Here is a 253224-nt window from a genome sequence, read left to right on the forward strand (position 1 = left end):
TTATTGCCAAACAGGGGACATGACGATTTCTTCAAGGACAATTTTCTGACCAACACAGCAAAAACAATTCAAGTCTGTTGGTGGAGTTCATGGAGAAGCTGCGGACAGGGGAGCACCGTTTCTGGGCCCGCGGAACCAGCATTGACTGGTGGGATCACATCGTAATGCAGCTTTGGGACGACGAGCAGTGGCTTCAGAACTTTTAGATGCACAGGCCACATTCCTGGATCTGTGGACTGAGCTTACCCCAGCCCTGCAGCGCATGGACACCGGAAGGAGAGTTGCATTGACAGACGAGAAGTCAGTAGTGAGAGCCCTGTGGAAGCTTGCAACAACGGATTGGAACCAGCCAGTGGGCATGGTTCTTGCACTTTCAGAACACAGGACTGTTCAGAAAGCTTCAAGCAGGGACATTGTTTCCTGACGGGTGGATCACCACTGGCGATATTGAAATGCCAATAGTGATTCAGGGAGACCCGGCCTCCCCCTTTCTCCCCTGGAGAAGCTGTATATGGGCTAACTTGACAGCACCAAGGAAAGACTCAGCTTCTGGTTCAGCAGCTGCAGAATGACACTTGAATGTGCTTTTGGTAGATTGAAGGGATGCCGACAAATGCCTGGCTGACTGGCCTTGGTCACATGATCAGGGTTTAACCGACCGCCAGACTTGGCATCAGGAAGGAATTTTCCCCCAGGTCACACTGGCAGTGTAGCCGATGATTTTAGTTTAGTATCCATTCATTGTGTGATGTTAGGATTAATCAATATGTTATATTACAGATCTTTGTTGTATGTTAATTGGAGTTGATTTATAGGATTATAAAAGTACAAGACTGATCAGTATTTAGTACTATGTAGTAGACATGAGTAAGACAAACTGAAATGCAAGAAACTGTGGGCTGAGGCCTGCAAGACTATAGCTTACCTATTTTAGGCCTTGGAGACAAGAAATGATGGCGCAAGTCAATGACCGAGAAATAACTCGAAAGACTATTGGAGAGACGTACCAGCTGGTCATACTGTGAAAGTATAGCTGGGAAGATAACATTTACATTATAAAATGCTGTAAGGACAAATATTATCTCTAGCACCTGCCTTAACCGCAAGATAAAGGTGGCATGTTAATGTTAACAAGAACCTACCCAGCCTCTAGAATTCAGAGTCCCTTTTGTTTCCAGGGGACAAAGGCCAATAAGAGCTTCCTCTGGGAAATTCCAGCAGGAACCACAGCCGTATTGATGATCAATCCGTAAGAGGGCCAACAGCCTCCAGTACCATCTAGGGGGATGTGAGTACGTCTGTAGGTATAATGGGCACATTGTACTTATCTCTGGGAATTGTCTAGGCTGTGACATTTATAACTTTGTTGGCAACTTTAATAGAACTACTAAAAGATAGACGCTTTTGTGACTGTCTGTGTTATTTGGCTATGATTTCATGTGTTCCTATGAGCTCTAGATCCAGAACAAACAGAGATAACCCTGTTGAACTCGAGACTGTAGCCATCGCAGCGGAACCCACTGAAGTCTGATTAATATTAAATAGAATAAAAGGCCACAGCAGGGACCTGCTTTCAGCTTTCTGAATAGTCCTATGTTCTTAAAGTGCGAGCATCAAGCACCTTCCCTGACCTGCCCACCATGATACTGGTGACGTGTCCCTGGTAATCCACCAACACTTCCATAACGCCTTCCTCTGCAGCGTGGGGTGTGGATCACCCGGGCAGGTATCACCGAACCAGTTCCCTGCCATTGCAGCTGCCTTGGGTACTGGTGGCACCTCTGTCTCTCCTGTTCTCTGAGGCACCCCTCAGTGTAACGTCCTCAGGACTAAAATGCTTTAGCTTATCTGAAGTCATTGGACTCAATACAGGGGGGTTTGGGTGAAACGTAATGGCCTTTGCTATACAGGAGATCGGAGTAGATGCTCTAATGGCCCCTTCTGGCCTTATACACCATGAAACCTAACAGCTGAGTGGACCCTATGAGGTCCCCCCCTCCCCGGTGACTTAGGCCATGTCTGCACTGCAAGCCATGCTCAATGCAAGTTATGCCAACGTACAGCCCATTGCATTTGTGTATCACTCGGGCACGTGCACACTTGGCGGGTTGTATCGGCGCTGCACAGGCTCCCTAGGAGTGCTTGTGTCGATGCAAAGTGCGCTGTACAATGGATAGGTATCCCAGTGTGCCACGCGCTGCCACGTGGTATGATGCCTTTTGGGAAATGTTCACAGTGTCTTCTGGGATAGAAATGCCTCACTCAGGGAGCTATGGGCAGGGCTGGCTCCAGGTTTTTTGCCGCCCCAGGAAAAAGAAAAAAAATCTGGAATGGAGGAGGGTGGTGGTGGTTGGGGACTCTCTCCTCAGGGGGACTGAGTCATCTATCTGCCGCCCTGACCGGGAGAACCGAGAGGTGTGCTGCTTGCCAGGGGCTAGGATTCACGATGTGACGGAGAGACTGCCGAGACTCATCAAGCCCTTGGATCGCTACCTCTTCCTGCTTCTCCACATGGGCACCAATGATACTGCCAAGAATGACCTTGAGCGTATCACTGCAGACTACGTGGCTCTGGGAAGAAGGATAAAGGAGTTTTAGGCGCAAGTGGTGTTCTCGTCTATCCTCCCTGTGGCAGGAAAAGGCCAGGGTAGAGACCGTCGAATCGTGAAATCAGATGGTGTCGGAGAGAAGGGTTTGGATTCTTTGACAATGGGATGGTCTTCCAAGAAGAAGGATTGCTAGGCAGAGACGGGCTCCACCTCACGAAGAGAGGGAAGAGCATCTTTGCAAGCAGGCTGGCTAACCTAGTGAGGAGGGCTTTAAACTAGGTTCACCGGGGGAAGGAGACCAAAGCCCCGAGGTAAGTGGGGATGTGGGATACCGGGAGGAAGCACAAGCAGGAGATTACAAGAGGGGAGGACTCCTCTCTCAGACCGAGAAAGCGGGACAATCAGCGGGTTATCTTAAGTGCCTATACACAAATGCAAGAAGCCTGGGAAACAAGCAGGAAGAATTGGAAGTCCTGGCACAGTCAGGGAATTATGATGTAATTGGAATAACAGAGACTTGGTGGGATAAATCACATGATTGGAGTACTGTCATGGATGGATATAAACTGTTCAGGAAGGACAGGCAGGGCAGAAAAGGTGGGGGAGTTGCGTTGTATGTAAGAGAGCAGTCTGACTGCTCAGAGCTCCAGTATGAAACTGCAGAAAAACCTGAGTGTCTCTGGATTAAATTTAGAAGTATGAACAACAAGGGTAATATCGTGGTGGGAGTCTGCTACAGACCACCGGACCAGGGGGATGAGGTGGACGAAGCTTTCTTCCAGCAACTAACAGAAGTTGCTAGATCACAGGCCCTGGTTCTCATGGGTGACTTTAATCACCCTGATATCTGCTGGGAGAGCAATACAGCGGTGCACAGACAATCTAGGAAGTTTCTGGAAAGTGTAGGGGACAATTTCCTGGTGCAAGTGCTGGAGGAACCAACTAGGGGAAAAGCTCTTCTTGACCTACTGCTCACAAACAGGGAAGAAATAGTAGAGGAAGCAATAGTGGATGGGAACCTGGGAGGCAGTGACCATGAGATGGTCGAGTTCAGGATCCTGACACAAGGAAAAAGGGAAAGCAGTAGAACAGAGACCCTGGACTTCAGAAAAGCAGACTTCGACTCCCTCAGGGAACTGATGGGCAAGGTCCCCTGGGAGAATAACATGACGGGGAAAGGAGTCGAGGAAAGCTGGCTGTATTTCAAAGAAACATTATTGAGGTTGCAGGAACAAACCATCCCGATGTGTAGGAAGAAAAGTAAATATGGCAGGCGACCAGCTTGGCTTAACAGTGAAATCCTTGCTCGTCTTAAACACAAAAGAACAGCTTACAAGAAGTGGAAGACTGGACAAATAACCAGGGAGGAGTATAAAAGTATTGTTCAGGCATGCAGGTGTGAAATCAGGAAGGCCAAATCACACTTGGAGTTGCAGCTAGCCGGAGATGTTAGGAGTAACAAGAAGGGTTTCTTTAGGTATGTTAGCAACAGGAAGAAAGTCAAGGAAAGTGTGGGCCCCTTGCTGAATGACGGAGGGAACCTAGTGATGGAGGATGTGGAGAAAGCTAGTGTACTCAATGCTTTTTTTGCCTCTGTCTTCACAGACAAGGTCAGCTCCCAGACAGCTGCACTCTGCAGCACGGTATGGGGAGGAGGTGACCAGCTCTCTGTGGAGAAAGAAGTAGTTCGGGGCTATTTAGGAAAGCTGGACGAGCACAAGTCCATGGGGCCGGATGCGCTGCATCCGAGGGTGCTAAAGGAGTTGGCCGATGAGATTGCAGAGCCATTGGCCATTATCTTTGAAAAATCATGGCGATCGGGGGAGGTCCTGGATGACTGGAAAAAAGCTAATGTAGTGCCCATCTTTAAAAAAGGGAAGAAGGAAGATCCAGGAAACTACAGGCCAGTCAGTCTCACCTCAGTCCCTGGAAAAATCATGGAACAGGTCCTCAAGGAATCAATCCTGAACCACTTAAAGGAGGAACGTGATCAGGAACAGTCAGCATGGATTCACCAAGGGCAAGTCATGCCTGACTAACCTAATTGCCTTCTATGACGAGATAACCGGCTCTGTGGATGAGGGGAAAGCAGTGGATGTACTATTTCTGGATTTTAGCAAAGCTTTTGATACAGTCTCCCACAGTATTCTTGCCAGCAAGTTAAAGAAGTCTGGGCTGGATGAATGGACGGTAAGGTGGATAGAAAACTGGCTAGATGGTCGGGCTCAACGGGTAGTGATCAATGGTTCCATGTCTAGTTGGCAGCCGGTATCAAGTGGAGTGCCCCAAGGGTCAGTGCTTTTGTTCAATATCTTCATTAACGATCTGGAGGATGGTGTGGACTGCACCCTTAGCAAGTTTGCAGATGACACTAAACTGGGAGGAGTGGTTGATACGCTGGAGGGTAGGGATAGGATACAGAGGGACCTAGACAAATTAGAGGATTGGGCCAAAAGAAATATGATGAGGTTCAACAAGGACAAGTGCAGAGTCCTGCACTTAGGACGGCAGAATCCCATGCACTGCTACAGACTAGGGACCGAATGGCTGGGTAGCAGTTCTGCAGAAAAGGACCTAGGGGTTACAAGCTGAATATGAGTCAACAGTGTGCCCTTGTTGCCAAGAAGGCTAATGGCATTTTGGGTTGTATAAGTAGGGGCATTTCCAGCAGATCAAGGGATGTGATCATTCCCCTCTACTCAGCACTGGTGAGGCCTCATTTGGAATACTGTGTCCAGTTTTGGGCCCCACACTACAAGAAGGCTGTGGATAAATTGGAGAGAGTACAGCGGAGGGCAACAAAAATGATTAGGGGGCTGGAGCACATGACTTATGAGGAGAGGCTGAGGGAACTGCGATTGTTTAGTCTGCAGAAGAGAAGAATGAGGCGGGATTTGATAGCTGCTTTCAACTACCTGAAAGGGGGTTCCAAAGAGGATGGATCTAGAGTGTTCTCAGTGGTAGAAGATGACAGAACAAGGAGTAATGGTCTCAAGTTGCAGAGGGGGAGGTTTAGGTTGGATATTAGGAAAAAATTTTCACTAGTAGGGTGGTGAAGCACTGGAATGGGTTACCTAGGGAGGTAGTGGAATCTCCTTCCTTAGAGGTTTTTAAGGTCAGGCTTGACAAAGCCCTGGCTGGGATGATTTAGTTGGGGATTAGTCCTGCTTTGAGCAGGGGGTTGGACTAGATACCTCCTGAGGTCCCTTCCAACCCTGAGATTCTATGATTCTATGCTGCCCCTTGAAAGGTGCCACCCCAAGCACATGCTTGGAACGCTGGTGCCTAGAGCCGGCCCTGGCTATGAGTCAAGTTCCCAGCATGCCTCTTTCTCCATCCCATAATGCCAGCTGTATCCCATAAGTTTTGCACCTTTTAAAAACATAATCCAAGAAACTCTTGCGGCTCTTTTCAGCCTCTGCCATCTCTGCCAGAAGCATGGAGCCTGCCGAACTCTGCACTGTTCTCATGAATCTTGCAGTACAGAACACGCAGTGCTCCTATATTGGCAGACCCACGGGAATTATTGCCAAACAGGGGACATGACGATTTCTTCAAGGACAATTTTCTGACCAACACAGCAAAAACAATTCAAGTCTGTTGGTGGAGTTCATGGAGAAGCTGCGGACAGGGGAGCACCGTTTCTGGGCCCGCGGAACCAGCATTGATTAGTGGGATCACATCATAATGCAGCTTTGGGACGACGAGCAGTGGCTTCAGAACTTTTAGATGCACAGGCCACATTCCTGGATCTGTGGACTGAGCTTACCCGAGCCCTGCAGCGCATGGACACCGGAAGGAGAGTTGCATTGACAGCAGAGAAGTCAGTAGTGAGAGCACTGTGGAAGTTTGCAACAACGGATTGGAACCAGCCAGTGGGAAATAGTTTTGGAGTTGAAAAATCCACGGTGGGGGCCGTTGTTATGCAAGTGTGCAGGGCCATTAATGGTCTCCTGCTATGCAGGACTGTGGCTTTCGGCTATGTATAGGACAAAGCAGATAGATTTGCAGCAGTGGGGTTCCCTAACGGTTGTGGGGCAGTAGATGGCACGTATATCCCTAGTTTGGCACCACCCCACCCTGCCACAGAGAACATCAACAGAAAGGGCTCCTTTTATCTGGTTATGGAGGTGTTGGTGGATTACCAGGGACATTTCACCAATCTCAATGTGGGTTGGTCAGGGAAGGTGCACGGTTCTTGCACTTTCAGAACACAGGACTGTTCAGAAAGCTTCAAGCAGGGACATTGTTTCCTGACGGGTGGATCACCACTGGCGATATTGAAATGCCAATAGTGATTCAGGGAGACCCGGCCTCCCCCTTTCTCCCCTGGAGAAGCTGTATATGGGCTAACTTGACAGCACCAAGGAAAGACTCAGCTTCTGGTTCAGCAGCTGAAGAATGACACTTGAATGTGCTTTTGGTAGATTGAAGGGATGCCGACAAATGTCTGGCTGACTGACCTTGGTCACATGCTCAGGGTTTAACCGACCGCCAGACTTGGCATCAGGAAGGAATTTTCCCCCAGGGCACACTGGCAGTGTAGCCAATGATTTTAATTTAGTATCCATTCATTGTGTGATGTTATGATTAATCAATATGTTATATTACAGATCTTTGTTGTATGTTAATTGGAGTTGATTTATAGGATTATAAAAGTACAAGACTGATCAGTATTTAGAGGAACTATGTAGTAGACATGAGTAAGACAAACTGAAATGCAAGAAACTGTGGGCTGAGGCCTGCAAGACTATAGCTTACCTATTTTAGGCCTTGGAGACAAGAAATGATGGTGCAAGTCAATGACCGAGAAATAACGCGAAATACTATCGGAGAGAGGTACCAGCTGGTCATACTGTGAAAGTATAGCTGGGAAGATTACATTTACATTATAAAATGCTGTAAGGAGAAATATTGTCTCTAGCACCTGCCTTAACCGCAAGATAAAGGTGGCATGTTAATGTTAACAAGAACCTACCCAGCCTCTAGAATTCGGAGTCCCTTGTGTTTCCAGGGGACAAAAGCCAATAAGAAAGAGAGGGTTGTCACCTCCATGTCCATGCACAGAATGTACGTATAGACAGACTCACAGGATAAGAAAGGATGCCCAGAACAGACAATTGAGCTGGGCATCCTGGGCATCCTGGGAAACTCCAGCAGGAACCACACCCGTCTTGATGATCAATCCATAAGAGGACCAACAGCCTCCAGTACCATCTAGGGGGATGTGAGTACGTCTGTAGGTATAATGGGCGCATTGTACTTATCTCTAGGAATTGTCTAGGCTGTGACATTTATAACTTTGTTGGCAACTTTAATAAAACTACTAAAAGATAGACACTCTTGTAACCGTCTGTGTTATTTGCCTATGATTTCATGTGTTCCTATGAAATCTAGATCCAGAACAAACAGAGATAACCCTGTTGAACTCGAGACTGTAGCCATCGCAGCGGAACCCACTGAAGTATGATTAATATTAAATAGAATAATGGATAGGTATCCCAGTGTGCCACGTGCTGCCATGTAGTATGATGCCTTTTGGGAAATTTTCACAATATCTTCTGGGATAGAAATGACTCACCCAGGGAGCTATGGGTCAAGGAATCCATTCTGAAGCACTTGGAGGAGAGGAAGGTGATCGGGAACAGTCAGGGTATGGCTACACTTACAGCTGTACAGCGCTGCTGTGGGAGCGCTCCCGCAGCAGCGCTTTGAAGTGCGAGTGTGGTCGCGGCACCAGCGCTGGAAGAGAGCTCTCCCGGCACTGCAGGTACTCCACCTCCCCGAGGGGATTAGCTCCCAGCGCTGGGAGCCGCGCTTCCAACGCTGGGGCACTGTTTACACTGGTGCTTTACAGCGCTGTAACTTGCTGCACTCAGGGGGGTGTTTTTTCACACCCCTGAGCGAGAAAGTTGCAGCGCTGAAAAGCGCCAGTGTAGCCAAGGTCTCAGTATGGATTCACCAAGGGCAAGTCATGCCTGACCAACCTGGTTGCCTATTATTGTGAAATAACTGGCTCTTTGGATATGGGAAAAGCGGTGGATGTGATATATCTTGACTTTAGCAAAGCTTTTGATATGGTCTCTCACAGTATTCTTGCCAGCAAGTTAGAAGAGTATAAATTGGAGGCATGGACTGTAAGGGGGGTAGAAACCTGGCTAGATCATCGGGCTCAACGGGTAGTGATCAACGGTTTGATGTCTAGTTGGCAGCGGGTATCAAGCCGAGTGCCCCAGAGGTCAGTCCTGGGGCCAGGTTTGTTCAACATCTTTACCATTGATCTGGATGATGGGATTAATTGCACCCTCAGCAAGTTCGCAGATGACACTAAGCTGGGGGGAGAGGTAGATATGCTGGAGGGTAGAGATAAGGTACAGAGTGACCTAGACAAATTGGAGGATTGGGCCAAAAGAAATCTGAGTCAGCAGTATGCCCTCCTTGCCAAGAAGGCCAACGGCATATTGGTCTGTATTAGCAGGAGCATTGCCAGCAGATTGAGGGAAGTGATTATTCCCCTCTATTCAGCACTGGTGAGGCCACATCTGGAGTATTGCGTCCAGTTTTGGTCCCCACATTACAGAAGGGATGTGGACAAATTGGAGAGAGTCCAGCGGAGGGCAAGAAAAATGTTTAGGGGGCTGGAGCACATGACTTACGAGGAGAGGCTGAGGGAACTGGGATTGTTTAGTCTGCAGAAGAGAAGAGTGAGGGGGAATTTGATAGCAGCCTTCAACTACCTGAGAGGGGTTTCCAAAGAGGATGGATCTAGACTGTTCTCAGTGGTGGCAGATGACAGAACAAGGAGCAAGGGTCTCAAGCTGCAATGTGCGAGGTCTAGGTTGGATATTAGGCAACATTATTTCACTCAGTGCGTGGTGAATGGGATACAATCATTCCAGGGTACAAAATATATTGGAAGAACAGAACAGGTTGTGCAGGGCGGGGGTGGTGGGGAGTGGCACTATATGTGAAAGAAAATGTAGAATCAAATGAAATAAAAATCTTAAGTGAATCCACATGTTCCATAGAATCTCTATGGATAGAAATTTCATGTTCTAATAAGAATATAACATTAGGGATCTATTATCGACCACCTGACCAGGACAATGATAGTGATGATGAAATGCTCAGGGGAATTAGAGAGGCTTTCAAAATTAAGAACTCAATAATAGTGGGGGCTTTCAGTTATCCCCATATTGACTGGGACCATGTCACCTCAGGACAAAATGTAGAGACAAAATTTCTCGATACTTTAAATGACTGCTTCTTGGAGCAGCTGGTATGGGAACCCACAAGGGGAGAGGCAACTCTTGATTTAGTCCTGAGTGGAGCGCAGGAGCTGGTCCGAGAGGTAACTATAGCAGGATTGCTTGGGAATAGTGACCTTAATATAATAACATTTAACATCCCTGTGGTGGGAAGAACATCTCAACAGCCCAACACTGTGGCATTTAATTTCAAAAAGGGGAACTATGCAAAAATGAGGGGGTTAGTTAAATAGAAATTAAAAGGAACAGTGACCAAAGTGAAATCCCTGCAAGCTGCATGGACGCTTTTTAAAGACACCATAGAAGAGGCCCAACTTAAATGTATACCCCAAATTAAGAAACACAGTAAAAGAACTAAAAAAGAGCCACTGTAGCTTAACAACCATGTAAAAGAAGCAGTGAGAGATAAAAAGGCATCTTTTAAAAAGTGGAAGTCAAATCTTAGTGAGGTAAATAGAAAGGAACATAAACACTGCCAAATTAAGTGCAAGAGTATAATAAGAAAAGCCAAAGAGGAGTTTGAAGAACGGCTAGCCAAAAACTCCAAAGGTAATAACAAAATGTTTTTTAAGTACATCAGAAGCAGGAAGCCTGCTAAACAACCAGTGGGACCCCTGGATGATCGACATACAAAAGGAGCACTTAAAGACGATAACGTCATTGCGGAGAAACTAAATGGATTCTTTGCTTCAGTCTTCACAGCTGAGGATGTTAGGGAGATTCCCAAACCTGAGCTGGCTTTTGTAGGTGACAAATCTGAGGAACTGTCACAGATTGAAGTGTCACTAGAAGAGGTTTTGGAATTAATTGATAAACTCAACATTAACAAGTCACCGGGACCAGATGGCATTCACCCAAGAGTTCTGAAACAACTCAAATGTGAAGTTGCGGAACTATTAACTATGGTTTGTAACTTGTCCTTTAAATCGGCTTCGGTACCTAATGACTGGAAGTTAGCTAATGTAACGCCAGTATTTAAAAAGGGCTCTAGAGGTGATCCCGTCAATTACAGACCGGTAAGTCTAACGTCGGTACCGGGCAAATTAGTGGAAACAATAGTAAAGAATAAAATTGTCAGACACATAGAAGAACATAGATTGTTGGGCAAAAGTCTTTGTTGGCAACTTTAATAAAACTACTAAAAGATAGACGCTCTTGTGACTGTCCGTGTTATTTGGCTATGATTTCATGTGTTCCTATGAGCTCTAGATCCAGAACAAACAGAGATAACCCTGTTGAACTCTAGACTGTAGCCATCACAGCTGAACCCACTGAAGTCTGATTAATATTAAATAGAATAAAAGACCACAGCAGGGTCCTGCTTTCAGCTTTCTGAATAGTCCTGTGTTCTTAAAGTGCGAGCATCAAGCACCTTCCCTGACCAGCCCACAGTGATACTGGTGACGTGTCCCTGATAATCCACCAACACTTCCATAACGCCTTCCTCTGCAGCGTGGGGTGTGGGTCACCCGGGCAGGTATCACCGAACCAGTTCCCTGCCATTGCAGCTGCCTTGGGTACTGGTGGCACCTCTGTCTCTCCTGTTCTCTGAGGCACCCCTCAGTGTAACGTCCTCAGGACTAAAATGCTTTAGCTTATCTGAAGTCATTGGACTCAATACAGGGGGGTTTGGGTGAAACGTAATGGCCTTTGCTATACAGGAGATCGGAGTAGATGCTCTAATGGCCCCTTCTGGCCTTATACACCATGAAACCTAACAGCTGAGTGGACCCTATGAGGCCTCCCTCCCCGGTGACTTAGGCCATGTCTGCACTGCAAGCCATGCTCAATGCAAGTTATGCCAACGTACAGCCCATTGCATTTGTGTATCACTCGGGCACGTGCACACTTGGCGGGTTGTATCGGCACTGCACAGGCTCCCTAGGAGTGCTTGTGTCGATGCAAAGTGCGCTGTACAATGGATAGGTATCCCAGTGTGCCACGCACTGCCACATGGTATGATGCCTTTTGGGAAATGTTCACAGTGTCTTCTGGGATAGAAATGCCTCACTCCGGGAGCTATGGGCAGGGCTGGCTCCAGGTTTTTTGCTGCCCCAAGGGGGGGACTGGGGAAAGGGCTGGACTGTCACCCCTTGAAAGGTGCTGCTCCAAGCACATGCTTTGAATGCTGATGCCTAGAGCGGACCCTGGCTATAATATATGGAGATATGCTGATCTCATAGAGCTGGAAGGGCCCTTGAGAAGTCATCAAGTCCAGCCCCCTGCCTTCCCTGGCAGGACCAAGTTCTGATTTTGCCCCAGATCCCTAAGTTGTCCCCCCGCCCAGGCCTCCTTCTCTATCCCATAATGCCAGCTGTAGCCCATAATTTTAGCACCTTTAAAAAAAAATCCAAGAAAACCATGCGGTTCTGGATTACGGTCACTGGCAGTGTTTATTCACTAGATTGGTCTCAGTGAGGAAAAATATCCCAATGTGTCTGATGTGTCCTACACGATATCTGTGAGGGGAAAGCTGCCAGCAGCGGGGAGGTTGCTGACTTTGAACAGCCAGACACATTGGCTATTGCAAGAGCCCGGTGTGGAGCTCTGCAGTTGACGGAGGCTTTGAACGAACGCTTTAATGGTCGGTCTCAGTAGAGTTCTGTGCTGGAGTGTTCTCTGGGCCTGGAGCCTTGGGTGCTGCTCAGAATTGTGTAGTGCTTTGCAGATCATGTCTAAATACGACCAGGTATTTTCCTGAAGTGAAGCTATGAATTATATGGTGCTTAGTGTGTATTTACATGGACTGTTTGCTTTGGCTACTGCTATGCATTCTGCAATATTGGTTGTGTGCTAATAAAGATAATTCAATTCTCCATAAACCCAGCTTCACTGAGTGGGGGGAAAAGAATGCAGAAAAGTAATGTGCAAAACCCCCACACAGCCAATGTTGTACAGCTTTTTAACATAAAAAAATGTTGGGGTGAAAAGTTAAAATTAGAAAGGAAGTAAACCCTTAGGTCATTTTGAGTGCACAAATGTCCTGTGTTGTGACTACATAGAAGCTGAGCTGTGAGAGCCACGTTTTGCACATGTGGAGCTGTGGCTGGTTTTCCTTGCTGTCCCCTGTGCATTTCCCTCTCCTTGCCCTGCTGGGAGTCCTGGGCCTCTTTCCTGTCCTCTTTCTTTCTCCATGCTGTTGATCCTATTGGCCCTCTAAGCCCTTTGTTCATGGTCTAATGCAGCGCTGGGTCCCAGGACCCCACAGAACCCCTCATCAGGGCCAGGCATTCTGAGGGTGCTGAGGGGGCACCCCTCAAGGCAGCCATGCCAGAAGCTGCTGATAAAAACAGACAGAGATAGCACATAAGTTTCAAAGCTCCCTTCACTTATTCCCATAAACTCTTTTAAGAAGACAGGCTTCCTGTGACAACACTTCAGCTTCGCAGGACCTCAGCACAGCACCGCTCTCCCACCCCAGCTACGGTGAGTACAGCCCAGAAGGGGTTGAGTAGGTGGTGTAACAATGCTGGCTTTGGTGGGACCCAGCTGAGAGCACCAACTCAGGACAAATTGCTCAGAGCAGGGCAGTGACAGCCCAAGGCTGGGGTTTCTATGCACACCAAGGCAAACCAAACCAGCCAAACAGAGAAGACTTTGGTCTCACCCCACTGGCTAACCACACGTCACACAAGCAATTTCCTTAGACACTCCAGTTTCCCAGTATCACCAACAGCGCCACTCGTTATGGGGATGAATGGTTATGAAAACCAACACCCCGGTAAAAGAAAAAAGGTTCTCCTGATCCCAAAGGACCCAGACCTAGACCCAGGTCAATGTACCCATCAGATCTTACCCACAAATCACGCTGTTGCCAATCCTTTAGAATCTAAAATCTAAAGGTTTATTCATAAAAGGAAAAAAATATAGATGGGAGCTAGAATTGGTTAAATGGAATCAATTACATACAGTAATGGCAAAGTTCTTGATTTAGGCTTATAGCAGTGAAAAAATAAACTTCAGGTTCAAATCAAGTCTCTGGAACATCCCCCGCTGGGATGGGTTATTCAGTCCTTTGTTCAGAGCTTCCGTTTGTAGCAAAGTCCCTCCAGAGGCTAGAAGCAGGATGGAGGAGCTGCAGCAGCATTTTATAGTCTCTTACCATGTGGCTTTCTTTCTTTGTCCCAAAGACAAGCTATCCAGCATATGGCATGAAAAAACCTCAGAGTTCTGTCCATAGGCATGTCCCTGCGTGCCTTGCTGAGTGACAAAGTGTATCTGCCTTCTCTCAATGGGTCAGTTTGTATAGCTGATGGTCCTTAGTGGACCATCAAGCAGGATACGCAGAGCTGACACCAGATTGTCTGGGGTGTCATCCAGAAGCATAGCACAAGTTTGAACTACAGACAGTACAGAGCCAATACTTATAAATTTAAATACAAAAATGATACACACATAAAGATATCATAATTATAACCAGAAAATCATAACCTTTCCATAGACACCTTACATGACAACCTTTGCACAATGTTTGCTGCAAATATATAACAGTGGTTGCAACAATGATCTATACGGTCACAGGTTATGTCAGTAACGTCCCAGGCGGACACGGTTTTTCTGATGCATGAAGCTATCAAATTTTGGTCCCTATTCTGCGGGTACAAGTACAGGGCAATGGCAGCGAATATGGGCACTGTCTTCCGCAGATGGTGGTGATTTTAGCTGATCTCTCACGCCTCCTTAGGGTCACAAAGGCACAGAGAACAGGGCTGTTACTGGTCACGTGGGCCCATATGCCTCTTGCCTATGCTGCCATGGTGCCAGCTGAACTTGTCGCCGAGTGGCATCGGAGAGCATCCTAGTGGGGAGGAAGAAACAAAGCAGGTCTCCCTAAAAACCTTCGGGAGAGGATTGCAGAGAATCTCGATGACATCTCCATCTTCATCAAGCTCTCTCAGGAGGATACAAGACACATCCGTATGTATGTAAACAAAGTGCTCCGTATCCCCCACCCCAACCACCTAACCCAACAGGGGAAAGGAAAGGTACAACTCTACCTCTGTTGGTTGTACCACGACCTCTTCTCATCCACGTGTAGCCCAAGGTCCAGAGTGCTTCAGAAGCAGCAATGGGAACTGCAAATTATGGACCATTCTACAAGAACCCTTATCTGGTGTCCATCTGCTCGGGCCGCAGAGGGTTTGGTTCTTAGACACTAACTGCTGGTGCCTCCACCTGACTGTTTAAGGGAGTCAGGAACCCTCCCGTGCCTCCCTGTGTGGTTTCAACTGCCCACAACCAGGTATTTACCTTACCCCTATGACTAGCCTGATACCTTGTCTGTGCACTCTTCTGGCACCTCCGTAGTGCCTGAACCAGCAATCAAGGTACCGTTTATTTACAAGGGGAAATAGAGAGGAAGCAGAGGAAGGGAAGGGGAAGAGGGATTTCGAGTGGGCACATCAGTAACAAAATACAACCTGCAGGTAACACAACCCCCAGGTTGATTTCCCTGGATTCACGAGTTCAGTTTACCCCCACTGGTGGGCTCCGTAATATGGAGGAACCCACGTACCTCGATGAGGCACTGCAGGCCTGAAGCTGCTTGAGTGCAGTGGGGTGATGAGGGCACCTCTCTGCAGCTGCAATAGGAGTTACTCACAGTGGGAAAATTCCCCATGGCCCAGGGGCCTCCTCCGTGTTTCCAGGAGCAGCTGCCCTCTCCCAGAGCAGTTCAGCATTTTGCTCTTCCAGGGCAAAATAGGCAACAGCCCAGACTGGGGGAGACAATGAAGGGATCTCCCGAGCTCCCCTGAGGCAGTGGGGAGACAGAAAATGGAGCGTCCGTGCTCCCGTCAGGCTGGGGGGGAAACAGGCAATGGACAGTGCTCCCCTGAGGTGGGGGACGGGGGGCGGAGAGAAAGGGGATCGCCCATGCTCCCCTCAGGCGGGGGAGGAGGGGAGACAATGCATGGACTGCCCGCACTCCCTCAGGCAGGGAGAGACGTGTTTGTCACTGGAGAAGGGCTGCCAGTGAAGGGCAGATAGGGAAGGTGCATTTGTTTTTCTCAGTTTCTGGGGATCAGTCGGCTGTAATTGTTTGTCAAAGGCTGGTGTGAGCCAGGGCGATATCTGTCTGTGCTGGGGAGCTAGCACTGAGTTGGGTTTCTAGGTGGGTGCACAGTTAACTCTCCTCAGCCAGAAGTTTCTGGAATTGGGGGTGGTAATAACATAAGAACATAAGAAAGGCCGTACCGGGTCAGACCAAAGGTCCATCTAGCCCAGTATCTGTCTACCGACAGTGGCCAATGCCAGGTGCCCCAGAGGGAGTGAACCTAACAGGCAATGATCAAGTGATCTCTCCCCTGCCATCCATCTCCATCCTCTGACGAACAGAGGCTAGGGACACCATTCTTACCCATCCTGGCTAATAGCCATTTATGGACTTAACCTCCATGAATTTATCCAGTCCCCTTTTAAACCCTGTTATAGTCCTAGCCTTCACAACCTCCTCAGGTAAGGAGTTCCACAAGTTGACTGTGCGCTGCGTGAAGAAGAACTTCCTTTTATTTGTTTTAAACCTGCTGCCTATTAATTTCATTTGGTGACCCCTAGTTCTTGTATTATGGGAATAAGTAAATAACTTTTCCTTATCCACTTTCTCCACATCACTCATCATTTTATATACCTCTATCATGTCCCCCCTTAGTCTCCTCTTTTCCAAGCTGAAGAGTCCTAGCCTCTTTAATCTTTCCTCCTATGGGACCCTCTCCAAACCCCTAACCATTTTAGTTGCCCTTTTCTGAACCTTTTCTAGTAGTTCTGGGTGTGCTCAATAGGTTCCCTGTTGCTGGACTTGACCCCATGAGGGCAAGTAGTCAGGGCAGCTGCTTTGCAGAAGGCCCTGTGCCCAGTGCCAGGTTTACAATGGTTCCAGTGGCTCCATGGTGCCGGGCTCATGCTCAGAAGGGGCCCCAGCCTGCTCTGCTTGCACTGCGCCCCAAGACCCCGCTGGTTCCCTCGGCCCACCACTTGCTTCTCTCAGCCTGCCCGCTGTCTGGCTGAGGGCTCCTCTCTGCCCTCTGGCACCGCTCCCTGCTCCTCTCAGCCCCCTCGCCGGACCCCAGGGCACCTCCGGCTCTGGGCAGTCTCTGCTTCCCACCACCTGTGGGGCCCCGCCTGTCTCCCCAGAGCTGAGCCGCCTGGGACTGGGGCAGAAGCCTGGCCAGTCTTAGCCAGGGGTGCGTGGGGGGAGGAACCGTGCGCAGGGCTTGGCTGGGACATTAGAAGCACAGGTCACATCCTCATTGGTCCATGCCAGCTTGTAAAGTACTAACCAGGCGCTGAACCGCCCATCGGGAACTGAATAAAAGCAGCTGGATTTCGCTTCCCAAGCACAGTCACCCACAGACCGTGGCAATATCGGAGAACGAGTCTGGAGCTGTCGAAGCACCTGGAAGCGAACTGAAGTTTCTGGCTATCTCACAAAATCGGTCACTGAGCTGCCCAGGTGAGCTGGAGAGTCCCTCTTCCCCTTTTCCCCAGCGGTCAGTAGCTTTGTACCTGCCTTTCCTTTCAGCCAAGTGAGGACATGAGCCTCCTAATGTAAACCCTTCCCAGAGGACGTGCACTGAGCTAGCAACTCAGTGAGGGTGCAATTCACCCCAGTGCCATGAGCCAGCAACAGAGCCAGGCTCCAGCTGAGTCCTCAGACGGGGGAGGCAGTCAGGGCCGGCTCCAGGCACCAGCGAAACAGGCAGGTGCTTGGGGTGGCACATTTCTAGGGGCGGCAGTCTGGCGCCAGCCATCATAGGTGCCGACTCTGGGGCATGCAGAAAAAGTGCCCCCAGCTCGACTCCGCCTGCTCCCCTGAGCACGCCGTTGTCGCTCCACTTCTCCCCCGTCCCTCCCAGGCTGGCTGTGCACGCAACAGCTGTTTCACGCAGCATGTCTGGGAGGGAGGAGAAGCCGAGCAGCAGCCACTTGGGGGAGGCGGCGGTGGTGGAGCAAAGGTGAGCTGGAGCGGGGAGCGGTTCCTCTACCCCCCGTTACTTCCTGTGCCCCACCACCCTAGCTCACCTCCATTCCACCTGCTCCCCTGAACGCCCCGCTGCTCCGCTTCTCCCCACTCCCTCGCCTGAGAGGGAGCAGTGGTGCACCCGGGGGAGCAGGTGGAGCGGAGGTGAGCTAGGGTGGGAGGTTGGGGGGGCGCCCAGGAAGCAATGGGAGGGGAAATGCGGCATGCCCAGGGGAGGAGGCGGAGCTGGGGATTTGGGGAAGGGGTTCGGAAGGGGTGGTGTTGGGGCGGGACCGGAGGCAGGGGGGCACAAAAAAAAGGGGAGGCGGACAAACTTTTTTTGCTTGGGGCAGCAAAAATCCTAGAGGCGCCCTGGAGGCCGTGGGACTGCAATGGTGATTGGGCGTCTGCCCAAGGGAATTTCTCTCAGTGATGTAGATGCACGAGGACCAGGCAGGATTTTTGGACAGGTTAACCCCCGTTGCCTAGGAGGGATCGTGAGTCAATTCTCACATCTTTGGCCAGCGCTCAAGCCAGTCAGAAGACAAGGCGAGAAGCTGGCTGTGTGACCGCTTTCCTCCGGCTGGGTGTTCACCGAGCTGACCCTTCGATGGTCCGTTTAAACCCCATTTCATCCAGCCTCGGGCAGTAAACCCACTTGTGCCCCGTCCGGTTACAGATACTACAGCTTAGGTTTTGGGGCTCCCTTGGAGGTGGTCTACCCACATCGACCATCACCCCTGGTTAGCATTTATTTGAATCCCACTTCGTGGTGCCCCCCCATGTGCCCTCCTGGAACCCCAGCCTGGGCCAGTCACCCTTTGTTTTGTTCTCACCACCGGACGCACTGTCCGCAGATTCATCTGCCAACTGGCCTGTGCTGTGCAGATCGTTAGGCTCCCAGTCCAGCAGCCACAGTTTAAGCTCATGGGGACATTCCCATAGCTCCAATCCTACCAGGTCATACAGTGACACCTGCACCTTTACCCCATTTGTGGAGATGTTCTCCCAGCAGGGTGGTGGCTTCCATACACGTCACACATTGGCTCTGCTGCACACCCCAAAACCTTTCCCTTGAAGCCTGACTTGTCAATTCAGACTTAAGCAGTAGAGCCTTTTTGAACTGTCTGTACCCCCTGCCCCCCACAACTCTGCCCATTTGGCTGTACGTCTGTGTCGCTTTGGGATCCAGAAAGGGGGTGAGACAGTGGAGCCGGTCGACAGGGTCAACGTGGTTCAAATCACAAGCCTCCCCAAAGGCAGTGAGGTATTTATATCGCTCCCACTTAAACTGGGGCAGCAATTTGGTATCTAGGCTCCCTGTGGAACTGGCTTCCCATGGTCCCTCTGCACTTACTCCTCAATGGGACTTCTTGTTCTCCTCTTCTCCGTATCCAGTTCATGCTGTCGCTGCGTGTCCTGGTTTTTCTGCTGTTCCACCTGGTGCTGTCGCTGCTCCTCCTCATGCGTTCACTGTTTCTCTCGATCATCTCTCTCCATTTTGGGGCCTTCTAGTCTCTGTTCCTCCAGCTTCCAGCTCCAACTCTCACTGCCCCAACTCTGGGGATGGGAAATGGGGCTGTGAGGGAGCCATGCTGCTGCTACGGCTGCTGCCTCTGTCGTCCCTGGACTCTGTGGGGAACTCGCCTTCTCCAGCCGTGTAATCAGCTGCACCTGGTTGAATTTCCCAACACTTAATCTTCTCCCCCTGCACAGCTCTGTGATGCTCTCCGCAGGGAAGTGCTTGTTTCCTTTGTCTGGCCTTCTTTGTACTGCTGCAAGTCACTCGCTGCACAATACTCCTCTTGCATTCAGTGTCCCACCCCTGCCACCAGCTGTCACGGACCCACAGGATCTGTGCTTTGCCCCAGCTTCTAAATGTCCCTGGTGTGCCAGACCCCAAGGGGTCCCACTCTTCCTTAAGCGTAGGCCACACACCTCAGTGCCTCTGAGACTGAGCCTCTGGGCTCCAGCACTTCTGTTTCACACTGTGAGCTCTGCCCAGAGAGTCCAACTGAGATAGACTCCTGGTCAGAGACTTTTGCCCTCTCCAGGGATCAGTGCAACTCAGCAAGTTCTTTTTTATATTTAACCCTAGCTGTGAATTTCCTAAATTACTGATATGTGCTCTCAACCTTAATTGGATACCTGTGATTCTACTAACAGGTGGATTTCCAGAGAAACTAGAAATAGTTTGATAAAGTTTCTCAACTCTAACCTTCGAATGATCTTTGGCTGAGCTGTCACTGACGATCCCACAATTAGATTGGCATACAAAGCCTGATTGGCAGATGGATAAATACCTGTTTTAAAGGATCTACCCACCCCAAGACAGGTTTTCTGAATAAGGCACATTTTATCCCCAAAAGGCCAGTGGAAGCTAATCAGAAGAAATTGTCATAAACACAGTAGAATGGTCTAGTGGGCAGAGGAGGGGAATAGACTTCAAGGGACCCTGATTTTATTGACAGGTCTGCCCCCTACCTGCTTCAGGATCTTAGGTTGCTGGCTCTCCGTGCCTCAGTTTCTCCTTCTGGAAAATGAGGACCATCCGGTATGTGTGAGCTGCTCATCTGAACCTTGCTAGGGCTGTAGTTCATTCTGAATAAAACAGTCATGTGATCTTCTATGCTGACAGTGCAAGGATGGAGTTTCTCTGGCATCTACTAATGGCGATCGGGATCCTTGCAGGGACTGGGCTGTCTCAGCAATGTGACCCAGTACCAGGGGGTAAGGAACTGGCACAACTTGAATGGAAACTTGTTCCCTTTTTTGTTATACCCCAGTCCCTTCTGCCCCAACCTCTGTCTAGTGAGACAGTAGAAACCTTGGGAGACTCTTCCCTTCCCACCGCTGACCTGGGCAGGGGCTCCAGCTTGCAGGGCAGACATGGGAGGTTCTGTCTGAACGTCTTGCCCCATCCCTGCCTTGGGGAGCAGCTCCAGCTGGGTATGGGACATGAGGGGGCTGAGAGCGGTTCTGTCTGGGCTGAGACCCCAGCACCGACCTGCTGTCACTCCTGTCCCCTGGGGCCATGGCTCCTACTATGAACCTGGCTCTCATGCAGTGGCTGGTTTGCGTCACTGCCGGGAAGTGGCTCTGTGTGGGATACAGGGTGTCTAGAGCCTCTCAGCAGAGGTGGTGGAAGCTTCCTAACAGGTGGGGGGGGGCACCAGTGCCTGAACTGAGACCCCCACCTTCATGCACAGCCTCTAACCCCCCACAAGACTCTGCCCCCTCCCCCTGCTGATTGTCCTTACAGCCAGTAAAAAATGGGAGGGCCATGTTCCCCTGTCCCCCCTTGTTCCGGCGCCCCTGTCCCCTAGCCAGGGGCATGTCCCACTTCCCCTCTTCCCGCCCTTTGATTCCAGGTCATAACTTGGCACGGCGGTGCCCAGCCACTCAGTCCTCCAACTACGATCAATACGAACTTGAAAGAGTCAGGGCTGAAAACGCCGTGGATGGAATACGCGATGGGATTTTGACACATAACTCCTGCACCCACACCAAGTGCGAGGAACAGCCGTGGTGGAGGGTGGACTTGGGCAGCCGTCAGTCTGTCTCCGCGGTGATCGTGAAGAACAGGGAGGACTGCTGTGAGCAGAGACTCGTGGGGGCCCAGATCCGCGTGGGAGACTCCCTGGCTGACGATGGCAAGCAGAACCCCATGTGAGTTGCTTCCCCTTTCTCTGGAGTGAGACGACTCCTCCCAGCTCGGACACAGGGGTATCGTTGCCAGCCGGGGCCAGGGCTTGGTCTCTTCCCCTCGGAGCTGCCTGGGGCTGGGGGCGCGGTGCTGGCGGTGCTCTCAGCTCCTGGATGGAAGGGAACCGCATGTCACTGAGCACAGCGACCCCTGCAGGGCAATCCAGGGGAGAGCCGATCTCTCTCCAGGCTCCTGCGTGTTCTCTCTCTGCCCTCACGGCTCCCGCCCAGATAGGATCATCACATCCAAGGCAACAGGAACTGATTTTTCTGAAATCCATAGATTTCTAAAGTCTGAAAGGACCTTTCCAATCATCTAGTCTGACCTCCTGTATCACATGGCCCAGAAAACCTCACACAGTGATTCTGCACTGAGCCCACAATTTCTCTGTGAGGTGTAGTGCATCTTTTAGACAGACGTCCAAGGTTGATTTAAAGACTCTAAGGGAAGGAGAATCCACCGAGTCCCTCAGTAATTTGCTTCATTGGTAAATGGCCATGGCTGATAAAAATGTGTGCCTTATTTCCTGTCTGAATTGGGTTGTGACGGGGACTAGAGCAGGCAGCATTTCTTACAGTGTTCCCTTCACCCCATATAGATACACAGAGATGTAGGGCAGGAAGGGATCTCAAGGGGACAGCTAGTGAATCCCCCATTGCTGAGGCAGGGACAAATATACCCAGACCAGGGGGAGTCAATTATTTTTTGTCAAGGTCCAGAGTTCCTGGTCAAGGTACAAACTCCAGAGAAAATAATAAACGAATGATGATAATAAGGCAATAAAAAGATTTCTGGGGTGTGTTCAAAAGGGTCTGGTGGTGCAGATTTGCCCTGCGGTCAGCCTATTGACTCCCCCGACCGAGAGCATCTCTGGCAGGGGTCAGTCTAACCTCTTCTTAGTCCCCTCCAGTGACGGGGATCCACCACAAAGGTTTTCCTAATATTTAATCTAAGTCTTCCTTGCTCCAGGCTAAGGAGATGACTTCTTGTCCTACTGTTGGTGGACATGGAGAGCAATTGATCACCGATCTCTTTGGAACAACCTGGTCTGCTGGTCACATGCCCCTGGAGTGCCACTGACTGTCCGAGTGCAGAACTGTGGTTGTGTCCTTGCCTGTTTCCCCTTGTTGGCTTTCAGGGAATTCAATGCGGGTTGGATGTAGTGAACATTAGTGCCCCATCAGGGGTCTAATTTATTTAACCAAAGGCCAAAGCGCGGTACACAAGCCAGTGTCCATCCCTACGAATCCTAGACGAGGGAGGAAGGGAGTTAACCTTCGTCTGTCTGCCCCGCTTGGCTCCATCCGTCTCCTTCATCCAGGCTCCTCACCTGTAAACAGGGCAAGATGTGCACCTTACGCGCCCCTCGGCACAGCATCTTCAGCGCCCCTCCTCCCTGCCCATGTGCCCTGGGCCACTCCAGCAGCCCTGTGTGGCCCCCTGCCTCCTAGCCTGGCCCCAAGAAGGCTGCTGTGACCTGTCACCTGAGGACAAAATGCCCCGTCACCCACCTGCCAGCTGTTTGCTGCCACCCACCAGACCTGTCACCCTCAGCCAGCTCAGGGTGCTCTGGAGCCCCAGCGACCTCTGGAGGGTGAATGGTGGAACTGCAGCACATTTTCTGCAGAAAAAAATAGATTTGACTTCTCTTGGGCAAGAATTCTGTGCATGCTGCAAACGTCGCCTAAGGGGAGAGGGCACGACATGAGACAAGCAGCGTGTGGGGCATCTTGGCAGGGCATGGGGCAGCCCGAGAGGCTCCCTCCCTCCCGAGAACTCCTGAGCAATGCGGCCAGCGTCAGCAGGGCAGCAAAATAGCCCCAAATACCACAATTCGCAACTGCTAAAAACAAAACCCAGCCACTGACAGCTAAAAATAGCCTAGTTGGGTAAAAAATTGCAAACTTGTCAATCTTGGGCACCCCTAGAATGCCAGCTCCCCTAGGCACATCTCTAATTATGTGCATAATTGGAAATCTGGCCCTGTCTTTAAGCTCCACTCAACCTGGGGCCCCACTCTGGAGTCAGCCCTCCTGCCATCACCTGGGAAGGGTTCCCTCTCTCGATTCAGTGCCTCCTGCCCACCTCCAGGGTCAAACTACTGCAGCTCTTCTCTGTAGGACGTGTAGTTCCGCTGCAGTCTGCACAGACACTGAAGTCCAGATATATCACATCTGCCACTTCCCCTATCTACTAAGGCCTTGTCTACACTGACTTTAGGTCGAATTTAGCAGCGTTACCTCGATTTAACCCTGGACCCGTTCACACGATGAAGCCCTCTTTTTTTTACTTAAAGGGCTCTTTAAATCGATTTCTTTACTCCACCTCCGATGAGAGGATTAGTGCTGAAATAGGCCTAAGCCAATGTCAAAGAAGGATATTAGATTGTTTGGCATGATTTGCTCTTGACAACTCCATGCTGGCTAAAAAATAGAACTTTGTTATCCTTTAGGTTTGAACAAATGTCTTGTTCAATAAATTGTTCCAGTCTTGTTCCAGGTATGGAATTTGGGCTGATTGATCTAGAATTCCTGACATCCTCCTTGTTCCCCTTTTTAGAGAGAGGTTCTATGTTTCTCCTGTTTCATTCCTCTGGGACCTTACCCTTCCTCCATAAATTCTTGAGCAAATCATTAATAGTTCTGAGATTGCTTAAGAACTCTAGGGTGAATTTCATCAGACCCTGTCGATTTGAATACATCTATTTTGTTTTGTCTTCTTGGCTTCTGCTCTGTTTTTAGCTGCGGGACCATCACCAACACTACACTGGGATCCGTCAGCACCATCCCCTGCAACGGGCTGGAGGGCCGTTACGTCACCATCGTCATCCCGGGCAGAAGGGGGATTCTCACCCTGTGTGAGGTCGAGGTCGTAGCTCAGGGTTGTCCCCGATCACCAGTGGGTAAGGAGCTGGCACAACGTGAATGGAAACTTGTCCCCTTTTATTTTATACCCCAGTCCCTTCTGCCCCAACCTCTGCCGAGTGAAACAGCAGAAATCCTGGGTCACTCTTCCCTTCCCACTGCTGACCTGATCAGGGACTCCAGCTGGCAGAGGCAGATGGGGGAGGCTCCATCTGAACATCCTGCCCCATCGCTGTCCTGGGGAGCAGCTCCAGCAGGGTATGGGGGGGGGGCTGAGAGGGGCTCAGGCTGGGTGAGACCCCAGCACAGACCTGCTGTCACTCCCGTCCCCGGGGGCCATGGCTCCCACTGTGATCCTGGCTCCCATGCAGTGGCTGGTTTGTGTCACTGCTGGGTTGTGGCTTTGGCTCCATGTGGGATAAAGGGTGTCTAGAGCCCCCCTAGCAGAGGTGGTGGAAGCTTCCTTACCATGGGGGGTGGGGCACCAGCCCCTGAACCGAGACCTCCCACCCTCATGCCGCCCCTTCCCCCCCCCGAGTCTCTGCTCCTGCACAGCCTCTTCTCCCCCACCAAGGCTCCACCCCCTCCCCCTGCTGCTTGTCCTTACAGCCAGTAAAAAATGGGATGGCCATGTTCCCAGGGCCCCCCCGGGGGGGGGGGGAGCAAGTGGGGCAATTTGCCCCAGGCTCTGGGCCCTGGAAAACTCTCGTGGGGCCTGAGCCCCCTGGACCTTCCTCCGCTCCAGGTCTTTGGTGGCAATTCCGCGGCGGGGGGTCCTTCTGCCCTACTACCCGCCGCCGAAGTGCTGGGTCTTTGGCGGCAATTCAGTGGTGGGCTCCTCCGCCGCCGAAGACCCCAGACCCCCTGAATTGTCTGGGCAGCCCTGCATGTTCCCCTGCCCCCCCTTGTTCTGGCACCCCTGTCCCCTAGCGAGGGGCATGTCCCACTTCCCCTTCTTTGATTCCAGGTTATAATTTGGCCCGGGAGAAGCATGCCTTTCAGTCCTCCACACTCGCTCAATACGGGCATGAAAAGGCCGTGGATGGAAAATGCGATGGGATTTTGGACCATGGCTCCTGCAGCCACACCCAGGGCGAGAGTGATCCATGGTGGAATGTGGACTTGGGCAGTCGGTATTCGGTCTCCACGGTGATCGTGAAGAACAGGGAAGACGGCTGTGAAGAGAGACTCAAGGGGGCCCAGATCCACGTGGGAGACTCCAAGGGTGGCCAGGGCAAGCAAGACCCCATGTGAGTTGCTTCCCCGTCCCCTGGAGTGAGACGACTGCTCCCAGCTCAGACATAGGGGTATCATTGCCAGCCAGGGCCAGGGCTTGGTCTCTTCCCCCTTGGAGCTGCCTGGGGCAAGGGGCGCAGTGCTGGCGGTGCTCTCAGCTCCTGGATGGAAGGGAACCGCATGTCACTGAGCACAGCGACCCCTGCAGGGCAATCCAGGGTAGAGCCGATCTCTCTCCAGGCTCCTGCGTGTTCTCTCTCTGCCCTCGACCCCTCAGTCTGACCTCCAGTATCACACTGGTCAGAAAATTGCACAGAGTGATTCTGTGCTGAGCCCATAATTTCAGTGTGAGCTGCAGTGTATCTATTAGACAGACATTTAGTCTTGATTTCAAGACTACAAGGGAAGGAGAATCCACCATGTCCTTGATTATCTGCTCCCTCGGTTAATGACTCTGACCCTGGCTGATGAAATGTGAACTTTATTTCTAGTGGGAATTGGGTTGTGACAGGAACAGGTACACACCCCGTCTCTTACAGTCCGTCATTCACTCTGTGCTTTGGCCTCTGCAGGCTCAGAGTTAAAGGTTCGTCAGTCCTGCTGCCAACTCGCCTGTGCCCCCTAATCTCAGCCTCTCACTCTTGTCTTCTGCTCTTTGCAGCTGTGGGACCATCACCGACACTGCACCGGGATCCCTCAGCACCATCTCCTGTGATGGGAGGAAGGGCCAGTACGTCACCATCACCATCCCGGGCAGGGTGGAGTTTCTCACCCTGTGTGAGGTTGAGGTCTACGGCACCCAGGTGTGGGATGACTGCTACTAAGCGGGAGTGGCACAGTCCATGGTGCGGGGAGGCACCTCGCCCTGCGCTGGGGGCAAGGGAAGGGGGAAGTTGGTGCACAAATGTCACCTAATAAACTCCACTGGTCCCTTCCTGCGCATGTCCTGTCGTTTGTCTGCATCCCGCGCTGTTCTGCCCATGTCTCCCCTCCCCTTCCCTGGCAACGTGATTCTGATCCCACAGGAGCCAGAGGGGCCTTGACTCCAAACCCCAGATGGGCTTTGGGTTAATCCAGTTCTGCAGCTGCTGCTTCCAGACCTTCCCTCCTCCCACTGCCCATTCCCCAGCCTGCTCCCCACCTCTGAATACAACCTGCTCTCTGGCTCCCCTGTCCCTTCTCCCAACCTGGGGCTGAGGCACCTGTTCTCCATTCCCCCTTCAACCCGACACTCCTTCACAGCCCTCCCCCAAACTCCAGCTGCCCTGCTGTCACTGCTAGCCCTGGGCCATCAGCAGAAAAATCCTTCCCGACTCCAAATGTGGTGATCAGTTAGACCCTGAGTATGTGGGCAAGATCCACCAGCCAGACTCCTGGGGAAGACATCTCTGTAGTAACTCAGAGCCCTCTCCACCTAGTGTCCCATCACCAGTCATTGTAGATATTTGCTGCTGGCAGTCACAGATTGGCTACACGCCATTGTAGGCAGTCCCATCATACCAACCACTCCTCAAACGTATCCAGCTCATTCTTGAAGCCAGTTAGGTTTTTTAGTCCCTTGGAAGCCTATTCCAGAACTTCACTGCTCTGATGGTTATCAACCTTCACCTAATTTCAAGCCTAAACTTGTTGATAGAATCATAGACTATCAGGGTTGTAAGAGACCTCAGGAGGTCATCTAGTCCAACCCCCTGCTCAAAGCAATCAAATCTCCCCTCGGCCTTCTTTTGGTTAGGCTAAACAAGCCAAGCTCTGAGTCTCCTCTCATAAGGTAGGTTTGCCATTCCTCAGATCATCCTAGGAGCCCTTCTCTGTTCCTGTTCCAGTTTGAATTCATCTTTCTTAAATGTGAGAGACCAGAGCTGCACACAGTGTTCCAGGTGAAGTCTCACCCCAGTGCCTTGTATAAGACACTAACACTTCCCTGTTTCTACTGGAAACACCTCGCCTGATACATCCTAGGACTGCATTAGCCTTTTTCATGGTCGCCTCACATTGGAAGCTCATAGTCATTCTGTGATCAACCAACACACCCAGGTCTTTCTCCTCCTCTGTCAATTCCAACTGATAAGTTTATAGCAAAAATTCTTGTTGTTAGTACCTGAGTTCCTGACCTTGCACGTTGCACTATTAAATTTCATCCTAGTGCTATTATTCCAGTTTTCTAGTTCATTCAGACCTTCTTACATGATATTCTGGTCTTCCTCCATGCTGCCAATACCTCCCAACTTTGTGTCATCCGCAAATTTTATTAGCAAACTCCCATAAAGATGCGAAATATAATGGTCCTAAAACCGATCTCTGAATAACTTCGCTAGCAGCTTCTCTCCAACCTGACAAGTCACCTATCACTATGGCCCGTAGTAGTATCCCCTTTATCCACCTATCAATTCTCAAATTAATCCCCATCTTCTCCAATGTAACTAATAATTTCCAAAGTGGAACTGTATCAAATGCCTTATGGAAATCCCGGTAGATTAGATCTACTGCATTTCCTTTGTCTACAAAATCAGTTATCGTCTCAAAGAAGATCAGGCTGGTCTGGCATGATCTACCTTTTGTAAAAACATGTTGTATTTAATCTCAATTACCATTTATTTCTATGTCCTTAACTACTTTCTCTTTCAAAATTTGTTCCAAGACCTTGCATACTATTGAGGTCAAATTCACAGGCCTGTAGTTTCCTGGATAATTTTTCTTCCCCTTCTTAAAACTAGGTACTATATTAACAATTCTCCAGTTGTAGGATAAAACTACTGAGTTTGCAGATTCATTAAAAATTCTTGCTATTGGGCTTGCAATTTCATGTGCCAACTCCTTTAATATACTTGGATGGAGATTATGCAGGCCCCCAGTTTAGTCCTATTAAACTGTTTGAGTTTTAATTGCTTCTCAGATCTGGTCATTTCAACTTCCGTATCCTTATTCCCTTTAGTCACCTGGCCCCTACCTGTGAGCTCTTCGTTACCATTATTAAAACTCAGGCAAAGTATTTGTTTAGGAGTTGTGCCATGCCTAGATTATCTTTCATCTCCACCCCATATCTGCAGAGGCCTTTGCTGGTTGATCTTGTAATGTGATTAACTCCATTTATTCACTGGGCAAAGACACACCCACACACTCTTCAGGAATATCGCTGGTGGAACTGGGAGTGGAAGTCTGCGATGGTTTGTAAGACAATCCTCAGCGTCTCCACTGGGGGCAGCGGCGTCACCCTGGAGGAGTGGAAGGGAAGGCAACTGGGGAGAAGATGCTGGGCTGATCCCTCACTCCTGCCTGGGCTGGGGGTTCTTCCCTGAATGACCCTCTGAAGAGAAGGGTTGTGAGAGCCTCAGCGCTGGGCCACTGAACCCTCAGCTGGCAGAATCATAGAATCATAGAATCTCAGGGTTGGAAGGGACCTCAGGAGGTCATCTAGTCCAACCCCCTGCTCAAAACAGGACCAAACCCAACTAAATCATCCCAGCCAGGGCTTTGTCAAGCCTGACCTTAAAGACCTCCAAGGAAGGAGATTCCACCACCTCCCTAGGTAACGCATTCCAGTTCCTCACCACCCTACTAGTGAAAAAGTTTTTCCTAATGTCCAACCTAAACCTCCCCCTCTGCAACTTGAGACCATTGCTCCTTGTTCTGTCATCTTCTACCACTGAGAACAGTCTAGATCCATCCTCTTTGGAACACCCTTTCAGGTAGTTGAAAGCAGCTATCAAATCCCCCCTCATTCTTCTCTTCTGCAGGCTAAACAATCCCAGTTCCCTCAGCCTCTCCTCATAAGAGGTGTGCTCCAGCCCCCTAATCATTTTTGTTGCCCTCCGCTGGACTCTCTCCAATTTATCCACATCCTTCTTGTAGTGTGGGGCCCAAAACTGGACACAGTACTCCAAATGAGGCCTCACCAGGGCTGAATAGAGGGGAATGATCACATCCCTCGATCTGCTGGAAATGCCCCTATTTATACAACTCAAAATGCCATTAGCCTTCTTGGCAACAAGGGCACACTGTTGACTCATATTCAGCTTTTCATACACCGTAACCCCTAGGTCCTTTTCTGCAGAACTGCTGCCCAGCCATTCGGTCCCTAGTCTGTAGCCGTGCATGGGATTCTTCCGTCCTAAGTGCAGGACTCTGCACTTGTCCTTGTTGAACCTCATCATATTTCTTTTGGCCCAATCCTCTAATTTGTCTAGGTCCCTCTGTATCCTATCCCTACCCTCCAGCGTATCAACCACTCCTCCCAGTTTAGTGTCATCTGCAAACTTGCTGAGGGTGCAGTCCACACCATCCTCCAGATCGTTAATGAAGATATTGAACAAAACCGGCCCCAGCACCGATCCTTGGGGCACTCCACTTGATACCGGCTGCCAACTAGACATGGAACCATTTATCACTACCCGTTGAGCCCAACCATCTAGCCAGTTTTCTATCCACCTTACCGTCCATTCATCCAGCCCATACTTTAACTTGCTGGCAAGAATACTGTGGGAGACTGTATCAAAAGCTTTGCTAAAGTCCAGAAATAGCACATCCACTGCTTTCCCCCCATCCACAGAGCCGGTTATCTCATCATAGAAGGCAATTAGGTTAGTCAGGCCTGACTTGCCCTTGGTGAATCCATGCTGACTGTTCCTGATCACTTTCCCCTCCTTTAAGTGGTTCAAAATTGATTCCTTGAGGACCTGCTCCATGATTTTTCCAGGGACTGAGGTGAGACTGACTGGCCTGTAGTTCCCTGGATCTTCCTTCTTCTCTTTTTTAAAGATGGGTACTACATTAGCCTTTTTCCAGTCATCCGGGACCTCCCCCGATCGCCATGATTTTTCAAAGATAATGGCCAATGGCTCTGCAATCTCATCGGCCAACTCCTTTAGCACCCTCGGATGCAGTGCATCCGGCCCCATGGACTTGTGCTCGTCCAGCTTTTCTAAATAGTCCCGAACTACTTCTTTCTCCACAGAGAGCTGGTCACCTCCTCCCCTTACCGTGCTGCAGAGTGCAGCTGTCTGGGAGCTGATCTTGTCTGTGAAGACAGAGGCAAAAAAAGCATTGAGTACACTAGCTTTCTCCACATCCTCTGTCACTAGGTTCCCTCCCTCATTCAGCAAGGGGCCTACACTTTCCTTGACTTCCTTCTTGTTGCTAACATACCTGAAGAAACCCTTCTTGTTACTCCTAACATCTCCGGCTAGCTGCAACTCCAAGTGTGATTTGGCCTTCCTAATTTCACTCCTGCATGCCTGGGCAATACTTTTATACTCCTCCCTAGTTATTTGTCCAATCTTCCACTTCTTGTAAGCTGTTTTTTTGTGTTTAAGACGAGCAAGGATTTCACTGTTAAGCCAAGCTGGTCGCCTGCCATATTTACTTTTCTTCCTACACATCGGGATGGTTTGTTCCTGCAACCTCAATGATTTTCCTTGATTCCTTTCCCCGTCATGTTATTCTCCCAGGGGACCTTGCCCATCAGTTCCCTGAGGGAGTCGAAGTCTGCTTTTCTGAAGTCCAGGGTCTCTGTTCTACTGCTCTCCTTTCTTCCTTGTGTCAGGATCCTGAACTCGACCATCTCATGGTCACTGCCTCCCATTCTGAGCTCTGGGACTCTGCTGCAGGGGGCACTGCTGCCCTGGTCCTAGATGCAGATGGGCCAGCTGGTCCCTGCCGGTGCTTCTCCATCTCTAACTGCCCTGGTGCAGGGATACAGGAGGGCTCAGCTCTGCGGGAGCCTGTGGAACAGGGTCTGAGGAGCCTGATCCAAGGGGAAGCCTGAATGGGATCCTGAAAAAGGATCATGTTGTGGGTGTGTTGAGGAGTCTTTACCCTTTCCTGGCTGTAGGCACCAGGCAAGGGGTCAGGCCAGCCTGAGCTCATTCATAATCCATCACTAAACCCCACCCCATCCCTCATCCTCCAGACAGTCATTGACCCTGACCCCATCACCTCACCACAGCCTGTCATCCATCACCCAATCCCGACCCATTGCTGACCCTGACCCCATCATCCAACCCCACCTTCTCACCCATCACCACGCCTCTATCACCAAACACCACTCATCACTGAACCCGACCCCATGACCTTTCACCCAACCCATCACCCATCACTGAACCCAACCCCGTCATTGAATCCCACCCCATCACCCCATCACCCACACACAGAGGTTATCCTCATGACATGGCATGAAGGGAGACAGCACATGTGCAGGCTGAATGGACACTGTTACCAAAGTTCTCCAATCACCAGCACAAGGACACAAGTGCACCTATAATGGAGCACCCATAAGGACGGCTACACATCACGAAGAACCATCATTACTGCACAAGGTGAGTCACTTCCTGTTTTTGCATCCCAGGATTACATTCGCTCTTTTGGCCATGGCATAACACCAGGAACTCATATTCAGCCACCCCCAAATCTTTTTCAGACTCGCTGCTTCTCAGGCTAGAGACCCCCATCCTGTAAGGATGGCCTATATTCTTTGTTCCCAGATGTATACATTTATCTGTACACTCCTGGGGGAATTCTGCACCACTGCACATGCACAGAATCCATGTGCTGCACAGATACTTTTTCATAGCAGTAAATACATTCTGCCCCGAATTGCTACAGTTATGCCTTTCGCCCACCAGGGGCCACCGTGGCACCAGAACAGAGAGTAGCCACTCCCGGGCACGAGCAGCCCCAGCTGAGGCTAGGGAAGAGAAGACGTTACATCCCTTACAGTGCCCTGCCCTTGGGGTCATGTCAGAGGGCATGGGACATGGGGGGATGGAGAGCATGGGGCATATGGGGCTGCTGGGGAGTCACAGACTGGGGTTCAGAAGGGCGAGTGGGGGAACAAACTGGAGTGGAGGTGCAGGGACACATGGGGATGGGGGGAGGGAGTGGCTGAATGGGAGTGCAGGGACACATGGGGAAGAGGGGTGGGGGTGGCTGAGTGGGGGTTCAGGGACACATAGGGATAGGGGATGTTGTCAGAGTTGTACCGGTGTGGTGCTCTGCTCTCTCCAATGTTGATATCACTCAGCTGCGTGCGTGAGTTCCCTCTGTATGCTGCCCCAGCTCTGCGCAGATAGCTGACACAGCTGACCCGACGAGAACCCCCAATAACCATAGAGTCCAGTAAGATGCAAAGCCACGTTGGCTAGGTTTATTGCGACCTCGGACACCCTGGCAGGGTCCCCGTAGATTACTTAGTCTACCGGGCATACTGTGACAAAATGCCTCTTGGCAATGGACTCAGCTCAGTCAATGGCGGGAGTTTCCACTGCCCCCTAGGCTGGACAAAAGGCACCTCCCCACGAATGCATTCTTATACACAGATACAAACAAGTTACACATCACACCTGACGTATTGAGGTGCAACCTTTCTTCGTAGCAGGTTACAACCTTTCTACGTATTAAGGTACCACCTTCTACCTTATACATGTTGGTTCAAACAAAACAACTCTATCCATCATTTTACCCTTTTGCCCCTGTCATTGGGATAGGTCGGCCTGTCCTTTCGTTATCTATGGAATGTTTCAGTATATTATGTTCTAATGCTGTGTTTATTCTTTGGTATGCTAGGTGAATATGTATTTCTGCAGCATCAGCCCTTTTCGTGCCAGCTTCTGTGAACCAAGCCGGCCTCTGGCTCACAGCTTAATTTTGCTTTTTGTTAGCAAAGTCTTGTTCATTACTTCAGTTCAGGCCTCAGGCCTCATAATAGGCCTTTATCAGGGCCTGCACTTACTACAGGGGACAGGGGTGCAGGGACACATGGAGAAAGGGGGCAGATGTACATGACTGAATGAGAGTGGCTAGGGATCAGCCAGGGTCTGCATGGGGGAGGCTCTTTAACCATCCCTCCCCACCCGCCCAAAAATGTTCCATATTTCTCCCACCCACACCCAACAACCCTCCAAGTTCACACCCAGGCTTTTTCCAGCAATTACTTCCCTCACCCTCAGCTCCTCCATTACTCCTGACTCCCCAGAGCCTTAGCACTGTATTGTAGTTTAAATGAATTATTACTCAAAGTTCTGTATTAATATGCCTAGTAAGGAATCTCTTTGTCAAAAAATATTTCCTGAATTGTTACAGACATAGTTGCTGACAGAGATTTTGAAAGAAGGCTGAAAGAACTGGGTTTGTTTAGTTTGGAAAAGGGAAGACTGAGAGGGGACATGATAGCAGTTTTCAGGTATCTAAAAGGGTGTCATCGGGCGGAGGGAGATAACTTGTTCACCTTTGCCTCTAAGGATGAAGCAGGAAGTAATGGGCTTAAACTGCAGCAAGGGAGGTTTAGGTTGGACATTAGGAAAATCTTCCTAACTGTCAGGGTGGTTACACACTGGAATAAACTGCCTAGGGAGGTTGTGGAATCTCCCATCTCTGGAGATATTTAAGAGTAGGTTAGATAAATGTCTCTCAGGGATGGTCTAGACAGTATTTGGTCCTGCCATGAGGGCAGGGGACTGGACTCGATGACCTCTCGAGGTCCCTTCCAGTCCTAGAATCTATGAATCTATGAAATAAATTACCAAAATAATTGAAACTGGCATGATTATATTGTATTATTTTGACAAATAAAATATGAAGAATTTTGCAAAATTGTAAAATAATGTGCACAACATTTTTAATATTTTGGTGCAGAATTCCCCCATGTTAGGTACAAGAACTAGAATGGATAAGGCAGCAGGGAGCCCCTAACAATCAATGAGCTCTCAGTCCTTTACTGTGAGACCAGCATCTGTCATCTGGTTGGCCATCACCCCCTACCATGTAATTTCCCTCCCCCTTCCTATGATGGGTAATGATAGGAGTGAAGACAGGCGTGTGTAAACCAAACAGAAAGTGTTTGTTTGGGGTCAGGTATACAAAGTGGGGACAAGGGACGCGAGTAAACATGAACTGAAACTTATTTTTCTACAGGTACAGTAACCTAGTGAACGCGTGGTGTGAAGCCAGCACCCAAATCAATACCAGAGGGGGTACAAGGTCAGTGTGACATACATATGTCACCCTCCGTCGGTCACTCAGGGCATCTATCCCTTAGCTCGTATCGAGCCTCGAGAGAGGAACACCGGGGCGATCCCTTGTTGGTCTGTTCTTCCTTGATGACACCAAGGCAGGTATCCACGATGACAGCGGGCGGCTGAAGGCGGCTGTGACTGTGACAGGTAACTGGTCTGGCGTCTAGACGGCCTGTTGGAGCAAAACGGGCGCACCAGCCTCTGGGAGGTCTGAGCTCACTGCCGGCCTTATAAAGATTCTAAGGCGGGAAACCCCGTAGAATCCTCGCGCAAAACCAGTTTGAGCTGGTTCTTGTTTACCACTGTACCACTGCTGACTGTTGAAAAGGGCGGGAAGCATTCTAGCTAACCCTCGGGTCACATGACCAATACTCTATTTTAGACTATAACACGGATGCCACCCAAATACAATAAACTATGATAATACAAACACAGACTTTAGGATTTTGCCCCTAACACCCAGGAGTACCTGGACTGAAACACAAATTATTTGCTTGCACCCAGTTTGCCAAGCAGTCTCGAACGCTCTGTATCACTGACCTGTCCTCTTCATTATTTACCTCTCCCCCAACTTTTGTCATCTGCAAACTTCATCAGTCATGATCTTGTGTTTTCTTCCTGGCCACTGATAAAAATGCTAAATATCATTGGCCCAAGAACCAATCTTGAGGAACCCTTCTGGAAACAGAGCCACCCAATAACAATTCCCCACTTACAGTTACATTTTTGAGACCAATCACCTGCTCCATTATCTTGCCCAGGATCGATGACAGACCTATAATTACACTGGTCATCCTGTTTACCATTTAAAAAACTGGCACAACATTAGTTTTCTTCCAGTCTTCTGGAACTTCCCCAGTGTTGCCGGCCCAAAGAGCCCGAGGGGGCAACAGTGGGTTCGTTGCCCGGTGTGTGTCGCACTAATTAACGCACCAGGGTGGAGAAGCAAACCAAGTTTATTCAAGATCTTGAAAAAGGCACTTGGAGAAGCAGTATCTCAAATCAAGCGCAATAATTACAAGCAAGTTCCCCTTTTATATTTCAAGCTGTCTGTACAAGCCTTTGTTTCTCCCTGTTTTTCCCCCTTCCTCCCTTCCCCTTGCAACAGTTACACTAAACTCTATATTGTAGCTTGTTAGAACTGTTCTCATTCGCATGTTTATCTATGGCCTTCTCAGCACAGACGCATGCAGACTTCCCTCCCCCTTCTTACTGCCGCTTTTTGCTGTTTTGAGCTGTACTGCAGCTGCAAGCTAAAAAAGCTGACAGTTACAAATTTTGCTTGCTGTTTATTAGCATTTTAGGCTGGTTAAAGTTCACAGCATGGAAGAACTTTGGTTCACTTAGGCCTAGGGACACCAACAATTGTACTCCAAGTCTTATGAAAATCAGTGCTAGCAGTCCAGCTAGCTCCTCAGCCAGCTCTTTTAAAACTCTTGGGTGCAAGTTATCTGGATCTGCTGATTTAAAAATGTCTGACTTTATTAGCTTCTGTTTAACATCCTCCAGAGATACTAGTGGAACAGAAAGAATATTATCATCACCATATGACAAGAGTGTTTCATTAGTTGCCACCCCAAATACAGAACAGGAATATTTATTGAACACTTCTGCCTCTTCTTCATTATTATTGATAATTCTCCCATTTCCATCTAGTAATGGACCAATACCATTGTGAAGATTCTTTTTGTTCCTAATACAGAATATTTTAAAAACGACTTATTGTCTTTAACACTGGTGGCCTTAGATTTCTCTTTGTATTCCTAGGCTTCATTGTCAATTTTCTACAATTCCTAACTTCTGATTTATATTCATTACTATCATTTCCCCTTTCTTCTATTTGTTGTATATTTTTATTATGATTATTATTTTACAGCTGCCTTCACTTCCTCTCTAAACCAGGTTGATTTTTTAACCAGCATGGCCTTCCTCCACTGCGGAATTGTGGCTTATTGGACACACAGTATGTATGAGAGCAGCAAAGAATCCTGTGGTACCTTATAGACTAACAGACGTTTTGCAGCATGAGCTTTCGTGGGTGAATACCCACTTATGTATGAGAGTCATTTAAGAACACCCATTATTCAGATTTTTCTGATTAAATTTTTCCTCCCAGTTGATTTCACTCATAATTGTTTTCAGCTTTGTGAAATTGGCCCTAGTAAAGCACCAAGTATGTATATTACTGGTCTGGACTCTATTCTGTTTGCACATTTTAAATGCGATCAAGTCATGATCACTTGTACCTAAGTTACCATTCACTTTTAGTTCTGTGATCAGTTCCCTTCTGTTAGGACATTGCGAACCTTAACTACTGGCCTCAAGTTTATAAGACAGGTGTCAGGGCCGTCAGCTCCTCCATTCCTTTTGTGAATGCTGTCTCAGTACCAACTTCTTTTTCCCCCCAAAAAAACTATTTGGTGAATTCATGTCAAATTTGTGACTAGTTCTGGCTCACCGCAACATGCATGTTTCAGTGAATTTATTATTAGCAGAATAAATAAATCACCCACCTCTAATTCTCAGGTCAGAACTGGAGCCAAAAGCAGTTTAGCACCATCTGGGATGTGCTATGCCTGGGGTAGCCAAACTGTGGCTCCAGAGCCAGATGCGGCTCTTCAGAAGTTATTATGCGGCTCTGTACAGGCACCAACTCCGGGGCTGGAGCTACAGGCACCAACTTTCCAATGTGCCGGGGGATGCTCAACCCCTGGCTCTGCCACAGGCCTTGCCCCCCTACACCCCTTCCTGCCCCCTCCCCTGACCTGCCGTGCCCTTGCTCCTCCCCCTCAAAGCCTCCTGTATGCCAGGAAACAGCTGATCAGGAGGTGTGGGGAGAGAGCGGGAGGCGCTGATTGGCGGGGCCAGTGGGTGTGAGGCGCTGGGAGTGCGGGGAGCTGATGGGGGGCTGCTGACATAGTACTGTGGCTCTTTGACAATGTTCATGGAGAAGCTGCGGACAGGGGAGCGCCGTTTCTGGGCCCGCAAAACCAGCATTGACTGGTGGGATTGCATCATAATGCAGCTTTGGGACAATGAGCAGTGGCTGCAGAACTTTTAGATGCAAAGGCCACATTCCTGGATCTGTGGACTGAGCTTACCCCAGCCCTGCAGCGCATGGACACCGGAAGGAGAGTTGCATTGACAGCAGAGAAGTCAGTAGTGAGAGCCCTGTGGAAGTTTGCAACAACGGATTGGAACCAGCCAGTGGGAAATAGTTTTGGAGTTGAAAAATCCACAGTGGGGGCCGTTGTTATGCAAGTGTGCAGGGCCATTAATGGTCTCCTGCTATGCAGGACTGTGGCTTTCGGCTATGTATAGGACAAAGCAGATAGATTTGCAGCAGTGGGGTTCCCTAACGGTTGTGGGGCAGTAGATGGCACGTATATCCCTAGTTTGGCACCACCCCACCCTGCCACAGAGAACATCAACAGAAAAGGCTCCTTTTATCTGGTTATGGAGGTGTTGGTGGATTACCAGGGACATTTCACCAATCTCAATGTGGGTTGGTCAGGGAAGGTGCACGATTCTTGCTCTTTCAGAACACAGGACTGTTCAGAAAGCTTCAAGCAGGGACATTGTTTCCTGACGGGTGGATCACCACTGGCGATATTGAAATGCCAATAGTGATTCAGGGAGACCCGGCCTCCCCCTTTCTCCCCTGGAGAAGCTGCATATGGGCTACCTTGACAGCACCAAGGAAAGACTCAGCTTCTGGTTCAGCAGCTGCAGAATGACACTTGAATGTGCTTTTGGCAGATTGAAGGGATGCCGACAAATGCCTGGCTGACTGGCCTTGCTCACATGCTCAGGGTTTAACTGACCGCCAGACTTGGCATCAGGAAGGAATTTTTCCCCAGGTCACACTGGCAGTGCAGCCGATGATTTTAGTTTAGTATCCATTCATTGTGTGATGTTATGATTAATCAATATGTTATATTACAGATCTTTGTTGTATGTTGTCAGAGAAAAACATAGTTCTCACTTTCTGGTTTTGTGCAGCAAAGTCAGATACTTTATTTTCAAGCAATTGTATAGAGGGAGAGAGTGCGCTAGGACACAGGGTTTCCCCCTCCTAGGCAGGTCTCTCTGCAGGTAAACGATTACAGCAAAGATTTATACCTTTATTACAGACAATAATAAGCAACACTGTACAGACAGTAGCAAGCAACAGCTGCATTTTGTTTATAAATAGGTCATCCTGATAACTTATTTTTCTCGTTTATTTTGACTCTAGTCCACATTCTATCTTATCTACACAAGGTCGCAACAACTTCTCACACATTTCTTTCCCTCTTGCCTCACACAATCCTCGCTTCTACAAATCTCGCATTATTAGAGTTACAGTTAGCCTGACTCTTGCTAACAGATACTGTCTGCATTGAAATCCCTTTCAAATCCCTGTCAGTTCTTTCTCTACTTCCACATCTCCCCTTTTGTACTTCTAGTACAACAAATATTCTCAAACCTCTATTTGCATTAAGCCTCGGATTTCAGATTCTACATCAGATGTTTCAACCATAATAGTAACACCTTTCATGTCCATGCTAATTATGCATTTGATTGGATGTAATGACAATGCATAATTAGCATGGACATGAAAGGTGTTACTATTATCACGTCCCTTACGACAACAATAACATAATCCAAAAACTAACTAATAGCAATACAAGCAATAACATTCCCATGGCAATAATACGATGGGGTCGTTGTACAGTTTAGTCACAAAGCACAATACATCATACTTAGTACATAAAGCAGACATTCTATAAGCTGTATGAAAGGCATTCTTTTCAACTTGAAGCATGGGCATTTTCCCTTGGACTTCAGAGATTCTTTGAACCTCTAGTAACAATGAAAGCAAATCTTGAAACCAATCAGGTACTAAACTAGTCCAATTAAAGGAACCTAAGGGCTACTTGTAAGATTCTATCTGCAAGCCAGTAAATAATATGATTGCCTGCAGCAGTAGTGAGATTAAAATGTGTATCTTACAACATGGTGGCTTCAACATACACACAGCTATCATCATTCGCTTGAAAAAGTAGGTGTCCTGTCAGGGTAGTTCCTTGTCCCCTACCCTCCCAGCAAACGTTGTCATGAACAGTGACAACTTCCTCTGGCTTCAGTTTACAGATACACTGAAGCTGTGGGGGTTCTAACGGCCAAAATGTCCATTGACTCCCTAACCCCATCCAAATGTCAGGTGTTATTCTAGGGGCCCTGACTATAAATCAGTTAGGCATACCAGGAGGTCAAATCTCCCAGATGTCATGGTGAATAATCCAGTCCCACATGCATCCTCTCCATGGACCCAGCAGGTTTGGTATGTGGGAGCCCACACCCCTCCTACCGGCCCATATGCTTGGGAGGAGCATTGTGAGTATATACAATTCCATCCTGAAAGTCTCCAAGTATGTCTCCATGGCCACAGATCAGATGATACTCTTGAAGTGTCTGTAAGGGCAGTGGGCCAAGCCTGGTGCTCAAGATCATTCCGAATGGCCATCAGCTGGTCATTCAGGAAATCCTGAATTTCTGAACATGCTAGATCCCACTGCAATGCCTTCCCAGCCTCAGTGATATTCAATACCATCTCTGTCAGTAACTTCTGGGTCATAGAACTAAGGGCGGAAATAACATGTAACTCACCCACTCCGGTTTGTACTTGGGTTAGCTGAGCCCGAGAGATAAGGCTAGTGGACTTTTCTAGTTGCCCCAATTTCTCATCATGTTCTTGGTTCTTAAAAATATTCCAAATGGCTGCTGCACTACTGACCCCATCCCATAGGGATCCGGTCCAGTCCCTCTTCTTTTAGACTCAGAGGAAATAACCCAGCCCTCTGTTGTGCTAATCTAATGGCAGCCCCTTGTGAGCAATTTGGGTATGTAGAGGTGATCTGGAACCTGGATAAGGGCAATGTAAATTTGACAGTCCCTAGTATAGTATTAATCACAGTCCATCGATATCCTAATACATCTCTCTTTGGTGTAGTACTATATCATATCTGTTATTTAACTAATCTGAGGCACTTTCAAGAGGCATTAACATTAATAGCATAGGAGGGGGTGTATTGCAATAAGGTATAGGTTACATTATTAGTCACTGGAATAATTTCAATACAGGTAAAATTTCCACTGGCAGAACAAACTCTTTGGACATTCATTTGATTATTTACTAATTGGTGACCACATAACAATAAGGGCCTCTTTCATCTAACACATTGCAAACTCCAGGAACAGCCACCATATCTACTTCACTATGGAACCCATCGATTTCAATTACAGATTCTTGGTGTTCATTTGTAGTGATGGCATAGATTTCTATTTCCACTGATCCATTTATTTTCCACTCAATTGTTCACTTATATGGGACATCCTGAACTTTAAATTTTCTTTTTCCAAACAGTCTTTAAATAAATCACTAAAGTGTGAAGGCCTTGGCCATTGGTTTTATCAGATATATGCCATTGTCTGTATTTGGATGTATTACAGGGATAATAGTGTAATGGAGGAGATGGTAGGGGCAGTGGCAACAAGGTGCCTTTGATACTTGTCATTTAAAATCCAGTTAGGGAGGGCAACACATGCTGAAGGATTTATCCAAACCACAGGGCGCATCCTGTAGAATAAACCCCAAAGTCCAATCAATACCACATTCCCAAGCACAGGTCCCACAAATTTCTTCCTGCCAGTGTATAATTCTTTGTTTCTTCACCAGGGTCAGTTCTTAATATCATTTCTAGTCAGGAATTCCTGGACTTTGGCAATTTCAGTGGAGCGAGTGTTCCTTCTTTCCTGAAACAGTCGTGATTCAGCATCCTACAGGGGAGAGGTTACCAGCACATCACCCTGTAATGGTCTTGCTTCTTCTAGAAAAAATCCAGAGGCGCAGTAGGTCTGTTAGTGGACAAGGGAGAGGTTACTAGCACTTCACCTTGTCTTTTTTCCCTGTTGTCCAGAAGGCACAGCAGAGCTAGAAGGAGAAATAGGCTAATCATCAGTCGGAGAATCCTCCCGAGGTGGAGGGGTCTTTTTGTAGTGAGAAGCATGGGTCCATGCAGTCAGTCCTTGGTACTTCATGGCAGTGTTGGTGGTTAACAGGACTTAGAAAGGGCCCTTCCAGTGTGGATCCAGAGCAGTCTTTCGCTGATGGACCTTTACATAGATCCAGTCTCCTGGTTCCAAGGAGTGGCAGGGCTGCTAGGGTCTTTGGGTAGCGCTTCTTTACCTGTGAGAAAAGAAACCTAACACATTTCATTAATGCCTGGCAGTGTTTTGCAGATCTCATAGCTGCTTGGGCACATTCAAGCCCCACCTTTTCTTGGTTGTCAGCCAAGCCTTAGCTGTGAGCAGTGTCCTTGAGTGGGGCCAGCATCTTATCTTTGGATTGAGTTTGCTAGCTATTTTTTTTCCAGTTAATTCATTCTGTTCTTTTCCCTTCTCCCCTTCTTAGCTTCTTTTAACCTACAAAGGAAATTTCCACTCTTCACTCATACACTTTTTCCAACAATGAACACATACACATTGCCATTATACAGTACATTAGTCTTATTATTCAATGTATACCACATATACCCTTCCACTAAAATAACTTTATTACAGAGCTTTGGAGCAACAAGCCAGGACAAGCACACCCACTTTGAGGAGTCCACTCAGTACAATCTCTGGTGTCCAATAGCTTCCCACCCTCCCCAGCCCTCTGGCTAGAAATCTGAGGTAGCCAGAAGGATCCCATGTACAATATGGGGAGTGGGTTAACCTTTCATGTCCTTGCTTCCAAAGACTGTTGGTATGCAAATTTAACAACATTTTTTTCAATTAAAAGATCTGGCCAACGAAATTTCTTTTTCCTTACTTAAGCAAATGTATTCGACTTTAGTATATCACATTTTCCTGATTTATCCAAACGCTTTGTATTTCAAGTTGAATAAAACAAGTATCTGCATTTTGATTTAACCCTTCTGTTTGATTTTAAACTAGACTATCCGATGAAAATATTAAACACAACAATTCTGGCCACGAGACAAACACCACAAGACAGGACATAAAACACAGAACATAATTCCTATTGTGCCAGTAAATGCATGGTACGTTGAATGCTGTTCAGCTGGCATCAGTTTTCTCTGGTTATCTGAAAGACAAAAGAACAGAGGTCTACCCCTTCCAGGCAGTCAGTCATTGCTTAAAATATACAAATACCCGTGTTGATTTCAGGCAAAACAGAGGAATTACCCCATATTTTCTTACATTTGTTTCATAGGCAGCCCAGGTTTCAGTGGCTTCTACCTTTTTCACTAGTAGGGTGGTGAAGAACTGGAATGGGTTACCTAGGGAGGTGGTGGAATCTCCTTCCTTGGAGGTTTTTAAGGTCAGGCTTGACAAAGCCCTGGCTGGGATGATTTAGTTGGGTTTGGTCCTGCTTTGAGCAGGGGGTTGGACTAGATGACCTCCTGAGGTCCCTTCCAACCCTGAGATTCTATGATTCTATGATTCTACCTTATCAGTTAGATAATTTGCATTAATAGAGATGCTTTCTGGCTTGCTTCTGGATCCAAAGCTATTCACAGCTTAAAGATTCTTACTTAAAAAGGGACACAATTAACTTTACCAGAATTTTGATGGCTTTTTACTTCTAACTCCTGCTTTCAAACACACAATGATCTGAAAGAAAAACACTTCTTACAGTGCCCCTTAGAGCCTAATAGGATTTCAATTACCTAGCACTGTATACATTTCTTTAGCTAATTCGACTAAATTGTTCATAGCCAAATGCTTGCAATCAAATAATTTCTTTGCCTGGATTTATTTACAAACATTTCAAAGACACCAAGAACTTTCCTCTTTAGCATTTTTACAAAGTTCAACTGCTGTTCCCTCCAGCAACTAGAGTTAACTTCTCATTTCTTCCTTAAATCATTTGCTTGTCTCCCAACAGCCACTTTTATCAACGCAAATCACCATTTCAAGTATTATCCTGGGTATTTGAAATCCCCATGCTTATACTTACTTATTCCTTCCTTCCACTTTGCGCTCAAACTTTCCAACCTATTTTCCAATCACTCTATCTGTTGTCTGCCCCCTTGGGCCCGATCCTGCTTTTCTTGCGGAACCGTCCCTTCAATGGGTGCCGGCTTGTTCCAATACCAGTTTAGGAGAGCGGGCTTCTCAACTAGCCCCCACCTTTCCTGGTCTCCTCCCTTAAACATTCTTACTCACAAGGCTACCCGAGTCCTCCCCCGTGAGGCTCGCCACCTGGACAGAACACATGGCCCATTGGCGTTTAACTGTTTAATTTCCGCTTGTGGCAAACACACTGCTGCTACGGTGTATGCTGAGCACAAATGGTTACATTTTGACAAGTCCCTGAAGGACCGGTACTTGCTCAGCCAGTGCTTCCTTTTCTGCCTGGAAGTCCTGTCTCAAGGCCTGCAACTTGCCCTGGGCGTAGGTTTGAGTTGCTGCCTAGTTCATGATCTATGCTCTTAATTGCTCAATTCTAGTTATCAAGTTGTGACGATGCAGTTCTGGTGGGACCCAACTGAGAGTGCCAATTCAGGACAGATCGCTTGAACAGGGCAGTTACAGTTCTAGGCTGGGGTTTTTCCACCTCTAAGACAAACCAACCCAGGCAGACAAAGAGGACTTCGGTCTCACCCCAGTGGCTAACCACAAGTCACACAAGCAATTTCCTTAGACACTCCAGTTTCCCAGTATCACCACCAGTGCACTCGTCCTGGGGATAAATGGTTATGAAAACCAACGCCCCAATAAAAGAAAAAGGTTCTCTCGATCCCAAAGGACCAAGCCCCAGACCCAGGTCAATATACACATCAGATCTTACCCACAAATCACGCTGTTGCCAATCCTTTAGAATCTAAAATCTAAAGATTTATTCACAAAAGGAAAAAAATATAGATGAGAGCTAGAATTGGTTAAATGGAATCAGTTACATACAGTAATGGCAAAGTTCTTAGTTCAGGCTTGTAGCAGTGATGGAGTAAACTGCAGGTTTAAATCAAGTCTCTGGAACATCCCCCGCTGGGATGGGTCCTCAGTCCTTTGTGCAGAGCTTCAGCTTGTAGCAAAGTCCCTCCAGAGGTAAGAAGCAGGATTGAAGACCAGATGGAGATGAGGCATCAGCCTTATATAGGCTTTTCCAGGTGTAAGAACCTCTTTGTCCTTACTGTGGAAAATTACAGCAAAATGGAATCTGGAGTCACATGGGCAAGTCCCTGCATACTTAGCTGAGTTACAAGGCGGATCTGCCTTCTCTCCATGGGTCGACTGTGTAGCTGATGGTCCTTAATGGGCCATCAAGCAGGCCTGGCAGAGGTAACACCAACTTGTCTGGGGTGTCTCCCAGAAACACAGCACAAATTTGAAATACAGACAGTATAGAGCCAATACTCATAACTTCAACTACAAAATGATACAGACATACAGACAGCATAATCATATGCCAGTCCATGTTTCCCCACTCTCTTTTTTAAATTCATAAGGACCCCCTTTACTGGCAATCCAGCGGGTCCAGGAGTTATCAAACTCCGTGGGGCTCAAAAGGGAGGGGGTCAGGGGGCTCCCTAGCACGAGGTTTGCTGCCATGTTGGATTGCGATTCTTACCACGGCAGGTTCGCTTACTCACCAGATCAGCGGTCGGGGTCACCAGTGTTGTCAGAGTGGTACCGGTATGGTGCTCTGCTTTCTCCTTGTTGATATCACTTGGCTGCGTGCGTGAGTTCCCTCTGTGTGCTGCCCCAGCTCTGCAGATAGCTGACACAGCAGACCCGAAGAGAACCCCCAATAACCACAGAGTCTAGTAAGATACAAAGGCACGTCGGCCAGGTTTATTGTCGAAAAAAGCACAGTCTCCAGCTCCCTGGCAAACGTAGTCCAAGGTGCTGCTAAGGTGCAGCTAGCCAGTACATGTGTACTCCCTGACAATGGACTCAGCTCAGTCAGTGGCGGGACTTTCCACTGCCCCCTCGGCTGGACAAAGTCACCGCCCCAGGGATGCATTCTTATACACAGATACAAACAAGTTACACATCACTCCTGACGTATTGAGGTGCAACCTTTCTATGTAGCACGGTACAACCCCTCTACGTATTAAGGTGCCGCCTCTCACCTTGTACATGTTGGTTCGATCAAAACAACTCTATCCATCATATTACCCTTTTGCCCCTGTCATTGGGATGGGCCGGCCTGTTCCTTGTTATCTGTGTGGAATGTGCAAGTATGTGAATGTTATGTACCTAAAAGGTACTGATCTTTTTGCAGCATCAGGCCTTTCCTTGCCAGCTTCTGTGAGCAGGGCCTGCCTCTTGCTCACAGCTTAACTTTGCTTTATGTTAGCAAAGTCTTGACCATTACTTTAGTTCAGGCCTCAGGCCTCATACCGGGCCTCTGATACCAAGGTTTATATCTTAGGGCCTCCTCTTACTACACCAGGTAGCTGCCACGCCGGACGATGCCAGGCCAAGTCAGCCCCCGTGGGTCGGATCTTCTACAGATCCTCTAGATGGAGTTACTGGGTTTGCTTTAGAATATTTCTGGTCACGAGCTATTGCTTCGCAGAATACTCTGGGCGTCTTCCAGCAACTCACACACACACACACACACACACACACACACCCTTTGTTTCTAAATACCACAATGCATCTGTACCTTATGTCCGGACTCAATACACTTTCCCTTATGAGGTGGTAACAACCCCTCTTGAGGCGGTAAAAACCCCTCAGCACAGTCAATAAGTTCAGGGACAGACGGCCCCATGGACAGTGCTCCTCCGATACCCCAATAGAGATTTCAAAAGGTCTCATACCTCTCTTGTGGCACGATGGGGTTCGAAGGGGAACGATCCGCAGCAGCTGCCGTCATCTCAGTAGGCGTTGCCATCCTGGACGAGCCCCCAAATTGTCGGAGAAAAACATAGTTCTCACTTTCTGGTTGGGTGCAGCAAAGTCAGATACTTTATTTTCAAGCAATTGCATAGAGGGAGAGAGTGCGCTAGGACACAGGGTTTCCCCCTCCTATGCAGGTCTCTCTCCAGGTAAACAATTACAGCAGCATTTATACCCTTTATTACAGACAATAATAAGCAACACTGTACAGACAGTAGCAAGCAACAGCTGCATTTTGTTTATACATAGGTCATCCTGATAACTTATTTTTCTCATGTATTTTGACTCTAGTCCACATTCTATCTTATCTACACAAGGTCGCAACAACTTCTCACACATTTCTTTCCCACTCGCCCCACACAATCCTTGCTTCTACAAATCTCGCGTTATTAGGGTTACAGTTAGCCTGACTCTTGCTAACAGATACTGTCTGCATTGAAATCCCTTTCAAATCCCTGTCAGTTCTTTCTCTACTTCCACAATGTTAATTGGAGTTGATTTATAGGATTATAAAGCTTTAAGACTGATCAGTATTTAGAGGAACTATGTAGTAGACATGAGTGAGACAAACTGAAATGCAAGAAACTGTGGGCTGAGGCCTGCAAGACTTTAGCTTGGCTATTTTAGGCCTTGGGACAAGAAATGATGGTGCAAGTCAATGACCAAGAAATAACCCAAAAGACTATCGGAGAGACGTACCAGCTGGTCATACTGTGAAAGTATAGCTGGGAAGATTACATTTACATTATAAAATGCTGTAAGGACAAATATTGTCTCTAGCACCTGCCTTAACCGCAAGATAAATGTGGCATGTCAATGTTAACAAGAACCTACCCAGCCTACAGAATTTGGGGTCCCTTGTGTTTCCAGGGGACAAAGGCCAATAAGAAAGAGAGGGTTGACACTTCCATGTCCATGCGCAGAATGTACGTATAGACAGACTCAAAGGATAAGGAAGGGTGCCCAGAACAGGACAATTGAGCTTCCTCTGGGAAACTCCAGCAGGAACCACACCCGTCTTGATGATCAATCCATAAGAGGACCAACAGCCTCCAGTACCATCTAGGGGGATGTGAGTACGTCTGTAGGTATAATGGGTACATTGTACTTATCTCTAGGAATTGTCTAGGCTGTGACATTTATAACTTTGTTGGCAACTTTAATAAAACTACTAAAAGATAGACACTTAGTCGAAACAATAGTAAAGAATAAAATTGTCAGACACATAGGTTCCTTAGTGGACCATCAAGCAGGATAGGCAGAGCTGACACCAGATTGTCTGGGGTGTCATCCAGAAGCATAGCACAAGTTTGAACTACAGACAGTATAGAGCCAATACTTATAACTTTAAATACAAAAATGATACACACATAAAGATATCATAATTATAACCAGAAAATCATAACCTTTCCATAGACACCTTACATGACAACCTTTGTACAATGTTTGCTGCAAATATATAACAGTGGTTGCAACAATGATCTATACGGTCACAGGTTATGAACAGGGGCTCTTGCGGTGTGAAAACTGTTTCTCTGGAGTCTGGACCTTGGCTGTAGCTTGACCAAGAAATGTGGATCTTGACAAATAATAATTGGCTACCCCTGCTCCCCTCAGGCAGGGAGAGACAGTCAGGGGATCTCCCGCATCCCTCAGGCTGGGGGGAGACAGGCAGGGCAGCGTCGATGCTCCCCTCAGACAGGGAGAGACAGTCAGGGGATCTCCTGCATCCCTCAGGCTGGGGGGAGACAGGCAGGGGACAGTCCATGCTCCCCTCAGTCGGAAGGGAGAGAGTGAGGCTACCATCCATGCTCCCCTCAGGCCAGGGGGGACAGGCAGGGGAGCACCCACACTTTCCTCAGGTGGGGGGAGAGAGAGTCAGAGGAGCGCCTGTGATCCTCTCAGTCAGTGGGGAAAGTGAGGGGATCGCCCGCATGTCCCTGAGTCGAGTGAGACAAACAGGCACGCCCGCACTCCCCTCAGGTGGGGAGGAGACAGAGAGGGGATCGCCCCCGCTCCCCTCAGGCAGTGGGTAGATAGTGAGGGGATCAACAGCACTCCCTTCAGGTGGGGGGGAGACAGTAAGGGTATCACCTGTGCTCCCCTCAGGCAGGGGGAGGGGGGAGTGAGGGGACTCCCTATGCTCCCATCTGTTGTTGGAGGGAGAGTGAGAGGAGCACCCACTCTCCCCTCAGTTGCGGGACAGAGTCAGAGAAGCACCCACACTACCCTCAGGTTGCGGGGAAGAGAGTGGGGGGACGAGGGGGAGAGTCAGGGAAGTGCCTGCACTCTCCTCAGGCGCAAGAGAGAGACTGAGGGACCCCCCCCGCTTTCCTCAGGTGAGGGGGAGACAGTGAGGGTACCACCCTCGCTCCCCTCAGGCAGGGGAAGACAGAGGGGCTCTCCCACGCTTCCCTGAGTCGGGAGTGAGGCAAACAGGAGTGCCCGTGCTCCCCTCAGGCAGGGGGAGACAGTGAGTGCATTGCCCGCATTCCCCAGAGGCTGGGGGAGTCAGTCAGGGGATCGCCTGTGCTCCCCTCAGGCCTGGGGAGGGAGTCCGGGGAACGCCCGCGCTCCCTCAGGCAGGGGTGCATCTAATACTTGTCTTTGTATGTGGAGCCACCATGGTCAGTTGGGCAGTTGAACACAAGGGTGAACTGCTAGGTATGCCCGCCAAGTTGGGGAACCAGGAAAAGTCATTTCAAAATTAAATGGGGGTGTTTAAAGGGGACAGACGGGTGTGTAGCTTCTGGTCTGTGTGATCCTTGGACAGTAGAATTTAAAATTGTGACCTGAGTGGTCACCATTGCAGAGAATGGGACATTGTGGACAGCTGCTGGAGGACTGCTAGGGTAAACCCAGGCCATGCAGTGTCTACACTTGCACTGCATCGATGTCAGTAGGTTCACCAGGGCTCTGTGCTATTGGAAGAAGTGGTTTTACTGCAATACTTGTAACCGGTCTTACATTGGCTGGAGAACAATGTGAGGTTAGACACTTGCATGATTGTAAGTCGCCTTCCAGGGACCTATTGACCTCTTTGTAGTGTAGACCAGGCCTCAGTAAAGCTAAATCACTAATCTGGGTTAAGTATCAGGGCGTAGCCATGTTAGTCTGTGTCGACAAAAAATTCAGTTTTGTAAACTGGGTTAGATGGTGGTGTGGCGAACTGGGAATGTTCTTAATGTTTTCTCTGAATATGGTGTTGGTGCCTCAGTGTCCCCTATGCAGTTCTTAAGTATCCAGATGGTGGAATCAGGGTATATGGTTGCTACAGAGCAAAGGGCCAGTGCACCTAAATGCCTGGCACTCTGTCTCCTAGCAACTGATGGCCTGGGCCCCTCCTCTGCAAAGGTGCCAACTGAAGGTGTTGGAGACAAAGAGGTCAGGTGACCTCCTGGCCCGGGAAAGGAACTGAGCAGGTACCTGGGAAGGGTGTGTTTAGTTTTCTCGGGTTTCTGGAGGATCAAGCAAAGGTAGTTGTTTGTCAAGGGTGTGTGTTTAGTTTTCTCGGGTAACACAGACCTTATTGTACTGTTAACCACAAGGCAGAAGGGTTACATACAGAGGGGGGACAGCTTGTATTCAAATTAGGCAAACTTGACTCTTCATTAGAAGCACAGGTCACATCCTCATTGGTCCATGTCAGCTTGTAAAGTACTAACCAGGCGCTGAACCGCCCATCGGGAACTGAATAAAAGCAGCTGGACTTCGCTTCCCAAGCGCAGTCACCCACAGACCGTGGCAATATCAGGGAACAAGGCTGTAGCTGTTGAAGCACCTGGAAGCGAACTGAAGTTTCTGGCTATCTCACAAAATTGGTCACTGAGCTGCCCAGGTGAGCTGGAGAGTCCCTCTTCCCCTTTCCCCAGCTGGTCAGTAGCTTTGTACCTGCCTTTCCTTTCAGCCAAGCGAGGACATGAGCCTCCTGATGTAAACCCTTCCCAGAGGACGTGCACTGAGCTAGCAACTCAGTGAGGGTGCAACTCACCCCAGTGCCATGAGCCAGCAACAGAGCCAGGCTCCAGCTGAGTCCTCAAACGAGGATGGCAGTGGGACTGCAATGGTGATTGGGCATCTGCCCAAGGGAATTTCTCTCTAAGTAGGGTGACCAGGCCTCCCATTTTTAAAGGGACAGTCCCATATTTAAGCCCTCCTGCAGGTGTCTTGACTTTTTCTTTAAAAATGGACAAATTGTCCCATATTTTCTGTCTCCTCCCCTCCCCCATCAGTACTGGGAGGTCCTGCTGCTTGCCAGCTGCCCGCCCACCAGCGGTGAGTGTGAGGGGGTCCAGTGGTTGACGACGGGGGTGGGTGTGCAAGGCTAGTGGCGGGGCGAAGATGTAGCGAATGGGGCCAGCCACTCCCCCACTGGTCCATCAGCGCAGCCCCTGCTGCATGCCAGCTCTCGGCCAGCAGGGCCCCAGCCACCATCCCATTTCTGGCCAGCACTGGCCGCGTGCTACGAGCTGCAGAGGCTGGTGTGTGGGGGCAGGCCCCAGACGGTGGCTGGCCATGTGTCTCCTCTGCTGCCCAGCCATCGGCCCTTTACGTGCTCCCCCTCTCACTCTCCTCTCCCTGCCTTGCCCCTTCACCCCTGCAGCCCCGCTGCTCCTCCATATCCCACCCGGTGGGGCGCGTCTCACTCATAGCACTGTGCAGAGAACCAGCCCCCGGTCGGAGCACTCAGCTCACCAGCCGCCTGGCTGGCAGGCTCCTTCCTTCCCCCACTGCCTATGGCTGGGCCGGTCCCCTGCGAAAGCCCAAGACCCTCTGCCCCAGAGCACTGGCCAGGAGAAACCGAGCCCTGCATGTGCCAAAGCCCCGCACACAGCGCCGGCATGGGGCAGCCTCTCTGCCCCTCAGCTAAGCTGTGGAGTGGCCCGGGGTGGGAGCTATTTCTGGCCTGTTCACGCCCCAAACCTGCAGGCTCCATAGCAGCCCCCAGGGCAGGAGCTTAGCACCATCTTCATCCCCCACAGCCCCACCCTTGGTCCTGCCCAGGGAGCGCGGAGCTGCTCCATCCCCTAGGCACCCTCCTCTGCTGAGCCACCTCTCTGGCCAGGTTCGCTGAATCCCCTGCAATCAGGTTCCCTGGGCCCTGGTGCACAATGCATCCTTCGGTCTTAACTCCTTCCTGCCTGCGCTGGAGGCAGCTGGGTTATGGTGGCGGCCTGGTTATGTCAGTGGCCAGCAGCTGTCTGGAGGTGTTAGCTGCCTTTTGACAGCCCAGGCAGGAAGGGACAAGCTGCTTCCAGTCACAGGTCAGTAGGGGTAGGGAAGGGATGAGCTCTGCAAAGACATGGGCCAGGCCTCACGTTGTGGCTGGAAGCAGCTCCCATCCCTTCCCTCCCGCACAGTGCCAAAAGGCTGCTGCTGGCAACCTTCTGGTGGGAACCCTGGCAAAAATCTGGGGAGGGGGTCATGTGACCCTGTGTGGGGCCCCCCCACACACACACATGTTGCCTCGGGAAGACTCTGCGCCAGGTACCAGGAGAGGCAGGTCTGTCCTGGGGGGGGCAGAGAGCATGGGGGGCAGAGAGTGCCAGGCAGGGAGTGTTGGGTTGGTCAGTCACCCCCCCACCCCCATTTTGTGAGAGAGGTGTATGGGAGTGTGGGTGTGTCATCTCTCCGTGTGTGTGTATGTGGGGATTGCCGGGGGGGTGTCACCCCTCCCTGTGTAAACCCTAAAGCCTTAAAGATCAGAAGGTAAACAGAAAGAATCCAACTACAGAGGGACTCAGTCAACCTGATGTTAATTTGAATGTTTGTACTGCATCGTTCTAACCTGTAAGGGATTAAGAAGCTCAAATAACCTAGTTGACACCTGACCAGAAGGACCAACGAGGAAAAAAAATTCTTCCAAATCTGAAGGGGAGGATTTGTTTGTGTCTCTCTCTTTGTTCCCTCTCCGGACGGAAGGAGAGACCCAGCAGGTACAACATCTCCTGAAAATATACCTGGAATAATAGATCTAAAACCACAGAAATTGTAAGTAGGCAAGGAAATGCACTAGATTATCTTTTGTTTTAGCTTGTGAATTTTCCTATGCTACAGAGGTAGTTTTATTCCTGTTTTTGCAACTGTGAAGCTAAGCCAGAGGGGAATCCTCTGTATTTTAAATCTTTTATTTACCCTGTAAAGTTACCCTCCATCCTGATTTTGCTGTGCAGTGAGATGGTGTAGCTCCCGCCGCCCCGGATGGGGAAGAGCCCATACCAAGGCCGGAGTGGGCGGAGCTAGGGAGCTCTGAGCCCGCCCCTCAGAGGGTCAGGTGATGACCCAGAACTATAAAGGCCGGCCCTCGGAGCTCAGTAGGAGCCCAGCCGCTGGAGCGAGCAGACATCCCTAGCAGAGCCCGCGACGGGGAAACCCCCACGGCCCCAGGTGGCTGCCCAGGTTGGCCGGACCTGCCCGGCGCCCGCTACCCGGAGGAGTTGCCGGACCTGCCCGGCGCCCGCTACCCGGAGGAGTTGCCGGACCTGCCCGGCGCCCGCTACCCGGAGGAGTTGCCGGACCTGCCCGGCGCCCGCTATCCGGAGGAGTTGCCGGGCCTGCCCGGCGCCCGCTATCCGGAGGAGTTGCCGGGCCTGCCCGGCGCCCGCTATCCGGAGGAGTTGCCGGACCTGCCCGGCGCCCGCTATCCGGAGGAGTTGCCGGACCAGCCCGGCGCCCGCTACCCGGAGGAGTTGCCGGACCAGCCCGGCGCCCGCTACCCGGAGGAGTTGCCGGACCAGCCCGGCGCCCGCTACCCGGAGGAGTTGCCGGACCTGCCCGGCACCCGCTACCCGGAGGAGTTGCCGGACCTGCCCGGCGCCCGCTACCCGGAGAAGCTGCCAGGCCTGCCCCGCGCCCGCTATCCGGAGGAGTTGCCGGACCTGCCAATCAACCCCTGCCCCGATGAACCCATGCTCCTGGATCCCCCAGAGGCCAACCCCAGGACCCAGGTAGGTCCCGAGGGGGAGTACGGAAGTAGCCCGGCGGCAGCCGACCCCAGTCTGGCTGCAGCACGACCAGAGCCCATGTCGGTGTGTTGCAGCCAGGATCCCCACTGACTAAGCAGGGGGTCTTTGGCCGCTGCTAGGGCCCCGGGCTGGAACACAGTGGAGTGGGAGGGCCTGCGTCCCCCCTGCCACCCAACTCCTGGGTGGCAGACTCCCCCTCGCCCCGGCCTGAGGAGGCTGGAGCCTGTTGTTACTGCTCAGCCCTGCCCGAGGGCCTGAGCCCCCTGACTCAGCATTTGTTGCCCTGCCCTGACCTAGGGCCTGGGCTTAATACCGTGTACTACTATTGCTCAGCCCTGACAGAGCCCGAACCCAGACTTAGCGGTGTTGCCCCGCCCTGAGCCAGGGCCGGGCTAACCGCATTTCGGCTGGCTACAGCAAGGGCTATCGAGGGGAGACCCCCGGGCCGGACTAATTCCCCAGAACCAATGGGGTGTAGTGAGCCAGTGTGGATCCCCACCGCCCCGGAGAGGGTCGAGCCCTGGCAAACTATTGTACATGCAGATATGATTCTTTTACTTTTTCTTTATAAATAAAGTTCTTCTTTTAAGAACCTGATTGATTTTTCAGTGTCCTAAAGACAAAGAGTCTGGCCTGTGCTCACATTGCTAACCAATGGGTTGGTATATTATTCTCAAGCCCCCCAGGAAAGGGGGTGAACGGGTTTGGGGGGATATTTTGGCTGGGGGGATATTTTGGGGGGATAGGGATTCCAAGTGACCCTTCCCTGAATTTTTGTGTAAACCACTTGGTGGTGGCAGCAATACTGTCCAAGGACAAGGAAAGGAATTTGTGCATTGGGGAAGTTTTAACCTAAACTGGTAAAATATAAGCTTAGCTGGTCTTTCATGAGGGTCCCCACATCTGTACCCCAGAGTTCAGAGTGGGTGGGGGACCCTGACATGGTGGTAGAATGGGATCATTTTGAACCAGAAACACAGACCTCGGGGTTTTAAAAGGACACTCTTTTTTTAAGCTGAGAGTAGCTGAAGTTTGTTTTTTTTCCTTTGCCTGAAGGCAGAGTAGTTAAGCTACAGCAAGAAAATTCACAAGCTAAAACAAAAGATAACCTAACACATTTCCTTGCCTACTTACAATTTCTGTGGTTTTAGATCTATTATTCCAGGTATATTTTCAGGAGATGTTGTACCTGCTGGGTCTCTCCTTCCATCCGGAGAGGGAAACAACAAAGAGAGAGACACAAACAAATCTTCTCCTCCTGCCACTACCAGATTTGAAAGTATCTTCTTTCCTCATTGATCCTTCTGGTCAGGTGCCAACTAGGTTATTTGAATTTCTTAACCCCTTATAGGTAAAGCGATTCAGTACAGCTGCCAAGGAGGGATTGTATGCTACCCTTCTCTCTATGTTTATGACAGTACCCAAACAACCTTAACTCTGCCCTGCCACAAACTCTTCCAACTTCCCATACAGTTAAAACTCACTGCAATCTTGTGCCTGGGCTACATTTGAATAGTCTAGTATATGATTAATTATAGCTTGTTCCCGTTATTCTTCATTGCAAAAATGTTCTTTGTCAGCATAATTCTGCCCTACCATGGTGCCATGCAAACCCATACCTTTATGATTAAGACAATTTAATGGGTGGGAGCCCAGATAACATTAAATTGATTGTTAAAAACATATTAATTTTTTTTCTTATTTTTTCCTCACAGACAACTACAAGCTAGAGTTAAGATTATTTGGGCGCCTTAACTGTGCATTTTCATACCTTAACATGTGTGAATCTTTTTTATATTTAACCCTAGCTGTGAATTTCCTGGGTTTTTAAGGCTTGTTTTTTGGATCATCATAACAGCTCTGTAATGTACTTTACCTAAATGACTGATATGTGATCTCAACCTTAACTAAAGTACCTGTGATTCTACTAACAGGTGAATTTCCAGATGAACCAAAAATAATTTGATAAAGTTTCTCAATTCTAACTTTCTAATAATCTTTGGCTGAGCTGTCACTGACCATCCCATAATTTGATTGGCATACAAAGCCTGATTTCCAGATGGATAAAGACCTGTATTAAAGGTGTGACGGGATCCCCAGGGTGCAGCCTACGACTGTGGGACCACTGTGCCCCTGAACTCTCTCGAGCCTGGGCTGTCTCTCACAATGCCTTGCTAGTGACCAGCAGCAAACCCCTCCAGATACTGTTATCACTCAGCACAACCACATGTGGGGATCCCACACCCAGCTAGATTGCATGAATGCTCCCAGAGCCACTCATGATTCACACAGAGAAAGGCACCAGCCAAATACCCCCAGCACTGTACCTCAGGAATATACCATCTTGCACTGCTCAAGGTGGGCAGTGCAGATTTATTAATTGGTTCTCCACTTCATCAATGGAGAGTGGACATACACTAGCCTTTGCAAAAGCTGAGCAGATTTACCACACACTTCAAGCAAACTCACTGGTGAAGATAAACAGTAAAACAAATTTATTGACTACAAAAGATAGATTTTAAGTGATAGGCAAAAAGTCAGAGTTAATTACTGAAAGAAATAAAATATAAGCACACAGTCTAAACCCTCAGCCCTATTAGACCGGGCAGCAACTAGATTAAGCAGTTTTTCTCACCCCAGTGGATATTGCAGTCCTTAATATACAGGTTTGTCCCTTAAATCTGGGCCAGTCTCCTCTGTTGGAGTCTTCAGTCTTCTTCTCAGTGTCGTTGTTGTTTGCAGCATGGGTGGGGGCAAGAGAAAGGCCCCGTATGGGCCACCCGTGTTCGGTTTCATACCCTCAGTCCATGTGCTTGGAAAACACAAGTCCAGGCATGTCTGGGCGCATTGCTAAGGGCTTGGCTACACTGGAGAGTTGCAGCGCTGGTGGTGGCTTTACAGCGCTGCAACTCACTCACCTTCCACACTTGCAAGGCACATACGGTGCTGTATCTCCCTGGCTACAGCGCTGGCTGTACTCCACCTCAGCCTGGGGAATAACGACTGAAGCGCTGGTGCTGCAGCGCTGGAGTGCCAGTGTAAACAGTGATTAATCTTACTATGCTGTAACTGACCTCCGGAATTTTCCCATAATGCTTTTAACTAAATAACTCTCTTTGTTTTGTTATGATGCCTCTCTTTGTTTTGTTGTGAACTCGGGGCTCCTGCAGCTGCTTATCTAAAAACAAACACAGCTACTGTTTGCTGTGAATGAGGCAGGCAGGGGGCTGAATGTCCACAGCCTAGTGTTTGCTTGAGGAGAGAAACAGCACGGCGGGGTGGGAGGGGGCAGAGAGTCCGTCGGAGCAGCTGCTTATCTGGTCTGCAGGCTATTTGCATTTAAGAGTGAATGAGGGGTTGGGGAAGTGGTCAGAATTTGCAAGGCAGGGAGCTGACAGTGTCGGCTCCAATAATCCCCTCTCTCTCTCTCTCCCCCCTATGCTCCCTGTCACACTCCACCCCACCCCCCTCTTTTGAAAAGCACGTTGCAGCCACTTGAACGCTGGGATAGCTGCCCATAATGCACCACTCCCAACACCGCTGCAAATGCTGCAAATGTGGCCACACTGCAGCGCTGGTAGCTGTCAGTGTGGCCACACACCAGCGCTTTCCCTACACAGCCGTACAAAGACAGCTGTAACTCCCAGTGCTGCACACCTGCAAGTGTAGCCAAGCCCTAAGTCTCCAGGCAAGGTTGAGCAATTCCCCTGGTGTGGCCTCATGCAGGTGAGTCATTGCATTGTAGCTCCCTTGCTGGACAATGGTTGTTGATGGGTTGATTGATACCACGACTAGGTGTTGGCTTCTTCCTTTGCAGTTGCTTCTGGGGAGCTAATATCTGGCTGGTTCCCCAATTTACAGCATATTTTAGTGACCACCCTACAACACAATTCTCATAACTTCATATGCATCAATGATACACATCTATGGACAGAGAAATGACTTTCAGCAGATCACAACATTTCTCCTGATACTTTACAAGGCATGCTTTATATGTAAGCTCACAATTATATAAAAATGAGGAATATGGGGGTTCCAGGATGCTCCCCCAAGGTATAGAATGTCACAAAAGGATCTAGCCACCCTGAAACAGGTTCACTGATTCAGGATGGTCTAGTAGGCAGAAGAAGGGAATAGACTTTAGTGGACCATGGTTCTATTCACAGGTCTGCTCTTTACCTGCTTCAGGAGCTCAGACAAGTTGCTGGTTCCCTGTGCCTCAGTTTCCCTCTCTGTAAAATGAGGATCATTGGTTGTGTGAGGTGCTCATCTGAAACTTGCTATGGCCATAGGTTTTTTTTCTAATAGAACATTCATGTGATCTCCTATGCTGACAGTGCAAGGATGGAGTTTCTTTGGCATCTGTTCATGATGATCGGGATCCTTGCAAGGACTGGGATGTCTCAGGGCTGCACCCCACCACCAGGGGGTAAGGAGCTGGCACAACTTGAATGGAAACTTCTTCTCTTTTATTTCATACCTAGGGCCCTACCAAATTTACGGTCCATTTTGGTCAATTTCAAGGTCACAGGTCAATTTTAAAAATCATAAATTTCATGATTTCAGATATTTTCATCAGAAATTTCATGGTGTTGTAATTGCAGAGGTCCTGACGCAAATGGGATTTGTGGACGGGTCGCAAGGTTATTGTAGGGCAGGTTGCGGTACTACTGCCTTTACTTCTGCAGTGCTGCTGGCGGCGGCACTATCAGAGCTGGGTGGCTGGAGAGCGTCAGCTGCAGGCTGGGAGCCCAGCTCTTAAGGCAGAACTTCTACCAGGAGCAGCACAGAAGTAAGGATGCCATGGGATGATATTGCCACCCATATTTCGGTGCTGCTGCCTTCAGAGCTGGGCCCTTGGTCAGCAGCCACCACCCTCTGGCCACCCAGCGAAGGCAGCTCTGAAGTGAGGGTGGCAATACTGCGACCCCCCCTAAAATAACCTTGCAACTCCCCTGCAACTCCCTTTTGAGTCAGGACCCCCAATTTGAGAAAAGCTGGTATCCCCCATGAAATCTGTATAGTGTAGGGTAAAACCACACAAAAGACCAGATTTCACCATCCGTGACGCGTTTTGCATAGCCGTGAATTTGGTAGGGTCCTTTTTATACCCCATTCCCTTCTGCCCCAACCTCTGCCTAGTGAGACAGCAGAAACCCTGGGAGACACTTCCCTTCCCACCGCTGACCTGGGCAGAGGCTCCAGCTGGCAGGGGAAGATGGGAGAGACTCCATCTGAACATCCTGCCCCATCCCTGCTTCAGGGACCAGCTCCAGCTGGGTATGGGATGTGGGGAGGCTGGGAGGGGCTCAGCCAGGGCTGAGACCCCAGCACTCACCTGCTGTCACTCCTGTCCCCTGGGGCCATGGCTCCCACTATGAACCTGGCTCTCATGCAGTGGCTGGTTTGTGCCACTGCCGGGAAGCGGCTCTGGCTCCATGTGGGACAAAGGGCATCTAGACCCCCCCAGTGAAGGGCACGTCCCACCTCCCCTCTTCTCGCCCTCTGATTCCAGGTCCGAACTTGGCGCTGGGGCGCCCGGCCACTCAGTCCTCCATATATGAAGATGTGACTGGAAAAGCCGTGGCTGGAAAGGCCGTGGATGGAAAACGCGATGGGAAGTGGGTACAAGGCTCCTGCAGCCACACCCAGCTCGACACAGAACCGTGGTGGACCGTGGACTTGGGCAGTCGTCAGTCTGTCTCCGCAGTGATCGTGAAGAACAGGGAAGACGAATGCTGTGGGGAGAGAATCAGAGGGGCCCAGATCCGCGTAGGAGACTCCCTGGCTGACCATGGCAAGCAGAACCCCATGTGAGTTGCTTCCCCATCCTATGGAGTGAAACGACTCCTCCCAGCTCAGAAGCAGCGGTATCATTGCCAGCCAGGGCCAGGGCGAGGTCTCTTCCCCTCGGAGCTGCCTGGGGCTGGGGGTGCTGTGCTGCTGGTCCTCCCAGCTCCTGGTTGAATGGAACTGCCTGTCACTGAGCACAGCGACTCCTCCAGGGCAATCCAGGGTAGAGCTGATCCCTCCAGACTCCTGTGTGTTCTTCCTCTCTCCTTACAGCTGCTCCTCCCATAGAATCATCACATTCATGGCAATAGGATCTGATTTTTCCAAGACCCATAGACTTCTGAGTCCAGGCACGACCTTTCCCATCATCTACTTCAGTGGTTCTCAACCTGTGGGCTGCTTGTGACCCAGTCAGCTCAGAGCTGCGGCCCAGGTGACATCCTTAGGGTGAGGCAGGAGGGGTATGTGCCCTTGGTGCAGAGCCAGCAGGGGGATGCAAAAATGGGGCAGTGGAGGATCCAGCCCAGCAGCAGTTCCCACCCCCCAGCAGCATTGGCAGGAGGCCAGGATGCTTAGCACCCCTGCAAACCACAGGATTACGGGTCCAGTGGTCCCAGCTGGAGCAGGCTCCCTGGCAATAGGACCATAACAGCAGGAGCGCAGGGCGGTCTGCACGGCTGAGCTACCTGCAGCTGAGGGAGGAGACCAGCGGGTACAGGGAGGGGGTACAGGGCACTAGGGCCACATGGGGAGGGAGTACAAGGGTCTGGGTGAGGAAGACATGCAGAGAGCTAGGGTTGTGGGGAAGGGGGTGCAGCCGGGGCATGGGGCACAGACTCTAGGTGTGGGGACTGGTGGCTGGATGCAGTCCCTGGATGTGGGGCTAGGTACTGGGACAGTCACTTGATTGGGGGTTGAGTGCTGGGGGGTGCTGGGAGCAGTCCCTAGGTGGGGCGCTGGATGCTGGTGGGGGCAGACGGACGCCACAGCCACACTCTCCGTGCGCTCAGCCGCACCTCCAGCAGCAGTGTTGAAGGGAGGGTCACAATACACCATGCCACCCTTACAGTAAATTAATTCATTTTAACAGTTAATGTTTTGACTTATTTTGCTAATTTAAAATGCTCTTGGTAGACATTTGCCAGTCTTGAAATGAAAGGTGCTACATCGATTGAATCATATTGCTGTCATATAACAAATACTAAACCTTAGTTCTTTCGTAGATGTCCAGGTAGCAAATACATTGTGTGGATGCGACCCACATAACACATAGAGAGCTGCATATGTGGCCCACAATGGCAGATAGGTTGAGAACCACTGATCTATCACCCAGGCCAGAGAACCTCATGCAGCGATTCTGACTGAGCCCATCATTTCTGTGTAATCTGCTCCAGCGAATAGCTCCCCTGTGAACTGCAATCCTCAGGAGCTTCCCCGGTGATCTGTGCATCCTGACTGAGCCCTCATAATCCTTCATTAGACCCTGGTGTTCCTTAGCTAATTGGCAGCTGCCCAGCACCTGGGGAATTAACTGCTCACAGGTGGGTCTGGTTTGGCTTTCTCCTTAGGGAAGCCTGTCACGGGGACACCGACTTCCTCAGGGGCCTGCTACCCTGTGACTGTCTGAAGACTGTTACCATGTCCCCCATCGGCTCTCTCTTCTGTAGACTAAATACACCCAGTTCTGTCAACCTTTCCCTAGGGGTTGGGTTGTCTAAACTTCTCATCATTTATGTTGCTCCCCTCTGAACTCTTTCCACTCTTTCCACATCTTTCTTAAAGTGTGATGTAAAAAACTGGACATTGTTTTCCAGCTAAGGTTTCACCAATGCCGAGTAAAGTGGGCCAATTACCTTCCACGTCTTAAAACATCCCAGAGTGGCATTTGCCTTTTTCACAACAGCATCACACTGTTGACTCAGATTCAATTTGTGATCCACTATAACCTAAGATCCTTTTCCGCAGAGCTACTGCCTCACCAGTCATTCCCCATTTTGTAGTTGGGCATTTGATTTTTCTTTCCTAAGTGCAGTACCTTCACAGCATTTCATCTTGTTCATTTCAGACCAATTTTCCAAATTGTCAGTCATTTTAAATTCTAATCACTTCCTCCAAAGAGGTCTCAACTGTACTGAGCCGGCATCACCCCCAAATTTTATTAGTGTACTTTCCACTCTATCATCCAAGTCATTAATTAGATGGATGATGGATTATCCCATTCCTTCAACAGATGTATTTTCAGCTAGTGCTAACTTGAGTCCTGAGTTTATCTGTTTCTATGGCTTCTCACATGAGTAGTGACTCTAATCCTGGATTTACAAGTCATTAATGAAAAAATTGAATAGTACCAGACCCAGGATGGATCCATGGGGAACTGCACAAGATCCATCCTCCCAGGTTGACAGTGAACTAACGATAACCAGTCTTTGAGTATGTTTTCTCAACCAGTTGTGTACCGGCCTAATGGTAATTTCATCTAGACCATATTTCCCTAGTTTGCTCATGAGAGTGTCATGTGCGACTGTGTCACAAGCCTCACAAAAGTGCAGATCTATCACATATATTGCTTCCACCTCATCCATATGGCCAGTCAAAGAAGGAAATGAGATTGGTTTGGCATGATTAGTTCTTCACAAATCCACGTTGGCTACATAAGAACAACGTGGGTCAGACCAAAGTTCCATCTAGCCCAGTATCCTGTCTTCCAACAGTGGCCAATGCCAGGTGGGAATGAACAGAACTGGGTAATTATTGAGTGATCCATCTCCTGTTCACCAGTCCCAGCATTTGGCAGTCACAGGTCTGGGGACACCGAGAGCATGAGGTTGCATCCCTGGCCATCTTGGCTAATAGCCATTGATGGACCCTGTCCTCCATGAACTTATCTAGATCTTTTTTGAACCCAGTTATAATTTAACTAGGCTATTGCATATCACCTTATTAGTCCCTAAGGTGCTTACAAATTGATTGTTTGATCATTTGTTCCAGTTTCTTTCCAGGTATCAAAGTTGGGCTGATTGCTCTAGACTTCCCCACGTCCTCTTTGTTCCCCTTTTCCATTCTCCTGGGATCTCACCCGTCTTCCATGAGTTCTCAAACAAAATTGTTCATGGACCTGAGAAAGTTCAGCTAGCTCCTTAGGAACTCTAGGGTGAATTTCATCAGGCCCTTTGTCTTCTTGGCTTCTGCTCTGTTTTTAGCTGCGGGACGATCACTGACACCAGACCAGGATCCGTCAGCACCATCTGCTGCAACGGGCTGGAGGGCCGCTACGTCACCGTCGTCATACCGGGAAGGGCGGAGTATCTCACCTTGTGTGAGGTCGAGGTCCTAGCTCAGGGCTGCACCCCACCACCTGGGGGTAAGGAGCTGGCACAACAGGAATAGAAACTTGTTTCCCTTTATAGAATCCTAGCGTTGGAAGGGCCCTCAGGAGGTATCTAGTCCAACCTGCTGCTCAAAGCAGGACCAATCCCCAGACAGACTTTTACCCCAGTTCCCTAAATGGCCCCCTCAAGGATTGAGCTCACAACCCTGGGTTTAGCAGGCCACTGCTCAAACCACTGAGCTATCCCTCCCCCATTCCCTTATAGCCCATTCTCTTCTGCCCCAACCTCTGCCTAGTGAGAGAGCAGAAACTCTGGGAGACTCTTCCCTTCCCACCACTGACCTGGGCAGGGGCTCCAGCTGGCAGGAGCAGACTGTGGAGGCTCCATCTGAAAATCATGCCCCATCCCTGCCTTGGGGAGCAGATCCAGCTGGGTATGGGATGAGATATGAGACCCCAGCATCGACCTGCTGTCACTCCCATCCCTGGGGGCCATGCCTCCCACTATGAACCTGGCTCTCATGCAGTGGCTGCTTTGTGACACTGCCGGGAAGCGGCTCTGGCTCTGTGTGGGACAAAGGGCATCTAGAGCCCCCCCAGTGAAGGGCACGTCCCACCTCCCCTCTTCTCGCCCTCTGATTCCAGCTCAGAACTTGGCGCTGGGGCGCCCGGCCACTCAGTCCTCCATATATGAAGATGTGACTGGAAAAGCCGTGGCTGGAAAGGCCGTGGATGGAAAACGCGATGGGAAGTGGGTACAAGGCTCCTGCAGCCACACCCAGCTCGACACAGAGCCGTGGTGGAACGTGGACTTGGGCAGTCGTCAGTCTGTCTCTGCGGTGATCGTGAAGAACAGGGAAGACGAATGCTGTGGAGAGAGAATCAGAGGGGCCCAGATCCATGTGGGAGACTCCCTGGCTGACCATGGCAAGCAGAACCCCATGTGAGTTGCTTCCCCTTTCTCTGGAGTGAGACAACTCCTCCCAGCTCAGACACAGGGGTTATATTGCTATTCACCCTAAGTTCTGAAGGACTCTTGAAGCCACTGGCAATAATATTTGCAAATTCATGGATGACAGGAGAGGTTCTGGAAGACCTAGGGAGGGCTAGCGTAGTGCCCATCTTGGGAAAAGGGGGAGCTGGGGAACTACAGACCAGTCACCCTGACCTCAATACCTGGGTAGCTACTTGAACAATTGTATAACAATTCAATTTGTAAATACCTGGAGGTTGAAGGGATGATCACGAGCAGCCAGCATGGATTTACTAAAAACAAATCATGCCAAACCAGCCTGATTTCCTTCTTTGACAAGGTAACTGGCTTGGTGGATAGAGGAATGCGGTGCATACAATATACCTGGACTTCAGTAAGCCTTTTGGCACAGTCCCACACGACATTCTCATAGTTAAGCTGGAGAAATGCAGGCTTGGTGGAACTACCATTAAGTGGATACAGAATTTGTTAAACAACCACAAACAAAGAGTAACTATTAATGGGATGATGTCAGACTGTAAGGAGATCTCAAGTGGGGTTCCACAGGGATCTGTTCTGGAGCCAGTGTTATTTAGCATCTTTATTAATTATCTGGATATATCCATATCCATATCCACAGAGCATACTGATCACATTTGCAGATGACACAAAGCTGGGTGGGTTGCCACTACTTTGGAGGATGGAGCTAAAATTCAAAGGGATCCTGACAAATTGGAGAACTGGGATATAGACAAGAAAATGAAATTCAACAAAGACAAATGTGAGGTGCTGCACTTAGGGAAGAAAAACCAAATGCTCAAATACAGAACGGGGGAAAACTGGCTTGGCAGCAGCACTGCTGAGAAGGATCTGGGGGTTGTGGTGGATCACAGCCTCAACATGAGCCAGCAATGAGATGCTGTTGCAAAAAAAGCAAATGCAATTCTGGGTTGTATTATCAGAGGCACAGCGTGCACGTCACGGGAGGTGACAGTACCGCTCTACTCGGCGCTGGTTAGGCCTCAGCTGGAGAACTGTGCCCAGTTTTGGTCACCGCCATATAGAGAAACTGGAAAGGATCCAGAGGCGAGCAACAAAGATGATCAAAGGGCTGGAACACAAGCCAGATGAGCAAAGGCTGAAGGAACTGAGCATGTTTAGTTTGGAAGAGAGGAGATTAAGGGGGACATGATAGCGGTCTTCAAATACTTGAAAGCCTGCCATAAAAAAATGGAGAAAAGATGTTCTCTCTTGCCACAGAGGACAGGACAAGAGGTGATGAGTTTAAGCTACAGCAGAGCAGATTTAGATTAAATCTCAGGAAAAACTTCCTAACTGTAAGAACAGTAGGACAGCGGAACAGACACCTAGGGAGGTCATGGAAGCTCCTTCACTGGGGGGGGGGGGGGTTCAAAAGGAGGCTGGAGCCATCTGTCTGGCTCAGACACAACAAATCCTGCATCTTGGCAGGGGTTAGACTAGATGTCCCTTGCAGTCCCTTCAAAGCCTATGGTTCGATTCTATGGCTGCCAGCCAGGTTAAGGCTGTAGTCCCCTCCCCTTGGAGTTCCCTGGGGCTGGGAGCACGGTGCTGGCGGTGCTCTCAGCCCGTGGATGGAAGGGAACCACATGTCACTGAGCACAGCGACCCCTGCAGGGCAAGGCAGGGTAGAGCCGATCTCTCTCCTGCCCCCGTGTGTTCTCTCTCTGTCCTCGCAGCTCCTGCCCAGGTAGAATCATCTCATGCAAGAAACAGGAACTGATTTTTCTGACATCCATGGAGTTCTGAGGCCAGACGAAACCTTTCCAATCATCTAGTCTGACCTCCTGTATCACACAGGCCAGAGAAACTAACACGGTGATTCTGCACTGATCCCATAATTTCTGTGTGATGTGTGGTGTATCTTTTAGACAGACATCCAGTCTTGATCTAAAGGCTCCAAGGGAAGGAGAATCCATTGTGTCCTTCATTAATATTCTCCAGCGGTTAATAGCCCTCACTGATAAATGTGTGTACCTTATATGTATTCTAAACTCGGTTGTGATGGGGACTCAGGCAGGCATGTTTCTTACAGTGTTCCATTTGCTCCACCGAGACACAGAAATGGAGGGTGGGAAGAGATCTCAAAGGTCATCTACTCCATCCCCCCACTCTCACCAGTTTTTCCACATCTATCTTAAAGTGCAGTGCCCAGGACTGGACGCAGTTCTCCAGCTGAGGCCTCACCAGCACCGAATAAAGTGGGACAGTTACCCCCCCATTTTACATACAACACTCCGAATCGATCCCAGAATGACATTCGCCTTTTTTGCAACATCACACTGTCAATTCATATTCATACTTAGGCCATCCTTGGCAGGGGCTTGGTCAACCTGTTCTTCAAAACCTCCAATGATGGGATGCCACAATCTCCCTTGGTAACTTATACCAGTATTTAACTATCCTTCTGGTTCAAAAGCTTTTCTCTATGTCTAAACTAAATCTCAATTTCTCCAAGTCCATATACAGGCAATTAGTTCTTGTACTGCCCTTGATTTGGCAATTGATCTTTGATTATCAGCAGGTAAGTATGCCCAGTGGTCTGTGATGGGATGTTAAATGGGTGGGATCTGAGTTACTACAGAGAATTCTTTCCTGGGTGCTGGCTGGTGAGTCTTGCCCACATGCTCAGGGTTTAACTGATCGCCATATTTGGGGTCGGGAAGGAATTTTCCTCCAGGGCAGATTGGCAGAGGCCCTGGGGGGTTTTCGCCTTCCTCTGCAGCATGGGGCATGGGTCACTTGCTGGGGGATTCTCTGCAGTTTGAGGTCTTCAAACCACAATTTGAGGACTTCAGTAACTCAGACATAGGTTAGGGGTTTGTTATTGAAGTGGATGGGTGAGATTCTGTGGCCTGCATTGTGCAGGCAATCAGACTAGATGATCATAATGGTCCCTTCTGACCTTAAAGTCTATGAGTCTATGGACATGGATAACAGGTGATTACAGTCCTCTTTGTAACAACCTAACACTGACTTTTGGAGCGCCCCTGCTGGCCCAGAGCAGAATAGTGGTGGGGTCCCTGCCTCAGTTTCCCCATATGGGATTTCAGGGAGATCAATGAGGCTTTGATGCAGTGAACAGTTCCCCTTCAGGGGTACAATTGATTTAACCCAAGGTCAAAATGAGGTACACAAGCAAGCTTTTATCCCCACACATCCTAGATCAGGGAGGAGGGGAATAAAGGATTTGCCCCACTTGACTCCATCCTTCTCCTCTGTCCAGGTTCCTTACTAGCAAGGCCCTGTCATCCTGGGGCCTCCCTATGGAGTTGGGCCTCCTGCCATCACCTGGGAAATGTTCCCGCTCTGGACTCAGATCCCCTGCAGAGGTCAAAGCACTGCAGCTCTTTTGCACAGCAGTTTGTAGTTCCACTGCGATCTGGAGCACCTGCCATTGTCTGGAAAGGTCCTTTCTCTGGGACCAGCTCTCCCTCCGCACTTGGCTTCCTCTGTGATCTGTGTGTCCTGACTGAGCCCTCATAACCCTTTGTTAGGCCCAGGATTTCCTTAGCTAATTGATGGACGCCCAGCCACATAGGGAATTAACTGCTCACAGGGGGATCTGGGTTAGCTCCTTCTCCTTAGCGGAGCCTGTCACGGGGAGGCTGGGTGCCTGACCTCCTCAGGGATCTGCTACCCTGGGACCTGTTTGAAGACTATCATGTCCCCCATCAGCCATCTCTTCCCTAGACTAAACACACCCCATTCTTTCACCCTCCTGAGAGGTAGGGTGACCAGAGAGCAAGTGTGAAAAATCGGGATGGGGGTGGGGGTAATAGGAGCCTTTATAAGAAAAAGACCCAAAAATCAGGACTGTCCCTATAAAATCAGGACATCTGGTCACCCTACTGAGAGGTCAGGTTGTCTAAATAAGGGTTTCTCAACCCAGGGATTGGGACCCAAAATTGGGTCATCAGAATGTTTCAAAGGGTCATGTGCAGCTCCTGTGGCTCCTGTCCCATGGGGCTGGCTGGGCTCGTCTCCCTGCTCCAGGCACTGCAACCTCTGGGGTCCGTCCTAGGTGCGGTACTTGGCGCTCGTCTTTATTGAATTTTATCTTGTTGATTTCAGACCAGTTCTCCAATTTGTCAAGGTCATTTTGAATTCAAATCCTTTTCCCAAAAGCATTTGCAACCTCTCCCAGCTCAGTGTCACCTGTACATTTTATAAGTGTATTCTCCACTCCATCATCCAAGTCATTAATAAAAATATTGACTGGTACCCAAAACAGGACAGGCCTCTACTGGACCCCCCTAGATACGTCCCCTCAAAACAACAGGGAACCATTGATACTACTCTTTGAGTATGGTTTTTCAGCAAATTGTGCAGCCACCTTATAGTAATGTCATCTAGACAGTATTTCCCGAGTTTGCTGATGAGACTGCATCAAAAGCCTCATTAATCTCCAGATATATCACATCTACCATTTCCCCTTCATCTACTGGACGGCTGACAAAGAAGGAAATTAGATTGTTTCGTATTTGCTCTTGACAAATCCATGTTGGCTATTACTTATCTGCTTATTATCCTCTAGGTTTGAACAAATTGATTGTTTGATCATTTGTTCCAGGTATTGAAGTCGGGCTGATTGGTCTAGAATTCCCCACATCCTCTTTGTTCCCCTTTTTAAAGATAACGACTATGTTTGCCCTTCTCCAGTCTTCTGGGACCTCGGGCATCCTCCATGAGTTCCCAAACAAATTATTAATGTTTCTGAGATTGCTTCAGCTATTCTTTAGTACTCTAGAGTGAATTTCATCAGGCCCTACCAACTTTAATAGATCTGCCTTGCTGCGGTCTCCAGTGCTGTGTGCTCAGAGTAACAAGCTCACCAACCCTGCTTCTGACTCCCCTGTGCTCCCTAATCGCAGCCTCTCACTCTGGTCTTCTGTTCTCTGCAGCTGCGGGACCATCACCGATACCAGACCAGGATCCGTCAGCACCATCTGCTGCAACGGGCTGGAGGGCCGCTACGTCACCATCGTCATCCCGGGCAGGGCGGAGTATCTCACCCTGTGTGAGGTCGAGGTCATAGCTCAGGGATGCACCCCACCACCCGGGGGTAAGGAGCTGGCACAATGTGAATGGAAACTACTTCCCTTTTATTTTCTACCCCATTTCCTTCTGCCTCAGCTACTGCCTAGTGAGACAGCAGAAACCCTGGGACACTCTTCCCTTCCCACCACTGGCCTGGGCAGGGGCTCCAGCTGGCAGAGGCAGATGGGGGAGGCTCCATCTGAACATCCTGCCCCATCCCTGCCTTGGGGAGCAGCTCCAGCTGGGTATGGGACATGGGGGGCTACAAGAGGATATGACTGGGCTGAGACCCCATCACTGAGCTGCTGTCACTCCTGTCCCCTGGGGCCATGGCTCCCACTATGAACCTGGCTCTCATGCAGTGGCCGGTTTGTGTCACTGCCGGGAAGTGGCTCTGGCTCCATGTGGGACAAAGGGTGTCTAGACCCCCCCAGTGAAGGGCACGTCCCACCTCCCCTCTTCTCGCCCTCTGATTCCAGCTCGGAACTTGGCACTGGGGCGCCCGGCCACTCAGTCCTCCATATATGAAGATGTGACTGGAAAAGCCGTGGCTGGAAAGGCCGTGGATGGAAAACGCGATGGGAAGTGGGTACAAGGCTCCTGCAGCCACACCCAGCTCGACACAGAGCCGTGGTGGAACGTGGACTTGGGCAGTCGTCAGTCTGTCTCTGCGGTGATCGTGAAGAACCGGGAAGACGAATGCTGTGGGGAGAGAATCAGAGGGGCCCAGATCCGTGTAGGAGACTCCCTGGCTGACCATGGCAAGCAGAACCCCATGTGAGTTGCTTCCCCTTTCTCTGGAGTGAGACGACTCCTCCCAGCTCAGACCCAGGGGTATCATTGTCCGCTCGGACCAGGGCTTGGTCTCTTCCCCTCGGAGCTCCCTGTGCTCTCAGCTCCTGGCTGGAAGGGAACCCCATGTCACTGAGCACAGCGACCCATGCAGGGCAATCCAGGGGAGAGCCGATCCCTCAAGGCCCCCCTGCGTGTTCTCTCTCTGCCCTCACAGCTCCTGCCCAAGTAGGATTATCACATCCAAGGCAACAGGAACAGATTTTTCTGAAATCCATAGATTTCTAATGCCAAGAGTGACCTTTCTGATCATCTAGTCTGACTTCCTGTACCACACGGGCCAGAAAATCTCTCACAGCGATTCTGCACTGAGCCCACAATTTCCCTGTGAGCTGCCACGTATCTATTAGACAGACGTCCGGTTTTGATTTAAAGACTCCAAGGAAAGGAGACTCTACTGTGCTCCCCAGCAATATGCTCCAGTGGTAAATGGCCATCGCCGATAAAAACATGAACCTTATGTCTAGTCTGAATTGGGTTGTGATGGGGACGAGAACAGGCAGGGTCTCTCTCAGTGTTCCAGTCACACCATACAGATACCCAGAGATGTAGGGCAGGAAGGGATCTCAAGAGCATATCTAGTGCATCACCCCATGCTGAGGCAGGGCCAAATATACCTAGACCATCTAACCTCTTCCTAAATCCCTCCAGTGATGGGGATCCCACAACCTCCCTTGATAACCAATTCCAATACTGAACTATCCTTATAGCCAGAAAGATTTTCCTAATATCCAACCTAAATCATCCTTGTTCCATACTAAGCCGATTATTTCTTGTCCTACACTGGGTGGACAATTGATCACTGATCTCTTTGTAACAACTTGTTCTGGTGGGTACACACGTGTGGCGCACCACTTGCTGGCCCGGTGCAGAACTGTCGTTGTGTCCCTGCCTCAGTTTCCCACTGTGGGCTTTCCGTGAGTTCAGTGAGGCTGTTATATGGAGTACAGTGTCCCTTCAGGGTCTGATTTATTTAACCAAAGGCTAAATCATAGTACACAAGCCAGCCTTCACCCCAGCATCCTAGCTTGGGTTTGGGGAAGGCGAGTTAATCTTAGTGTGTCTGCCCCACCAGAGACGGAGTCCATCTATCTTCTCCATCAGGCTCCTTACTAGTAAGGCCCACTTGACCCATGATCCCCCTCTGGAGTCAGGCCTCCTGCCCAAAGCTGGGAACGGTTCCCTCTCTGGGCTCAGGGCCCCTGCAGAGGTCAAAGCACTGCAGCTCGTCTCCAGAGCAGCATGTCGTTACTCTGTGATCTGGAGCACCTGCCATTGCCTGGGAACAGGGTTTTTCGCTGGGACCAGCTCCCCGCTAGGTGCTTGGCACTCGTAGCTCTCCCCTTTTGGAACCTCTTCCCTCCAGGCCACTTTTCCTAGGTTCCCTTTCCTGGGGAGTCCCTAACTAGCCCCCCTGAGAGAGAACTGCAATCCTCAGCAGCTTCCTCTGTGATCTGTGCGTCCTGACTGAGCCCTCACAGACCTTTATTAGTGCCGGGTGTTCTTTAGCTAATTGCCTGGTGTGCTGCCACCTAGGGAATTAACTGCTCACAGGGGGATCTGGGTTGGCTCCTTCTCCTTAGCAGAGCCTGTCACAGGGAGGCTGGGTGCCTGACCTCCTCAGGGGCCTGCTACCGGTCTGAAGACTGTTATCGCGTCCCCCATCGGCCTTCTCTTCTCTAGACTAAACACACCCAGGTCTTTCAGCCTTTCCTCAGAGGTCAGGGTATCATTTTGGTTGCTGCCCATTAGACTCTCTCCAATTTTTCCACCACACCTTTCTTAAAGTGCAGTTCCGAAAGCTGGACACTGTGCCCAGCTGAGACCTCCTCAGTGCTAAGTAAAGTGGGCCAATTACCGCCCGTGTCTTACATACAACACTTCTGTGAATACATCCCAGAGTGACACCTGCCCTTTTCACAACAGCGTCACACTATGGACTCAGATTCAATTTGTGATCCACTATAACTGAAGATCCTTTTCCGCAGTGCTACGGCCTCACCAGTTGCTCCCCATGTTGTAGTTGGGCATTTTCTTTCCTAGGTGCAGTACCTTGCACTTGTGTTTATTGAATTTCATCTTCTAAATTCAGGCCAATTCTTCACGTTATCAAGATCATTATGAATTCTAATCCTTTCCCCCAGCAACCCCTCCCAGCTTGGTATCACCTGTAAATTTTACAATAACTCCTTGCTTAATGTTATAGTTCTGTTCTTGAAAAATGCTACTTTAAGCGAAACGATGTTAAGCGAATCCAATTTCCCCATGAGAATTAATGTTAATAAGGGGGGTTAGGTTCCAGGGAAATTTTTTTCACCAGACAAAAGACAGTATAAGTTTTAAACAAACAATTGAATACTGTACACAGCAATGATGATTGTGAAGCTTGGTTGAGGTGGTGAAGTCAGAGGGTGGAAGAGGGAGGGCTTTTTCCCAGGGAATGCCTTACTGCTAAATGATGAACTAGCACTTGGCTGAGCCCTCAAAGGTTAACACATTGTTGTTAATATTGCCTCACACGCTACAAGGCAGCATGAATGGAGGGAGGGGACACCGCATGGCAGAGAGAGAGACACACACATGGTGTGTGTGAGAGAGACGCACTTTGCACCTTTAAGTACGCTGATCCCCTCTAAGTACTTTGCCTTTTTAAGTAGATCAGCAAGTTGAGACAGCAGCTGCTGCCAGCAAGCTCCCTCCATCCTGAGCCCTGTCGTGTGTCGTTCCCCGCCCACTCTGTGGAGATGCGGGCAGGAGCGGGGGGAGGGGGACACCCTGATATTAACACCCGTTTCCCCCACACGCACACACAGCAAGCAGGAGGCTCCCTGGAGCAGCTCCCAGGCAGAGGGCAGGAGCAGCACAGGGCAGTGGGGGGCAGACAGCTGAACTGCCTGGCAACTAGGCGGCTGCCACACAGGGAACTTAGGGGATCAGGGAGCTGATGGATGGGAGGCTGCTGGTCCATCCTGGTTCCAAGCCCCCACCAGCTAGCTCCAACGGGCTGCTCTTTCTGCAAGCAGTGGACAAAGCAGGCGGCTGCCAAACAGCGTTATAAGGGAGCGTTGCACAACTTTAAACGAGCATGTTCCCTAATTGATCAGTGACATAACAACGTTAACCAGGATGACTTTAAGTGAGGAGTTACTGTATAAGTGCACTCTACGCTCCATCATCCAAGTCATTAATGAAAACCGACCAGTACCCGATGCAGAACAGACCCCTACAGGACCCCCCTAGATATGTCCCCTCAATTTGACCATAAAACTATTGCTAACTACTCCCTGTGTATGGTTTTTCAACCAGTTGTGCAACCACCTAATAGTCATTTCATCTACACAATATTTCCCTAGTTTGCTTATGCAAATGTCATGTGGGACTATGTCAAAAGCCTGACTAAAATCAAGACCTATCACACCTACTGCTTCCCCCCATCCATTAGGCTGGTTCGTCTGTCAAAGCAGGAAATTAGATTGGTTTGGGATGATTTGCTCTCAGTAAGGCTACAATTTAGTCAGGGAGGTCACAGCAGCCACCACACCTCCTTGACTTCTTGAGCTTCAAGAGGAGGAGTTGCCCTGCAACTGGGGCTGGCTGGAACCAGGACCCCCCCACCAAGGGCTGCATACGGGGCCATGCGCTCCAGCCTCGCGGTGTCCAGGGCTTGGCGGGGGCTGCAGTTGGGGCCGCACACTCCTGTCCTGCAGCTGGGCCAGCTCTGAAGCAGGGGCTGTGTGCCCCCATGGCTGTGCCCCCACCCCGCTGTGGTCACTGGAGTCGGGGCTGTGCCTCCAGGCATGGTGGGAGGCTCAGCCCGACAGTCCCCCCTCCCCATGAGACTCCATTCCTCCCCCTACCTAGCCCTGCCCCCGCTTATTTATAGTCAAGTAATGGACAAGTCTCCGGCTTCTGAATTTTTGTTTATTCCCCATGACCTGCTCCTGACTTTTACTAAAAATAACCATGAAAAAATCTTAGCCTTAGCTAGAAGGTGCTTACAGGTGGATTGTTTGAGTTCCAGTATCTTCCGAGGTATCTGAAGTTGGGCTGATTGATCTAGAATTTGCCACGTCCTCTTTGTTCCCCTTTTTAAATATATGTACACCCCTCCCTCGATAGAACGCTGTCCTCGGAGCCAAAAAATCTTACCGCGTTATAGGTGAAACTGCGTTATATTGAACTTGCTTTGATCCACCGGAGTGCGCAGCCCCGTCCCCCCGGAGCGCTGCTTTACCCCGTTATATCCGCATTCATGTTATATCGGGTCGCGTTATATCAGGGTAGAGGTGTACTATATTTGCCCTTCTCCAGTCCTCTGGGACATCACCTGTCCTCCACGAGTTGGCAAACAAACCATTAATGGTGCTGAGAGAGGTTCAGCTAGATCCTTAGGTACTCTACAGTGAATTTCATAAGGCCGTGTTGACTTGAATACATCTATCTTAGTTGGCCTTTTTGGCTTCTGCTCTGTTTTTAGCTGCGGGACGATCACCGACACCAGACCAGGATCCGTCAGCACCATCTGCTGCAACGGGCTGGAGGGCCGCTACGTCACCATCGTCATCCCGGGCAGGGCGGAGTATCTCACCCTGTGTGAGGTCGAGGTCATAGCTCAGGGCTGTGCTCCACCACCAGGGGGTAAGGAGCTGGCACAATGTGAATGGAAATTTTTTTATGTTATACCCCAGTCCCTTTTGCCTCAGCTACTGCCTAGTGAGACAGCAGAAACCCTGGGAAACGCTTCCCCTCCCACCACTGACCTGGGCAGGGGCTCCAGCTGGAAGGGGCAGACTGGGGAGGCTCCATCTGAACATCCTGCCCCATCCCTGCCTTGGGGAGCAGCTCCAGCTGGGTATGGGACGTGTGGGGGTGAGAGAGTATCCATCTGGGCTGAGATCCCAGCAGAGACCTGCTGTCACTCCTGTCCCCTGGGGCCATGGCTCCCACTGTGAACCTGGCTCTCATGCAGTGGCTGGTTTGTGCCACTGCCGGGAAGCATAAGAACATAATAAGAACATAAGAAAGGCCGTACCGGGTCAGACCAAAGGTCCATCTAGCCCAGTATCTGTCTACCGACAGTGGCCAATGCCAGGTGCCCCTGAGGGAGTGAACCTAACAGGCAATGATCAAGTGATCTCTCTCCTGCCATCCATCTCCATCCTCTGATGAACAGAGGCTAGGGACATCATTCTTACCCATCCTGGCTAATAGCCATTTATGGACTTAGCCACCATGAATTTATCCAGTCCCCTTTTAAACATTGTTATAGTCCTAGCCTTCACAACCTCCTCAGGTAAGGAGTTCCACAAGTTGACTGAAGCTCTGGCTTCATGTGGGATAGTGCGATTCTTCTTCACGTGCTTGCACACGTCCACTCCAACGCAGTGGTGCGAGGGCCTGGAGCGCAGTTCCCCTCGTGGTATCCGTCAGCTTGGCTCTGGTGCCCCCTGGTGTCGTGTGCACATAGCACTGGTATAAGGAGCCCCGCTGAGCCCCCGCTCGCCTGTGGCAGCTGTTGGAGCTCCCCACCTTTGCCTTTGCAAAGTGTTTTAGAAGTTTTCCTAGTTAAAAATTCGGTAAATAGTTTATATTAGTTAGTGTAGTTGTACTAGTTGTAAATAGTATAGAGCAGTAGTTAGGCCTGCTCTCCGTGTCTGTAGAGGGGGTCCGTGCCACCCCGGTACTGGGACATGCCTTGCACGCCGGGGTTTAAGCAGTGCTCTTCCTTCTGCCTTGGCACTGAGTACATCTGCATTGGTGAAGAGCACACCGCCGGCCCCGAAGAGCTCGTAGCACCGCTCTCCCTCGCCGGTGCCCAGGAAGAGGCACAGAGGACATCAGGAGAAGACCAGTTCCCTGGCACTGAAGGCGGGCAAACGGGCAGATAGGGATAGAGCAAGTACTGTGCCTGGCTGCTTTCCCTCGCCAGCGCCGTGACAGCCTCTGGCACTGCAAATGCCCAGGGGTGAGGTGCTACACCCCTCCCAGCAACAGGGGATGACTTTGCAGTACCATTGACCCTGGAGGCTTATGCTGCCGCTAAAGACGTGATGACTCCGCCGGTACCGAGCTCCCCTAAGGTACCTGAAGCAGCATCGAACCTACCACTTTCAGGCCAATCTCAAGAACGGCCTCTAGGGGAAAGTCTCCATTTTTTACCTCACCAGAGATGTCCCCATGGCACTACTCCCCGGCACAAGGAGGATTGGCACCGCCGTGGTCGCCTGGGTCGTCCAGCTTTTCCTCATCCTCAGGCTCTGATTTCGGGTCTGACTTTCCGAGGCACCGTGGCCAATCCCCCCACCCATCTCTGACTTTGTAGCCCTGACAGCCACGATTCCTCAAAGCGCCTGGCCCACGGGGCCCAGAACCAATCCAACGGCCTTTTTGGAACCCACGGGGGTTTCCCAAGGGACCAGCTCGAGGCACTCCTGTTTGGTGCAGTTGGAGACTTGGGAAGCACCAAGAGACTCCTGAGCCGAACTCCGGGGTCGACACCAGAGGCGACACCACAGGACCTGGTATTGAATCTGTGACACTCCAGGTACCAAGGCGGGCGCCAGTACGAGTAGTGGCCAGCAGGTGCAAGCTGGCCAGGAGGAGATTCCCCTGGAGGCTGGGACAGCACTCCTCCTCGTCACCAGAAAACAAGTTAATTCTTAATTCTCCTCCCCAGGATGATCTGAGAGCCCACCAAGACTTACTTAAGTGGGTCGCCTCTAATTTGAGCCTTCAGGCAGAGGTTGTCAGGGAGCTGTCTGATGGTTTCCTGGACATTTTGACGGACGCAGCCCCTGCAAGGGTCACTCTCCCCTTGCACAGCTTCATTATGGGGCCAATAAAGACCCTTTGGCAAAACCCAGCATCCATCCAAACTTAAACCCCTCTGCCTGTCATCTATTTCTAATAGATGCTTGGGTGTGTTCAAATTCATCAGCTAGAGTAGCAAGTTCGTTAAGTTTTCACCTTTTTATCCCATAAACACTGTTTTACATCATCACTACATATACTCAGGAAATGTTCCTGAGCCACCAGATCACATATTTCGTCAAAGCTGGTAACACCTTTTCCCTTTACCCACTTATCCATCAAATCTCTCGTCTGGTTTACATGCCACATTACTCATTCCAGCACCCCTCTTAAGGTTTCTAAATTTTACTCTATATGTTTCAGGTGTAATCTGAAACTGTTTTAAAACCATTTCCTTGAATTTACCATAATCTGAAGCATCTCTAATTGGCATCTTATTGAATATATCCAGAGTTCTCCCAGACAAATTTGCAACCAAAGTGGGCATCTTTTGGTCTTCAGGAATCTCATGGAGCACACAAAGCCTCTCAAAGGTGATGAAATATTCAGCAATATCCCCTGTCTCACTGTATGCAGGGCACAACCATTCTCATTTGTGGGTTTTTAGAGAGGTGGGACTCCCTGGTGTGTGGGGTTCCACCTCTCTATCAAGTCCAGTCCATGCTTCCTCTCTTCTTCCCTCTCTTCCATGGCTAGCTTCCAGGCCTCCATTTCTTTGGCTTGCAGTTCCAGGGCAGCTTTTTGCTTGGCCTCTTCTGCTTCAATCTGCAATTGCTGTAATTCCATATGTCGTTTGTGTTCCTTCTCGTTCTCTTCCACGTGCTGTCTGCACAGCTTCAGCTTCTTACTGGTTTCACTTTCACTCATTTTCCTGCTTTTCTGTCCCTACTTCCCTTGCCCAAAATAAGCAAACAGAAAATAACAAACTGGCAACCTCTTTGACTGATCTCGCCCGCCTGACCACCAGCCTGGGCTCCCTTTACACTGCACTGCTGTGACAGGCCCTCAAGCCCCCTCCAGCAGACACACCCACTTGCAGTTACATACCAATGCTGTGATCAGCTCTGCATGGGAAGGCTTCAGCTAAGGAACTTTCCAGCTGCTCAGGCACACACACCCCTTTGCCTTCGGAGTGTAAACCCAAAATTATACTGTCACGCGCTGCACAGGGAACTGTACAGCGTAAGCTCATGAAATTCGCCCCCTCCCTCATGGAGGGGAATATCCAACAGCTTTTTGGCCCCAGTTATGATTCCCCCCCCACACACACAGGTTTTAGATAAAGCAAAAATAAGTTTATCAACTACAAAAGATAGATTGTAAGGGAGAGCAAACAGATCAAAGCAGATTACCTAGCAAATAAGCAAAAACGCAAACTTAGCTTAATGTACTAAAGAGGTTGGATATGAACAGCAAATCCTCACCCTAAATGATACCAGCAGGCGGCACGTTCTTAAGGGGGAAGCTGCACAGGCTCACAGCTTGGAATCCCCGTGTGTTCCATTCACAGGCTAAAACTCCCTCTGGCCTGGGCCCCGCTTCCCCCCAGCTCAGTCTGGTCCTCAGCCGTCTCCAGGCATCTCTTTGGGTGGGGAGTCAGTGAAGAACCATGATGATGTCACTCCCCTGCCTTATGTAGCTTTTGCATAGGGCGGGAACCCTTTGTTTCAAAGCTTGATTCCCACGCCAGCCAGTGGGAAAACACTGATATCCCAAGGTGGAGACCAGCACCGGGTGACCTGGTCACATGTCCCTGTAGTGTCACAGCAGCCATGAGTCAGAGGCTGTTTGTAGCATCCCCAGGAAGGCTTCCCCCCCACCCCCTATGGCAAGCTTCTTCTAAGGCCTATTGTTCTCCCTAATGGTTCATTAACTTGAATGGGTCCTTCCCAGACAGGCATCTAGACTGGGAGCCTTTTGTCTAGTGGGCGTTTTCCCGGTGTAAACACCTTTGTAATACAGATACATAGTCAACATTCCTAACTTCTACAACAACGATACATACATACAAATAGGAGAAGCATATTCAGTAAATCAGAACCTTCCCATGATATCTCACATGACCCGTCTTGCATAAAATGCATTATGGTTATGTTATAATCATATCATAATAATATCTCTATGCAGAATATGGGGCGCAGTGTCACACATCCCTCCCATGGCCAAGAGAACTGAGAGAAAGTACTCTGTGCCGGCCAAGGGATGGGAGTTTCTATTTTCTCATCCTCCGCGCCTGGGTCTCTCATTGTAGTGGCTGCTAAGGAGAAGATCTGTCAAGGCAATAAAGGGTAGACTCCAAAGCCGAAGGAGCCGAAAAAGATGGATCTTCTGGGAAGGAAGGCCTATGCCAGGGGAGGACCCCCCACCGCCAAAGACCTGGAGCGGAAGAAGCTCAGGCCCAGGCCCCGCGAGAGTTTTCCGGGGCCCCCGGAGCAAGTGAAGGACCCCACTCCAGGGGCCCTGAAAAACTCTTGTGGGGGCCCCTGTGGGGCCTGGGGCAAATTGCCCCACTTGCCTCCCCCGGGCGGCCCTGGGCTCGGGTCACTCTCATAACTCCAGACACCATCGGTACAGCTCACGCGTTTGCCTCTCTCGCAAGATCCAATCGAGCTTCCACTGTACCCAGATCTGATCTCGCAGGACCACGGTCAGTTGCTCCATTCAAATCTCAGCTCTCTCCATCTGACTGCTTGGTATCTTCATGGCTAAGCCCCGATGAGCAGGCTTGTTCAGAGCAGGTCCAAAAAGTTCTCCTGGGCAGCAGGAAGGCTTCCGCGAGTTCGGCTAACTGTGCAAAGCTGGAAACGTTTTTCTCTCTGGTTGTCTGGTCGTGCGTCCCACCAATGCATTATTTGGTCCGACTTATCCTGAACTACCTCCTATCTTTGAAGGAACAGAGCCTAGCCCCTTCATCCATAAAGGCCCACCTGGCGGCCATTTCAGCATTCCACCCAAAGGTCGACAATAGGTCAGTGTTCTCACATGAAATGGTAACTCGCTTCCTCAAAGGTCTGGCGAGGGCATTCCCTCAAGTGAGTGAACTGCTCCCTCCAGGGGATTTGAACTGCGTCCCCTCAAAACTGACGGGGCTGCTGTTTGAACCCATGGAGACGTGTTCACTCCTACATCTCTCATGGAAGACAAGACAGCCTTTCTGGTGGCGATTACTTTTCAGAACTTTGGGCCCTTGAGGTGGAACCATCCTATACAGATTTCTTTAAGGACAAGGTGCAGCTTCGGCCGCACCCTAAATTCCATCCAAAGGTTGTGTCCCAATTCCACTATAGCTGGCCGATCTTTCTGCCAGTCTTTTCCCCTAAACCTCACGTCACTAGGGAGGAGCAGAGCCTGCTCTCCTTGGACATCAGCCAGGCTCTGGTATTTTATATTGAAAGGACCAGACCATGTGCAGACGTGCAACAAATCACCAAGAACAACAGTTATGAGAGGTAAGTAACCATTTTTTTCTACCCTAATTTTAGTGTGAGCTGCAGTGTATCTTTTAGACAGACGTCTAGTCTTGATCTAAAGACTGCAAGAGAAGGAGAATCGATTGTGTCCCTCAGTTATCTGCTCCAGCAGTTAATGACCCTGGCTGATGAAATGTGAACCTTATTTCTAGTCGGAGTTGGGTTGTGACGGGAAAGGGACACATCCCGTCTCTTACAGTCTGTCATTCCCTCCGTGCTTTGGCCTCTGCAGGCTCAGAGTTAAAGGGTCGTCAGTCCTGCTGCCAACTCGCCTGTGCCCCCTAATCTCAGCCTCTCGCTCTTGTCTTCTGCTCTTTGCAGCTGCGGGACCATCACTGACACTGCACCGGGATCCCTCAGCTGAAGAGCCACGAGGTCAGACTCACCGTCCTGGGCAGGGCGGAGTGTCTCTCCCTGTGTGAGGTCGAGGTCTACGGCACCCAGCTGGGGGATGAGTGCTAGGAAGCGGGAGTGACAGTCCATGGTGCGGGGAAGCACCTCGCCCTGCGCTGGGGGCAAGGGAAGGGGGGGTAGATGTGGAATAAGCCGCAGTCCCCTAATAAACTCCACTGGTCCCTTCCTGCATCTCTCCTGTCATTTGTCTCCATCACCCGTGTCTCCCCTCCCCTGCCCCTACAGGCAACGTGGTTCTGATCCCACAGAAGCCAGAGAGGCCTCGGCTCCAAACCCCAGATGGGCTTTGGGTTAATCCAACTCTTCTGCTGCTGCTTCCAGCCCTTCCCTCCTCCCACTGCCCATTCCCCAGCCTGCTCCCCCGTCTGAGTACAACCCGCTCTCTGGCTCCCCTGCCCCTTCTCCAACCTGGGGCTGAGGCACCTGTTCTCCATTCCTCTATTCAACCACAGGTGCCGACTTTCCATTGTGCGCGGGGGGGTGCTCAACCCCTGGCTCCGCCCCAGGCCATGCCCCCACTCCACCCCTTCCTTCAAGGCCACACCCCTGCCCATGCCCCACCTCTTCTCACCCCTGCTCCAGCCCCGCTCGGCCTCGTCCTGCCCCGTTCCACCCCCTCCCCTGAGCACACTGCATTCTCACTCCTACCCCTCCCCCCCAGCCTCCTGCATACCGCAAAACAGCTGGTTGTTGTGGGTGCGAGGCGTGGGGAGGGAGGGGGAAGCGCTGACCAGCGGGGTCCGCCAGCGAGCAGGAGGCGCTAAAGGGAGGGGGAGGTGCTGATAGGGGGCTGCTGGTGGGTGCTCAGCACCCATCATTTTTTCCCCATGGGTGCTCTAGCCCTGGAGCACCCACAGAGTCGGCGCCTATGAACCCAATGCTCCTTCACAGCCCTCCCCCGAACTCCAGCTGCCCTGCTGTCACTGCTAGCCCTGGGCCATCAGCAGAGCGGGGCTGGCTTTGGCCTGTCCATCCACAAACTCTGCAGCTGCTTGGGCCATGCTGGGATGCCTCTGACCCTGAGGAGCCCCGGGAGGTTGGAAGAGCAGAGCTGACAGCTGATATGGGGCCAGATGCCAGGCGGGTGCAATTGGGCACAACTCCACTGGTGGCCCTGGGATTGCAGCCGCTTATGCCAGGGCTGAATTTCACCCTTATATTGTGCACAGTGAACGTGAGCCAGGCAGCAGCAGCAAAGCGGTGCCCAGCCCTGGGCCTGGGCCGCGAGGTGACTGTCAATGTGTGGAGGAGTACGGCCAAGTTCCCGTGGTAACAGTTTGATGTACGTCTGCTGTCATCATCCTGGCGTCCCCCCCACAGCTCGGCCGATGCCCCTCAGTCCTGCCCCCAGCCTCCTGCTATCCCAGAGAGCCGTGTTTGCTGAGCAGACACAGACATTCCTGGCACTTTGTATTGTGACTCTGCTGTGGGCACATGGCCAAAGGAGACATTGACTTTCTATAGACTCATAGGCTTTAAGCCCAGAAGGGACCAGCATGATCATGTTCTGCACATCGCAGGCCACAGACCCTCACCCACCCACTCCTGTAACAAACCCCTGACCTCTGGCTGAGTTACCGACGTCCTCACATCATGATCTGAAGACTACACCTTACAGAAAATCCATCATTTGCACTCGTTTAAACCTGCAAGAGACCCATGGTGCAGAGGAAGGGGAAAAATCCCCAGGGTCTCTGCCACTCTGACTCAGGGGGAAATTCCTTCCCGACCCCAAATATGGCCAGTTAGACCCTGAGCATGTGGTCAGCCAGACACTTGGGAAAGAATTTCTGTAGCAATTCAGAGCTCTAGCATCCCATCACCAGTCACTGGAGATATTTGCTGCTGGCAGTCACAGATCGGCTACATGCCATTGTAGGCAGTCCCATCATATCATCCCCTCCACAAACTTATCAAGCTCAGTCTTGAAGCCACTTAGCTTTTTTACCCCCACTGCTCCCCTTGGGAGGTGGCTCCAGAACTTCACTCCTCTGATGGTTAGGAACCTTCACCTAATTTCAAGCCTAAACTTGAACTGGGGTGAGGGATATCTCAGTGGTTTGAGTATTGGCCTGCTAAACCCAGGGTTATGAGTTCAATCCTTGAGGAGGCCACCCAGGCATCTGGGGCAAAAATTGGTCCTGCTAGTGAAGGCAGGGGGCTGGACTCAATGACCTTTCAAGGTCCCTTCCAGCTCTAGGAGATGGGTATATCTCCAATTATTACTTACTTTGTTTCACCCACAAAAGCTCATGCTCCAAAACGTCTGTTAGTCTATAAGGTGCCACAGGATTCTTTGCTGCTTATCAAGCCTAAACTTGTTGCTGGCCAGTTTATATCCCTTTGGTCTTGTGTTCACATTGCTGCTTGACGTAAATAACTCCTCTCCCTCCCTGGTATTTATCCGTCTGATGTATTTACAGAGATCAATCAGATCTCCCCTCGGCCTTCTTTTGGTTAGGTAAAACAAGCCAAGCTCTGAGTCTCCTCTCATAAGGTAGGTTTTCCATTCCTCAGATCATCTTAGTAGCCCTTTTCTGCTCCTGTTCCAGATTGAATTCATCTTTCTTAAATGTGGGAGACCAGAGCTGCACACAGTGTCCCAGGTGAAGTCTCACCCCAGTGCCTTGTATAAGACATTAACACTTCCCTGTCTCTACTGGAAACACCTCGCCTGATACATTCTAGGACTGCATTAGCCTTTTTCATGGTCGCCTCACATTGGAGGCTCATAGTCATCCTGTGATCAACCAATACACCCAGGTCTTTCTCCTTCTCTGTCAATTCCAACTGATAAGCTTATAGCAAAAATTCTTGTTACTCCCTAAGTGCCTTAAATTTCATCCTATTGCTATTATTCCAGGTTTCAAGGTCATCCAGATCTTCTTGTATGATATTCCAATCCCCCTCCATATTGGCAATACCTCCCAACTTTGTGTCATCTGCAAATTTATTAGCAAACTCCCACTTTTTGTGCTAAGGTCATTAATAAAGATGTGAAATACGATTGGTCCCAAGACTGATCCCTGAAGAACTCCAGTTGTAGTCTTCCTCCAGCCTGACAGATCACCTATCAGTATGGCCTGTGGTAGTCTCCCCTTTATCCACCTTTCAATTCTCAAATTAATCCCCATCTTCTTCAATGTAACTAATTTCCCATGTGGAACTGTATCAAATGGTTTATGGAAATCCAGGTAGATTAGAGCTACTGCATTTCCTTTGTCTAAAAAATCAGTTATCTTCTCAAAGATCGGGGTGGTCTGGCATGATCTATCTTTTGTAAAACCATGTTGTATTTCATCCCAATTACCATTTACCTCTGTGTCCTTAACTACTTTCTCTTTCAAAATTTGTTCCAAGACCTTGCATACTATTGAGGTCAAACTAACAGGCTTGTAGTTTTCCTGAATAATTTTTCCCTTTCTTAAAACTAGGCACTATATTAGCAATTCTCCAGTTGTAGGATAGAAACACTGAGTTTAGAGATTCCTTAAAAATCCTTGCTATTGGGCTTGCAATTTCTTGGATGGAGATTATCCGGGCCCCCAATTTAGACCCATTAAACTGTTTGAGTCTGACTTCCACCTCGGATGTGGTAATTTCTACTTCCGTATCCTTATTCCCTTTAGCTACCCAGCCCCTATCTGTGAGCTCTTCATTACCAGTATTAAAACTCAGGCAAAGTATTTGTTTAGGAGTTGTGCCATGCCTAGGTTATCTTTCATCTCCACCCCATATCTGCAGAGGCCTCTGTTGGTTGATCTTGTAATGTGATTAACTCCATTTATTCATTGGGCAGAGACACCCCCCACCCGCCCTCACACTCTTCAGGAATATCGCTGCAGGAACTCGGAGTGGAAGTCTGCGATGGTTTGTAAGACAATCCTCAGCGTCTCCACTGGGGGCAGCAGCGTCACCCTGGGAGTGGAAGGGAAGGTCACTGGGGAGAAGATGCTGAGCTGATCCCTCGCTCCTGCCTGGGCTGGGGGGGTTTCCCCAAGCGACCCTCTGAAGAGAAGGGCTGAGAGCCTTGGTGCTGGGCCACTGAATCCTCAGCTGGCAGAGCCCTGGGACTCTGCTGCAGGGAGCACTGCTGCCCTGGCCCTAGATGCAGGTGGGCCGGCTGGTCCCTGCCGGTGCTCCTCCATCTCTCATGGCCCCAGTGCAGGGATACAGGAGGGCTCGGCTCTGCAGGCCTAGGGCCTGATTCATGGGGAAAGCCTGATTATGAAAAGGATCATATTGTGGGTGCGATGAAGGGACTTGACCCCATCTGAGCTGTAGGCACCAGGCAAGGGGTGAGGCCAGCCTGAGCTCATTCAGAACCCATCACCAAACCCCACCCCATCACCCAGGGCCACCCAGAGGGGGGAGCAAGTGGGGCAATTTGAGAGTTTCTTGGGGTCCCTGGCGCGGGGTCCTTCACTCGCTCCAGGTCTTTGGCAGCAATTCGGCAGCAGGGGGTCCTTCTGCCCCAGGCCCCGCCACCAAAGACCCCAGGCCCCCTGAATCCTCTGGGCGGCCTTGCCATCACCCACCCCCCAAACAGTCATTGACCCTGACTCTATCACCCCACCCCACCCTGTCATCCATCACCCAACCCCTGACCCATCACTCACCCTGACCCCATCACCCAACCCCACCTTCTCACCCATCCCCACGCCTCCATCACCAAACACTGAACCTGACCCCATCACCCATCACTGAACCCCACGCTGTCACCCTAATCAAACCCCACCCGTCCTCTGTCACCTGCCCCAACCCCGTCTCCTGTCACCGAAATGGAACTCCTCACCCTGCAGTACCTGACGTGGTGGGTGCCCCGGCACTGCCCGAAGGTGCTCCCTGGGGCCAGTACGATCCCCGTCGCCTCCAGAAGCTTCTGACAGAAAAAGAAATCAGGCTCCAGACCGAGGGCCTAGGAGGAAAAAAGGGCATCAGGAGGGTCACTCCTACGCTCTTAGCCGGGCTGGGCCTGCTCCCCACACCCCACTGGGCTGCTCCGTGCCCGGCTCTCACCTGGGCCTCCTGCACGGCCCTGGCGGGGATCTGGATCCTGGGGAAGGAGTACATGGCACCCTGCACGGGGTTAGAGCGGATCCCGGGCACCTGGCTGAAGATCTCCTGGGTCAGCTGCGCTTTGTGGGCCAGGTCGCTCAGCACTGCCTGCTTCTCCTGGGAGCCGCCAAGAGAGAGACCCACAGCACTGAGTGCGGGAGGTAGGTGTTATCCTCTGGGAACAGAACCCAGGAGTCCTGCTTCTTGCTCTGACCACTAGACTCCTCTCCTGCTTAGAGACAGGAGTAGAACCCGGAGCCCTGACTGTCAGATGCTGCTCTAACCACTAGTCCTCAGCCTCAGAGCAGCTGGGGGCGGGCACAGTTCTTCCCCGACACCTGCCCAGGCCGAGCGTTGTCTGATGGGTTCAGCTCAGCACCAGAGGAGACTATTTCCTCCTGAGCTGGACACCACCCTGGCATCCCTCGATGTGACTCTGCCACACCCCAGCTGTCGGCTGTGCCCAGCACCAACCCTCAGCGCCATGCACTCTTCCTTCTTCACCTGCCATGCCCTGGAGCCACCTGTGACCTCCCCCTTACCTGTGCTCTGGACCTGCCCTTGCCATGTTCTGACTAGCGTCTCTGCCTCTCCCCCTGCAACCAGTCCCAGACCAGCCTGCCCTGCTTTCCCCCCGCACGCCTTTCCCTGCGCCCTGCAGCTGGGTCCCTCCCCAATCCCCCAGCCCTCCCGCCCTGCCGTGCGGCATGCAGCACCCACTGCCATGAAGGTCTGGCAGGAGGGCTCCCCAGGCAGCGGCGGCTCCATCAGGGCATCCAGCAGGACCTGGCCCAGGATCAGGGGGTAGACGGACATTCCCCAGGAGCAGAAGCATTTCATGATTGCTGGGTCGATGTTCACAAGCTCAAAGAAGCCAGCCCGGAAACCGCCCCTGCCAGAGCAGAGAAGAGGTGAGCTCCAGGGGCCATGCCCACCCCTGCACCCCGCTCACTGAGAGTCAGAGTCCTGCGGCACAGCTGAGGGGCTCCTGGATAGAGGGGGCTGGACTGGCCAGGGCTCTTGTACCTCTAGAGTCAGTGCCATCGGCTGCCAACGAGGCCCTGCCCATGGAGTTGGTGCTAGAAGAGGATTCTGCCCCAAGGCCCATTGGCACTAGGGATGGATTAGCCCCCTCCCCCCCAGCTGTCACTATAGAATCTGTGCCCCTGATGAAACCCCCCCCCCCGATCCATGACCCCTAGGATGGACACACAGGCACATACCCCTGCCCATGGGAGGGGGCCCTGCCCCCGGAGGTGACCTGGCACATGGGGAAGAGGGGCAGTGGCTCTGTGGCGAGCTGAAAGCAGATCGGACACCAGGAGCAGGGAGCAGACCCCAGGGACCTGTGTGCAGAACCGGCTGCCGCAGGAGACCAGACTAGAGAGGGCACCCAGGCACTTCTGTCCCCCTCCCCCAGACTCCCAGCAGGGACCCCAGTAAGAACCACTATTGTCTCTCTTTCCTAGCTTCCCAGAGCCAAGGCCAGAAAGGACCATTGTGATCACCCAGTCTGATCCCCTGTGTAACACAGGCCAGAGACCTGCCCCCAAGTCATTCCTAGAGCAGAGCTGCTAGAAACGCAGCCCGTCTGGATTTAAAAATGGTCAGTGGTGGAGAAACCCACACTGCCCTTGGTAAATGTTCACCTTATTTCAGCTTCCAGCTATTGGATGCTGTTAGACCGGGGTCGGCAACCTTTCAGCAGTGGGGTGCCGAGTCATTTATTCACTCTCATTTAAGGCTTCGCGTGCCAGTCATACATGTTAACGTTTTTAGAAGGTCTCTTTCTATAGGTCTATAATATATAACTAAACTATTGTTGTATGTAAAGTAGATAAGGTTTTTTTAATGGTTAAGAAGGTTAGGTAAATGCAGAGCCCCCCGGACCGGTGGCCAGGACCCGGGCAGTGTGAGTACCACTGAAAATCGCTCACATGCCGCCTTCGGCACCCAGGCCATAGGTTGCCCACCCCTGGGTCAGACCTTTCTCTGCTAGATCAAAGAGGCTATTGTCAAATATTTGTTCCCCTGTAGATACTTACAGACTGTGATCAAGTTATTCCTTAACCTTCTCTTTGGAAAGCTAAATAGATTGAGCTCCTTGAGTCTATCCCTGTAAGGGAGGTTTCTAATCCTGGAATTATTCTCATGCAGGGCCGCCCAGAGGATTCCGGGGGCCCGGGGTCTTTGGCGGCAGGGCGGCCCTTCCGTTCCGGGACCCGCCACCGAAGTGCCCCGAAGACCCGCGGCGGGGGCCCCCTCCGCCGAAGCGGGACCCGCCGCCGAAGTGCAGCCCGGTCTTCGGCAGTAATTCGGCGGAGGGGGGGCCCCGCCGCGGGTCTTCGGGGCACTTCGGCGGCGGGTCCCGGAACGGAAGGGCCCCCCGCCGCCGAATTACCGCCGAAGACCGGGCTGCGCTTCGGCGGCGGGTCCTGCTCCGTCTTCAGCGGTAATTCGCCAGTGGGGGGTCCTTCCGACCCGGAGCGGAAGGACCCCCGGCCGGCGAAGACCGGGAGCGGCAGAAGCTCCTGCGCCCAGCCGCATAAGAGTTTGCCGGGCACCCCGGAGCGAGTGAGGGACCCCGCTCCAGGGGCCCCAAAAAACTCTGGTGGGGGCCCCCGTGGGGCTCGGGGCCTGGGGCAAATTGCCCCTCTTGCCCCCCTCTCTGGGCGGCCCTGATTCTCATGGCTCTTCTCTGACCCCTCTCCAATTTATCAGCCTCCTTCTTGAATTGTGGAGGCTAGAACTGGTCCCAGGACCCCAGCAGCGCTTGCACCAGGGCCACATACAGAGGTGAAATCACCTCTCTGCTCCTCCTCCTTAATTTCCAGTCCAAGAATCTTTTCTTCCAGCACAGCCACCAACGTGCACCTCAAGCACAGAAAATCCCTCCCGGCCTCAGGCCAGAGAGAGACCATGGCACAGCCGAGGCAGGTGTTCCATCCCTTCCCTCGCTGGCCATCTCGATTTCACACGTCGTGCTGAACCAGGAAGGAAAGCCTCCCACACTCCCTCCAACACCTCTGTGCGCTGCCTCAGCGGCTCCCGAGTACGCCCAGCCAGGGCCACCGGCTTTATGAACGGCGGGGCCCGATTTAAATACCCGGCAGCGATCCGGGGCTTCGGCGGCACTTCGTCGGCGGGGGGTCCAGTCCGGGTCTTTCGCGGCACCAAAGGACCCCCCCACCACTGAAATGCCATTGAAGCCTTGGAGTGGACATCTCTCCCCACCCCCACCCCCGCCACCGAAATGCCGCCAAAGCCCCGGAGCGGACACCACTCCACCACCCCACCACCGGGTGAGTAAAAAAAAAAAAAATTTAAAAGATGCCTAAGGCACAGGGCCCGATTCCGGAGAATCGGGGGAATCGGCTTACAGCCGGCCCTGCACCCAGCAAGTGACTTTTTATACCAATTCTTCCTGGCTCAGCTCCGCCCGCCCCACCAGGGAGCGATTTACATCAAACAGCTGGGCTGGTCACAGCTCCAAGGATGGGAGCTCCATGCGCACTTGCTTTGAGCGGTCACTGTTCAAGGCCCCGGTACCTAGGGTATCTGCAACTCCTCACCCCATGTGGCTGAGTGTTATTGGGACCCCCAGGGCTGGCACCTACAAGGCCTAGCTGCTGAAGCACCTACGGTGTTTGCCTCCGAGTCGCGGTACGCCTGGCACACTGGCACCCCAGGGGCCTGGGGCAGGTCAGCACTGACAGCCAGAACAATTACAAGAGCGTCACGGGCTCTGCCCCAGATGGCACTTGTCCCTGACTGGTTCTGCAATCTGTGTCCCTGAGCTGACCATGACGGGGGAGCCTCCTCCCTCACTGGCGCCACCCACCTGCCCTCCCAGCTGGCATCGCAGACCATGTGCCAAAGAAAGGCCAATGATTTCGTATGTGCTGGGGCAGGAACTGTAATCCTGGGGGTGGCACCGGGGCGAAGGGGCACATGAACCCCATAATCTCAGAGTGGGGTCGGGAAGGACCCACCATCTGGAGCATCCACAGGGGGAGAAGGGGCATTTCCAGGCCTGGCAGAAGGGGGCGCACTTACTCTGCGGCGAAGCCCTTGGAGACAGAGTAGAAGGAGATTAGCTGCACCGCGCTGGAGACCGTGGGGCCCAGCTCACACAGAACCCGCTTAAAGGAGAGGAAGGGGGAGTGTGGGGTGAACACGCTGTCCTGGTGAACCTGCCGGGACAGAGAGGAGGATCAGGCTGACACCTGGGGGAGCGGGGGGGAGAGGAGCCCAGCGTGCTGCCCACCGAGGATGGTGTCAGGTCTGAGGCTTTTGTCTGCAGCCATGTTAGGACAGCAGCAGCCATGAACCAAGAAGCAGAAAGTCACTTCCTCACATTCCATCTAAATCATATCAAAACACTGTCAAATCGTATTGTGGGCAAATTGGAGAGTCCAGCGGAGGGCAACGAAAATGATTAGGGGGCTGGAGCACATGACGTATGAGGAGAGGCTGAGGGAACTGGGATTGTTTAGTCTGCAGAAGAGAAGAATGAGGGGGGATGTGATAGCTGCTTTCAACTACCTGAAAGGGGGTTCCAGAGAGGATGGATCTCGGCTGTTCTCAGTGACAGAACAAGGAGCAATGGTCTCAAGCTGCAGAGGGGGAGGTTTAGGTTGGATATTAGGAAACACTGTTTCACTAGTAGGGTGGTGAAGCACTGGAATGGGTTACGTTGGGAGATGGTGGCATCTCCTTCCTTAGAGGTTTTTAAGGTCAGGCTTGACAAAGTCTTGGCTGGGATGATTTAGTTGGGGATTGGTCCTGCTTTGAGCAGGGGGTTGGACTAGATACCTCCTGAGGTCCCTTCCAGCCCTGATATTCTATGATGCTATGATTTCAGGCTGTTAAGAAGGTGCCCTCCTAATAGCACTCACCACCATCAGATAAGCAAGGAATCTCTTAAGTGGATGTTTAAAGAAAACTCTGTTTGATGGCATCTGTCTGGCACGGACTCACTCATCAACAGCTGTGGGTGTGAAATCTCTGCGTCTCTATTGTTTTGGTTTTATGGGCCCCACTTCTCCAGTGTTTATCTGTCTGGTCTCTATCTGGTTCTTTGATTGCCATTGTCTGTTGCATAACTAATTTTGCAAGGTGTAAATCAACTAATATGGTGGGGTATGATTGGTTAAAGAGCTGTTTGGTAATGGGCTAGGATTGGTCAAAGAATGATTTTGTAATACTTCAGTAAAATGATTGGTTACCTAAGCAGGACTCTGGTTTCACTATATAAACTGGGGACCAAAATGAAGTTCTTTGGGAACCAACTCCAGGACCCAGCCCCAAGCCAATGACCCCGGGCAGAGACTGGAGTCCCCGGATGACCTGCTCCTGCCTGGCCAGCAGGGAAAGTGCCTCTGTCTCCTGGGGAGCGGTGAGCAGTGTGTGCTCGGTGTGTGCGGTCGGTTTTGTGATTGTTAATACCTAGAGGTTAAGGCCATTACTGTGTGAGGCTCTTTCACTGGGAAAAGATCCTGAAAACCCACAGCCAAGTACGCCCTGAGCCCTAGGCAGGGCCATCCCTAGCGGGGAGCGGGATCCAGGACGGGAGCGACGGATTCGTCTCTTCCGGGACCGACCGCACCGGCCAATCGCACCGGCCTGTGGGGCCCCGCAAAGCGCAGGGCCCGGAGCGGTTGCCCTGATTCGCCCTACCCGAGGGATGGCTCTGGCCCTAGGAGCTGGGTACGGGTATGAGTGGCTATGGGTGGCCTGGAGCCCTAGGAGCTGGGTACGGGTGGCTGCCCCGGAGTGTGCGGGGAACAATGGAGAGGGGTCAGGGTGCTTCCTGGGGCTGGAGGGCAGGGCCGGGTGCTTAACATCAGCTCCTCCTGTCGGACCCCCCCACACGCAGCCAGTGGCTAAGGGCTGCTCTCCCAGCTCCCCGCCCCCACCCGGTGCTGCGTTCCCTCCCCAAGGGTACCGGATACCGGGGGCGGCCGGCACCCACCTCATCCGCCAGCAGAAGCAGCCTCTCCTGGGCAGCCAGCTGAAGAACATCCTGGATGTTGCTCCTGCTCAGCACATGGCCTGCGGGCACAAGCAGGGTGGGTGAGGGGCCTGCAGGTCCCTTTGATCCTGGCCTCCTCACACAGTGACCCTGGACGAGGCTGAGATCCAGGAGTCCCCTGGCAGAGGGTGGGGTCGCCCGGTCTGCCAAGGCCAGGACTGAGTCAGGTGTGGAGCCATCCTGCCAGCCTGGCCTGGCTGCTCCCGTCCCGATCGTTCCAGCCAACGCCAGCTGCTGAGAACCCCTCTGCCCCTCGGCTGCCAGCTGGGGCCCTGCTACCCAGCTCCCCCTGCCACCCAGTTCTCCCTGCCAGCCAGGGCTGCTGCCACCCACTTCCCCTACCAGCCAGGGCCCTGCCCCCCGGTCCTCCTGCCAGCCAGCAGGGCGTGTCGCTGGTGCTGGGTGCTGAGTCTCCCATTCCTGCCCCACAAAGCTTCTGATACGTTACCTGGGCAAGGCAGGCCGGGGAACGGGGTCTCCTCTGTACCAAGGGCCTGTGTCTGAGGCAGCAGCTGTGTCCTGTTCTCCTAGCTCCGTCCTGCCCCAGAGAGGCTCTGCACATTGACTGCCCTGGGCACATCCCTGGCTCTGATCTCTCGCCCCATGCTGGGGGCCCTGACCCCTCTGGGCTCTCCTCCTGGGAGGGGCAGTGCTGGGAGAGCCAGGGCCCTGGCATCTGGGTGCCATGGTGCAGCAGTTACGGGGAAGAGCCCAGCAGATCCCCACGGTGCGTCCCTGCTCCCCAGCATCCTCCCACGCTGGAGGAGAGCTAATGAGGACGGGGTTGGGCAGGGGGCCACTCTCTCCGACTCACCCGTCGGGTCCCCGGGGTTGATGACACAGAGCACTTTGGGGGTGCAGTACCCCCTGGCTTGGCTGAGCACCCGCCTGATCTCCCCAACGTCCAGGTCCCAGCCGCCCTCCTCGTCCAGGTGGTACTGCACCCCGACGGCACCGGCCAGCGCTACGGCGTCCGCAAAGAGAGGGTGCCCGGGCACCGGCAGCAGCACACCCGCCCTGCTGGGCTCCTGCTCATTGACCACCAGGGAGAGGAAGTCCTGGAGGAGGAAGAGAGAGCACAGGCTGCCCCAGGCTCACACAGCACCGCTGGGGGGAGGGAGGACAAGGGCCGGCAGGCTAAGGGTTAATGACACCCGGACCAGCATCAGCAGGGCACTGGGGCTAGGGAGGCTGCCTGGCTGGTGGGGATGGCAGGTCCGAATCCCCCTCCCCCAGGCTGGGTCTGGGTCACACTGGACTCACCACTATGGCCGTGGTGATGCCCCCGCACGTGACGATGTTCCTGGGGTCGCAGCGGATGCCCCCGTCTCTCCTCTCCAGGTAGCGGGCCACCCTCTGGGGGACAGCAGTGGTGATGTACTCCATGTTATACGCCCCTTGGGAGAAGGACCCAACCCAGCGTCAGGCACAGACTCTGCCGCTTAACTGCAAAGAGCAAGGACCCTCCCTCTCCTTCTGCCCCCAGAACCCGGGGCAGGCAGCCAGGCCCTGGTCCTGCCAGAGCCCCCCACTCTGTGCTACGCAGCCCCCACCACCGCCACAGGCAAAATTCACTGGATCAACCACGGGGGAGGCCCCCCACCTCTGTTCATGGCCAGTCAATGGGCCAGTGGGGAACGCAGACGGGGCCCAGTCCACTGCCTCCCCCACCCACAGCTGGCACGAATGGCCCCTCTCTCTGAAGGTTCCAGCAGTGACTCCAGGGAGCGGCTGGGCCCAGAGACCCAGCTCCCAGGGCGAGGTCTATCCCGATGGAGGCTGCGGTGCTCAGGTACCGGCACTGGAGCCGTGCAGCTCCTGCAGGATGCGGCTGGCTCGCTGCTTGGCGTCCTGTGGCACGGAGTCGGCATGCAGCAGCTCTGGGTAAGCGCAGATGGCAGCCACCTATAACGGCGTAGCCCAGAGACAGTCAGCGCACGAGGTGGAATGGAGCGAAGGTGACTGACAGCCCAGCGCCCCAATAGCCAACCCCAGCTGAGTGCCCTTTGGAAAACTCCCCTTTCCCTGCATTCAGCCCCCAGCCCTCCCCAGCAGCCACCTCCCGCAACCAGGGGCGGATCAGCCAGCAAGGAAGGGTGGGACATCCAACCCTTAGCCTGGACCCAGCTCCCTGCTACCCCGCCCCTGAAAGGTGCCCCATTCCTCCTCCCCTCCCCCATGGTGAGGTTATCCGGTCACCCCCAGCTGGGGGCTAGGAAGCCCCTGCCGTGGCAGAGCCTTGCATGGTCTGTCAGATCTGTGCAACTGAGCAGGGCAGGGCTGCACTCGACAGGGATTTGCTCCTCAGTGGGTGCAGAAGGGTTAAAATGCTCCTGGGCAAAGCTCCTGGGTGGGGGGGTGTGACGTTATTGATATAAATGGGGACCATATAGAACATGGGTTGCAACCAAGGTCCTGTAGTGGCACCAAATCCTAAGTAAAGGGGGTCATATAAGGTGTCTAAGACCAGGTTCCGGGTTGCTGGTTATAATTATGCTGTCTGTATGTCTGTATCATTTTTAGTTGAAGTTATGAATGTTGGCTCTATGCTGTCAATATTTCAAGTTTGTGCTGTGCTTCTGGGGGAAGCCTCCCAGACAAGCTGGTGTTAGCTCTGCCTAGCCTATTTGATGGCCCATTAAGGACCATTAAGGACACAATGGACCCATGGAGAGAAGGCAGACACGCCTTGTGACTCAGCAAAGTATGCAGGGACTGGCCCATGTGACTCTAGGCTCCATTTTGCTGTAAAATTCCACAGTGAAGACAAAGGGATTCTTACACCTGGAAAAGTCTATATAAGCCTAATGCCTCATCTCCATCTTGTCTTCAATCCTGCTTCTGACCTCTGGAGGGACTTTGCCACAAACTGAAGCTTTACACAAGGGACTGAAGGACCCATCCCAGTGGGGGATGCTCTCCAGAGACTTAATCTAAACCTGCAGTTTACTCCAGCACTGCTGCAAGCCTGAACTAAGAACTTTGCCATTACTGTATGTAATTGATTGCTTTTAACCAATTCTACCTCTCATCTCTACCTTTTTCCCTTTGTAAATAAACCTTTAGATTTTAGATTCTAAAGGATTGGCAACAGCGTGATTTGTGGGTAAGATCTGATGTGTATATTGGCCTGGGTCTGGGGCTTGGTCCTTTGGGATCGAGGGAACCTTTTTCTTTTATTGGGGTGTTGGTTTTCATAACCATTTATCCCCAGGACGAGTGCACTGGTGGTGATACTGGGAGACTGGAGTGTCTAAGGAAATTGCTTGTGTGACTTGTGGTTAGCCAGTGGGGTGAGACCGAAGTCCTTTTTGTCTGGCTGGTTTGGTTTGCCTTAGAGGTGGAAAAACCCCAGCCTAGGGCTGTAACTGCCCTGTTTGAGCAATTGGTCCTGATTTGGCACTCTCAGTTGGGTCCCGCCAGAACAGCTCAGTCACAGGGGGGTCTCGTGAGATAAGTGTCTGGGGTGGTACCAATGGGTCATTCAGGCCTGGCTAGGACCAGCTCCCACCAGGGCAGGTCCGGGAAAGGCGACGGGGCCTGGGACAGGAGGGAGGAGATTCCCCCACCTGCTGCAGGACCGCAGAGCACGGGCCTCGAGATGGGGAGCAAAGGGGGCAGGGCCGCCCCTCGGAGAGACACAGCAGCTCCCCCCAGGGACAGACAGACGGAGACGGTGCCAAACCGGAGGTGACAGCAGCTTGGCGAGGTGGAGCCCTTCACCGTCTCTCTGCTGACCTAAGGACTTGCGAGGCCGGGTGCCCCTGGGCTCATAAATCCTGCTCCATTCGGGGTGTCCCTGCAAACCCTGCTCACGTGCATCAGTCCCTGCCCCCCCCCGGGGGGCGCGACCCAGAGCGCCTGGCTGGCTGCCACAGCTGGACTCACAGGGCAGAGCTCGGGGGGCGAAGCAGGAGGCTCAGTCTGGGAGGTGTGGAGGCCGCGTGGCCTGCCCTGAAGGAAGGAGGGGGGGCGCTCGGGGGTCTGGCACACTGACGGGGGCCCCCCACGGTACTGTTTAAAAACCAGGGCACAGCCCAGATCCTGTGGCTCTGTGCCAAGGGGTTTGCACCTTCCTCTGAAGCACCGGGCTGACTAGGGTCATGCAGGTACCTGCCCGGGAACAAGTATTTCCTAATGGGCTCTTCAGCCTGGCAGAGCAAGATCTAACCCCATCCACCGGCTGGCAGCGGCAGCGAGACACATTCAGCCGGGAATGAGATGCACACTTTTAACAGTGAGGGTCATTAACCACTGGACCAGCTTCCCAAGGGGTGGGCCGGATTCTCCAGCACTGACGATTTTAAAATCCAGACGGGCTCTGTTTCTAACAGCTCTGCTCCGGGAATGACTTGGGGGCAGGGCTCTGGCCTGGATGGTCACAATGGTCCCTTCTGGCCTTGGAATCTATGACTCTAACTTGGTGCCCATCATTACAGCATCTGGGCGCTTCGTGTCTCGTACTGGCCATTACTCAGGGACAGGATCCTAGGGCCACTGGCCTGTTGTAGGGCGGCAGGGGATGCCCGAGCTGCGGCCAGCTCCGGGACAGCTGATCTTACGCCCTCCTGGCTCCGAGGACAGCACAGCAGGGGAGCGTGCCCTGCCGAGAGGCTCCGTGCACGGCTGGATGGGGATGATCTTCGGCTAGTATCCCGCCAGGTGTAGGCCAGCGGCCGGCCGGACTGGCCCCATGGCTTTGCCCCAGTCGAGATCACTAGCCATCCCAACGCCTGTCCAGAGCACAGCGCCAGCTGTAAAGCCACCCGGCCCCTTGCCCTGTGGCGCGTGAGCGCCGCCCAGTGGCCAGAGTAGGGAGTCCAAGGGAGGGTTTGCTCAGGCTATGACAGGGGTGGGGAAACTTTTTGGCCTGAGGGCTGCATCGGGTTTCCAAAATTATATGGAGGGGGGGTTAGGGGAGGCTGTGCACCCCAAACTGCCCGGCCCCTGCCCCCTATCCGACCCCCCTGCTTCTTACCCCCTGACGGCCCCCCCGGGACTCCTGCCTCCTTCTCCCCTGACTGCCCCCCGCCACCCCATCCAACCCCCCTCCTTCCTGACTGCCCCCCCGGGGACCCCTGCCCCCGTCAACCACCCCTGCTCCTGACTGCCCCCAGAATCCCTGCCCCTGTCTGCCCCCGCCACCCCATCCAACCCCCTCCTTCCTGACTGCCCCCGGGCACCCCTGTCCCCTTCAACCACCCCTGCTCCTGACCGCCCCAGGAAACCCTGCCCCTGTCTGCCCCCACCACCCCATCCAACCCCCTCCTTCCTGACTGCCCCGGGACCCCTGCCCCCTTCAACCACCCCTGCTCCCTGACCCTGTCTGCCCCCGCCACCCCATCCAACCCCCTCCTTCCTGACTGCCCCCCCCTGCCCCCTTCAACCACCCCTTCTCCTGACCTGCCCCTGTCTGCCCCCGCCACCCCATCCAACCCCTCCTTCCTGACTGCCCCGGGGACCCTGTCCCCTTCAACCACCCCTGCTCCTGTCTGCCCCCACCACCCCATCCAACCCCCTCCTTCCTGACTGCCCCCCCGGGCACCCCTGTCCCTCTTCAACCACCCCTGCTCCCTGATCGCCCCAGGAAACCCTGCCCCTGACTGCCCCCTGTCATAACTATGAAGGGAAGGGAACAGCCTTCTGTGGACAATTCTATAAAATCCCTCCTGGCCAGAGGCACCAAAATCCTTTTACCTGTAAAGGGTTAAGAAGCTCAGGTAACCTGGCTGGCACCTGACCCAAAGGACCAATAAGGGGACAAGATACTTTCAAATCTTGGGTGGGGGGAGGCTTTTGTTTGTGCTCTGTGTTTGGGGTGGGGGGTGTTCGCTCCTGGGACTGAGAGGGACCCGACATCAATCCAGGCTCAACAAGTCTCTCAGATTTCAAACGTGTAAGTAACAGCCAGGCAAGGTGTGTTAGTTTATCTTTGTTTTCTCAACTTGTGAATGTTCCTTTGCTAGAGGGAGGGTTACCCCTGTTTTGCTGTAACTTTGAACCTAAGGCTAGAGGGGTCCTCTGGGCTCTTTGAAGCTGATTACCCTGTAAAGTTATTTTCATCCTGATTTTACAAAGATAAACTTTACCTTTTCTTTTAATAAAATTCTTCTTTTAAGAACCTGATCAATTTTTCATTGTTTTAAGATCCAAGGGTTTTGGATCTGTGGTCACCAGGACTAACTGGTGAGGGGATACTCTCCAGCCTACCCAGGAAAAGGGGTGTAAGGACTTGTGGGGGAGGAATTCGTCTCCAATCCCCCCAGGAAAGAGGGGTTAGGGACTCGGGAAATATTTGGGGGAAGGCAGAGTTCCAAGTGGCTCTCCCCTAAGATTTGGAATACGCTTGGTGGTGGCAGCTCACTGTTAACCTCAGCTGGTAAATGCGGGTCCCCACATCTGTACCCTAAAGTTCAGAGTGGGAAAGGAACCTTGACACCCCCCACCACCCCATCCAACCGCTCCTCTCATTCCTGATTGCCCCCCCAGGGTCTCCTGCCCCATCCAACCACCCCTTCTCTGTGTCCCCTGACAGCCCCTGGAACCCCTGCCCCCTGCCGCCCCATCCAACCCCTCCTCTACTTCCTGACTGTCCCCTCGGGATCCCTGCCCCCTGCCGCCCCATCTAACCCCTCCTCTCCTTCCTGAGCACCCCCAGAACCCCTGCCCCCATTCAACCCCCCTGTTCCCTGACCGCCCCAACCCCTATCCACACCCCTGCCCGCTGACCACCACCCCGAACTCCCCTCCCCTCTATCCAACCCCCCCGCTCCCTGGCCCCTTACCGCACTGCCTGGAGCACTGGTGGCTGGCGGCACTGCAGCTGCGCCATTCAGAGCACCAGGACAGGCAGCCGCGCCATCTGGCTGGAGCCAGCACTGCCACCACGCAGCACCCAGCACAGAGACCGGGTCACGCCAGGGTCTGCAGCTGCGCTGCCCGGCAAGAACTCGCAGCCCCGCCGCCCAGAGCGTTGAGCCAGCGGTGGGGCGAGCTGAGGCTGCAGGGGAGGGGCCAGGGACCAGCCTCCCAGGGCAGGAGCTCAGGGGCCGGGCAGGAGGGTCCCGCGGGCCGTAGTTTGCCCACCTCTGGGCTATGAGGACGCCTTGGCCCTTGACCACTCAAACCCAGTCCCTGAACCGCTGCCCGAGTGGGGTTGTTGTCAGCTATACAATGACCAAGGACCCAATTAGCCACTAAGGGGCAAACCCCGATGGCCGTGGAGACAGCCGGGGGCTCTCCTGGTCTCCCTGGTCTCGCAGACAGGAAGAGGCACAAGCTGTGGCATTGGGGTCAGGCAGAGGATCGGGGGATCGGGCCCGGGGCTGGGAGTCACGAGATCTGGGCTTGAGTCTCCTGCCTCCCCATGTGACTCACGGGGCTCGGGGCTCACCCCCCCTTCCTGCCAGGCCCAGTGCACTGGTGGGAGGGAGGGGCTGGCAGAAGGCCACCACTCAGGCCCGAATCTGAGGGCAGACTTAGGACTTACACGGGGCTGGGTCTCCGCCCGGGGCTGACTGTCACCCCAGGGCTTGTCCCGTGCGTTGGGATCCTCGGCTGGAAGCTGGCAGAGGAAGGCCAGGGGCGTAGAGAGGGGGACGTGTGTGCTGTGGGGGAGCTCATGGGGGGCTCATGCAGACGCTCGATGACATGGGTTGTTGTAGCTCATACAGGTGGTGGTAGCTCATGCGCAGGATGACCCTGAGCTCTGCAGCTGGGTGACTGTGGGCCTCAGTTTCCCCTCTTGCCCTTTGCATGTCTTGCTATTTCAGCTGGTCTCCCCAGGGCAGGGGCTGCTGGTCGCTGGGTTTGTGCAGCTCCCCGGGGCCCAGGTCTGGGAGCTGCTGGGGTCACTGCATGGCACCGGGGGCAGGGATGGGCAGGCGGCTGCTGTCTGCATTGCAGCTGGGCGGGGGGAAACCCGGCTGGGGCTTTCCCACTAGCTGCTCCCGCCCACACGGGGTGCGGCAGGAGGGGACGTGGGGGGCATCCCAGCGGGTCCTGCTGGTCTCTGCTCTCCCCAGGGGCTGCAGGGGGGATCCTTGCTCCTCACCTGGCGTAGGAAGGTGATGGGTCTTTGGCCTGCAGCGTGGGGGTCCCCCGAGTGGCACCAGATAACCTCCCGGAAGGGCTTCTCCTCTCCCTGGGGGCAGAGAGCAAAATGCCCCCACCAAGGAGGGGGGGGCTCTGAGCCATCATCCACAGAGCTGGCCCCTCCTTCCCCTGGCTCCGCTGGGGTGAATGCCTGCCCCAGATGGGCATGCTGACCCCTTCCCCTGGGGACGGGCTCCTCAGCACAGGCTGCATTTTCCTTCTCCCTGTGGGCAGCTCTGGCACAGGTTGGCCGGCCCAGATTCACCCTCGCCCTGCGGCCCCTCTCTGCTAGCCAGGCTGGTGCACCCCACCCCGGGGAGATGTGTGGAGGTGTGACTGGCTCGGGGCAGGGAGCCGGGGGCCAGCCCCATGAGCCCCACAGGGCCAGCCCAGTGACAGGGCAGGGAGCCGGGGGCCCCGGGAGCCCCGCCGGGCCGGCCCCGTGACGGGGCAGGGAGCCGGGGGCCCCGAGAGCCCCGCAGGGCCGGCCCGGTGACGGGCAGGGCCCGGTGACAGGGCAGGGAGCCGGGGCCCCGAGAGCCCACAGGGCCAGCCCAGTGACAGGGCAGGGAGCTGGGGACCTCACGAGCCCCGCAGGGCCGGCCCAGTGACAGGGCAGGGAGCCGGGGGCCCCGAGAGCCCCGCAGGGCCGGCCCGGTGACGGGGCAGGGAGCCGGGGGCCCCGCGAGCCCCACAGGGCCAGCCCAGTGACGGGGCAGGGAGCCGGGGGCCCCGTGAGCCCCGCAGGGCCGGCCCGGTGATGGGGCAGGGAGCCGGGGGCCGAGCGAGCCCCGCAGGGCCGGCCCGGTGACAGGGCAGGGAGCCGGGGGCCCCGGGAGCCCCGCCGGGCCGGCCCCGTGACGGGGCAGGGAGCCGGGGGTCCAGCGAGCCCCGCAGGGCTGGCCCAGTGACAGGGCAGGGAGCCGGGGGCCCCGCGAGCCCCACAGGGCCAGCCCAGTGACGGGGCAGGGAGCCGGGGGCTGGCCCTGCCCGGGTGTGACTGACAGAACCGGTTGCCAAGCCCCATCACGGCAGGGCTGGGCTGCGGGACGCTCGATGCCCGGGGGCCGTGGCGCTGGCAGTTCCACTGGTCGCCCTCTGACTGGCCATGCAGGCAGCAGACAGGCAGCCCAGGAGGCCGGTGCTGGAGCCACTGTTGAGCACAGACCCGCCCTTCCAGCGCCTGCAGCCAGGGCCCAGGACGCTGCCACATGCCCTGAGCCCCGGCAGCCCCAGGAACACCCCGAACGCTTTCCCAGAACCCCCCTCACCTGCGCCAGCTGGCGCTGGATTTCCCAGGCCCTCTCCAGCAGGGGCCCCAGCGTGGGGAGCCTGGTGCCTTTGACACGCGGATTCACGGAGTCCAGGGTCAGGACCTTCCTCCCCGCCGCCATCCCCCCGCCCGGCTCCGGCGCACAGAGGGGCTGGGAACGCCTGAGCTGCGGCTGGGGGGGAAGGTGCCTGGGTCGCTGCAGGGCTGACGAAAGCCCTGCCTGGGGGGGCAGCCCAGGGCTCGAAGGTCCAATTCACCTTCCCTGACCAGAGTACAAAGGTGGCCCCTTGGGTTACTCGTTAATGAGCCAGAGAGATGCCCTCAGCTCTGGCACTGCTGGGTTTGCCATTAGGGCAGGGAATGAGCCTGGCTAGTAACTACGAATTCTGAGCCCCTCAGGCGGCTGCTTGTGTCTCCGGACGTTGCCGAGAGGCAGCCTGGGGTGGCAGCCCGAGGGGGCTGGCTGGAGCGCCGAGCCTGCGGCCCCTGCGGCCCGGAGCCGCGCCTGCCTCCCCCAGAGCACTGCACCCCAGGCTCGGCGCTCCAGCCAGCCCCCTCGGCGGAGCTGCCCCCTGCAACAGGCCTGAGCATCCTTCCCGGCCAGGGCCCCCGCAGCATCACTGATGCTCTAGACCAAGGGGAAGACGCTGCCCGCTTGGGGCACTCGGGGCATTTTACAGCTCTAGAGGGGCCTGAGTCCTTGTCCCCGGGCTCTGCTCTGCGCAAAGGGCTTTGCAATGCCCTCCCGTGGGTCTGCTTCCCCCTCGGCAAGGGCTGGGCCAGGGCCTGCCTGCCCCACGGCTGTGACCAGCCCTCCCCTGGGACTGTGTCCCCCAGGCATCCCCCCGCACTAGCCAATGGTGCGTGGCCCCTCTCCGGTTCTGGTGGGGCCGGGCCCGGCTTGGCCAGTGTGGCTCTGACCTGGCTCGGCTCCGCTGGGGCCGATGGGCAGCGGAGGCGCCGTATGGGACCCGGCTAATGCCTGGGATCAGGTGTGTGATCACGGCTCCCTCTAGTGGCCGGCCCCAGCACGGCCGGCTAGTCACTCAGCCAAGGGCTGGAGCTGCAGCCACCAGTGGTTTGGTGCTGCGTGTCGTGAGTTCAATCCCCGCCGCTGCCTTGCTGCGTCTGGCCAAGGGGCACGTTCCTTCCACAGGGACCGCGCCGGCTCCTTGGGCACCAGATGCCTCTGCCCCGGCCAGGCTCCTGCCAGCTGTCCGGGATGGGCACAAACTTGGTGGCCTGGGTGCCTGGAAGGGGTAGCGTGCCCATCTGGGGCAGGCATTCACTCCCGAGCCAGGCTGCCATGGACCTTGGCCTCTGGTGCCAGCTGTGCCCGTTTTGTGCCAGACGGATTCCTCTCCTGGCTGGACGGTGATCGCCCCCCCTTGGCCCCGGACTAGCTCTGTGATGCCTTAGCGCTGCAGAGGGAGGTGGGTCAGCCGGACAGGCCTGCAGGTCGCCAGCAGCCCCACTCGGAGGCTTTGCTCCCCGGAGCAGGGCTGGGTGGCGTTGTGAGCCACCGGCATGGGATCAGAGCGGAGACACTCACCCTGTTCCCAGGCCAGGCCCGTCCTGTCTCAGTACCCATGTGGGCACAGCCCATGCCCCCTCTCTGCCCAGCCTAACCCGGGCCAGACAGCAGGGAGTGAGTGGAGCAGCCTGCCAGGCTGAGAGCTGGGGGAATCGGCGTGTGGGGAGATCTCGGGTTGCTCCCACAGGGAGAGGCGGATCCCCAGGGCCCCAGATGGGTGGCTGCCTGTGTGCTCTCCTCTGCCCAGCGTTGGCGTCACGGGGCTGTGTGTGGGCAGGGCCCCTGCAGTCACCAGTCTGGGGGCATCCTGTGGGCGCTCTGCCCTCGCCCCGGTGCTCAGAGCAGTCCTGGAATCCTGGCGCCGGGATGAGCCGGAGGAAAGGGCAGACCCTGGAGTCCTGGCCCCCACTGCCGGGGGCTGGAGCTGTGCTGGGGCCTCTCCTGGCAAGGGCTGCAGTGTGAGCTGGGCAAGCCTGTGTCACGGAGTCCCTGGGCGCTGCTCTGGAACTGCTCCCCACAAAGCCAGGCAGGACTCTGGGGAGCCTCCTCTCCCTCGGAGCAGCCTGTCTGCAGGGCAAGAAGCTCCCACGGCTTCACCTCCTGGGTCTCTCCTTGGAGCATTCAGCATCCTCTGCCCCTCCGTGCGCTTCCCCCAGCGAGTCCCCCCAGCGGGGTCCTGGGGAAGCCACAGGGTCCTGCCCCCCCACTCTGCAGTCAGACGTGACTCTCAGCCAGCCAGTGACACAGAGGTTTATTCGATGACAGGAACACGGGCTAAAACAGAGCTTGTAGGTACAGCAAACTGGACCCCTCAGCCGGGTCCATTCTGGGGGGCAGTGAGCCAGACACCCCCTCACTCCCGGTCCCCAGCCAGCCCCAAACTGAACCCCCTCCAGCCCCTCTTTCTCGGCTGAGTTCCTTTCCCGGGCCAGGAGGTCACCTGAGCTCTTTGTTCTCCCCCACCTTTAGCATCCCCTTGCGGGGGGGGGGGCGGGGGGGAAGGGCCCGGCCATTAGTTGCCAGGCAACAGAGGGTCGGCCAGGAACTGAGGCCCCCCCCCACAGTATTCAGAGGAAACATTAACCACAGCCCCACTTCCTCACACCGGGTCAGACCAAGGATCCGTCCAGCCCAGTATCTGTCTACTGACAGCGGCCAATGCCAGGTGCCCCAGAGGGAGTGAACCTAACAGGCAATGATCAAGTGATCTCTCCCCTGCCATCCACTCAGAGGCTAGGGACACCATTCCTTACCCAGCCTGGCTAATAGCCACTGATGGCTTCACTACCATGAATTTATCCAGGTCTCTTTTAAACCTTCATACCCAGGAGACACACGACTGAATGTACAGGGCCAGCCCCCTCCTGGGGCTCCCTCGGGGGAGGAGTCAGTTACCTGGGGAGAGCCGGTTACCTGGGGAGTCAGAGGAATTACTTGGGGTGTCTGGGGTTACTCCCAGTGAGATTGGGGTTAGAACATAAGAACATAAGAAAGGCCGTACCGGGTCAGACCAAAGGTCCATCTAGCCCAGTATCTGTCTACCGACAGTGGCCAATGCCAGGTGCCCCTGAGGGAGTGAACCTAACAGGCAATGATCAAGTGATCTCTCTCCTGCCATCCATCTCCATCCTCTGACGAACAGAGGCTAGGGACACCATTCTTACCCATCCTGACTAATAGCCATTTATGGACTTAGCCACCATGAATTTATCCAGTCCCCTTTTAAACATCGTTATAGTCCTAGCCTTCACAACCTCCTCAGGTAAGGAGTTCCACAGGTTGACTGTGCGCTGCGTGAAGAAGAACTTCCTTTTATTTGTTTTAAACCTGCTGCCTATTAATTTCATTTGGTGACCCCTAGTTCTTGTATTATGGGAATAAGTAAATAACTTTTCCTTATCCACTTTCTCAACATCACTCATGATTTTATATACCTCTATCATGTCCCCCCTTAGTCTTCTCTTTTCCAAACTGAAGAGTCCTAGCCTCTTTAATCTTTCCTCATATGGGACCCTCTCTAAACCCCTAATCATTTTAGTTGCCCTTTTCTGAACCTTTTCTAGTGCTAGAATAGCTTTTTTGAGGTGAGGAGACCACATCTGTACACAGTATTCGAGATGTGGGCATACCATGGATTTATATAAGGGCAATAATATATTCTCAGTCTTATTCTCTATCCCCTTTTTAATGATTCCTAACATCCTGTTTGCTTTTTTGACCGCCTCTGCACACTGCGTGGACATCTTCAGAGAACTATCCACGATAACTCCAAGATCTTTTTCCTGACTCGTTGTAGCTAAATTAGCCCCCATCATGTTGTATGTATAGTTGGGGTTATTTTTTCCAATGTGCATTACTTTACATTTATCCACATTAAATTTCATTTGCCATTTTGTCGCCCAATCACTTAGTTTTGTGAGATCTTTTTGAAGTTCTTCACAATCTGCTTTGGTCTTAACTATCTTGAGTAGTTTAGTATCATCTGCAAACTTTGCCACCTCACTGTTTACCCCTTTCTCCAGATCATTTATGAATAAATTGAATAGGATTGGTCCTAGGACTGACCCTTGGGGAACACCACTAGTTACCCCTCTCCATTCTGAGAATTTACCATTAATTCCTACCCTTTGTTCCCTGTCCTTTAACCAGTTCTCAATCCATGAAAGGACCTTTCCTTTTATCCCATGACAGCTTAATTTACGTAAGAGCCTTTGGTGAGGGACCTTGTCAAAGGCTTTCTGGAAATCTAAGTACACTATGTCCACCGGATCCCCCTTGTCCACATGTTTGTTGACCCCTTCAAAGAACTCTAATAGATTAGTAAGACACGATTTCCCTTTACAGAAACCATGTTGACTATTGCTCAAGAGTTTATGTTTTTCTATGTGTCTCACAATTTTATTCTTAACTATTGTTTTGACTAATTTGCCCGGTACCGATGTTAGACTTACCGGTCTGTAATTGCCGGGATCACCCCTAGAGTCCTTTTTAAATATTGGCGTTACATTAGCTAACTTCCAGTCACTGGGTACCGAAGCCGATTTAAAGGACAGGTTACAAACCTTAGTTAATAGTTCCGCAACTTCACATTTGAGTTCTTTCAGCACTCTTGGGTGAATGCCATCTGGTCCCGGTAACTTGTTAATGTTGAGTTTATCAATTAATTCCAAAACCTCCTCTAGTGATACTTCAATCTGTGACAGTTCCTCAGATTTGTCACCTACAAAAGCCAGCTCAGGTTTGGGAATCTCCCTAACATCCTCAGCCGTGAAGACTGAAGCAAAGAATCCATTTAGTTTCTCCGCAATGACTTTATCATCTTTAAGCGCTCCTTTTGTATTTTCATCGTCAAGGGGCCCCACTGGTTGTTTAGCAGGGTTCCCAGGGGAGGGGGGCCATGGGGTTAGCTGGGGGAGGGAGGCTTGGAGGCATTACCTGGGGGGGGGCTTGGAGGGGTTACCTGGGGAGGGGGGCCATGGGCTGCCCAGAGAGGGGCTCACAGGGGCACCTTTGGCCAGCTCTGCCCCACGGCTCTTGTTATATGGCAGGTGCCAGCTGAGGAGGCTGGTGAATCCCCGGCACCCTGGTGGCCATTGGTTATGGTGGGGGGGGGGGGTCTTGTACATGACTCACCCCCCGCCCCCTTTCCCAGCCTCTCCTGGAACCCAGGGCCAGACCTGCCAGCTGTAAATCAGCTGCAGTAATGGGAATGCCCATTGGGGCATTGGCGGGGGTGGGGGCAGTTGTCCAGCAGTGCCCCTCCCTCCATGCCCAGCTCTACCCCCCACCATTGAGTCCTGGGCAGGGCTGCACCGGAGGCTGCCAGACTGGGCCCCAGGAAAAAGGGTCCCTATTGGGGTGCCCCTCTCAGCTTGATTAGGGTCTCATGTGAACCCCTCACCTGCCTCTCAGTTAACAGTGAAAATACTTGGATGAGCTGGCCGCTGTATATGTCACCCTGATGCCCTCTAGTGAAGAGAATCAGAATTGTTCTACTGTGTGTCCTATGCCCCACACTGCTAGCAGTTAATGGGGATTTCCCTACAATCACACTGGGAGATAATATGGCTCACCCAGTTCCTAGGGCTGGACAGGCCCTGTTTGGAGGCTGTGGGGGTGTGACGTTATTGATATAAATTGGGACCATATAGAACATGGGTTGCAACCGAGGTCCTGTAGTGGCACCAAATCGTATGTAAAGGGGGTCATATAAGGTGTCTAAGACCAGGTTATGGGTTGCTGGTTATGATTATGCTGTCTGTGTCATTTTGTAGTTGAAATTATGAGTATTGGCTGTATACTGTCTGTATTTCAAAGTTGTGCTCTGCTTCTGGGAAACATCCCAGCCAAGTTGGTGTTAGCTCTGCCTAGCCTGCTTGATGGCCCATTAAGGACCATCAGCTACACAATTGACCCATTGAGAGGAGGCAGATACGCCTTGTACTCAGCAAAGTGCAGGGCCTGGCCCTTGTGACTCCAGACTCCATTTTGCTGTAATTTTCCACAGTAAGGACAAAGAGGTTCTTACACCTGGAAAAGCCTATATAAGGCTGATGCATCATCTCCATCTGGTCTTCAGTCCTGCGTCTTACCTCTGGAGGGACTTTGCTACAAGCTGAAGCTCTACACAAGGGACTGAATATCAGAGGGGTAGCCGTGTTAGTCTGGATCTGTAGAAGCAGCAAAGAATCCTGTGGCACCTTATAGACTAACAGACGTTTTGCAGCATGAGCTTTCGTGGGTGAATACTCACTTCTTCGGATGCAAGCAGTGCATTCAGTGCAAGGGACTGAATGACCCATCCCAGCGGGGGATGTACTCCAGAGACTTGATTTGAACCTGCAGTTTACGCCATCACTGCTACAAGCCTGAACTAAGAACTTTGCCATTACTGTATGGAATTGATTCCATTTAACCAATTCTAGCTCTCATCTCTACCTTTTTCCGTTTATGAATAAACCTTTAGATTTTAGATTCTAAAGGATTGGCAACAGCGTGATTTGTGGGTAAGATCTGATGTGTATATTGACCTGGGTCTGGGGCTTGGTCCTTTGGGATCGAGAGAACCTTTTTCTTTTATTGGGGTGTTGGTTTTCATAACCATTCATCCCCAGGACGAGTGGGACTGGTGGTGATACTGGGAGACTGGAGTGTCTAAGGAAATTGCTTGTGTGACTTGTGGTTAGCCAGTGGGGTGAGACCAAAGTCCTTTTTGTCTGGCTGGTTTGGTTTGCCTTAGAGGTGGAAAACCCCCAGCCTAGGGCTGTGACTGCCCTGTTTGAGCAATTGGCACTCTCAGTTGGGTCCCGCCAGAACCGCATCATCACAGGGGGTGAGCGAGCTCAGCTACTGAGGCAATGTAACTGCTAGGATGGGGGATTTCCACTTTCCTGGGGGCTGGGAGGTCAGAGCCGAGCTGTCTGCCTGTCTGAACTCTCTGACATTTAATTCCTTGTCCAGTTTGTCCTCTCCCTGGTGGTCAATGAGCAGGACCTCAGGAGGGCAGGCATGGTGCTGCTGGTGCCTGGGCACCCTCTCTATGTGGATGCCACAGCGCTGGCCGGTGCCGTCAGGGTGCAGTACCACCTGGACGAGGAGGCCCCTGGGCCCTGGATATTGGGGCGATCAAGGCAGGTACTTGGCCAAGCCAGGAGGCACTGCACCTCACCCCCAAAGCACTGTGCGTCGTCAACCCTGGGTGCCCAACGGGTGAATCAGAGACAAGAGCCCCTCTGGGGCTGGCACGGTCAGTACTGGGGGCGAGCGCCCGGCCATTCTCAGCCTCTCCGTCTAGTCACGCTTCTGCCCACATGACACCAGCTGCCTGGGAACTCTGGCTACCAGTGCCTGGCACTGTCCTGGCAGAGGCAGCCTCATCTGATGGGTCAGGGCACGTCAGTGGGGGTCCGGACTCCTGGGTTCATTTCCCAGCTCTGCCACTGACTCGCCGTGTAATGTGTGATCAAGCTCCATCACCACCCCGTGCCTCAGTTTCCCCTCCCTTTGCCTCAGTTTCCCCTCCTGTGACGCAGGATCGGGGATAGTCCAGGGCAGGCGGTGCATGGACGGCACCATCCGGCTGGCTGCTGCCGAGAACCTGCATCTGCTGGCTGGGGCGATACGGCAGCTCCTTCCCCAGCGGTGCCCGCTGCTGCCAGCGCTCGTGCCCCGTGGGCTGGCCTTGCCGACCAACGCCAGGCATGCAGCCTGGCCGGCTTCCGGGCTGGGGACGTGGGGCAAGGCCGCGGCTTCGGTTCAGGCGGCGCCTCGGACCAAGAGCGGCTCTGCTGGCTGAGCCCTCGGGCTGACGGGTGCTGAAACGAGGCCGACCCCTCCCCGTGCCTGACATCGAGGTGGTGCCCTGACCCCCTCGTCCGTACCCCCAAGCAGCACCAGACCCCTGCTGGGTTGGAAGGTGGCGAGCTCCCCAGCGTCGCCGTGCCCACCCCGGCCCGCCCCACACCCAGACACAGCAGCCCCTAGGGCCTGGCATGTGGGGCAGGGTCCTGCTTAGTCGGGCTGTTGCTCTTCATCCTTCAGCCACCAGGAGGCTGCAGAGACCCACTGTGGGGGGCGGCAAGACTGGGGCAGAGCCCCACCACTGCCACCTGCCTGACGGTGCCCAGCCGGGGCCAGGGCAGCAGCAGCGTGGCCTGCGGTGCCCCACACTGGCAGGGACTGGGGTGGCCGTGTGTCCCAGTGTGCCCCCCCGGAGCAATGCCCCCACACACACACACACAGCACAGCAACCCATCATTAACTGTTTATTGCTGCTCTGGGGGGGTCCAGGCCGGGCCCCCGTGAAGCCCCGTCTCCAGCTGACCATCACCCAGCCTCATGCACCTGCCCCCGGCCACGTCTCTGCCCAGGACCCAGGCGTGGGGGGCGGGCGGGGGCAGAGCAAAGCCCCACAGGCTCAATCAGTGACACTGGCACATCCCTCCATGGGCTGCAGCTTCCATGCCACCCGCGGGCAGCTCTCCACCTGGGCAGGCCCCGTGTGCCCAGCCTGGGCCCCTGGGTGGCTCTGTCCTGCCCCGGGGAAGGGGGTGGCGCAGGGAGCCCTGCTGGCCTGGCCTAGGGGGCAGACAGAGCCGCTGGGCTGCCCCCTTGCAGGGCACAGGGCCAGCAGAGGAGGCGGGGGAACAAGGCACTTCAGGACAGTGGGTGAGGAGGAGCTGGTGGGCACCTGGAGTTTGGCATTGATGCGGGGAGGGCAGGGGCTGTGCTGGCCCAGGCAGGGCTGGTGATACTGCCTGGGCCAGGGAGCTGGAGTCCCGGCCTGGCCAGGCTCTGGCAGACAGAGCGTGGTGCCCCCTGCCCTGGCCTGGGGAACGGGCGTGAGAGGGAGGACGGGGGAGCCCAGCACAGACGGCACAAAGGGTGCTGCTGGAACCCACCCGCAGGGCCCACCTCATCCAGCGGTGCCCAGCAGGCCGCACGGGGCTAGTGGAATTCAGCCAGCTGGGCCGCAGGGGGGGCAGGGGCTGCGAGCTCGCTGGCACACAGCTGCCTGGTGCTGGTGCAGCCCGTGCCCGAGCTGCCCCACCCCAAAGGCCGGGGGGGGTGATGGAGTGTCAGGGGCAAGGCACAGCCCCCGAGCGCCTGGCACCCCTCAGGAGCACTTGGCGAGCCGGGCAGCTGGGCTGGCACAGGTGGGTTCCCAGTCGGGGGCATGGACACCTGCCAGTCCCACTGCCAGAGCGAGAAGTGGCCCCAGCCCCCGGCAGGCGCTGGACGGGCAGGCAGGGCAGAGCTGGTGGCTGCCCCGGGCAGCACATTAGGAATATTCCTGGGTGAACTTGGCATAGAACTGGCTGAGTTTCTTCAGCACGATCCGGAGCTTCTCCACGTGCGGCAGGATGGTCATTCTGCGGGCAGAGAGATCCCTCAGCCCCGGGCACCTGGCTGAGCCCAACCTGCCAGCCCCCGGGAGCCAGGGGCCCGTTAACACCCTCCTCCCCCGTCACCCAGCACAGCTGGGCACAAGAGAAAGCGGGAGTCAGGGACCTCCCGAGGCGGCAGGGCTGTAGGTCAGGATTGAGGGGCAGTGGGGCTGGGGGGGTGAGACCTGGGCAGAGTGGTTGGGGGTCAGGATTCGGGGGCAGTGGGGCAGACTGCCGGGTCTCTCCCAGCTCTGCATTGCCAGCCCTTCCCAGGGGACCTGGGTGTGGAGTGAGGCCGGGGGGCCCTTACCTGAAGTGATAGGTGCCCTCTCGCTGCCCAAAGCCGCTCCCTGGCACCACGCAGATGCCCGTCTCCTCCAGCAGCTGGAGGCAGAAGAACATGTCTGGGGCAAAGCCCCGCGCCTGGGGAGGAGCAAGGGCCGGGTTAGGGGAGATGGGAGGGGAGGAGAGATGCCTGGTCTGTGCCCGGCTCTCCCCGGCCCCGCTCCCCTGCCCATGTCCCGGACCTGCTCCCCCACCCACATCCCGGGCCCCGCTCCCCGGCCCACATCCCAGCCCTGCTCCCCTACCTACATCCCCGGCCCTGCTCCCCCACCTACGTCCCCGGCCCTGCTCCCCCACCTACGTCCCCGGCCCCGCTCCCCCACCCACATCCCGGGCCCCGCTCCCCGGCCCACATCCCAGCCCCGCTCCCCTACCTACATCCCCGGCCCTGCTCCCCCACCTACGTCCCCGGCCCCGCTCCCCCACCTACGTCCCCGGCCCCGCTCCCCCACCCATGTCCCGGCCCCGCTCCCCCACCCATGTCCCGGCCCCGCTCTCCCACCTACGTCCCCGGCCCAGCGCCCCCCCCCACGGCCCGGCCCTGCTCCCCACCTCGTCCCGGCCCCGCTCCCCACCCATGTCCCGGCCCGCTCCCCACCTACATCCCGGGCCCCGCTCCCGGCCCACCTCCCAGCCCTGCTCCCCTACCTACATCCCGGCCCTGCTCCCCACCTCGTCCCGACCCTGCTCCCCACCTACATCCCGGCCCCGCTCCCGGCCCACATCCCAGCCCGCTCCCTACCTACATCCCGGCCCTGCTCCCCACCTACGTCCCCGGCCCCGCTCCCCCACCCATGTCCCGGCCCCGCTCCCCACCTCGTCCCGACCCTGCTCCCCACCTACATCCCGGCCCTGCTCCCCACCCACGGCCCCAGCCCCGCTCCCTGCCCACATCCCCGGCCCCGCTCCCGGCCCACATCCCAGCCCGCTCCCTGCCTACATCCCGGCCCCGCTCCCCACCTCGTCCCGGCCCGCTCCCCACCCATGTCCCGGCCCACTCCCCACCTACATCCCGGCCCTGCTCCCACCCACGGCCCCAGCCCGCTCCCCACCTCGTCCCGGCCCTGCTCCCCACCCACGGCCCCAGCCCGCTCCCCACCCATGTCCCGGCCCGCTCTCCCACCTCGTCCCGGCCCCGCTCCCCACCCACGGCCCCAGCCCTGCTCCCCACCCATGTCCCGGCCCTGCTCTCCCACCTCGTCCCGGCCCTGCTCCCCACCACGGCCCCAGCCCGCTCCCCACCCATGTCCCGGCCCCGCTCTCCCACCTACGTCCCCGGCCCTGCTCCCCCACCCACGGCCCCCAGGCTGCTCCATGCCCGGCTCTCCCAGACCCGCTCTCCCAGCCCCGAGGCTGCTCCGTGCCCGGCTCTCACCTGGGCCTCCTGCACGGCCCTGGCAGGGATCTGGATCCTGGGGAAGGAGTACATGGCGCCCTGCACGGGGTTAGAGCGGATCCCGGGCACCTGGCTGAAGATCTCCTGGGTCAGTTGCGCTTTGTGGGCCAGGTCGCTCAGCACTGCCTGCTTCTCCTGGGAGCCGAGAGACCCACAGCGCTGAGTGGCAGGGGCTGCCATGGGGGACAAGGGGGGGGCTGCAGGCAAGGGGAAGTGGGGACAGGCTCTTGGGTATAGCAGGGCCTGGGGTCAGGGGAGAGGCCCATGGGGTGGTGGAGGAGGTGGGTATGGGGCCTTCCCTGGAGAGGGGAAAGGGGCTGGTGCAGGGGGCAGCTGGTGGATCTGGGCTAAGATGCCCATGGGGCTGGTGTGGGGGGTGCCCCCCAGGGAGGAGCTGGCGCTGGAGGCCGGGATCGGGACCATGGCTGCGAGCCCCCCACACTTACCCGGATGAAGCTCTGGTACGAGGGCTCGCCAGGCTTTGGTGGGTTCATGACGACGTCCAGCAGCACCTGGCCGGGCACAGGTGGGCACAGCCGCACCGACACCAGCTTGGAGAGCTGCTGCTGCACCGCCGGATCCAGGTTCACCACCTCCATGTACCCCCCACGGAGCCCGCACCTGGGGGGCGAGAGGGTGAGACTGGGGCCTGGCTCCCCTCCCTCTGGGACCCTGGGGGGTGGGGCCTGGCTCCCCCTCCCTCTGGGACCCCGGGGGGCCGGGCCTGGCTCCCCCTCCCTCTGGGACCCCTGGGGGGGCGGGGCCTGGCTCCTCCTCCCTCTGAGACCCCTGAGGGGCGGGGCCTGGCTCCCCCTCCCTCTGAGACCCCGGGGGGCCGGGCCTGGCTCCCACTCCCTCTGAGACCCCTGGGGGGCCAGGCCTGGCTCCCCTCCCTCTGAGACCCCAGGGGGGGCAGGGCCTGGCTCCCCCTCCCTCTGGGACCCCTGGGGGGCGGGGCCTGGCTCCCCCTCCCTCTGAGACCCCTGAGGGGCGGGGCCTGGCTCCCCCTCCCTCTGGGACCCCGGGGGGCCGGGCCTGGCTCCCCCTCCCTCTGGGACCCCGGGGGGCAGGGCCTGGCTCCCCCTCCCTCTGGGACCCCTGGGGGGCGGGGCCTGGCTCCCCCTCCCTCTGAGACCCCTGAGGGGCGGGGCCTGGCTCCCCCTCCCTCTGGGACCCCGGGGGGCCGGGCCTGGCTCCCCCTCCCTCTGGGACCCCTGAGGGTTGAGGCCTGGCTCCCCCTCCCTCTGGGACCCCTGGGGGCCGGGCCTGGCTCCCCCTCCCTCTGAGACCCCAGGGGGGGCGGGGCCTGGCTCCCCCTCCCTCTGAGACCCCTGGGGGGCGGGGCCTGGCTCCCCCTCCCTCTGAGACCCCTGGGGGGCTGGGCCTGGCTCCCCCTCCCTCTGAGACCCCAGGGGGGGCGGGGCCTGGCTCCCCCTCCCTCTGGGACCCCGGGGCGAAGGGGCCTGGCTCCCCTCCCCCTGGGAGCCTGGGGCGAAGGGGCACGTCTCGGCGCCGCCCAGCATGTCATGCTCCCGCGAGACGCAAGCCATGGGGGGCATTGGGCGGCGTGTGCGTGTCTGTGAGCAGCTCGGCTGGGCTCAGCTCTGGGTCAGAACTGCCCCGAGGGGTGGCCAGGGGGTCCCGGGCAGGGCCTGAGCAGCTGGCTCAGGGGGCTGCCAGCTCCCTGCTCCAGCTGGCCTCCGGGGCTAGTCACCCATGGGGATGGACTTACATCCCCCCCTGGCCTCCTCCCTGCCCCCGGGGCCTGGCTGGGAGTGGGCACAGGAGTACGGCCCCACTCGTCACTGCCAGTGGGCTTCCTCAGCCCATGGGGGGCACAGCCACCGGGGGGCAGCACAGGGGGCTTGCCACGCCGGCCGTGCTCTGCCCCATGCCCCTGGGTGCGGGGGGCGGGCGGGGGGCGGGCGGGGGGCACTCACTCTCCCATGAAGCCCTTGGAGATGGAGTGGAAGGATACCAGCTCCACCACGCTCGAGTACGTGGGGCCCATCTCGAAAAGGACCTTCTTGAAGGAGTGGAACTCGGAGCCCTCGGCGTAGACGTTGTCCTGATAGACCTGCGGGGCAGAGAGGGGGTCAGGGCACCCGCCGGGCCCACGGCAGGTCTAGGGGTGCCAGCCCTCCAGGAGTCTCCTGGAGTCTCCAAGAGTCGAAGATGAATCTTTAATTAAGATGCTGTTGTGTGCTGATGAAACCTCCAGGAATAGGGCCAAGCCTACCGGCCATGCCAGGGCCAATGCCCACCCACCCACGGGACCCTACAGCCCCGCCCACTCCTCCGGGCGGGGGCAGCCCCCCAGCTCTGCCAGCCCCTCTGGTGGGGGGCGCCGGGCTGGCTCCCCAGAAGAGCCGCTCGGCCCCCCCAGGACAGGGAGCCCGGCCGTGGGGCAGCGGGGGCTGGGAGCCAGCCCTCGCCCTCACCTCGTCGGCCATCAGGAAGAGCTGCTCCTCCCACGCAAACTTGATGACGTCCTCCATGCATTTCCGGCTCTGGACCTGGCCTGTGGGCGCAGGACAAGCCCGTCAGGGGGATGCGGGGGGCCCCGCGCCAGCCAGCACCTCCCACCCTGCGCTCACCCACCCTGGCACCGGGGAACAGCTCTGCACAGGGACCCAGGCCAGCCCAGACCTCCTGGCCCCCACACCGTCCTCCCCCCAGCACTGGGGGCATAGGCCAGGAGGCGGGCACAGCACTGCCTGGATGGCACCATCCCTTCCTCACCCCTCACAAGTCAGGGTGCCAGTGCCCCTTTCCTCTGCCCACCCACCGAGCTCAAAGCCCTTCACCAGCATTAATTCCCGGCACGGGCCCCCGGCAGGTCACTCAGGGTCACCTCCTGGGTTCCCGGGGGGGCGGTGGCAGGCAGCAGGCTGGGTTCCCGGGGGGAGGGGGCAGGAGGCAGCAGGCTGGGTTCCCGGTGGGGGCAGGAGGCAGCAGGCTGGGTTCCCGGGGTGGCAGGCTGGGTTCCCTGGGAGGGCAGCAGGCAGCAGGCTGGGTTCCCAGGGCGGGTGGCAGGCTGGGTTCCTGGGGCAGGCTGGGTTCCCGGGGCGGGAGGGGCAGCAGGCAGCAGGCTGGGTTCCCGGGGGGGGGGGGACGCAGGCTGGGTTCCCGGGGAGGGGGACGCAGGCTGGGTTCCCAGGGCGGGTGGCAGGCTGGGTTCCCGGGGGGAGGGGCAGCAGGCAGCAGGCTGGGTCCCCGGGGTGGGGGCAGGCTGGGTTCCCACGGGGGACAGCAGGCAGCAGGCTGGGCTCCCAGGGTGGGGGCAGCGGGGAGGACGAGACGGGCTCAAGGTCACACAGAGCCTGGCAGTGCTGGGATAGAACCCAGGAGTCCTGGCTCCCCGTGCCCAGCTGTAACCCCTAGCACACCCTGCCTCTGCCTGACCCTGGCTGGGGGGCCCGGCTGCTCCCCGGACCTGGCCACCCGGCTCTGACCTCTCAGTGCCCAGCCCCACGGCTGGTGTGGGGGAAGCTGGAGCTCGTTAAAAGAGCCAGTTAACGAGTTTAGGGCTGGTGCCAGGTGCTCGCTGGGCACCTCTGGAAAGCCTCCCAGGCCCCATTCCTGCCCCACTGAGCCGGCCAGTCCCTGTCCCATCCCCCGCCCCCGCGGTACCGGTGGGGTTCCCAGGGTTGATGATGCAGAGCACGCGGGGCTGGCAGTGCCCGCGGGCCTGGCGCAGCGCCCGCCGCAGCTCGCCGACGTCCAGCGCCCAGCAGTGCTCCTCGTCCAGGTAGTAGTTGACCTGCACGGCGTTCAGCTCGGCGATGCCGGCCGAGTAGAGCGGGTACTGGGGGATGGGGATCATCACGCCCGTCCGCGACCGGCCCTCCCCCGACACCAGCAGCTTCAGCATGGTCTGGGGAGAGAGGGAGGGATGGGCAGGGGCCGCGCGGGGTGGGCAGGGACCGGGGTCACCAGGGCTGCAGCGCGGGGGGCACAGGGACACGAGGGTGCGGCAATGGGTCAGGGCTCCCCCCAGGGCCCTGGGGGCTGCGACCAAAGGGCCATTGATGCTCTGGGCACTGCCCACTGGACCACTTCACACGCCCCTGGGCACCCCCACCCCAGTGACTGGAGGGCAGGGCAGGGCCAGACGCCTGCCCCCCATTGCCCTCGCAGAGGTTACCTGGAGGCAGCCTCCCCATCCCCCCTTCCCCCCCCTCTATCATCCCTCCCCCCCACTATCCCAGCCTGTGAGTTCCCAGCAGGCCTGTGGCTGCCAGTCTGCCAGGGCTGTGCCAAGCGTGGCACAAAGGGCCCCTTGTGAGGCTGCCCGAGCGCCCGGGCAACGCTGGCATGAGAGCTGGGTCCCAGCCCACTGGCACTGCACTGAGGGTAGAGCCAAGAGCGGCGGGGTGGGGGGGGAATGGGGCTTGGGGGGGAGGGGTCCTGGGAGCTCCAGGGGCATCAGCAACCAGGCAGCAGCGCGAGAGGCCAATTCTTCCCTGGGCACGCGGGCACCGAGAGCTCAGGAACGGGAGAGAGTAAAGATCCCAATGGGAGCAGAGTCCCCATCCCCCCACACCCCGAGCTCTGCCGGTGCCCCTCACTCCTGACCCGCAGCCCCCTGCTCTCCCAGCCCTGGGCTCCCCCCACCACAGCTCTGCTGGTGCCCCTCACTCCTGACCCGCAGCCCCCTGCTCTCCCAGCCCTGGGCTCCCCCCACCACAGCTCTGCCGGTGCCCCTCACTCCTGACCCGCAGCCCCTGCTCTCCCAGCCCTGGGCTCCCCCCACCCAAAGCTCTGCCGGTGCCCCTCACTCCTGACCCACAGCCCCCTGCTCTCCTAGCCCTGGGCTCCCCCCACCCAAAGCTCTGCCGGTGCCCCTCACTACTGACCCACAGCCCCTGCTCTCCCAGCCCTGGGCTCCCCCCACCCCAGCTCTGCCAGTGCCCCTCACTCCTGACCCGCAGCCCCCTGCTCTCCCAGCCCTGGGCTCCCCCCACCCACAGCTCTGCCGGTGCCCCTCACTCCTGACCCACAGCCCTGGGCTCCCCCCCCAACCCCTTGGTCCCAGCCTGCAGCCCCCCGCGTGTGCCCGCTGCTGGCGGGGAGACGGGACACCCTACCATGACGGCGTCACTGGCACCCGTAGACAGGTAGATGTTGTCCGGGTTGGCGGGGATGCCCCCGTCCCGCCTCTCGATGTACCGGGCCACATCCTGGCGGATGATCTCGATGCCGGGGCTGGCAGTGTAGGCACCTGGTGAGGGAGAGACCCGAGCTGGGGGTTGCTGGTGAGCAGAGGAGGCTCCAGGGGTGCTGCCCTCGGGGCCTGGCTGCATCGGGGGGGTTAGTGCTCCCGGTGGGAGACGTGCTCTCGGCCAGGCAGGGAACAGGGACAGCTCCTCCTGTACACCCCATCCGCCCCGGGGGGGCCCCTCTGGGGGACAGGGGACTGGGGGTATCAGCCGGAGCCCCCCCAAACTCATCTCCCCCAGAAGCCACCCAGTAGATTACGCAGCGATTTTAACACATTCCAGGGTCCTGCTCGAGGCAACAGCCGGGCTACCAGGCCGTGCCAGCCTGTGGGCACTGCGCCCCGCGCGGCCAGGCCTGGACCCTCAGCCAAGCAGACGCCCCGTGTGGCTCTGGACACGCCTGCAGGTGTCGTATGGGAGACGTGGGACTCTGCTGTGACTGGGTGGGGGCCTGCAGCGCCCTGGGCCGGGGGGGCTGGGCAGCATACTGGGGGGGAGGGGTCTGCACGCTGGGCTGGGGGGAGGTGGGCAGCACACAGGGCTAGGGGGGCAGTGGGCTGCAGACTGGGATCCCAGGGGCGGGGTGTCAGGCACCAGGCTGGGTTCCCGGGGTGGGGTGGCAGGCAGCAGGCTGGGTTCCCGGGGCGGCAGGCTGGGTTCCCAGGGGCGGCAGGCTGGGTTCCGGGAGGGGATGGCAGGCTGGGATCCCGGGGGGGCGGCAGGCTGGGATCCCAGGGGGGGTGGCAGGCTGGCTTCCCCGGGGGCAGCAGGCTGGGTTCCCGGGGGGCAGCAGGCTGGGATCCCGGGGGGGGCAGCAGGCTGGGATCCCTGGGGCGGCAGGCTGGGATCCCAGGGGGGTGGCAGGCTGGGTTCCAGGGGGGCAGCAGGGGGGGTACCCCGGGGGGGCAGCAGGCTGGGATCCCGGGGGGGTGGAAGGCTGGGTTCCCGGGGCGGCAGGCTGAGATCCCACGGGGGTGGCAGGCTGGGATCCCGGGGGGCGGCAGGCTGGGATCCCAGGGGGGCGGCGGGCTGGGATCCAAGCGGCTGAACGCGGGGTACAGATGGGGGCGGCAGGCTGGGATCCCGGGGGGGTGGCAGGCTGGGTTCCCAGGGGGGGTGGGGGGCGGGGTTCCGGGGGAGGAGGTAGGCTGGGGTCCCGGGGTGGCAGGCTGGGTTCCCGGGGGGCAGTGGTCTCGGTTCCCAGGGGCGGCAGGCTGGGATCCCAGGGGCAGCAGGCTGGGTTCCCGGGGCGGCAGGCTGGGTTCCCGGGGGGGGGCAGGCTGGGATCCCGGGGGGGTGGCAGGCTGGGTTCCCAGGGGGGGTGGCAGGCTCGGTTCCCAGGGGGCCGGCAGGCTGGGTTCCCGGGGGGCCGGCAGGCTGGGTTCCTGGGGGTGGGGGCGGCAGGCTGGGTTCCCGGGTGGTGGCAGGCTGGGATACTGGGGGGCCGGCAGGCTGGGTTCCCCGGTGGGGCGGCAGGCTGGGTTCCCAGGGGGCGGCAGGCTGGGTTCCCGGGGCGGCAGGCTGGGATCCCGGGGCGGCAGGCTGGGTTCCCGGGGCGGCAGGCTGGGTTCCCGGGGGGGGCGGCAGGCTGGGATCCCCGGGGCGGCAGGCTGGGATCCCGGGGGGGGGGGGGTGGCAGGCTGGGTTCCCGGGGGGGTCGCGGGCTGGGTTCCGGGGGGCAGCAGGCTGGGTTCCCGGGGTGGCAGGCTGGGTTCCCGGGGGGGGAGCGGCAGGCTGGGTTCCCTGGGGCAGCAGGCTGGGTTCCCGGGGGGGAGCAGCAGGCTGGGGTCCCTGGGGCAGCAGGCTGGGTTCCCGGGGGGGGCGGCAGGCTGGGTTCCCGGGGAGTGGCAGGCTGGGATCCCGGGGGGGGTGGCAGGCTGGGTTCCCGGGGCGGCAGGCTGGGTTCCCAGGGGGGCGGCAGGCTGGGTTCCCGGGGCGGCAGGCTGGGTTCCCGGGGCGCGGCAGGCTGGGTTCCCGGGGCGGCAGGCTGGGTTCCCGGGGCAGCAGGCTGGGTTCCCGGGGGCGCGGCAGGCTGGGTTCCCGGGGGCAGCAGGCTGGGTTCCTGGGGGGGCGGCAGGCTGGGTTCCCGGGGGCGCGGCAGGCTGGGTTCCCGGGGGGTGGCAGGCTGGGATCCCCGGGCAGCAGGCTGGGTTCCTGGGGGGGCGGCAGGCTGGGTTCCCGGGGGCGCGGCAGGCTGGGTTCCCGGGGGGAGCGGCAGGCTGGGTTCCTGGGGGGGGGCAGCAGGCTGGGTTCCTGGGGGCGCGGCAGGCTGGGTTCCACGGGGCAGCAGGCTGGGTTCCCGGGGGGGGGCGGGTACTCACCGACGCTCTGCCCTCCGCACGCTGCCAGCAGTCTGCGTGCTCGCTGCTTGGCATCGTCGGGGAAGAGGGGTTCGCTCAGCAGCTCGGGGTACAGGCACAGGGCACTGACCTGCGGGGCACAAAGCCTTGAGACGGCTCCACGCTCCACCCCACAGCCACGCAGCTACTGCCCGGCTCCCGCTCTGGGGTCCCCATCCCCAGGAGCCCTCCCTGCCTAGCCTGGCTGACAGGGGACGCGGGGACCAGCAGGGCCCCCCCAGCCCATGTGATGGGGCTGCAGGGAGGAGCCTTGAGTTCAGGGCTGTCTCAGTGTCTAGCCCATCCCCGGAGTTACCAAGCTCCTGCAGCAGTGAGTTCCACAGGCTCCTGAGCCCTTTCACCCCCATTGTCTGTGCCCTGTGCCCCCTTGCTCTGGTCTAATGGCCCAGCAGGCCTGGCCAGTGGTTAGAGCGGGGGGAGGGGGGGCTGGGTGCCACAACTCCTGGCTTCTATTGCTGGCTCCGCAACTGGTACCCTGAGCAATGTCAGACACATCCCCTCCCTCCCTGCGCCTCAGAGTCCCCCACAAAGGCAGAGGGTTACTAGCCACACTGGCTGGGTGTTATAGCCCGTCCCCACCCTAGGCACAGGCTCTGCCCATCCCCCACCCCCCAGAGCTGCAGGGGCCCAGCCCAAAGCCTGTCCCCCAGACTCAGATTGGGGGGGTGCCCCCTACACTGCCCACACCCCACACACACGTTTCCCGCTCCCGGTGGGTGGCAGGGCCCTGGCGTACCTGGCGCAGGAAGGTGATGGGGCGCTGGCCCATGGCGTGGGCATCGCCGATGTTGGCTTTAATCACCTCTGTGAAAGGCTTCTGCACACCCTGCGGGGGGAGAGAGGGAGGAGGAAGAACGGAGCCAACCCTGGGAAAGCTGCCTCTGCCAGGGCGCTACCTCCCCCAGCTACGATACCCAGCCTGCATCCAGAGGGGAGAGCGCCCCCTGCAGATCCACCCCCGCCCTGCAGCACAGCGCCCCCTAGGGCCTGCATCCAGAGGGGAGCGCCCCCTGCAGATCCACCCCCGCCCTGCAGCACAGCGCCCCCTAGGGCCTGCATCCAGAGGGGAGCGCCCCCTGCAGATCCACCCCCGCCCTGCAGCACAGCGCCCCCTAGGGCCTGCATCCAGAGGGGAGAGCGCCCCCTGCAGATCCACCCCCGCCCTGCAGCACAGCGCCCCCTAGGGCCTGCATCCAGAGGGGAGAGCGCCCCCTGCAGATCCACCCCCGCCCTGCAGCACAGCGCCCCCTAGTGCCACCCTGGGGCCTGCATCCAGAGGGGAGAGCGCCCCCTGCAGATCCCCCCTGCCCTGCAGCACAGCGCCCCCGGCAGATCCACCCCCACCCTGCAGCACAGCACCCCCTGCAGATCCACCCCCGCCCTGCAGCACAGCGCCCCCTAGGGCCTGCATCCAGAGGGGAGAGCGCCCCCTGCAGATCCACCCCCGCCCTGCAGCACAGCGCCCCTGCAGATCCCCCCGCCCTGCAGCACAGCGCCCCCTAGGGCCTGCATCCAGAGGGGAGAGCGCCCCCTGCAGATCCACCCTCACCCTGCAGCACAGCGCCCCCTAGCGCCACCCTGGGGCCTGCACTGACTGAGGGGAGAGCGCCCCCTGCAGATCCACCCCCCGCCCTGCAGTACAGCGACCCCTAGTGCCACCCTGGGGCCTGCATCCAGAGGGGAGAGCACCCCCTGCAGATCCACCCCCTGCCCTGGAGCACAGCGTCCCCTGCAGATCCCCCCGCCCTGCAGCACCGCACCCCCTAGGGCCTGCATCCAGAGGGGAGAGCGCCCCCTGCAGATCCACCCCCGCCCTGCAGCACAGTGCCCCCTGCAGATCCACCCCCGCCCTGCAGCACAGTGCCCCATAGCACCACCCTGGGGCTTTGGTGTCCCCAAGTGGGCTGTGGTTGCAGGGGGCGAGCACATCCCGCTGCCCAGCGATGCAGTGAGGGGCTTGGATTGAGGCTCCAGGCTGGCAGATTCCTGCCGCACCTGCCGTGCTGCCCTCGAGATGCCCCGCAGCCGGCGTGCCCGCCCCACAGACCTAGGCTGGAGCAGAGCCGCTGGGAGCTGCCCTCCACCTGCTGGGTCCCCTGCCAGCCAGGCTCCTGCACCCTCCAACAGGCTGCACTCCTGCCCCCGCTCCCCACAGCGCCCCCGGTTGGCGGGGCCGGGGCATCCCAGGCCTGGCTTCATGCCCAGCCTGTAACACTCCCGCAGGCAGGGAGGTCAGTGGCCTCAGGATGATGCATCTCGGAAGCAAGAATTCTTGCGTCACCCCGAGCGCGGGACTCTGCACTCCGCTCCAGGATCAGCTGGGGAAAGTGCAGCCGTGTGCTGGCAGCCAGCACCCACCCCGCCCCCGGGGACTTTGCCCCACGCCACACACCTGCCCTGACCTGTGCGGGTGAACCCACAGCGCCAGGCATTGCACAAGGGACACACACAGTCAGCCCGGCACGGCTGCGCCGCCCAGGCTGGTCATCAGGGACCGAGAGCCAGGGCAGCACCCGAGCCTGGCAGGGCACCCGAGCTGCAAGGAGCCGAGTGGCTCTGGGCTTGGCCCGCCTGTCCCAAGCCCATGCCCCCCCGCTGCCCCATGCCCCAGCCCCCAGGGATGCTTGCTCATCCCCATGACCCCAGGCAGGGCAGGCCTTTCTCAGCCCCATCCCTGCCACCCTCTGCCCTGTGCTGCCCCTCCCAGGGCCCAGGAGCTCCCAGGGTCAGGGCGAGAGGGAGAGCGGGCCCCACCGTGTCCCAGGTGCTGGGATGGGACAGACTGTCTCCCCCACCCCCATCTGGGGCCCCAGGGGGTGGGGACGTGTGTGCGGAGCAATGGCACGGGCCTGGGGACGTGGGCTCCCTGGTGGAGACGTGACACGGGCCGAGCCAGCTGGACACAGTCCAGGACAGGCATGGAGGCCGTGCAGGGGACCAGGCCATCCCTTGTGGTGGTTGGTTGGAGGCTGGCAGCAAGACAGGCTCCTTTGGGCCGCGAGCTGCAGGAGAGGCAGCCAAAGCAGCCGGCAAGGTGGCACCATGCCACGCAGCGCCGGCCACAGGCCTGGGAAAGCACAACCCGCTGGTGCCAGAGGAAGCCTCCCAGGCAGGGGCATAGCCAGCCTGCTGCCACTGCTACCTGCAGAGGGCACAACCTCTGCCCCGGGCACTGCACAGCCTGCAGCAGTCACTGGGCAGGGAGAGCCGCAGCCTGTTGGGAGGGGCTGAGGAAGTGGGGCTGTTCTTAATGCTTATCTGCACACTGTGGGGGGGCCTCAGTTCCTGGCCGACCCTCTGTCGCCTGGCAACTAATGGCCCGGCCCTTCCCCCCGCAAGGGGATGCTAAAGGTGGGGGAGAACAAAGAGCTCAGGTGACCTCCTGGCCGGGGAAAGAGACAAAGGCCAGAAAGGAGGGGCTGGAGGGGTTGGGGACGGGAAGTGAGGGGTAGATGGGGGTGTCTGGCTCACTGCCCCCCAGAATGGACCCGGCCGAGGGGTCCCGTTCCCTGTACCTACAAGCTCTGTTTTAGACCCTGTTCCTGTCATCGAATAAACCTCTGTGTTACTGGCTGGCTGAGAGTCACGTCTGACTGCGACGTGGGGGGGCAGGACCCTGTGGCTTCCCCAGGACTCCGCTGGGGCGGACTCGCTGTGGGAAGCGCACGGAGGGGCAGAGGAGGCTGAATGCTCCAAGGAGAGACCCAGGAGGTGAAGCCGTGGGAGCTTCTTGCCCTGCAGACAGGCTGCTCCGAGGGAGAGGAGGCTCCCCAGAGTCCTGCCTGGCTTTGTGGGGAGCAGTTCCAGAGCAGCGCCCAGGGACTCCGTGACAGAGGGGATGGGAGGCCTGGCTGGTGAGACCACACACACCCCCCACTGCCCTCCCCTGCATGGACTCAGCACTGCCCAGCTCTGTGTCATTGGCCCTGTACTGCTCACAGCTCAAGGAGATTCTCCTCTAGCTCAAGTGGCAGGGCCTGGGTTTTGGAGCAAGAGGATTCAAGTCCCAGCCCAGGTGTTGACAAGTTATTGCCGGTGCCCATGCATGCAGCCTTGGGGTTTCTGGAGCCCAAAGTGCCCACAGATTGACTCTGCGGCTACAGGTCTCAGCCAGGGCCGGGGTTACACACAGACCTGGAGCCTCTCTTTGGCTCTTCAGCCCCCAGTGCCATTGCACCCCCTAAGCCCTGCCTGGGCTGTCGGCCACTCCCGGCCCTGGACAGAGGTTTCTGTTAGGCCAGGCTGGCGCTGCTGCCGGGTCTGATGCCCTGTGCCAGGGTGAACGAGGCTGCCAAAGCCCCGGTCCTGGTGTCTCCTGCGCGCCTGCCTGCACCTGCCAGCCCAGACAGTGCCAGGATCGGCCCAGAGCCTGCTGCTGTCAGTAGCTGACAGGCTGGCCGGGCAGGAGAGACGTCCCCAGCTGCCCTCACTGTGAGTGAGCGGCCCTCCCTGGCGAGGGGCATGGAGCCTGCCTGGGCGGTGACTCTCACGTAATGCCCCCGAGCCAGGCCGTCGCACGCACATCGCCACCGCTAGCACGCGCACCGGGAAGTGAGACGCAGCCCAGCCTAGCGGGCATGGCCGGCACCTCGCTGAGCCCCCTGCCAGCACAGAGCTACCCCCTGGAGTGGCAGCCCTGGATCACCTCCCTCTGGGAGCCTCCTGCCTCCCCCTGGGTCCTGGCCCGGGACAGAGGAAGGAGAGGGGAAGAGTGAGATGGGGAGCGGAGCCAGGTTATGTAACTGAACCACCCGTATCAGGACAGGGAGACACCTGCGCCCAGGTGTGCAGAGTACGTAACCCTGGTGACTGGCCCCGCCCCTGCCTCACCTTCCAGCTGGTGGGGTGGCCTGACCGGGCAGAAACAGACACGGTGCCGGATGAGGCCACGGCCAGTGTGGCAAGCCTGGGGGTCCGGCGGGATCTGTCAGTGTAGCAGGCAATGGGGTCCCGCTCCATCCCCTCAGGAGAGGAGGCCCCAGCCCCAGAGCTGGCCAGTGTCTCCCCTGCCCATCAGCTCCTCGACTATCACCCGGCCACAGAAATGGCAGGGGGCGAGCCCCAGGGCAGAAGGGGGAATTCCTCCTCCCCCTGCAGGCTTAGTAGCCTGCTGCCATGGCCCATCAGCAGCCTCGCTCGCCGAGCCCGTGAGCCCCCCAGCGCGGTGCCAGGGGGCGCTGTGCTGCCGGGAACCAGACTGGGGGCTTAGTAGGGGTTGGGGGCGCTCTCCCCTGAGCCCAGACAGACTCTAATGCCCCACTGCAGTGCTAGGGCCCTGTGCCACCGGAGGTGCCACCTTTGAACCCTGTGCTCCTTCCCGGTCCCACTGCACCTTTCCTAAGAGCTGGGTGTGACCAAGTGGGGGGTGCAGGGCCCTGACTCCCCCACGCGCCGTGACACTGGGCTAGCAAAACTGAACCCAGGGAGTCACGGGCCACTCCTGACCTCCCGCTGCACTTCCACGTGGAGTCTGTCTTCCCTCCCTGGCCGCTGCCTGGCCTCACCGCGCGCTGCCCCTTTCCACCCCAGAAGTGGCTGCATTTCAGGAGTGCGGGTGGGACCCCGGGAAATGCACCTCCAGGGGCTGCCCAGGGCTCTGGGATGAGGGCAGTAAGTGCAGCTACTTGCTCCACAGCCACCCACCGCCGGGCTGGTCCCAGGCAACTTCCAGGTGTTTGCTCAAGACTTTGTGCTCCCAGCGCACAGTGAAGAAATCAGCAGCCGGGCGCCCTCCTGCCCTCAGCCTGTTCCACACGGTGCCGGGGACGCAGGGACTGGAAGGCAGCTGGCCAAGGAGCCGGGCGCTGTTCTCTCAGAGCAACGCAGGGCCCATGCCCAAGAGACGCTTCCCATGGGCTTCAAGAGGAGCTGGGGGGGCCTCGCTCAGGAGGGGGCTCATGGGGCAGGGCCCATGCAGGGGGCTCAGGCACTGGGGGCCCAGGGGACATGGTGCCCAGGCACCAGCAGGCCAGGGGCAGGGGGCCCAGGCACCGGGGGGCCCCGGGGAGGCTAGTGGGCACTGCTGAGAGAACCTGCCCATGGTGATGCCGCCTAGCCCGCGGAGGGGGGGGGGGGGCTAACTCTTATTAACGACACTGTGTTTGTTCCGGCCGCGCCCCAGCCCCCCCCCCCGAGAGCGGGCGGCCGCGCGGTGCCAGGCGCTGTACAGACGGGCTGGCGATCCAACCCGCCGGGACAGCCGGGGCGGCGAGGGGGTGAGGCCCCAGGAGAGCGATCCAGGGGGCGGCTCTGCCCCTTACCTGCCTCAGCTCCTCCTCCAGCTCCACCGCGCGGGCCAGGACGGGGCCCCGCACCGCGTACTCCACCCGCTTGACCCAGGGGTTCATGGAGTCCAGGCTCAGCACCTTGTCCCGCAGCCCGTTCTCCGCCATCCTGGCCAGCCAGCCCGGCCGGGCTCTGCAAGGCAAGAGGGGCGGCAGCTGAGAGCGGGGGGCGGCAGCGGGGCGCGGGGGCTGCCCGCCGGAGCGCAGCCTGCAGCGCCTTCCTGCCGCGGGAGCAGCGGGGGAGCGGCCCGGGAGCTGGGGCGCAGGGGGAGCCGCGGATCCGGCCTGGGGGAGAGGGACGGAAACTGCCCCGAACCTGCCCCGGGAAGGGATCTGGGATCCGGCTCTTCCCTCCCCCGCAGCCTCCAGGGACTTGGTCCTTGTCTTGCTCCCTCCTTCCCTGCCCCCCCCCCCCCCGGAGCCAGGCGGCCCCCGCGGGGGGCGAGCACCTACCCAGCCGCTAGACAGGGCGCCCCGGGTCCCGGGCGCGGAGAAGGAGCGAACCGCTCAGCAGCTCTTTAATAGGGGGCAGAAGGGGCAGAAAGGGGGCGGGGGGAGGAGACAGGCTGGTGCTGAAAGAGACTCGGCCTGGGAGGGGGAAGAAAAGAGTGAACGAGCCGCGGGGGGGCTGGGAGCCTGCCAGGACTGGAGCCGGGTTGGCACAAAGGCAGAAAGCCCCCCCCCCCCCCCGCCTGCCCTCCCCACCCCCCACACAGTGTTTGTCGCCAGGCTCCGGGAGGGAAATGGGGCTTTTTGTCTCCCCCTCCCCCGACTCCTGCGCTCCTGGGCGGGGCTCGGCAGGGCTAGGCTGGAAGGGTAATGATGGGCCTGGGGGGTCCTGAACAGAGCCCGAGGCCCCTGTCGTGGTTGTCACGGTGCCGCCACTCAGAACTGGGGACCAGGCTCCCCACCACCAGGCTCCTGCAACTGGAGCTAAAGGAGACTCGCCACTAGCCGCAGGTGGTACGGGGCCTAGGACACACAGTCAAGCGGTTCTGATTCCATCCAGTAGGGGGCAGTGGAGCACACTGTAGACACATACACACCAGAGGCCTTTCTACAGGCCTGCGGGCTGTGACATGCCGGCCCAGAGGGGCCGAGGAAAAGGGCTCCTCTCCCCAGAGCCTGCTCAGGAGGTATCAGACAGTCTGGGCCCTGCTGGGGCGAGGGCAGGGGCGCCGAGCGATGGTGCGGCCCCACCCACCCAGCAGAGCCCCGGTGATCATGTCCAGCAGTCAGCACTGAAAGGAGCAAAACTCCCTCTGCACACGAGGCAGCGAAACCGGGGAACAGGTCCGCTGAACGCGCCAGCCAACAGAGCACCCGAAGGGCCACTCGCTGCAGGGAGTGGGGGTGCTCTCCCCGCCGAGCCAGCGCCGACCCCGGCGTGCCCTCAGTAGGGGGCGCTCTCCCCGCCGAGCCAGCGCCGACCCCGGCGTGCCCTCAGTAGGGGGCGCTCTCCCCGCTGAGCCAGCGCCGACCCCAGCGTGCCCTCGGTAGGCGCTCTCCCGCCGAGCCAGCGCCGACCCGGCGTGCCCTCGGTAGGCGCTCTCGCCGAGCCAGCGCCGACCGACCAGCGTGCCCTCGGTAGGGCGCTCTCCCCGCCGAGCCAGCGCCGACCCCGGCGTGCCCTCGGTAGGGGGCGCTCTCCCCGCCGAGCCAGCGCCGACCCCGGCGTGCCCTCGGTAGGGGGCGCTCTCCCCGCCGAGCCAGCGCCGACCCCGGCGTGCCCTCGGTAGGGGGCGCTCTCCCCTCTGAGCCAGCGCCGACCCTGGCGTGCCCTCGGTAGGGGGCGCTCTCCCCGCCGAGCCAGTGCTGACCCTGGCGTGCTCTGCTGCAGGGAGTGGGCTGGGAGGCTCAGTAGGGGGCGCTCTCGTCTCTGAGTCACTGCTGATCGCAGTTCCCTGGTGTGGCAGTAGGGGGAGCTGCGCTGGAGGGGCAGAGGGGGCAGTGTGTCACCCCTTTAGGCCATTCCTGGATGGGTCAACAGCCCCCCCGCTCCCCACAGCCGGTGCTGGGAAGAGGGTGAGGTCAGGTCCCCTGTTCTCCTCACCCCATTTCAACTCTGAGAACCTTGGGGCAAAGTGACCCCCAACCCAGGCTTAATGCCCAACAGTGGGGAGAGAAAACCAGGACCCTTCTGCCGCTAGGCCTGGATCACTTGATGTAAAGGAGACTCTCCCTTAGCTGCAGCAGTATAGAGCTTATGAGACACACTTGAACAGTTCAGCTGATCTGCCTAGGTTCTTATGTGGGCCATCTCACTGCAGCCAGGAGCAGGGTGACACATACCCACCAGCCATAGGTCCCAGCCTCCAGAAACCACCTGCGAAGGGTGGATGGTTCATGGCCCCTCCCTGCCCCCAAACCATGGAGAGGGGAAGGGACTTGCCCACAGTCACACAGCGAGTCAGTGGCCCGGCTGGGAATAGAAGCCAGCACGTTCTGCTGCCCTAATGACACCCCCCCCTACAGCCACCTACGGGAACCCGCTGCAAGTCACCACTCACCTGCCTGAGCCTGAGGCCGGCTGGGCCGTCTCCTAAGGACTGTACGTTAACGATGTCACCAACTGTGGAACCCTGAGCTTGGGTCCCGGCAGGTTAAACAATTCACATGGACTGATCTGAGGAGGCAGCCGGACACCTGGGTTCAATCCCTGACTTGCTGTGTAAGCTTGGTTGTGTCACATAAAATCGCTTTGTGCCTCAGTTTCTCCTTCGGTAAAATGGGAATAGTATCCATGACCACCCAGGACCTGCTGCCATCCTCCACAGGGCAGTTCAGATTATCCTGTCCCGAAAGCATTGGCTCCCGCCACTTGGTGTAGAGGAGAATCTCCATTGTCTGTTGGCAGTATAGTGCATATGGCACACAGTTGAACAATTTGTTACAGTGCTCACTCAGCTTGGTAAAGCGCTCTGAGACCCACCACAGAAGGTGAGTGAGTGACTGTTACTGAGTGTTTAGGATGGGTGATGGTTTCCAGCTCACCCACGCGACCCATTAACGATGCAGGAGCTTTCCAATCAATGGGTGGAGTTTTTAAAGCATTTCAGGAATTAATCAATAGTCGTGGGAGGGGAAAAGCCTAGAACAGGGACCCACTGATAACTCCTTAATCATCCTGGCATTGACCCTCTCTGAGCCTGGGCAACCAGCTGGGGTCTCCCAGGCACAGCCTGCACTGGCTGACCGAGGGCAGCGGGTGCTCAGCCATGGTCAAGTCCCCCATGCCCCCTTGAGGTGACCACAGGGCCAGCTCTGGGCACCGAGCCACCCCGCGTCCTGCGATCCGCTCCGGGGAGGCCGCTCCTCCCCAGAATGGGGGCGATGGCAGCAGGGATGCTGACAGTGTGGCAGAATGGCCTCAAACATGGCACCACCTCCCTGTGGAGTGAAGGGGGCGCCGCAGGTAGGGCCCAGGCCCTGGGGAGCGGGCTGGCCTGAGGGACGGGGTGCAGAGCAGCGTGGAGCCGGACCAGCCAGGGCCGCAGGGAGCGGGCTGGCCTGAGGGACGGGGTGCAGAGCAGCGTGGAGCCGGACCAGCCAGGGCCGCAGGGAGCGGGCTGGCCTGAGGGACGGGGTGCAGAGCCGCGGGGAGCCGGACCAGCCCGGGCGGCAGGGCGCGGGCTGGCCTGAGGGATGGGGTGCAGAGCAGCGTGGGCCGGACCAGCCAGGGCCGCAGGGAGCGGGCTGGCCTGAGGGACGGGGTGCAGAGCAGCGTGGAGCCGGACCAGCCAGGGCCGCAGGGAGCGGGCTGGCCTGAGGGACGGGGTGCAGAGCAGCGTGGAGCCGGACCAGCCAGGGCTGCAGGGAGTGGGGTGAGGGGCCAGCTGTGCAAAGCAGGGAAGCCAATAATTGGTTTCACATTTGCCCTGGCCCGGGCGTAGGAGCAGGTGCGACCTAAGGACGTGGTGCTGATGGGAGAATTTCAGAAGGGGGCAGAGGGTGGGGCGGAGGAGCCGGAGTTTTCAGCTGAGCCTGTTGAGCTGGAAACGATCCGAACCGGCTCTTCGGCATCTGGGGTTAGCGTGAGAAGGGCCCCCCCCCCACCCCACCCCACCGCCGCAGGGATCTGCTGAGCGGGGGCAGGGGCGCCAGCTCAGCCAGCAGCAAACGGGGCTGGAGATTTTCCAGCCCTCAAGAGCTCTGGGGTTCACTTTGGGGCAATGGCTCTGGCTGATTCTTGCCCAATCCAAACGGGCTGGGCCCAGTGAAAGCTTGCCTGGGCCAGCCAGCCTGGGTGGGGACTGCGAGGCCCGAGTGCCCTGATCCTAGGCCAGACCCCCGGGCGCCATGGGGCTGGAAGCCGCTGTCAGGGAGCAGCTGAGCCATTCTCTCCCCAGTTCTGAGACTCCTTGGGGTGACTGTCACCCCAGTGTGCTCTGCTTTGCAGGCTGTGTATGGGGCTCCCTTCCCCCACCACTGAAATGCAGCCGTTTCTGGGGTGGAGCGTGGCAGCAGAAATATGGCACAGCAGATTGGGACAGACTGCCCCTGCACAGCACAAGGAGGCACTGTGCTGAGGGGAACACGGCAGGTGACTCAGTAGGGGGCGCTCTCCCCTCTGCCACTGCCAAGCTCTGGGGCAGAAGGGGCAGAAAGGGGGAGGGGGAGGAGACAGCCTGATGCTGAAAGAGACTCATGCCTGGGTCCCTCCAGTACAAGCAGCACGACTCCCCTCCAGGAATCTCAACACGCTTGACACCTCGCAGTCTTCTTGGGAGAGCAGGATGGGCCCCCTTTGCCAATGGGGAAACTGAGGCATAGAGTGGGGCCATGATTTGCCCAAGGTCACCCAGTGAGCCAAAGGCAGAGCCAGTCCTCCGCTCTGATCATTCCTGCAGGGCTCCCGCGTGGCCGAAAGCTATTACTGGCCGGGTCCCTGAACGCCAAGCTCTCTGCACAGGGGAATGCCTCCTCCACTGCAGCGCCCCTTGTCTGGAGCACCCGCCCCGTCAGGCCCTCACCCGCTGCCGCCTCTGCTCCTCCAGCCCTGGGCTCAGCTCCGTGCCCTGCCTGACCTCTGGCGCCTGTCGGTGCGAGCGCCTTCCCCTCTGTGGAGCTCTCCGCTCCGTTTCCATCTCCCTTCTCCCGCCGGTCCCCCAGCTCGAGTTCTCCTCCCGGGGCAGCAATTTAACCCAGCACAGGGGCATCAGGAGGGGTGTTTCTGGGTCTTGCCGGGAGGTTGGCAAGGGAAACAGTGCCATGGGCAGAGCCAGCAGAGGTAAGATAGAGCTGAGCACAGTACTGCCTGCCCATTAGCCCTGGCGAGACGGTCTCTGCAGCATGGGGGGCGAGGGGACCGGGCCCCAGCCCAGGGAGCCAGGTGGGGAAGGACACGTGGGCCGGGGAGCACAGTGACACTGCAAGGATCCCAGCGTGATTAATACACCGATTACAAACGCTGACCCTTGAGGGACTCATGCAGCCACTGCTGGGGTGCAGCGCCGCTGCCGTCCCGGCGCACAGTAACATCACCGAGCGCTTTAGGAGAGGAAGTGGAGAAGAATCCTGTGTCCAGCTGAAATTAAAGGGGATGCAGTGGAATCATGGCCAGTGGGATTTGGCCAGGACACGGAGGTAACTCCTGGACGCCTGCAAACGCACCCTGGGATCCTTAATGGCCACCAAGCAGGCAGGACCTCAGCTGTAGGCTTCATTCAAACAATGGCACCTCCTGCAGCACAGCGCCCCCTAGTGTGGGGCTGGGCCATTGGGACCAACATTGCCTGGCAGGGGAGAGCGCCCCCTAGTGAGTCTCCCGGCAGCACAGCGCCCCCTAGTGTGGGGCTGGGCCATTGGGACCAACATTGCCTGGCAGGGGAGAGCGCCCCCTAGTGAGTCTCCCGGCAGCACAGCGCCCCCTGTTGCTTGCTGGGACATTAGGGTCAGCACTGACTGTGGGAGGAGAACGCCCTCTACTGAGCCCCACCCCGCTCCCTGCAGCACCGCGCCCCCTCACGCCGCACTGGGGCACTGGGGCCAGCCCTGATTCTCCTGCTGTCACGCTCGGCCGGGTCCCCAGAGCCGCAGCTGTTCTTTGTTAGGGTGGCTCTTGCTAGCGGCTCCACGTGCACAGGTGTCCAGCGAAGTCGCTGCTTCGAGGCCTGAGCGCCATTCCCAGCGTGTGGCTCTTGGGTGGCCTTGGGGGGTCTCAGCCAGCTCCCGGCCCCACGGCTCTCCCAGGGGCCGGCGCGTGTCCTTGGGGACCAGCCCAGGCTCCTGTGCGGTGACGTGGTGCTAATGACCCTGGAGAAGCCCTTGAACTTCAGCCAGGTGCACAGGAGCCGCAGAGCCGGCTTAGGCCACCCTGGCTCCATGGCGTCGATACGGCAAGTCCCTCTCTAGAGCCGGGGAGTTTCCCTGCCCAGCTGCTCAGGGGGACTCAGAGTCTAGGTGAGTTTGCATCCAGGGCCCTGCCGCCTGCCAGGGCTTGGCCCACAATCCCCGCCCCCACCTCCCGGCTTGGGTCCATCAGACCCTGGCTGGCCAGGCCAAGGCACCGGCCCTCAGTGAGGAAGAGGCTCAAGGTAACACCCCAGAACGGGAGGGGATTCCAGGAATAGGGCAGGGGTGTGATCCCCCCCCCGGGTTCCAGCACTGGGAGGGTTAAAGGAGGAGTGGCACCCGCAGGTCCCTGCTCACACCCCCACCCGGACTGATTATCAGTCCCAGTCAGCTGAGCCCAGCCGGAGGCTGTGCCGGCCTGGGGGGACCTGATAGGCTGCGGGGAGCCTGCTGGGCCCCTCCTGCCTTGGGCCTCCTGCCAGGACTGCAGGTCCCAGCCCCACCCTCGCAGCTGTTGAGGCTCCAAGTCCGTTTCCAGACTGGCTCCGTCAGCGCCAGCCTGGAGCACCCGCAGAGCGAGCAGTCGCTCCCCCTCCACCCCCTCCAAATAAACAGACCCTCCCCCTCCACCCCCCAACTGATGCAATCACCAGTAAAGACACTGCCCAGGTGACATGACGTGGGCAGAGCCCAGAAAGGACAGAGAACTAGCGCAGGGTACATGGGACACGGGGCAGGGCCCAGCACCGCGGCTGGAGACGCAGCGAGGACGGAGAACTAGCGCAGGGGAGACGGGACACGGGGCAGGGCCCAGCACCGCGGCTGGAGACGCAGCGAGGACGGAGAACTAGCGCAGGGGAGACGGGACACGGGGCAGGGCCCAGCACCGCGGCTGGAGACGCAGCGAGGACGGAGAACTAGCGCAGGGGAGACGGGACACGGGGCAGGGCCCAGCACCGCGGCTGGAGACGCAGCGAGGACGGAGAACTAGCGCAGGGTACATGGGACACGGGGCAGGGCCCAGCACCGCGGCTGGAGACGCAGCGAGGACGGAGAACTAGCGCAGGGTACATGGGACACGGGGCAGGGCCCAGCACCGCGGCTGGAGACGCAGCGAGGACGGAGAACTAGCGCAGGGGAGACGGGACACGGGGCAGGGCCCAGCACCGCGGCTGGAGACGCAGCGAGGACGGAGAACTAGCGCAGGGGAGACGGGACACGGGGCAGGGCCCAGCACCGCGGCTGGAGACGCAGCGAGGACGGAGAACTAGTGCAGGGGAGACGGGACACGGGGCAGGGCCCAGCACGCGGCTGGAGACGCAGCGAGGACGGAGAACTAGCGCAGGGGAGACGGGACACGGGGCAGGGCCCAGCACGCGGCTGGAGATGCAGCGAGGACGGAGAACACGGGTGATGGGCACAGCCCTGGGGGCGCAATGTGGGGGAGGGGGAGCTCCGCCGCCTGGGACAGTCACAGCGGGACGAAGGAGAAGGGCCGCCTGGTCTGGGTGGTCCCACCCCACGGGTGATCTCCAGGTGAGCAAGGGGCTGTGACCCACCAGCCAGCGCCCCCTGCTGCCCTGCCCTGGTATCTGCCCCAGCACGGGTATCCCTGGAGGGAGTATGCTGGGCTGGCCTAGGGGAGCAGTGGGGGGTAAAGCAAAGGTCCATGGGAGCTGCTCCCTCAGTGCCAGGCTGCAGGGGGCACTGCTGGGCATCAGGCACCCAAAGGACCCACAGGCTCGTGCCCTGCCCCCTCGGAGCAGGGTCCAGGCAGCGCAATGGGCTCCCCACTGGGGCTGGCACTCACCTCGCTGGGTGGCACTCTCCTCGGCTCCCAGGGGCTCCCTCCCAGCGCACGCTCCCCGAAGCCTGTGGCAGAGCTGCGGGCGGGCGGCTGGGAGGGCGTCGCCTGGCTTTGCGTGGAGCCGGAGCAGCTGCGTGAGCTTTCCGGGAGCAGCTGCCTGGCGGGGGCAGCCCCTGCCGGGTCCGGGAATGTAAAGAGCCGGGTCTCCCCCGCCCACCCCTGCCGCACCCCCAGCCACTCCCACCGCCCGCCTCCATCCCTCCCCCGCGGGCGCTGGAGAGGAGCCGGGGCCAGAAGTGACCCCGGGGGCCTGTGGCCTGGGGCAGGCATCTGTCGAACCCAGATAACGCTCGGGGTCCGGCCTGCACCATCCCGCGCGACGCCCTTCGGCTGGTGGAGAGGAGACGCACACACCGCGCTCCCTCCGCGACGTGAGATGGGGCGAGTTCGCCCAGCTGAGAGGGTGAATGCCCAGGGCTTGCCCTCTGGGTGGGACCCCACAGGGGGCTCCGGCGGTGCCCAGGGGCTGGAGTGTGGATCCCTGCACCAGCACCCAAGGCCAGGCAGCCTCGTGCGGCCGGATTCCAGTCATTCTGTGTGCGCAGTTTTGGGGGGGCCTGGGGGCCTGAGCTGAGACACCTTATGTTGGGGGCCAACATTCAAGAGTGCCCAGCACCTGCCCTCTGAGACACAGGCCCCGCCCAGTCTCTACCTCAGTTTCCCCCTGTCTAATGGAGGATAGTCCTGCCTCCCCCAGGAGGGCTGAGCAGGTTCCTAGGCTTGTTCCCAAGCAGCCAGGGTGCCCCCTCGCCTGGGAGCCCGTCCCTGCAGCTGGCTGTGGTGGCCACTGGGATCCAGCGCTGGGAAGGGGCCAGCCCCACTGTTGGGCCCTTGTCCTGTGCCCTCGGGGCGGGCGCAGCTCCGGGGCAGCAGGGAACTCCTCACGGATTGCCAGCCATACCCGGAGGGAGGGGGGCGCTCAGGGTCCACGGCCCAGCCTGCGCCCGGCCTTTCTGCCAGTCACCACGCCCATCCCAGGGGGTCTGTGCTGGGACCCACCCACCCACACAAGGACCACCTGGTGGGGGGCTGGGGGCTCTTAGAGCCTGGAGCTGCCCGGTGACCATCAGCCCTGGTGGACGAACCCCTCCTGGGCACCCCCTGGCCTGCCCCCTGCTGCCCTCCCCTCCCTGCCCCCCTGGCAGGGGATCAGTTGCCAGCCATGAGGAGTCAGGTCCGGCTTGTCCTGCTTGGCCTGGCTGGGGCCGGCCCAGCCCAACTGTCAGGCTAGCCTCATGGCCGCCAGCTGGCGCAATCCGTGGGGCACTCGGCGGGGGAGGGGGGGGAGCGGCCTGGGGCCCTGCTCAGATATCAGCAGGTGACATGGGGAGATTCAGCTCCCAGGAGCCCAGCCCCCAGCAGCTCCTCCCCCCCTCTGCTCTTCCTATCCCCAGACACCATTCTATTGACCTACCGCCCCTCCCCCTGACACACACCCCCCCGCCATCCCAGACTGGGTGCCTCTGGCCAGCCCCCAGTTCCCTCCCCACACAGATACCCTTGGCCCTCACCCTAAGGTGGGCAATGGAGGTGCAATGCCCCCCCACTCCACCCCGGGGCACGTGGGTGCAGCTGGGCACCGCTGGCCTTTGGGCTGGAGTGCCAGGCCTGCTTTAAACCACATCTGCCAGAGAGCTGGGGGGGCGGGGGCTGCGTGGCAGTGACGAGGTTAATGGTGGGGCAAGAGGTGCAGCTGATCAGAGCCCCCAGATGTCCGGAGGGGCCATATCACCAGGTGCGAGGGCTCCCCCAGGCCTGGCAGAGACACCCTCTGCCCTGGGAATGGGGGGGGATCTGTGCCCGAGGCTGGAGGACACCCCTCGCAGAAAGTCAGGGGCAATCCCCCTGGGAGGCAAAGTTTGGGGGTGACAAGGAAGGGTATCAGCTCCCCCACGCGAGGGGCTCTGGCGACAGCTGGGCTCGCGCCATTCCCTCAGCAAGGCCCAGGGACGGGCACCGTGCCAGGACAGCACCCCTCAGCGCAGGGCAGCTGGCATCACAAGGTACATGCTGCAGTACAGAGACTGGGCCCATCCCCCAAAAACTGGGAAGACAGAGAGGGCCCGTCCCCCGATCGTGGGCGGCGTGATACTGCGGGTTGGGTGCAGCATGATGCCGCTTTCGCTCTGTCTTGGCAGCAGGCAGGGGAGGAGGGACAACCCCCGCCCCTCCTTCCCCTGGTTAATGACAAACCCCCGCCCCCCCGGAGTGCAGAATCCCGCCCCGCCCCCACGCTCCCTGGGGCGCAAGGTGCCTCGGCACTGGTGGAGTTTGAACCGGCCAAGGGGCAGACCTGCTCAGGCAGGAGATAAGCCCCGTCAGCGCCGGGCACCACATCGCTCCGTCCCCGCCGTCCTCTGCCCCCGGGTGATGGCACGGATCGGCCTGTGATAGCCACCGCCGAACTCGCCGACCCAGGCAGGCCCTGCCAGCCCCACATCCCCCTCCGATGCCCATCCAGGCAGGGCAGGACGTGCCCCAGGGGCCTGTGGCAGGTGTGGAAGGACGGGCACACGGGTACCAGCCTGCCCTGTGCCAGGTATCAACGACTGACTGCTGCAGGGCCCGATGCAGACAGCCCCTCCGACCCGCCCAGGGGCCCGTGCCAAGGGCAGGCCACAAGGAAGGTTTTCGTGTCCAGCCCCCTCCCGGCCCTGCGGATCCCCCCAGAGCCAGCACGTCACTTGGACCAGGCTGGCCCCACTCCGGTGCAGGGGGAGCAGCGACCCAGCGTTTGCCCTTCTCTGCCCTGTAGGGAAGTGGGGGGCATGGGCCCGAAACTGGGGCCAGACTAGAAGGGCGGCTTGGCTCCTGCCCCACCCCAGGGCCCGAAGGGCATCGGCTGCCGTGGGAGATGGCCCGGGCAGCTGGTGCAGCAGACAAGTGGACCGGCCGGAGGGTGGCAGGAGCAATCAGGCTGCTCCACACACATCGGAGGAAAGGGAAGGGCAGTGGAGCAGGGTGCTGGGATCAGAAGGGGGAGTTTTGGGGGGGCAGGGCGTGGGGATTAGAGGGAGGTTTCCTGAGTAGGGGGCAGGGTGTCAGGATTAGAGAGGGGTTGGGGGGGCGCAGGGTGCCAGGACCAGAAGGTGAAAGCTGGCCCAGGGTACAGACCAAGGCACAGTGCCAAAGGGCAGCACCAACCCCACCCCTCCCCTATGCGCACAGCTTCTGGGGAGGGGGATCCCGGCAAACCCAAACCAGCCCCCACACCCTGACCGAGGCCCTGGACTCAGACTCCCCCCCACACATTGGGCACGTGGGGCACCCAGCCTCCCCTGCAAGCCCCACGTGGGACGCACCAGGCCCGGGCAGCACCACCGTCACGGGGCTTTGGGGGGACGCTGGCCTCAGCAGGGCTAGTGCTGGCCGAGCCGCAGGCCCCGCCGACCTGCTGGGGCAGATGGAGGGTGAAGGATTGCCCTGGCTCTCTCTCGAGCACAGCCGGCTCCTCTGAGGGCCAATCCGGGGCAGAGTCCTAAGTTCCAGTTCAAAAGTGGCCACTGATCTGGGCTAGGGTTGCCAGGTGCCAGGTGCCTGGCGGCTCCAGTCAGCACCACTGAGCGGCCCGTTAAAAGTCCAGTCACCAGCTCAGCGGGGCTAAGGCAGGCTGCCTGCCTGCCCTGGCCCTGCCCAGCTCCCTGGAAGCAGCTGTGATGTCTGGCCCCTAGGCGCAGGGGTGATCAGGGAAGCTCAGCATGCTCCCCCCACCCCCAGTGCCTCAGGTCAGAACCCCCTCCCGCACCCTAACTCCCTCCCAGACCCCACACCCCCACCCACACCCCAACTTCCAGTCAGAACCCCCTCCCGCACCCTAACTTCCTCCCAGACCGCAAGCCCCCACCCACACCCCAACTTCCAGTCAGAACCCCCTCCCGCACCCTAACTCCCTCCCAGACCCCCCACCCACACCCACACCCCAACTTCCAGTCAGAACCCCTCCTGCACCTAACTCCCTCCCAGACCCCAAGCCCCCACCCGCACCCCGGTCAGAACCCCTCCCGCATCCTAACTCCCTCCCACACCCCAACCTCCAGTCAGAACCCCTCCTGCACCCTAACTGCCTCCCAGACCCCGCACCCCACCCGCACCCCAACCTCCAGTCAGAACCTCCTCCTGCACCCTAACTCCCTCCCAGACCCACACCCCCACCCGCACTTCCGGTCAGAACCCCTCCCACACCCTAACTCCTCCCACACCCCACCCCGGTCAGAACCCCTCCCGCACCTAACTCCCTCCCAGACCCCAAACCCCCACCCCAACCACTGGTCAGAACCCCCTCCCACACCAGGCTGCCTTTCTCCATTTCCGGCCCCGGCCGGGTTCACACGGGAGGATGGAGACTGGGGAACAAGATGGACAAAGGGGAAGAGAGAAGCTCCAATGAATTCACTCTCCCGTGATCACCCCCCACCCCAGCAGCTGCTCCAGGGTCCTAGAGCCATGGCTCCAGGCCATAAGAACATAAGAACAGCCGTATCGGGTCAGACCAAAGGTCCATCTAGCCCAGTATCTGTCTACCGACAGTAGCCAATGCCAAGTGCCCCAGAGGGAGTGAACCTAACAGGCAATGATCAAGTGATCTCTCCCCTGCCATCCATCTCCATCCTCTGATGAACAGAGGCTAGGGACGCCATTCTTACCCAGCCTGGCTAACAGCCGTTTATGGACTTAACCACCATGAATTTATCCAGTCCCCTTTTAAACATTGTTATAGTCCTAGCCTTCACAACCTCCTCAGGTAAGGAGTTCCACAAGTTGACTGTGCGCTGCGTGAAGAAGAACTTCCTTTTATTTGTTTTAATAAAAGAAGAATGAGGGGGGATTTGATAGCTGCTTTCAACTATCTGAAAGGGGGTTCCAAAGAGGATGGATCTAGACTGTTCTCAGTGGTAGAAGATGACAGAACAAGGAGCAATGGTCTCAAGTTGCAGAGGGGGAGGTTTAGGTTGGATATTAGGAAAAACTTTTTCACTAGTAGGGTGGTGAAGCACTGGAATGGGTTCCCTAGGGAGGTGGTGGAATCTCCTTCCTTAGAGGTTTTTAAGGTCAGGCTTGACAAAGCCCTGGCTGGGATGATTTAGTTGGGTTTGGTCCTGCTTTGAGCAGGGGGTTGGACTAGATACCTCCTGAGGTCCCTTCCAACCCTGAGATTCTATGATTCTAAACCTGCTGCCTATTAATTTCATTTGGTGACCCCTAGTTCTTGTATTATGGGAATAAGTAAATAACTTTTCCTTATCCACTTTCTCCACATCACTCATGATTTTATATAGCTCTGTCATATCCCCCCTTAGTCTCCTCTTTTCCAAGCTGAAAAGTCCTAGTCTCTTTAATCTTTCCTCATATGGGACCCTCTCCAAACCCCTAATCATTTTAGTTGCCCTTTTCTGAACCTTTTCACCTTTTGAGGTGAAGAGACCACATCTGTACACAGTATTCGAGGTGTGGGCGTACCATGGATTTATATAAGGGCAATAAGATATTCTCTGTCTTATTCTCTATCCCCTTTTTAATGATTCCTAACATCCTGTTTGCTTTTTTGACCGCCTCTGCACACTGCGTGGACATCTTCAGAGAACTATCCACGATGACTCCCAAATCTTTTTCCTGACTCGTTGTAGCTAAATTAGCCCCCATCATATTGTATGTATAGTTGGGGTTATTTTTTCCAATGTGCATTACTTTACATTTATCCACATTACATTTCATTTCCCATTTTGTTGCCCAATCACTTCGTTTTGTGAGATCTTTTTGAAGCTCTTCACAATCTGCTTTGGTCTTAACTATCTTGAGTAGTTTAGTATCATCTGCAAACTTTGCCACCTCACTGTTTACTCCTTTCTCCAGATCATTTATGAATAAATTGAATAGGATTGGTCCTAGGACTGACCCTTGGGGAACACCACTAGTTACCCCTCTCCATTCTGAGAATTTACCATTAATTCCTACCCTTTGTTCCCTGTCCTTTAACCAGTTCTCAATCCATGAAAGGACCTTTCCTTTTATCCCATGACAGCTTAATTTACGTAAGAGCCTTTGGTGAGGGACCTTGTCAAAGGCTTTCTGGAAATCCAAGTACACTATGTCCACTGGATTCCCCTTGTCCACATGTTTGTTGACCCCTTCAAAGAACTCTAATAGATTAGTAAGACACGATTTCCCTTTACAGAAACCATGTTGACTATTGCTCAACAGTTTATGTTTTTCTCTGTGTCTGACAATTTTATTCTTAACTATTGTTTTGACTAATTTGCCCGGTACCGACGTTAGACTTACCGGTCTGTAATTGCCGGGATCACCTCTAGAGCCCTTTTTAAATATTGGCGTTACATTAGCTAACTTCCAGTCATGCCGATTTAAAGGATAGGTTACAAACCCTAGTTAATAGTTCCGCAACTTCACATTTGAGTTGTTTCAGAACTCTTGGGTGAATGCCATCTGGTCCCGGTGACTTGTTAATGTTGAGTTTGATCAATTAATTCCAAAATCTCCACTAGTGACACTTCAATCTGTGACAGTTCCTCAGATTTGTCACCTACAAAAGCCAGCTCAGGTTTGGGAATCTCCCTAACATCCTCAGCCATGAAGACTGAAGCAAAGAATCCATTTAGTTTCTCCGCAATGACTTTATCATCTTTAAGTGCTCCTTTTGTATCTCGATCATCAAGGGGTCCCACTGGTTGTTTAGCAGGCTTCCTGCTTCTGATGTACTTAAAAAACATTTTGTTATTACCTTTGGAGTTTTTGGCTAGCCGCTCTTCAAACTCCTCTTTGGCTTTTCTTATTACACTCTTGCACTTAATTTGGCAGTGTTTATGCTCCTTTCTATTTGCCTCACTAGGATTTGACTTCCACTTTTTAAAGGACGTCTTTTTATCTCTGTGATGGAGTAGGAAGCACAGACTGTCTGTGTGGGGGAGGGGAGAGCCAGAGGTTTAGGTGAGTGTCAGGAATTCAACCTGTGAGCTGAGCTTGGCCTGGGAGAGGGGAGGTGACACCTCTGGCCAGGGGAGACAAAGGAAGGAGGCGGAGGAGAGAGGAGGGGCCGGAGGGGACTGGGAGACGAAAGTGGGCTGAAGAAGAGAGGGGAGCAGGTAGACCGAGCTCTGATCCCCGGGGGGGGGGGGCTGTGAGGCCCCCCAAGATGGACCTAACCTGTGGGGGATCTGTTATCTGTGCCTGCAAGACCTGTGTTGGACTGTATTCCTGTCGTCTAAATAAACCTTCTGCTTTACTGGCTGGCTGAGAGTCCTGGTGAATCGTAGGGAGCACGGGGGTGAAGGGCCTGGGTCCCCCACACTCCGTGACAACTGGTGGTAGCGGTGGGATCGACGGCACCCCGTGGACGGCGCTTCCTGCAGTGAGTGACTGGGGAGCAGTAAAACGAAGGGGCGATTCACCCCTGGGCGAGTGTGGCCAGAGAGCAGGACTTTGCAGTAACAGGGTCCCCCGGGGGATCACAGCGAGCGATCCCCGGGGCAGAGGAGTCTGCAGCTCGACCCTGGCAGAGAGGTGGTGACCTCAAGGACTGGCACACTAGGGGTCCCCCTGGAACCCGTGGGGAGCGGCGAACACCCCGGACTGCGAGCGGCCAGCAGGAAGATGTATTCCCAGAAGCGCAAGTGTGAGCTGGTGGAGCTGTGCAAGCAGGGGGGGCTGCGCCATGGGAAGCTCACCAAGGCCCAGCTGATTGCCCGGCTGGAGGAGAGAGATCGCAGGGATGAACCGGTCCCTGTCTCTGAGGGAAGCAGCCGGGCAGATGCAGCACAGACACCAGTGTCTGGACCCCCTGGGAGTGGTCAGCCGGCCGCTGAGGGCTCCCCGAGACCCCCCACCCCTAGGCGTAGGGGGAGGGGGAGCCCAGCGACTACCGAGGGCTCAGTGGCCAGCAGGGGATCGTCCCGGCGGAGCTCCCTGTCCCTGGAGCGGAGGCGGCTGGAATATGACAGGGAGGAGCTCGAGTTGAGGAGGCAAGAACTGAGACAGGAGCGGGAGGAGAAGGAGAAGCAGCGTGCACATGAGCTGGAACTGGCCCAGCTGAAAAGCAGGGAGGCCCCGGCTGCGGTGAGCGAGGGCGGGGCCAAGCCTACAAAGAGCTTTGATAAGAGCTTCCTGGCCCGGCGGAAGGAGGGGGAGGACATAGACACCTTCCTGACGGCCTTTGAGAATGCCTGCGAGCTGCACGAGGTGGACCCCGCAAACAGGATCCGGTGCCTCACCCCCTTACTGGACTCCACCGCCGTGGAGGTGTACAGCCGGATGAAAGGGGCGGAGGCGGGGGACTACAACCTGTTCAAAGAGGCCCTGCTCTGCGAGTTTGGGCTGACCCCGGAGATGTACCGGAAGAAGTTCCGGAGTCAACGTAAGACCCGGGAGGTCACATACCTCCAACTGGTCAACCGGGCGCAGGGGTACGCCCGCAAGTGGACGGCTGGGGCCCAAACTAGAGAGGACCTGCTTGACCTAGTCGTACTGGAGCACCTGTATGAGCAGTGCCCGTCCGACCTGAGGCTGTGGTTAATGGACCAGAAGCCGGAGAATCTGTAGCATGCAGGCCGGCTGGCCGACGAGTTTGTGGACAGTCGGGCAGGGGATGGCAGGGAGGCGTCTCAAAGGAGCAGGCCTGCCTCAACGCAGAGAGAGAGTCACCATGGGACCTCCCAGAAGGAGCCGAGGGGGGGCCCCCACCAAAGGGAAGCATCCGGCGTCAGGTCCAGCCGTCCCCCTCGAGGGGACCCACGAGACATGGGCTGCTATCAATGTGGCCAACCGGGCCACGTACGGGCCCAGTGCCCCAAGCTCCGGGACAAACTGAGCAGACCAACCCCACACCGGGTCAACTTGGTAGAGACCCAGCCGGATGAGGGGCAGCATTCGCACGAAAGGGGGGCGGGCCGCGTACCCCCTGCGAAGGAGGAGGGCCCAGGTTGACCCCTCCGAGGGCTGGATGCTCCCAGCCCTGAGTTTGGGGTTTACAGGGTGGGCACGGGACTACCCCTCGGGCGAGTGCCTTGTTCCCCTGGAGGTAGACGGGAAGGAGGTCACTGGGTACTGGGATACGGGCGCAGAGGTGACGCTGGCCCGGCCGCAGGTGGTGGGCTCAGATCGGATGGTGCCCAACACCTACCTGAACCTGAGGGGTGTGATCGGGACCCCATTCAGGGTGCCTGTCGCGGTACACCTAAAGTGGGGACAAGGAGGGCCTCAGGACGTGGGGGTGCACCCACATTTGCCCACGGAGGTGTTAATGGGGGGGGACCTCGAGGACTGGCCAAGTAACACCCAGGGTACCCTGTCCGTGAACCGTAGTCAGGGTCGACGCCGGGCTCTGCACCCTGACCCCGGGGAAAGTACTCTGGCCGAGACACCGGACCCTGACCCGGTAGGGAGGGAACGCCCAGGGACAGGGCTCAGAGAGGCTGTGGGCCCAGACTCAGCCGGTGAGAGAGAGCAGATCCCCGCCCCTGCCCCAGCGGCTGAGTACCAGGCCGCGGTGCGGGAAGACCCCTCCTTGCGGAGGATAAGGGACCTGGCCAACCTCGGGGACAGACCATGGGGCAGGTGGCGGAAAAGGTTCCTGTGGGAGAAGGGGCTCCTGTACCGAGAATGGGCTCCCCCAGGGAAGATGGAGTCAGGGGGGATCAGGAGGCAGCTGGTGGTACCCCAGGAGTATCGCCACCAGCTGCTGTGCCGGGCCCATGACATTCCCCCCTCAGGGCACCAGGGACCCTGGCGTACCCAGCAGCGGCTGCTGCAGAACTATTACTGGCCTGGGGTCTTTGCCCATGTCCGGCAGCACTGCCGCTCCTGCGACGTCTGCCAGAGGGGGAGGAAGGCCCGGGACAGGGGGAAGATGGCTGTAAGGCCCTCGCCCCACCCCGAGGAGCCTGTCCAGAGGGGGGCCAGGGTCAGAAGGGGGGCTCTGAACCGAGGGAGCCCGAATCACAGCCCCCCAGACTGGAACGTGGGGAGAAGGCCCCAGCCCAGGGGGCACCCCAGGGGTACTGGGGTGGGGAAAGGGCGCAGGCGGCATAAGGGTGTAGGTGGGTCCGAACTTCCCCGGGTCACTGGCTGGAGTGACCCCGCTCAGTTCAGTCTCGGAGGGGGGAGAGGTGTGATGGAGTAGGAAGCACAGACTGTCTGTGCGGGGGAGGGGAAAGCCAGAGGTTTAGGTGAGTGTCAGGAATTCAAACTGGGAGCTGAGCTTGGCCTGGGGGAGGGGAGGTGACACCTCTGGCCAGGGGAGACAAAGGAAGGAGGCGGAGGAGAGAGGAGGGGCCGGGGAGGACTGGGAGACTGAAGTGGGCTGAAGAAGAGAGGGGAGCAGGTAGACCGAGCTCTGATCCCGGGGGGGGCTGTGAGGCCCCCCAAGATGGACCTAACCGGGGGGATCTGGTTATCTGTGCCTGCAAGACCTGTGTTGGACTGTGTTCCTGTCGTCTAAATAAACCTTCTGCTTTACTGGCTGGCTGAGAGTCCTGGTGAATCGTAGGGAGCACGGGGGTGAAGGGCCTGGGTCCCCCACACTCCGTGACAAGCCCTTTTTAAATATTGGCGTTACATTAGCTAACTTCCAGTCATTGGGTACTGATGCCGATTTAAAGGACAGGTTACAAACCCTAGTTAATAGTTCCGCAACTTCACATTTGAGTTCTTTCAGAACTCTTGGGTGAATGCCATCTGGTCCCGGTGACTTGTTAATGTTGAGTTTATCAATTAATTCCAAAACCTCCTCTAGTGACACTTCAATCTGTGACAGTTCCTCAGATTTGTCACCTACAAAAGCCAGCTCAGGTTTGGGAATCTCCCTAACATCCTCAGCCATGAAGACTGAAGCAAAGAATCCATTTAGTTTCTCCGCAATGACTTTATCGTCTTTAAGCGCTCCTTTTGTATTTTCATCGTCAAGGGGCCCCACTGGTTGTTTAGCAGGCTTCCTGCTTCTGATGTACTTAAAAACATTTTGTTATTACCTTTGGAGTTTTTGGCTAGCCGCTCTTCAAACTCCTCTTTGGCTTTTCTTATTACACTCTTGCACTTAATTTGGCAGTATTTATGCTCCTTTCTATTTGCCTCACTAGGATTTGACTTCCACTTTTTAAAGGAAGTCTTTTTATCTCTCACTGCTTCTTTTACATGGTTGTTAAGCCACGGTGGCTCTTTTTTAGTTCTTTTACTGTGTTTCTTTATGGTGGAACACAGTAAAAGTGTGGTGTCTTTAAAAAGCACCTATGCAGCTTGCAGGGATTTCACTTTAGTCACTGTACCTTTTAACTTTTGCCTAACTAACCCCCTCATTTTTGCATAGTTCCCCTTTTTGAAATTAAAGGCCACAGTGTTGGGCAGTTGAGATGTTCTTCCCACCACAGGGATGTTGAATGCTATTGTATTATGGTCACTATTTCCAAGTAGTCCTGCTATAGTTACCTCTTGGACCAGCTCCTGCGCTCCACTCAGGATTAAATCTAGAGTTGCCTCTCCCCTTGTGGGTTCCCGTACCAGCTGCTCCATGAAGCAGTCATTTAAAGTATCGAGAAATTTTATCTCTGCATTTCATCCTGAAGTGAAATGTTCCCAGTCAATATGGGGATAATTGAAATCCCCCACTATTATTGGGTTCTTAATTTTGATAGCCTCTCTAATTTCCCTTAGCATTTCATCATCACTATTACTGTCCTGGTCAGGTGGTCGATAATAGATCTCTAATGTTATATTCTTATTAGAGCATGAAATGTCTATCCATAGAGATTCTATGGAAGACGTGGATTCACTTAAGATTTTTACTTTATTTGAATCTACATTTTCTTTCACATATAGTGCCACTCCTCCCCCCGCACGACCTGTTCTGTCCTTCCGATATATTTTGTACCCCGGAAGGATTGTGCCATTGATTGCTCTCAGTCCACCAGGTTTCTGTGATGCCTATTATAGCAATATCCTCCTTTATCACAAGGCACTCTAGTTCACCCATCTTATTATTTAGACTTCTGGCATTTGTGTACAAGCACTTTAAAAACTTGTCCCTGTTTATTTGTCTGCCCTTTTCTGATGTGCCAGATTCTTTTTTATGTGACTGTTTATCATCTGATCCGGCCCTTACATTATCCTCGTCCATCCTCTGCTCCTGACTATAACCTGGAGATTCTCTATCATCCGATCCACACGCTCCTCTGCAGCAGTCGGCTTTCCCCCATCTCCTAGTTTAAAAACTGCTCTACAACCTTTTTAATGTTTAGTGCCAGCAATGGGGCAGCCCCACTCCTAGTGCTAGTAGGTGGGAGTGGGGTGATAGTCGATCACTGCCCATGCAGCCCCCGAGGAACCCTCCCGCCGTCACACCTCCCCTCCCCTGTGATCTGGCCAGGCTGACCCAAGCGGAGTGGAGACCCATAGGGACGAACAATGGAGCAGGACACTGCAGAAATGGCTCCGAAATCCCCTGGACCCAGAGAGGTGGGGAGCCGGCTGCCAGTTCCCCATGGTGTGGAGAGCTCAGAAGGGGCTGGGAGCCAGCAGCGCTGCCCTCCCTTGGCCCTGCGTCTCTGGTAGAAATGGGGCAGCAGCGAGACGGGGCCCAGGGGCTCCTCAGGGGCTCAGTGCTTCATGGGCTAGAGCGTCTCATTCCATACTTCACCAGTGACACTTCAGCCTCAAACGTTCATTCCCGCTGACTCCCACGTTCCGATGGAAACTGAGGCACAGAGAGGGGAAGTGATAGGGCCAAGGGCAAAGAGTGAGGTTGTGGCAGAGCCAGGCACAGCAATGACGGTTACTTGCCTGTAACCTGAGATGGCCGCTGCACGCCCACACTCACGGGATGCGCTGACAGGTGCCGCCTGAGTGAGCAGTTGCTCTTGGAGCGCTCACCCGCCTCTCTCGCCCCTCAAAGGTCCCAGGGCAAGGGCATAAAATGGGCCTGGAGCTGCAGCCGCCTCAGTTCCCTCCCCTGAGGCCCCCCACCCCTTTGGTGAGTAGGACTCCGTGGTAGAGGGAAAAGGCGGGCGGTGAGTCCGTCTCGCAGAACTCCGGTGACAGGTGCCCTTCATTTCTCCTTCGAGTGTCCTCTGCCCTTTCCCACTCCTGGGCTAGATTAACAAGCAGAGCTCGGGTCCAGGCTGACGGGACCATGGGGCCCTAATGAAATAAGGCCTGCAGGCCTGCCCTGCCCACACTCCCCTCAGGTCTACGTTACCGCTGGGGTGCGCAGGGTTTAGAGAAAGCCCCTGAGGGTGCCCTGGATCTAGTGGTCTAACTCCCCGAGGAGGGGCCGACCCTTCCAATCCATAATCGGCTTTAACAGTCTGACCCACTGGGACAGCGTTTGTACAGAAGCCGCTTTCCCCTTGTTCTTTTTATAACCAATAAACAAGTCTGAATTGGTCAGTCCTGTCTAAATGAAAGGCTAAAATGCCTCTAACCTCCAGAGCATGTCACAGTCTCTCCAGCCTGAGAACGGGGCTCGGGGGGAAAAAGCCAGTAAAAACGGTGAACTGGTTTATAGGAAAATCGATCACGTTGGGAGTGTGTACAGAGAATCACCTTGTTTTTATGAAAACCAGTAAACTGCGGCTCAGCCATTGATGTATGTACACCTGGCGGAGGTGAGGGCTCTTAAAACCCCGTCTTAATAGACAAATGAAACAAATGACAGCTTCCTACAGACCCCAATTGGGGTTGGGGGTGTCCATCGATTGTGAGAGGCCGATGTTTAAATCCCAAGCTGGCAGAGTGGGTTTTAGTGGAGCGTATAAATTATTTAGGCTCTTTAAGAACCTTTTAACTACATCATTAATAAAATTAATTCACACACCCCCCCCCCCGATGCGCTCATACGGCTGAGAGATGACCCTTCCTGAAGATAGCGAAAGATCGCTTTCTTTCCGGTACAATAAATATTGTAAAATGGAACGAAGTGATGCTGCATATGGCTCTATACCATACATGGGAACCCACCATAAAAATCTCGTCCATTTGTGACTAGGACACTTCCATGTAGACACTTTCCTAGAATGCAACAGCACATTTTGCACCTCGAACGAACCGCTTTTTTCTAATGCTCCCGGTGTAATTAAATTGAGAGTGTAGGTCTGAGTAAGAAACCATCCCCTGTCATTGCTACAAGCCTAGGGCCAGTGGCAGAGGCTCCATTAGCCCTCTGGACACGTGAGTTCAGTCCAGATACCATCATGTGAGCCATGCTGGTGCTATTAAAGTTACCCGGGCCTGGCTGCTCTTGTTTATCACTTTCTGAATGAGGGGAAATGGGGAAAGCCCTGACCTCAGTGCATTCGAAAGGCATCGGATATCAATCCCCTTGCGCTGCCTGCTCTTGAGCAAAATTTCGGACACTTCTGTTGCTGCTGGCCCCGCGGGTGTGTTGGCAGAGTGCCCCCTAAACTGAAGAGGTGTTTTACTGTTTTGTCCTTCAACAACCACTCGTGCACCTGCCATGCTGACCAACTCAGAGAGTTTTTGCCCCACTACCTGGATTGCTACTGAGGAACCTTGTGACCGATACACCAGCTCCAAAGGCTCTTTGCTCCATGCATAACCCGTAGGGAACGAGTCCCCCCTTGCTTGTTCTGAGAGCATGACACCATCAGATTGTCCATCACTACCCTGCCTTTGCCAGGCCGATTGCTCTGACACCTAATCACGGAGCCGAAAGGCCCCCGAGCTCCACCCAAAACTGCTCCCCGGGAACGGAGGCAGCTGGCACGTGACCCTTTTACACCAGGGGTGGGCAAACTTTTTGGGCCAAGGGCCACATCTGGGTGGGGAAATAGTATGCAGGGCTGGGGCAGGGGGTTGGGGTGCGGGAGGGAGTGCGGGGTACGGGAGGGGTGCAGGAAAGGGCTCAGGGCGAGGGATTGGGGCAGGAGGGGTGCGGCAGGGGGCTCACGGCAGGGAGTTGGGCTGTATGAGGGAGTTCAGGAAAGGGGGTTGGGGTGCAGGAGGGGTGCAAGGTGCAGGCAGCGAGCTCAGGCCAGGGGGTTGGTGTGCAGGAGGGGTACAGCAGGGAGCTCAGGGCAGGGGGGTGGGGTGCAGAGTGTACGAGGGGGCTCAGGCCAGGGGGTTGGTGTGCAGGAGGGATGCAGCAGGGGGCTCACGGCAGGGAGTTGGGCTGTATGAGGGGGCTCAGGAAAGGGGGTTGGGGTGCAGGAGGGGTGCGGGGTGTACGAGGGGGCTCAGGCCAGGGGGTTGGTGTGCAGGAGGGGTGCAGGCAGGGGGCTTAGGGCAGGGAGTTGGGGGGTGGCAAAAAAGCTGGAGTTGGCCCTGCCTGGGGGAAGGGCGGAGGGCTCCATCTGTGCCTGCAGGAACCTCCCCCGATGCTCCCATTGGCAGCAGTTCCCCGTTCCCGGCCAATAGAAGCTGCGGGGGCGGTGCCTGGAGGCAAGGGCAATGCACAGAGCCCTCTCCCCCGGGGACCGCAGGGACATGGTGCCAGCTGCTTCTGAGAGCGGTGCAGGGCCCACGGCCCACCCCTCACCCTGGCAAGTGTGACAGAGGAAAGGGCGAGGGAGGTGCGTGAGCGCCCAGCCACACCCTGCTAGCTCCTGTTCTACCGCTCAGGCTGCACCGGGCAGAGCATCCCATGAGCGGGAATCCGCAGAGAACACTCCAAGGAGAACCCAGGGGTCCTGGCTGCATGCCCTGCTGTGACCACTAGACCCTTCTTCCCTCCTAACAACCATTCCCATGAGACTAACACTCCTGCCCCAGCCCCCCACAGACGCAGTGAATGGGAACATCTGGAACCTGGGCCTCCTGCCTCCCAGGCAGACAGGAGCAGGACTGGGGCATTCTCAGGCTGTGTCAGAAGGCTGAGTGTTAGGAATCTCAATACTCTTGGGTGCCAGGGTGCTAAGGGTTAATGGGTGCCAATGACAGAACCACTAGGGTGAGCCCCACGTTGCAGCCCAATTGCTCAGCTGTGGGGGTCCTGGAGGCCCACCCCCTGTGCAGAGACCCACAGTGACCAGGGCAGGCCGAACACACAGCACTGGATCCTTGCATTGCTGGTGTCCAGGCAGGGGCAGCCCAGCTCTCCCTAACTCATTTCTTTCGGGGGTGGAGGCAGTTAGTCCTGGCAGAGCGAGGGGAACGCTCGGGCCCAAGGGGTCACACAGGGGCTGGTCACTGTCCAATGCTGGTTTATTGTGGAAAGGAAATAGAGACAACAGAAGCTACAAATCAAAACCTGGTGAGAGCAAGAAAGATTGTGTCAAAGTATAAAATCAGTGCCTGCGACCCCAGCGGGCGGCAGCCTGCAGCTCGCTGGGGCTGGACCCAGCGCTACAGGACTCTGTGGAAATACTGCGATCCAAAGGAGAGTGCTCCATAAAACACGTGCGGTGCCGCTGCACAAACGCCCCATGGAGAGTCCAGTCCTGGCAGGGGGTTTTACGGCAGCCACCCTCGCTGGCAAGCACAAGCCCCAGAGCTCCCTGCAGTTGTATCTCTCAGGGCAGGCAGGAGGCTCTCAGGGCAGAACCATCGTGGAAGGGAAGATTCACTGGCCCCACGGTCAATACAAGTTCAGCCTAGAGATGTGCTCTTGAAGCTGGAGGGTCAGAGCTTAAGGGGGTTCCCCAGAGGATTCACAGGGGGGGGTTGAAGGTCATCTGCTTTCCCCCAGCCAGTGGGCAGCATTGCATCCAGCTGGGCTCTGCTGCTCCGGCACCTGTGCAAGGGCTGATCTTCAGCTGGTGAGATGGGGCTGGCTGATGCTTCTCAGGCCCTGAGGGGTGGTGAAGAACAGAGGGACAAGAGGCCTGAACAGCCACGGCTGGATGCAACGGCGCAGAGAGAAATAAGTGAGTGGGTGACAATCCCATTTAGGGGATGAGCTGTTCAAACCACGAGAGCCACCCACCAGAGGGACGTCCCCCTCCAGCCGGCTGGATCCCAGGGAGCAGCGGCTGAAAGGCGAGAATGTTTCTAGCTGAAGCTCTTCCACTTCCACTCCACCTGCCTCCTGAAGTTCTACTCGTAGAGCCTGGTGCCTCAGCCACACCTGGCAGGCTGAGAAGATGGAGCCTGAGGCCTATGCTCAGCAGAAGTCTGCCACAGCCCCAGTCATTAATAGAGAGGGAGAGCCCTCCAGATTCCAGCATGCCGTCCTCCGCAGGGGGGCTTTGCTGAGCTCACATGGGAGTTGGCACACTGGGACCGGGCCCCTGAGGGTAACAAGGGCGTGAAGCTGGGGTAGCCCTCAGACCCCTGAGAAGCTGCCAATGCTGCCCTTGGGTGGAGGTGCAGGGCTCAACACACGGCTCCTTGGAGCCTCATGCAGCGGGAGGATAAAAAAACCCCGTGTCCCACCTGCACAGGGAGTGGACGCACGGTGGGCAACCCTCTCTGCAGAGAACGGGAGATGAGAAGGGTGCCATTGGCACGCCCTGTTCGAGCCCCGCGTAAGCAATGGGGAGCAGGGGGATGCTGTGCAGGGCCCAGGCATGGGATGGCTAGAGACCATTACAGATTAATCAGCCCCCGGCAGATGGACTGAGGGGCCAGAAACCAGCTCCCCCGTCCTGCTCGCAGGCCGCGTTTCATGGGGAGAGCTGTCAGCACAACAGGTGCACAAACCCATCCATGGGCTGTGCTTGGTCCTGGGGTGAGGAGCTTTGCTGAAATGATTTTATTGCTGAAGTCAGGAGCTCACAAGGGGCTAGGCACACAGCCCACACCGGGGGGGGAGGACACAGGGCACTGTGGTGTGGTGCCCTCTGGTGGGGGGAGGACACAGGGCACCGTGGCGTGGCGCCCTCTGGTGGGGGGGAGGGCACGCGGCACCGTGGCGTGGCGCCCTCTGGTGGGGGGAGGGCACGCGGCACCGTGGCGTGGCGCCCTCTGGTGGGGGGAGGGCACGCGGCACCGTGGCGTGGCGCCCTCTGGTGGGGGGAGGACACATGGCACCGTGGCATGGTGCCCTCTGGTGGGGGGGAGGGCACGCGGCACCGTGGCGTGGTGCCCTCTGGTGGGGGGGAGGGCACGCGGCACCGTGGCGTGGCGCCCTCTGGTGGGGGGAGGACACACGGCACCGTGGCGTGGCGCACCATACAGGGCACAGGAGTTCAGATTAATGTAGTTGAACCCACAGTGCAACGTGGACACATCCTGGTTTACAACGAGCTTCTATCCATGTGGCGGACCCACACTCAGACTGGCACCGAAGTGGGGAACTCAGCGTCCGCCAGCACCTTTGGCTGTTTCGGTGCAAGGCTGGGTGGGGCCGTGCTGAATTCAGAGTCAGCTTAACCCTGCTGGAAGAAAAGATGGGAATGACAGCCGATGGCCCTGCCCCAGCGCACGGCCGAGCGCAGTCCGGCGCTGCCTTTAGTGACTCCAAGCCAGCAGGTGGGATATAAGCCAGTGTAAACCACCACGAACGGGCGTGCCCGGGGACCGACACGGCTTTCCAGCGTGTCTGAAATGCACGTTAGTTAACCCAGGAGAGCTTGTGTGCAGCCCAGGCCTAGGAGGGGACTGCTGGGCTACAACTCTGTATCAAGAGAACCGTTCTCACCTCATTGCCGCCATTTGCCTTAGGGTCAGGCAGGCATGGGGACGTCCCCTCGCCCCCCAGTGCTGTATGCATGGTACCGCGTGCTCCGAGGGCTCCCACAAGCTTTCCACTCCTCCCTAGAAACCACACACAGACCCCAGACAAAAAGCCGCCCTGGGAGGGCCCCTCCAGCTGACCAAACGCGGCCCAGCATGTCTTACGCAACATTCAGCGCCACCATGTCCAACAGAGATGCAGCCCTCTGCGACTACATGTCCCAGCATGCAACGCTCTATGGGCTGACCCAAGCAGGGGCTGGCAAATTGCATGCTGGGAGCTGTAGATGCTCCAGGACACATCTCTGTACTGACAACGAAGGTCATTGCATTCTGCTCCCATTTGTGCAGCCCTCTGGCTCCCAGCCTGCTGCCCATGCAGCCCTCAATGGGCTCTTGGAGCCCGGCCTCTTTGATTGGCGTCTGGGTCTGGAAGATGGAGGAGCCCCTGGAAGATAAACCACCTCCCAGAACCCGTCCTGCTGCAGGGTTCCAGAGGCAGCCCCATGGGACATTAGCGCCATCCATCAATGCCAGGGAGGGGACGTGCCCCACGAACATCTTCTCTTGCCAGCACCTCACATCAGCTTACAGCATCGCTTCTTCTCAGCAGGTGTCTCCTCGGCCGGGGCCGTCAGCTTCAGAAGAGGCGGATCGCCACTGGCTGCCGTGTAGTACACGGAATTCTGCTCCGAGTCCGAGCGGGGGTGACCGCTGCCGCGCAGGGTCTCAGCGAGGCCAGGCGAGAGGGGGCCCTCGCCCTCAGTGGGAGGGAAGTCCTCTGGGTGGTGTCGCTGGAGCTTGGCGGCTGCCCGCTGGCGTTTGAGGTCCGCTAGCGTGTGGTGGGACTTCTCCTTGCACAGGTCAGCCGACAGCTCCTCTTGGGTGGCCAGCTGGTAGGAGATGCTGCGGTCCAGCCTCTTGGAGTAGAGGTGTTTGGGGGGGCCGGGGGCAGAGGAGCCCGCAGTTCCATTTCTCTGGGTCAGCCCCGGATTCTGATGCTTGTCTCCCACCAAGGCCCCTGGACCTGCCCCTTCTGCCTCAGCGCCCTGCTGGGGAGAACAGTACAGTCCTCAGCCCTCGTGCTGGACACCTGGAGCCATGCAGGAATCCAAGGGGGGTTCCCAATAGCACATTGGGGCTGCTGGGGACTCCCGGGGTGCTGAGAAGGAAGCACTAATGGCTGCCAGCGGAGCAGGACCTGGGACATGCCCTGGTGGTTTAGGCCAGCAATACTCGGTTCCAACCACATGGGGCACCCAAGAGCCTTGTCCGGGGCTCTCGGAGCCTGCTGCTGCCAGGTGGAGGCAGGAGCCCTGAGCATCCCGTTCAGGGGTGGGGATGGCAGCGAGGGGGAACCCACCTCTCCTCTCCCTGGGGCTGAGAAGGACAGGAGACAGCCATGCTCAGCGCCAGGCGGGACCATGCAACGCGGCCGCCTCACGCCAACACAGCGTGCCGAGGGGCTGCAGGGAATGTGGGGGTACCATGGCTGTCCCCTACTCACGGGGAGGTGCTGCTGGAGCTCAGCGTCCGTCTGCTTGTCCTCGTCCTCAAGCTCGGCCTCGTTCTCCCGGTGCTCCACCTGCTGCCAGACGATGGCCTCTTTCTCGTGCTCCTTGCGATAGAGGTTGGTGCGCTCCGTCACGCTGACCCGCCGCACCACCTTCCTGGGGACAGCGGAAAGCAGGATTAGCATGGCTGGGAAACAGGGGAGTGCTTCCCGCCAGGAGGGAGCCAGTGCCGGGGCAGATAAACGCCAGGGACTCACCTCGCCACAGCTGCTATTCAGCTGGGGGCAAACACCTGCGGGACATTCATTTCCTGCTGGTGCTGAAAAGCAGGATGGACGGAGCACAGACGGGCCCAGAGATGTCCTGCCACTGGCCTGATCACTTATCTTTCCATGGTTACGGATGAAGGTGATGGGCAGAGATTATATTCAAGCCGTTCTAAACATTTAAAAGGTGTGGTTTTGCTGGAGCCTGCTCAGCTGGTGGGGGAGGGTGGTGCCTAGGTGACCCATTAGCAGCAGCCCCAATGGCAGCAGAGCGCCATCATGTGTTCAGTTTGGGCACAAAGCCGGTGAGTGGCGGGGGGGGACATCAGAGCCTAGCTGAGGCTCAGGTGCGAAGGGTCTGGACCTCCAACAATGGGAAGCCTCAGCTGAGTTTCCCCAGATCTGCCTGGCCCCTGGGAATGAGGGTCCTGCTCCGGGGTGGCCTCTGCCCCCTGCGAGGGAGGCCAGCTATCCGTAGCGGTGCCCCAGCCTTACCCTCGGCTGCCAGCGCTGGACGTGCGTCGCTGCAGCAGCGACTTGTGCTTGTCGTGAGACTTCATGATGGCATCATGCTTGTGCTTCAGCTCCAGCAGCTTGGCCCGGACCTCCTCGTCACCACACACGTCTGCAAGGGACCCACGGGGGTGAACAGGCACACAGCTCCAGAGCAGAGCCAGCCCCAGGCCTGCACTCTGCGGCCCTCCTTCCCACCAGCTCTGCAATCCTGCCACAGCAAGGATCATCCACTCCCTGCCCACTGGGATCTCCTGAGCCACCACCCCCTTCTCAGGCATTCCCGCCTCTCCAGCTGCCCCGCTCTCCCCACCCCCCCGTCGACTGACCGCTGATCCACTCAGCCTCCGGGATGGTCCCCTCCGCCAACCCACCTCTCCGCTCACAGAGGACTACACACCAGCAGAGCAAGCAGGGAAGAGGAGTATCAGAGGAGAAGCCATGTTAGTCTGGATCTGTAAAAGCAGCAGAGTCTCCTGTGGCACCTTATAGACTAACAGACTATTAGTCTGCTAGTCTATAAGGTGCCACAGGACTCTGCTGCTTTTACAGGGAAGAAGAGTATGCCAGGCAAGGGGGGAACCTTTAGGGCAGAGAGCAGATGACATGGGGAGAGATGGGAAAGGTTCTTCAGATGGCAGGAGCTCCTCAAACATCAGCCTCGTCCGGTCTCTCACCTGCCCCCAATCCTCTTCACGCCCCACCTCTTCTCCCCAGCCCAAGAGCATAACCATGCCGACAAAGGGAACCAAATCAGAGCTAAGCCCCATCCTGCCAGCGTACCCCAGGCCCACTCAGCCTCAAACTCCCTGCTGTATCCCCCTTTCCCCACCGCCTGCCTCCTACACCCTGTGCTTGGGTTCGCCTGTTCGGGTTACCAGGCTAGCAAGTGTCTGCGTGTAATGGGTCATTTGCATTGTTTGTGGACCATAATCCCATGCTTGGGACTCCGGCTCCCTAGGCACTGGAGGGGAGGTGAGAGCAGGTGGGCTCTGTGCTGCTGAGCCCTTGGAGGATGGAAGCCCCAGCAGGACTGGGAGAAGATGGGCATTTTCACGCTGCCCGGCGGGTTTGGAGAAGCAGGCGTGGAGGTAGAGAAAGGCGGTGGGGCTGGGGAGGGCCTGTGCTGATCCCGAATGGAAAGCTGGGCTTTGCTGTCAAAAAATCACACGAGGTGGGGACAGGGCCGGCGATTCCATTTAGGCGACCTAGGCAGTCACCTAGGGCGCCAGGATTTGGGGGGGCGGCATTTTGCCAGGAAGGCGGCAGGCGGCTCCGGTGGACCTCCCGCAGGCGTGCCTGCAGAGGGTCCGCTGGTCCCGCGGCTCCGGTGGAGCATCCGCAGGCACGTGTGCGGCAGGTCCACCGGAGCCCCGGGACCAGCGGACCCTCTGCAGGAACGCCTGCGGCAAGTCCACCGGAGCCCCGGGACCAGCGGACCCTCCGCAGGAACGCCTGCGGCAAGTCCACCGGAGCTCCGGGACCAGCGGACCCTCCGCAGGAACGCCTGCGGCAAGTCCACCAGAGCCACGGGACCGGCGGACCCTCCGCAGGAACGCCTGCGGCAAGTCCACCGGAGCCACGGGACCGGCGGCGAAATGGGTAGAGCTGGCCCTGCGCCTAGGGCACCAAAACCCCTGGCGCCGCTCCTGAGTGGGGAGGAGGGGAACTAGGGCCTTTGAGGGGTTTAAGGACGAGGTGGGACTGGCAGTCGAGGTGGCTGCAGGGTCCTCGGAACGCACTGCTGGGTTGGGGAGGAGCCTGCCACACGAAACACGACAAAACACCTCGGAGGATTTGCAGAGTCTGAAAGTCCGGACTTCCCCCATCACCTCCCCTCCCCTCCCCTCCCCTCCCCTCTCCACCAGCCTCTGCCTCCCCCTTCCCTTGCACCCCTTTTCATCTCAGCCCCCTCCAGCCGCCTCCATTCCCTGCTCTCCTAATGGCTTGACTCACCCAAGGGCGTCTCGTCCAGCACAGACTTCCCATTGAGATCAGCTCCATGGGCCACCAACAGCTCCACCAGATGGATCTGACAGCAACAAGGGAAGTTGCCTTTAGCAAAGCAGGGAGAATCTAATGCACAAACCTGCTCCACACCCGAGCTGAGAGGAAAACGCCCCTCTGACCCCACCACCACCCAGCTGCGAACCGCGCATGCCGGAAGCCGAGGCGCTGCACCCTCCTGTCGGCTCCCATTGCCATAACAACCGGGGCGGGGGGGGGGTTCACAAGTGGTCCCCGTATGCCCTGTGCCTGGCAGGAGGGAGATTCCTAGCAGCCCCCGCTCACCCTCTCCCCCATCCACAGCACATTCCGATTCCTGACTGCTGACACTGCAGTGCTGCGGCTGGAGGCGGCCGGCCACCCATACTTTAGAGCAGGCTTTCACCTGAGCTCCCTCCAGCCCACTGAGACCCCAGGGCCCTTCGGGAGGAGTTGGGGTGGCCCTGTGTCCAGCACCCCGCTCTCAGTAGCCATCGCTTCCATGTGCCCGGCCCCCACCCATTACTATGGAAAGCACTCTGGCAGGCCCCACAGCAAGTGAACGCAGTCCATGACCAGCGCTGAGGTCGCTGTGCCACTAGGGGGTGCTGTACTCCACCGCTGGGAAGATGTCCAAGGGCCGGAAATTCCCAACAGGAACTCTCAGCCAGTGGGCGAGATGTGCAGTCTCACCTGCCCCCAGCAGGCGGCGGCGTGGAGAGGCTCCCACCCATCATTGTCCTTCGCGCTCATGCTGGCCTTGTGTTCCAGCAGCAGCTCGGCAGCTTCCAGGTAGCCATTTGCTGAGGCAATGTGCAGCTGCAAAGCAGAAGTCGCCAGCGCTAGAACCCTGGGCCAGGGCTGCTCTCTCCAGCAAAGCTTGGCTGGGATGGCTAAACCGGCAAACCCGCTCAGAGCAGATGCCATGGCCAGTATCGCTGCATCGACACTGGGGTGTATGCCAGTAGAGAAGTGTTACCAACAGTGAAATAACCCCCCTCTGCCCCCCACTGGTGTTACTCTACCGTCAACGTTTCTAGTGTGAACTTGGGCTCAGATGGAGACCAGTCAGTTCAATTGGGGCCTGTCCCATTTGATCAGCGGTCTCCAGAGACAGAAGGGTACGAGGTCACCTCCTTCCCTGCTGTGATCAACAGGCCAGGGAATGGGGACATCAAATGACAAGCTGGCTGGCCATTACTCCCAGGCCACACCCAAGCAGTTCTGCAGCAGGAGCCAACGTGCTGTGCAAGGAGGGGGTTCCGCTGTGAACTGGGATCCTACAGAGGCAGCACACGCAGGGCTTTGCGTATCAGGGCAGACAGAGCTGGACTGCGCGTTCAGTGCGTAGCCAGCACAGAGCGGTGCACTGGGGAATGTGTTCACAGCACCCAGTGCTGCTGAGGAGATGGGCTGCTGCATTTTGTGCTAGCTGGAGCTTTCTCAGGGCAGGCAGCTGCTCCTGGCAATGCAGGGTTTCAATGATCTACCCGGGAGGTCGCAGACACGCGAATCATTGTGACCAGGCCGGAGCCTGACGGGAGAAGGGAAGATGTTCTGGCCAGACCCAGGTGGAAGTGGGAGGTTCTTGCTGCCATGGCTATCTTGACTTCCAACAGCTCTGAGGGATCCAAATGGACCCCAAGGCCGAGGACTGAGTCTGAGCACTCCGATATATGAGCACATGGACTGGGACTCTGCAGGCAGAGACACAGTGTCCCCAGATGGCTCCCTGTGGGCTCGGACTGAGCTATTTCAGCACATTTTCATTCACTGCACTGCCTTTAGGTGGGATGGGAGAACCCGGGGCTCAGCAATGGCAAACGCAGCATTGTCTGCGGACAGATGGTTCTCCACCAGAGTCACAAGCGCTGTCTGTGTCTGCTGTCCTAGGCCCCAGGACAGCAGCAGCTGCTGGGGGATGTGGAGACTGGGTTTTGCTCGCTTTCAGTTTGGCTTGCTTAGAGGCATAGGTGGTGGCCCTGACCACTGGCAGTGCTTCCATGGCTACTTGTGTGACCAGGCAGGGCCCTTAGAAGGAAAAGTTAGTGGTCCCGGCCCTGCTCTTGGTGGCCTACGAGGCGCTCGAGAACAATGGGTCAGTTCTAGTCTCTCCCCAGCCACGGCTGGATTGAGTATGTTCACCAGCGCTTCATCCCTCAAGAGATGGGGCTTGTGCTGCCTCCCTGAGACCAGCCCCCCACGCCATGTTCCCCTGCAGCCCTGCTCTCCTGCGCCTCACATCTCGGGCAGAGCATTATTAACTGGGAACTTACCAGAGTGGCACTATGGTCAAGTGGAGTGTTCAGATCGGCACCTGCCTGAAGCAGCTTTCGGATATCTTCCACCATGCTGTGCTCCGTGGCGGCTCGGGCCTCCTCAATCTTCTCCTGAGTTATTCCTACACAGAGGAAGTGCCACGAGGGCAGCCATGGCAGGTGTGACTGGGGGTTGGCCTGTACCCCAGCAGCAAGGCTGGGAGGTGTTTGCTTATTGGACTCCATGCCAAGGACCATGTCAGTTTCGTACAATCGGCATTAGTCTAGCCAGGAAGACGCACACACGTCCCTTGCCCAGGAGCAGCCATCTGTCCTCTGCACCTTACCCGAGTGACCTACTCCACTCCCAGGGCTTCACTTCCATCTCTTTGCTGACAAAATCCACCCTTTCCCGTGGGTCTCTCCCCTCTGCTTAGTCTCCCAGCTGTACCTGTCTCTCCACAGCTGTTCCTGGACCTCCCACCATTGCCAATCTTCCCCCAGGCCCTTCAAAATCCACCTTCCACATCAGGGGCCAGATCCTCCCTCCTCCCTTCAGGGCTCGGGCCAACATTCCCCTGCTCCCTCGTCTCCCTCCACTAGCCTGCTTGCCCAGTTTGACTTTCTTTCACCCTTAGCTGTTGCCCATGCTGCCCTTGCTGATCCTGTATGCCAGACAACCTGACCTCTGCTCCTTCAAACCCCTCCTCAGAATCCATTTCTTCCACCAGCTCACTCCTGCATCAGCTTGATGGATTTTATCCATAAACAAACGGATGCGTTTGGTGCAGATAATTCTCCTTGCCTCGAAGTACGCGAGCTTCCCATCGCTCCCACCCCCTTGCCAGCTAGCGTTTCTCCCTGTGCCTTGGCGGGGTTTATTGAACCTAGACCTCCCGTGGGGAAGATCACGTCTGTCTGTCGAGTGCCATGCACACCCATGGCACTGTATAAATAACAACAGGAGCAAGAAATCAGTGGTCTCTATGCAAGAGGCTCATCGCCCAGCAGCAAATCTCAGTGGTTAAGAGGAAGGAGGCTGCTAAGAGGGTTCCCTACAGCCCTTTCCCAGTGCAGCCTGGAGCCATCAAACAGGGGAGGAGTCAAAATCTGGATCTTAAGAAGTGATGCTCCTTCCTTCTAGGATGTGTGTCTGTGTCGGGAGAGCGCTAGAAACAGAAGCTGCACAAGGAGAGAACCCAGCACAGATCTCACTGGAAGGTAAATGGGGCATTCTGGGTTGGACACTGCTGCCAAGGTGCCAGCACCCCCCTAGCCCTGACAGCAGCTTGCTGCACCACAGGGGGGGCTTGCAGTGCCCAAGCCGAGAGGGATACGCACCCAGCGGTGAGTGAATAACCATGAACCATCCATGATGACAACAGGGAAAGGGGACTGGGGAGACTCACCCTGATCTGCCATGGCCGTTTCAATGTAGTCCAGTGTCACCTCGTCCTCGCAGAGGTCATACGGCATGTTCCCATCTGTGTTCACTGCCAGGAGATTGGCACCACTGGGCAGGGGAAGGAAAAGAAATAAACAGTGAGGAAACAAGGCAGGTGGCTGCCTCTCTGCTGTGCCCACGGTAATGCCACGCACAGCACCCGTGTGCCGCTGGGCAGCTAGTGTAACAGATACAAGGAGCTATTGTCATTAAAGAGCCACCAACGGCTTCTGGAAAACATTCTCCATGGGCACGATTCTGCCTGTCTTGTAGATTGGGTTTCTTGTCCCGCCTCCTCTCTCAGTAAGGGACGGCTACATGAAACAGGATCCCCGCTCCTCAAGAGTCTGGCTGCTGCTTCTTCAGCACAGCCCTGCGGTCTCCCTCCAGGGCCCTGCCCTCCTCTCCAGCACCACCCCAGGTGATGGGACTGCTGGACTCCCCCGGGGAAGGAGCAGCTCTATTCCCCTGTTCCCACACTGACGTCCCTGGGAGAAGGATGAGGAGGTGGCTGTGGAAATGAGTCTGCTCCCGAGAAGGTTTTCAAAGAGGCTCTGGGGGTGCACAGAAATCCAGGCAGTGGGAGTTGCAGGTCTGGTGTCTGAGGAGATGCTAAAGAAGCCCATGTTACCCCTGTTCTTTCAGGAGCCTGCTCATCCCCATTTACCTCCCACCCAGGCTAACTCCTCCTGGCTACGCTTTGCCCTGCCCAGGCAGCCCCCGATTTATGCACCCACCATTCTCCTAACTCTACTTCCAGCTTTAAAACACAGACTCAGCTGAGGTGCTGCCCAGCGACCAGGGCGCCATGAGGACTGCAGGCCAGGGCAGGCAGCCTCGAGGTGCTGGGGGGGATCAGCAGGCAGTTGGCATTCAAATCCCAGCCCCTCCTGGGCAGGGAGTGATGGGGGAAGGCCTTTCATAACTGGTCACGCTGAACAGCAAGAGGAGCAGCAGAGCATTTACTGATGCAAACTGCCTCGTCCAGCTGCAGACGGGCCAAGGCCCCACTGACAGGAGATTCCTGCAGGCAGCCCAGCCGGAGGCAGATTGGGTTACCTGGTCAACAATACACCCCCATTAAACATTTACACCCGACAAGCCGGGTTCCAAACAACTACAGTGGAGTCTGACAACGTGACTTCGCTTGGAGGGGAGGGGACATAAGCAGGCTGAAACAGATGCAATGTTCCAGGGGAGGCGAGCCCCCGAGGGTCAATACTCCGGCTTGCCACCTCTGAAACCCTCGGGGCTCAAACCTGGCTTGGGTCACAGGAAAGGGAGATGCCCAGGCTAGGTACAGGAACTCTAGGGGGCATTCAGCAAATCATCCCTGACGGAGCTCAGCGACTGCATAAGGAAGTATGAGGACTGGACAGCAGGGGGTGCTCCAGAGTCAGGACCGGGGCGGGCGGGGGGGGCGGTGAGTGGAACTGCGGTGGGTGGACAGATCTGCAGTAGTGTTGTAGCCGTGTTGGTCGAGGTGGGGGAGGTAATATCTTTGATTGGACCAACTTCTCCTGGGGAGAAAGAAGCTTTCAAGCTGCCCAGAGCTCTCCTTGAGGTCAGGGGGGCGGGGGGAGAGACTGGGACAGAAACAGTCAGAGCCTCTCCGGGTGCAGGAATCACCCCAGGCTGGGCTAATTTTGTCAGACTATCCTGTGCCAGGTTCACTTCCCTTGACTCAAAGCTAGGTCGGGCGTAGCAATCCCAGCGCCAGGGAGGATTCTAAGCAGTTCTGGGTGCCCTCACGCCAAGGCACCTTTCCTGCCCAAGGCTGCAGGGTTACTGCCCCGGGGACCCTCTGAATGCCAGAGCAGCTGCTAGAACTGTCTCCTTCTGGGAGTACATCGCTCTGTTATGGGGCACCCGGTAGGTCGCTTCACGAGCCCTAACTCCTCCGCCTCCTTCCCCACCTCAGGCTGGTCTGTTTGCAGACCCACCCCCTAGGGGGAGAAGGCCGCTCCCCCCCCCCCGGTCACGCTCCCCTGCATGGCACGCCTAGGAACCCACGTACTGGTTAATCAGCAGCTCCACCAGGTGCAGGTGCCCGCAGGTGGCGGCGGCGTGCAGCGGCGTCCAGAGCTCACTGTCACAGGCATTGACATCCACGCCGGCCTCCAGCAGCAGCGCGACCACGTCCCCGAAGTCGTCGATGCAGCACTAACGCGAGAGGGAGCAGAACACAGGCGGTTACTGCGGCTGGGACCCAGGAGTTCACGCCACTGACAGGCCTAGAGGAACAGGCCCTGTTGTTGCAGGAAAGGTCCAGCTGCCGCCCCCTCACCACAGACCTCCATCGATTACCCTTAGACCTGCCCTGGAGGGAGCCCCTCTGAGGGGGTGGGAGTTCGGGCTCCATGGCTCTGCCAGTCCTTGGCTACTTCGTGAGAATGGCTTGTGAGGTGGATCTCAGCCACTGGGACCAGGACTGAAAGCCCAACTCACCTGGCTAGAGCACGGGACAGGCAGCCAGGACTCCTGGCTCCTAGTCTCAGCCTGGCTACGGACTTGCTGGGTAACTATGGGCAAGTCCCTTCCTCCTCTGTGCAATGAGCTAACTCTAGTGACCAGGCTCACACAGGACTTGGGAGGATAAATTCACTGATGTCTGCAAAGGGCTTTGAGATCTCTGGAGCGAAGGCCACAGCATTTCCCGCACAGCACTAGAGAGCAGACAGGTAGAAATGATTCTGGGCCACTACCCAGGCGCTGATTTTTAACCCCCCGCAGGGAACCATCTGTGTTCGTCCCTGGGCCTGGTGGAGGTGGGGGCCCAATAGGTCTCTGTCTCGGACGTCCATGAACCAGCAACCTGCAGAGCGCAGTCTCCTTTTGAAGGGGTCTTGGTTCAGGTTTACAAGCAGCCCTTTAAGATGGGACTTGCTTACTCCCAGCAAACCCAGGCAAGGCAACAGCGTCCTGTGCTGGCCGCCAGGAGGATGCCGGCCCGCCTGTGACTAAGGGAGGGACCCTGCATGTCAGGAGGGGGCAGTACACAGTGTTGTTGTAGCCTGTTGGTCCAGAGCAGGGGCAGGGAACTTCTACCCCGCAACTGACAGCTTAGCCCCTGGGGGTTCCTGGGCACTGCAAACACCCACCAGAAGGGCTCCTGGGAAAGGAGGTGGAAGCGAACCAGGCTCGTTAGATGGTGTGAAGGGGACATTGCTCCGAGCGGTTCGTAGCGCAGATGGGTGGATTCATACTGCGAATTCCTGCCTGATGACGGACTGACAGGCCAACAATGCACCTAACCCCCCTGCAGTACCATCTGCAGCCCAGGTAAAGAGCTCCCGCCTTGTCGTCGCTCGGAGCACGGGAACTCCTGGCCTGCAGGAGGGTGGAGAGGGCGTAGGCATTATGTTCTCCCAAGAGTTCAGTGCATCCTGGGGACTGGTGGCTTGGCACCAAGACATTCTCCAGCTCACAGAGGGTGAAGGAGGGTGTCAGAGAAAGGAAAGGAGCAGGGGATAGGGAGCAGAGTGGAAACGAGGGCCCTGGAGGGAACCTGGAAGAGCTCAGATCACTGTGGGCCTGATCCTCTTCCCACTGAAGTCAGTGGCAAAAGCTCCTTTACGCCAAGTTGGGAGGTTGGAGCCACCTGAAATGGGAGGTTTGGTCTTTTTGGACCCTGGGAGGCCAAATTCAAGCAGATGAGCAGGGAGTGAGCTGAAAACCAAAGCGCCAGCCACCGCAGACTCTCTTGACTGGAACTAGCAGGCGCCCAAGCCCACTGCACAGATAAAGGGGCTGGAGCTCCGTTGCTGTGCACGTGTGGCGTTAACAGCAGTCTCTGCACCAGGCGAGACGCCCAGGCACCCACCGGCACAACGTGACTCACCGCACGGAACGGGCAGGCTTCACTGCTGAACTAGTCACGTAGGCTAAAATGTTAACACCCCAGTCAGGCACCAATGAGACCCCAGTCAGACCTAAGGCCACGTGTACACTAGCGAGCTTGCAGCGGCACCGTTGTAAGAGTGCTCACGTAGCCGCGCTGTGCGATGGGTCGACACACAAGACCATCTCCACAAGCGGCCGTAGCTACGACGGGAAGAAGCTCTCCCGACGGCGCGGCCCACACCGGCACATCTGTCGGTGTAACGTATGTGGCTCAGGAGGGTGTTTTTTCACCCCACTGAGCAACATAAGTGATACCGACAAAAGTGGCAGTGTAGACAACCACTGCAACTGGCTATTATTCACCAGGTGTTTACACTGTGAAGCCCCTGTTGCCTTGTATCCAGCACGAGGGGAAAAGCCCGTGGGAGAAACAGCTAGTGTGAAATACACTCATTTGCTATTATCATGCACACCTGAGGCAGCAGACATTTCATGGGGATTAGCAGTGTAATGGGGGTGTTCGACTCTATGACATTCATTCAGCGATTCCAAGGCCAGAAGGGACCATTGTGCTCACCTAGTCTGACCCCCTGTGTAACACAGGCTGGAGACCTGCCCCCAAGTCATTCCTAGAGCAGATCGCTCAGAAAAACAGCCAGTCTGGATATTAAAATGGTCAGTGATGGAGACTCCACCATGCCCCTTGGTAACCTCTTCCAATAGTGAATTACTCTCACTGTTAAAAATCGACACCTTATTTCCCATCTGAATGTGTCTCGTTCAATTTCCAGCCACTGGATCCTGTCAGCCCTTCCTCTGCTAGACTGAAGAGCTCGTTATAAAATACTTGTTCCCCAGGCAGGTACTTATACAAATCTCCCCTTCACCTTCTCTCTGTTAAGATGAATAGACCGAGTTCTTTCATTCCATTGCCATAAGGCAGGTCTTGTAATCCCTGAATCATTCGCATGGCTCTTCTCTGCGCCCCCTCCAACCCATCACCACCCTTCCTGGCTGGGACTGGGGGCGAGAACACTGCTTCACTCAGCCCTCCTCGGTTGCCCCTGACCTGGAGTCACCAGGGTGGATTGGATGATCTTGTATCTTGCTTGCAGAGCCATTAGCAAGTCCTGATGTCAGTCTATCAAGAGTCATGATGGAACAACACTGGCTGGAGGGTGTCAGAACATCATGATACACAAGCCTGTCTAAACACATTGTAAAAAGTGGCAACCCTGCCAAGAGACATGCTGGGGGTATTTGATTACATTGCTACAAGATTGCTGGGCCATTGACAACCCTCTAATTCCTTTGGGGTCAATCCAAGCGTCTGCTGTTCTCATTTGGGTATGTCAATACACATGCTTGTCTCAGCACAGAGATTGCTGGCTCAGGGTTTGTAAACACTAGTCACTCTGCTGCCGAGGAGCATCATGCAGCTTTCACGAGGATTTATGCATGTTCCTTTTAGCAGCTAATCAAAGCAAACACACTCAGGCCACACCACACACACCAGACTATCCACACCTAGGAACTGCCATGCCAAATGAGACAAGCGATTCACCGAGTCCAGCACCATCTGCTGCAGAGGAAGATGAAAATTTGCAGTGGACAATTACACAATAACCTGCCCATCAGAGAAGTTTCTTCCTTACCCCCACAGCTAGTGGCTGCCTCATGCCTGAGGGAGGGAAGTTTATAGTCCTGCAATTGTTTTCATCCTATCTAATCTAATTGTGGATGTTCTCACTGCTCATTTAACTGCCCGACCCTAATGCAAACCCTTTGCCTCAAGGCTAGTGGTCCTACTGCCTTCTCTACAGCATGTGGTATTTTGTATATCTGTTTTAGTTTGCAGCGCTGGTCATCCCTGCCTGCCTCTCATTTGATTGTTTACAGCCAGGTACAGATGATCACAGCACACAGGCTGTGTTTGTTTTTTAGATAGCAGCAGCGATCTCATTTGATTGTTCACAGATTGATCACAGCAAACAGGAGCTGATACAGCTCCCAGGCTGCATAACAAAACAAAGGAGTAATTTTAGTAAAAAAGCATTCTGGGATATCTCTATTTTACCCTCTCTTATCCAGCCCTTCTCCACTCTCTCTTCATGCAGAACTCTTTCCAGGTCTCTATTTCTGCCATCGGTATCTGAACCGCCTCTCTATTTCTGCTATGTCCTTCTTGGGACAGAGACCTCCACTGAACATAGTGAGGGCCAGTGAGCAGTGATTTATGGAACGGCACCAGCGTATTCTCAGCATTGCTCTCCATCCTTTCCTGACACAGCCTAACGTCGTCTTTGCTTTTTTGACTGCTGTTAAACACTGAGGAACGGGTTTTATTGTACCCTCCACAGTGATGTCAGAGTAGTTACAGATCCTCGGCTCAAGACGGAGCATTTCAAAGCAGAGCCTCCACCAGCTCCTTCTACCTATTAAAAGTGAGGGTGGCTGCAGCTAGCTCCGGATCACTGAAATGCTGCCACTGGCCTCTGAGGAAGTTGCCAGTGGAGGTCTCGACTAGGCGAGTCTGTGAAAGAGTTTCACTGAACCCGAGCTTAATGAAAAAGTGCACGAGCCAGCACCAGGCAAGGACAGTGAAAGGAGAGAAGTCAGATGATGAGAGGGGACCAGAGTCTGTTTCCTCAGAGCAGACTTCTGAAGAGAGACGTAATGGAGAGAATTCCCACAAGCGAAGCAAGGAGACTCCGCTGTGTCTCAGGCCATTAACTGCTCTGAGCCAGTCGTCAGCCTCTAGGAAGTGCCTGCAGCGGTAACAGTTACTGCTCCAGTGGCTGCCCCCAGGACACTCTAGGTGTGAATGCCCGTTGCATTTTACTGCTTGGTTATTTACTTAGCTCTATAGTTACAGGCATCACGATATGGGGGGTGATTCAAGGCTGCTAGGTGAGCCATCAGTGAGTGGACTGGAAGGGGGAAGATTTTTGTGGCTATAGGAGGTACCAATGATTATGGTTTGTGGCAGCTATACCATACAGATGATTAGCAATTATGAGTTTTAGAAGCTGTGGTTCATTCCATGTTAATTTGTAATGGGTCCAAAACAGCTATTCACCAGATCATCTGTAACCTTTAGATCAAAGTTTGCTGGGGAAGGGCCAGCTTGTGGCTAAAGCACGGAACAAGGAGTCAGGACTCCTGGGTTCTATTCCCAGCTCCATAACTAATATGCAGTGAATAAAGTCACTTCACCTCAGTGCCAAAGTTGTAAAATGCATTTGTTTTGACAGACAGATCTAGATAAAAGCACCGATCGTGTGCTTGGAGCTATAAAGGAATTCCTGGCTCAGAAAACTCACACTCCGAACAGTAGAACTTCCCTGGATCACAGCGGGGTCATGAAGATATATGAGAGAGAGAGAGAGAGAGAGAGAGAGAGAGAGATATCACTCTGAGACGCACTGGATGGTGCTAGAGAAGAGTGAGACATTTTATTATCATCGAGAGAGACTAAATGCTCTGAAGTGCAGGAACCATTGTGAGTGATAAACTCAGCAAATAATTTATATATGTTATGTTCATTGGGGGAGAAAAATCTACCTTCTTTTCAAGCTGCACTCCTGTCTGTGGTTGCTAAAGCACCACCTTGTAGCTTCCAGTTGACACTCGGTCCCTCCCTCGCCAGTGTTCCCAGCCCAAGACGCGAGAAAACGCTGCCTTTTCTTCAACGTCTTGAGAGCCCAGATCTAGGCCATCAGAAGCAGTTATTAGCTGCAGTGAGAGATGTCGTCGCCTGTGGCACCAGCATCTCTAATTTCAAGGATCCAAGGAGTTGGGGGATAAGAAAATAGGAATGATCCCTCTGGAACCACCAGGTGGGGCCTCCAGAGTCACGTCTAGAACCTGCAGCTTCAACTCAGTTTAAAGCTGTCGTGACCAAGAAAAATAGCGACCCTGTTTCTCAGCCCTTCCCTCCTGCAAAGCTGGTGTCTGACAGTTGGTGCAGCTACTCTCCACAGTAAGGGATTGGGGAGCAGTGAGAAGAGTGAGCCGGCAAAGGGACACATTTAGCTAGAAGGTGGAGACAGAGAAAGAAGGGGAGTCAGGACAGATTTCTACCTCAGTTACTAGCACAGGACTGGCTAGGCACTGCCTTGGTGATGTCACAGCCTCCCAACCCAATGCGGCTGGAGGAAGTGAAGGTCAGTTAGGAGCCCAGAGAGCACCTGGGGGATGCAAGAGGAGCACTGAACAGGAGAAGTGCGGGGACTGGACACTGAAAAGTGAGCGCGGCAGAAGAACAGATTGCAGGGAAGGTTCGGTAACTGAAAAGGGCTCTTGCCAACAGGGAACTGGGAAGGCTGCTTACCTGGTGCAATGCAGTGAGGCCATCTTCATTGTACAAATTGGGGCTGATGCCACGCTGAAGGAACTGGCGAACTGTAAAAACAAAGAGCTTTTAAACAGGGGTCTCCACACCCTCACCTGAAGCTACAAGGGTCACTGGGGCAGGGGGATCCAGAGGGATTTCTGGTAGGCGTAACCAAGGCAGAGAGAGGAGACAGCCAAACATTTTCAGAGGCACAAATGGAAGTCAGGTGCCTAACTCTCATTGACTTTCAGTGGGAGTTACGGGCCTTTGAAAATCTTCCCCCACCACAGTCCTGAAGAGCACAGGGGCAAGAACCTCGCCTTGTAACAGAACCGTGTCTTGCACTGCACACGCAGCTCTTATGTCTGCTTCAGGGCAACCCAGAAACAGAACTCACCCCTAGAAGACCGGGTGGTCCCCTGCACACCAGCAGGTGCCCTGAACTGAAAGAGAATAGAGTTTTGATGGCCTGACCTCAAGAAAGAGAGAGCAGAGACTGAAGAACTGCAGAGAAAGAAATTGAGGGTGATTGGGGTCACGGGGGGATTTAAATGTAATGGGAGAATGCAAAGAGGAGTGTTACTTGGGTTAGAAAGAAGAAGGGAAGGGGGGGGTTTGACTGAGGTATTCAGCTTTTGCAAGGACATCATCAAATTGGCCAGTCCCTCTTCCTTCTCACCGCCGTCTACTAGCAAGAGAACACAGAGACACCTTAATCTTAAAGGACAGGACACTGAAAGTGAAAGGAAAGGAATGAAAGGAAATGGGAGGCTTGGATTTTATCAGTAAATGCTGATTTCACTGAACACACACAAGCCCTCAATGAATATTTCCAAGGATAATAACTGAAATGTACAGAGAGGCAAAGTAAGAAAGATGCTGCTCGAGAACCTGCTGGGGTTTGGTGTAAGGCTATTTAATTTGTGTATTTTGACATGTGATGTTGGACAATTTGAGTTTTAAGTTACAAAGCTTTAACTTTTTGAATCTCAATCTCTGCTGTTATGAAATAATTGTCTGAGCTCTCCATAAACTTCCCACAAATTTAAATCAATACAAATAAAAAATGCTTAAAACCCATCATTTTGTGCAACAGTGAAAATATAAATGGATAAAAATAGAAAAATGCTTGAAAGCAAATATCAATACGATCTGTCAAAATTATCAACATTAAGACTGGAACTCTGCCCTATGCAGAGCGATGTTAACTTGTGGAATTCACTGCCACAGGCACTTCGATCCAGACACTGTGGCTGGATTTTAAAATGGGCTGTAGATTGTATCTGATCCTTCTCGAGTGAAGGGTGATTTAAGGTGAGGCTCTATATGCTGGGACCCCCAGGCTCACAAGCCACATCACCAGGGCAGCCAGATATGGGAGTATTTCCATAAGGCTTGTTCGACGGCCTTTCATAGGACCAGTAGCTGGAGATCTAAAATGGAGTACTACAGGGGTGCTGTAGCTGTCCCGGTCCCAGGATATTAGAGAAGCAATGGGTGAGGTTGTCTCTCTCACCAAGCGAAGTTGGTCGGTTGGGCCAATACAACATATCACCCGTCCTCTCCCTTGTCTCTCGCATCACTGGGGTGTTAGGGACATGGGAGGTTTTCTTTGCACAAGACTATAGTGCTCTACGGCTCCCTCCCTGGCTGCTCCCTCTTTTGTCTAGCCAGGAACGCTGGAGCACTGAGAGATACAATCTGTGCTGCAACCAGTAACTGAGTCACAGGAGCTGAGAGTAAATGGTAAAGCTACAGGACAGGCAGGACCTTGGCTGTGTGCCTGTACCTGAGTTAAGATGCTGGACTAAGCTCCAATCTACAATACAGTTTTTGACCATTTTTAGCTGAGTCAGGGGACAGCCATGTTGTAAGAAAACCATAACCAGGGCGGGGGTCTAAAGATAGACTATGCCTTAGTCACCAAACTGAGTGGGGTGGAGATAGGGTGAGGTCAGGTTTTAAAAGTAAAGTTCCGTGATAGGCAGAGGAAAGTAAAACCAACAGTTAAAGACAAGATCTATTTCCCAAGGAGACTGAATTGCCACCAATCTCAGACCCAGAGTGGGCAAAAAAGGAAAATACACAATGTCATCAAAGAGCCCAAGCTAGACTGACTTAACTAACTGATTAGGCTCCAGCCCCCCCAGCAGAGAGAAGGAAATCGGCATGTCTGTTGCTCTGCAGTTCACCTTTGGAAGCATTTAACACTACCCTCAACAAAACACTAGATGTCATCAGAGTAAGGAAGAGTCCTGCACTGGTCCCTGCAGGAAGGACCAGATGATCCAAAAATCTTTTCCCGTCTCTTAACGTCAATCATTCTAAATTCTCAGGTAAAGTGTAAAACAAACCCAACGAGATTATACGGCTGTGGTCACAGTTAAGCGAAAGCCAGATTAACCGAGGGGGCTCTGAGATCTCTCACTGACTGCCCCGCATTATGAATACATCCACTTTTGCTCATGTGACAGAATCCACCAGGGGTGGCATGGGGATGAGCCTTGGTCAAGGACTGTGAAGCAGGTAATCCTCTCACCTTATCAGAGCCCCTCCACTTTGAGAGCTGCCTCAGCAAACTAGAGAATGACGGACTCCAGATGGAATTTCTTTGCACTGCTTATTTTGGAAACACTTCTAGTTCCTGGAGAGTGTGAAAGAACTGGTTCAACTGGTCAGTGCCCAAGGAAGTCTGCATCTGTGCAGGCTGCTTCTCCCCGCACAGTCAGCAGGAGATGCTGTCCTTGGACTAAGACCAAGATAAACCAATAACAACGTATCAAAGGGTTCAGACAAGGTTCTTCTTGGATCTAGCTATCCTGCCCACAAGCAATCTGTTCCCCAGGAGTCCACGGCTAGGTGTGCCCTCTGCTAGCAGTAACACTGCACAGGAGGTTTTCAGGGCCTTTGTTTTACATTCTTCTTCAAGAGTCACACGAATGATGATTTGGAAAGAAGTCCCCAGCCCTGCCTTCCTCCTCTCTGCCTTTGGCCTCCCCGAGCTCCAGCTCTTCCTGTCTCCCAGGATGCTGCTGCCCACCCTCCTGAGACACATAGAAATGGGATTCCCGCCCCTTGGGCTCAAAGCAATGCTGCTGGGCTTAGATCTCATTTAAAAAGCAAAGCAAAGAAGATCTAGGTCCAGGCGCTGGAAGACCTGGGTTCAATTCCCAGTTCAGCCATAGACTTCCTGGGTGACATTAAGCAAGTCCCTTATGCCACCCTGTGCCTCGGCTTCCTGCCCTCAAAACAGGGATAATAGTCCCTGGCCTCCCAGAGGGGCTGTGAGGATCAAATCCATTAGTGATCGTGACGCACTCAGACACTAGGGTGTCGGGGGCTGGATAAAGCCCCTAAAAAGAATAGAATTCTGCTTGTTTTCAAGCTCTTGGTGGCCTTCCCGCAGCTAATCCTGCATCTTACCTCATTCTTCTCTCTCCTCTCCCCATCTCTGCCCCGTCACATGATACGCCTCTAATCGGACAAGAGTCTTTTCCTCTGCAGCTCCTAGTGCCTGGAACTCTCTGCCTCATCAATCGTCCAATTCCTTAGAAGTTCAAACTATTTTTATACGAATATGCAAATAACTAGACATTTCCAGAGGTACTTTAAACAAATTTAAGGAATACAATAAAAAACATCTCTTTTTCTCTCTTGCCCAGATCTCTTCATCTCTCTCCGCTACTCAACTCTGCAGAGGGTGTCGAGATCATGCACTGATGCCATCCAAAATAAAAGTTATTGTATCGTGCGATTTCTTTCCCTGGGAAACAAATAGCTGGTTTTATTAGGGAGGTTCCCCTTCACCAAATTTTCCAGCTGGGTTAAAAAAGGCACAAGATCAACTGGATTATCAAGGTCACACTCTGAGTCAATGGCTCAGCCAGAATTCCCAAAGAACCAAGGAGCCATTTGGATCTAAGGTCTTTATTCAGACCATTGGGCCTATCTGCTCCTAGGAGTGGTTCTGATCAGTGGTTACGATGGACACAGAAGAAGACAGTCCATTATGACTGAGAACAACACTAGGTTGTGAAAATACGACTGTGCTCACCTGAAAATTTCTTGGATTCAAGTAATGAAGTCTGCAGATCTTTTACAATAGGTACTTCAGCCTGCGTACAGCGTGGAGCAGAACCAGACCTGCTCAGTCACTGGCAAGCAGGGGAATGCCCTGCCCTCTGACATTCCCTCCAGTTGAGAGAGCTTCCAAAGCCAGGAGAATTCAATTCTACTGTCCTGAACTACAGACTGTGTTAAACATGCGAAAAAGTACAACAATTTCTCTTATTGCAGAGCATGGAGAATTCCCCCTGAGACAATCCTGAATCTTTGTATGTCAGTTTCTTTCTCTACTTTGGTTGATCCATTTGTTCCAGGGTGGGCCTGATCTGTGGACCTTATTACTCACAGAAAGGAAGTTTTCAGGTCAGGACAGATGAATTGTCCTGTTCTTCCTTGTGCTAAGGTCCACAGATCCCTTACACTGGGATCTTCACAGCAGTTTGCCTCCAGGGTTGAAAGCAGGATCATCCTTTAAATATGAACATCCCAAAGCAGGTACACTATATATCCTCCATATTCCTCTGAGCATTAAGGTGTGGAGAAGATTTCTGCTCCCTACCCCCAACCCTCCAAAAAAGGCATCGGAAAAAGACTGGATGACTCATACATAGCATTATGGTGAATGCATGTTTTGATGAGCACCTAAAGGATCTCAATACAGGAGACAAGACTTCTCTACCCAAAGACTGTCAGTGCCCCTAAAGACTGTATTTTGATGCTTAACAGAAGGAAGAAAAATGTCTGAACTTACTCTGGGAATCAATGCCTTGAGAGTTCAGAACTACGTGTCTGAATTAGAAGGACAATACTGGGTCTCATCAAAGCTCCCAACTTCAAAAACTTCTCTGATTGGAGACAGTAGCTGTCAGGAAGTCTACTCGAATAATAACCAAGAAAACTCCTGCAGGGGTTCAACCTGGGTAATGCCATAAGGAGCGGTATGAGGTTCCACGGTTGTGCTTTATGGTCCTGTGGGTTGTTACCCTCATGAAATATTTAATGTCGGGATTCATAAAAAACTTCCTTTTCTTGAACATTATACTCCTGAGACTTGACTTTTGGGCTTGGCAGTCCTATACCCACACTAACGCCCTCCTGGAGGAACTCATGGCTAAGCTTCATTTGAGTTACATGCTAGCTAAGCTATGCACTTTGCACAGCAAGGAGAATAAGTTCTACTTTGCAACTTCTTTGAGGGTCCATGAGCATTTTAAATCACTTCATCCAAGTACCCACTTCGAATCTGTCTCCTCCTGGATGCAGGACTGGTTTTGGTAATAGCAAACAATGAGCTAGAAACAGCCGAAGGCCCACAGACCAGAGAGCCATAACCTCTTCAACAGCATCACTGCTGTTCTCTGCTTTTGATCATTTGTACACTCCTGGGGAGCAGTGGAAGAGGCGTAGAGCAGATACTTTGCCCAACTTTGCAGGAGGCCATTCACCACCTCCCAGGTCCTGACACAAGGAAAGGCCACAGGGCACTTTGCTGTTTCCATTTGCCAACAGGTCAATCATCAGCCCCTCAAGTTGACTTTGAATGACTGGATGCATCGGGGGCAGGTTCCATTCTGCTTATTCTAATTTCTGCCATTTCAGTCTTGGTTTTCGCCTCCCTCTTGAGGGGCAATGCAGAGACAGGAAGCTTACGCCACCGAGATCAGGAATCTTTATTTCTCTCTGGGATAGGGCGGATCACATTCTTCTCCATTTATTCATGAAAACCCCATCAGATGTGTTGACTGTCACAATCAGAACAAGAATGTAACCCTTAATATTCCAGAACCTGTATCGCTATGTTTCAGCTTTCTCTTTGTACAGTGCCATGATCAGAAAAAATTGTCTAGGAAAATAAAGTACATTTCTTTCTTCCTCAAAACCAGTATTAATATACCATGATTCTGAAAGAGACCCTGGGAGCACTTGTCAGATCAAATAGTGTGTAACCATGTTGGGGGAGGAGGGGAATTTACTATCCCATGGCAGAGTGGAACAATTATCTGAGGGATGGTAAGAAGGGAATGCAAAGATAAACCTCCCACTGGAACTGGCTCACATGCTTCAGGCAGAACTATGCTCTGTTTGTTCCAAACTCTCTGAGGCTAGAAACAAGAGGGGAAATTAGTTCTATTGCCCCAATCTGAAGTAGATGGTGGATGGTTTTCAGTCACATTCTTGCATTTCCGTGGGTTGCTTGAGATTGGGAATGGAACAAAACTGTTCCTGGGATTCTTGCAATTTCACAGAGTACAGCCTCTGCAGTGTCCCGTTTGTGCCCATAATCCGGGGACTGCTTCAACTTGCCATGTGACCCGAGTTCCTTGCTATAGCATCTGTCAGGAGCCAGGATAGTCAGTCAACTTTTCCGATGACTCTGAACGGCCTCAGCTTTGCAAAAAGTTTCCCATTGTATGAGTAAGAGCTGGGAGGTGATTTGCCCAAAGCCCCATGTGCCCTTGTCATACTGATTTCTATCCTGCTATGCTGTGGGACTGGGAGGTCGAGAGGGACCCTCCTTGCAGTGCTGCTCACTCACGTTGGCATTGCTTGCCAGAGCAGGCAGAGGCACTTACGCTCTCAGATTACCTCAGATAACACTTCATACTTATTTTTTTGGTGGTGGTTGGAGGGGCGGGGTTAGTCTGAGACCACCTGCAAGCTTCGAGGCCCCCGGGAACTAGGGTTGAGGTAACGCTTGCCTGCACCTGGGTGCCTGTGAAGGGCCTGTATGGTGAGGCAGTCACTTTTTCATGTAAAAATCTCCCCCAGGGAGAAATGCTGAGTGTCCTTGACCAGCAAGGACAAGAACCACCGTTATCTTTGTTAGCGACACCAGGCTGAATTTGACTGGCTGCAAACTGAAGAACCTTCCAGCCTTATAACATGGAGGGCAGGGGGCTAGAAAGAAAAATGGTGGGTGCCTGCTTGTTCTTCCAGCCTTGGGCTGTTGTCCCCCTTCTCATTCCATGGCCAGCTACAGAGAGGAGGAGCTGGAGGTAGCAGTACTGATGCATGTCAAGCCACGATGATCAACATGGCATAAGAACCCATATAAAACAGAACCTGCAACAGAAGCCAGGAACAGTAACCTGGACATTAGGATGTGGTGACCTGCAGCAGCAGCTGGAGATGACAGCCCAATACTCCCATTATTTAGATGTGGCAGGAACCCCCCAGCCCCCTCTTACGTCTTCTAAAGCAGGAGTTCTCAACCTTTTTCTTTCTGAGCGCTCCCCCCCGCACCCCGCACATGCTAGAAAAACTCCACAGCCCACCTATCGCACAGGAACTAGTTTTCTGTAAACAAAAGCCAGGGCTGGCGTTGGGGGGCAGCAAGCAGGGCAATTGCCTGAGGCCCCACGCCACAGGGGCCCCACAAAGCTACAGGGCTCAGGCGTTGGTTTCAGCCGCGGGTGGCAGGGTTCTGGGCCCTGGCTTCAGCCCCTTGCGGTGGGGCTTTGGCTTTCTGCCCTGAGCCCCAGCAAGTCTAACGCCAGCCCTGCTTGGCGGCCCCCCTGAAACATGCTCACGGCCCCCCCAGGGCTCCCGACTCCTGGTTGAGAACCACTGTTCTAAAGGAGCATGAGGAGCGGGATATATAGCTACCCCTTGTCTACAGCAGCTGCAGACCTCCGTAGTTTCACAGTACTCTGCCTGTAAGAGTCGAGCCTTATAAATTACCCAATATTATTGCTGGATCCCCTAATGCTGATCCAGACAGCCGGCCTCTCTCCCATAGGTAATAAAGGTAATAACTGGAGATATACCAATCTCCTAGAACTGGAAGGGACCTTGAAAGGTCATCAAGTCCAGCCCCCTGCCTTCACTAGCAGGACCAATTTTTGCCCCAGATCCCTAAGTGGCCACCTCAAGGATTGAACTCACAACCCTGGGTTTAGCAGGCCAATGCTCAAACCACTGAGCTATCCCTCCCCCCCCATAAGGAGGAAGAATTCCCTTTTGTGTGCACACATGCACATAACCAAAGCAACCAGCACATGTCTGTAGCCTGGTTTTCCCCGCATGGATCTGCCATGTAGCACGCTCTGTAGGTGAGCAGGGGAACTGGTGGTGATATATTTCCCCTTTGGGAATCTGCCCCTAGGATCCTGCTTCAGAGGTAGGGAGAAAGACTGGGCATAGATATTTCTCCAAACATTTTTCAAGTGACTAGTGGCCTCTCTGCCCTCAAGGAGGCAGGGCTTAGTGTCTCCTGCATGGGGAACACTTCTGGCTTCCTCCAGGAAGGTTCTGGCCTGGGACTCAGGGATGGGCTCCCCAAAAGCTCTACCCCTCTCTACAGCATAGGATCCACATGGGCCAGATGGGCCTGTGTTCCCCAGGAGATCTCAGCCAGGAATATGGGGGCGGTACTGTTATAGAAAGAGAGGGAGCTGGGCCTGAAGACCCCTTACCACACTCTCTGGCGTTGGCAGAATTAGTGCTGTGTTCAGTGCCCTCCATCCATGACCCGCGGGGAAGCACAGAGGAAGGAGGCAGCTAAGCACTGCAGTCAGATGCATGGCTGCTGGAGTGGGATGCAGGACCTCCAGCACAAGTCTCCATCTGGTGCACTGCCCTTCTGGCTTCGCTCCCCGCGCAAAGAGGGGGCGGCTGAGGTTATCCTGCCCAGACTGGGCTATGAGGGAAACTGCACACTGCCCAGGGAGTCAGCTGAGCTCCCCAGTAAGACATGGAATAAGTTGGGGGAAGCAGGAGACACAGATCCATCCTTTGGTCTCTGGCTTTTCTTGGTCTAGAGCTCCCTCCCAGAAATCTGCAAGGGCACCAGCTACTGCCAGTGCCTCAGGAGGGGAAACAGAGCTAAGGGGACAATCTCCCCAAAAGTCAAATGCAGCGGGGACGTGGCAGGGAAGCAGACACACACTAAGCCGGATCTTGGTCAAAAGCTGAAGTTTGGCGTTTCCTGCTGAAAAGCCTGGCAGCAGGGAAGGGTGCGGGAGCACTGGGGAGGCAGGTAACACTGTGGGAACTTGCGGGGGGGCAGGGCGCTGCTAGTGACTGACAGGGCTGGTCCTGCCACCAAGCTGCAAGCATGAAGAAAGCAAATCTCTCATCCACTGGCAGGGTTTACCATGTACACACAGAGCAGTCAAGCTGGCTTCAAGATGGGTTGGGCACTTCCCACTCATCACAGTGGTCCCCAGACTCATTACCAAGACTGCAGAAACAGAGATTGTGAATCTGCCCCATCACCTGATTTCTGTTTAAGGTTCAACGGTGTTGCCTTCAGTGCTGATGGGCATAGGCAAAGCAGCTCAGTTAAGTCCGCTCCTCTGGCCACGACGTAACTGGTTTGCAGTCACAAACTGGGCTGCATGCTAATGTTTGTGCAGCTGTGTGTGGCCGAGCACAATCTGCTGAGGTTAAGTCATTCGAGGCACCTCCAGTCAGGCAGTCTCTGGCCTTTGCGCCATTTCCCCAAAATGCCCAAGGCTGACTCAGTCTCTTTTGCTCTCTTCCGGTGACTGCCTGCCCTGGCCCCCGAGCGCATTCATGGCCATCAAAAGCAGGCCAGCATCGCGTCTCAATCTGAGCTAGAAATGACCGAGCTCTGTATTTGCCCTGATTTCTGGCACATCTGAATAAAGAGGAGTTCTTGATATAATTGTTTGCATTTGCACAGCTCCTTTCATTCAAAAATATTTCATTGTTTTACAAATACTCATTTCAGGCTCAGGGGCCCACGAGGCTCTGTAGGTTAGGACATCTACTTTAAGGATGGATGAACTGAAGAACAGAGAGGTCAGTGACATGCCCAAGGTCAGAGAGGGGAGAGAGAGAGAGAGAGAGAGAGAGAATGACCACTGGCAGATGCAATGATAGAAACACCCTAAATTTCATGTTCTAGCCACTAAACACTCCTTCCCTTGATCTTTCTCTTCTGTATAAGCTGGTCTGTTCCAGGGACCATCATCGGCTGTAAACAGGGACCGTGCAATAGACACAAGTGGACTGCCAATTGCACCGCCTGCCATCTTGTGCCCTGTAGCAGTCAGCAAGAGATCTCTATACTGAAACAGAAACATAATCAGTCAGTCCAGTAAACCTGAAGTCTCAGGGATGCCTCATGTTGGCTGTTGCAGGATCTACTACTCGTTGATTCAGATATATGCGTTCATGCTCTTCTGTATAGGAACGCTTTTCCTTTTTTAAACTGTTCTTTCACCCCAGAGGCCAGAAGCAGGCACCTCTGGTGTTGCCTCCTAGCATTACCTGACATGTTTCTGGTGCTGAGAGTCAACCAAGTCGTTTGGAATACCAAAGAAATTCCAGAAGTCTTGAAGAACTCAGTGGTTTGAGCACCGGCCTGCTAAATCCAGGGTTGTGAGTTCAATCCTTGAGGGGACCATTTAGGGAACTGGGGTAAAAATCTGTCTGGGGATTAGTCCTGCTCTGAGCAGGGGGTTGGACTAGATGACCTTCTGAGGTCCCTTCCAACCCTAATCTTCTATGATTCTAAGAATGTTGAACTTATGTCACTATTCAAAAGGGCCACAGGGGTTGAGTCAGGTAACTATAGGCCAGCGAGCCAGACATCAATCTTTGGCAAAATAATGGTAAAGCTGATATGTGATTCAACTGATAAAGAATTAAAAGACTGGAATGTAAGTGCCAGACAACATGGCTTCATGGAAAATAGGTCTTGTCAAACCTGATTTCCTTCTTTGATGAGATTACAAGTTTGTTTGCTAAAGGTAACTGCATAGGTATAATATACAGTACTTAGACTTGTGTTAGTAAGTTGGCGTAGTACCACCCAACATTCGGATTAAAATTTAGCACTATACACTGCAAATGGAGTACACATCAAATGGATTAATAACTGGCTGACAGATCTCAAGAAGTAGTTGTCAATGGGGAATCAAACGGAGGTGTTTCTAGGGGGTTCCACAGGGTTCGGTACTAAGCCCAAACCTACTCAACATTTTCACCAGCAAGAAGTCAGTGTAAATTCACTGATAAAAATCCCCCAAATGTAGCTAAAGCTGTTTCATGGACTGTTGTTCTTAAATCTTCCCAAAATTCCTCTGCCTGCTCTGGCAATCACTTCCCATGCATGATGCTAAGCTCAAAAGCCTTCACAAACTCCTGGCATTTCCTCTGGTTTTCAGTGTTAATAACATTGACTTTGGTCTTGCTCCTAGGTTTTGCTCTATGTAGTTTCTTGGCTGCAATCTTCACTTTGCTAATAATCAAGGAGTGGGCAGTGTCACAGTCAGCACCATGGAAAGGCAGGCAAGTGTTCACACTAAGGGTAGGTCTTTCCTCCTGACGACAACAAGGTCTAACTGGTGCCAGTGCCTGATTGTGGATGTCGCCATGACACTGTGGTGCTCTTTTCCTGTAAATTGGTCATGCACATTTGGTTTTGGGCGCAGAATTCAATAAGTCGTTGGCCGTTCTCATTCATCTTGCCAATGCCAAAATGGCCTAGGCAATCTGGCCAAGAGATGTTGTCTGCACTGACTCCTGCATCAAAGTCACCAAGAAGGAAAAGTTGCTCGGTTGATGGTATTCTTTTGACAATTTGATGCAAAGAGTTGTAAAACGTATCCTTTTCCTCGGGGCTAGATTTGAGTGTTGGTGCATAGGCACTAATGATGTTCACAGAGCCGATGGTCGTCTGAAGTTTAAGTGAGATGATACGCTCTGACTTCCCAATGGGTGTTTCTAGGAGCTTTACCCACTTGTTTCTCACAGCGAAGCCGACACCGTGCAGACGATTTTCTTTGCCGCTTTTACCTTGCCAAACAAAGGTGTAATTGGTCTCTTGGACAGAACCAGCATCTGCAAGTCTTGTTTCCTGAAGTGCTGCTCAACGCTGACTTCTGTATTCTGCTTGTGTATTGTAGGTCGTTAATGTCTGTCAATCCCAGACACATGGTCCTGACATTCCAGCAGCCAAGCTGGAAAGTTCTTGGTTTCTTATTTTTGCCAGGTGCAAGGTTTCCGTCTGCCATTCAACTTTTGGTCTAGTCCCACGCACCCGATGAGGCGGGCAGACTGTGGCGGGTCAGCAACTAACTGTCGGGGGGCTGCCCAGCTTTGTGGGGGGTGTTGGCTGACCAATGGAATGCAGTGATTTCTCCCACCATCGAAGTTGACCCATGACCCCCTCCTCTATGCCAATCAAGTGAGAGCTTATAACCCATAACTGCCACCGTCCGTGCTGTGTCGTCTCCATGTGATGTGGCTGCAATAGCCTGGGCAGTTGATATGGAGGTGCTGCTTTACCCATGTGTCAGCATCCCTCTCTTGACTTCAATGGTTTGGACTAAAGGAAGGATGGGAGTCGATACATTCAGAACCAGCTACACTGCAGGAGTTGCCAGAGCAGAGGAGATCTTCCATCTGCCTGCCTTTTGGGGCTCCACTCCTAGATTGGTTATCAGTCATGGCTGAAGGGCCCAATCTGTCCTATGTGGATGTCATGGGAAAAAACACTGAGTGAATTTGCTCATCTACCTTTTGACGCCATTTGATGGCAGTCAAGCTCTGCGAAGAGACACAGACAGCCTCAGACACAGGAAACCTCAAAGTCACGTATGATGGCCTGAAGAAAGCTCTAGGTCCCACTGTCAGCAAGGTTGCCCCTCAAAATGCACAACAATTAAATCACTACAGATAAAAGCAAGCAGTTGTTGCGTTGGGTTGAACACTATTCAGAGCTATACATACAAGAAAGAAACATTACCAGCGAATCACCGGACCAAATACCAACTCTACAGGTCATGCCAGAGCTAGATGTGGTGCCCACTGTAGAAGAGCTAAGCAAGGCCACTGATTTGCTATCATGTGGCAAGGCTCCTGGAAAAGGTGGCATCCCAGTGGAAATCCTCAAGTGCGGGAAAGACAGCCTGTTACCATATCTTCATCAGCTACTACTGAAATGCTGGAAAGAGGGTGAGGTACCATAAGAGATGTGCGACCCAAACATCATCACTTTGTATAAAAATAAAGGCGAAAAGGGCGACTGCAACAGCTACAGGAGTATCTCGCTACTAAGTGTAGCGGGGAAAGCTTTCGCAAAAGTCATCTTAGTGCACCTACAACAGCTGGTGAATCATGTCTACGCTGAATCACAGTGCGGATTCAGGGCTGGAAGATCAACTATAGACATAATATTTTCTCTGCATCAACTCCAAGAAAAGTGCAGAGAGCAAAACCAACCTTTGTACATCGCCTTTGTGGACCTAACCAAAGCATTTGACACGGTCAGCAGAGCAGGTCTGTTTGCAATACTAGAAAAGATAGGCTGTCCACCAACCCTGTTAAGTCTTATACGTTCATTCCACAACAACATGACAGCAACTGTCCAATTTGACGGGTCCACTTCGGACAGCTTTGAGATGAAAAGCGGAATGAAGCAAGGATGTGTTCTGGCCCTTACACTTTTTGGACCCTTCTTCTTGGTACTCTTGAACTGTGCGTTTAAGGACATGAAAGATGGAGCGTATCTCCACACAAGATCAGATGGGAAACTCTTCAGCCTGTCCCGACTTAAGTCAAAGACCAAAGTCAAAAGGTGCTAATCAGGGAACTTCTATTCGCTGATGATGCTGCCCTCATAGCCCACAATGAAGATTTCAACTATCTGCATCTTGACTGGGTGCATATCACCTCACGACGGGATGCAGGGGTAGTTTCTTGACACCTTAAATGACTGCTTCTTGGAGCATCTAGTCCTGGAACCCACAAGAGGAGAGGCAATTCTTGATTTAGTCCTAAGTGAAGCAGGGGCGGCTCTACCTTTTTGGCCGCCCCAAGCAGTCATGCGCAGGAGGCGCCCCGGAGCCGCGGGAGCAGCGGACCTCCCGCGGGCATGACTTCGGAGGGTTCCCAGGTCCGGCGGCAGTCATGCCTGCGGCAGGTCCGGTCCTCCCGGGGCTCCAGTGGACCTCCCGCAGGCATGACTGCAGACGGCTGAGCTGCTGCGCAGTCATGCCTGCGGGAGGTCCAGCCGAGCCGCGGGGACGGCGCCCCTCCGCAGTCATGCCTGCGGCAGGTCCGGTCATCCCGGGGCTCCGGTGGACCTCCCGCAGGCATGACTGCGGCAGGTCCGCCGGCCCAGCCTGCCGCCCCCCCGGGTAAGGGCCGCCCCACGCGCGTGCTTGCCGCGCTGGGGTCTGGAGCCGGCCCTGAAGTGAAGCACAGGATCAGATCCAAGAGGTGAATATAGCTGGACCGCTTGGTAACAGTGACCATAATATAATTAAATTTAACATCCTTGTGGTGGGGAAAACACCCCAGCAGTCCAACACTGTAGCATTTAATTTCGGAAAGGGAAACTACACACAAATGAGATTAGTTAAACAGAAATTAAAAGGTATAGCACCAAAAGTAAAATCCCTGCAAGCTGCATGAAAACTTTTTAAAGACACCATAATAGAGGCTCAACTTAAATGCATGCCCCAAATTAAAAAGACATAGAAAAAGAACCAAAAAAGAGCCCACCGTGGCTAAACAACAAAGTAAGAGAAGTAGTGAGAGGCAAAAAGGCATCCTTTAAAAAGAGGAAGTTAATTCCTAGTGAGGAAAATAGAAAGGAGCATAAACTCTGGCAAATGAAGTATAAAAATATAATTAGGAAGGCCAAAAAAGAATTTGAAGAACAGCCAGCCAAAGACTCAAAAAGTAATAGCAAAAACATTTTTTTAAGTACATCAGAAGCAGGAAGCCTGCTAAACAACCAGTGGGGCCGCTGGACGATCGAGATGATAAAGGAGCACTCAAGGACGATAAGGCCATTGCGGAGAAACTAAATGAATTCTTCGCATCAGTCTTCATGGTTGAGGATGTGAGGGAGATTCCCAAACCTGAGCCATTGATTTTAGGTGACAAATCTGAGGAACTGTCCCAGACTGAGGTGTCATTAGAGGAGATTTTGGAATAAAATTTATAAATTAAACAGTAATAAGTCACCAGGTACAGATGGTATTCACCCAAGAGTTCTGAAGGAACTCAAATGTGAAATTACAGGATTACTAGTCTGTAACCTATCATTAAATCAGCTTCTGTACCAAATGACTGGAGGATAGCTAATGTGACACCAGTTTTTAAAAAGGGCTCCAGCGGTGACCCTGGCAATTACAGGTCATTAAGCCTGACTTCAGTACCAGGCAAACTGGTTGAAACTATAGTAAAGAACAAAATTGTCAGACATATAGATGAACATAATTTATTGGGGAAGAATCAACATGGCTTTTGTACAGGGAAATCATGCCTCACCAATCTACTAGAATTCTTTAAGGGGGTCAACAAGCATGTGGACAAGCGGGATCCAGTGGATATAGTGTATTTAGATTTTCAGAAAGCCTTTGACACGGTCCCTCACCAAAGACTCTTAAGCAAAGAAGCTGTCATGGGATAAGAGGGAAGGTTCTCTCGTGGATTGGTAACTGGTTAAAAGATAGGAAACAAAGGGTAGGAATAAATGGTCAGTTTTCAGAATGGAGAGAGGTAAATAGTGGTGTCCCCCAGGGGTCTGTACTGGGTCCAGTCCTATTCAACATATTCATAAATGATCTGGAAAAAGGGGTAAAAAGTGAGGTGGCAAAATTTGCAGATGATATAAAACTACTCAAAATAGTTAAGTCCCAGGCAGACTGTGAAGAGCTACAAATGGATCTCTCAAAACTGGGTGACTGGGCAACAAAATGGAAGATGAAATTTGATGTTGATAAATGAAAAGTAATGCTCATTGGAAAGCATAATCCCAACTATACATATAAAATGATGGGGTCTAAGTTAGCTGTTCCACTCAAGAAAGATTTTGGAGTCATTGTGGAGAGTTCTCTGAAAACTTCCACTCAATGTGCAGCGGCAGTAAAAAAAGCGAACAGAATGTTAGGATTAATTAAGAAAGGGATAGATAAAAAACAGAAAATATCATATTGCCTCTATATAAATCCATGGTACGCCCACATCTTGAATACTGTGTGTGGATGTGGTCGCCCCATCTCAAAAAAAGATATATTGGAATTGGAAAAGGTTCAGAAAAGGGCAAGAAAAATTATTAGGGGTATGGAGAGATTAATAAGACTGGGACTTTTCAGCTTGGAAAAGAGACAACTAAAGAGGGATATGATAGAGGTCTATAAAATCATGACTGGTGTGCAGAAAGTATATAAGGAAGTGTTATTTACGCCTTCTCATAACACAAGAACTAGGGGTGACCAAATGAAATTAATAGGCATCAGGTTTAAAACAAACAAAAGGAAATATTTCTTCACACAACGCACAGTCAACCTGTGGAACTCCTTGCCAGAGGATGTTGTGAAGGCCAAGACTATAACATGGTTCAAAAAAGAACTAAATAAATCCATGGAGGATAGGTCCATCAATGGCTATTAGCCAGGATGGGCAAGGATGGTATCCCTAGCCTCTGTTTGCCAGAAGCTGAGAATGGGCGACAAGGAATGAACAAAAGAGGTAATCCTCAAGTAATTTGTTCCTTGTCGCCCATTCCCTGCTTCTGGCAAACAGAGGCAAGGGACACCATCCTTGCCCATCCTCGCTAAGAGCCATTGATGGACCTATCCGCCATGAATTTATCTAGTTCTTTTTTGAATTGCCATAGTATTGTCCACATAGTACAGTATTCTTGCCTCAAGCGGTGAGCTACAGCAGATATTTCATAGAAAAGGAAAGTGAAAATCCTCATGATCTACCCAATTGTGCAATACTGGGGGGCGGGGTCTCTCCAGATCCCAGTTAGTGCTCATCTAACACTCCAGAGCAGGAGGCCTGATAAGCCTATCAGAGTTTTAAGCAAGGCCATTAAGTAGCTATTTTGTTGACAATTCATTGACCCTCCTTTATGACATTAGCAGTGCAAAGGTCGAAGATGGAACAGACACATTCAGTCATCATGCCTATTCCCTGCCACCTAGTCAGAATCCCTCCAGAACTCTGTCCAGTCCATTTCCAAGTCACCCAGGGAAGGACCTCTCACCACCTTCCTTGGAAGAGTCTCTTCCCAGTGGGAAGCTTTTACTGGCAGTCAGCCTACATTTGAGTTTCCTTCAGTCATTCCTGATTGTCCAATGTCCCTTCCCCCATTAACCAGAACAGCTCCTTTCCCTTCCATGGGATTTCTAGCACTGCCCTGTCACCATCATTCCTCTATTCACACAAAGTCCCATCTCTTCCCCTTTGGTGTTTCTAAAATCCCCTCTGCAGGGCACAACCTCCCTCCTTACGGCTACCACGCTGTACCACTACTCATCTCTACAATGGTGCTAGTTACTCCCATTTCAGGCCTAATTCATCAAGCCCAAAGAAAACACAATGCGACATGACTGACCAGCACTCTTTGTAAATACAAGAGGACACCAGCTAGCCATGCCCCAAGTATCTGAACCACCTTAAGCCACCAGCACCTCCTTTTCCAAGTACTCCCATTATCCAGACGGCTGGGGAGCTGCTCAAGCTGTTGGAATAATTGGGATGCTAAAGCAGTTTCCTCTTTCCTCGCTATTTTCTGCTATCTACCCCCACCCCTTATTACTGCTTCATCACGTGCGGTGCTTTGTTTGCTTGGTTCTGTGTGCGTAGAGCAAAAGATCCCAGGGTAGGACCCTTTTCTTCTTACTGGTCTGCAAAATACCAAACACACCAGTGCTGGTAGATAAATATTAACTAATCCTGATATGGCAGTTGTGTGTCAACACATAGCTAGGCACTACAGATTTCATTCTTTAACCTGACCTCGGTGCTATCCTCATTGATTCCTATTATATAAGGCTTATTTCCACTTACAGCTCTCTGATTGATACTCAACTGTAAGAAAAAAGAATGGTTCCTTTACCAGGCATGTGAGTTCCATTTAACAAGGATACAGGGACGTCCTGAGGACAATCCCTCCCCTCTGCTGAATGGGAAGGGCTGGCAGGGAGTGCCCAGGCAGAACTGCACTGACTTGGATAACCTATTTCCCCGGCTGGCTTTCCTCTATTACAGAACCCACTTTATCCCATACAAGGGAGGAATGGGGGGTTTCAGTAGGCATCAGGACGAGCATTATTGGCTCCCTAGGTGGAAGCCTCCAAGCGACAAGAATGAATATGCTAGTGAGTGAACTCCCCTCTCAGCCCCAAGGTGACTCCTCCGCGTCAGGGAGGAGGCACACTGTACTGCCAATGTGGAAGAGGTTTGCCCTGCTGCAACCTCTGGTATAGGGAAGTCTTTGGTCTCCAAGGCACAGACGTCAAACGTGACTTGCCTAAAACCATACAGCATGTCAACAGCAGAGCTGAAAAGAACCCAGAAGTTCTGGCTCAGTGCAGAGCCAACTGCACTGTCCGCTCCAGAGGCTGTGGGGGAGAATTTCTTTAGGGACAGGTAGGAGTGTCACAGCACTAATCTATCTCGTGACACAGAGCTGAGCCTTGGCTGCTACGGGGGTTGGGAGAGGAATCCCACGAGAATGAGTTCTCCCGTTCCCTAAAAGAGAACAAGTCTCCTTGCTGCTTTGCGAAGCTAACCCAGGGAGGGCCTGAGGGAACGGCCATGCCACGAGGTACAGGTACCAACCACTGAGGGTGGAACCTGCAGCATTCCTCAGAACAGAAAGGGCCGACATTCAGCGATCATTGTATCAAGGAGGAAGCTAACGCCTGCCAGAAACTCACACAACGCAACAAAAAGAACCAAGAGAAAACAAGCAAAGAATCCTGCCTGTGGAAACAGTAAACAGCCATTCCCAGTGTTTGCGTGCTGAGGGGAACCAGTAAATACTGATTTCAGAGCGGCCTCCCGCGGAGCTATTCTTTCAGGCTGAAATACGTTCAGGGCTTTGCGGTGTCAGGGAGACAGCAGATCAGACCTGGTGGAAATTGGGGATTTATAAAAAGGAGACCAAGTGAGTCGGGGGGAAAGGAAACGAAGAACCCAGCAAAAGCCCTGTCTGAAATAAGCCAGTACATACAGTACTGATATCTGCAGCCACAGTACTGTCTAAGGCTGTAATCTTATTACACCGCACAAGATATGCAGGGTCAGGCCATGTCAGCACATGTACAGGAGATCTTCAAGAGGAAAGGATTCTGGTAATTCAGTAGATAGCACTCCCCTCTCCCCGACAGTACTGAAGGAGCGCTCAGCCTAGCGCTAGGGTGCACTGTATGCTAGATGAGACACACAGGGCCAAATGCTTGTGGTTAAAGATCCTACGGCCCTTTTCATAGAATATGTAAGTTGTGCTGTCCCTGGTGTCTTGGCCAAATTCCACAAATTAAATGAGAAAAAAATGGGGCTTGTGCCCTTTTTATGACGGGCAAAGAAGCAATGGTAGGTTTCTTCCCCAGAAGGGGCCACAAGGAGGGGCTGGGGGTGGAGAAGAACCTGGTAGTTGGAGAATTACTGAAGTGATGCGATCAAAGGAGCAGGAGAGGGAAATGTGAACGGGGAGGGGAAAAGGACTTTTGGTCAGACTGTTTACAACACCTACAGGACCACAATGAGTCAACAGCACTTGGGAGGAAGGAAGCCTTTGCCCGGAGTTCAACATTCCCATGTCTTCAAGCAAGGTGTGGGAGCTCAGTGTGCATCCCTGGAGGCCAGCAAGTCCTCTGCAAAACCAGGGGAGCAGAGTTGATATTTCTGGTTTAAAAATTTAAGATTTTTTTTTTTAAAGAAGCACAAGGCTAATTAGCCGCCTTTGGCAGATCTCCTGTCGTGTCTGGTGGATAAATTATTCTTCCGTGTTCTAGTCTGTAGTGTAGTGATCCTGTGTGCTGTTAAGCAGTGGCATTTGGTCCTCACGGAGATGGCTGCATTTCAGTGCTGGCCAAAGTAATCCTTGTATTAGCGTTTGTAGTACTTTAGGATCTATATAAATGCAAAGTACTTTTTTTTTTTAAAGCTGGTCTTCAATATTAAGGGATTAGTTCCAGCCCTTGGGAATTTTGGGGCATTTCACCTCCATTTCTGTAATGAAGGCAAGAGAATTCTGCAGACTCCGTATCCCGGAGATCTGCACCATTTCAAGGTTAAATATTACAGTGTGACTAGCACTGCTTGGCCCTGATGCAGTTCACTGTGTCCACTGTCAACTGGCGTGGCACACCCACACACAGCACTCACTCCCCCCCACACACACACACACCATTGCTGAGCCGATGCACTCAAGAGCCCAGCCTTCATTTCCTGCACAGCCACTCAGAAAAGTGGCCTAGCAGCCGGTGTATGGCTGGCAGCAGAATAATGCGCACACTTTGTTTCTATTATAAATTTATACCCAGTAATAAATTAAGTTACTATTATAAAGTAATATGATCTTATCTTTTGTTTCCAGTGCTTTGGTTGGTACTTTGTGCTCCTGAGGCTTAGTCCAGCTCCTGCTTACAGCTGGCTCCATCCTGGCCTAGGATCTACACACATGGCTGCTCAGCAGAGCTTGCTGGAAGGGAGCTTGTGACATCACCAGTGGCAGCACCCTCAGCCTCCCACAGCTGCTCCCCCATTCCATCCCAGATCTATGGCTGTGGGTTTCCTGTCCCCGCAAAGGCAGGAAGTCTGAACATGAATAACTTGTGATCTTTAGGAGAAACCACTGCGGGAAATCGCCCTGCTCTAGTCATGATTCTGCACTGGGTATATTTTACAGAACTGTTTAGCAAAATAAAAAGTTTAAAGGAGATTAAACATTTCTTCACTTCTACAAAAAAATAAGGGACAACCCTGGCCATGGACCATGTGTACCCTAATGGCCTCTGCATTCTCCCTGTCCTAATCTGTATCACCTGATTGGAGCGCCTGCTGGGAAGTGTCAATACAGGAGCTGCTTCCATGAAATAGCAACAAGGATTACTGAGAACTGGCCAAGCCTTCATTTTAAATGTGCTGCAAAACAGGCTGATTTACTACAAGAGTTTTGCTGTAACCCCACATCTCACCACCACCAAACACAGATTTTACATTATAGCTTCAGTTAGTCTGCAGATTTCATGCAAGTTTCTTAGCTGATATTTTTTTCTTAGAGTTTTTTAGATAGAGTTAGATGGAGCTATTGTGCAAAGTTAAAACATTTTTAAAAACAGCAGATCTTAAAACAGAGTGAACAAAGCAGAGAAACACGTGGGGGGGGGAGCTTTTCCAGAAAGCAATAGCTGCAGAGAAGAAGGTCTTTGCACCACCAGTGTCCCAAATGTGTTGAGGAAGTTGGTGCTAGATGAGCGGAAGGAGTGAGGGAAGAGAAGACGAGACATAAGGCACAGACAGAAGGGCTGTGAGATCGACTGAATCAAGTCTAGGAAGTATATTCAAGTGAAGGGTATTATCAGGTTAAAAATCATATTTAAAAATAAATGAGTCTCCCTTGTGTTACCAACCAGAGATCACTGAGACAAACTATTATCAATTCTCATTTTATTTTGACCATCATTGGTACTAGAGCAGCACCAGCAGACCCAACCAAAATCATGGCCCCACGGTTCTATGCACTGTGCAGATATGTAATAATAAAGGCTACGATTTTGTCATGAATAAAAGTCATGGACCGGTCACAGGCAATAAAGAAAAATTCACTAGCCGTGACCTGTCCATGACTTTTACTAAAAATATCTGTGACAACATGGGGATCAGCGATCCCCACACCACCGGCAGCAGGACAGCTGAGCAGCGGCTGGGAGCTGCAGGGCCGCCACCACCTGCAGCAGCTAGAGGCTACAGGGAAACCCGCACCGTCCACGGGGGCTGAGAGCTCAGGGGTTCCCTGCTGCCCGCGGAGGCCGGGAGCTTGGGGTTCTCCTGCTGCCCGCAGCTCCACAGGCCCCTGCCGCCTGTGGGGGTAACCCCCACCACCTATGGTAGCTGGGAGCTGCGGGTTTCCCCCGCCACCCACAGCACCAGGGCCCCCATCACCCGTGGCAGCAGTGAACTTCAGGGGTTCCCCCACTGCCTTTGGCAGCCCCCACAGCTCCTGGCCCCAGCAGGTGCTGGAGGACCCTGCAGCTCCCAACCACCACAGGCTGAAGTCACGGAGGTCACTGGAAGTCACGGATTCCGTAATAAGCGTAATAACTTAGTAATAAGTGACAGTCCCCACCCCAAAGAACTTACAAGCTAAACAGGCAAGACAGAAAAGGATGGGAGGGGGAGGAAAAAGTCAAAGTGACTTCCCCCAGATGGCACAGGAAGTCAGCTACGATAACAGAACGCAGGTTTCCTGAGTTCCAATCTAGTGCCTTATACACTGGACCATGCTGCCTCTTTATGCCGTTTGTTTACTTCCAGCATGTCACCCATTTTGGACAATGAAATTTGACTCTCCAGTTTCCCTTTCAGGGTTTGCATGCCCTAGAACACAGATGTAATGTTTGGGTTGCAAATGCAGCAGGGATACATTTGACAAGAGTCTTTGCCTTGGTATTTCTTGCAGTTTTTTAATTAAAGGGATCGTGGTAGCGTGGCTACTAGTCTCGGCTTTTGTAAAGCTCATTTTTACCAAAACCTAAACTCGGGGGACAAATCTGATCTGACAGCATGGCATGAAAACCAAGGAGGATCACACTGAACTGGATGATGGAATTACTGTCACCCATAAGATTCTTCAATTCGATCACAGCCTATTTTAGATTCTTTCATTTCCAAAATTGGTACTGAACAGACCATATGGATAGACACAAAAATGCCAGATACAAGGCACATTTGATACTGTATATATTCTGAAATGTTTACAGTGCAAGATATGTACAGTATGCTCCAATACTATTACTGCACTTTTGTTTTAAATATTGTTTAAGTTTTCTACATATATAGCTTTAGTTTCTACGCTATTTTGAAGAGGTCGTTACTGTAAAGAAAGGATCGGACGTCACTCAACAGATGGAAGAGGGACCATTGTGATGCCATGAAAGACTTAGACTGGGGTTCGCAAGGAGGCCAGAGGGAGCTGGTTGCCAAACTTTCCGACCACGTCTACATTAGAAAGGGTTTGCTGGCATAGTTATAGTGGCAAATCCTCCTACAGTGGAGAGACAGCTTATACCAGAAAGAGTTCTTTTGCCAGCACAGCTTATACCAGTTCCCCAAGCAAAATAAGGCATACTGGGAAAAGGGCTTTTTCAACAGGATAAATACTTCTACACTAGGGCTAACCTACCTAGCACTGCTAGCAAGCAAAACTTTTAAGTGTAGATGACCAGGTCTCACTGACTTTCAAGAACTTAAAATCTAAGCCAGATGCTCTCAAAGTGCCAAGTTACATAGTCATGGAGTTGTGGAGTCACTAGGGCCCTGGATGAGATAGACGGCAGAGTTATTGTTCCAGACTCTGCAGCCACAGGCAGATGACACTACATCAAGTTAACACTTGGGTCATATTTTTTCCATAACCCTCAGGAGTGGACAATTTTTTTAAATGACTTGTCAGAGTCTGGAGCACAGTTCTACTGCACAAGGGTGAATTCCACAACACCATGGAATTGCAGATTACACAGGGCCCTGCACAGAGCTACCATGACTACTAAATAAGTATGAACCCTTGTGAAGTGTGAATATATACCATGGTTAGTGATGACCACATCTCCTATTTCCTATTTATTAGTTGTATTAGGTAGCCTGGGTCCCACTGTGCCGGACTCTGTACAGACATATAGACAAAAATGGTCCCTGCCCCAAAAGCTGACAATCCAGAGACAAAACGCAACCGGTGGGTGAAACAAGCCAGCAAGGAGGCAGGATGAAGTTACAACTATACAAACTTGTGCACAAGTATTTTGTGTGCGTAGTTCTGAGTAGCAGCAGTAGTCGCAGCTCAGCTGTCTAGAACTGCTTATGAGCTCATTCTAAAGCAAGCGTGTAGAGGGAGCCATCGGCCATTAGAAATCCATACAAATACGCAGTAAGGCAGCACACGTCTGTCTCTAGCATTCCCCCCTCTCTTCCACAAATCAGCTTCAGGTTGTGTTTCAAATTTCTTCCTTCAGACCCTTTTGTTTCCGCCTCTTCTCCACCTGATCCCTGAGCCTACGTTTCTAGCTCCCCTTTTGATCTCACTCTCTCCACATTTTAGGGTGACAAAGGAAGAAGGTTGATGTGCTTCCAAGGTCCTCCCTATTTTCTCCTTTTACCCCATCCAGGTCCTACAAGCGAATCCCCGCCCTCAGAGAGGATGGATGGATGGATTTAGCTACTGTTGCTGTTCTGTCAGAGACAGAGGAAGTCCTAGACAGGACATAAGAGGTACGTATCCTTCCCATAGGGGCAGAGTGCTTTACCAGGCCTTGCCAGCACAGGAAGTGAAGGACCCAGCTCAGTCCACAAAATCTGCCACTAGACTCTTCTGCTTGAGTGCCCTGTGCCCAATCTCCCTCAGCTCTTCACTCCCCCTTCTGTTTGTCACCACTTATTTCCCATCTCCTCTCTGTCCCAAGTATAAACCCCACAAAGGAATTTTCCTTTAAAGGATTTTATACCCAGGACAACATAAGAAATTACTGGGAGTATTAACAGTCACCAAGGCTGTATCAACACACACGTTCACCAGGCTAGGCTGCTCTGAGAGATACCTTCATTCCAGTCCTTCCCACAAACATGCTTCCTCATGGTCCACAAAAAGTGAGATTATAATTTTTTTTAAATAAGCTGTGATTACTAAATCATCCCTCTCTGGATTTCCCAGTTGGCCCCATCCTTTGAGTCTCTCACACTGGGCTCCCAGAGGCAAGGACTGGCTATTTTTGGATCTTGCACAGCACTGAGCATATTGTGAACGCTAAACAAATAATCACCACATCAAACCCTACACATCTTGCCCATCATTCCAACAGCCTCCTCAAATGCCCGTAAGAGCAAATGAGCTTTACAGAGTGTTCACAAACCCAGGCTATACGGGTCCCAAGCAGGAGCCAGTTCCAGAGTCAAGTCCCTTCTGGGGAACGTCTTGCCAGCAGTCCCCTCCCATCTAAACTGGTTATATCATGCAGGGAGAGAGGTTGCTGTTCAGGTCACTGCCTCCCAAACCACTTAGGGCGTTCACAGCTTAGCACAGCACTTTGTTCTCCACTCGGAGGCTTACCGGCAGCTGGGACTGAGCCCAGGGAATGGTATAATAAGCAAAGCACCACATTCTACAATAGTTTCAGTTTCTCAACAACATCATGCAATGCCATTACAGCAATCTAATTGAGGTGACAAGTGCTTGGATAACTGAAGCAAAGCCCATAGTGGAAAGGACAAGGTGCACGCTTGTAGCAAAGCAGAGATAAAAAGTTTGCACCGCGATCAATGCATCGGCGATCAATTTAGCGGGTCTAGTGAAGACCCGCTAAATCGACTGCAGATTGCTCTCCCATTGACTCCTGTACTCCACTGAATCGAGGGGAGTTAACTGGAGAGTGTCTCCCATCGACATCGCGTGGTGTGGACCCTGCGGTAAGCAGATCCAAGCTACATTGATTTGAGTTATGCTATTCATGTAACTCAAATTGCGTACCTTAGGGTACGTCTATACTACCCGCCGAATCGGTGGGTATTGTTAGATGTATTGGGGATCAATCTATTGCGTCTCATCTAGACATGATAAATCGATCCCCGAATCAACGCCTGTACTCGACCTCGGCAAGAGGAGTCGACGGGGGAGCCGCGGTGGTGGACTCACACCGTGAGGACGGCCAGGTAAGTCAAACTAAGATACTTCAACTTCAGCTATGCAAATAGCGTAGCTGAAGTTGCGTATCTTAGTTTGAACCCCCGGCTAGTGTAGCCCAGGCCTTAGATTGAATTTCCTCTGTAGCGTAGACAAGGCCTAAGAGTAACATAGGACTTCACACCACCTAGGCTGACACCCTGGCCTCACAGATAATAGGAATTTTGTCACTGACTTCAGCAAAGCCAGAATTTCACTCCCAGATTGCAAAATTCTTAACAACATCAGACCAACAAAATGATGGTCTCACACTCCGTCAAACAAGGGCACCAACATAATTTGGACTGAGCCTCAGCAAAGCTCCAACTCATATAGATACTGGGCCAGGTCAGTGGTGATGAAACAGAGCTAGATACCAGCATATTGACTACACCCCTCCCTACCTTCCCAATGGCTTGATATATCTGTTGAGCAGGAGGGGATAAAATAGGCCCTTAAGATAACCTCCAGAGAGGGCTCTTAGGGGCAGAGGAACAATCACCAAACACTATCCTGCGGCAACCACAGTCTGAGGAGAGCATACGGAGCCTTTCCTCTCAAACAGGGCTCAGGTCAGTAATGGGCAGGAGCTGCTGCCCCGTCAGATGGCAATTTAGTGGCCTGAGTCCAGTCCTGGGGGCAGAGAGGCGAAGGTCTGAGCAGGCCACAGAGATAGGGTTGCCAATTTTGGTTGGACGTAATCCTGGACGTTTCATCACATGACATAATCTTTAATTTAAGATTAATCGTTAATTCCTGGGGACTCCAGGACAATCCTGGATGGTTGGCAACCCCACACAGAGACCAAGCCACTAGAGGTCAGCCGTCCAGCTGGCAGCACAATGTAGGGAAGCTACACCTATTATATGGACAGAGCGCGTCAGCCTCCAGGCCGGCTGAGCCAGCAGTTTTCCTTCGTGTGAAGTTTAATGCAAAAAGCCACAAAGCCCCTTTTCTGTTCCTTCACTAGAGCCTGTAACCGAGTCCTGAAGAGATTCAGCTGGTTAACATCATTTCTATTTTTAGCCAGTCTGCCTTTTCATTTGAGGACCATACTGTGTCATTATCTAGTCAGGCCAGAGGGAGGGGCAGAGCCAGACAGTGCATCCCCTCTTTCACTTGGGAACTGTGCTGCGAGAGGAGGGGAAAAAATATGTTGTTGTAAATTGCTTAATCCCAATGGAGAGTAAGAGCGTTAAGAGGGAATCCATTTGTTCACTTGTCAATAGCAAGTGGAAGAGAGTTCCTGACAAGCACGGCGAGGTGGCTAAGCCATCCATTCCATGTTTCTAGCCTTTGTAGTTGTGAAGGGAACCTCCAAATTTGACCTGATGCAGTGTTGTCTGTCTGAGTCTGCAAACAGCTCCAGGGCCTCTGGTGCTGCTGGAGCTCTCCCAAGCGGAGAGAGAATTAAGAAATTAACATGAGGCAGAACCCTGTGGGCAGCAGTGAAAGTGACAGGACTCTCAGCACATTCACTCTGCTGTTGCTTGAGTAACCAACGAACAGCAGCAAAAGCAGGAACTGAGGAGGACCCGTCTGCCAACCCCACAAATAAAGGAGGCTGAGAGAGGAATATGGTAAGGTAGCGAAGAGGCAACTCCCAGCAAACCACCTCCAGCCAAGAGGGGAAGGGTGGGAAGGGTAAACTCCTTCACCCTTTCAAAAGCCAGAAACGGGCAAGGGGAATGCTTCTAATGAACAGAAGCCTGCTAGCCAGAGGCTGATACAAGACACAGAGGAGGGTCCCAGGAACTGCTCCCTTCATCATTCTCAGCAGCTGGGGTGACTGGCTTCTTAGCAGGGCATTGCCTCAGGACATGATGGGTTGGGACACGCCTTTCACAGCTGTTGCTAAATGAAGGCTGTATGTTTCTAGTCATGTGATTCACTAATCTCATCTGTACAGCTGAATAATTTACATAAGCACTAAGGGAAAGGACCTGTCACCTGTGACTAGTGCAAATAGCAGCCCAGATTAATCCTCAGGCTCCAGGTGTCTAGTAATCCCTCCATTAGGCAAGCAGTTTGTACATTTTTGTATTCACTAGTGATGCTAAAGATACATACTGTAGTTAATTATAGGTCACTGTTCAGTCAATACTCCTTTTAACACCGTTAGCTCATCTTCAGCTGACAACGTCATGTCCAGCAGAGAACCAAAAGCAATGTCGTCCGTGGAGTTTGCAAAGGTTTGTTCATTTTCTCATGTCATTTCGCTAATGCTGAATCGACTCTCAATACTGTATAGAGCTCAAGCAGCTGCCCATTATTTAATGGCTCCGTTAACCACCAGGCCCAAGATTTTGTTAGAACTCTAGTCAAAAAGTTCTCAGGAAACTAAAATTAACAAGAACTGGGATTCGACAGAAATCAGTTTAAAAAAAGGCAAATCAAAGTCTGTGATTTACGGAATATAATTCTGATGCGTCTGTGGCAGCAGCTGAACACACCTCGACCCATTTTCTCTTTCTAAACCCTCAACCTGCTGGGCTTCTCTCTCACCAGGCCCGTGTTAAATATTGGTGAGACTTGCAACACTACCTGCCCTTTAACCATGACCACCCAACTGCAAGAGACAGAGATGAGCTTTGCCTCATTAAATCCAGCTGCTTCCTGGCACCAAACCTCCTTGCTAGGTCAAACTCTGTAGCTACTTGTGCCCTTTGCACCATTCTGTATATGGAAGAGGCACTAGAGGGAAAATCCTGCATTTGCAGAAGCAGGTGGAGCAGATATGACTTAATAAATCAGAGACGTTAGAGATTGAAGAGACCTATGACCTCTTCCCCATCCCCCCGCCCTTTGCCAACTTCGCCCAGTCACGTCTCTCCTTTGGTGCATCAAGCCTATAAATTGAATGTCAAAAAAACCACAGGCAAATTTCACCTTGTGGCCTGGGACACGCGTTCTTCACAGTACCAGGAAACAAAGCCAGCTCTCCCCAGCTTTCCTCTGGACCTGACGTTTCCCTTGGAGGCTGTGCGTCACCGACTGACGCCCACCAAGGAGTTTAGCTCTGTCTTGCAGGCTGCAGTGCACCGCACGAGAAAAGGGAGCCTCAGGGGACCAACAACATGGGGCAAAGATTTGGGGCAACAAAGTACAGCCCCCTCCGAAGTAATGTCAGGCAGCTCCGCATTTGGTACAGTGACTCCTGTTAAGGATGGAGCCGGTACTCCTCTGCCATTCCTTCCTAGCGCCTCCTGCTAGCCAGAGCGGGCACTGGAGGAGCTGTGCAGGTGTTTTGCTGGTCTGCATTTGCCACCATTTTAAAACAAAATGTTAAGGGAGCCTGAGGTGAACCCAGAAGAGCTAGAAATGCTGGAGGGGTGGGAGTGACCGGTGACATCGAGTGCTTTCTGGTGTAGCCGCTTTCCCCCCGATGCCATTCAGATGAGCAAAGGCACCCAGGCCCCTCTGCTCTCCCTGCTCAATGGCAGCCGAGGGCACGCAGTGAGTCACAGGACAGTGCCCAGGCAGGCGGCAGTGATTTCAAACAAGGGATTAGTGTAAACAGAACAAGGTGTTCTGTAGGTGCACTGAAAGCAGACTGCTGTCACGGAACCATCGCCTTTCAGCACGCTGCCCGGCATTTCTTTATCCTTTGTGTTATTTAAATCAAGTCTGATGGTGTCCAAATGCCACCTTTCCATCCTGGGTTGTTTGCCTCCCTCCACCCGACAAAGAATTACCCTATCCCACAAAGTGGGGAAGGGTGAATGTGGCCCCACAGCCTATCGTGGGAGCCCTGCCCAGAGCCAGGCGGGTTATCAAAGACATTAAGCATATAGGGATGGGCAGCGTTATCTACATGCTCTATGGAATGGGGAAATGGGATTTCCCTGCAACAAGAGAAGGTGACCCACTACCAGAGCCCAAACTCGTCAGGGCCCGACGCGATGAGTAAATAGTCTGCAGCCTTCAATAAAATCACTCAGCTCTTCCTCCAGTGGAAAGAAGCCCACATCAAAAGATCATCCCACAATGGGCCCTTTCTTGCTTAGGAGCGAGTTGATCTTTCCAGCCCCTAGGTCTAAGCAGAGGCAGTGATGCAGCTGCTTACCACACACGACCTATGGAGTCCAACCCTAGAGGCCTTCAGATTCCATTGCTGGTCCCATCATTTCTGAACAACAATTTCTGCTTGAAGGTATTTTTTAAAATGAAGCCTCCCAAGTCTTATGGGGACACCCGCAATCCCCCACCACCATCCTGCACCCCTCAGACATAGTGCCTATGCCCCCACCCCCACCTCTTACACCCAGTCTGGGAGTACCTGGCCCTTCCTACCTTCCTCCACATCATTGCGAGATGCTGCCTCCAGCAGCTTGATGCTCTCCGGAAACAGCACTCGCTTCTCCTTGCTGCTGTTTTTCTTCCTCTTTTCCGCTCTGGCCTTCTTGCCGTGAGCCTCCTTTTCAAACTGTGCCCATTTCTTCAGCTGCTGCGTCCGGCGCTTCTGTGCATGCTTCAGCCGCTCCTGGGTGCTCATCCTGGCCACTGCTGGCATCTCAGCCAGCAGCTCCAGGTGCTCCGCCATGGCTGCTGCAGGGAAGGGAACACAGACTGCTCCTCGCTGAGGTCTCGATTCCAGACACAGGAGCCCCAAGGTGCTGGGAAGAAAGCCCAGGCGTGAATAGAAGAGAGACGTGAGGATCCCTGCCTCCAGAGGGCATCACCTGCACCACTTCAAATGGTGCAAACTTGTCTTATACCTGGATCCTGGCTGCTTTCTGGGGCTCTGCCACCCCCTCTGGAGATAGAGGGTTCTGCTCCATAACCACCCCTCTCTCTGCAGTTCTCCCTGAGTGGTCTGATGATCTTCCCAGGCCTCAAACACCCAGGGCCTTTCCCATGAGTCGGGAGTCAGCAATCTTTCCAGAAAAAACACTCACCATGCAAACCAGCGACCAAGTACCGTGCACTGTGCCATCGGTGAGAAAGGCTCCCGCTCCTACCCCCTCAGCCCAGCAAACAGCCACGCAGGGACAAAGAGCAGCAGCAACAGACTCTTCGTTCATTGGGTTTAGGATCTTTGCAGCCTCTTTTCACCTACGCACCGTTTCCGAGGAGGCCCAAAGAGACCCGTAAAATGCTCTCTCGGCCCGGCCTCAGCGGTTTCAAAGGTAAAGGTAGGTAATTAAATTAAGGACCGCGGAGATATAGCCATCCAGACAGCCACCTCCAAGGTCTGAGCTAGCCCGTCAGTTCTCTGTCCACACTGCTCTTTGGGAGCAGACAGAAGGCTTGGGGGGTTAAGCTGGGAAATCTGTGTCTCTCCCCAGAGCAGCACGACTGTTCAGTCCTGTATTAAGTTAGTGGGGTGCCACTCCACTTGAGCCTTGACACCCCAGCAATTCATAGTGCAGAGGAAGGCTGGACGGATTCTCAGGCACACTCACGGTGGGAATTATTACAAAGTTATTTTGTCTGTCACCAAGTCCATGCTCGGAGGCTGATTCCTTGGCTAACGTCCTCCCTTTTGCCTCCTGTGTTCATGAAGCAAGGGCCGTGGGGGGCAAACAAGGGGAAAATGTACTGATGCCTTAGCTGCAGCTGCCCTCATTCCAAGCAGCTCCTCCCCGTACCGGGAACCGACAGGTTGTTCCAGAAAGCTGTCTATGGCTGCTGTGTCCTCCCCACAGAGATCATTCAAAGCTGCCCAACGGAAGAGAGAAACACCAGTGAATATTTAGTGCCCATTGCCACCATAAACCAGCAGCCCCCGAAGGACCGAGATCAAATATCAGGCAGAAGAAATGGGAGGAAAAGGCAGATCCACACACCCCTCTGTGTCACCGTATCCACAGCACTGTACAATCCTGTTACAGCCGTTGCAGGGAGAAATCCCTTCTGCATTCGTTTCTTCCATGTGATCTCCAGTCTTTGCCACTTCCAGGTGCTCAGTGAACTTTGAGAACATGGATCCGCATTGTCAGAGGGAGAATCCCTCACTCCACATCCCCTGGTGCTCTGCAAGTTACCGTGCTTCCCGTACAGCCGCTTGAAAGCCCTCCAAGAGGAAGCGGTCTGTTTGCACTTCCCCTCCCCGGGGTGGACAGAAAGGAGAGCGGCACAGGAGCTGGATCTCTAAACCTCGGATTGCATCCTGGCAGCCCCTGCAAGTGCTCAGGCAGCCTTGCTGGACTAGCTGGCAACTCCTCCCTCCCTGCAGTCAGTCACGGTGACACTTGAAAGCTGGGCTGAGCTTCCCGCTATCCTCGGGCACGCACGCCCGGAGAGTGGAGCTTCAGGAGTCCTGCAAAGAAAAGAACAAGGAAAAAACCAGAGGGGGGGTTAGGGCACTGCTGAGGGGAGAGAGCCTGCCCTCCCTACAAGACTCTGACCCCTCTCTGCACCCCACCCGATGCTGTTTTTGCCCTCTGTTAATCCAGGATTAACCTACAATCAAAGTTTAAGCAAATTACCCAGAGCTTTGCCAGTAGCAATTGAAAGCTTCTTTCTCCCTCACTGAAGCTGCCCGCCCCGGCCAAGCCTGCAGAGCACACCTTCCTGCCAGCCGCATTCCGGCAGAGCTGCCAAGGCTTGGAAACTCGCAGAGGGTGCTGCTCGGGTAGGCTGCCATTCAGAGCACCAAGAGGAAGAAAATAGAAGTTTCCTCTAGGAACAGAGCTGCACTGAGTTAGCTGATTACAGAGGTGTCTGACCCCCAAAGGGTGAGCCACAGAGACATGGCCGCTCCATCTGCCAAGCACAGGATTTCATTGTCTCAGACTTTATTTGAAGAATGTTCTGCAGTTCAAAGCAGTAACCGTAGCCACCCCACCAGGAAAGCTCCTGTGTAACAGCCTAGCATGGAAACAAACCCTTTCCTTCTCCTTGAAGGGTCACTAGGCCCTGCCAACAAGGGACAGATTATTTACTTACCTGAGGACATGAAGTTTCCAGAATTGGCCCAGGCCTATTATTAATGAATCAGAGAAGGGAAGAAACTTACTAGGTCTAAAGTGTACCTCTGGGGCCAGGGCAGGACTGCTCCCTGGCTCTCTTAGCAGTCCCAGTCTAGCTGTGAACAGCACCACACACTTTGCCCTTCGGAGAGCCCCAAAACACTGCTAGCCTCTTTGTTCTCTATTTGTACAGCCCCTAGCACAATGGGGGCCTGATCCATGACTGGGGCTCCTTGATGCCATGCTAATACACTTAATAATGCAAGGTGGGTTAGAATTATTATCCCCATTTTACCAATGAGTAAACTGAGGCACAGAAGTGTCCAAGGTCACAACCAGTCTGTAACAGACCTGGGAAGGGAACCCAGGTGACCCAACTTCTAGTCTTCTACTACAACCACAAGGTCACCTTTTCTCCCACCCACCACTTCCCATGGGAGAACACTGCACAACTGAAATCACACAGTGGGGTGGTCTCGAATATTCACCAGCCTTTTTCCAGTGTATTCTGGGTATCGGCCATTCACGACAGATCAACAGTGAGAGCAAAACCTGAGCTACACACCACGCACTCAGCCAGTCAACAAGAGTCACAGAAACATAGAAACTGCCAAACTGGACAGACCAGGGTCCATCTAGCCCAGTAACCCATCTCGGACAGTGGCCAGCACCAGATGCTTCAGAGGAAGGTGTAAAAACCCCACAGTAGTAGAGGTGGAATAATCTACCCCCTATTAAGTCTCACCATGGTCTCTCTTAGTTAAAGACTGGTTTAAGCCCAGAAGCAGGAGGCTGAGCGTGTCGGGCGCACCCATTTTTCCAAACCGCCCCCTCATTGGCCAGGGCCCCGGGGCCCCGTTGGCCCACTGGCTAATCTGCCTCTGCTAGCAGTGCAGACAGTATTCCAGATGAGGTCACACCACTGATTTACATCATTGGGCAAGAGACCCAAAAGCAGATACTGGCAGCTGCATAAAGCAGCACCTCTGTTACAACACTTACTCACAAGAACTTCACAGCAGCAGAAACCAGAACACTGCAGCCACTGGGATTTGTTTCAGAACAGGTTCAGCTTGCTTCCTGAAGGGATCAGCCTGATCCATGAGTCTGGTCAAAATGTGTGTCTGCACAGCAGGACTAGTGGAAAAACGGGGCTCCCAAACAGGAGGAACTAAATCAGAACAGCTCAGGAGAAATGCCATATATAGCACGACAAACAAGAATTCCTGTGACACCCATAATCTCCCTCCAAAAGCCAAAATCACTAAGGGAAAACAAACAGGAATGTGCTTAGTTGGTCCTTAAGGCTCACATTCACTGGGGAGTGGGGGAGAAGGATGAAGAATTTCACCACAGTTCTGAACTTCATTAAACATTTTTAGGTTTAGCTTAAACCTTTGGCACCGAGAGCAGACATATGTTGACAAGGAAAATGCACTAGGCAGATGCCAATTAAAGAGACAAAAACCTGAATTTTGCATTAAGACACATTATAGCTTACCACCATAAGAACAAAACCAGGGCTCTACCCTATTTTCTGTGGTACCCACAACACCGATCCAGGCTGCCAGACAACAGAAGAGGCAGGGATGCAGCATGTATGGTCCTAACAGAAGATAATACACTACTTTTTTCAAAAGACCTTTCTAGAATAGGACTGTTGTGGCTAGAATGGTTGCTCTAAGTGTAGCACTGTGTAGTGACAAAATGTGCCAGAATCTAATCTCAATTCCACTGGTGTAAATCCAAAATAATTTCCCAGACATCAGTGGAGTTACTCTACATTTACTCTGGTGGAACTCCTGAAATCAGAATCAGATACAGTGATCTCACATTTCATACAGCACCTTTCCTTCAGAAGCATCTCAAAGATTTTTACCAAATATACAGAAGTTATTTTGTCCAACACTGAAATACAGCCACCTTTGAGATGAAATGCAGCAGCTGTTTAACAGCAGCCCAAAGATACACACCAGTTTAGGAGTGGAGTGTCCATTAAAACCACAGTGGAGGAAGCCGGGGCAGAATGTAACTTCCAAATTGGAAGGTGCCCAGGATTGCAAGCAAGGAGGAGTTGGGTCCTTGTCGAAAGGCAGCACAGGACTCCCAACATTGTGATGGGTGTTAGTTCAATCCTGACTCAGAAGAATGTTGAATCACCAACACCATTTCCTGCAGCACCTGGATGTCTCCTCTAACCAGTGACCTAAACAGGCTTAGTTTAGGAGCAGGGATGCCGGAACCGGGGGGGAGAGCATGGCCCCCCCCTTTTTCTGTGCCATAAGGGCAAGCGATGGCAGGGGAGAGGGGGCAGAGAAGAACAAGCAGGGGGTGAGGTCTTGGGGGGGGAAAGAGGTGGAACAGGAGCGGGGCCTCGGGGGAAGAGACGGTGCGAGGCCAGGGGCATGGTGAGAAGGGGTGGTGTGGGGGCACAGCTTGGGGGGCAGGGCCATGGTTCGGGCACCTGTACCCCCCCACACACACCTTTAGGGCACGTCCACCACTCCTGTTTAGGAGATGGATGAGATCACAGCCTGATGGAGCAAACAGCATATTCCTGAAGACTGGATGAGATCACAGCCTGATGGAGCAAACAGCATATTCCTGAAGACTATGTAGAGTTCCATGAAAACCTGCTCTCCAGTCGAGGGCAAATACACAGGATTACTGGATTATTTTGTATATTTAAGAGATCTGATCCCCATTGGTTCAGTTGTTTAATAAGATTAACTGCCACGGGACAATTTTTTAACCTGGGGACTCAGAGTATGGATTGGTCATGGCAAACTATAATTTTTGCATACATTTAAAAACAGTGGCACCCTCAGCTCACAGGCATTCCTGCATGCGTGTACTGTTTTCACCTTCACACACCCTGTCTACCGTTGTTCTATTAATGTAGACTGTAAACTCCTCTGGGCAGGGATTCCACCTTGTGATTTCCTTGTTTTGTAAAGCATCGCTCACATCTTTGGTGTCAGTCATAAATAATAATAAGGCTAAAGGTTTCAGAGTGAAAGCCGTGTTAGTCTGTATCAGCAAAAAGAAGAGGAGTCCTTGTGGCACTTTAGAGACTAACACATTCATTTGGGCATAAGCTTTCATGGGCTGAAACCCACTTCATCGGATGCGTGCAGTGGAAAATACAGTAGGAAGATAGATATATATACACACACAGAGAACATGAAAAAATGGGTTTTGTCATACCAACTCTAACGAGACTAATCAATTAAGGTGGGCTATTATCAGCAAGAGGAAAAAAAACTTTTGTAGTGATAATCAGGATGGCCCATTTCCAACAGTTGACAAGAAGGTGTGAGTAACAGTAGGGGGAAAAATAGCATGGGGAAATAGTTACTTTGTGTAATGACCCACCCACTCACAGTCTTTATTCAAGCCTAATTTAACGGTGTCCAGTTTGCAAATTAATTTCAATTCAGCAGTTTCTCGTTGGAGTCTGTTTTTGAAGGTTTTTGTTGGAGTACTGCGACTTTTAGGTCTGTAATTGAGTGACCAGGGAGGTTGACGTGTTCTCCGACTGGTTTTTGAATGTTATAATTCTTGATGTCTGTTCATCTACCTCAGTCATTTCTTGCCACACCGCAGAGCTACTTCAGTCCTGCACAACCACACACACTTGCCAGAGTACCTCAATCCAGCCCCCTTAGTATTCCAGTCTTGGGAGCTCCAGACCTCTGCCAAAGTCTTCCTGACACAGCCGGGTCAAGCCAATTTGGGACATCCTGCCAAACCTTTCAATGGCCTCCGACCCCAAAGGCCAAGATTCAATGCATCGCTTTCTTTCCCCACACTTGACCCAAACTGCTGGTCATACCTGCTGACTGGGGGCTGCGGAGGAGATAGCCTTCAGTCAGGGAAAGAGAAGCAGGTGATGTGTTTTGTGGAAGGCGTTATGGGAATGGTGGATGGCTGAAAAACAAGGAGTGGGCACTGGGGAGTCTACTGCACGCCCCTGCCAGGAGCAGGGCTTTGACAAAGTAGGAGAGCCTGTTTTCTGGCCAGCTCAGCCTCCCTCCTGTAGAAACTTTCAGTTGAGGGGTGGAGGAATCTTTCATTCTACACTGGGACAAGCAGTACAAAAACAAACCAAAAAGACCCAGATTTTTCACAGGAGGAAAAATTCTGAAAAATTCCAGAGAACAACTGCAGAATTTTTCAGCCTGGCCCCAGCTGCCCAACTCCCTGGGCTGCTGCCTCCTGGGGTTGCCTGCTCAGAAAGGGTTCCATCAGAACATTTGTAACCAGCTTTGGTAGGAGATATTTTAATTCCCTAGAGCGCTCAAGTTATTACCACTGACCTCTTAGTCAGCATAAAGCAGCACCACGTGGCACTGGAGCCTGGGCACTTGCATTTCTACCTGTGCCTACTGAGGGGTCAGCGCCTGGACCCAGGAGTCCCCATAGCAGCAGGTGCCACACTGAGCAGGCAGCAGCGCCAGTTACTTGTATCCAGGTCAGACGGCCAGTTGGACCAATTTCTGTGGGGTGGTTTCATGCTGTGGGTAAACATTCGCTAGGGATTAGATTGAGACCAAATTCATTTCACTTGTGGCCAAAGTCTCTTTATCTTTAAGACTGTGTATACAAAGCAAATGCAGCAAGGGCAATATTACATGAACTGCTGTAGTGCCTGCCTTCTTAAAGAGCCAGATCCTATTTGCAATTCTGCCACTGACTCACTGCATAACGTTGGCCACTTAGCCTCCCCATCTGTAAGCTGGGAATAATGCGGCTCACCCACCTCTGTGGAGTGGTCCGAGATCTGCAGATGAGAAGTGCAGAATAACTGAGCCATACAGATGTCTGCTGAAATGTGCAGACCCAGGAACACTCAAGCATTCAGCACCAGGCTGAGGGACTGGGAGGGCGTGGGGGGAGGGAGTTTTCTGATGTCTGTGAAACCCCTCAAGTTTGCATTGTCCCCAAACTTTCACTCTTGAGGTCAGCTTCTCCTCTTGACACTCCAGACAGCAACATGGCTCTGCCCGTATCCATATCAGGGAACCACCCCAGGGCCTAACACCTGGTAAATCTGCAGCAGAAGAAAAGCAGCAGCAATTGCAATTGGTGATGAGTTCCAGTGTGACTCACATTCAGTCCTACCAGGTCAAAGAAACTCAGCACAATGCAAGGCCTCGGAAGAGGGGAACAGAAATCCTGAGGCCCTTTCTGGTTGGGTGCTTTTCCTTCCCATGGTGGAACAAGGCCACAGTGCTAAATACTCCGGCAGAAAACATTTTTATAAGATCTCATAAAACATTACTGAAGGGTCTGCATTATGTGCAAGCCACAGACGAAGGCCATGTCTACACTTACAAGCTGTACTGATACATCTGTGCCACTGTGGGAGCGCCTGCGTAGCCGCATTATGCCGACGCAGGGCTGCCCGGGGGGGGAGGGCAGGCCTCAGGCCCCCACAAGAATACAGGATTCTATAGTATTGCAACTTTTTTTATGGAAGGGGCCCCCAAAATTGCTTTGCCCCAGGCCCCCTGAATCCTCTGGGTGGCCCTGTGCCAACGGGAGCAATCTCGCCTGTCAACATCATAAAACCAGCTCAATGAGCGGCAGCAGCTATGTCAGCAGGAGAGCATCTCCCAACAACATAGTGCTGTGCACACAAGCGCTTATGCCGGGGGGGGGGGGATTCACACCCCCGAGCAACAAAAGTTTTGTCACCATAAGTGCTAGTGTAGACATGGCCTAACGCAAACCTGCCCTCTGGACAACTGAATCACTGTTATAAGTCTTTGGCTACCATCCAGCCTCCAGCCTTCACCATGATTTACAAGCACCAACTTCTAAACTACTGAGGTCCAAATAAATCCAGTCATTTCTTATGTTATAACTGTTCCAGCCCAAAGCTTTAGTGACACTAGGGGGTCACAAGTACCAGGTGATCATCACCCTTTGTGAGAGACCCCACTGCCTAACCCAAGAAGGACATTAGGAAAATCTCCCTCTCATGGCAGATAAATCAGCTGTTTGAGGTGCCAAACAAGTGAATTTGTCAAGCCCCAAAAAGTAACCCACAGGCTTCTTAAACATACTTTTTTTACCCAAATGGACAACACAAAAATACATTATTCCCACAAAGGCTACAAACAATAACCCACACTCGGGATATCTGCCCCTGCCCCCACCAGTGACAAAAGAGAATTCTAACTTCACCCATCTCTGGCCTCCAAGATCACTTGTCTGACGGGGATCTAACTGTTCCCACTGAATTCTGAGGCCAAACCAAAACGGACTAGGAACATCTAACTCTGTATTCATTCCCCTGCACGGACTCCAGGACATACTTTCTAGAATTAGCTTTGGAAAACTAAAATAGTCTCTGAAACGTCTAAACCAAACAATGGTAAAAGCTGCTGCTTAAGATACCACAGCTACAGTGGCAGGTCTATAGCCAGCTGGTGGTTAAGGAGAGGACTTGGACCTGTCATGTGGCTGGCTGAGTTGACCCCATGAGGAACCGCTTTTCATCACAGATTTTGAGCCTGGGACATTTACGAGCAGCTGCCTGTGTTAAAGCATCAGAACCGTGGGTGGGTTGGACACTGTTATAGGGATTAATCAGGGCTCTGAAGGGAAAGTGACCTGAAACCAGCCCTGCAGCATATGAAACGTTGTCCTCCACTACCACACCACGTACCATCTGGTCATCACCAAGTCCTTGTGGGAAACAAATGTACAAGGCTTGGCGGCCCATACCCCGGTTGGGGTGACGGGCATGAATGATGAATGAATGATGGCTCTCAGATCCAAACGGTAGGAGAGGAGTATTCAGTAGTTTGGAAAGCTTGGAAACAAGAGACACAGACCACATCAGTATCTGGGCAGCAAAGAAATCTGCTTGACAAAGGAGATGCTTCACTTTCTGCAATTTCTGGGGAAAGACACCTTCTGTCCACAATTCCCATCAAGACAGCTCTTTTGCAAACAACATTTGAGTTATATTTTGTATGAAGTAGGAGCGTTTTTGAGGCAGTATTCCCTCAGAACTCTCCAATTCCCATAGCACTGGTGACACTGTCCCTGGATAGCTGATGATGGGCACTTCGCTGCCAGAAAAATAACACATTAGGGTTCCACAGGGATCTGTTGTGTCCGCTGTTATTTAACATCTTTATTAATTACCTGGTTGTAGAAACAGAGCAGACTGATCACATCTGCAGATGACACACAGCTCGGGGGGGAGGTTACAAACACTTTGGAGGATAGAGTTCAAATCCAAAGAGAACTTGATAAACTGGAGAACTGGGCTAGACAACAAAAGGAAATTCACCAAAGACAAATGTGAGGTGCTGCACTTAGGGAAGAAAACCCAAATACTCAAATACAGAACGGGGGAAAACTGGCTTGGCAGCAGCACTGCTGAGAAGGATCTGGGGGTTGTGGTGGATCACAGCCTCGACATGAGTCATCAATGTGATGCTGTTGCAAAAAAAGCAAATGCAGTTCTGGGTTGCATTAACAGAGGCACAGCGTGCACGTCACGGGAGGTGATAGTACCGCTCTACTCGGCGCTGGTTAGGCCTCAGCTGGTGTTCTATGTCCAGTTTTGGTCACCGCCATATAGAAAGGATGTAGAGAAACTGGAAAGGATCCAGAGCAGAGCGACAAAGAATTTCAAAGGGCTGGATCACAAGCCAGATAAGTAAAAGCTGAAGGAACTGGATATGTTTAGTTTGGAAGAAAGGAGATTAAGGGGGGACATGATAGCGGTCTTCAAATACTTGAAAGGCTGCCATAAAAAAGATGGAGAAAAGTTGTTCTTGTCCTGGCCTCTGTGGCAAGAGAGAAGCAATGGGTTCAAACTACAGTACAGCAGATTTAGATGAAATCTCAGAAAAACTTCCTAACTGTAAGAACACTAGGAGAATGGAACAAACTGTCTAGGGAGGTCTTGGAAGCACCTTCACTGGAGGTTTTCAAAAGGAGGCTGGAGCCATCTGTCTTAGATGGTTTAGACACAACAAATCCTGCATCTTGACAGGGGTTAGACTAGATGTCCCTTGCAGTCCCTTCAAAGCCTATGGTTCTATGATTCTAAGATACAGAGAAGAGCTGAGTGAGTGGTCCTGAAGGGATTGATTTATAAGAGCTGAATCTGTCTAGCTTGGCTATCTGAGGACAAAAATCTAAAAGGTGTAGCCCAAGGAGGGATAATTTAGAGCAGGCCTGCACAACATATGGCCCGTGGACCCTCACTGTGCGGCCCGCGAGGGGATTCTAAATCCCCCGCACACGGCGCTCTGCGGGCACCCCAGAGCCCTTTGAATCCCGTCCGCAGCTGGGAATCAAAAGGCTCTGGGCTGCCGGCAGCCGCGGGGAGCGCAGAGCCCTTTAAATCCCAGCTGCGGCCAGGAATGAAAGGGCTCTGGGTTGCCCGCAGCCGCGGGGAGCCCAGAGCCCTTTAAATCTCAGCCGGGGCCGGGAGTCAGAGGACTCTGGGATAGGATAACGGGCTTAGTCAATAGGTCAATTAAGTGCCACACTGGTAAATAGTACAATGGGTCAATGATATGATATAACCTTTTTCCAGAGGGTATGGCTGGAGAGTCTTGCCCGCATGCTCGGGGTTCAGCTGACCGCCATATTTGGGGTCGGGAAGGAATTTTCCTCCAGGGAAGATTGGCAGTGGCCCTGGAGGTTTTTCGCCTTCCTCCGAAGCATGGGGCAGGGGTCGCTTGCTAAAGGAGTGGGTGGATCGGCTTATGTGGCCTGCATCTAGCAGGAGGTCAGACTAGATGATCATAATGGTCCCTTCTGATCTTGAATTCTATGATTCTATGAAATCCCAGCCGCGGGGAGTCAAAGGGCTCTGGGCTGCCCACAGAGATTCCCAGCCACAGCTGGGATTTAAAGGGCTCAGGGCTCCCCACGGCTGCGGGCAGCCCAGAGCCGATTGAATCCCGGCACGCGGCCGCTGTTTCCCCCTCCCCGGACCCCTGCCCCAACTGCCCCCCAGAACCCCACCCCCTATCTAAATGTCGCTGCTCCTTGTCCCCCGATTGCCCCCTCCCAAGACCCCAGCCCCTATCTAAGCCTCCCTTCTCCTTGTCCCCAACTGCCCCCTCCTGAGACCCCCCCAACTTTCCCTCAGGACCCCACCCCCTACCTGTCCCTTGATAAACCCCTGGGACTCCCATGCCTATCCTACTGCTGCCTGTCCCCTGACTGCCCCCCTGAACCTCCGCCCCAACCAACCACCCCTGCTCCCTGTCCCTTGACTGCCCCTGGAACTCCCTACCCCTTCTCCAACCCCCAGCCCCCTTACTGTGCCACTCAGACCAGCGTGTCTGGCTCCACGCAGCTCCAGAAACATTGCTGCCATGCTGCCCCGTGGAGCCCACAGCCCCCCCCCCCACCCCCCAGCACCTGCCTTCCAGATTTGAACACCTCAAAATTCAGGAGTGCTCAAGCTCAGTTTGGGCAGCTGTTACTTCATTTCTCCCAAATCAAATATACTGATCCACTGTAACTTGCTCAATTTTATCCTGCTTTTTCTACAGCAAGAAATGCTTATTAGCACTGGAATTGCTATTTTCAACAGCCATTGCCTTTTTGTTTGTTTAAAAGGAAGACAGTGATATTGCATTGGCAAATTCCCCATAGAAAGAAAGAGTGGAACAAAAGAATAATAAAGGCACCTCAACTTTTCCTCATTTATGGAGGACAGTCTTATAATATGCATCCAGATCTCCTCCAATCACACAAGCTGAAAATTGTTCCACTTTACTGCAGCTCTGTAACCATATGGGAACCAATCCTGTCTGTGTTCTGTGCACATCCAAAATTCCTGCTGAATGACCTGCCCTGGGAGCGTTACCAGTGACCAAGGAGGCGGCGTGGGAGGCACTGGTGGGGGGAGCCCAGGGCTGGGGCAGCAGCAGGGTGGGGAGGGCACTGATGGGGAGGAAAGGGGAAGCCCAGCGCTGGGGCAGCAGGGGGTGTGGGTCAGTGGGGGGAGAGCCCAGGATTGGGGCAGCAGGGGGGTACAGGGGGGAGCCGAGGGCTGGGACGGGGGGCAGCTAAATTTTATTTTGCTTGGGGCAGCAAAAAACCTAGAGCCACCTCTTCAGCTGGGAGCTCCCGGTTGATTTAAAATAAAGTATCACCTCCCCCCCCCCAACCTTCCTTTTTGTCCCACAGCTGTTTTGGTGGGGCGGCGCTGGGGAAGGAGGGGTTGTTTCTGCAGGGCTGGATGGCCCTGGGGCCGGGGTGTTTCTGCGGGGCCGGCAGGTTTCGGGCCTCGGCTGTTTTCTTTGGAGTAATGTGGCCCTCGCCGCTTTACGAGTTGTGCAGGCCTGATTTAGAGCAATGGGAGAAAGTTAAGCTTTGGATTTCTCAATTTAGGATGGACACCAAGAAGTGTTTCCTGACAGCAATACGGATAAAAATCTTTTAAAATAAATAGATAAATCAGAATTATTTTGTTTAAATTTTTTAATTATTTAAATTATAAGGTTTTTTTTTAAAACTTGTTTATAATGAAATCTGAGTTTAATAAAAAATATGTTAAGACCTAAACTTATTATAATTTAGTTGTAAATGTGGAACATGCTTTGATAAGAAGTCTATGTAAACAAAACATTTTAGGTTATTTTGTTTAATAAAATAAATTTTACATGCTGTTTTGTGTGGTTAATTAAATTCCAGTTAGCATCCTAAAGCAGCATGACACAAATCATAAGCAAAAAGTTTATTTAGTAAATAAGCAATATATCATTTACCATTTTCTAACATACTAAAGGTATACAATTAAATATTAAGCTATATAATTGCTTAATAAATGTATGTATCGTGTACCCTCCTAGGTAGCAAAACAATCTACCAAATTAATGTAAAGGCTCTAATGAGTTGCAAATCAATTTGTTTAATGGCTACATCAACCAATGAGAAAATAATTTCTTCCTTTAGAAAATAACTGAAGTACAATTGAAAAAAATATTAAAATTGATTATTTAAATCGAGACTTTCCACTTGGTGATTTAAATTGCCTTGATTTAAATCAATCCACCCTGCTGACAATGATGTCTAGAGACTGCAAAATAGTCTCCTAAGGGAAGTGATGGAAACCTCAGCTGAAAGTGACCTGGGCATATGCTTTTGGAAGCAGTCCTCACCCTGAAAGAGGTCTGAACTCCAGGGGACCGCTAACCCTTCCCAGCTCTTATTTCTGTGACTTCATGCAAGGTCTCCTTGTGCACTGAGCCCTGAAAGGCTGAGGACCCCACTCCAGCTGGGCAAAAGGACAAATGCAGGCAGACAACTAAAGACAAGGTTAAGGAGAACTGTGCTGTTCCTTTGAACTTCCCACTGCCTGAAGTATAAAGAACACGCCTGACGAATATTTTACCTCCTTGCAGATGCCCTTCTCTGTCCTGCTCTGAAAGCTCATCTTTTCTTTTAATGCTTTTTTCTCTGAAAGCTGCAGTGGCACATGCTGCTTGGGGTTTTTGACTTGTTTTTGAGACAGACCAACAGAAATCATGCCACAGCACATTAGGCTTGGAACTTCAGGGAGTCACTTGTCATCACTATCCAGTCCAGCGGACAAACAAAAGGAGATTAAAGACAGAGGAGCGAGGCGAGAACTCCACTGAGAAATGGCAGCCCAGACACCAGGAACTCCATCCTACCTGGAAACAGAAGGCACTCAACCAAAAACTAGGCCACAGAGTGGAGGGACTGTTTCAGAAAATGAAATATTTACATACAGAGCAAGTGAACATGCAGCATGATGGCTGACTGTCATGCTTGGCTGCATCAGGATGGTCAGCTCTATGGCACGGTTCTGGCCACCATAGCAGGAGAAAGGAGGACTGGGGCTATTTAAGATTTAAAGCTGTAATGCGTAACAGCCACAGGTTTCAAATGAAGGGCCCTACAGGAGTGCTGAGCTCCTGCAGCTCCCCTTTAAGTCACTGCTGTGCAGGTGCTCAGCACTTTTGAAAATCAGAACATTCTAGGTAGGTGCTTTGAGCATTCGGGTGGGAAAAACGTGGCCAGCTTTATGTGGGGGCACTTCACCAAAAGTATTTTTCTAAGAATGGGAACTGCAGGTTGTCACCATTGGTACAGTCTCAGCCACACACCTCCCAGGCAGGCGGAAGCCTTTCTACAAAGCAGCTTCCCAAATTTGCCCAGCTCAGGAATACAAACGACAGCTTGCCTGGCACTTGAGAATGGGGCCTACCTAATATGCATGAAATGGGCAGAATGCAGCTGCTCTGACACTACAGACCAGCAGAGTCCGGTGCAGGAGGGTGTTAGCAAGGCCCCCCCGAGCAGTAGGGTCTGGAGCTAAGACCTCACTGAGATGCACAGGCCTGACTGCTGGGAAGTTTTTAATCAAGATTCAGCCTAAATTGCCTCTCTCTCACTAACCTCCCCACCCTTGTATCACTCTGAATCAGGGGTCAGCAGCCTCTCAGAGGTGCTGTGCCGAGTCTTCATTTATTCACTCTCATTTAAGGTTTCGCGTGTCAGTAATACATGTTAACGTTTTTAGAAGGTCTCTTTCTATAAGTCTGTAATATATAACTAAACTATTGGTGTATGTAAAGTGAATAAGGTTTTTTAAATGTTTAAGACGCTTCATTTAAAATTAAATTAAAATGCAGAGCCCCCCGGACCGGTGGCCAGGACCCAGGCAGTGCGAGTGCCACTGAAAATCAGCTCACGTGCCGCCTTCGGCACCCGTGCCATAGGTTGCCTACCCCTGCTCTGAATAATTGCTCCCTTCAGATACATGGTTAATTTGCTTATTCTCCTCCTCCGTCTTGCAGTCTCTGATCATTTTTGCTGCTCTCCCCTGAACTCCCTCTAATTTATCAGTATCTTTTTGGTAACATGGTTCCCACGTTGAATTAGTCCAGGGCTGGTCAGACCAGAGCTCCTGCAAAAGGGGTGGTTACCTCCATATGCATCCTATACGTCACACTGGACTTTCAGCAAGCTTAGCGCACTGTAAGCTAATTGTTCCCCACTATCACCCTTAGAACGCTGTCACTCCCACAGCGAGTAGAGGAAGCAGAATTTGGTCACACATGTTGTAATTTCCCATGATTTACTGAAATCGAATATCCTCGTAGTGCAGCATTCTGTGAAGCCGGCCCTTATTCACTCGAGTGTAAGAGCACCATTGTGCAACAAGCACATCCCGCTTTAGGACTGCCTTAGGGCTGAGCAGATGAACCACAGCCCCCACACCAAGCAATCCTACCAAACCCAACCAGCACACCGTGATTATATAGAATGTCACACCCCCAATTGCCTTCCAAACATTCATCTGCACAACATGCCTGGGAGGCAGGTATTTTACAGAAGAGGACACAAACATGAAGAGAAATCAAGGGACTTGTTCAAGTTCCCAGAGGCAATGTGTTGTGGAGTCGGGAAAAGAACCTAACCGGCTTCAAGGCTGAGCTTGATAAGTTTCTGGAGGGGGTGGTATGATGGGACTGCCTACAATGGCACGTAGCTGAGCTGCAACTGCCAGCAGCAAATATCTGCAATGGCTGGTGATGGGACACTAGCCAGGGAGGGCTCTGAGTTACTACAGAGGATTCTTTCCCAGGTGTCTGGCTGGTGGGTCTTGCCCACATGCTCAGGGTCTAACTGATCACCACATTTGGGGGCGGGAAGGAATTTTCACCCAGGTAAGATTGGCAGAGACCCTTGGAGGGTTTCGCCTTCTTCTGCAGCGTGGGGCACAGGTCACTTGCAGGTTTAAATTAGTGCAGGGTCGGCCAACCTGTGGTTCCAGAGCCAGAAGTTAATATGCGGCTCCTTGTGTAGGCACCGACTGCAGGGCTGGAGCTACAGGCGCCAACTTTCCAATGTGCTGGGGGGGTGCTCACTGCTCAATCCCTGGCTCTGCCACAGGCCCTGCCCCCACTCCACCCCTTCCTGCCCCCTCCCCTGAGCTTGCCATGCCCTCGCTCCTCCCGCTCTCCTCCCCCGTCACCTCCCAGAGCCTCCTGTATGCCATGAAACAGCTGATTGGGAGGGAGGGGGAGGCGCTGATTGGCGGGGCTGCTGGGAGCGGGGTGGGGGTGCTGCTGACGTATTACTGTGGCTCTTTGGCAATGCACATTGGTAAATTCTGGTTCCTTTTCAAGCTCAGGTTGGCCACCCTGGAACTAGTGTAAATGGTGGATTCTCTGTAACTTGAAGTCTTTCAATCATGATTTGAGGACTTCAGTAACTCAGCCAGCGGTTAGGGGTCTATTCCAGGAATGGGTGGGTGAGGGTCCGTGGCCTGCAGTGTGCAGGAGGTCAGACTAGATCAGTGGTTTGCAAGCTTTTGGATTGATGACTCCTTTCACACAGCAAGCCTCTGAGTGCAACCCCTCCTCCTTATAAATTAAAAACACTTTTTTATATATTTAACACTATTATAAATGCTGGTGGCAAAGTGGGGTTTGGGGGTGGAGGGTGACAGCTCACAACCCCCAGCTTGAGAACCTCTGGACTAGATGATCATGGTGGTCTCTTCTGACCTTACAGTCTATGACCCTATGAGAACTCATCTCTGACTCCAAGTTCTCTGCCTTTATCCACAAGAGAACATTCCTCACTTGAAGAACAGCATTAATTGATGGGACACAAACAGAGGCAGGCAACCCAAGCTTTTAAAGTTCAAGGCCCAGGGAATTCTAATAAATCTTGTCAAAATTTTATCAGAAACTCTCTGGCAAAGAGCTGGAACTTTCAGGGTGAGGAGGAAATTCATAGCTGTAAAATCCTTCTAAAAAAAGCTCTGTGGAGTTGAAGACAGAGGTAATCCAGTTACTTAGGTTAACACAACATTTTGCACTGCAATCTATATGCCACCAAAGTGACAGTAAGTCCAGCCCATAATCCTCACTGGCCACGGACCTGACTTGTCACGCACTGAGTAGAACCAGTTTAGTGATTTCTCAGAGAGCTCAAGTACTTACCACAAGCCTCATTGCCATGGCAATATGCACCAGAAAAATTAATAAACAGCCTCCGGAACAGAACAACATGGAGAGCAACGAAGGGTGAAAATTCAGGGATTATTTTGCTGTTCTCCAGAACTAGGCCAAATGCTACATGGATCCAGTTTGATGAACAAAACTGGTTTTGGCATTTTGCAGTCTACTTTGTCGCTCATTAACACATTTCCTAGTGCACCACCTATTTCAGGGCTATGCTACACCCAGGAGAAAGAAGCTGATCACACATGCTGATATATGCATGCGAATCCCATCAGCATCATAATACTTACTAGTACTTAGCACTTACATTGCTCTTGCCTTCCTCAAGTGAGCTTCCACCAGCTAATTAATAGGATCAGCAGGAGCAGTACGCACAGGACTGGAGGAGAGTAGTAGCATTGGGGTTTTGTACCAATTGACCTGTGCAGCCCCCTAGCATGGACATGAGAGGCATACCGGCATATAGGTGTTTCTATCACTATCGCTTAGTTCTGGAATTTACATTTCTGCCTGTATAACTGCATCTACAGTAGGCGGTTGAATCAATTTAACTACATCAGTTCCTAGAGAATACAAAAAAGCTCTGTGTAGACAAACCTGCACCAAGGGAAAATCTTGTTCTCCAACATGTGCCATATAAATATGATGTACACAACCTGAATTTACTTAATACAAAGTGCATCAAGCTGTTAGTCACTAACACTGACAATGCACCTGTCCTGGTTGAAAAGATAGAGAAAGGTACAGTCCCCACCCTGAGAAGACGGATATTAGAGAGGGAGGAGCAGTGGGGTAGAGAGACCAAACCAGCCATGTTTCCATGGATCCCCAGCCAGGCAAATAAGGACATGATAAAAGTATACAAACTAATGAATGGCCTAGAGAACACAAATCAAGAACTCTCTTCTCCCTCCCTCTTTTCTAACCCAGGAACAAGAAACACTCAATTTAGTTAAAAGATGGCAAATTCTAACTGACAAACGGAAATATTTTTATACACAACATGTAATTAGACGTAGAACTCATGAAATTATGTCATTGAAGCCAAGAACTTTGCAAGGTTCAAAAAAGCCTGGACGTTTATTGGATAGTATTCAATATTATAACCCTGGATATTCTCGTTAACAAGCATTTGGGAAGGTATATTAAACCTCCTTCTTCGGGACTTATCCAAATCACTAATAGTTAGAGATTAGTTTAAGACCTTCACAAGAAGCAGATTAACCCATAGCTGCTTACTCTGGGACTAACCTGCCTCTGTAGCATCTGGTGTTGGCCACTTTAAGAGACAAGATACTGGGCTAGATGGACCAGCAATCGATGCACTCTGGCAATTCCTATGCTCCACAGAGGCATCGGCAACAGAGCAGAAAGGGAACAAGCCTTCAGAGCCACAAGAAGCTGGACTGAACTGGGAAAACACAGCTGGGGGGCCTTGCATTCTAATCAGGAAAGGAGAGGACCCGGGGAGGGAGGTTAATAATAATATAATTGGAGATATACCAATCTCCTAGAACTGGAAGGGACCTTGAAAGGTCATTGAGTCCAGCCCCCTGCCTTCACTAGCAGGACCAATTTTTCCCCAGATCCCTAAGTGGCCTCCTCAAGGACTGAACTCACAACCCTGGGTTTAGCAGGCCAATGCTCAAACCACTAAGCTATCCCTCAAGAAACGTGTTGCAAAAGGCACTGAAATGCCCCCAAAGTGGTGGAATTCCAATCAAATATGATAGGCAGAGTGGAAGTAGGGGACTGTGACTTAACTTGCTAAAGCAAGTTGAGTGAAGCACCTGAACAGGAGAATGGAGCTGGGGAAATTAACAGCTAACCAAGTCCTGTGTATATCTTACTTGTTGCCTGTCCATTACGTTTTGTATGACATCCTATTCGATTGGAAGCTCCCTGGGGAAAGGACCATGTCATTTACGTGTTTACACAGCACCCAGATCCTAATTGGGGCCATAAACACAAACAGGAAATACTACACAAATAGCCATCACCCTCCCTTCCCCATGTTCTCACTTGCAGAACATTTCTCTCCTCCAGCTGACGTTTCCCAAGCTAGGCAAAACCCCTCTCTCTCCTGCTGTTCCTGAGTTATGGAAAAGTGGGGAGAAGAATAGCTGCCATATTTTCAGTCGATATGAATTCTCTTCTTTGCTCACTCGGCACAAGACCAACTGGGCTCCCTCCACCCCCACCTGCCAGAAGTATCAGGACACAGTGAAATGAGGGAAATAATGGCGCCACCAGAGTTTAAAGTGTCACTTTAAAATACTGGTAATGGTGCCCCCTCCCCCCTGCCATGGGACCCCTGTCCTCATCAGAGCTCCCCCCCCCCCTCCACCCCCCCACTGCCCCACCACACAGCCCCAGCACCCACCACAGCCCCTCTTCCCTCCACCACATCTCAGGACCCCGGGCCCTCCATAGCCCCGCCCCCAACCACAGGCCCCCTGCCCCCTCCACAGCCCCGCCCCATCACAGGACCCCCCTGCCCCCTCCACAGCCCCCTGTCACGGGCGCGCTCCCGCTCCCGGCTGCACTCACCCGCCGCCGTCGGCAAGAGCCGGGCCGCTCTCCGGCTCTCTCCCCTGGTAGGGGCAGGTCCCCACAGCGTGTCGCCATAGCAACCAGCCACACTTCCGCTCTGGGCGGAGCTTCCGCCGGAAGTGGGCAGCTCGGGGCAGGCGCCAGCGGCGCCATGTCGAGTGTGGGCGAAATGACGGGGGGAGGGGCCAAGGGAGCGCGATGTAGGCCCCAGGGCGGGCAGGGTGGGGCCGGCCTGGGCCACGCCCCCTCCCTGTAGGGGTGGGGCCAGGAGGGGCAAAGGGCGGGGCTGGGGGCCACTTACTGACAATGGGCCCAGCCTGGGGGCCCCCACCCCAAGGGCCTGGACATGTGCCCCATCTCCCCCCACTGCCCACCTCGGGGCCCGGCCGGGCTCCCCATCTCCCCCCGCCTGCCTCGGGGCCCAGCCGGGCTCCCCATCTCCCCCCACACCCGCCTCGGGGCCCAGCCGGGGTCCCCATCTCCCCCCACACCCGCCTCGGGGCCTGGCCGGGCTCCCCATCTCCCCCCCCACCCGCCTCGGGGCCCAGCCGGGCTCCCCATCTCCCCCCGCCTGCCTTGGGGCCCGGCCGCAGGCCCCATCTCCTGCCCGCCTCGGGGCCCAGCCGGACTCCCCATCTCCCCCCACACCCGCCTCGGGGCCCAGCCGGGATCCCCATCTCCCGACCCGCCTCGGGCCCGGCCGGGCTCCCCATCTCCCCCCCCTCCCGCCCCGGGGCCCAGCCGGGATCCCCATCTCCCCCCACTGCCCGCCTCGGGGCCCTGCCGGTCTCCCCATCTCCCCACCCACCCGCCTGGGGGCCTGGTCGGGTTCCCCATCTCCCCCCACTGCCCGCCTCGGGGCCCAGCCGGACTCCCCATCTCCCCTGCCCGCCTGGGGGCCCGGCCGCTCCCATCTCCCCACCCGCCCGCCTCGGGGCCCGGCTGGGCTCCCCATCTCCCCACCCGCCCGCCTCGGGGCCCGGCCGGGCTCCCCATCTCCCCGCCTGCCTCGGGGCCCGGCCGGGCTCCCCATCTCCCCGCCCACCTGGGGCCCGGCCGGGCTCCCCATCTCCCACCCCGCCCGCCTCGGGCCTGGCCGGGATCCCCATCTCCCACCGCCAGCCTTGGGGCCCGGCCGCAGGCTCCATCTCCCCTGCCCGCCTCGGGGCCTGGCCGGGTCCCCATCTCCCACCCCGCCACCCACCTCGGGGCCTGGCCGGGCTCCCCATCTCCCCGCCCGCCTCGGGGCCCAGCCGGGCTCCCCATCTCCCCCCGCCTGCCTTGGGGCCCGGCCGCAGGCTCCATCTCCCCTGCCGGCCGCGGGGCCAGGCCGGGGTGCCCATCTCCCCACCCGCCTCGGGGCCTGGCCGGGTCCCCATCTCCCCACCCGCCTCGGGCCTGGCCGGGCTCCCCATCTCCCACCCCGTCCGCCTCGGGGCCTGGCCGGGCTCCCCATCTCTCCCCGCCCGCCTCGGGCCTGGCCGGGATCCCCATCTCCCACCGCCTGCCTTGGGGCCCGGCCGCAGGCTCCATCTCCCTGCCCGCCTCGGGGCCTGGCCGGGTCCGCATCTCCCACCCCGCCACCCACCTCGGGGCCTGGCCGGGCTCCTCATTTCCCCCGCCCACCCGCCTTGGGGCCCAGCCGGGCTCCCCATCTCCCCCCGCCTGCCTTGGGGCCCGGCCGCAGGCCCCATCTCCCCTGCCTGCCTCGGGGCCTGGCCGGGGTCCCCATCTCCCACTCCCGCCACCCACCTCAGGGCCTGGCCGGGGTCCCCATCTTCCCCCCCCCCCCGCCCGCCTTGGGGCCCAGCCGGGCTCCCCATCTCCCACCACCACCACCACCACCTGCCTTGGGACCTGGCTGGGGTCCCCATCTCCCCCCCCATCTCAGGGCCGGGCCGCAGGCCTATCTCCCCCGCCCGCCTTGGGGCCTGGCTGTGGGCCCCATCCCGTCCCCTGCCCATCTCAGGGCCTGGCCGAGGTCCCCATCCCGTCCCCTGCCCACCTCAGGGCCTGGCCGAGGTCCCCATCTCCCCCCACCCACCTCAGGGCCTGGCCGGGGCCCCCATCTCCCCCCGCCTGCCTTGGGGCCTGGCTGCGGGCTCCATCTCCCCCTGTCTCGGGGCCTGGCTGGGGGCCTCCCTTCCCCACTCTCAAGGCCTGGCCGGGGGCCCCATCCCCTCCACGTTGGGGCCTGGCCGGGGGCCTTGTCTCCTTCACATCTTGTCTCCAGCTGTGTTTCCTGATCCACCCAGCTCAGAGTCCCGACACACCTCCATCAAGGGTCCCAGGCTGCCCTGGCTTCATCAAGGTCCAGCTGAGTTTTCCAGGCCATCTGGGCCAGGGTCTCTGTAGCCCCCAGCTCAGGCTCTGGCTGCCATTTGAATGCCACCTGCCTATGTAGAGTTGGTGCCATTGATGGATGTCACTACCCCCATATTTAACACTCCTCCCAGGGCCCAATCCTGCTCCAAGTGACTCCAATGGGAGCCCTTCAAGTGGAGAACAGGCCACACCACAGCAGGAGGCCTGACTGATCTCACCACCATGGATATTCCCCTCGTGTAAGTGAGGCTGGACCCGGTCTCAGTAAAATTACTCTAGCCGGCATCTGCTTTTTAACAGGTTCCACTGGATCCTAGCACGAGGCACGAGATGTGTCCATTCCCGACACATTCTCTCCCTCCCTGAGCCCAGTCCATCATGGAGTTAGACCAAGAGCTTTGCTCCTTTCAGTGAAACGTTTTCTTCCCACATTTCCGCAGCCTTCATTTGTGTCTTCAGTCTGCCTGGAGGGTTGATTTTCCTGCCTTACAAGAGCATCGCTAGCTTTTACTTTGTGTTGTATTGACGCCTGTGGGTTAATTGTTGCTGCTTCGGTAAAATAAAAACAAGAAAAATCCTATTCACAAACCATGGGACATTTCCACCCCTTTGATACCTGGATAAATTCTTTTAAAATGTGATTGACTTTCTTACTCTTCCCACTCACAGAAATGCTCCTCTGCAGAGCCCTAGGGCTAGGGGTGGGTGCTGGCCATATATCTTTTGCTTCAGCCAATGGCTGTAGCCTAGCCAGTTTCCCCCTGGCTTGCATGCCCTAGCAAAGAGATTCCCCCCTGGGGGGGTACCCGATGGCAGGGTATGACTGTTGCTCATGCTGGATCCTGACCTATATTCTCACTTTCCCCCCACACTTGGGGCTACACAATGCTGCTCCCTGCAGTGTTCATGACCTCACACAGGGAGGGGGGAGGGAAACCAGTCCCTGGGGGAGGGTGGAAGGAAGAAGAAAGCCCGGACAGCTGGGGAAGGCTGGGGCTAGCAGGCAATGGGGAAGGGTGGCCTAAAGTGGAGGTAGTGGGGTGGGACGGCCAGCCGCAGCCATGCTGTGAGCACTGGTAGAAACACAGCAGAGAAGAACAATCAGGAGCAGCACTGGAGCTGGTGAGAGCGAGAGCTGGACAGAGAAAGGAGAAGAGGCAGGAGGGGGAAGCAAACCCAGAAACAGACAGAGGAGAGGAGACAAGAAGGGAAAGGGCAGAAAGGAAAAGCTGGGAGAGTCAGAGGATGGGCCAGGCAGGGAGGGGCAGCAGCTTGACCAAGGCAGGTCAGGAAGGGCGAGGATAGCTGGGGCTGAGGCACTGGATGGGTGGGACCATGGCTGTTGTGATAGCTCCAGGGGAAGGTTCAGTCCAAACCAAAAGAGCTGCTGCCATCGATTTCACCCCTTAATTTCCTGCGAGCGTTTCTATGAACAGGGCTTTGTAAAACCCATTAGCAAACAAACTCCATAGAGCCCCGAGGACCCACCAGTGTCTTTCAGCACAACTTCCTACGCAGTAAACGTGCCAAAGAGCAGCAGTTCTGGGTTTTGCATATTAGGTGGTCGGAGAATGACATCAATAGTTCTCTGCACTGTATGACTCCAGCCATGGAGGGTCTTCAGATCTGAAACACACAAGTGAATAGCCAGGAGGTGTAGCAGCTGTTCGTTCTCTTTATGGTCCCACGAACCTAGCTGCGACTCGGGGAATAGCCGAGTCTTCCAGATGTGTCTCCCCGAGGCAGTTTCCAATTCTAGCTCCGAAAAGGCAGCACAGATGTAGCGAAAGCCCAGCTTCTCCTGGAGTCTCTGCATCACAGATCCTGCCTTCCAGCTGAGGCTTAAGTCTGCTTATTGCTAGTCTTATGCTCAGCTTGGAGAGCACCTCTAGGGGTTGCGAGGGCTGGTTCCAACACCCAGTGCAATCCAGAGGAGTCTTTGCATTGTCTGCAAATGGAGCCTGGTGCTGCTCTCCCCTGCACAGCTGCAATGTTCCCCATCCACTCCAGCCTTGAATGACCCCGCGCCCAAGGATGGGCTCTCCACATCCTCCCTGCCTGCTCTCTCCCCTGCCCGAAAGATCCTCACCGATACATATTTTCCTGCTTCAGTTTCAGACTTGTTCTCGATGGAGAATTACACCCCCCAGAAACACACACACACACACTGTCTCCTTTGTGTTACACCTGGCCAGGTAGAGGTGTTTCCACATTGCTTCTCCCTTCTCTTTATGCACAGACTGTTGGCCAGCACCCAGTAACGCTCCCCAGCAGCTCAGGACACAGAATGAGGAATCCCACATCCTGGCTGTCATGAATAGTTAGTAAAGGGTTAAAGCATAGTACCTGGTGGGCACCTGACCTGAGGACCAATCAGGGAAGAGAATTTGAAACTCCTAGGAGGGAACTTTTCCCTCTGTTTGGGGGGGGGTCTTGGTCTTTAGCCGTCTGGAGTTACAAGAGTCCAGATGTTTTAATCAAGTCTACAAGTTTCCACCTTTCTGAACTAATTTCTTCTAGTCAAGATAGTGAGTATTAGAAAGATACTTTGTGTCCTCACCTAATAATCCTATGCTTGCAATTCTGTGTGTTTGTTATTGATTATTCTTAATTCTGCTGTTTTGTTGTACTGAGAAAGAGAGAGGATTCTCTCCAGAATTTAGCAAGGTTATACCCTATGAGTGTCCAGCTTGGGCTCATAGAGATTCTGTATTTTCTTGTTTTTCTTTTAATAAATTCTTTCTATAAAGACTTGATTAAATCCCTTCTACTGTGGATAGGGGGAGGGGCAAAGACACTCTCTCGGTGGTGAGACAGGCTTATCTCCGGGCAGAGAAGGGAGGGGGGAGAGAGTTCCTCCTGGGTTTGATTCAAACAGTTGAATCAGGTATCTCTTTCCAGTGGCTAGGAGAGAGAGAGGGGGGGAGGTTTCCCTCCGATGAGTGGATCTGAATTTCCCCAGGGAACATCTCTGGAAAGGGGAGTGGGAGGGGGAATATAGGGGTGTCTCGGCCCACGTAATTGACCGAGTGGTGGCAGCCTGAAGGAGACCTACCCTAGGATTTTGGGGTGGGGAAGACATGCTGGTCCTCACTTTGAAACCCCCCAGCTTCAAGTGAGGGTAGACCCATGACACTGGCTGCAAACCTCGGGAGAGCTAGAATGAGATCACCTGAGTTGGAATTTGGCCTCACCTCTCCTTATTTATTAACACTGACAGCAATTCACATGTTCAAAGTGTTGTACCAACAGGAATTCCATAGTGAACCACCACCAGCCACACGCTGGGGCACTAGGATCAGTGCAAATTCACTGGGGAGAGCGCCTCCTACTGAGCCACGTAGGCCGTTCCCTGCCGCACAGCACCCCTAAGCACTGTGCTGGGGCATTGGGGTCAGTACTGACTGCAAGGTGATGGAGCCTCCCCCCCAAAATCATCCACACCCTCCCCTGCAGTCCAGCACCAGCTCACTCCACCATGCTAGGACACCGGGCTCAGCACTGACTCAGGAGAGCAGCTGTTAATTCCTTCAGCCCCCTTGGTTTTTCTGGTGGTCTCCCACCCAGCCGCTGAGCAGGCCTGACTCTGCTAAGCCTTCCTGAGCCAAATTCCCTGAGGTGCTGAAGTCTCCCAGCTCCCATCACCTTTAGGTAAGGCAGCTGGTGCTCAGCGGCACCCCTCAGCACCCAGCATGCTTTGCAGGCGGATTCTCGGAAGGAAGGGGGAACCATGCGAGCATGGGGGCATTCTGCTGACATCACAATGGGGAGACTTCACAGCCCACGGAGCTGGTGGGCCCCGGAGACATCCCGTAACACAGGGTCTCCGGGCCAGCAGGCCTCCGCCTTTCCACAAGCACCGTCAGAGAGATCTGGCCCAGCCCCCAGACATGGCCCAGGCTGGGCCAGCGTGGGGCGCATCCCCTCACGCCTGCAGGGGAGGAGGGCACCACGGAAGAATAGACAGGTCTGGGCTCCTTCCTTCCTGTGAAGATGAAGCCGATGATTGGGAGACCGACCCGGACTGTATAAATGACGCCACCGAGAGAGGCTTTTGGTCAGAGGAAGGCCATGGGGCCGGCTCTGAGTTCTCCATTGCTTCCATCATCTCCGGTAAGGACCGGGGAGAACGCTGGGAAAAGACCTTTGACAATAAGCACAGGGGTTCTGCCTGCCCGTGGGGAGTGTGGATGGGCCGAGAGCACCTCTCCCTTCTCCTGGGCACGCTCCTGCCTGCTGCCCTTCAGCCTCAGCCTTGCTGCTGCACCTGGGAAACAGCCTGGGGCACCGAGGGGGAGTGATGTCCGTGCAGGCGTGAGGAAGGGAAACTGACCACCAGCCAAACAGACGTGGATGCTGCCGTGTGCCCCAAGGAGACCCATTACCCCGCTCTACTCGCTTTCAGCTCCAGGGGTCACCGGTGTGGGATACAGTAACAACCTGGGAACAGTCCCTACCACAGCGTGAGTCTGTGATCCAACCCAATGGGAACCTTTAGTCCCATTTCTACTACAAATTCAACCATGTCAGTCAAAGTGTGATGTCCGGGGTGGGGGGGAGTTACACACATACACACTAATGTCCATGGGGGAGGGGGAGAGATCCTGTTGTACACTCATGCGCGTACACACACACACACAGAGTGTGATGTCCTGGGGGCGGGGGAGAGAGAAAGATCACGTTGTCACACACAGGAATGCGTGTGGGGAAGGGGGAGAAAGCTCATGTTGTGTACACACACGCACACACGCACACAGTGATGGCAGGACCAGGAAACAGAACCCGACTGCACCAGCAGCGAATGCGAGCCCTGCTGGCCAGACCCCTGTGGGAACAGCCCGTCCGCGCAATGTGCTTGGGGTTGCAGGAGTTCAGGCCAATGGTAGGAGCAGGAGGCTGGGAATTAGGAGCCCTGCCCAGCTCAAGCTGAGCGTGTCACAGCCTGGGGCAGGCCTCAGTTTCCCCTCCCAGGGAAGGCGCTAGAGGAGGGCAGAGGACAATCACCCTGCCGTGCTTGTTATGGATTTTACTCTCCTTTCTGGGATTGTTTCAGATCTGTCAAACTCCATCCGTGGCTGTGAGCTGACCCAGCCTGGCACGGGGAAGCCAGGCGCACCCCCTGCCCTATCCTACGAGAACAGGGGGCACCAGCACCCACCCCCTGCTGAAGACAGCCACCTCCGGAGCTCTCGGGAGACCACCCAACGGAGCACAGGGCCAGGCACCGGGGCTCCCCTGCTGCGGCCATACCCCAGCGTCTACCTGCACTCCTCCGCGGGCACGGGCATCGAGAGGGCCTCTGTGTTTGAGTGCAACGCTGCCGAGAAGCTCGACACTTTCTTCTACGAGAAGCTCAAAGCTTGCGAAGAGGCCCCCGTGCCGCCCTGCCCTGCCAGGGGTGACTCCAGTGCCTACGAGAACGAGGAGCTCCTGGGTGAGGAGCCAGGGCCGGAGGCTGCCAGCAGGAGCCGGGCCCACAGCGGCACCGGCAGAGAGGGGCAGATGGTGCATCAGAAAGGAGCCCAGCAGGGCAGTTTGTCCCGCCAGGACCAGGGTGGGAGGCACAGACAGAGTCACACCAGACAGAGGAACAGGAGGAGAGACAGCGGAGGAGGCCTCCAGCGGCTGCCCAGTTCTGGAGCCGCCCCCGACCCCGCCGCCTGCGATCGGAGCCATGGGCCGTTCCCGCCAGGGGACGGGACGGCAGCAGGGCCGGGGTGGGAAGAGGGGAGGGGGTGCAGCAGACCTTGCCTGGAGGCAGGCGGGCCGCCCCGAATACTCCCGCACTGCGTGATTGCTCATCTCCAGAGCTGTCTGGCCTGCCAGCGGTTTAACCAGAGCCTGCAGGCCTGGCCTGGGGAGGAGGCCGCCTACCAGAACAGCTGGGCCCCACGGGAAGAGGAGAGCGCCCCCAGCAGGAGGGCGAGGTCAGCAGCACCCTCGCAGAGGCAGCTCCGGCAGAGGCTCTCCGAGGTCCAGAAATGGCTGGAGCAATTCCCGGCCGAGGAGCCTTCGCTTTGTCCGGGGCCAGAGACCCACAGGGCCCCAAGCCGGTTCTATGTCTGTGATAGCTGCAGGAACTTGGATCAGAAAGAGGGTGGGACCTGGAGGAGGCTGGAGTGGGACAGAGACCCAGGGAGCCTCAAACAGCCTGCGGAGCCCAGAGCAGCCCGGGGCAGCAGGAGAGGGAAATCGGAAGCAGGAAGCCCCCCGCACCGCCAGGTGAGGAGGGGCTGGGGGCAGAGGGATGGTTTGGAGGCTGAACAGCGAGGGAAGGGGGAGATGGAGGCCCCTGCGCAGTGCAATACTTCTGATCTGCAGTAGCCGGCACGGCAGAACGGAGGGGCTACGTGTGGGGAGCAGCCTCGAGCCCCATTGCCTGGGCCATTGAAAACCAGCCTGGAGACAAAGGCCTGGAGACTCTGGAGGGACCAGCCTCTGAGCGCTTCCATCAGTGCTGCCCATCTCCAGATGTGCTGGGCTTCCCCCTCGGAGCGAATCCCCTTGGCCGGTGCACAGGGGTTTGGCAAGCCAGGCACAGCGCCCCCCACAGGAGAGCGGGGGATTTTCAGGGATGAGGGGGTGGGAACTGGCACCAGACACCGCTGCCCGTCTGTGTCCCAACACTCAGCCAGAGGTGGAACGGGAGCCAGGCTAGCAAGCCGGGCTCACTGGCAAGGAACGAGGGTGCTAGGTCTCTCCATCCTGCTCCGATTTCTGGGGTTGGGAAAAGGATTAGTCATTCCTGTGGCTGAGCCAGTGGGCACAAGAGATATCAGGCCTCAGGCTCCAGGGCAGATCACCAGCTGGGGATCAAGAAGACATGTCCTTCCATGGCAGTGTTGCAGTTAGATGTACCTGGCAAATGTTCAGCTTGCACAGAGCATCTGGCATGGGAGACAGGATCCCAGGGTTGATGAGCTATTGGGCTGTCCAGCTATGGCAGGGGGTAGGATGGACCGTGGTCTGTCCTGGTCCAGAGGGGCCCCCAGATGAGATGGACCATGGTCTGTCCTGGTCCGGGGGGGAGGGGGAGATGGGATGGACCATTGGACCATGGACTGTTGTGGTCTGGGGGGGGTGGGAAAGGGCAGGTGATATGGGATATAGTCTGTCCTGGTCTGGGAGGGAGATGGACTGTGGTCTGTCCGGTCCAGAGGGGGCAGATGAGATGGACCATGGTCTGTCCCATTCCAGGGGGGAAGGGGCAGATGAGATGGACCATGGTCTGTCCGGTCCAGGAGGGGCAGATGAGATGGACCATGGTCTGTCCGGTCCAGGAGGGGCAGATGAGATGGATCGTGGTCTGTCCCATTCCGGGGGGGAAGGGGCAGACGAGATGGACCATGGTTTGTCCTGATCCAGAGAGGGGCGGGGGTACAACCCCAGATTAGATGGACCACTGGTTGGCTCCTGAATGGCAATGAGCCTGTTGCTGGCAACTGGAGTGATCCCCTCCCCCAGCACCTGATGCCCTTGGGGCGGGAGCCCAGCAATGCCCACTCACTGCACTGCGTGACCCCCTCTCTCTGCCTTAGCCTGTGGCAAGGAGCCTTGGCCACCAGGAGCTGAACGCAGCGACCGTCCCGCAGGGCACGTGCTCCTACCTCTTCTGTGAGCGCCAGAGACGTGGCCTGGGCTGTGAACCAGGCTGGCGGAGGGGAGGCCACGCCAGCGAGTCTTGGCCTGGCGCCTGCTCTGCTGCAGAGGATGCATCTGCCAAGCTGCAGGCCGAGAGCCGTGTCCAGAGGATAGTGGAGGCCTTCGAGAGACGATCCCGCAGAGAGGCCAAGGCAGCAGCACAGGAGAAGCTGTTCCAGGCTGCCCGGCAGAGGGAGCTGGACAGAAGAGCCAGGGCAGTGGCGGCAAAGGAGCACAGAGGGGCCAGGCTGGCTCAGCAGCCTCAGAGCGGTTCCAGGCCACCCCGATCCCATTCCAGGGAGCGCCGGCGAGAGGCGCCCCGGCCCGAGGCCGTGACTGAGGGGAGGCCCCAGGGCTCCCGGCGAAAGGGAGACGCCATGAAGAAGAAGACAAGCTTGGTGGAGAAACTCAAAGGCCATCACTAGCCCCTCGTGATCTGCCTGCAGCTCAGCCGGGGGGAGCCTGCAGCCCCAGGGCCGCTCAGGAGCGGGGAAGGCAGCACCTACGTACTGGGAGCCTGGTGCCACAGCACAGACCACCTGTGCTCATCCGAGCTGGGCTGCAGGGCACCAGATAAAAAGCAGGGCCCAGCATGACAGCCCAGGTACCCTCTGTCTGAGCAACCGGGGAAGGAGAAGGGGGGAGCTGTGGAACGAGGGGGGCACCAGCCTGGGGGGCCTGGGAGGAGCTCAGAGCTACTGGAGCTGGGAGAGACCCCTGGCTGGGGCCAGTAGCCTGGGACGGGTCCCCCCGGGAGGGCGGGGGCTACGGAGAACCCCAGTGTCTGAGTGACGTGTCTATCAGCGGAGGACGAGCCGGGCAGGGGGAATCGGGGCCACAGGCTCCGCCAGCCGGGGCAGCGTGCGTGACGGCAGTCGGCTGGCCTGCTCGGGGGTGTGTGCCACGGGATGCTTTCCAAGATGGTGCAGGAGCCCCCCCAGAGGTGGCAGCACCCCTTGGCTCAGCCCAGCTCTCCCCACTGGGGGGAAAGGGCCAGTCACTGGCTGGCCTCACGCTGCCCCTAGGCCGGAGGAAAACAGAGACCAATACATCATTGCACCACTAGAGGTCGCTGTGTGTGTCCTTAAGGAGGCTGACGCATGGGACGGGAGCCAGGGGCACCCTGAAAGGAGCAGCGCCCTGGGCTCTGGCGTGCACCCCCATCCCCAGAGCAAGGGCCCTGCAGCCACGGAAACGGCCCCCCAACACCTGGCCACGCCTGTGCACTGACGGACCAACACACACACACACACACAGTATTGCTCACACCTGTGGTCAAAAATCACATCACCCCCCACCTCCACCTCCACAATGACACGCTTGGCTCGAGACCCTGTGATTTTCATACTAATCCGGGCTGGGTCTCCACTTGCCTCCTGGTCACTGGGCCTCCGAGGTCCCGGTTTCCAGCTGTTCCCCCAAACCGGGGGGAGCTGGGCCCTTCCTTTTATTTGGCAAGGGAAGCTGCGCATCTCACCCGCTCCCCTGACTCCAGGAGCTGGGCCTTTAAGAAAACGCCAGATGTAAGAATTGGCAACAGACTCTCCCACTGCCCTCACCCCCGACACAGCCACGCACACGCTCCCCACAAACCCCCCCCCACACACACACAGAGATGAGCCCCACCCCCAGGCCCAGGTTTGCACTCTGCCGGCTTCTCTGAAGACTCAGAGACTGCCCCCACCTCCACCTCCCCCTCTGCTCCTGCTGTTTTAATTTTCCCCTTTTTAAAAACCTCCCTCACTTCTCCCCACCCTGCTGTGGGGGGGCAGGCTCGGAGCAGTAGTGGGGGCTGCGGGTCAGGATTGCGGGGAGCCAGCAGAGCGTGGGGGGTGGGGGGAGCCCAGGGCTGGGACAGTGGCAGGAGCTGCAGGTTGGGATTGAGGGGCATCGTCAGAGCTGGGGGGGAGCCCCGGGCTGGGACAGCGGCAGGAGCTGCCGGTTGGGATTGAGGGGCATCGTCAGAGCTGGGGGGGAGCCCGGGGCTGGGCTACCTGGGGGGCTGCAGGTCGGGATTGAGGGGCATCGTCAGAGCTGGGGGTGGGGACCCTGGGGCTGGGCTACCTGGGGGGCTGCAGGTCGGGATTGAGGGGCACCCGCAGAGCTGGTTGTGAAGCCTGCCCAGACCCTCTCTGCTCTGGGCCTGCCTGCGGCTGGTGCTGCTCCACCCCCTACCCCAGCCCAGGGCATGGAGCCAGGGCGGAGGGACACCGCCGAGGGAAATCCACATCCCTCCTCCCCAGGGCGATGGGCCGGCCTGGCGCTGGCCTAGTCAAGCGGCCACATCAACAAGCCTGTCCCAGCTCCTGCCCCATCCCCCTGATCTCGCACAACAATGGGGCTGGGGAGGCCCCGCTGAGCTCAATCACCAGCCCAACAAAGGGAGCTCCGGCCTGGCCTGGCGGCAGGGAGATGGACGCAGACACCTCTGGGGGGGAGCAGCCCCGCAGGGGAGGTGGCAAATGCACCAATCCCAGCTCTGGGGTCAAAAGGGCAAGGGGGAGCAGCCCGAAATGGGGAGCACAGGCCTGCACCCTGGGTGCCATGGGGGGATGGGGAGAGCCGGGGAGGGGAGGAATTTGATGACAGTGGATTTAGGCTGGAGGCGAGATCTCCCGGGCACTGGGACGGGCACTCGCTGCCCGAGGGCTGGGCTGGGAGCCTGGCGGCCAGACTGGAGAGCGCCCCAGACAGGCCGAGGCTCGTAGCGGCACTGGGGGCACGACAGAGGTGGCAGGCAGGGGACATGGAGTGGGGGGAGCTGGGTCAGAGCCGCCGGCCGGCCAGCCAGCAAGTGCCTACGACCCCCTGGGCCCAGGGGAACCGGTGCATGTTCCAGCCATACCCCAGCGGGTGCAAACCAGCCCCCTCGGAGCTGTGCCCGTCCCACCAGCTGAGGTTCACCCCCAGCAGCACAGGTTTGGGGGGCTCGGGGTCACAATGTGAAAAGCGTGGGTGTTTCCTCGCCCTGCCCTGGCCAGCTCACCCTGCCATCTCCCAGCCCCCAACCTCGGCTCCTGGGCCAGCCCCCACCCAGCTCCTCCCTCCTCAGCCCCCCAGCGCATCCCGCCCCATGAGCTCCCCACAGCCAGCCCTGGCACAGCACCAGGCATACTGCCAGCCACAGGGAGTCAGCTCCCACCCCAGCCAAATTCCTTAGCAGTGGGAAAGCCTGGGGGGCGAACGGGGGGGGGGGGGGGAAATCTGTGCATGTCCCTAGGCAGATATTGGGAACATGACACATGCCAGCCCATAAGGCTCCATGTCTGGGACCAAAGGGGCTCCGGTGTTCTGATTTACCAGTGCCGATCTCCACCCTCCTCTGGGTGGAGGCACCCAAAGCACCCTACGCCCCAGGCTGGATTCATCCCAAACCCACCCCTAGCCCTCCGGGTGGGGACAGATCATTCCAGACAGGTTACAGAGGGGGAAGTGACACCCAGGCAGAGCCCCCCGTCCCGTGAGAGCACCGTGTGCGGCCGGCCGGGCCGGCGCGTGTCAGTCGTGTCACTGGCACCGTCAGAAGGAGCTGGGTGGTTACAAGTGATGGCCACATGCCAGTGGAGGGCTCTGCACTGCTGCTGATCAGCAACATTAAAGAATTCGGAGGCCCTGAAACAAACAGCGACGCGAGCAGCCAGGGACCGGAGGGCTGCTGCCAGCTGGGAACAGCCAGCGGGAAACCCCGGAGACGGCCGGGGCGTGAGGAGCCCCCGCTTCTCCCCTAGCTGTTCAGAGCCAGCAGCAGGGCACGAACCCGCCAGGAGCCCTGCTCCATGGCCTGCGGGGGCTTAGAGCATCGCACCACTAAGGCACTAGGACACTGGGATCGGCACCGGCTGCCAGGGACAGCGCCCCTTGCTGAGCCCCTGCACAGCTCCCCGCACCACAGCGCCCCCCACTGAGCCCCCACCCTCCTCCCTGCACCACAGCGCCCCCTGCTGAGCCCCCACCCTGCTCCCTGAACCACAGCGCCCCCTGCTGAGCCCCTGCACAGCTCCCCACACCACAGCGCCCCCTGCTGAGCCCCCACACAGCTCCCCGCACCACAGCGCCCCCTACTGAGCCCCTGCTCCGCTCCCAGCACCACAGCGCCCCCCACTGAGCCCCCACCCTCCTCCCTGCACCACAGCACCCCTACTGAGCCCCCACCCAGGTCCCCACACCACAGCGCCCCTGCTGAGCCCCTACCCTGCTCCTTGCACCACAGCGCCCCTGCTGAGCCCCTGCACAGCTCCCACACCACAGCGCCCCTGCTGAGCCCCACACAGCTCCCCCCACCCCAGCGCCCCCTGCTGAGCCCCCACACAGCTCCCCGCACCACAGCGCCCCCTGCTGAGCCCCCACCCTGCTCCCTGCACCACAGCGCCCCCTGCTGAGCCCCCACCCTGCTCCCTGCACCACAGCGCCCCCTGCTGAGCCCCCGCCCCTCCCTGCACCACAGCGCCCCCTGCTGAGCCCCTGCACAGCTCCCCGCACCACAGCGCCCCCTACTGAGCCCCTGCCCAGCTCCCCACACCACAGCGACCCCTGCTGAGCCCCTGCCCAGCTCCCTGCACCACAGCGCCCCCCACAGAGCCCCTGCCCAGCTCCCCACACCACTGCGCCCCTGAGCCCCTCCCAGCTCCCCGCACCACAGCGCCCCCTGCTGAGCCCCTGCCCCGGCCCGGCACCACAGCGCCCCCAACAGTGCCCCTGCCCAGCTCCCCACACCACGGTGCCCCCTGCTGAGCCCCTGCACAGCTCCCCACACCACAGCGCCCCCTACTGAGCCCCCACCCAGGTCCCCACACCACTGCTGAGCCCCTGCACCACTGCGCCCCCCTGAGCCCCCGCCCAGCTCCCACACCACAGCGCCCCTACTGAGCCCCTGCCCAGCTCCCCACACCACTGCGCCCCCTGCTGAGCCCCTGGCCAGCTCCCCACACCACAGCGCCCCCTGCTGAGCCTCCGCCCTGCTCCCCGCACCACAGCGCCCCCTACTGAGCCACCGCCCTGCTCCCCGCACCACAGCGCCCCCTACTGAGCCTCCGCCCTGCTCCCCGCACCACAGCGCCCCCTACTGAGCCCCCACCCAGCTCCCCACACCACAGCGCCCCCTGCTGAGCCCCCGCCCAGCTCCCCACACCACAGCGCCCCCTGCTGAGCCCCTGCCCCGCTCCTTGCATCACAGCGCCCCCTAGTGAGCCCCAGCCCTGCTCCCTGCACCACAGTGCCCCTACTGAGCCTCCGCCTGCTCCCGCACCACAGTGCCCCTACTGAGCCCCTGCCCCGCTCCCTGCACCACAGCGCCCCCTGCTGAGCCCCCGCCCTGCACCACAGTGCCCCCTACTGAGCCCCCGCCCAGCTCCCCGCACCACAGTGCCCCCTGCTGAGCCCCCGCCCTGCTCCCTGCACCACAGCGCCCCCTATTGAGCCTCCAATCCCCACACCACAGTGCCCCAGCCCTGCTCCCCACACCACAGCGCCCCCTAGCAGCACACTGAGGTCAGCACTGACTGCTGAGGAGAGCACCCCCTCCTGGTACCGCACTGGGTCACTGGGGCCAGCACTGACTGTGCAGCCGCACTAGGAAAATCCGGGTTGTCTTACCCCCAGGCACCATCCTCGCGTGGGCTGCTTCCTGTACCATGGGACGGCACCATCTCTCCACCAGGAAACCTTGACACGGCAGTTTGCGATTGCCACAGGTGTTAGCGGGGGCAGCCTAGGGTTTGCCCTGACCAGCTACGCTGCAGGAATGCTAGAAACTGCCTCATCCCCTGTCCGGGAGCTGAGAAGGGAGAGGCCAGCCCCAAACTAACAGGCCTTTAAGAGGCCTCCAAACCACCCCTGGGCCCCAGAACTCCTGGGTTCCTTTATGTCCTAGGGTGCATGTTTCCCTAGGTACCGCGGTGGTCAGGGAAGGAGTTGCTTAGCTGACCTCAGAGGAACCGAGCCTCCAGGCAGCACAGCCAGGGCTCTGCGGGTACCTCCACACCGCAGTGAAAAGCCTGTGGCACCAAGTCTCAGAGGCTGGGGCCACTGACTCGGGCTTGCAGGGATTGGGCTGCAAATTGCAGCGTAGACGTAACCCGAGAGCCTGGCCAGACGGCATGTGTGAAAATTCAGGATGGGCGGGTGGGGGGGAACTGGCACCTATATAAGACACAGCCCCGAATATTGGGAAGGTCTCCATAAAATGGGGACATCTGGGCACCCTCGGCAGCAGGCACAACATCCCCTCACATCAGGTCTAGCCTCGACTTTTCCTGGTTATATGGCCCAGCCCCAGGGCAGGACTCCGGGACTCTGCCCGGACAGAGGTAACCCGCCCTGTCACAGCCAGCCCGGGAAAGCAAGGCCCACGAGTGGGGAGCGTCCCGTCCTGAGTCCCCGGTGCCACACCCGGCAGCAGGCTGGAGGTTCCTCGGAGGCCTCCCAGCCAGGCCGGAGACGCTTGTTGGGCCGTTCCTGTGCCAGGTCTGGGGCTGGTGGTGGGTGCCCCACCCTCCTGGCCCACAGTCGCTCGCTGTCACCCAGGCAAGTCCCAGAGAGTTGTAGGGCCCCGACCTGGCAAACTCAGCTGGAAACCCACCCTGAGAATCCACAGCTGCTGCATAGCCGGGGCCTCGCATCTCCACATCAATCCACTCACACGGCAGCACAATCTGCTGCTGACGGGGCCCCTTGCCCGGGCCTTTGCTAGGGGCGCTGGGGGGCAAAGCCTCCCCTGTGGATGGGAGTCGGGGGCTGCTCAGGCCCCAGCCCTGCAGGTCCAGTGTGGGGAGTGACCCTGCCCTGGGCCCGGGGGGAGGGGAGAAGGGGCCAGATCCTGAGCCCCTTGCTCAGGTCTTCCCCAGGCCCGGTGCCCATGGGCGTGAGGCATTGGCCCAGCCGGGGGGGCCTGGCAGATGTTTCGGACTCAGCTCTACCATGGCCTGCCAGAGCCCCCCGAGGGCCTGGCCCCTGCGGGCTAGTGGGGTCCAGTAGGGGGGCTGCGAGGCCCCCAGCTGGGGCTGAGCCCGGGGTCTCTCCTCCTCCCAGGCACCCAGCCTAACAGAAAGCTGCTAATGGCCGGCGGGGCGGCCCGCCCCCTGGTGCCAGCGGTCTGGCTCCCCACTCGGGGCAGGGATGCGCATCAGCACGATAAAGGCTTGAGCTGGAGCGGGACAGCGGCTGCCTCCTACCTGAGCCCGCCCCCAGCCCCTCCTGGCCCGGGGCTGCCCTTCACCTTCAGCGGGGCCGCGCCCCGGAGCAGCAGCGCCCGGGCCATGTCCCGGCCGTCGGGGCAGGCAGCCCCCGGGCAGAGCGGCGCGGAGGCGGGGGGCTGCCCGAGCCCCCCGGGGGACGCGCCCCAGGGCTGTGCCCGGGAGAGGGGAGGCCCCGGCGCTGGGGATGGAGCGGGGCCGGGCGAGGAGCCCCGGGACCCGGGCAGGACGGGGAAGAAGAAGCGCTACAGCCGGCACCGCAAGCCGCCCTACACCTACCTGGCCATGATCGCCCTGGTGATCCAGGCCTCGCCCGGCAGGAAGCTGAAGCTGTCCCAGGTACGGGCAGGGCAGGGACCCAGGAGTCCTGCCTTGATTTCCCCTGTGGTGTCCGGTCCCATCGGCTGGGGGTGGGGGGGGGACTATGGGGCCGTCTACTCTGACTCCTGCGTCTCCCAGGCCATGCGCATCTCCCAGGCCCCCTGCTCCGGTCCCCCGTCCCCCCGGCGCCCCTCGAGAGCCGGGCAGCCCAGAGCCGGGTGCGGGGGGGCTGAGCTCCCGTTGGTACAGGGCCTGCCCCCCCCCCCCCCGCCTTGCACGGCTCTGGGGTAGCCCCAGGATCAATGGGGGGCGAGGGGGATGCCGGGGCACTGCCCCTCCCCCGGGCCCGCAGCCCTGCTCTGGGGCCGCGGTGGGCACGATCGGGGAGGGGGGCAGGCGACAGCCCCCCGTGGGGGGAGGGTTTGGCTCCATTCAGCCCCGCGCCTACTGTATATGGTGTAAATAAGCCGCGGGTCAGGGGTCGGCCGGGGAAGGAGATTAGGAGCAGCGGGGAGGAGGATTCCTCGGGGGTCAGGTGACCTGGGAGTTTGCACAGACACGGGGGGATTAGCACGTTGGGATGCAGAGCTCGCCCGACCCCCAGGCCAGGGGCTAAGGGGTCACAATGGCTTCAGCGCTGCCTGGGCCGAGCTGCCGGCAGCCAGCGGCTGTTTAAAGCCCAGAAGCTCAGAGCACGTCACAAACACGGAGCGCAAAGCCGGTCACTATCACCGCCTGGGGAAACTGAGGCTCGGGCCGGTCCGAGGTCCCCCAGCCAGTGGGAACAGAACCCAGATGCCTGGTTCCAAAGTGCTCTGCTCTAGCCACTAGACCCCACTCCACTCACCCTAAGGGACCCTCTCCCCCCCACGTGGGTCTTTGCCCCCAGCTAGCGGTGCTGGGGCAACCTGGGAGGGGGCGGGGCCTGGACGAGTCAGCCAATCAGCTGCACCCAGATCAGCTCTGCATCGGGCGGGGTTAGGGACCAGATTGGACCCACATGCTCAGCTCTGCTGGGCCCTCTTCACTGCTTGGTGCCCAGCTGCCCTGCCCCATGGGCCCCATAGCCCTGTGGGAGCTGCAAGGGTTAATAGTGGGGGCTGGGGGCTTTGAGATCTGGGGGCAGGTGCTGCGGGGAGGAGGTTATCAGGACAGCATGGGGGGGGTGGCTCCCAGCTCCCCTGGAAGGGCAGGGAGGAGCCGGGGGAGACTCTCCCTGGAGCCCAGTGTGGGCTCTATGGGTTTGGGGGCTGCTGCCAGCGAGAGGCCTGGCCCTGGGGTGCTGTTCGGGCCAGTCTCTGCCCTGGAAGCCAGCAGGAGGCATCAGGGAGTCCCCAGCAGCCTGCCGCGCTGAGTAATCCCAGCCCCCCGCCCAGGTTCCCGGGGGCTGCAGGGGCTTCTGTGCTCGTGCAGCTCAGGCCCTGTGCCAGGGCAGGGACGGGAGATGGGCATTACCGGCCCTGCTCCCACGTAACCTCCGCTCCCGGTGCCGCAGGTTCCCTGGGAGCAGGCGGGCGAGCTGAGCTCACACAGAAGGGCGGGTTAGAGAGGAGGCCCTGGGGACAGGTGTGCACCCAGGGGCAGAACAGACCTGGGGGTGCCCCAGCACCAGCCGTTACCACCTTGTGGGAAAGGGAGCTCCCTCTCCAAGGCCTGTTCAGTCCTTGGCCCCTGCTGAGGGCTAGTTAGTGCTGGTTATGGGGGTGGCTGCACAGCGTATCCCCTGGCCTGCTTGGAACGGGATGCACCTCTCCACATTCGGGTCTCATCCACACGCCACCCAATGGCCACAGTCACAATCCAGCAGGAGCCAGACAGGACCAACACACTGGCTATCCTCAAAGGGATTAAACCCTCCTCTCTGCACCATGCCCTGTGCCCCAGCCTTGCTTCCTGACAGGCTGCAGTGCCTCCTTAAAAGATGCAGGCAGCTGCAATCTGCTCCAGTCCATGACCACCAGGAGCCTGACAACTCCCTGCCTGGCACCTTGTACCATCAGTCTCACCTGTGCTGGGGAGTGGGGAGGGGGAGAAATTGAGTGTCACCAGCCTGCTTTGCACAGGTGTGAAAGACGACACAAGAAAACTCTGAATGATAACTGGGAATTGTTTAAGAACACTTTGTTAGACGACCAAAAAAGCCATAATCAAGGAAGACTGTATTGGTTAAAACACTGACCTGGTTCAGAGGGGAAGTGAAGGCAGCTATACAAAATTAAAAAATAATGTATAACAAATGGAAGAAAGGGGAAGTTGATAGTAATGAATATAAATAAGAGGTTAGGAATTGTAGAAAATTGATAAGGGAGGCAAAGGAACACAAGAAGGCATCTAAGGCCGGCAGAGTTAAGAACAATAAGGAGTAGTTTTTGAAGTATATTAGGAATTAAAAGAATCCTCACAATAGTATTGGTCCAGTACTAGCTGGAAAAATAGAATTATTAATCATAATGCAGAAAAGGCAGAAGAGTTCCATAAATATTTGTTCTGTATTTGGGGAAAAAAACCTAGATGATGGGAACTCATCATTAGCCATTCCATTAGTCTCTCAGGAGGATGATAAACAGCAGCTACTAATGTTAGATATTTTTAAATCAGCTGGTCTGGATAACTTACATCCAAGAGTTTTAAAAGAACTGGCTTGACCATTAATGTTGATTTTCAATAAATCTTGGTACAATGGGGAGGTTCCAGAAGACTGGAAGAAACCTAATGTTGTGGGGGTGATGGTGGATAATCAGCAGAATGTGAGCTCCCAGTGCGACACTGTGGCCAAAAGAACGAATGGGATCCTTGGACTCAGAAACGGGGAGATCTCGAGGGGGAGCAGAGAGGTGATTTCACCTGTATGTGGCCCTGGTGCAAGTGTTGCTGGGGTCCGGGGCCCAGTTCCGGTGCCACAGTTCAAGAAGGATGGGGATAAATTGGAGAGGGGTCAGAGAGGAGATATGGGAGTGATTCCACGATTAGAAAACCTGCCTTGTAGGGATACATTCTAGGAGCTCGATCTATTTAGCTTACCAAAGAGAAGGTTAAGGGGTGGCTTGCTCCCAGTACCTACTGGGGAGCACACATTGAATAACGGGCTGCGTTTCTAACAGCTCTGCTCTGGGAACAACATGGGGCAGGGCTCTGGCCCGTGCTGCACAGGGGGTCAGCCTGGATGGTCACACTGGTCCCTTCTGGCCTTTGAATCTAGGACTCTGAGCCAGCCGAGTGCCAGACACAGCCCCCAGCACTCAGTGAGTTGCGCACAAGGCCCCAGGAGGGAGGAGACAGGAGCCTCCCCAATTTGTGCCACTGCAATCTGAGGTGCCCACCTGGCTCCCTGTTCCCTGTGTGGCACAAGTGCTGCGTCCCACGCGGGTCCCCGTGAGGTGGCACCAAAGCCAGCAGCCCTGCAGTCCAGGCTGGGACAGCCTGAGGCACGTTGAACGGAGCCGTCTCACTCCGCCCATGGCCAGGGGCTCTCATCGCCTCTCTCTGGTTTCAGATCATCCAGGAGATCGGCGCCCTCTTCCCCTTCTTCACGGCGGGCTACCAGGGCTGGAAGGACTCCATCCGCCACAACCTGTCCTCCAACCGCTGCTTCGCCAAGGTGAGTGCGGGGGATGGGGCAGGGCTGGGGGAGAGAACGGCCTCTGGAGATACGATGTGTTGGGGGGGCTGGGTCCCAGAGTAGGGGGATGGGATGGGGGCTGGGGAGTAAGGAGCCAGTTTGGGGGTGTCGGTGATGGACTGTCAGGCCCCAGGACAGGGCTGATGGGGCTGGGGGAGAGCCCAGGGCTAAGGATGAGGCAGTGGGGGGCAGGGTCAGCCTGGTGGGGGCGCTAGGCTCTGAGGTGTGAATCGGTCGGGCCTGACACACAGAGAAGCTCTGTCCCAACTTCCCAAACTCCTGGGGTTGGGGTTGGGGCCTCCCCACGCTCAGGATTGCACCATGGCTCCCCTGAGGCCGATCCCTGCACTGAGCCCGTCTCGCTCTCTCCCCGACAGCTGCTGAAGGATCCCACGAAGCCCAAGGCCAAAGGGAATTTCTGGACGGTGGACGTGAGCCAGATCCCTCCGGACGCCCTGAAGCTGCAGAACACGGCCATCTCCCGGCAGGAGGCGGCCTCCTTCGCCAGCGACCTGGCCCCCTTCATCCTGCACGGCTGGCCCTACGGCTGCCAGGGGCCCCAGCGCCCGCCGCAGGGCCCCAGGGCCCCCTCCACCAACACCAACTCCAACTCCGACAACGAGGAGAGCGGCTACCAGCTCGGCGAGGCGGCAAGGCCGAGCAGCTCCTTCACCATCGACTCCCTCCTCAGTGACTTCCAGGAGGTGGGTCTGTCCGGGAAGCCCCGGGAGGCCGGGGGCCAGCCCCAGCCCATACAGCCCCCGCCCAGCCAGCCAGCGGGAGACTCTCTTCCCATCAGCATGGACCTGTGGGGCCCAGTCCCCATCTTCCGCGTCTCCTCCGGGCCCCCGTCGCTGCCCTGGCGACCCCCGGGCACTCTGGCTGGGCCGCGGTCTTTCTCCTCCTCCAGCAGCAGCATCTCCACCCTCAGCTCCTTGTCGTCCGACGAGAAGGACCCCGGCAGCCGGCGGTCGAAGCAGGCGCGAGGCCCCCGCGCCCCGGCCAAGCGCCCCCGGCTACTGGCCGCCCGCGAGAGCAGCAGTTCCAGCTCGGACTCCGACGGCTCTGGAGGTTGCACCCCGGCTCCGTCGCCCACGCTGGTCCCCGGGCCATGCTGGGAGCAGCTCCCCACCTCCTACACCAAGTGCGTGGCCCCCAACGTTGTGGCTCCTCCAAGCGGCCCCCCGTTCTTCGCCTTCCCCTCCGTGCCGGGCCTGCCTTACTACAGCTACAGACCCCCCAGCTACGTCAGCCCGGTGTACTGGGACCTGAGGCCGGGCCCCTCGGTGGCCCCCAGGCAGCAGGGCCCACAAGTGCCCGGCCTCTCGGTGGACCTGGACCACACGGTGCAGGGCATGCCCCCCAACAAGAGCGTGTATGACGTGTGGGTGAGCCATCCAGGGGACATCGTGCACCCAGCACTGTACAGCCAGGGCCCCGTGCCCGGCAGCATGGCCCTGACCCGCTACGACTCCCTGTGACGGGCCCCAGCGGGGGGGGGGCAGCCCCGTGGCCTCTCGACAGCCCTGTCTCTTCAGGAGCCTGCGCCAGCTGCATGGATAGACAGATCCCTGCAGGCCCAACGGCGCCCCTCGAAACCAGAACCAGCAGGCAGAGCTGTGTGTGGGTGTGCAACCGTCCGGACCCTAGAGACTACAAATCCCAGCATGCAATGCTCATGCAGCACTGAGTGTCGGGGTGGGGGCACCCCTCCTCCCACGGAGCCCGCTGGCAGCAAGCAGGGCATCCCGACGGGCTGTTCTGCTCTGCAGGAGGAAGACACGGATGCCATCGACTCTGGTCCTTACCCAGCGGGGAACCATCTCCGCTGCCTTTACTTACCTACCTGGACTGCTGCCATTGGGTCTCTCCGGCTGGGATGGGGGGAGTTCCTGCAGGACTCTCTCTGCTCCCCCTTCTCCGAGCCAGGCACACCACCACACATCCCGTCTGCACATATGTGCCCATGCTCCGGGGGACAGCGGCGGCTCCAGTCCAGTGGCTCCTGGGAAGGGCCTAATCCAGGCACCCAGCTTCAGCCGGCTCCACCTGGGCAGAGCTGGGGGACATGGAAATCTGAACGCAGATCTGGATTCCTAGCAGGACAAACCATCCGGCCACGTGACAGCACGAAGGCTGGGCCTGCCTCCGGGGGGTTTCTGTTCACCCTGGAATCTGCAGACAGAGACGCAGCTCTCAGACGGGGGCAGCTTCGTGACTTTCTGCAATGCTGGGGCGCCCTCCCCCATGCAGCCCACCAGGCATCTGACATCTGCTTCACCAGGACGCGGGCAACACAGCCACGGGCTACTCGCAAGGCACAGTTACCACCAAGGCGAGACGGGACCAGTGTGACCATCCCGTGTGACCGCCTGTGTGACACAAGCCAGAGTCCTGCCCCCAAACCATTCCTAGAGTAGAGCTGTTGGGGAAAAAACCAATCTTGATTTAAAAATTGCCAGTGATGGAGAATCCCCCAGGACCCTGGGGAAATTGTTCCAGTGGTTAATGACACTCACCATTAAAAACGTTACACCTCATATTACTTCCAGCCTGAATCTGTCCAGCTTCAACCTCCGGCCACTGGATCGTGTTTAAACCTTCCTCTGCTCGATCAAAGAGCCTGTTACTAAAGATTTGTTCCCCGCGCAGGTACTCCGAGGCCGATCAGGTCACCCCTCCACCTGCTCTTTGTTAAGGTAAATAGATTGTGCTCCCGGAGTCTATTCTCCATAGGCAGGTTTTCTAACCCTTCCGTCATTCTCTGGCCTCTTCTCTGCCCCTCTCCAATTTATCAATATCCTTGTAGTGTGGGCACCAGAACTGGACCCAGGACTCCAGCAGCGGTCGCACCAGTGCCACATGCAGAGGGAAAATAACCTCTGCTCTTACTCAAGCTTACAATGTGTACCTCCCGGGGTCCCATTAGCCCGTTTGGCCACAGCGTCGCATGGGAGCTCACGTTCAGCTGCTTATCCACCCCCACCTCCAAAACTGATTCAGCGTCGCTGCTTCCCAGGAGAGAGTCCCCCACCCTGTACCTATGGCCGGCAGTCTTCACTCCTAGATTGCTGACTTTACATTTGGCCGTATTGAAACACATATTGTTTGCTTGCGCCTGGCTTACCAAGCGATCCAGATCACTTGTATCAGTGACCGGTCCTCTTCATTAGTTACCACTCTCCCAATTCTATGTCACCTGCAAAATGTATTGGTGATGCTTACATGTTCTCTGCCAGGTCACTGATAAAAACGTTCAATAGCATAAGGCCAAGAACTGATCCCTGTGGGACCCCACTAGAAACACATCCACTCAATGGTGATTCCCCTCTAGAATTACATTTTGAGACCAGTCAGTCAGCTTTTAATCTCGTTAGGACGTGCCGTACTGATTTTGATTAAAAACTAGAAAAATACAAAATACCATGAGGTACCAAGTCAAACACCTCACAGAACTCTGGTACATCAACACTGTTACCGTTATCAACCAACCGTGTCATCTCATCTAAAAGACACTGAGTGAGTTTGACAGGATCTATTTTCCATAGGCCCGTGTGGACTGGCATTCATTATATCACCCTCCTTTCATTCTCTATTAACTGCATCTCTGTTAACGAAGCTAATGGACAGCTTCCTGTAGGGTGACCAGACAGCAAATGTGAAAAACTGGGACAGGGGGTGGGGGGTAATAGGAGCCCTAAAATCGGGACATCTGGTCACCCTAGCTCCCTCTGCCAGCAGCAGTAGCAAGTCTCTTATCCCCGCTGGGAGTCCTGTCACTAGAGGACATCATCCTCACAGCCAACAACGTTACATACCTTAGGGGGGAGTCTCCTCTTGAGTCAGTGTCCAGCATTTTTAAGACCCTTTTATCTAAGTAGGAGGCCACGTTCTGGTCCCAGGTGCCCCAGGGAACGCAGCACGTGTGTCTTAAAGCGAATCTGGCCCATGCTTTTTACTCTTCAGTGTTTTTCTGCAGCCATTTGCCTCCTTTCCTCCTCTTTGTTCAAATCCCCCCTTGAAAAGCAGCACTGGCCGAATGATTCCTACCTGCGGCACAGCTTCTCTCTTCCTTCCCGTTTACAAACCGGCCGGCCGGGCAGCACGAGGCCGACTGCAAAGTGATGCACGTCGGCAGGAATAATCTGAGCCCCTCGTTTATCTGTCTTGGGTGCTTCTATGGTCCCCATCACGGCGTCTGAGCACCTCCCGATCTGCAATGTGTTTAGCCTCACAACTCCCCTGGGAGGCAGGGCAGAGTTGTTATCCCATTTTATGGGTGGGAAACTGAGGCTCAGAGAATAAGTCACATGGTGGACGGGGTGTGTCCTGATGTAGAACAGTGACTTGAAACCAGGGTCTCCCAAAGCCTAGGCTGGTGCTCTAACCACTGGGCCATCTGCTGAATGTGCAGCAGAGTGCAAACCCACAGTGTCCGGAGACAGAGGGAAAATCGGATGCTGCCCTTCTCTCCATTCAGACTGGGCGTACGGGCCAGGGTAACCAGCCATTGGAACAAGCTACCAAGGCTCGTGGGGGATTCGCCGTCACTCACAATGTTGAAATCAAGACGGGCTGGTTTTCTAAAGACCTGCTCTGGTTCAGGCAGGAATTAATTCCGGGGAATGGGCTGCTCAGATGAGATGATCACAGTGGTCCCGTCTGGCCTTGGGAGCGATGAAGCTAGGGGACATGGCGCAGCTACTTACCGTAATGAAGGGAAGAGAGGAGGTAGATCAGGCTCTGCTCTTCCCACTCCTTCTCCTCCTGCAGGACCTGGGGGGATGGTCAATTAATTTAAAAGGCAAAAAATGCATCACTGATCAGAGGAAATGGTGCTTTACCCCCGGCAGGGTTGCCCTGTGGAGCCCACTGCTCTGGGGATCGCTGAGGCCAAGAGTTTAGCAGGCTTCTGCCGAGGGCTGAACACGCGTGTGGGTGAGAACATCCCCCAGGGATCCATATGCCAGGCACCCACTGGGGTCAAGTGGGGGCTGCCCCCGTGGAGAGGGTATTCCATAACCACCCATGGGAGGGTCTTGCCCCGTCCCCGGACGAGCTGGTGGTGGCCCCAGCGGGCGGGACGCTGGATTAGATGGACCATTGGCAGAGCCCGTGAGAACAGCCCTACATGCCTTAGCCACTTGTTGCAAGGATTTGATTGGAGAGTTGAGCTGTGGGGGTGGGTGGTGATTGGATGCCTGGGTCACATGCCATGTTGCTGCGAACCCCTGGGTGCGAGTTCGAAATTCACCTCTGGCATAGGCTGTCCCAAGCCCACAGCTTCCCCACCTGCTCCCACCAGCCGCGGCACTCGCTGCACCGGCTGCAGACAGCGAACAGGAGCGCAGGGCAGAAGCAGGCGGAGGAAGTTCGGGGTTTCTGCTAGTGTGGCCAGAGCGGCTGCCCAGGGGCTCTCCCAGGCCCACCAAAAACATGGGGCCTGGGCCAGATCTGCAGCTGGAGTCAGTAGAGCTTGGAGCTGCCCTGCCCACCTCATTAACCCCTGGTCTCCTGCACGTCTCTGAAAGAAACCCAAACCCTTCTCCTCCCCGAGGTCTCCAGGATCCATCTGTGTCTGACCTGTCTGGGCTCCTCCGTGACTGTATCTTCGTCTCGGTCTAGTCCCACACACGGCATCCTGCCTGCACGTCAGTAATAAAGTCCTACGATGTATTTGTTCCTGGTTAATCGGCTGCAGGTCTGTGCGTAGCCCCCGGAGGGGGAGTTGTGGGTGTCTGATTGGGAGGGGTTAGGGGTGTCAGAGACAAAGGGGGGTGTCACAGATAAGGCCTGAAGTCACAGGCTTACACCAAGCTAGGAGCTGGGTGACAGCAATGGGACCACTCAGCTGAAGGGATCGGCAGCTGGCCCAGGATGAGCTGCAGTGCTGGGGGGAGGCTGTTTGGCTGCATCATGGTAATTGAAATTCTCTTTGAACAAGTCCGAGAATGTTCCTCACGCTCGCAAGGAAGCTCATGTCCCCAGCACAATTCTGAGAGCCCATCCCTATGGGTCTAGGTCAGAGCCCACCTCCAGGGGATCCACTGAATGGTCAGAACAATGTGGAACACCCTCAATTAAAACACAAGCCCGTGCGAACCCGAGTCTGGCAGGTACCTGTGTAAGTGCAGAGAGCGTCACTCGGCATAACAAACAGCAACCTGTAATACAAGGCTATAATTCCCTTTAAACTGCCATCACTATGTTTCAGAGTTAACGGGAGAACAGAATTCCAGACTGCCTGCAGCCATCACTGCACCGGTTACAGCTGACAGTTGAAGGGGTTTCTTTGTTAAATACAAACCAGGAGGGCTAGAAACTGACTTTTCAGACACTAGGGCTTAGAATCTGCTGCCCCATTGTGCACTGGGTGTGGGTTTGGCAGGTACACAAGTCCCACTGCCCAGGTCTGAGCTAGCCTGGAGCTCTGCCACCCAGCAGGAGCGTCCATCTGGGGATTAAACCCCAACACACCATTCAGCCGCCCCCCTCCCTCCAGGAAGCAGTGGGGCTATTCCCCAGGCGCCTCAGCTGCTCACCGGGCACAGAGGAGCGCCCTGGACCCCCACCCAAAAGAAGCCACGCCCACACAGTCAGCCATATTTCACGTTTGCCCCCTCCCCTGGCAAACCAAACCAACCGCCCCGGAACAGACCCGCCCCAGCCCCATCCCCCCAGGACACCAGGCGACCCGCGCTGCCTCCAGGCAATCCACGCCATCTGCCCCCACCCCTTGCTGGGCTCACATCTACTCCACAACTGGGACCTGCACCTCGAGCTCCTCTGCATCCACCTTCTCGCCTCTTCCAGGAGTCCCTGCCCCAGGGGAGGAGCCAGCCGGGGCCTATCCCAACCTAGCCCCTGCCTCTGAACCCCACCAGGCCACAGGTCTGGCATGAGCGGGTCCAGCCAGGCAGGAGCTGGGGGGAAGGGCAGGAACCCAGAAGACTGGGCCCTTGGGCACGTGGGCTAACGGGCCAGCGATGCTCATGCCACTTGCTGCATGTAACTGGGGGGGGGGCTGCAACACTGCCCCCTGGTGGTCAGTATGGACCTACCTGTGCATGGCCTCAGCTCGCCGCCACTGGAAGAAATCGGCAATCCTAATTCCAGCTCTGGCGGGCGCCCTTCCCCCTCCTGCCCTTCCCCCTCTCCCCTCCTGCCTCGGGACCCCACCAGACCCTTCTCGCTCCCTCCGCCCCATCGTCCCGCTCAGCCCCTCACTGCCCCCCCGGTCCCAGCGCTAGGGAACCGAGCCAACGTTTGCTGCATGGTACAAAACCCCAGCCCGGCTCCGGGGGGGCAGGGAGCCCTGCCCCAGTCACTGCAGGGGGCACTGCCTGATATGCCCCCTCTTGTACTGCCCGAACCCTAACGTCCCCCAAGGCTCTGCTGGTGCCCCCCCACCACCACCACTACGCCAGCCCTCTGCTCTCCCACTACCCAGCTCAGCCCCTGCAGCCCAGCCTCCAGCCCCCCCAACTACTCCAGCCCTCTGCTCTCCCACTACCCAGCTCAGTCCCACCCCCACTACGCCAGCCCTCTGCTCTCCCACTACCCAGCTCAGCCCCTGCAGCCCAGCCTCCAGCCCCCCCACTACGCCAGCCCTCTGCTCTCCCACTACCCATCTCAGCCCCTGCAGCCCAGCCTCCAGCCCCCCCACTACGCCAGCCCTCTGCTCTCCCACTACCCAGCTCAGCCCCCCCAGCCCAGCCTCCAGCCCCCCCACTACGCCAGCCCTCTGCTCTCCCACTACCCAGCTCAGCCCCACCAGCCCGGCCTGCAGCCCCCCCACTACTCCAGCCCTCTGCTCTCCCACTACTCAGCTCAGCCCCACCAGCCCGGCCTGCAGCCCCCCAACTACCCATCTCAGCCCCCCCAGCCAAGCCTGCAGCCCCCCCACTACGCCAGCCCTCTGCTCTCCCACTACCCAGCTCAGCCCCCCCCTCCTCCCCAGCCCAGCCTGCAGCCCCCTGCTGCTCTAGTCCTGGCCCTCTCGTGGGCAGGGGCTGAGGCTGTGCCCAGCAGGAGGGTGTTTTTGTGCGGAGACCCCTAAACTCACCTCGCGTGTGGAGACGTGAGTGGAGGGCAAGGCCAGGCTCTGCGGCAGAGGTGGGGGGGGGGCTGCAGGCAGGGCCAGGGGGCCGGGGTCATGCCAGGAGCAGGGAATAATGAACAGATGGTGCTAAGGGCCCGTGAACTGTCACAAAGGGGCTCAGCAGCAAATGCTCCACAACAAAAGGTGAGAGGAGCTTGCGTGGAGCTGCCCCAGGGCTGCCATTCAGCCCCCTTCCCCTTCCCGCAGCCCAGCCCCCGGGAGCCAGGTAGGGCCAGGCTGGTGCAGGGGAGCTGCTGGGATGGCACCATGGACGGGGGGGGGGATCAGTCTGACCGGGGGGGGTACTCACGGGGAGCTGGGGTCCCACGGTCCCATGCAGCAGTGCTCCCCGCAGGCCCAAGCCAAACGCCCCCCACCCCAGCCACCAGCCACCAGCCGGGGCCTGAGCCGAGCCTGCCTGGCACCAGGCCAGCCGCTAACCCAGGCCTAACCCAGGGCTCTTAGGGTGCGTCTACACTGCAAAGAAGCCCCCCCTCCCCCTGCCGGCTCGGAGCCTGATTCGGGCTCACAAGGCTCGGGCTGCAGGGGCTAAACCCAGCAATGCAGCCGTTCCTGCGGGGACGTTCCCTCCCCCTGGCCGGGCTCAGAGCCCAGCCTCGGGCCCACGCTGAGCGGCTGCGCGGCGGGTCTCACCCACTGCACTCGGAGCCTGGGTGCTGGGTAGCCAGGCCCTCGGGGCAGCCTGAGAGTTGGGGACCAGATGGAGCTGAGCGAGGAGCCTCCGGCCGAGGAGCAGACCAGGTCGGGCCGGAGGATTTCAGGGAGCGTCAGGAAGCGGCCGTGGGAGGGTGACTGGGTCCCCACCCCCCGAGATCTGTTCATTTCCAATCCGGTGAGCTGGTCCCTGGTGCCCTGATGGTGCCACTTCTTCCCAGCAGCCGGCGCCATTCGGGACCGTAACCCCGAGCCAGGCACCGAGCCAGGCCTGGTCCCCTGGCCCTGCACCGAGCCAGCGCGAACCTCCAGTTCTCTGCTCGGCGGGAGCTGAGGGACCAGGCCAGATACACGCAGGAGGGGCGGGCGAGGTCAGGTCAGATGGGCTGACACTGCCAGTGGAGGGCCGGACACAGCCTCTGCTGGCAGGGGCGGAGATCGGGGGGGCACTGGGGCGTCACCCCCCACAGGCTGCATCTTTCCACTCCCCCCCAGCCCTGGCCCTTCAGCGCAGCCCCAGGGCCCACACCCAGCCTCTGGCCCTGCCTGGCGGGGCCTGCGCACAGAGCATGTGTAGGGGGAGTTTGGGGGCAGGGGCTGGAAGAGGGGGATTTTGGGGGGGGGCTGGGGTCAGGGGAGCAGCAGAGGCGCAGCTGGAAGGTTTCCTCCTCCCTCCCTCAGCAGCTGGCTTGCAGGCGGCGGGACAGGGGTTGCTATTTCACAGTGCGGCGTATCGGGGACCCAGCCCCCCCCCACTGAACTGTTCCCTTCCCTCCTCCCATCTCCGCTAGCCATGCTGGAGCCCCTGCCCCATTGCAGGCTGCGCCCGGTGCCCTCCCCAGCCAGCCATCCCTCGCCAGGGTGGGGCACGAAGCTGCCAGCGGCAGCATCCTCAGCCTGTCCCCACCACCGGGCTCGCTCAGCCGTTTCGCCACCTGGGGGCTCCCCGGTCCCATCCCCCCCGAACTCAGGGTCCCCCTCACAACATGGCTGCCCCGCCCCTTCCGAAACACCCTTAACTCTTCATTCACCGCAGCCCACCCGAGCCCCTCCACCCCCCGTGAGCCGTCTGTCATCAGCGTCCTCCGTCTTGGACCAAAGTGGTCTCCGGGTCGCCCCTCTCACCCCTCTGCCCCAGGGCCAGCTGGGGCTCTCTGGGGCTGACCCCCTGCTTTGACTGGGGTAACAGGTTCTGTCCCCTTTCTCCGCCCTCCGCCCCCGCTCTCCCCAGCTGGAGGGGGCAGACCCAGGACTGAGCGGAATATGCCCTGCCTGCCACTGGTGACGAGCAACACCAAGGGACCTCACTCAGCCCCCCCCACCAGCACCCCTGTGGGGCAGAGGCCAGGGGACCTTGCTAGTGGTAAGGGGGGGGCATGGGCCTTTGGCTCAATTTGGGGAGTGAGGTCAAGGCTTTTGGCTCTGAAAAGGAAGGGGAGCCGGGCCCCAATGGGCAGGAGAGGTGGCATCTGCCCTCAGACGGAAAGACGCACCCGTGAGTCCTGGCCCCTGCTGGTACATCGAGTTTCTATAATTCCCCAGGGAGTGGGAAGGGTGGGCCGCAGCTGGGAAAACGCCTGGGACCCCTCATCTAGGCCAGGCCCCACTGGCCTCAGGAAGCCCTGCCAAGCAGCCAGACTCTCTGGAGAGTTTCCAATCAGCAAAGCTCCCCTCTCCGATCCACATGGCGGTGGCGGCTGCTGGGGAGCTGTGTGGATAGGAACATCACAGGAGCTAATGGCTCCCCTCAGGGCAGGACAGGCTAGCGGAGCCGGGCCCTGTGCTGTGGGGCTGGGGGCGCTCTGGGCCTTGCCCCAGTCTGTCTAGCCAGGAGATGCTTCTATGGCCCTCCAGCCCTAAGCACGGCTGACTGGCTACCCCAGCCCTGGGGGTGTCCCCCAGCTCTGCCAGTGCCCCTCAATCCCGACCTGCAGCCCCCTGCTACCCCAGCCCTGGGGGTGTCCCCCAGCTCTGCCAGTGCCCCATAATCCTGACCTGCAGCCCCCTGCTACCCCAGCCCTGGGGGTGTCCCCCAGCTCTGCCAGTGCCCCTCAATCCCGACCCGCAGCCCCCTGCTAGCCCAGCCCTGGGCTCCCCACAACTCTGCCAATGTCCCTCAGTCCTGACCTGCAGCCTCCTGCTACCCCAGCCCTGGGGGTGTCCCCCAGCTTTGCCAGTGCCCCATAATCCCCACCCGCAGCCCCCTGCTAGCCCAGCCCTGGGCTCCCCACAACTCTGCCAGTGCCCCATAATCCTGACCCACAGCCCCCTGCTGCCCCAGCCCTGGGCTCCCCCTAGCTCTGCCAACGCCCCTCAATCCCAACTGCAGCCCCCTGCAGTTCCAGCCCTGGGCCCCCCAAACCCCTCGCTCTGCTGCTGCCCCCCAATTCCAACCCGCAGCCCCCTGCTGCCCCCACTATTCCATCTGTCTGAATCGTAACCTCTCGGTGACCTCCCTGGTGCCAGGGATCCCCGGTGCAATCAGCACCAGCATTAGCAGCCCTGTTAGTGCAGGCGCTTTACATAATCCTCCCAGTGTTAGCACAACAAAGGGGCTGGCGCTGGAGGGTGAGGGGAGCAAACTGGGCCAAGGGAAATCCCCGGGGGTATCTCGGGGGACATGGCCCCCCAGGGAGGGGGGTCAGAGCGAGGCTCAGTCCCCCAAGGGAAGGTGGGAGCCTGGGGAAACCACTTCTGGGGAGGGTCCTGCCTGTCCTCACGGGCTTTGCCACTTGGGATTCCTGCCGCGGAGCCAATCGCCCCAAAACACAGACGTGAGGGGCAGACCCGGCCCTGCCCAGCTCCAGCCCCATGGCTCAGCCCTGGAAGCACAGCGCTCACCCCGGGGGGACTCCAAAGGCCCCCCCCCGAGGGCTGCAGGCTCTGAGCTGGGGGCATCTCACCCCAGGAATGCTGCACTACCCCAAGGGGAGAAATAGCTGGAGTGAAAGGGTTAACCCTTTCATTGCTGATTGCTGGAGCAGAAACACCTAGGCCCTAGGAGCAGATATTCCCCTCCCGCTGCCAACCTGCTCCCAGCTCGGGAGTCTCCGGGACCTGGGGATCACCAGCGCCAGGATCCACATGGGGAAGGGCGGGGGAGCCGGCAGCGTGAGACTCTAGCTCAGTGGTTTCCAACCTGCGGCCCGTGGGCCCGCTCGAGGCCCAGTCGGCACAGAGCTGCGGCCCGTGTGACACCCTCAGGGCCTCACAGGGAGTACGGGATGCAGCCCACCTAACACATATGTGGCCCACGATGGTAACTAGGCTGAGAACCGCTGCCTAGCCAGCCTGCAAGGTCTCTGTGGGGGACGTCTCCCTGCCCTGGCTATGAGTCACCCCCTAAGCAGGGCGAGGCCTGGTCAGTGCCTGGACAGGAGACCTCCAAAGAGAGGGTGCATCCCACCTCGAGCAGGGAGGGTGGGGGCGAGCTGGCAGGGCTCAAAGGCATGGGGACGTGCCCTCCTGCTGAATCCCAGGCAAAGGGCCAGCCCCCTCCCTCGATTACAGCAGCGCCACCCCCCAGGAGTGCAGAAATCACAAATCTGGCTTAAAAATCACGAGATCTTCAAAGCCAAACACCCGGCCTCCGGGTTCCGAGCCGTTAGGGCTCATGCGAGCCGCAGGGCCCAAGCCCTGGAAGCAGCAGGCTCCCTCGCCCCCATGTCCTCCCATCCAGACCCCATGGGGAGAAGAGCCGGGCCCGTGGCTGACGGATCGGACGGGGCCCTGCATTGCCACAGGACGGCGGATCCCTGCCTGGACCAGCATCCCATGGCAGCGGGCGGGAGGGTTTTATGCCTCTGGCTTCGTGTGGGCATGTGCCAGTCAATGCCCAGCGGCGTCAGAAAAGCCTTGCTGGCAGCTCCAGAGTCCTGCACATCTCCATGGCCCAGCACCCAAACACATCCCCGGGCAGGAGACGGGAACAGCAGGGCTGGGATCAGATCCCAAGGGATAGAAATAGCTCCTTCAGGTCCCTGCCAGGGCCCCAGCTCAGGACTGTGCCCTGCAGTGATGGGGCTTTCCCTAGGACGGGGAGTGGGAGGATGGGTGGCCCAGTGGTTAAGTGCTAAACTAGGTTCCCCTTGGTTTCTTGCTGCTTCGGCTGCCATCCCTACCCCGGGGGTGACAGAACTGCCCCAGCCCACGGGGAGGTGAAATCTCTCTTGTGATGGCCAGGTGGCTGGATACTACAGGGTGGGGGGGCGGCTGCGTGAGCAGCCACGGAGACTCCAGTCAGTGCCCCACAGGGCCTGGCCGACTCCTTGGGCGTGGGTCTCGCTATTCGGCCTGCTTGAGTTGATGACATTCAGTGAGGATGAATGCAAAGTGCTCCACTTAGGAAGGAACAATCAGTTGCCACATACACAATGGGAAATGACTGCCTAGGAAGGAGCACTGCGGAAAGGGGAGGGGGGTCATAGTGGATCACAAGCTAAATATGAGTCAACAGTGTAACAGTGTTGCAAAAGAGAGAGAGAGAGTGAGCATCATTCTGGGCTGTATTAGCAGGAGTGTCATCAGCAAGACAGAAGTGATTCTTCCGCTCTGCTCTGCGCTGATACGGCCTCAGCTTGTGTATTGTGTCCAGTTCTGGGTGCCACATTTCAGGA

General features: G+C 55.3%; 6 protein-coding genes across 11 annotated transcripts; 3 read left to right on the top strand and 3 right to left on the bottom strand.

The window, feature by feature from the left end:
- Window positions 1-17124: 17124 nt before the first annotated feature.
- LOC120397343 lies at window positions 17125-80199 on the top strand. The gene is made up of 15 exons (XM_039523036.1): window positions 17125-17267; window positions 20413-20504; window positions 21146-21443; window positions 24222-24382; window positions 25312-25594; window positions 26242-26401; window positions 53287-53439; window positions 57766-57886; window positions 58973-59270; window positions 62451-62611; window positions 63224-63521; window positions 68495-68655; window positions 69110-69407; window positions 73960-74120; window positions 80084-80199. Exons 2-15 carry the CDS (start codon window positions 20420-20422, stop codon window positions 80182-80184), a joined length of 2739 nt encoding a protein of 912 aa, XP_039378970.1. The 5' UTR covers window positions 17125-17267; window positions 20413-20419; the 3' UTR covers window positions 80185-80199.
- A 3556-nt stretch (window positions 80200-83755) lies between these two features.
- Window positions 83756-100800, bottom strand: LOC120396570 (alanine aminotransferase 2-like). Of its 2 annotated transcripts, XM_039521541.1 has the most exons (11): window positions 100634-100800; window positions 99322-99411; window positions 93065-93173; window positions 92532-92665; window positions 92083-92326; window positions 91209-91288; window positions 89291-89427; window positions 85955-86126; window positions 85196-85351; window positions 84982-85094; window positions 83756-84094 (listed from the first exon to the last, which is right to left on the bottom strand). In XM_039521541.1, exons 1-11 carry the CDS (start codon window positions 100754-100756, stop codon window positions 84004-84006), a joined length of 1449 nt encoding a protein of 482 aa, XP_039377475.1. In that variant the 5' UTR covers window positions 100757-100800; the 3' UTR covers window positions 83756-84003. The 2 variants fall into 2 exon arrangements, with proteins under 2 accessions (XP_039377475.1, XP_039377476.1); XM_039521542.1 differs by lacking the exon at window positions 99322-99411.
- An 8120-nt stretch (window positions 100801-108920) lies between these two features.
- Window positions 108921-153113, bottom strand: LOC120397502 (alanine aminotransferase 2-like). 4 transcript variants are annotated; one of them, XM_039523443.1, is made up of 12 exons: window positions 152986-153113; window positions 125639-125795; window positions 120115-120204; window positions 119340-119448; window positions 116887-117020; window positions 115430-115673; window positions 114238-114317; window positions 113737-113873; window positions 112243-112417; window positions 111776-111931; window positions 110366-110478; window positions 108921-110040 (listed from the first exon to the last, which is right to left on the bottom strand). In XM_039523443.1, exons 1-12 carry the CDS (start codon window positions 152988-152990, stop codon window positions 109950-109952), a joined length of 1491 nt encoding a protein of 496 aa, XP_039379377.1. In that variant the 5' UTR covers window positions 152991-153113; the 3' UTR covers window positions 108921-109949. The 4 variants fall into 4 exon arrangements, with proteins under 4 accessions (XP_039379377.1, XP_039379380.1, XP_039379378.1 ...); XM_039523446.1 differs by lacking the exon at window positions 152986-153113 and adding an exon at window positions 133767-133933; XM_039523444.1 differs by lacking the exon at window positions 152986-153113 and adding an exon at window positions 128173-128227.
- On the bottom strand, window positions 150433-236808 carry PPP1R16A (protein phosphatase 1 regulatory subunit 16A). The gene is made up of 13 exons (XM_039523442.1): window positions 236172-236808; window positions 222550-222687; window positions 199172-200535; window positions 198567-198889; window positions 168551-168621; window positions 162392-162537; window positions 160340-160443; window positions 158949-159073; window positions 157366-157491; window positions 156643-156718; window positions 154669-154798; window positions 153901-154063; window positions 150433-153442 (listed from the first exon to the last, which is right to left on the bottom strand). The coding sequence occupies exons 3-13, from the start codon at window positions 199207-199209 to the stop codon at window positions 152972-152974; spliced, it is 1773 nt and encodes a 590-aa protein (XP_039379376.1). The 5' UTR covers window positions 199210-200535; window positions 222550-222687; window positions 236172-236808; the 3' UTR covers window positions 150433-152971.
- Window positions 224836-229301, top strand: LOC120397500. 2 transcript variants are annotated; one of them, XM_039523439.1, is made up of 3 exons: window positions 224836-225174; window positions 226115-227283; window positions 228600-229301. In XM_039523439.1, the coding sequence occupies exons 1-3, from the start codon at window positions 224952-224954 to the stop codon at window positions 229125-229127; spliced, it is 1920 nt and encodes a 639-aa protein (XP_039379373.1). In that variant the 5' UTR covers window positions 224836-224951; the 3' UTR covers window positions 229128-229301. The 2 variants fall into 2 exon arrangements, with proteins under 2 accessions (XP_039379373.1, XP_039379374.1); XM_039523440.1 differs by having other exon boundaries at window positions 228654-229301.
- Window positions 235755-242372, top strand: LOC120397345 (forkhead box protein H1-like). The gene is made up of 3 exons (XM_039523037.1): window positions 235755-236231; window positions 239707-239811; window positions 240210-242372. Exons 1-3 carry the CDS (start codon window positions 235755-235757, stop codon window positions 241311-241313), a joined length of 1686 nt encoding a protein of 561 aa, XP_039378971.1. The 3' UTR covers window positions 241314-242372.
- Window positions 242373-253224: the final 10852 nt, after the last annotated feature.

This window comes from Mauremys reevesii, linkage group 2 (assembly GCF_016161935.1).
Source record: "Mauremys reevesii isolate NIE-2019 linkage group 2, ASM1616193v1, whole genome shotgun sequence".
In the NCBI taxonomy this organism is placed as follows: Eukaryota; Metazoa; Chordata; order Testudines; family Geoemydidae; genus Mauremys; species Mauremys reevesii.

Excerpts from the sequence above, each read along its gene's own strand:
- LOC120397343 (XM_039523036.1), top strand. The coding sequence starts at position 20,420 with ATGGAGTTTCTCTGGCATCTACTAATGGCGATCGGGATCCTTGCAGGG. Across the intron at positions 20,505-21,145 it reads ATGTGACCCAGTACCAGGGG|GTCATAACTTGGCACGGCGG; the intron begins GTAAGGAACTGG and ends CTTTGATTCCAG. Across the intron at positions 59,271-62,450 it reads CATGGCAAGCAGAACCCCAT|CTGCGGGACGATCACTGACA; the intron begins GTGAGTTGCTTC and ends CTCTGTTTTTAG.
- LOC120396570 (XM_039521541.1), bottom strand. The coding sequence starts at position 100,756 with ATGGCGGCGGGGAGGAAGGTCCTGACCCTGGACTCCGTGAATCCGCGT. Across the intron at positions 92,666-93,064 it reads GCTGCACGGCTCCAGTGCCG|GGGCGTATAACATGGAGTAC; the intron begins GTACCTGAGCAC and ends CCTTCTCCCAAG. Across the intron at positions 92,327-92,531 it reads GCATCACCACGGCCATAGTG|GACTTCCTCTCCCTGGTGGT; the intron begins GTGAGTCCAGTG and ends TTCCTCCTCCAG.
- LOC120397502 (XM_039523443.1), bottom strand. Across the intron at positions 117,021-119,339 it reads GTGCGGAGGGCAGAGCGTCG|GTGCCTACACTGCCAGCCCC; the intron begins GTGAGTACCCGC and ends CTCCCTCACCAG. Across the intron at positions 110,479-111,775 it reads GGGCCGTGCAGGAGGCCCAG|GCGCGGGGCTTTGCCCCAGA; the intron begins GTGAGAGCCGGG and ends GCTCCTCCCCAG.
- PPP1R16A (XM_039523442.1), bottom strand. The coding sequence starts at position 199,209 with ATGGCACAGTGCACGGTACTTGGTCGCTGGTTTGCATG. Across the intron at positions 162,538-168,550 it reads GCCTCACTGCATTGCACCAG|TGCTGCATCGACGACTTCGG; the intron begins GTAAGCAGCCTT and ends CTCTCGCGTTAG. Across the intron at positions 159,074-160,339 it reads AACGGCCATGGCAGATCAGG|GAATAACTCAGGAGAAGATT; the intron begins GTGAGTCTCCCC and ends TCCTCTGTGTAG.
- LOC120397500 (XM_039523439.1), top strand. The coding sequence starts at position 224,952 with ATGGCCCAGGCTGGGCCAGCGTGGGGCGCATCCCCTCACGCCTGCAGG. Across the intron at positions 225,175-226,114 it reads CATTGCTTCCATCATCTCCG|ATCTGTCAAACTCCATCCGT; the intron begins GTAAGGACCGGG and ends GGATTGTTTCAG. Across the intron at positions 227,284-228,599 it reads GAAGCCCCCCGCACCGCCAG|CCTGTGGCAAGGAGCCTTGG; the intron begins GTGAGGAGGGGC and ends TCTCTGCCTTAG.
- LOC120397345 (XM_039523037.1), top strand. The coding sequence starts at position 235,755 with ATGGCCGGCGGGGCGGCCCGCCCCCTGGTGCCAGCGGTCTGGCTCCCC. Across the intron at positions 236,232-239,706 it reads GGAAGCTGAAGCTGTCCCAG|ATCATCCAGGAGATCGGCGC; the intron begins GTACGGGCAGGG and ends CTCTGGTTTCAG. Across the intron at positions 239,812-240,209 it reads CCAACCGCTGCTTCGCCAAG|CTGCTGAAGGATCCCACGAA; the intron begins GTGAGTGCGGGG and ends TCTCCCCGACAG.